This window comes from Lynx rufus, unplaced genomic scaffold, assembly GCF_022079265.1.
Source record: "Lynx rufus isolate CCGP_SWC_20201006 ecotype Redwood Valley unplaced genomic scaffold, mLynRuf1.p SCAF_3, whole genome shotgun sequence".
NCBI lineage: Eukaryota > Metazoa > Chordata > Mammalia > Carnivora > Felidae > Lynx > Lynx rufus.
The window spans coordinates 17,508,403-17,796,760 of record NW_025814845.1 but is presented as its reverse complement, the minus strand read 5'-3'; the positions used below and the strand labels follow the sequence as shown (position 1 = coordinate 17,796,760).

The 288,358-nt window shown below is 46.5% G+C and overlaps 3 protein-coding genes, 1 long non-coding RNA gene and 1 pseudogene across 13 annotated transcripts; 2 read left to right on the top strand and 3 right to left on the bottom strand.

The window, feature by feature from the left end:
- Positions 1-25,846: 25,846 nt before the first annotated feature.
- On the bottom strand, positions 25,847-38,347 carry SMIM20 (small integral membrane protein 20). Its single transcript, XM_047091805.1, has 3 exons — positions 38,153-38,347; positions 27,213-27,269; positions 25,847-26,477 (listed from the first exon to the last, which is right to left on the bottom strand). The coding sequence occupies exons 1-3, from the start codon at positions 38,259-38,261 to the stop codon at positions 26,440-26,442; spliced, it is 204 nt and encodes a 67-aa protein (XP_046947761.1). The 5' UTR covers positions 38,262-38,347; the 3' UTR covers positions 25,847-26,439.
- A 37,397-nt stretch (positions 38,348-75,744) lies between these two features.
- LOC124520727 (uncharacterized) lies at positions 75,745-87,076 on the bottom strand. 6 transcript variants are annotated; one of them, XR_006964390.1, is made up of 5 exons: positions 86,657-87,076; positions 84,342-84,399; positions 79,503-81,399; positions 77,737-78,256; positions 75,745-77,068 (listed from the first exon to the last, which is right to left on the bottom strand). It is a non-coding gene; the product is annotated as an uncharacterized LOC124520727 (long non-coding RNA). The 6 variants fall into 6 exon arrangements; XR_006964387.1 differs by having other exon boundaries at positions 77,737-81,399; XR_006964388.1 differs by having other exon boundaries at positions 77,737-79,722.
- SEL1L3 (SEL1L family member 3) lies at positions 85,943-191,857 on the top strand. 5 transcript variants are annotated; one of them, XM_047091782.1, is made up of 25 exons: positions 85,943-86,143; positions 99,934-100,504; positions 110,866-110,992; positions 112,643-112,764; positions 113,119-113,237; positions 116,019-116,077; positions 124,292-124,424; positions 126,246-126,378; positions 127,910-128,050; positions 141,024-141,235; positions 142,393-142,572; positions 151,514-151,633; positions 153,597-153,737; positions 158,033-158,095; positions 161,176-161,352; positions 164,553-164,680; positions 166,954-167,037; positions 174,393-174,483; positions 174,616-174,700; positions 175,963-176,072; positions 181,210-181,337; positions 182,176-182,278; positions 182,360-182,432; positions 186,612-186,663; positions 190,690-190,753. In XM_047091782.1, the coding sequence occupies exons 1-24, from the start codon at positions 85,979-85,981 to the stop codon at positions 186,620-186,622; spliced, it is 3,276 nt and encodes a 1,091-aa protein (XP_046947738.1). In that variant the 5' UTR covers positions 85,943-85,978; the 3' UTR covers positions 186,623-186,663; positions 190,690-190,753. The 5 variants fall into 5 exon arrangements, with proteins under 5 accessions (XP_046947738.1, XP_046947737.1, XP_046947739.1 ...); XM_047091781.1 differs by lacking the exons at positions 186,612-186,663; positions 190,690-190,753 and adding an exon at positions 184,131-185,807; XM_047091780.1 differs by lacking the exon at positions 186,612-186,663 and having other exon boundaries at positions 85,945-86,143; positions 113,119-113,234; positions 190,690-191,857.
- Positions 191,858-217,471: 25,614 nt separating this feature from the next.
- On the top strand, positions 217,472-218,552 carry LOC124521039 (putative annexin A2-like protein; annotated as a pseudogene).
- Positions 218,553-236,950: 18,398 nt separating this feature from the next.
- On the bottom strand, positions 236,951-250,365 carry SLC34A2 (solute carrier family 34 member 2). Its single transcript, XM_047091858.1, has 12 exons — positions 250,254-250,365; positions 250,030-250,164; positions 248,608-248,736; positions 246,995-247,138; positions 245,765-245,876; positions 243,180-243,375; positions 242,302-242,397; positions 241,753-241,873; positions 240,440-240,607; positions 239,465-239,581; positions 239,255-239,379; positions 236,951-237,583 (listed from the first exon to the last, which is right to left on the bottom strand). The coding sequence occupies exons 1-12, from the start codon at positions 250,363-250,365 to the stop codon at positions 236,951-236,953; spliced, it is 2,088 nt and encodes a 695-aa protein (XP_046947814.1).
- Between the last annotated feature and the right edge of the window lie 37,993 nt (positions 250,366-288,358).

Below are 288,358 nucleotides of genomic sequence, written 5' to 3'. Positions count from 1 at the left end.
TGCCAGCTCTGATTTTTTGATGAGTTGAGTTTACCGTGTCCTGAGCTGGCTTTGCAGAGAGCATGTGGGGAACGAGGAAGCTGCAGAGAGCTGACTGGTGATTTCCCTGGAGGGTCTGGGGCCAGCAGGGAAGTCAGTGGTAGCCCAGGCCCCACATGGCGGCGGAGGGCATAGGATCCGCTGAAATTGCGTAGCGGGAAGATGAGCTCATTACATTTCCCCGTGTACATCGGTGCCTTTCACAGCTGAGTGTCCCGGGGAGGGGAGGGTTGAGAAGGCGGCTCAGCAGGGTCTGGAGCCCCGTGTCTGAAGGCCAGGCGGACACGAAAATGAGGCAGTAGCAGCATATTTAATGACACGGAAAAACGTTCAGTGATCAGGTGAAAAAAGCAGGTTATAAAAAGCAGCATATGTAGGACAATCCTCTTATTATGGGGAAGAAATATTTCCTTCGCCCATGCACGCCGCGCACACACACACGCGCGTACACACACACCAGAAGAAAAAAGGTCCTAAAAGGCAAAGAGTGATTATCTCGGTGTGTTGGGATTCCCTGTGGCTTTTCTTTTCTTTCTCTTCTTTTTGCTTTTTTTTTAGCGTGTGTGTGCGTGTGTACGCATACTTTGTGTATTTTCCAAGCTTTAAAACAATTGAAAAGAATTTTTTTTCCCTTCGCAGAAGGTACCAACACTGTTCAATGCATTGGCTTCATATATACGGGAAGTTCCTGCCCACGATTTGGCTAAAGGTCCAGGCTCTAGGTGGCCACGTCTTCCTTTATACAAGCTCATGGTGACTTTAGAATTGCAGCATTGCAGTGAATTACCGGGACAATCTGGGGAGTTGAAGTTACATTTAAAATAGAGAAAGCATCACCTGTCCATATAAAAAAGACTACGAGAGGCACTAAAACTTCCACAACCATCTCCTTAGTGTCGGCCATTAAATTTCTGGCACTTCCTGGCCCTTCTCCCTACCTCAGCCCAGCTGATTGGACCGGCTGTGATCTGCTGACCCCACCAAAGCCAATCCGTGGGTTGGCCAGGTCCCTATACGATCAAATTCCCTCCTCAGGGATCTGAACCGAGAAACTAAGAAAGAGTGAGGCAGTTAGCCGTGGGAATAGTAGGATGGGAGGAGACGTAGCAGCATGACGGAGTGAGGGCAGAGGAGTTACAGATGGTGTGGGTTGTGAGAAAGTAGAAATAATTATTAAAATGAATAAGCAAAAGACAAGAGAGCAGAGCTCTGAGTTAAAAAAAAAAAAAAAAAGGTACAGAGATTAGAGGCCGAGACAACCCAAATGGTAAGAGGAGAAGAGCAGAAGTCCAAGGGAACAAAGTTGCCATGTTTCTTCTTAGTTTGGGTTCTCTGGGAAACAGATTCTGAGGCAAGGATTTGGGCGCAAATTTGCACTCAAACTATTTGGGCAGTAGTCCCAGGAAACTGCAGAAGAGGAGCGGAAAGGGTTATGGGCAAGGAAAGGCAGACAAAACGTGGTGCATTATCACGCCTGCCACGGAAGTGATCGACTGGGCCTTATTCCAGAGGGAAACCTGAATACGCACACCTGGGTTAACCCCAGCCAAGAGGTGAGAGATTGGGGCATCTATACAGCAACTCCTGGGAATCACTGGTGGAGGGCTGTGCCCACAGAGTTTGACTCCCTGGCACTCCAACCTGCTGCTTGTAGAAAGAGCTGCCTTCCATGGCCCCAGGAAAACGTTCCCTGGGCACAGAGACGCTTACGCTAGCAGCGGAAGGAACGGAAGCACACTGAAAGGTCTGAAGGCCGTAGGCAAGGCACTGGGGGTATCTGCCTCACCTAGAGAGAGGAGTGACCTCTTCATTTTTTACAGTGGCCTAGATCTTGGACTTCATTGCCACGAGCCCCCAAGATCTGAGTGAGCCTAACTAAGACACTGAGAGAAGATGGAAGGAGTCACTCCTCTTTTCCAGGACTCCACACCCTCTCCAGCCTCCCACAGGGCAAAGACTATCCTATGTTTTCTGGGGCTTAAGCCATTAAAGACTGTCATCTTGGATTGATTCTTAAATAATAGAGTGTGGATTACTGACACAACCCCTCGTTCCCTCTTCTAATTCCCAGTGATCATGCTAAGGCATTATGTGGGAGTTCCCCAGGTGTGGCATGAGAAGCCCTAAGAGGCTCTATGCCTGTTCGATGTCAAGGCCACCCTGACAGCCTCCTCGGACAGACATACTCGAGTCTACTCCATGCTGGGCACTGTGCCTACTAGACATGGCAAGACCTCATCGTCGCATAGGGGGTGGGCACAGACACCACAAATTCCCTCATAATGTGGCAGTGTGTTCACAGTGGTGGGGAACATCAAGGCAGAAGAAACGAATTCTGCTAATGGAGTTAAAAAGAAAACAGGCTTCACAGAGGAAGTGGCTTTTGAACTTGATCTTGAGAGTGGACTAGAAGTTCACTGGAGGACGGGGAAGGCTAGGGGATAGAGGAGAGGAGACCAGCACAGGGCAGGGAGTATAGCTAAGCAAAAGCACTGAGCTAGGAAAGAGCTGGTTGGTCTGGAGAACGGGCAAAGACAGCAAAAGCTAACTGGCAGAAAAGACTCAAAAAGCATCCCCACCCCACCCCCACTGCCCCATAACTGTGAAAAGCTTTACACGTTGAGCTGAGTTTTAATTTTAGTTGGTGATCACTGAGGACCCATCAAAGGTTGTCCATGGGAATTATTAGAATGCAGAAGTCTAGGAGGGTAATGATCATCAGTTCTTAGAGATGATGAGGGCATCAGTTCACTGTCCCACCAGAGAAGACATCGACCAGGGCAGTGGGCAAAGATGAGAGCAGAATTTATTTTCTCATATTTACTGAGCAGCCACTATGAGCACAACCATGAGCTAGGCATGGCAGGAATCCTGGGCATAATGTCACTTCAGAACAATTGGAGAAACATAATCAATAGGCCTAAGAAATTAAACAATTACTGTGGTGAGGAGGGAAAAAAACGTTATTTGAAGAGCTAAAAGCGGAGTTCTTTCTAGGGCGAGAACTCGTCTGGGCTCAGCAAAACATGTTATAAACCATTGGTACTGGGTCAAATAGTGGGTCCTCAAGACTCACATCCACTAATCACGTTAAGATGAAGTCATAATGGATTAGGGAAGGTCCTAAATCCAATATGACTGGTATCCTTGTAAGGAGAGTAAGGAGAGGGAGATCTGGAAATACACCGACTCCCACAGAGGGAAGAAGCCCACGACAACGTGACATCAAAGCAGAGAATGTCAGAGGGGCGGCCACAAGCCGAGGAAGGACAGGGATTGCCAGCAATGACCAGCAGCCAGGAAGAGGCAAGGAAGGATTCTTCCCTATCCCCCACTGACACCTTGATTTTGAACTCCTAGTCTCCGGAACCGCGAGAGAATACATTTCTGTGGTTTTCAGCCCCCTGGTTTGTGACACATGCTGCCCCACCTCTAGGAAACGAAGACGCCATTTGAGCGAAGACAGATCAGTGGACAAAATTGGAAAGAAGAGGACTGAGCAAAGATAGGCCTGAAGGGCTCCGCGTGAGAAGTGGAGAAACCGAAGTGGGCAGAGGTGGAGGTCGTACGGAATCCTGGGGGGGCGGGGGAGGGGATTGGGGGGGAAGCTGACACCCCAGCAGGAAACCGTGTGAGGGAAAACATGACAAACATGGGATTTGTCGCTGGCGAAGATTGCAGAGGGGCTTTAAGAAAAGAATCTGTAACTTGTCTGCTGAATTTTAAGACGGCAGAATCAATAACTTTTCCCCTCCCTTCTTGTATCAAAAATCACTCTCAAACGAGAAGGAAAAAAGCAAATACATCTTTGATGCGCCTTCTGTAACCCTGAACTGCAATATGTGAAAATGGAAAACAGGCAAAGGAACTAGAAGGGGGAATGGATGGACAAAGGGACAGATTTTTTTTTTTTAATGTTTATTTATTATTGAGAGACAGAGAGAGAGCATGAGCAGGGGAGGGGCAGAGAGAGGAGGAGACCCAGAATTGGAAGCAGGCTCCAGGCTCTGAGCTCTCAGCACAGTGCCTGACGTGGGGCTCGAACCCATGAACCGTGAGATCATGACCTGAGCCGAAGTCGGATGCTTAACAGACTGAGCCACCCAGGCACCCCAGGGACAGATTTTTAAAGGGCTGATTCCTCATGTACCAAAAGAGGAAGCCAAGCGACAAAGCTCAAAATGATTGACCCAATAGATGGTGGTATATGGGAGTTTATACCTGAAGAAAACCCTAGAAAGGTGGTTGACTTTCAGAGAGGAAGTAGGAAGGGAGGTGAACAGGGTATTACTGTTATTTACTCTTGGTTTTGTATTGTTTAGCCTTCATTGACTGTTAAAACTTTTGATGTGATACTTTGATTTAAAAAAGCAGGTTTTTATTTTAAAAAAAATTGTAAAAAGCAATCATTTAAAAATGTCTGTACCTTGCTGTGCCACAGTAGAAGAGCCCAGGCCATCAGCCACAGTTATATGTGCTGCGGTGGGAAATTCAGGGGAAGGGAAGAGTGTTCTCAAGGCTGGGAGGGCAGAAAGGGGCCGGCTGCAGGAGAGGCCGAAGGTGCAGGATGAACCCCAGTCCCAAACCCGGAAGGACAGTGACGGGAGGGACATTCTCTGGGCACAGCTGGAGAAGCCAGTTTTCAGATGGCGAGGACCACGGGACGGCAGCCAAAGAGAAAGTGATCGTGTAAGTTTAGCTCAGTGTCTCTCAAACTGTAACATGCGTGCAAGGTACCTGGGTTTCTCATTTCAGTACAGATCCGTCCGATAGGATCTTGCATTTCTTTTTTTTTTTAATTTTTTTTTTAATGTTTACTTATTTTTGAGACAGAGAGAGACAGAGCATGAACAGGGGAGGGCAGAGAGAGAGGGAGACACAGAATCTGAAACAGGCTCCAGGCTCTGAGCTGTCAGCCCAAAGCCTGACACGGGGCTCGAACTCACGGACCGTGAGATCATGACCTGAGCCGAAGTCGGACGCTTAACCGATCAAGCCACCCAGGCGCCCCGGATCCTGCATTTCTAACAGGCTTTCAGGTGGTGTCAAGGCTGCTGTCCACACTTTGATTAACAAAGCTGTGGGCTGAAGGGGTCTGAGTGGGGAGGAAGGACATGGCCTAGGGCCTTGATGGGCAGGGAGAGGGAGGAACAGGTCTGAGGCTGCAGCAGCTGAGCTCATGGGACAAAGACCCTAGTCTTATGGGGCTAAGACCAGGCAAGCGGGCCATCGGGGAAGGAGGGGGACACGTCGAAGACAACTTACCTCCCATGGGGTTACCTCTGGCCAGCACCGGCAAAGCTCTCGGTGTTTTGTTCTGGGCGAGGCTGTCCCCACTGTAAGGCAGATGAAGAGTTGCTGGCAGTCCCTTGGCCTCACCCGCCCCTTCCTGTCCGCTCCGCGGAATGACATTCACTGACGGTCTGTGCTGGAGCCCTGACCCCGGGGGACTGGCATGGAGGGCGATGTCAGTCTGGGCTTCCGTACCCCTCCCCGACTCTCCTCCCCTCCCAACGGCCAAACCCTAACCCTTTGTCTCCTACATCCTCCCTATGCCATCAGCCCTTCAACAACGGCTCCTGTGCTGGGAAACAGGCTCATTCCTGCCTTTCCCACAGAAACAGTCTGAATAGTGGTAACAGTGCCACGCTAAGTCCGTTTAAAATAGTAGGTCAGTAGACACAATGGCAATGACTCTTATTTTGGGGGCGCCTGGGTGGCTCAGTCGGTTAAGCGTCAGACTCTTGATGTCGGCTCAGGTCATGATCTTGTGGTTTGTGGATTGAGGCCCGCATCCGGCTCTGTGCTGACAGAGCGGAGCCTGCTTGGGATTCTCTCTGTCCCTCCTCTGCTTGTGCATGCCCCCCCATCTCAAAAACAAATAAACATTTAAAACGGTGCTTCCCAGAACACCTGGGTGTCTCAGTCATTTGAGCGTCCAGCTCTTGATTTCAACTCAGGTCATGATCCCAGGGTTGTGGCATCGAGCCCCACATCTCTCTCTTTCTCAATAAATAAACAAATAAATAAATGATAAAAAAATAAAAGGGTTTCCCATATGCAATCATTTGCTTAAGCACTACTGTATTTATCCTAGCAGAATTATTATCCCTACCTTTCAGATGAGGAGACCGAGGCGAAGAGAAGTAACTCGCCAAGGACACAGAGAATGCAGCTGGGACTCAAGCCAGGCAGCTGGCCCCACCATCTGTTTTCCTAAGAGGCTGTGCTCCCCGCACAGAGAAAATTTGCATCATATGTGAATTTTCGTCTGTAGGTAACAAGAGATGATGGGAGAGAGGGAGAGAAAAACAGCAACACTTTTTGAAACTGTGGATCATTACCTGCCACTGTGCTCACTTAGCCATGCCCTAGAGAGGATGTAGGATCTTCAAGCTATAAATCTGGAGTTCCCTTGGTCCATCCCAATTCCTTCTGGCTTGTCGGGCTCTAATGGAACAACATCCTGGGGCACCGAATTTCATTCTAGTTTAAAGACGTACTTAACCATGCAGCACAAATTCTTAGATGCAAGCCACCTGCTTCATCCTGTGTTCAACTGAAGCCAAAGCTGCCTGTGGCACGGCGGGAGAAAAGCTGATGCATGGGGCTTGCTGGAAAATAAAGTGGATGAGACTCCACTGTAGAATTATTTCTACTGTTGTAAATACATATAGTACTTCAGGTCCGTATTGGATCCCATGGGCCAGCCTGGGCACCTAAGCTTCCCAGTACATTCCCTTGCCTCCCTGCCTTTCGCCGACTGGTCTCTCTTCTTGGCTTGTCCTGACTTCTTTGACTGGTGAATACCTACTTGCCCTTCAAAATTCAACTCAGGCAAGCATTACCCCCGCCGGAAGGCTTCCTTTGCCCGCTCTGGGTGAACCGAACACCCTGTTCTGTGCCCCCCCAGAGTGCGTTGCTCTGCCTGGTCAGGTCCCCTGTCTGCTTCCTTCACTGTTAGGGTCAAATCCTTGAGGGTAGGATTCTTATCTCTATCAAGTCTATGAAGACTAACCCATGCCTGGTTCCTAGTAGGCTTTGAACAAGGGTTTTGAACAAGCGGATATGGAAAATGGCCAAGCATGTGCTGCCCCGCTATCAGGGATGACTTTCTCTTCTCCAGTGTGCACTTGCTCCCCCCGCCCCCCGTAATCTAAATTGTATTTCTACTTCAGCCTTCAGCTACGACATCGTCTTCCAGTCCTTCTGCTACAGGTGCCCACTGCACACCATCCTTCCCTTTCTCAAAGACACATCTCTCAGGTTATTATTTTTTCCCCACATTTGTCTTCCTGCCCAGGCTGTCAGCCCCTTAGGGATGGAAACCTCATCTGCTGCCCCTTCTAGCACTGACCACAGTGTTGGGTACTCAGTAGGCACCCAGCCAATGCTTGCTTAGCAAATGAACAAACAAATGAATTAGTGGACCGTTAGACTTTTCAGTTCCCCAAAGTGAAGACTTCCATTCGTAGCCAGGGCCGGGAGAGGGAGGCAAGAGATGCCAAGGGCACAGGATTAAAGACCTCTCTCCATGCAGGCAACAGAAATCAAACACACGTATTAAGACAAAAGCTGGCTTTGATTGGCTCATCTAATAAAATCACAAGAAAGGCGGGGCTTGGAGGCTCCTGGAACCAGGAATTCCAACATAATTGGAACTCTCTCTGTTGCTTTCTCTTTCCCATTTCCCTCTGCTCCTGGGTATCATTCTCTCAGACCAGCATAACTTATATTATAAAATCTCCAATTGGTTCTGTTTTTGTGTAGAACCCTAATACAATGCTGACAGAAGCTTCTGGGGAGAATGGATTCCTACAATCTCCTCCTCAGCCACCTCTAATCCTGCCATGCATTTGGTGTGTGGAGAGAGTGGCAGGAAGTTTCCCAGGCCTCCCCCCCCCGTGCTCTGAGGCACCGGCTTTCATCTTTACCTCTTGGATCATGGTGTTAACACCGTCCAGAGGGCACAGGGGGCCCTGAATGCTGCAATGTTCCACGGGTCCCAGAACACCTGCTCCACATCGTGCGAGGGAGGGACCGAGGCTGGCAGGAAAGTCGTGGCTGAGATGAAAAGGAACAGCTGGCACTCTTTCAAAGGGAAGGAGCAGACTGGTTTAGTCCTTCTTAGCAACCTCCCAAGAGCCGCGCCCCCCCCCCCCTCAGAGCGTTACTGTTCTTTAGAGACAGCAGGGGCTTGAGGAGAAGGGAGAACCTGAGAACACAAAGCAGCCCAGCTGTGTCACCCCCTCCTCTCTCTCTGCACTAAGCTTTGCTCAGGGTACCTCCAGATTGTGAGTGAAAACTAAAGTCCTTGCCGCAGAGCATAGCTAGGACCATTGGAAAGATCTGGAACTCTGGCTGCCACCTGAGTGGCTGGCTGTGCCCTCAGCCAGGTTATTCAGCCCTTGAAAAAGTAAAATGTGCATCATAATACCTACCTCTTAGATATGCTGTGAGGCTTATCGAGTAAGATAAGGCAGGTAAAGCATTTAGCACAGTGCTTTACCCAATAGGATCTCCACAAATGCCGGCAGTCACGGGGGTGGGGGGTAGGGCTGGAGGGGGTGGGGGGATGTGAAGGGGGGTGGAGGGGGGCTTCTGCGATGTCATTCTCACAGAGGGAGGACGCATCTGCACGGGGGAGGCCGACCACCCGGCAGACCTTCCTTCTCCCACATGCGGTGGTTCTCAAACTTCCGCATGTGTGAGAATCACTGCTGGTCCAGGGAACACACTTTGAGAACCGCTCTTCTCACGGAGCCCAGCAGGCCTAGCTGCATGGGAGGGTCACCAGGGAGGCTTAGGCAGCCCTGAGATTCTGACTGAAGTGATCCTGACATAGGTGCCAGCAGTTTTTAACGCTCCCCACGTTGGCCCCACGTGCAGCCGCTGGAGGACCATGGCCCCAGTGCCGGTGTCGAGACAACGGCAGCCCTCACCGTGTCTGGGTCACGGGACTGGGGTTCTGCCGGAGAAAGTGCAGCTCCCACACTCAGTTGCAAAGTTTTCCTCCCCTGGGTGCTTCCTCTCAGCCTCACCTCCCTTTCTCCACCCAAGCCACCTCCTCTGCCCATGTCAGGGTCCTGGGAGGTCCCCACCAAAGGCCTCAGCCCCAAGGTCCAGGCCAAGGCCGACCGGGGTGACGGGTCCTCTGCTGATTGGCTTCTATTTCTGGGTCCAAAGCTCTGTGTGTTGGGGTTTCCAGTGCTGGAGCCCTACCCCTGACCCCTGGATTTCCCTGGACGCCAGGCTCTGAGCTGGCACGGGTCCAGCTATCCTCATGCCTGCCGCTGGGCCCAGGGCGGGGATTGCCCCGGGGTCTGCTCGTCGTGGGCCCAGCTCATGCAGCTGGACTTCTGCTTCCTTTGTGAATCCTGTGATGTTCTAGGCATTAATTTAAAACACCAGAGGTAAAGCCTTATATTTAGATCTCAGAAAGGGACCCTCCTTACCCTTTGATGTTCACAACACAAATAGATCTTCAAAGGGTAGAATACTAACCTCGGCATCTCGGCCCCTTTAAAAAAAAAAAAAAAAAAAAGCGGTCCATTGCTGAAATGCACCATTTCTAATTAGAGTTTTGCTGGGCTGAGGATGCCGTGGAAATGCACCTCCCATCCCCTCCCTCAATCCTCCCCGCCCCGGGTTACCTCCCCCAAGGCACCTTTGATCTGGTCTCCCCACTCCCAGCCCCCGACCCCTCCTTTCACGAGACCCACTCCCTCGGACGACACAGCTAGGATCGCTAGAAAGCAGAGGCAAACTTCAGCCCCCCTAAGGATGGAGGTTTGTGGGGTGATTTCTTTTCCTTTAAATCATTTCTTGATATATTTCTGGGTCTTAGCTGGCATTTTTGTCCACTGTCTGGGGCAGCCCCAGGCCCGGTTCATCTCCTGTACTAGTCAGGACACGATAGGTTAGGCTGCTGTAACAAGCGCACCCCCAAATCTCGGAGGCTTACCCCCCAAAAAGCGTTTCTTCTCGCTTAGGTTAATCTAGGCAGGGCATTCCTCCTCCATCTAGAGGCTGCAGTGTCTTGACACCATGGTCTTCAAAGTGGCCATGTCACCACGTGAGACAAAGAGAGGGAAGGGAAAGGCACACTGGCTCTTAACTGCTGGGGCCAGAAAGTGACACACGTCATCTCTGCTCCCCGTCTGCCGGCTCAAAGTAAGTGTGTGGCCACTGTTATGCCCAGAATTTGTGATCCCCAAAGACCACCAGGGAGCCGAGTCCGATGCAAAAGCAAAGAGCCTTTATTCGAGCTAGCTCGAGCTCAATCCCCTACTTGCACTGACGCAGCGGTGAAATACTGGAGAGAGAGAGAGAGAGAGAGAGAGAGAGAGAGAGGGAGGGAGGGAGGGAGAGAGAGAGAGGGAGAGGGAGAGGGAGAGGGAGAGGGAGAGGGAGAGGGGGAGGGGGAGGGGGAGGGGGAGGGGGAGGGGGAGGGGGAGGGGGAGGGGGAGGGGGAGGGGGAGGGGGAGGGGGAGAGGGAGAGGGAGAGGGAGAGAGTTTCAAAAGCACAAAGGTTTTATAGGGATCATGGCCTTAGCCGATTGGCTGGGGAAGGGTCGTGGCCTCAGCCGATTGGCTGGGGAAGGATACAACAATGGCTGCCAAGATGTGGTCTGAGATCAGCGATTATCAGCATAGCCTGGAACTTGTTAAAAATGCAAATGTTGGGCCTGGTGGTCACAGACCTACTGAATCAGAAACTCTGGGGGGTGGGGCTCAGCAATCTGTGTTTGGACAAGTCTTCCAGGAGATTCTGATGCACCTGAAGTTTAAGAACCACTGGGTCTGAGGATCTCTAACATGTTTGGACAGAACATTTCTCACTGGGCACCTATTAACCATTGGCTGTCAGCCTTGCTGTGCTATATAAATACCTAGCACCAAACACCATCCCCAGAGACTCTGATGAATTGGTTTGGGGAGGGGTAAAATGCTCCCAGGTCATTCTAAGCCTGGACAGCGTTGAGGGCTCCTGCCTCTGGCCCCTGCTCTTTCAGCCACAAGCTGACCGTAGAGGAAGCGCATGGAATTTGGGGTGAACACTGATGACTGCATCGTAACTTCCCACGTGAAGTGGCTCAGGTAATGTACGCTGCTTTCATGACGTTGTCCTGGATTTCCCAGTAAGACCAGCCCAGGGTAAGGAGCGGGTGCGGTTAACTCTGCACTGAACCTCCAGGTCCATAGTCAGCAGCAGCGATGGGAAGTTTCCAGCAGGAGATCAGGAGGTTGGAGGAGAGGGAGTGCTTTTCCCATGTTGACATTTTTAATCCTCATGACAACCCTTGAGACAGATTCTACTATTTTCCCCAGTTTTCAGATAAAGAAACCAAGAAACAGAAAGGATTAAAACCTGCCTGAGAACACACAGCTCTAAATGATAACATCTGGATTCGAACCCGAAGAGTCTAGCTCAAGAGTCCTGGCTCTCAACGTCTATCCTACTATGCCACATTCCAACCCACTTATTGGAACCATGAGCCTTGCTTGCCTAGTGTTCCTTTGACCTTCATCTTCTGGTTTCAGTGATCGCTCCGGCTGCAGGACCCTCCGCCCTCTAGGTCTAAGGAGGCTATAGCTGTGTGATCTCTGGGCATCTGTCCACTGTGAGGCTTCTGCTTATCTTATGATTAAATAATGCCTCCTTTCTTTTCTTTTCTTCTTTTCTCTTTTTTTCTCTTTCTTTCTTTCTTTCTGTCTTTTCCTTTCTCTTTTTTTAAACTACCTGGTTCATCAAAGTATGACCCTTTTTTGTGGGTTTAATTGTGTCCCCCTCAAAAAGCTATGCTAACGTCCTAACCCCCAGTACCTCAGATTGTGCCTTTATTTGGAAATGAGGTGGCTACAGTTGTAATTAGGTAAGATGAGGTTATTATACTGGAAAAGGGAGGGCTCCTAAGCCAGTATGGCTGGTGTCTTTATCAGAAGAGGGAAGTCTGGACCCAGATATATTTCCTTTATCTTTATCCTTTTAAAAGTTCTCTTTGTTTTTGTTCTCAGCTGATATATTCAAGTGTCCCTTTTTTTTTGTAATGTTTATTTAAAATTTTTTTAATATTTATTTTTGAGAGAGAGAGAGGAGGAGGAGGAAGGCAGAGAGAGGGGGAGACAAGGAATCTGAAGCAGGCTCCAGGATCTGAGCTGTCAGCACACAGCCCGACACAGGGCTCGAACTCACGAACCAGGAGATCATGAACAGAGCTGAAGTCGGACACTTAACTGACTGAGCCACCCAAGCTCCCCAAAAAGTGTCCCTTTTATAGTTGTTCAAAAAGATCCATATATTATGTTTGGTTGTTACGTGTCTCCATTCTCTTTTAATCTTTTTTTTTTTAACTCTCTTTTAATCTGGAATACCCCTACAGTCATCTTTATTTAACACCACTAACTTGTAGAAATTGGGTTAGTTGTGCTGTAAAATGACCCACCTTGTGGATTTGTTTCTTTGCCTCCGTGTGGTCTCATGGAAGTCATTTTCCTTGTTCCCCTATTCCTCCGTAATTCCTGTAAATGACAGCCGACTCGAGGGGCACCACTGGCATTCGTGACAAGAACACCTCCAGGCGGCACCGCAGGCTGCCTATTGCCACACATCGGGACACACACGCTGTCCCACTTCCCGTGGCACTCAGATTGATCGCTGGTTCCAGGAGCGCAGCCTGATCCCTCCATGGTCAGGTCCCCCATCAGTCCGTCATCTGATGAGTTCACAGATTGGTCGTCATTGCCTGAATCAATTATTTCCCCAGGAGTTACAAAACGATGACGCTCTAATCTTGTCATTCCTCCCACATTTATCAGGACACATTCTTCTGCCTGTTGTTAAAAGAGCCGGAGAACCCCTCTTATCCACAAGTCTTGCTCTGAAAGACTTGTGGCTGTGGCTGACCTTCAGATTCACACCTACAAGATCCCATTTCTCTAACGTTGAAAAAGTTCTGAAGATTCTGCCTTCGACTCCAAAGGCAAGTCTGAGGGGGGGGATTCTAAGAAGTATTTCCCCAGGGTAGCATGGCTGGTATGAGTTGATGGCTGTCTAAGGTATGTGATCATTTGGGGATGTAGCTTCTGAAAGTTCTGCTTAAAACAGAAAGCAATCGGGGTGCCTGGGTGGCGCAGTCGGTTAAGCGTCCGACTTCAGCCAGGTCACGATCTCGCGGTCCGGGAGTTCGAGCCCCGCGTCAGGCTCTGGGCTGATGGCTCCGAGCCTGGAGCCTGCTTCCCATTCTGTGTCTCCCTCTCTCTCTGCCCCTCCCCCATTCATGCTCTGTCTCTCTCTGTCCCAAAAATAAATAAACGTTGAAAAAAAAATTAAAAAAAATAAATAAATAAAAATAAAACAGAAAGCAATCACATTATTTACTACCACCCCACACCCCCATACCTCCCCCCCCCCACCACACACAGATAATGCAAACCAGATCAAGAATTAAACCTGAACGCAGGATTTACTGTGTGCAACGTTCTTTCAGAAACCTATGTTCCCGGTTCCTGCCCTGGAGAACCCACTTCGAGAGAGGCCAGGTCGGGATGGTGACATGACCTCCTGCAAAGGGTTCTGGAACAAAACGCCCCCTGAAGTTCAAAAAGGAATCGAAGAACGAGGCTTTGAGGAAATTCTATTTCCTCTTGCTCACAATCTTTCCTGGGTTTGTGGCATTAGGTCCTCTGAACTTCCTTTCCTACCGGCTATCATGCGGATGGGAGTAATTGCCCAAGGATCACCTTTGGCTGTAAGGAAACAGGTTTCAGAACTGCTGCGGCTGCCCTCACTTCTAGTTGTCTGCTTGACGCTTCTTTGCTCATCTCTTGAGCTGCTTGCTTGGGATTAGCCCGACTGAAGGCAAGGTGTCATTTTATTTTTACTTAGGTTTACAAAGAATCGATCTCCAAAACAAATCAATTCCAAAGCCAATAAAGTCAGAGATTGTGAGAGGTGGAAAGGGGATGTGGGAATTTTGAGCTAAAAGGGCATCTTAGAGGGTCTGTAATCCATTCTCTGCTTACAGTAGTGGGAACCGAGGCTCAGAGGGATGGAGTGCCTTACCTAGGACCCCATAGCAAAGTTGACATTTGAAACCAGGTTCTCCCCCGCTGGATCTTGAGGTCTCTCTCCCCACAACAGTGGACACATGAGGAGAAAGAGGTCTGGAGAGGTTCATGTCATTTGTCCAAGATCAAAGAGGTGAGCTCTAGGAGCCTGCTCTGTCCTAGGTACTGTGCCAGGCATGTAATTACACCACACTGCTTCCGGAATGAGTAAATGTGTCCTTCTTACCATTCTTCATGTGCCATGCAGCTGTTTCCCACAGAGAAGCTCATTAGATGTAAATATCCAGCATTTTGTCATTGCAGCCTATTTATCTCCTAATGGGTAAAATTCACTCACTGTGCTTTTTAGGGAAAATTTTGCATCTATCAAAATATCTTCCAGAGGAAACAACAGTCCTAGATTCTCCAAAGCATGCCATTTCCTTCCCGTGTGAAGTAAGAGTGTAAAACTTGGGGGAGTGGTGTTCAGAGGCCCAAGTTCAAGACCTGGCCCTTCACTCCCAGCTGAGTGACCTTGGCCAAGTCCGCTGGCCTTCTCTGGTCTCAGATGCCTCCTGTGTAGAGCAAGGAGGCTGGATTAGTGATACCCAACTGTGCTTACACCAAAAGCCTGTTTAGAAAGATTCCTTCAAACACCAATGTTCTTGATGAATGGGTAATTTGTCTCTCCTCTTTGTAAAAGTTAACCTTAGATCTGTGAGGTAATAGCTTTTGGTCAGAATAATCTACCCCAAGAAGGAGGGATGCCTCCAGCCCCTAATAGTGAATGTTAACATTTAGCCTGCATGGTTTTGTCATTGGTAAATGGATCGGATGATTTCTTTCAGGCTGTCAGAATATTGAGAGCAATTCTTCGATCTCCACTCTTGCCTTGATGGAACATCCCTCACCCCATTCCAAGAACTCTTCTGATCCACTTGGCTAAAAGCTTCAGATAGTCCTCTGGCTCCAAAATTCTTAAGGGGGTAAATCCTGCAGTCTTCCTCGGGGGGGGGGGGGGGGTGGAATATCTGAAGTCCCATCTACGGGTCAATGCAAAAGCTTTTTAAGAATGTGGCTGACAACCTTAGTATTTCAAACCAGGAGACTGGCTTAGTCTGCCTTCCTGTAGGCTGAAGGCAAGCCCTGAAACAAGGATTTAGGGTCATGCCACTTATTTGGGAAGTGCTGTGAGAGTGGGGCGGGGGGGGGGGGGGAGAGGCGGTGGGGGGGGAAGGAAGCCGGTTCAGGGATATTAGTGAGTGGGGCTGCTGCTGTGCACAAGTGAGGCTCAGTCCCATGGCGGGGCAAGAAAGCTGGGGGTCTCCCCACCAACTCCCACCTCCTGGGCTGCTCCTTGGGGTGAAGTCCTGGCACTTCTGACTCCTCCCAGGAGCACATGGCCTGAGACCCAGGACGCATCTGCTTTTCAGGAACTATCTGTTGGTGACCTTTAGGGTAGGTGGAGGGGATGCCGGTGGGACACTCACAGCTTTTCTGCAGACACTAGACCGAAAGCACCTGTTAAAAGTCATCGCAAACATCCATCCATCCATTCATTCAACAAGTATTGGCTGTTAAGTGCTGTTTCTAGGTGCCTGGACACATCCGCGAACAAAAGGGACGGAAAGCCTGCTTTTGTGGGGTTTAAATGCCAACAGGAGAAGGAAACACATAATATGTGATAAATACATGAATTATACATAGTGTTACAGGATAATATTCACAATAAATATGTGAACTATACGGTGCTGGAGGAGGGTGAAGGGGCCTGGGAGGGGGGCGGTGTCGGGTTCTGTGAGGAGAGGTTTTGGTCTTATTTTTTTTTAATTAATTTATTTTTTGAGAGAAAGAGAAAGAGAGTTGGGGGGGGGGGGTTGGGAAGAGAGAGAGGGAGAGAGAGAATCCCAAGCAGGCTCTGCACAGGGCTCGAAGTCGAACCATGAGATCATGACCTGAGCCGAGGTTGGACATTTAACCAACCGAGCCACCCACGTGCCCTGAGAGGTTGTGGCTTTATTTTTTTTTTAATTTTTTTTTTAATGTTTATTTATTTTTGAGACAGAGAGAGATAGAGCATGAACGGGGGAGGGTCAGAGAGAGAGGGAGACACAGAATCTGAAACAGGCTCCAGGCTCTGAGCGGTCAGCACAGAGCCCGATGCGGGGCTCGAACCCACAAACTGTGAGATCGTGACCTGAGCTGAAGTCGGACACTTAGCCGACTGAGCCACCCAGGCGCCCCAAGAGGTTGTGGCTTTAAATGCAGAGATGAGGGGCGCCTGGGTGGCTCAGTCGGTTAAGTGGCCGACTTCGGCTCAGGTCATGATCTTGCAGTCCGTGAGTTCGAGCCCCGCGTCGGGCTCTGTGCTGACAGCTCAGAGCCTGAAGCCTGTTTCAGATTCTGTGTCTCCCTCTCTCTGACCCTTCCCTGTTCATGCTGTATCTCTCTCTGTCTCAAAAATAAATAAACGTTAAAAAAAAAAAAATTAAAAAAAAAATGCAGAGATGAGGGGAGCCTCTTGAGAACAGAGTTGAAGGAGGTGATGGGAGGAGCCATGAGGGAATACAGGGGGAGAGGATTCAAGATGGAGAGACCAAAGGCGGTGGAAACGCGAGCAGGCCCGATGCATTCCTGGAGTAGTGAGGGGGCCACCGTGCCTGGAGCAGAAGAGAACAGGAGAGAAAGTAAGAGGGACGCGGTCAGGGGTGGTTGGAGGTCAGATCATGGAAGACGTCCTGGGCCTTCGGCTTGCATCACCAGGCCAACAGGAGACATTTCTGAGCGAAGGAGGGCCATCTGCTTGCATTCTAACAGGGCCACCCTGGCTGGCGTGTGACAGCAAGTAGCGTGCATCCGTTCTTTGGCCGCAGAACTATTAACCGCAAAACCACTACCCTGCCAGCAGCTTAAAACCACACAAGCGTATCGTGCCAGTTTCCTGGGTCAGTAGCCTAGGCGTGGGCAAGCTGGGTCCTCTGCTCGGGGTCCCACCAGGCCGAAAGCGAGGTGTCGTTTGGCGCTATGATCTCATCTGAAGCTCCAGGTCCTCTCCCAGGCCCGCTGCTTTTGGTGGCAGAGTCCATATCCTTGCGGCTGCAGAACCAAGATCCCATTCTCCCGCCAGCGGTTGGCTGCAAAAGGCTCTTGTCCTGGAGGCCACTCTCAAGTCCTTGCCGTGCGCTCCCCTCCTCAGTTAGCAACATGGCTGTTTGCTTCTTCAAGGCCAGAAGGGGAATCTCTCTTACACTTCAAATCTCATCCTTCAGGAAGGACCCAGTCCCTCGAAAGGGCCCACCATAGTAGGTAAGGACCAACCAAGACACCCTTGAAAGTCATCTGATCAGTAACCTAATCATGGGCATGACGTCCACCACATATACCTACAAGTCCCACGCACACTCAGGGGAGATGGGGTACACAGGGCCATCTTAGGATCTGTCTACTACAGGGGACAAGGATAGAAGCTGACAGTCATGTTAGGAGGCTAAGACCAAGGTGGGGGGGGGTGGGGACAAACTTTAAACAGGTCTGGAAATAACTGCGGTATTTGCATAGGTGACAAGGCCTGAAGGGTCCTCGAAGGACCAGTTTCATTGGAAACTGAAGGACAAGTTTCCACCAGGACTGAAGGTGGGCAGAGGGATGGGGAGGGGCAGGAAGGCATCAGGGGCATGTCGAGGGACAGGAGTAGATCCGTAGGGATGGAGGGCCATGTGGATGAGTAATATGGGAAAGCAGGCAGGGTTGTGGACCTTGGAAGAAGTTCACCCTCCAGCTAAGGCCATGATCCTATACGACAAAGAAATTTAGTTTTAGAGAAATACTCACAAGGAGGACGTAACAGCATCCGGCAGGTGCTTATCAGGCAACTTACCGTATTAGTTTGCCAGGTAACAAAGTACCACAGCCTGGATGGCTTCAACAACCGAAACTGATTTTCTCACAGAAGTCCCAGATCAAGGTTATTGATACGCTCATTTCTCCTGGGGCCTCTCTCCTTGGCTTATAGATGGCCATCTTCTTCCTGTGTCTTCCTGTGACTTGTGTGAGTCTGTCAGTGTCTTTCTCTCCTCTGCTTATAAAGGACACCAGTCATACTGGATTAGGACCGGCCCTGATGTCCTCAAGTTACCTTAATTATCTCTCTCAGACCCCATCTCCAAATACAGTCACCTTCGGAGATGCTGGAAGTTAAGAATTCGACATAATGAATTCTGAGTGGACACGATTCAACCCATTACACCTACCATGCTCGTGTAATTGTATTAGGCATTCTAGACACTAGAGAATCAAATGCCCTTATGTGTCTTCCGATTCCTTTCCTGGAAGCATATCCTGGAGGCCAAGGCCTTGGGGACAGGCTGGGCCAAGTTCACCGACACTCACCACAACCACTGTCTTCATCACTGAAACCCATGGAAAGCTGGTGCAAAGTTGATGGAGAGCTCAAATGAACCGAGGAGTCACGTGTTTAGTGAGCAAAGCAACAAGAGCGACCCTTCTGAGATTCCCAGTCGCCTGCCTAACTTGTCCCCCAAAGCCACAGACCAACTTTCAAAAAGCAGGGACCAGCAGAAACGGAGTCCTGCTCTTTCGATGACAAAAACCAAATAACACTTTCGTGCTCGGTATATTATATCTCTGATGGGAGTCCACATCAAGTGGGAGCACAAATAAACATAAAAAATAGCCATTGTAGAAGGCAGATTTTGCTCATGCTGCAAGATAAATCACCGGAGCTTCCATTTTCCTAGTAATCTCAAAACCAGACCTCAGTTATATTTTTTCCCAGACACAACTGTCTTCATTTGAGTTTCTCAGAGAAGAATGTGCCCCTTTGGGTTTTCACTCAACTCACCCAGGGCAGCAAGCTGAATGCCCCCTGACGCACGTTTACCCAATATTCCAGCAACACATTTATGAGGCTTAAGTGGCTCTGATGTATTCCAGGGCGAATATACTTAGCAGAAAAGTTCAGAAGCTGGCAACTCACATTTGCCCAAATTGATTCCACATCTGCCTTAAGTGGACCGCTCCCTCTGATACAAGCACGCTTGGGTTTTTTTCCTTCCCTTGCAGGTCAGTGTATGTGATTAGAGGTTGAAAATAAAGGGGCTATTTTAGAAAAGAAGCAAAACAACTTAAAGGTCAGCCTGGGGTTCAGAATACTGCTGTCGGCTGCTGTTTCTTCTTTGAAGCAAACTCAGTAACTTGGCTAAGTTATAAGACATTTCAACCCTAGCTCATTTGCTCACGGTGCATACTCCTTTAGTGTGAAAATCTTGTTACAGTGAAAGTCTCAACTAACAGAAAAATCAGGAAACCTCATCCATCCAGAACCAAGCAGAAACAAACAGCAAACACCAAAAAAAAAAAAAAAAAATCCTCGGGGGCAGCCAAAATGTCACGAAGCCCTTGCAACCCGTCCCCACCAGAGCCTCCAAATCCACATTAAAGGCGTTTACTTTCATTTAATGCCAGATCCCAAAAGTTTGGCTAACTGCTTTCCAATCTCACTGCAGACTAGAAGCAATGAAACTGAGATGCAGCCAGAGTCTGCTCCTTAACAGCTGTGAGGCAGGGCAGAGATAAGAAAAACAGAAAAGCCAGAAATCTCACAAGCTCAGCAGATAATGTCTGACCCGCCCCAGCAGCTCCTTAGGCACATCTGTACAATAGCAACACGTCCAAGTCGTAAAGACAGGCTGAATTATGTTGAGCGTCCTTTATTTAAGGCGGAAATGACAGAAAAGTAATTAAAATATAAAATTGAGATGCCCACTCAAGACTCTTTTGGCTGCATGTGACAAAAACCCAGTCTCAAATGGTGCAAAAAAAGGAGCTTATGAACAGTATTTGCTAATCCAGAGCTATCCTTGCTTCAGACACAAGTGGATCCAGGAGGTAGGATCTATAGCATCATGATCTGGCTTCTATCTCCTGTTGTTTCCTCCTCTTGGTGTTCCTCTCAGACCAGCTCTGCCCTCATGGTGGCAAGATGGCTGCCAACACCTCAAACTCTGGTGAAAAGGAGACCATTCTCTGCTCTGACCACACAAACCAGCAGGCAAGATGAACTCCAGCTTGACCTGATTAGCTTGGTTTGGGTCACATGCCCAGCGTGGATCCAATCCCTGTGGCCAGAAGTTTGCACAATGTTCTGATTGGCCAACCTTGGACCACACGCCTACTCCTGCAGCGTGGGATAAAGTCAGGAGACAAAATGGGAGCAGGATGAGCAAACGGGAAGTGGGAGGTGGGAGTAAATGTTCCCATGAGACAGGGAGTAAGGTGCAGGGTGAAGGGAGCAATCAACATCTACTAGGGCAGGTAAAACTAAACTGTCTAGGAGATCCAGCGTGCCTCATCCTCCAGGGCTCTGGGTATCATCCTTTCTACATTCACAGAAGATTGTGACCTAGGATTTTGTATTTGAAAAAATGATTGTGACAAGATATAACGATTGTGACTCTGGAGTTTTCAGTTACATGATTGAATTCCCTTTTACATCATTTGGGGTTTGGTTTTCTCTCACGTGCAACCAGAAGGGGTCTGGACAAAGCATCTTGGGTTTTTTTTGTTGTTGTTGTTGTTTTTTTTTTTTTTTTTTTTTTTTTTTTACTGAATTTTATTTTAATCATGTATGCTCACAGAGGGAACCCCAGGAAGAGGAGACTGCTACAAACTGCTCCCCAACTCTGGTGAGGAGCAATGACCCCTCCTTTGTCTCCAGTGTGTTCAGATGATCAGAGTTTGGGAAACAGCAATTAGCAGAGGAATGAGGGGCTCCCTGCTGCTTCCAATCAGCTGGGGGGGGGGGGGGGCGGAGTCCCCAGGGAGGGTAAGCTAGCTGTCACTACACTGGAACCCCTTCTCGTGGAAAGACAGTCGCTGAGGCAATGCCCCTCTTCAGGCACATATTCAGTGGGACACACAGGCTCCCCAGCGGCTCCCCTGTTTGCACACACAGGGGTTGTCAGTTACCAGCAGGCAGAGTCAGGTCTGGGAGAGTGAAATCAACCATCCATGGAGTCCCGCCCAGGACTATGACCGGGGTGTTCTCATCTGCTGGTGCGTCAGAACAGGGGAGCCTCGGGCAGGCAGGGGGCTCCCAGCTTGCTGAGCACACAGGACTTCCCAGCCAGACTGGTGGGGACCGGAGAACAGCCTCTCACGTTCAGCCTCCGGTTCAGTGCTCTTTCCCAACTACCTGGGGGCGAAGCCCCGTTCTTGTTCCTACATCCCAATCCCACGAGGACCTGTACAGTGACATTAGTTTCATTAGGGATTTTGTACAAAACAAAAAGTACAAAGTGCGAGCCTATTATTTTAAATCAGTTCAAAAAGATAAAGCTTGACCGGTCTGTCAAACTGCTGCTCGCCTTTCAGGCTGCTTCGTCTGTGTCTGCACTTCCCTCACGTGGGCAGGTAACGGGGTGGGACTGTTCCTGCCACCACTGACGAGTGCCGCTCTGGGGCGAGCCCTCTGCCTTTAACAGTTTCAGACCACCTCCCGCTTGTAATGCTTCATGTGTAGAAGTTAAGTAGAACTTATCAGCCCAACATGCCCGAGTGTCCACCACAGGGTCCCAAACTCCCATTCCCTTCCACTGTTCCTCCCTCATTCTTTCAACTGCTCGTTCAATCCAGCCAAATACTAACCAGTGCCTGCTGTAGGCCAAGCCCAGGCCCGGGGGGGGGGGGGGGGGGCACGGGACAGGCAAAGTCCATGGTGGCGGTGCCTCCCCACACACACCTGCCCTGCCCCGAGCCCAACCATCTCTCAAAGCCGTGTTCGGTTTTGTTAATGTCGCGCCGCTGTCACTCCCCGCGTGTCTGAATCCCAGGCGTTTCTCATGGCTCTGCGGGAATGTCAGCTGGTCCACCGATGGGAACAGCCGTCATCAATCCGGCCTCCGCGGGCCCCGGCATGTGCCTGGCACTTTACACAGTGTTCCTCATGTCCCCGGCAACGCCACAGGGTAGGATTTGCCCTCCCTCCCCAAACCCCTGTTCATTCCACTGAACAGTGTCGTTCTCTGGAAAGCTTCCTGATGCCACTTCTCTTTCTTCTAAATCAGATTCAACTTCTTTTCCTGCTAAAGCCACTTTATGTGCCATTTTTTAACACCTTTCAGGACGACGTACATTGAGAAAAGAACGTGAATTTGCACAGGTCAGTGTTCAAAAACTCAGTACACCCATGTAACCTGCACCCGGATAAAAACAAAAAATAGAAGAGATCAGCACCGTGACAAGCACCTGTATTCCTCCCCAGCCACCAACCCTCTTCCTTCCCAAGAGTAGCCACCATCCTGACTTCTACCTGTATGGCTTAGTTTACTCTGTTTCTATTCATCTGAATGGAATCCAAGCGTACTCTTGCAAATGGCTTCCTTCATTTGTTTATCAGCATTGTTTGTGGGACTCGCTGTATTGTTCATTGTCATTGCTGTATCGTATCGCGTCATGTGAATGTATCACAGCTCATTTCTTCATTGTACTGTTGACGGGCATTTGGCCACTTTCCAGTGCTGCGGTGAACATTCTGGTCCATGGCTTCTGGTGAACCTATGAATGCATTTCTGCTGCATAAGGAACTGGGAGCAGGACCCCAGGGACATAGGGTTTGTGTACGTCCAGTGTCGGAAGACACCCTGAATACCTTTCAAGGCACTTTTCAGGTTCCACGTAATTTTAATCTGTCGTGAGTTCATTTCTCTTACTAGATGAAAAGTGGTTTTTAACTGAATAAATATTGTTTGTGCCCACCTCATTTTAAAATAAGGGGTCTATGGGGCGCCTGGGTGGCGCAGTCGGTTAAGCGTCCGACTTCAGCCAGGTCACGATCTTGCGGTCCGTGAGTTCGAGCCCCGCATCAGGCTCTGGGCTGATGGCTCAGAGCCTGGAGCCTGTTTCCGATTCTGTGTCTCCCTCTCTCTCTGCCCCTCCCCCGTTCATGCTCTGTCTCTCTCTGTCCCAAAAATAAATAACGTTGAAAAAAAAATTTTTTTTAAATAAAATAAGGGGTCTAGGGGTGCCCGGGTGGCTCAGTCGGTCAAGCATCCGACTCTTGATTTCAGCTCAGGTCATGACCTCAAGCTCAAGAGTTCGAGCCCCACAGTAGGCTCTGTGTTGACAATGCAGAGCCTACTTGGGGTTCTCTCACCCTCTCTCTCTGCTCCTCCCCTGCTCATTGTCTCTCTCTCTTTCTCAAAATAAATAAATAAACATAAATAAAAGAAAAGAAAAGAAAAAAGAAAAGAAAAGAAAAGAAAAGAAAAGAAAAGAAAAGAATAAAATAAAATAAAATAAAATAAAATAAAATAAAATAAAATAAGGAGTCTAATATACAATAGAAGATGAAAGACTGGAGCGAGATAGCAGAAGAGAAAACAAGGTTGGGGGAAGAAAAGGATAAAGTGAATGCACTGGCCCGAGTAAATTCCACAAGGGCTTAGGTACTTTTTAGAAAGCTGGACCACAAATGTGGCTGAGCTTCCCATCAGCCAGTACAAAGCGGGCAATGAGTTACACACACTGACGTTCACAGGATAAAGGTATCCAATGCTGGGCAATGTAGCTGTTTCTGGTTCTGAGATTTCAAAAACGTCAGCCTGAGCTGTTCTAAAGACGATACGGTTTGACTTTGAAAATGAGGAATCCAACAACTGCATTTTGGTAATGACAGTAAAAAGTTCTGGCAGTTTTGGGGCGCCTGGGTGGCACAGTCGGTTAAGCGTCCGACTTCAGCCAGGTCACGATCTCGCGGTCCGTGAGTTCGAGCCCCGCGTCAGGCTCTGGGCTGATGGCTCAGAGCCTGGAGCCTGTTTCCGATTCTGTGTCTCCCTCTCTCTCTGCCCCTCCCCCGTTCATGCTCTGTCTCTCTCTGTCCCAAAAATAAATAAACGTTGAAAAAAAAAAAAAAATTAAAAAAAAAAAAAGTTCTGGCAGTTTCTCCCGCCCCTGATAGTCTCCCTTAATGTGGACATGCCAAAGCACAGTTCACTGCAAGCAACGTTTGACACATGATTCTGAAAGGTGTGACTAAAGCCAAGAAAAACAACTAAACTCAAAGTGTGGTCCAGGGACCTTCAGGGGTCTCTGAGACCTTTTCGGGAGGTCTGCATGGTCAAAACAATGTTTATAATCTCATTAAAGCTTCTTTGCCTTTTCTTACTCTCATCTTCTTATGAGTGTATACAGTGGAGTTTTCCAGAGGCCACATGACATGTGATACAGCAACAGATCGAATGCAGAAGCAGATATTAGAATCTAGCTGTTAAGAGGCATCTATTATGCTAGACATTAAAGAAATTCGCTAATTATTTTTTGTTTTGGCAAACAGATTTTTCACATAAAAATATGTCATATAATTCTATATGGGTTTGTTATCAATATTCTTAAGGAAATTAATAAATATTTTAAAATTTTGTTTTAATTTCTAACACAGTATCTACAGATATAACCCACATAAAGGGGAACATTTTGGGGGCCTCAAAAAATTTTAAGAATTATTAAAGGGTCCTGAAAGATTTCCCCAAAAGGATGTTGTTGGTCACCAGCCCCAGAAGATAATCCGTGAAAAATATTTTGTGATCAAATACATTTGGGAAACGGTAAGCCTCTCTTGGAAATCACCAAATGAGAAGCAAATAAGCCTAACTCACTTTAACTCTGTGTTTCCTAATTGTATCTAACCAAGATCCCCACTTCCGAAGGCTTTCCTTACTGTCCCGGAGGCACACGCGGGAACCACGTGGCTGAACCCCGAGGCCCGGAGTCCATCCTCAAGAGCAGCCTCTCTTACGACCCGACCCGCCGTTTGCTAAGCGTGGGCAGCAGAGTCTGATGGGACACCTCGGACAACGCGTAGACTGATCCTTTTATAAACATCAAGGCAGCTGAGTGGGACAGAGAGCCCCTTTATCTCTGCGGAGAGGTGTACCCAGGGCAGTGTCAAGGCCAGGACGAAGATCCCACTCAAGAGACAAAACGCAGTCTGTTCCATCTGACAAACAGGCAATCACGGCCCCAGAGTTCACTACATCTTCCAGAGCACATGGCACACGCACTCGCCTCAGTCATAAAGAAATCTCAATTAAGCACCCACGGAATGCCTGGCTTCAGGTTACACAACTTCCTGCTGCCCCCTCCAAGGGAAACAGTGGCCAAAAGTACCCTGAACGAGTCAACTTCTTTCATTGGGTTATTAACCAGAAGTCAATTAAAGGTTAGGGAATGTCTACCCAAAAAAATGATGACTTTGGTTTTGGAACTATCAATCCGATTTCGTTCTGACGATAATTTCCTAACTGCGTCTGCTGTCTGTTATGCAAACTCCCAGCTCACAGTAATAAAATTACGTCATCAGGCAGCTCGTCTAAGGAGAACCTACGGTAATGTGCAAGGCACTCTGAGAAACCTGAAGGTGAAAAAGAGGTATCTCTTCAAAGGTGTATAATCTAATAAGGGGCCAGGCCGAGCACCAGAGGGACAAAGGTATACTCACCCTCCTCTCTGCAGCACCCGGTGGGGTCCCTGGTAGGACACCGTGAGCAACAAGTCACCTGTGTCAACAAATGTGCTATTTACCCTGAAAATGTTTACCTGTAGACACAACGACAAATGCCATGCCGCCGAACATCTAGTCAAACACCGTCCAGCCAAACAGGGCTTCTTACTGTAACTTACGGAGTTGATAAAGGATTTTCAAAACAAACAAACAAACAAACAAACAAAACCTACACCATTGTGAATTAAGAACAGATCCATTTTAATACACACATTCTCACTTCTGTTAATGCAAGACGGATTTCTACCCCAACACACAGCAGCCTCCGACAAGACGGTTAAGCTGAGCTGGTTATTCTTCAGGAGTACAGTGCACCTTGTCCTCAAAGAGTTTTATCAACCTGCCCATTTTCAAAGAGCCCCGTGGGGCTGCTCAGCACGGTGGCGTTCCACTGAAATTTCCTATTTGGGAAATGGCAACACAGACTAGGACCTTCCCGAGTCTACTGGCTGCTTGCATTCACATCACAGCTCGGCTGGGAGAGCAGCAGAGACTGAATAATAAGTAGAACTCCTCCAAACACAGCTGGGTGAGACAGCTTCATTTTTAGAAAGTAAAGCGAATCATGAAAACCTCCCTAATGGTGTGATTTGCTCCAGGGTTCTTTTGATACCTAAGAAGGGAAATATTAATCCTTGTGCACAGCGCTCTTATTTTCAGCCTTACAGACTTTTCTTCTCCAGCCATCGTTCTGTAGCGAGGCCATTTATTGTACTTGCTGCAGAATCGAAAGCAAGAAGATGTCTTTCATAATTGAGGTGCTGATAGCCTTCTCATTTCCTGCCAAATGGATCAGACCACACTCTTAACCCTAGAGAAAGAAACATGAATCAAAACAGGATTCGCTTTTAAACTTCCTACCACTTCCCTCAACGGCAAACAAGCGAAATGACATCAGAATTGAGTCGTGCAACTCCCACATAGTTTGAGACAGTGCGGGTAAGCTGCCAGAGTCCTGGAAAGTGACGGCTGGGAGGCCATGGCCGCCATGACAGATTTCAAAATGGCTCAGACATGGCCGCACAACAGGAAGCGACGTATCTGGCCTAGTTAACAAAACTAAACAAAAAATAAAAAAAAAAGAACGCTGCCACAGATTACAAGAGTTTTAGTTAAGAAACTGGAAACTTCTCATTCTCACTCAACTTGGATCATCTGAACATAACTAACTAGTCAGCCACAAAGGGAGCTTTTGAGCCTCTGTATAAAGCAGAATTCTGTATCAATTAAAACAGTTCACAAGCAAACAGCCTTTTCCCGTGAGGCTAGTGTTTAACTAGGTGCTTGGAAATAAGCCTGCAGAACAGCTATTCACACTTGGTATTCAATCGCACACTTGTGAGGTTTTCATGCCTACTTATCAAATGCAAAAGAGGGAACGTGCAAACTTACAAAAAACATTCTGGGGTGAAATATCAAAATGAAGTCTTGGGGTGCACCCATAGAACAGCCACGGGTGTGCAAGGAACAGCACAATCACCATCTAGCACACCCCCCCCCCCCCACAGCGGTACAAATGAGATTTTGCTTTGATTTTTAAGTTTACCTGGTGGCTGTACATCTTCTTGAACGATACCGGCTCGATTTATGGCTTGCTCTTTCTCTAAAAAACACAGAAGAAAAACTGCTCTTTAGAAAGGCTGGGGCAGGGGGGGGGGGGGGACGGTGAGGGGCCCTGGGTGGCTCAGTCGGTTAAGTGTCTGACTCTTGATTTTGACTCAGGCCATGATCTCACACACAGTTCATGAGTTTGAGCCCCGAGTCAGGCTCTGTGCTGACAGGGCGGAGACTGCTAGGGATACTCTGTCTCCCTCTCTCTGCCCCTCCCCTGCTCACATTTGCTCTCTCTCTCAGAAAGAAAGAAAGAAAGAAAGAAAGAAAGAAAGAAAGAAAGAAAGAAAGAAAGAAAAAGAAAGGGAGGGAGGGAAAGGTAGGTAGGTAGATGTGGGTGGACCATGGTGGTAGAAATCTTTCTATTTATATGGGACAATGACATGCAGGGGACAATTCGGAAACAATATACATGAGTGCTACCAAATTCAGAGACCCCAGAACTCACAGCTTTTACATGATGGTAGTTCAATCCTATAGAGCAGAAAGACTGGCTATTTTCAATAAAGGAAAAGAGAGCCATACTTCAAAAAAAAAAGCTCCCAACTAACAGCTTTTCTCGGTGATCTCAGCATTTTGGAAAGGCAACAAAACAACAGAAAAAGAACAATTCTGAAAGAGCTAGTGGGTGGGATATTATGAGGGGAAGGCTGCTGAATTGAAGGAACAAGTACAATTAACAAGAAAACGATGTAGTTTCTATGTCTCAAATGCGCTCTGCCGAAGGACTAGACCCAGAGCTAAATATGCTATGTTTTTGATAGGAAATAGAGCAGAAAATTAATCTTTGGGTGGGTGGCTTCGGTTTGGATAATTGAAGCTTCCCTAATTGATTGCAGGTGCTGTGCCAATTAGTAAGCGAGGTTCAGCTCCGGCAGCTTTAGCCCACCTCTTTGGAGATGCCCAACAGGCAAGGGCCAAGAGAAATTGGGCATTTTATGTCTGTGGGCTTCAAGAGCTCTGACACATCTTTCTAAGTGGTAGAGAATAAACCCAAGGTCTGTGAAAACAAAGACTTATTATTTTAAGTATCTTGACAAACAAATGGCGGCTTTTCGGGGGAAAGACTTGGAGCCAAAGGATGTTTACTACTAAATTACAGTAATTAAACGCTGTAATCAGACCTTTGTTTTAATCAGGCTGACAGTGTTTCTTGAAATCCACATTCAGCTCTTATTGAATATTAGGCTGTTTTCTTTATTCTGGCCTCTGGATTCTCATAAAGTTACAAGAAGCACGAAGGTACAAGGAACGGGGATTTGCCAAATCGCATATCCATTGAACCTGCTTCTCCAGTGATGTGACAGAAAGTCAATCCTAAGTGACCTACCTGATAGTTTTATCAATGTTAAGTTTTGCTTTGGCAAATAAAATACTGGCCAACAGGGATCATGTGAATCTTGATATCTAATTCTAAGGGAGACGGTGGGGGGAAGACGGAGCATAATGAAGGCCATTACAGACAACGGCCCAATGGTTTCCCCGGGCCTCTCTGAAAAGTAGCAGGTAAGTGGCAACCAAGACCCTCTGGACCAAGATAGGCCAAAGGGCGGACAACGGAGCCTCTCAAGTGTCAGGTTTTCTAAAATAACTACAACACAAAAGGCGATCTCACTTCCTAAGACATTAAACTCCTGTAGGGTTGAGCCCTACCGTATTGTCAACATGTAAGTTCTCGAAGTACGGATGTGTCTCAAAGACGCTCTTAGAAAATGCCAACTAGTAAAAGACGACACTGTCATCTGGGCCAGGAACAAAAACAGATACAACTGTCCACACCTAAAAGGTCCATTTGCCAGTATTATGAAAGAGGTGGCTCTTAAAAAAAAAAAAAAAAAAAAAAAAAATGATCAACTGCCAGAAAGCTTTCTAGCCACAGATTTAAGAAAATCAGACATCCTGCTGTACTGAACACATTCTCCAAGAGGCAGGTACCGCGAGGCCGAAGACACTGGCAGACGGCCAAGCACCAAAGGAAGTTGACTTTTGGTAACAAGGACAGAATGTCTAATTGTGTCCTAATCTCTTACAATGCAATGGAGAACCAAGTGAAGAGAGCGGAATCCCTGTCTTCACACCTTCTTGCTAATTGCTAATGAGGTTGGAGAGAGGCTAAGGATTTATTTAAAATAGACCATAATCTCTTTATAATCCTTGTCCTTATGCAACCACCTCGTTTTTTTTTGGCTTGGACAGGCAATTTAAACCGATTTGCTGAACTAGTTCCTACCAAGTGATAACCGGTATTAGCATCCTATCTACATCCCCTGGTTTTCTTTAATCCATTAATGTTTTATAAATACTCTCAAGCCAAAGCAGTCTTATATAAATTCATGATATGACACAAAGACACTTTAAAATCTGTGAATGCGGAATATGCTAAAAGGAAAACAAACTGGTCCCTCAGGAGTTAGAAGTCCACGTTGCTGAAGTTGCCGCTAAGTTTCTATTTTGCCACCATTAAGAGAAACGGCAAGGGTCTATGAACCTCAGGAAAAGGGCAATGCAGAAGTCAGGACTTTAACCACGTGAACAAATCAGGATAAGCTAATTACTGACTTTTCAGTAGAGAGCGTGTTTCTATCAGGAGTGAAATGATTAAGACGCAAATATGTAATACTGGGCCTGGAGCTTTGCAATGTCAGTCAGAAAAGTCCTCACTCTAGTGTCTCAGCAAGCCCGACTCTGCCCCCTGGTGCTAAGGCAGTGGTTTGATTTGTAGTTTTAATTGAGGATCATTATCTCCAGTCAAAGGGCCAAGCATTATTATGAAAACTGGTAATGCATGTGGACAGGCTGATTATCGTATTGTAGTGACAGAATCCACCTAATGATTTTTAAGTCTTTGAAAGTGAAACATGTATCTTTCTATTGAATGGCCACACTGTGAAACAGCTCCACTCTGTGACTTGTTACTTTAACATTCACAAGGAAGCAACAAAGGAAGAGTGTTCCCAAGCACCCCCTGATAAGGGTCAAGGGTGCCCGAGGGATGGGCCAGCAGCTAGAAGCTGAAAAGCAGGTGCAGAAGAGGACCTGGGAGCCGTGCCCGGTGAGAAAACAGCCTCAGGACGCCGCCTCCCTGTCTCCCCTTGGCAACAGACGGTTAAAACTAAACGCAACTCGAAACGCAACTCGAAACCTGAAGTAATCGGACAAATGGCAACATTTGAATATGGACCGTATATGAGATAGTAGCATTGTGTCAACATTAAATTTCCTGGCCTGGATAACTGCATTGTGGTTATGTAAGAGAATGCCCTTGTTCTTAGGAAATACATGCGGAAGTGTTGGGGGATGAAAACTCACAATGTCCTGAAACTTACTCTCAAAGGGTTCAGCAAAACAATACTAATAATTATATGTAGATGTAATTATGTGTGTGTATGTATGTATGCACGAATGTATAGATCTGTAATATAATATATGGGGCGAGGGGGGAGCAAATGCGGCTAAATGTTAACTGGCAAATCTAGGTGATGAAGATACAGGGATTTATCATACTATTCTTAGGTCTTTTCTGTTGGTTGGAATGTTTTCTTTTAATAACTAAAATATTCAACTGCAAAACAAGTTTTTAGGAAGTCCTTACACCTCCTTATGACTGGGCCATTACGATTACTTCAAAGTATCTTTTTTTTAAAATAGCAAATAAAAAATTTAAAAATTACGTTTTCAGTGTTTGCACTCTGCACTCCAGCTGCCTGTGGGGTACTCCAGGCCTGGATGTGCTCTGGTGCCCCACTGAACTAGTGGCGGAGGGGACCAAGTGGTCACGAGCTCACGGCTTGTAGTTCGAGCCCCACGTCGGGCTCTCCACTGTCAGTGCAGAGCCTGCCTTGGATCCTCTGTCCCCTCTCTCTCCCTGTCCTTCCCCGACTCATGCACGCTCTCTCTCTCTTACTCTCTCGCTCAAAAACTAGATAAACTTAAAAAAAAAAAAAAAATTGGCCATGGTGGCAAGTGTGAACCAGAGGCTGAGGGGGACTAAATGGCCGCTGGAAAGACTGACTCCTCCCAACACTATAAACACTTTTATTTCCTCACCAGACAGTCTGGTTGAACCCAGGGAGCTTTGTAATGCCGGTTGGAAAATAAGACCTTAGTCTGTCTGCACTGCATTTGACTCTATGGTGAGAGAAATAAAAAGCGTATTCCAGGGGCACCTGGGTGGCTCAGTTGGTTAAGCGTCCGACTTTGCTCAGGTCATGATCTCACAGTTCGTGAGTTCGAGCCCCACGTCGGGCTCTGTGCTGACAGCTCAGAGCCTGGACGCTGCTTTGGATTCTGTGTCTCCCTCTCTCTCTCTGACCCTTCCCCACTTGCACTCTGTCTCTCTCTCTCTCTCTCTCTCTCTCTCTCTCTCAAAAATAAATAAACATAAAAAAAAAATTTTTTTAAAGTGTATTCTAGTACCTGGCATATCATGGGGAAAATGCCCTTCTGAGGTAAGAATTATTTCTGGAACAAGTGATTACTTACAACCCTGTTCCGACTCTACACAACATACTTCAGGTGGGGCAGAAGGTACAGCAATACAAGATCCGGCCGGGTGGTAGGGCGGTGAGGTCTCACAGCAATTCCGTAACCTTTCCCTCTGCTGGGAAGCACTCTTTTCTGTCTTAAAGGCACGTGAAAAAGGCATCATTAAGCGGCAGCCACGGTCAGAGAGTCAGAGTCTAGAGTCCATCCAGCAATCAATGTGCCAAGTGACCTTGGACAAGTCACCTAAATGAGGAGACTGAGCACAGGGTTTCTGGCAGAACTCTACGATTTTATGCGTCTGCACATCTAATTAAAGTTAAAAACGAACAGGATCACAGAAAACGATCCTATTCTGTCTCATTTCACAGGCGAGTATAAAGTGCATGTTACTTTTAAAAGGCCACGTTCAGGATCACGGTCTAGCTCTAGGACGCAAAGCCGATGAGGCCCTAGCTACAGCAGCTCTACTCTCCCCGAAACGTGGGCTCCTCGAGTAAACCACACCGTGCCAGCAGGCTGAGAGCTAAAAAGCATCATCTGGGACTCCCTCCGGAAGCACAACAGAACTGGCCCCGTACTTCTGCTTTGAGATCGCTGACTGCCAACGCCAATGCCGACTCCCCAGTGCTCATTTCGTACTGAAGTGTCACGTGTAGCACTGACCCTGTAATCCGTGTGACACTCAGCAAAGTCCGGCTGAGTCAGTGAAAGAGCTGCAGACCACGCTGAATGTCAACATGAAACCCAACAAGGCGGTCTTGTGAGAGTGGGTTGCCGGCTTTGAAAGCCTGGGCGATCGCCTTGACTTTATTTTATCTAAGCAGCCTTCCTCTTCTTTTCTGCTGCCTCGAGGCTCATTCCAGTAGCTTACGGGGTGGGGTCTCTGCCCACCCAGGCTGGCCACCACTGGTCAGGCTGGCCCAGCTGAAGGGCCGGCACTGACTCGATACTCGGGCCCTCCGTGGTGCGGGCTCTTCCCTTGCCAGCCACTGGCCCCGCTTCTCAAGGACTGGATGTGTGGCCTACCTTGCCCTGACCTTCCAAGAACTGCGCTGCCCTTCCCCTCCGTCTGCCCAGAGTCCTGGGGAATATAAATGGAGGAAAGGTGGTCAGAAGAGGAAGACCCACCAAGAGAGGCTAAGAAGGAGTGGCTGAAAGGCAGGAGCTAAAGAGCAAAGGCAAGACGACTGGCAGAGGGGGTGGTCACAGAAGCTCAGGAAAGGCAGTGTTTGAAGAGCGAGCGAGGCTGGCTGCGGGCGGTGCCTCTCACTCACCGATGACCGGACTTGCCGCGTTACAAAGAGGACAGAAGTCATCACCCAGAAGTGCCCACAACTTCCCAACAACAAACCTATATTTCGCTGCATCCATACCTGCCCTCCCTCCTGAGCCGGTGCAAGGGGTGTCCTGCCTTCGGTCCAAGGCTCTCTCCTCCATCTGATCTCAAGACCCCCTACCACCTGTCACTCTACGGATTATCTTCATCTTTCTTTGATCAGAGACCTCACCTCTTGGCTGTCCCATCTCTCCCTGAAACAAAACTCTCCCTAGACCCCCTGACCTGCTGCAAATATAGCATTCTCCTCGCTGTGCGAACATCTTTAGTCAATTTAACACACTATTCGCTCTTCCGTCCGCTGCAGCCTGCTGTCTGACGACTACCAAACCACGGAGAGCATCCTCAACAAGAAGCCCTACGGCCTTCACCTTCTTTTTCAGAAATCTAATGAGGATTTTCACTTCTTCTCTTTCTGCCTCCGGGAAGCCTGACCCTGCTGACCATCCCCCTTCTCATGAAGAGTGAGTTGTCTTCTCGGGACTTGTGACCCCACAGCCTCTGCTGGTTTCAATCCTCTTGCTCTGACTGTTCCTTCTCAGTCTCCTTTGAAGGCTCTCTTTCTTCTGACCACTCGCTCTGCAAATACCGTGTTCACCACGCCGGATGTCAACCGTGTTCACGCAATGCCGTGTGCTGTCCTAGGCCAGCTCATCTCTTTCAGTCCCTCAGTGCCGCCTGGAAGCCCTTACCTACAGTGACTCTGACTCCCAGCCGGTGCTGATCCACTACCCCATCCAGCTCCGGCCCCGGGCCAGTGCCTCAGTTCAGACTAGCACATCCCGCTGCCTGCGGGGAATCTCCAAGAGCACATCCATACCCCCAAAACTCAATACGTCCAAAACTGAGCTCGCTCATCCTCTCCCCAAACCAATTCCTTCTCATGTTTCTTAGTTAACGACCCACCATCTCCTCAGCTGCCGGGGCCTGGAAATTAAGTGTCATTCTCCTTCGTCTCCTCCCTCACCCTGCAGGGTTTACTTCTTAGGCACAGCCCCCAAATTCAGTACTTGTCTCCGGTCCCACACCACTCCTCTGATTCAGGCTACAGTCACCTCCCCCTACTCTCAGAACAGCTTTCCTGTAAAAGGCCTTCTTGTTTCCAGCCTTGACCCGGAGTGACAGTGAAATCTGATCACCTCACCCTCCTGATTAAAATACTTCCATGAGCTTCGCTGGCTAGACGCTGGGGACAGCAGAGGGCTGTGGAACTATTTTAATCCAGCAAGCAAAGATGATCAAATCCAAGGAACAAATGGCATGGAGACAGGCTTTCCAATAGCCACGGGGAAAACCGGAGTTCTAGACATGTTCTGACAAACAAGAATGAATCTTCCTGGTTGCAAATGCTCATGAAAGAAATATTATCAGGTGGACCTCAGGATGAAGAAAACTGACACTGGAAAAGAGTGAGATGTAGGGCTCGGTGAGTGAAGCATGTGGGCAAGGAGAAACAATCCGCGACTGTACAAAACTCTGAAAGTCCTAAGTGCCTGGGGAGTAGTAATAACACATGGCAGGCCGGGCGTGTGGGACAGGGAGAGGCGTTCTAAGGTCTTTGTATATTTCATAGGAGGATAAAGATATTGACTAACTTTAAAGTTTAATCACAAAAGAATGTAAAACTTTCAAAAGAATAGAAGAGGAGAAAATAAAGAAAACTCAAAGGCAGAAAATAAGAGAGTTTTAAGAGAAAATAAAGGAGTTATAGAAAAAGAAGAATAAATAGAAAACACAACATAAAGAAGGCAAACAAATATAAATACATCAGTAAACATAAATGAAGATGAGCTCAGTCTAACAGTTAAAAGGGGTTATCAGACTGAATTTAAAATTCCAGTTTAGGCTGGTTATGAGATTTAAAGACAAACAGAGGCTGAAGACAACAGGATATATATACCAGGAAAACACTAACCAAAACAATGCTGGTAACTATAATATTGGCCAAATACAGCTGGTGAGGAATAGCAGGGATAAAGAGGTCCCTTTATGTAATGATACTTAGAAAAAAAGTCTCCAGAGTATTCTATATTGTGTGCACCTAATAAAATGGCCTCAAGATACCTAAGTCACAGAATTAAAAAGCTTGATCTGTAATCGACACACACAGAACTCCATAAACAACGAGATGACATCCTCACTTAAAGCACACAGGGCACATTGGCAAAAATTGACCTGTATTAAGCCACAAAGCAAATCGTGACTAATATCAAAGAATCAAAATCATACAGTCCTTGTTCTTTAACCACAAATGCAAATCAAGTAGAAATCAGCCACAAAAGAGCAACCAGAAAGACTACTGGGGCTGCTGGGTACAGAAGGAGTAGTAGTTGGGGCCCCGAGGAGGGAGGGAGACCAGCTCAGAGTCCAAGGAGAGGGCGAGGGAAGTGGGTTGGATGAGGGTGGGAACACGGAGGTGGAGAGAAGTCTCTGCCCGTCTTGTGCAGTCATGTACACCCGGCACCTGACACAGTACCCAGTACACGGTAAGTGCTAAAATCCATGTTATAAAAAATGCAAAAGGAGCTAACTGAATGCGAGTTCAAGGTGCTGAAATGAGTTGCAACTCCATCCTCACACCAGATGCGCCAGGTTCCCACGGCCCGGTCACCGACACCTCACCTTCCTGGGCCCCAGTTTACTGCCCGGTCAGCCAGCCCTGCTTAAATCTCCTTGTCTCATATCCCTGCCCTGTGGCTCCTTATTTTTTCAACATTTTTATGGGATACCTACTATAATACTATACTAGGTGTTTCCACACCTGTTATCTCATCTAATACATCCCCAAACCTGTAAACTCAGTCCTGTTAACTCCAGTGCTCCAGAGGAAGACACGGGCTGGGCTCTGGGAGGTTAAGTAACTTACGTTAAGATTCTCATCTAGTAAGGGATTTAGACCCTCACCTGCCTTCCTCCCCCGACAAACCCCCCGCCCCCCCCCCCCCGAGACAGTATGGTGGTGGGTCGACTAAGTGCACTGGTTCCAACCCCAGTTCTGACTCATCCACTCTGGGTCCTTGCGCAAGTCACTTAACTGTCCCATACCACACACTGTCCACATACAAAATGGGAGTGATGTTCACATAGCAGCTGCAACACATGGAAACTAGATGGGTTAATATGTATGAAGTGCTTGGAAGAGAGGCGGACAGATACTAAATTTTCAATAAATACTAGCTGTCTCGTATTATTTACTTGTTTAAAGAATCAACTAGGACTTTTAGAGAAGAGTTGGCCACATTAATTAAAATTGAACCAGAAAAGTGGGCAGGCATAGACTGCTTTCCAGTTAAAATGCAGATATTGTAGCCACGCTCTCTCAACGTTCGCCTACAAGGCCTGATTTTCTGTCTCAAGCACCTCAGACAAACATAGATTCTAGGGTATCCCTATGAGGCGGTGTTGGGTTACATGGCACAAACTCACACCTTTTGAATCTGATGTAGATGAGCATTTCTCAACCTCTGCACCATGCACATTTGGGGCGGGGCAATTCTCTGTCACGGGGCCCTGTCCTGTGCACTGCAGAAAGTTGAGCAGCATCTCTGGCCTCTATCCACTAGATGCCAGTAGCTCCCTCACACCACCCCACTCCACCCCCAGTTGTGACAAGCACAAATGTCTCCGGAAAGAACCAAATGTCCCCTGGGGGACAAAACCATCCCCAGCTGAGAGCCACTGCTTTAGTCTTCCTAACTGAAACTTTCCTAGTGGGCTCCATCGCAGGGCCCCTTGTCCCACGCTCGATGCCCTAATAAAACAGGCCGGGGCAGACATCCAGGCAGGAAGGATGATGGAACGAGACTATGCAGGGCTTCACACAGCCCTGTGTTTACCCCGACGCAGGGTGCCTGGACACAGGCTGGAAGGCAGAATGCACAGAGGCCATTTCAATCCTGCCTGATGAAAAGAAGCTACAAGGAAATGGGAGTGCGTACTTAAAAACGCTCTGCCTCCAGAAACCAAATGTTGTAGCATTTGTAATGGGCAGAGCATTTACACGGAGCTTTTGCCTTCAAATCGCCAAGCTTTCAGCCTCCGCTAATATTCTCCAGGGGCAGGGTTGGCCTTCTTCCATCTTCAAGATGATTCAGGTTTCCTGGAGAACAAAATGAGCCTCTAATGCCTAATATTTTCTCTCTGACAGATGGTTTCAGATGTATCAAAGTGCTAATCCTAGCTGAGGTATAGGTCTCAAGGAAGGAGAGTTTGGCTTTTAGAATGATAGAACTTGAATGATTAAGGAGGAAAATTACTCCCAGGATATTCACCATTGTCATGTGAGCAACCCGCTTAAAATGAAGGAAGACAGCAGAATCTGAAAAAAGATTTGAGGAAAAAAAAGAGAGGAAAAATTCAAAAACCCAGGTTAAGGGTTTAGGTTCGAAACATTTCCGTTCAAAGGCATCTCTGGGAGTGGAAATGAAGTGCAATAAAAACACCTTCAAGCTCACGATGATTAGGGTTCCATCTGCCTCCCTCCAATATCACCATTCCCAGTTTCCGTGTGCGGGAGAAGCCCTGGTGACACAGGCCAGGACTGGAATATCTGCCTTGCAACATATTAGCTATGTGACCTTGGGCCTGTTTATACAACCTCTCGGAGCCTCAGTTTTCCCACCTGTAAAACGGGCTTTAATACCTACCTCAAGGTGAGGCTGTGGACATTAAAAAGATCCAATGTGTGCCTAATGTGACACACAGTAAGCGTTCAGCGAACGTTACCTGTGCGCGTGAACTAGTATTTGGTGTCAACCTACTATGTGCAGACTGCTTTCGTTACCACTTTGGAGTCTCAGTGGAGGCTAAACGGTTTTGTTTTAGATATTACAAACAGTCATTTATAGAGGAGGATGCAGAGTATGAGAGATTAGGTCACTTGTCCACGGTCACAGAGCCGCACACGGCAGGATTCGAACCCGGGCCTGCCTCACTCCCGAGCCAAGCTCTCTCCACCGCCCCAGGTACAGGTGCGGGCTTGGGGGGGGGGGGGGGGGGGGGAGGGGGTTTGTTACTGAGACCAGGCCGCCGCGCGGGGGTCACGGGTCACTCACGGTACTCCTCCAGCCGCATTAGGGGCCGGAAGTAGATAGGGTAGAAGGCGGCGCCGATCAGGGAGATGAAGCCGCCGAAGATGAGCGCGGTGCGCAGGTTCCGGGACATGGCGCCGGGCGGGGGACCACCCCGTCCCGCTGAGAGCCCCGCACGCAGGGTGTCCGCGCTCGCGGCGCCCTGACCGTGACCCCGCTCGGAAGAGGCGGGACGATTTTCGCTTCCGGGCCTTGGAGGCGGGGCTAGGGTGAGGGGCGGGGTGCAGTAGGACAGAGGTGGGGCTAGGGGGCGGGACCCCAGTGCCTGGGTGGGGCCAGCCCGGGGCGGGGCCTCGGAGTCGCGCACCCAGTCAGGGGCGCTCCTTCCAAGGGGTGAGCGGAGTTTTTGCATGGCTGGGTCCTGTGGGCCCTGTTCTGGCCGCCCCTGCCCCTCAGCCGCTCTACGCACCATTCTCCTGACCTCCTTTATCACCCTCCTTTACCAGTCACGCTTTCTCATTGTCACCACCCCTTAATTTGATTTTAGTGACTTTCTGTGTCGAGCTGCGTGCTCTCTGTGGCTCCCTCGTTTAATTCTCATTATCAGGAGGCCCATTTTGCAGGTGAGGGACACCCGTCTTGGGCGTGCGGCTTTGGACAAGTCAGTTGACCTGCTTGAGGGCGGTTTGAAGGATTCAGACACAAAGGGGCAATACACCTGCCCCAGGACGGCCTGCAGGGGGCTTCTAAACCGGACCCACAGGGGCTTCTGCACCAAGACTCGTGGGGGAGGAGTGCTGTTCCAATGACCAAGCTACAAGTAGATGTTTTCTGACCCCGTTTTTCCATCCCCCTTCTCTCTCTCTGTTCTCCTGGCTGAATGTCAGGGTTATGAATGAGGATGGGGAGTAAATAGGATCAGTGCAAGGCAGAGAGCCAGCGACCAGTCCCACTGATGGGACCTTGGGGCTCTGTCTTGCGGCTTGCGGTGGGAGCCACTAAGGATCGACATTCTCCTCCCCTTCCTATGATCGCCATCCTTCATCCTTCTGGGTGGGCTGTGGGGGCATATGAGCTACCCAGGGGTATTGAACAGCTGAGACGAAGGTCCCTTGGGCCTTCACTCAAGCCCTCATAAATAAGGATGCTACCAGCAGCTGGGGGGCTGGGGAGCAAGAGGATATTCATCCTGACCCCAGCAGTATTATTTAGTCCAGAAAAGATCTACGATCTTTCAGAAACGGTGCGGAGAGCACCGGTTTCCTCTCTTGTCTAGTTTTGTACTTGAATCAAGCTACTTCTACCTCTGTGGTTCCAGAGGCATATAAATCAGGTGTTCGATCTGTCAGCAGATTTATGGACTATCTGCCATGCCCCAAACACCAGGCAAAGTGCTACGAGGGACACAAGGATGAGTAAGACATGACCCTTGCTCTCCGGAATCCTGCCACGTGGGTGAAGAGACAGGACATATACATAAAGAGATAACTAATGACCCGACGCAGCTTGTTGCCAATGAGTGATAGCATCCTGAGGGCTGCAGGAGTTCTGTAGAGGAAGACAGATGACCGTGGGTGAGGCCGCGGCTCCTCCCAGGCTTGCAAGAGCTTGTTAGGGTGAGGACAGAGACTTCACAGCAGAGAGAGGAGCTGGGATGCATGCTTGCTATCACGTGATATAAAAGCCCAGGTGTAGTGCACCTTTGTCATTTTAGCAATTCAGCATCCACTTATCTTTCTGTTAATAGCACTGGAATATCTTTTGGCAAAACACTCCTCTCCCATTCCCAATCCATGAGGTACAGGAGGGCGTTACCTCTGTCCCCCACTCCAATTATTTTTTTCCAGCTCTGAGAGTTAAGCATATAACCAAGCCTGACCCGGCTTCCACACCACAGAGATTGACTGGGACAGGACGGAGGCCTGATCATCCAATGTAGTTGCATCCTCCTGGCTACATGACCCAAGCTGAGCCAACCATAGTCTATCCCAGCTTCTAAAAATCTGGATTTGAACTTGGGATTCGATGCTGGAGCCACTGGGCACCACCATTCAGAGACTGAGAATGAGGATAGTACAGCACAAGGAGAGCTGGGAGATAGAGAGAAATCAGGTGCTGACATTACATTTGAGCCCCTGGAGCCAGCTGTGCCTGAAAAGGACGCCCCCTTGGACTTCTTAGTAACGTGAGCCAATGAAGTTCCCTCTTCCCTAAAGCCAGTTTGAGGTTTTTTTGTTTGTTTGTTTTGTTTTTATTTTTTTTAACGTTTACTTATTTTTTGAGAGATAGAGACAGAGTGTAAGTGGGGTAGGGGTAGAGAGAGAGGGAGTCACAGAATCCCAAGCAGGCTCCAGGCTCTGAGCAGTCAACACAGAGCCAGACGCGGGCCTCGAACCCACAAACTGCGAGATCATGACCTGAGATGAGGTCAGACACTTAACTGACTGAGCCACCCAGGAGCCCCTGTTGTTTTGTTTTTTAACAACGGAAGGCATTCCAGATGAATTCACCACGAGTGTGATGTTATTTGCTTAACAATTCCAGGAGCTGCAAGTCAAGGATTACCCTATTTTGTAGACCAGAGACCTGTCTTAGGGTCACACACCATTAGTTGAGCCAGAACCGGGGTTTAGTTTTCATGATTCCTAATCTGACAGGCTCCTCTGTGAGACCTCTCGGTCTCCATGAGGAAGCCGAGCGGGGTGGCCGGGCGAGCCCCACCCACAGAGCCTCTGAAAGCCATATGGAGGGTGCCAGGATGTCCTCATGGGGTACCAGCCGTGCCTCCAAGGCAGAGGTGGGCTAATGTGGGACAGACGAGCCGTCCCCCACTCCAGGGTGATGTGGCAAAGTAACGTGGCCGTTTCTCCATCCCCTCATGCTGATCTAAAGGTTTTGGTCCGACCCAGCAGCCAGCCTACAATCTCCAAATACAGTAATCATCATATTAGCATCATCATACCAAAAATTAGTTACTTATCACTTGCCTGCCGCTGACTGCTACCAAATATAGGTTCGTCTCTTTGGTCCCGGTGTTCTTCCCATTTCTGCGAACCCCACTGACTTACAGATTCAATCAGAGACTTATTGTGTGCCTATTCCAGCAAAGCACTGCACCAGTTGATTGGGAACACAAAAAGAAAGCATCAGCATTTGTGTATTTGACAAAGGTTTACTGAGCCAAGCACTGTGTGCCAGGCACATTTCAAATGCTGGTGGATGCAGCCAGCAGTGAATTAACAAGACAGTCTGTTGTCCTCATGGCATCTATAGTCTGCTAGAGGGATAAGATGCGGCAGTGGATAGTAATTGCTTTTTGGTCACTCAGCCTTCCCTAATAATAGCTCCTGATTCTCCATTTGCATAGGGAAAGGCTGGGATACAGCAAGAATGACTAGCTCAATAGCCGCTAAAGTAGAGCCAGGATTCGAATCCAGTCTGGCTGGCTCCAGAGACCTGCAATTATCACCAATCTACACTGCCTTGCAAAGTCAGTGAGTTCATATTGTCTGAATGCGGGTACAATTCCAACCTGGTCCAGTTGTCCCTTTTCTCCCAGAAATAAGAATCATGAGGATGGTGACACGGGGACAGACGGCACTGTCGCAGTGGATTTCTCCTTCCATTGCTAAATGTTCCGATGAGATTATGTCCCACTCGCCTGTAGTCCTGCAAATTCCCGTATTCCCCCCTTGCAGTCTGATTCTTGGTTCTTCATTACATTCTACAGGCCACCCATGTATTTCCAGTAAACTCCCTTTGGACCTCAGTCCACTCAGAGTCTGTTTCGGTTGCATATCACCGGAAGCCCTAATCGATAAAGAAATTCCCGCAATGACCTCCAACGCATGGCAGAGACAAAGGGCCTGGGGCTTCCTAGCCGTGCTCCTGTTTGCAAAAGCCAAAGGAAATTTGGATCTGGGGGAAGATATTTGTGCAAAGGGGGAGAGAGCTCAAGGATAGAAGGAGGCAGGATGCAAGTCAGATATGTCAGGAGTCCTAGGGTGCATATTTTCATCTCAATCACTGAGAAAAAAAAAATTGGTTTGGGCTCCTATCTGGCACTTTCTCCTTCTTCCCTTGGATGTGAAGATTGAATGCTTGCAGGGAGCAGACCACCAGGGGTGTCTCACACGGGGTTCAGACAGACATCAAAGTTAATCCGCTCTCTGATCTAAGCAAAATGGTGATGAGGGTTTCCTGGGACAGCAGCTTCACTAATTGTGGTGCTGCAGCCCAGCTGATGTATTTTTAGAATATTGTGGATTTTCATAAAGCATCATTGCTTTCTGCGGGAAAACAGTCAGACTAGAAGCTTGGGGTTTGGAATAGGGTGGGATCTAATGCAGGATCCTTTGCACCTGAACTTGTAAGGATAAGAACCTAAGCAGGGGCAACACTTCCCTGGTTTTATCAGGCGCTGCGGCTCTCTGAGTGCCCGCTCATCTGTATAAATATTTTCGATTTAGATCATTTGTCAAGTTTTTCTTCTTTGTCCTTTACATCTAAGAGAGCTCCCCAAATATCTGTCTTGGCTTACCTCTTGCCACAGGATGCATCCCACAGTTTTAACTAATAAATACCTTCATGACTTTGCAGGGGCCAAGGGCAGGCAGCCCCAAGACGGGCCACTTGGGCCTGAACATGGAGTTAAAAGCAATCAGGGGTGGCTGCCTGGGCTGGCTCAGTCTGTAAGCATGCAAGTCTTGATCTCAGGGTTGTGGGTTCGAGCCTCACTTTGGGTATAAAGATTGCTTAAAAATAAAATCTGAAAACAAATTAAAAAAAAAAAAAAGACACATTCCAGGGTGTCTGGGTGGCTCAGTCAGTTAAGTGTCTGACTTCAGCTCAGGTCATGAGCTCACGGTTCATGAGTTCAAGCCCCCCACATCGGGCTCTCTGCTGTCAGCGTGGAACCTGCCTCAGATCCTCTGCCTCCCTCTCTCTCTGCCTCTCCCCCACTTGTGCTCTATCTCTCTCTCTCAAAAATAAATAAACAGTACAAACAAAAAAAGCGTTCAAAACCTAGTAGATTCAGGAAAGTTTTTTACCTCCCCCCTCAACTGCCTGCCGGTCCCAGGAAGAGGGCCATTAACAGAGATTCCTCTTTACCTAAGAAACTGATCTGCATGACAGTTCACCTTTGTTTTCCAAAGATCTCCTCTCTTCCTGCTAATGGTCCGCCTCTGTCTAAGTCAGACCCCTACCCCTCTCCTTAGCTCCTACATGTCACATTGCCTCACTGCCTTTCGGATTTCCGTGCCTGTGTGGACTCGCCGTAACTACGCTACTAAATATGATTTCCTCCTGTTAATCTGTCACATGTCAATTTGATTCTTAGTCCAGCTAGAAGGACCTTGAAAGGCAGAGTTAAATTCTTCCTCCCCAGTAACTTCCGGAGCTAGTGTCTAGGCCAGCCTTTCAGCTGAACTCCAGCCTCATGTGGCTGGGCAACATTCTCAGGTTCAGGACCTACTTGCTTCTGCTCCCAGCTTCTACTCACCACTGCTGGCTTGGTTAGAGGCATTATCAGCTACACACACACACACACACACACACACACACCCCGGCCCTGGCCATGGCTTCCTAACTTGCTCACGGGTGCCATCCCCTTGCGTCACCAAACTGTCTCGCTCATGGAATACCCAAAGCTGTCTTCTGAAAACATAGATCCGGTTCATCACTGCTCTTCTCAGAAGACTTCGGCGTCTACCTAAAGTATGAATCACTCAGCCTGGACCTCAGGTTTTGGCCAACAGGTCATTAACGGCCACTGCTGCATCCATGTGCCCTCGGCTGAGTGAAATAGTAGTTCTCTATGCCTAGGCTGCTACGCTCTGCGCCTGTGGCCATTAGCTGATCGAGCCAGCACGGGATATGGTCTAGAACACAGTTAAAGGTCCAGAATCTCAGCCTAAGTGGGGAATGGGCTGACCCCATGAGATTCTCTGCCTCTGGAATTTCAGCTGGAAAGTCGGAGAGAGTAGGGAGGTTGGCAGAGAGAGGAGAAGTTGGACAGATGCACAAGAGGCAGTAGCAGCATGGGGGAGCTGTGAGTAAGTCATGGTGATGAATCAGCAGAAGCTGAGAGAGCTGGGCTTGGTGAGTAGAAGGGGAGAGAATTGCCTGGGAATTGCAGGAAGCAGAGAACGATGGAAGAAAATTAAAATGAAGACCCACAAATCCCTGCTGCTGAGAAGTAACAAGTTACCTTAAGCCCTAATGTTGCCTGGGATCCATTTACTCATTCACTGTTTTCTACCATTTTTCGTTGAGCATCTAGTATCTGCCAGACTGTATTCCAAGCATTAGACAAAGTCTTTGCCCTCATTGATAAAAAAAAAAAAAAAAAAAAAACGAAGACAATCTCATAGATACAGAGAACAGATTAGTGGTTTCCAGAGGTGGGTGGTTAGGAGTGAGCAAAATGGGTGAAGGGGGACTTCCAGTTATAAAATAAATAAGTCATGGGGAGGTAATGTACATAATGTACAGCATGGCAACTATAGTTAAGAATACTATAGTTGCATATTTGAAAGTTGCTAAGAGAGTAAACCTTAAAATTTCTCATCACAAGAAAAAAAAATTGTCACTATGCATGGTGGTGGATGTTCACTAGACGTACCGTGGTGATCATTTCATACGATATACAACTATTGAGTAATTATGTTGTACACCTGAAACAAATGTAATGTTGCATATCAATTGTACCTCAATAAAAATAGATTTAAAAAAGACATGGGACGATTTGGCAACTTTTTTTTTTTTTTTTTACAAAACTAAACATACGCTTACCGTACAATCCAGCAATCACACTCCTTGGTATTTACTCAAAAAAAGCTGAAGACTTATGTCCATTCAAAAGCCTGCACATGGATATTTATAGCAGCTTTGTTCAGAATTGTCAAAACTTGGAAGCAAGCAAGACGTCCTTCGGTAGGTGAATGGATGAATAAACTGTGGTCCATCCAGATGATGGGATATTATTCAGTACCCAGAAGAATGAGCTATCAAGACATGAAAAGACATATTGAAGAAACTTAAGGGCATATTATGAAGTGAAAGGAGCCCATCTGAGAAGACTACATACTAGGTGGTTCCAACTATATGACATTCCGGAAAAGATCAGTCACTGCCAGGGGTTAGGAAGGAGGGACGGATGAATAGACAGAGCACAGAGGTTTAGGCAGTGAAAATACTCTGTAAAATACCATAATGATAGATACTTGTCGTTATATATTTGTCCTAACTCATGGAAGGTATCACGCCAAGAGTGAACCCTAATGTACGCTATGGACTTTGGAGATAACGACACGTCGATGTAAGTTCCTAGATGATAACAAATGTACTATATTGGTGGAGAATGTTGACCATGAAGGAGGCTGTGCATGTATAGGGGCAGGAGGTTGGCGGAAACTCTCTGTACTTCCTGCTCAATTTTGCTGCAACCTGAAACTACTCTAGAATATAATATCTATTAAAGAAATTCGTGTTATACCAAAAAGCTGGGGGAGAGATTATTCCAGATTAAAAGAAACTACAGAGACATTCCAGAAGTAAGTAAGTAAATAAATAAATAAAGCAAATGAATGAGTGAATGAATGAGTGCTGGGAAGAAAAATAGAGCTGGTAAGGGTACTGTGTGTAGGGGCAACTATTTTTACTTAGATGTCAAAGAAGGCCTCTTTGAGAAGGTGACAGAAACCTGAATGAAGAGAAGGGGGAACCATGTGAGAAGACAGGGAAGGAAAATTAGGTCATCAAGGTGGTTGGGCAAGACCACCATGCCATGGACCTCCCAGGCCACGAAGGACATTAAACTATTACTGTGTGTGTGATGGGGAGAACTTGGGGATCTCTAGGAACCTTCCAACCCCAGTGCCTTCTGGCAAGTCCCGCTGCTCTATGGTTTCCATTCTTCCATAAATTCCTGTCTCCCTTACCCATAGAGCCCCCATTGTTTCCCATAGAGCCCATTTACTCAGAAGAGCAGGATGACTTTTCCTTTCTGTCAAAAAAGTGAGGCTGTCCCCAAAGCTGTCATGCATGATTTTACCCTGAACACCCCTTTTAGCTTTTCTTTCTTCCTCTACTCTGTTTCTTCCCTCTCTCTAGAATGACTTTCTCCTAAGAGCCTCTTGTCACCATCCTTCCCCCCAAGAATATCTCAAATCCCATTTCTTCTAGGAAAGTTTCCACGATCACTTGACCTGAAATGGACTCTTCTCTCCTGAACTCCTGTTTGGATGGTTTTCGGCCGTATAACCACCCCAAACTTAGCGCTTAAAAATTAAAAACAATAATTTACTGTCACTTAGAAAATCCACGGAGGCATTCTGCCTCACAAGATGTGGTTGGGCACTGGGACGGCTGAAGTCATCTGGATGCTTAACTGGACTGAACCACGCAAGATGGTTCACCCCCATGGCTAAAAGTTGGTGCTCAGATGGAGACGTTGCCTGGAGCACCCATTAGTGACATCGCTAGTGTGGAAGCTCTGCTCCAAGAAGAAGTACACCAAGAAAACCTGGAGGAAGCCGTATGTCTTCTGATGGTTTAGATTTGGAAGGCGCCCAGAGTCATTTCCCCTGCATTGTATTGGCCAAAGACCAGGTCATGCACCAGACCAATGTCAAGGGGGGTCTGGCTGTCAGTGGGGACACTGTTGAGGAATTTGCAATTACCTTTAATCTACCATAGCTCCCGTGGCACTTTTTGCAAATACTGATTATAGCCTTTGTCACCTCTTGCCTTACATTACAATGATTTAAGTGTCTTTTCATCTCATATACTAGACTTTCAGCCCTTGATGAGAGATTATGTTATTTAAGCCAAATATTTCCATGTAATAACCACAACCACAACAAACATTTATTTATTAAATGCCTACTATAGGTTTGATCTCATCTAATCAAATACATGAGCTCATCTTATCTCCACCCTGATAGGATAGACATTATCCCCATCATACAGATCAGGAAACTGAGGCACAGAGTGATTCTGCCTTACTCAAAGCCACATAATCGGTGAGTAGCAGAGCCAGGATTTGAGACCCTTTAAAGGCCCGTGTTCTCATTCTCTGTCTTCTATTGCCATCTCACAGTCTCAGCACCAAGAAAATGTGCTTGAGTCAATCTGTGTTGGTGTTACTGAAATGTCACTGAGCCAAAGAACAAAAGGGAAAGAAGAAGAGAGCAAGCCATGCAGAACATGAGCAGTGGCGTGGCGTTGTCGTCCAATGTTCTAGGTGGTTCCACATGCAGTGCCGAGGGTCAGCGCCGAGCGTCCTCTGTGGCCTGCTAGATGGAATGCAGAGGATTTGGGAGATACTCTGCAAAAGTGAGAGTATTTATCGGGTCTGAGTATTTATTGGGTCTGCGTGCCTGATGCGAAACTTTCCTCCCAGATTCCAATTTTCTATCTGCCAAGATAAGTGATGGAGGTTTATGGTCCATGTTCTAGCACAACCACCCAGGCCAGGGAACTACAACTTTGAATTTCTGACCTGCCTCCTCCCAGCTAAAAGCGAATCTAGATTTATTTCCCATCACGAATGAGCACCATGGCCCTGCTCAGGAAGATCCTAGTTTTAGAAGATTCTGCCTTCGGGGGTGCCTGGATGGCTCAGTTGGTTGAGCGTCCGACTTCCACTTGGGTCATGATCTCACAGTTGAAGAGTTCGAGCCCCACGTTGGGCTCTGTGCTGACAACTCAGAGGCTGGAGCCTGCTTCTGATTCTGTGTCTCCCTCTCTCTCTGCCTCTCCTCCGCCTTTCTAAAATGGAGTCTCTTCAGTTTCGCTATCTCAGGTCACAGGGTACATCAGCCTGTAAAAATACTGCCTTAAGACCTTAGAAAGTCTGAAATGATGGAATTCTGCCAAACAATAGAGAGAACCATTTTGAAAATACCAACAACTAGTGGAGTAAGGTCAATAAATGTCACTGGGTCATATTAAAGGCAATATTATCTAACACAGATGTTAGTCCTACTGACTATTTTTTCTCCTCTACTCCCTGCCACCTACCCCCACGACCATGTTCCATATGGCAGCTGGGGCTTTTTTTTTTATATATAAAAAAATTTTTTTTTAACGTTTATTTATTTTTGAGAGACAGAGCATGAGCAGGGAAGGGGCAGAGAGAGAGAGAGGGAGACACAGAATCTGAAGCAGCATCCAGGCTCTGAGCCATCAGTACAGACCCTGACGCGGGGCTCAAACTCACAATCTGTGAGATCATGACCTGAGCCGAAGTTGGATGTTCAACCGACTGAGCCACACAGGCACCCCCCAGGACTAACGTTTAGAAATTAAAATCAGATTGTATGACCCCTTGCTAGAGCACTCCAAATGCTTCCCAGTCACTTAGAATAATATCCAAACATCTTACCATGCCCCAGAAAGTTCTAGATCACTTTTGCCTGCCTACCTCTTATACCTCATCTCTCTCCATTCTCCCACACTAACTGGGGTCTCACCACGTGAGTTTCCAGTTTGTTCTCGAACACATCACATCTGATGTGGCCTCTGGGCCTTTGCACGTGCATTTCCCTCCATCTGAAATGCCCGGGACCCAGCTCTTGGCCTGACTTTGTTAATTCAAGTATCTGTTCAGATGACACTGCCTCAGAGTGCTCTCCACAATCGCATAGTCTCCAGTAGCTTTCATTTCCCTTCTCTCTCTCATTTGTCCCCAACCTCCCTGTCCATGTGTTAATCTTTGCCCTCCAGAATGTAAGCACCAGGAGTGCAAGAGCTTTCTCTCTCTCCCTGCTGTGCCTCCAGCACCTTCTGGAATACTCGGCACATAGTAAATGCTCAGTAAACATTTGTTGACTGACTGGTGATACCAATTTCTTACATTTCCCGGGCATTTTAGAGACACTATTACATGGGGAAGATATTTGGAAACTTCTTCTCTCTTGCGAAGGCAGGGAAAGGCCTTGCTTCCCTTTAAGTATTTAATTATCTTCAAAGCTTGAGGTTTCAGGAAGATTAAAAATCTTCCTTATTCCAGCGCTCCCAGCTCCGTGCTCTCAGGCCTCGGCTGGGCACCTGTGACTCTCACGCCGCCAGCTGGTGTCTGGGCTTGGGGGGTAGGACCGGCACAGCAAGAAAGCCTCCTCAGACTGTTACCACTGGCATCTTTTGGGCCTTTCATTAACAGAGTATTTTTTGTTTCTTTCTCATCCACGGTCAGGATTCGGATCAACTTGTAAGTGGGAGCTTTGTTACTTAGGGAAGGTGGGAGGGGGTGCTGAGGGCTGAGGGAGGCCGGGGAGGCCCTTAGCCTCTGGCGAAAGAAGCAGCTGTGTTTCGGCTGCCTCACCCCAGATCTGGGCTGTCCACACCCCACGTGGGAGGACGGAGAGGCCCCGTTTACTGGCTGCAGCGTCCCAGTGCACTTGCTGGGATGTGTGCTTACCAGACATTGCTGTCCTGCCTATAGCATCCTGATGGACACAGGGGTCCCCGGGTTTTCAGCGGGGGAGGGGGCAGCAGGCAGCAGCTCTCTCTGGTGCCTTTGTCATTTGGACACCTTCCTCTCGGCATTTGGGTTGCATCCAGGCCGGCTCAGCACTTCTGAACGACCGAGGTCTGGAAAAAGTTCACCCGCCAAGCTGGCTCGCCAGGCGAAGGCTTCTCAGCCCAGCGGGGGCGCGGACCTGACTGCCCTCCACTCAGGGGCCTGAGGTCCAGCCCTGGCTTCTCACTGCCAGCTGCTCCGGAATTTTCAGAGCCGAGTGAGGCCCGGGGAGATGTCAGGCGTTTATTTTTATTTTTTTAAGTTTTTGGGTTTTTTTTTTAATGTTTATTCATTTTTGAGAGACAGAGAGAGACAGAGCGCCAGCAGGAGAGGAGCAGAGAGAGAGGGAGACACAGGATCCGAAGCGGGCTCCAGGCTCCGAGCTGTCAGCACAGAGCCCGATGCGGGGCTCGAACTCACTGACCGAGAGATCGTGACCTGAGCTGAAGTCGGACGCTTAACCGACTGAGCCTCCCGAGACACTGGGCGCTTTAGATGCAGCATTGCAGTGAGACAGATGTGGGTTTGAGTCTTTACCAATGTATTTAACCCTCCAAGCCTCAATACCTTTACCGTAAAATGATAACCATCATGTCTCTCACGAGCTTTCTGAGAGGATTAAATGAGGCACTGAGTGCAGCGTTTAGAACAGTAGATGTCAGCTGCAATTGTTCGGGTCCAAGTCTGTGTATAGCACCTTACCAAGCTAATTCAACTCTCGGGGCCTCAGTTGCCTCCTCTTTACAATGGGGGCAATGCCTCATGATCGTATGACCATGAAATGAGAGTGTGAGATACATCGTCAAGGGCTGTGCAGATGCCCGCTGGTTTCATCAATGAGCCGTTTCATTCACATCCACTTCAGCCATGAAGTTAAGCTGACTTTTTCACAAAACCCTAAACATGAATATACCATCTGTTTTATTCATAAATATATATATATATATATATATATATATATATATATATATATGGGGCGCCTGGGTGACTCAGTCGGTTGAGCGTCTGACTTCGGCTCAGGTCATGATCTCACGGTTCATGGGTTCGAACCCTATGTCGGGCTCTGTGCAGACAGCCCAGAGCCTGGAGCCTGCTTCAGATTCTGTGTCTCCCTCTCTCTCTGCCTCTCTCCCACTCTGTCTCTCTCTCTCTCTCATTAAAAAGAACGTAAAAGTATAGGATAGGAAAGGTTGTATGCAAACACTGGAAAGTTAAACAGAAGAAGAAGAAAAAGCAGCAGCAGCAGCAAATAGCATTAAAATAATTATTGCATGAGTGACTGGACTATTGTTCCTCAGGGGAAAATATTTCCCAGTTTGCTGACGATAGCAAAAAAGAGGGGGAAAACAAAGATTTGATGGTTATTTCTCATCTGTCTCCCCCCAGGGAAATTAGGCCTGAGTTATGGGGCATGTTTCATAAAGCCAGAGTCTGGTAGAAAACTAGCAAGTAAGCAAACTACTGTGGGGCACCTGGGTGGCTCAGTCCATCAAGCGTCTGCGTCTGGATTCTGACTTTTGATTCCAGCTCAGGTCACGATCTCACACTTCCTGGGATCGAGTCCCACATTGGGCTGACGGCGTGGAGGCTGCTTCGGATTCTCTGTCTCCCCCTCTCTCTGACCTTCCCCCATTCGCTCTCTTGCTCTCAAAAGAAAACAGTAAACTTAGAAAAGACAAGACAAGACAAGAAAAAAGAAAAAAGAAAAGAAAAAGGAAAACCACTATGAGGCGAGCCTAAGTGGATTCGGACAAGGCTGTCCTCAGTGCAGGGGTGTCTGGGCTCATCATCCCTGGTGCCTTGGAACTTCCTATTCCTCCCGCTCCCCAGCTCATCCCTGCCCCACGACCTTGGCATGCTCGGGAGGAGTTACCCCAGCCTCTGTGTCCTATCTCCCTTGCAAGGATGTCCAGGTCGACAGGTCCCCTCAGCCCCCGCCGTTCGCATCAGCCCTCCTCACCCCTAGCAACACTGCCTGCTGCTACGACGGTCACGTCACGAGGGCAGCTGGGCATTTTTACATCGAAGCAGCAACTCTCCAGCTCCTCTCTCTGAAGGAGACTCCTCTTCTCCGTCGGGAGTCCAGTCCACGGGAGGCTCCCCCCGCCCTTCCCCATTCACCTGACCCACAGCTGGTCCATCCACGAATCCTACGCTACTGGCTTTTGTGACTGGTTCTGACGATCCAGACCAAGCAAACCAGAACCCTCCTTGGATTTTTTTTTCTGGTGTTGTAATCCGCAGAAGCCGTATCTTCTCTCTGGGGTCGTGAGGCGGGGAGGATTTCGGTCTGGGCTTGCTGGTAGCCACGGAGCAAGGGCCTGTGTGAGAGGCAGGAGATCCCTGACAGCGTTGTTTGCCTACTGGATCCAGCCCTGCCTGAAGCCACTCTACTAGGGCATTATGGGAGCTGATAAATACCTGCCATGTTGCTCTTTGTTGAACGGGTTTCTGTCACTGACAACTGAGAACATCTTGATCAATACAGTTAGATAAGCCTCGCGTTTTGAAAATCTTGAAGAATTTATGTAGCGGGATGAATGTGGTACAAAGTAACGTGAAATGGAGGGTAGTGTGTGGGGTTAAGTTTGCAATATCCTTTTAAAATAACACCCCCAGGGGCGCCTGGGTGGCGCAGTCGGTTGGGCGTCCGACTTCAGCCAGGTCACGATCTCGCGGTCCGTGAGTTCGAGCCCCGCGTCGGGCTCTGGGCTGATGGCTCGGAGCCTGGAGCCTGTTTCCGATGCTGTGTCTCCCTCTCTCTCTGCCCCTCCCCCGTTCATGCTCTGTCTCTCTCTGTCCCAAAAATAAATTAAAATGTTGGAAAAAATAAAATAAAATAAAATAAAATAAAATAAAATAAAATAAAATAAAATAAAATAACACCTCCTGGGGGGCCTGAATAGCTCAGTTGGTTAAGAGTTCAACTCTTCATCTCGGCTCAGGTCGTGATCTCATAGTTTGTGAGTTCGAGCCCCTAGCTGGGCTCTGTGCTGATAGCTCGGAGTCTGCTTGGGATTCTCTCCCTACCCCCTCTCTGCCCCTCCCCTGCTTGTGCTCTCTCTCTCTCTCTCTCTAAATAAATAAAGTTAAATTTTTTTTTCAAAATAATTTAAAATAACACCTCCCACTTACTGAACATCTACTATGTGCCAGGCATTTTATATACTTTATCTCCTTGGCTTCTAACCACCATCCTGCATGCTGTATTATACCCATTTTAGAGAGAAGAAAATTGAGGCTCAGAGGAACTAAGAGACTTATCAAAGACCACTCAGGGCAGAAGGAAATAGAGGAGCCAGGACACTGCACTCAGGTTTTTGGTCAAGTAATCCACATCATACAGATCTGAGAGAATTGCTTACTCCTTCATTCAGCACTTATGGGACATTAGCTTTTTGGCAGATATGGGGTAGGCACTGAGGATATGAAATGAATAAGTTAGTGCCCGTTTTTCAGCTGTTTACAGTCCAATGGGGGAGACCCCCACTAGGGTCATTATTATAAGTTGAACTGTATCCCCCAAGGATATCTGGAAGTCATAACCCATGGTACCTATAAACGCAAGCTGCTGTGGGAATAGGGTCGACGCAGATGTAATCAAGCGAAGGTGAACTCATTAGCGCGGGGCCCAATTCAATATGCCTGGTGGCCTTAGAAGAGGGAGATTTAGACCCAGAGGCACACAGGGAGAGCGCCCTGTGAAGACCGAGGCAGAGACTGGAGTAGTGCCTCGATATGCCCTGGAACACTGAGGACCACCCACTTCCACCAGAAGCCCCAAGAGCGGCTGGAAAGATTCTCCCCACGAGCTCTCAGAAGGAAGCCATCTTGCCAGCCCCTTGATTTAGGCCTTCCAGCCTCCAGATACAGTCGTCGAGGGTGCCACTCCCAGGAGCCTCTGTTTATTTGAATCTCACCCGAGACTGCTCTTCCTGCCGTCCACCCAGCAGCTGCCCTGGGACAAGCAGCCAGAGTCCCACCCTCCCCGTCATTGCACCGGGACCCACCCTCTACGACAACTCTCCCCTCACCTGCCCTCTAAACAAACTCTGGTCCCAAAGGCTAGCAGGGGCCCCACTGTTTGCTTTGGCCAGGAAAGTGCATGGTGACAGCGGTCAGCTAATGCCAGGGAGTTACACATCCTTTGTATTCCCAGGCTGTCTGTTTCCAGGATACAGGTCTCGTGGTTTCTCCTTTGTGATTAATGTTGGAGCCATTTCTTGATGTAGTGTCTTAATAACATGGTGAAGGCACATGGGCTTTGGTGGCAAAATGTGACAGCACTTTTATCTGACCACCTCTCCCCCCACCCCCAGCCCATTTCTGGGAGTCAGGTAGGCAAGAGAGATGTGAAAGAAGGCGCAAGACGAGGGGAAATAAAGTCGAATTAATCAGCGATTTGCCTAGGGTAGTGATTAGCTATGATTTGGAGCTGCTGCCCGGCATTTTAAGCATTGGCTCAAATTCCTTACTTTTCAACTTTTTCACGACACTGACAGAACTCTTCTAGCATCAGGCATTCACCCGGTGATGTGTTTGGAAGGCAAAATACCAACTCGTTAAAAATGGTAGAGCCCTTACGAGCTAAAGCTTTCCCTGTGGGTAAACTTAAACTTTCCATACCCCAGAAGAATGGGGCAATGGCTGTCATAATTGTCTGCAGGTGGGTGCCCTCCTGTCAATACCTCAAGGCCAAGGCCCCGATTTTGCTTTCTTTTTGCACCTTTAAGAATGTCTGACAGAGTGGGTGCTTCGGGCCGGCTGGTAGGCTTGACTAAGTACAGAGATTTAATTCAGGCCATGGTGTCATTAGTATGCTTTTATCAGGTATGGTGGTTAAGACTTTGGGCTTTGGGGGTTGGGGATTATTAGACTGCCTGGATTAGAATGCCAGCTGGCTGTGTGACTTTGGGAAGGTCAGGTCACCTCTCTGAGCTTCAGTCTCTCCCCTGTAAAATGAATCGTTAGAAAGCATCAATGAGATAATATACCCGAAGTGCTTGGCACTCAATAAAAAGTCCGCCCATATTACTAACTGGTGACCGACAAAACGCTGACCACCCAGGTTCGTCTGGCTCCAGAGCCCAGGCCGATGCCCATCTAGAAAGATCAGCATGATTTCCATTGGAACTGCTCTCCACCATGGGGTGCTTTGTCACACCCAGATGTAGGACCGGCAGCCACATGCTGTAGGAGCCACACTGGACATTGCTAAATCCTTTCCACAGATGCCTGAGCTGAGGGCCCCACACCCCCCAAACTCACAGCCAAGAATTTCCATACTCCCAGTCTGGCTCCCAGATATCTAGGGAATGTTCTTGCCACTTTGGGGGGAAATAGAAGCTCACTGGCCATCCATATGTATTAGTTTCTTGAGGCTGCTTTAACCTAGGTACCAAACACCGGATGGCTTAAAACAGACATGTATTGTATAGTTCTGGAAGCTAGAAATCCAAAATCAAGGTGCTGGCAGGGCCAGACTCTCTGTGATGGCTCTGGGGGGAGAACCTTCCTGTGCCTCCTTCAGCTTCTGATGTGGCTGAGAGTCTGTGGCCTTCTTTGGCTATGGCAACACCAAGGCCAGGTGCACGGCCACCTTCTCCCCATGACTCCGCAAAATCTTCTCCTTGAGTGTGTCTGTGCATGTGTCCAGTCATGTTGGATCAGGGCCCATACTAATGACTTCATTTTAGGTTGATTACCTCTGAAACGACTCTTTTCCAAAGATGGTCACATTCTGAGGTTGTGGGGGTGAGGCCTTCAATCTAAGTTGGGAGACAAGTCGATTCACAACACCATCTGTGATGGTTAATTTTATATGTCAACCTAATTAGGCCACTGTGACCAGATATTTGGTCCCACACCATTCTAGACGTTTCTCTGAAGGTATTTTTTTTAGAGGAGACTAAATGTTTAAATCAGTAGACTTTGAGTAAAGCCGATTTCTCTCTATCAAGGCCTTGGGAGAAAAAGACTGACCTCCCTAGAAAGAGAGGGTACTCTGCCTACAGACCACCTCTGGACTCAAACAGAAATCCTTCCCTGGATCTTTCAGCCTATCCTGGAAGATTTTGGACTGGTCAAGCCTCCACAATCATGTGAGCCAACTCCTTAAAATAAATTCTCTCTCTCTCTCTCTCTCTATATATATATATCCACACAAATATATAAAAATATATACATATATATGTATATAGAGATAAATCTCTGTATATATGTGACATATATGCATATATTTGTATATCCATCTGTTTATATATACATATATAGATAGATCTATAGCTACCTATCTATATATATACATATATATGCATACATATATACACATACGTATATATATAGAAAGAGGGAGTTGGCTCTGATTCTCTGCTGGTTCTGTTTCTCTGGAGAACTCTGGAATACCCTAATAGCCCATCCAAGGATCTCTGTAACCACAGGTCCTCCCTTCGGCCCCAGGATTTGGCGATGGTGCCCACAGTTGTGGCACGGCTGGGGATGCCCCACCTGGACAGTGGAAAACGACGGAGCTGTCCCTCAACCTACCCCACTGATAGACAAACTATCAGTCAACAATTGAACGAGCATTTCTGAGCCTTCAGTTTTTATTATTCCCTTAGCAAAGGAAGGTTGAACAGTTCAGTCTCAGCATGAATTGCTATAGGACATGATGGGGAAGAAATGAGAAGAAATGTCTTAGCTTTACAAGATAACAGGGTGCTGGAAGTCTCCGTTCTATACAAGGAGTTAGAGCAGAATCCCTCTTTTCAAATAACGCACGAAGTTTTAAAATCTATCACATGGTTCCTTGTTTCCTTGCCTATTTCTGGGTAACAAACTGCTTCTGAATTTGGTGGCTTAAAATTGTAACCATGTTATTTGTCTCTGACTCTGAGGTCAGCAGTTCATGCTGGGCTCAGCGGGATGGCTTTCCTGCCTGATCCCTACGGGGGTCACTTACACAGCTTTTGCCACATCGGCAGGATTACTAGCTCAAGCGGCTAGAACACAAATGCTGTAGACCTTGTGGCTTAAACAACAGAACTTTATTTCTCACTGTTCTGGAGCCTTGGAAGTCCAAGACTAAGGTGCCAACCAATTCAGTTCCTGATGGGTCCCCTCTTCCTGGTTTGCAGAGGGAACCCCTTCCTGCTGTGTCCTCTCATGGCAGACCCAGAGATGATCGTCTCTTTCATGGTCTTCTTATAAGGGCACTATTCTCATTCACAAGGGCCCCACCCTCATGACCTAATTACATCCCAGAGTCCCTACCTTCTAATAGCATCACCCTGGGGGTTAGGCCTTCCACCTACGAATGGGTGGGAGGCACAAATATTCGGCCCACAGCACCAAGTCTAGATGTTTCAAGATGGCTTCACTCACACATCTGGCAGTTGGGACCGACTGTTGGCAAGGCTTCCCTCTCCATTCAAGCTCTTCTTCTTCTTTTTTTTTTTTTAATTTTTTTCTAACGTTTTACTTATTTTTAGAGAGAGACAGAGTATGAGCAGGGGAGGGGCAGAAAGAGAGGGAGACAGAATCCAGGAAGCAGGCTCCAGGCTCTGAGCTGTCAGCACAGACCCTGACGCAGGGCTCGAACCCCATGAACCACAAGATCATGACTTGAGCCAAAGTTGGACTCTTAACCAACTGAGCCACCCAGGCGCCCCTCAAGCTCTTCTTTTTAACATCGTTAGCCAACGCTTCCTTACCTGGTGGTTCTGGGCTCTAAGACGGGGACAGTGGAGGCTTCAAGGTCCCTTAAGGCCTAGGCTCAGAGCTCGCCAGAACATCACTTCGATTGTATTCCTTTGGCCAAAGCAAGTTACAAAGCCTCCTATGTTCAAGGCAAGGAGGAACAGATGCCACCGCTTGGCAGGAGGTGGTGCAAAGTGACATTGCAAAAGGCTGTGTGTGCACTGATGTGAGGTTCCCCGACGGCCAACTTTGCAAACAACCTCCCACGTTCACTAAGCGAATCAAACCGGTGAATGCAAAGGGCGGGTTACATCTGGATACATCGGGGGAGGTGAGAGCATGATAGTGATCAGAGCCAGAGAGCAGAGAGGCATCTCGCACGTGCCAGGACATTGCCATTTATTACGTCGTTTGATTGAGAAGCCGGCGTGGAAGTTTTCTGGACTCTGCCTGATTTAAAGGCTAGTCTATAAATTTTTTCCTATGAAATGAGTTAGTTGCCTCATCTCCGTAGCAGCACAGCCAGAAGCATCTGGCTGAGCCTGCTAACTTCTGTTCTTAGATTTTTCTTGGCAGAAATTAACTTTTTTTTCTTAAGAATATTTTTTTCTAGGGGCGCCTGGGTGGCTCAGTCGGTTGAGCGTCCGACTTCGGCTTAGGTCACGATCTCGCGGTTCGTGAGTTCAAGCCCCGCGTCGGGCTCTGTGCTGACGGCTCGGAGCCTGGAGCCTGCTTCAGATTCTGTGTCTCCCTCTCTCTCTGCCCCTCCCCACTTGTGCTCTCTCTCTCAAAAAATAAATAAATGTAAAAAAAAAAAATTAAAGAATATTTTTTTTCTTTTCTCTAGGCTGAGTCTTTGGGTTAGTACTGGGGATCCACAATTCATAAATTTGTTCCTCTTGGTTCATTGTTTCAAAATGAGACTTTTAATAGATTCCAAAGACTTAATAAGAGTGTTGCCTAGTCACATAATGAAGTTACTGTGCACGTGGCTGACAGGTAGTAATTTATTATTATCCTTGTCCCCGATAAGAGTCATGCCATGCACAGTGGGTGCCTAATAAATATTAGCTATAACAACACAAGCGATGGAAGAAAGTTTGTCCTTTGTGTCTCAACCAACCGTTCATAATACATCTTGCCATTACCACCGTGTCTATTTTCTGTTAATTTTATCAATTATATGTCGAGGGGAGCTATAGCCGGGTGTCTTTATTATTGTTAGTTTAAATGTCCTAATTTATCCCACCACCGTGTTTTGCTTAGCATAGCAAATTACAATATTTTTCTGTCCCTGCAGTGAAAGACTGCAGTAAGTTGATCTCGCTAACAAGAGATAATTATTAGCTTCCTCGAGAATGTTACCGTACGTGCATTGCTAAGCGTTCCAGGAGGATTCATATTTCTAGGAATTTTGGACAAGCTGAGGTGGCGGTCAAGAAAGATAGGCTCCATTTGCATAGCCATCGTGGGTGATTTGTTAATGCCGCGTGCATTTCAGTCTGTGGTCACACGGAGAAGAAATGCACCTCTGCCGATTCCAAAGTGAGAAGTAGACAAGTCAGAGCACCGGACGACTCTGGCAGTCGCAGGGTTTGCATTCGGGAGCAACTTGTGTGCAGGGTGATGCTTTTCTGAAAAGTCGGCTACGATACGGCAGATTTGCCAGCAACGGCTCGTTGATGCACAAGGGTTTCGTCCTCACATTAGCAGAGTTATTCTGGCACTTGGAATTACACAGGTTTTTTTCTTTTCTTTTTTGGGAGGCTTGGGGGGGGGTGCTTATTTGTTTGTTTCTATTGTTGTTGGGTACAGGCAGGGGAAGGTGAAGGGGGTTGAAATTCAGCAGAGCATTGCTGATGGAGGTCAGTAAGGCTGGGAAGTTTTTGCCGAGCTAAGGATCCAAAGAACTGGAAACCTTCTGAAGTGTCCGAGCCTGTGCGAACATCGATTACACCAGACATCCTAACCAGACTGCATGTACGTGTTTATTAAAAACTGTTTATTAAATAATATATATTAATTATATTTGATATAATATAATTATATTTATATAATAATATGTACTGTTTATTAAAAATATTAAAAAATATCTTTGAAGATATTTCTAATTTTTTTAATGTTTTTATTTATTTTTGAGAGAGACAGGGCATGAGTGGTGGCGGGGGGCAGAGAGAGAGAGAGAGAGAGAGAGAGGAAGACACAGAATCTAAAGCAGGCTCCAGACTCTGAGCTGTCAGCCCAGAGCCTGACATAGGACTTGAACCTGTGAACTGTGAGATCACGACCTGACCCAAAGTGCAATGCTCAACTGACTGAGCCACCCAGGCGCCCTGAAGACCTTTCCAGTAAATTCTCCCATCTCAGAAAACTTCAGATAAACTGAAAGGCAAATGTTGATCTCTTAACTTGGAGTTGGAATTTGGCTGTCATTATTAAGCATTTGTGAAATACCTAGTTTAGTCATTTAGTGGTTCATTTAATCAACTAACAGATAATTGCTGAAGGTCTCCTATGAGTCAGACGCATGGCAGGCTTCGGGCATTCTAGAGGATTTGCAGTCCAGAGAAGGAGAAAGACAAGCCGATAGTCAGCTTCAACAGGATGGAATTTTTGGTAGGGGTCAGCACACGGGGCTGTGTGTGCACACAGAGACGCTGGGCCCAATGTCGGGGGTCTGGGTGGACCTCTACGGAGGGCATATCCTCTCAGGGAGGGTAAGCAGCACCAGGTATGTGGGGATCAGACCCGTGCTGTGGGATTTGGGGAGGTTGGAAGGCTTTAAGACAGGAAGGGGCGGGACCAAGCTGAGTGAGGCATTCAAAGCTACCCTGCTTGCAGTGAGGAGGGTGGCCTAAGATGTCGCCCAGAAGTGGGGCCTGAGATGGGCTTCTTGGACACACACTTTCCCAAGGGATGCGCACAGGGGAAAACTGGAGAGGCGTGGTGCGAACCTGCAGAGGGCAGGCAGAGATGTGGTCTCACCTCACTCTCATCCCCTGGGGAGCTCTGGGGTGTGCCAGTCAGCCTCAGGCCTCCTTCTCTGCAGTCCCAGCTGTGGGCCGCGGGCTGTCTACAGACGGGAGGCAGGAGTGCCCCCGGGCACGTCTCAGGACAAGGGAACAGCTGTGAGCAGCTAGCCACCCTGGGCAGGGGACATGGAAGGGGACCAGGAGCATCTATTTCCAGAGGGAGGGTGAGCAGGATAGGGGGCCCTCGACGTCCTCCACGTGGGGGAGACTGTGGCAGGCCATTGCTGGAAAGGAAAAGGTGAATCCGTTCTTCTACTGGAAAATGCATTAGGCTTTCTAGAGAGAGCCGCTGAGCACGGGGAGAGAACCACAGGACATTACCGGCGGTTTGGCTGAGGGTGAGACCCGAGAGTGCGTATCCATCATCAATCACGAAGAAAAGAGGCCCAGAATTCAGAATTAATCGGAGGTAAAGGGAGTGGGATTCGAGTAACATTGAGGTATCTATGTCAGGCAAGGCAGGGATGGGGTTATGCTAACGTTCTGAAAAGAAATGCTTCTCCCCTGTTTCCATCAGAGGCGCTCAAGGTAATTTGCAACCAACATTTGCAGACCAGTTTTCCCGGGGCTGAACTGCAGGCAAAGCCCCCACTGACTTCACAGGGAGCTCTCAGGGGATGCTCAGCAAGGTGAGGCCTTGGTTCTGGGTAATTAAGACTTACAGCACCCTTGTTAGTGCAGAAATCCCTGCTTGCATCATTGAAATGCAGCGGCCCTGCAGCCCGGGAGCTTCTCGGTGGCCAGCGGCCGATAGAAGTCCACTCAAGCCGTCATTAATTTTGCTCTCCTTCACTTTCTGAAATCAGAGGATAATATCACTTTGACTTAGAGGGACAGTCACATTACAATCAGTGGAGTCTGCCTGTGTTTGTGTCAGGGCCATCTACAGATGGTCGGGTCTTCCACGGGGTGGAAAGAAATCGAAGGAGTTGGCAGAGATAGACCCAAAATCCACATTGCTTCTGAGCCGCCGAAACTCTCCCCGGACACCCTACCTGAGCTTCTTTCTTACATTACTGTCCCCTTCTCTAAGACACAAAGGTGCTCATAGGTGGCCAGGACTGGACAGGAAAAAATGTCTCTAGAACACTCTTCTGATCCCTGCTCTAGAACAGGGTGAAGGAGGGATGGGTAAATGAGTTAGCAGGCGTCTATCAGACTTCACTATGTGTAAGGTACTGTGCTGGAAGCTAGGAAAGGGGCTGAGAATTCTAAAACACACTCCTGACCCTCAAAGGGCTTAAAAATCTTATAGAAGAGGCACATCTCTACCCAGAGACAGATAGCTACAAACTAGGCTTAGCAGGACAGCTTTGGAGATAGACAGCCTGGGTCTGAATCCCAGCTCTGCCACCCTAGCTCTGTGGCCCTAGGCAAGTTCTACAAACTCTCTGTGCCTTAGTTTTCTCATCCGTAAAATGGGGATAACAATAATACCGACTTCACAGGGTCATCGTGAGGTATAGATATATTACGGAAAGGGCTCAAAACATGGTCATTACTCAATAAATGTGAGCAAAGCAACCAACGTTTATTGAGTATTCACTGTGCTGAGTTGCTTTCTACCCTTTATCTCATCTGATCTCTACACAACATGTGATGTGGGCACCGTCACTATCCCTACTTTACCAACAAGGAAGTAGAGACTCAGAGAGGTTCAGTAATTTGTACAAAGCCACAAAGCCAGGAAGTGACAGAGCTGGGATTTGTACCCAGAGCCAAAGCACTTAGCCATCATTCTAGAACGTGTCTCCCATAAGAAAACCAATGAGGGCCAAATGCTTTAGTTCCTCAGCGAACCAAGAGCTCCCTGGGAACCGGGACAGTCAATGGAGGTTTCTGCTGAGTCTCCCACTGGCATATAGGAGGTTATTCATTTGTTCGGCCAGTATTTACTGAGCACATAATGCAATCAGGCACGAAGCTGGAGACATCGTGTGTAATGCGTGGTTTCTGCTGGCAGTTTAAAGGGGAAGAAGTGGGGTGCCTGGGTAGCTCAGTCGGTTAAGCGTCTGACTCTTGATCTCGGCTCACGTCATGATCTCGAGGGTTCCTGAGTTCGAGCCCCATGTCAGGCTCTGCACTGATGGCGTGGCCTGCTTGGGGTTCTGTCTCTCCCTCTCTCCGCCCCTCCCCCACTCATGTTTTTTTCTGTCTCTTTTTCTGAAGAAATAAATAAACTTTTAAAAAAGATGAAGGGGAAGAAGGAAACCATCAAATGCTGCAGCAGCAGGGATGGGCTCTGAAAGGGTCACAGCAGGACCTTAAGGGGAGTGGACAAATCCCTCAGGATGGGACAATAAGGAAGAAGGGAGAGGGCAGGAAAGGATTCCCAAGGAGGTGAAGGTTACGGTGCCCTGAGAGCAGAGGCTCAGAGGGATGAAACAACTGAAGGAAACCATTTCCCAAGTGTTTACTTGGCTGAAGCCAAGGGTGAAAGTGTGTATGATGGTAAGAAAGAATTATAATAGCCAATATCCTTTGAATACTCACGGTGGGTTAAGCACATCGTACCATTTCTCTTATTTTTCCCTTGAAGTGGGCAAACTATGGCCTGTGGGCCAAATCCAGCTCCCACGTGTGTTTGCTTTCAGCGCACAAGTTGAGACTGATTTTTACAGGGAAACATTACAGTAGGTTTTGATCATAGGGGACACTAACTTTGAAGCTTAATTAACCTTCCCCCTCAAATAATTCTACTATTCTCATTGGCAGACCCGTATTATTAAAAAATTGTCCTTGATTATTACATTTTGAACTTTGTCAATAACATATATTGTGGAAATTTTTTTCTCTCTAGTTCTAAAAGTAGCTATACAATAGCTTTAATTTTGTATTTTGAGCTATGAAACCTGAAATCTTCACTACCTCGCCCTTTCTGGGGAAAGCCTGCCAGCCCCTGTTCTTTCCACATGCCCAGCGTGCATCATTTTAAGGATAAGGAGACTGAGGCACAGAGGATGAGTCGACAGGACTCCTGTCGCAGGGCTAAAACGGGGTGGAGGTGGGATTTGAACCCAGGTGGTCTGGACCGCCGCACTCCGAATCCCATCCCCTCCTAGTGCTGGCAGAGTTCTGGGAAAGGAAATTAGCACCTGAACTACCCGCAAAGGGAGAGGGAATGGAGGGGGACAAAACTGCCCAGATATGGGGACCAGGAAGAAGGAGGAGGTTCCCCCGGCTGACCTGATGTGTATGGACCTACACTCAGGCTGAGGGCACAGCGGGAGTAAGCCTCGTTTCCCAGAAGAGGATTTCTGATCAGGGGCATCGGATCGCTCTCTTGAATGACTTGGGCTCTTTGAATGATGTTGCAGGAAATGCTGGAGGAAGAGCAGAGCTGGTGGCCGAGGATGGGACAGAGGGGATGTTCGGTTCGGACAAGTGGAGCTGGAGATCGCTGGGGGATAAATATATGCAGAAACCCAGGAGGAGGGTGGGTCTCAGGGGCCAAGAGTAGAGTTGGGGGTCCTTGGCCATGGGGGCCAAAGTCTCAGAGAACCAGAATTCACACACAAAGGGAAGAAATTACTCCCTCTGTTAACAGGAACTGAAAGGTCTGCCTTCTCAGAATGGAGATGGGGACAGACCACTTTTTCATTTTTGAAGCCCTGGGATAGAGGGGAGTGGGGGACATGTTTCTGGGTTCAGTGGATCTGGGAGAAGGGCATAAGGATCTTTTTTAAAACCATCTGCTTGCTTGGGACACACAGGTGGCTCAGTCGGTTGAGCGTCCAACTTCGGCTCACGTCGTGATCTCGTGCTTTGTGGGTTCGAGCCCCACGTCGGGCTCTGTGCTGACAGCTCAGAGCCTGGAACCTGCTTCGGATTCTGTGTCTCCCTCTCTCTCTGCCCCTCCCCTGCTCATGCTCTGTCCCTTTCTGTCTCTCAAAAATGAATAAACGTTAAAAAAAATTTTTAAAAATATATCTGTTTGTTTGTTTGTTTATAACCCCAAGCAGGCTAGGCTCCTTGCTGTCAGCGTGGAGCCCGACCCAGGGCTCAATCTCACCGACTGTGAGGCCATGACCTGAGCCAAAATCAAAAGTCAGGTGCTTAACCAACTGAGCCACCCAGGCACCCCAACAAGGCTCTTTGTGAAATAGGTCACCATATGATAGCTCCAGTCACACACACGCTCCAAAAGATCTTAAAAGACATATTTTAAAAACTCCGGTGTGTGTATTCATTTAGACAGAATTATCTGGTTGACTTCAGAGGCTGCTGACTTGAGCGTGGAGATTTCCAAGTAAGAGCAGAGGGAAAATGCTCAGTATAATTGAGAACGCAAGGAGAATTTCCTTCTAGTGAAGTTTCAAAACACAAAGGAAGGAGCAGCCTCTGATTATATAATTCCTACCTGCGAAAGTAAAAATCTTTGATTATCTATTTATGCCCTGCCATGCTCAGGACCCAGAGGAAATCAGGCAAACCTAAGAGAAACTAATCTCCACCCCTTCTCCCTTCCTCTCTCATGTTTCCTAGCCTCGTAACCTTGCCGTGCCCGCCAGCACGAGGCTGACTTAGGCAGATTCTTAGCCAAGGGGCAGGTGCTCCTGCTGAGGGAGAAAGCAGGATAAAGGGCCCCGGGGCAGGGCTGAGCCGACCTCGGCAGCACAGGGGATTCTTACAGACCTAATGTTTCCCCCAAGAATTTGGGGGGCAAATAGGGAGAAAAACACCAGGCCGTGTGACGTTTTAGAGGAAGAGGTTTATCGAGGTCAGGATTGTGCCCGGTCTTTGCAACGTCTGCCTTGGTTTTCCTTGAGGCCAGTCCTGGTCTGTAGGGCGCCTGTGTGCAAGTTATAAAAAGGTGGCCCTGCTGCCCCTGACCCCTACCCCAGAGCGAGCCCGAGGCCAGGACAAGTGGTGGGGTAAGGCAGAGGGGGCCCCCACTTGCCTGCTTGGGTGAGCGTGGAGACAACAGAGCACAACAGCACATCTGGCCCCCCGTCCTGTGGGCCGCATTTATTACTTTGCAGAAAGAGCAGCATCTGGAAAGGGGTGTCACAGCAACGCCTCAAACGCCGATTTGTCCTTTCCCCTGGAAAGCCGATGCGGAAGCAGGCCTGGGGGCACCTGTCATTTCTGGAGCCCCGTTCCCTCCCGCATTTAACCCTCCCAGGCACTCTGAAAACCTGCAGCCACACTTGGAGCTGCTGTTCCACCGAACAAGTGATCACTCTGGCATTGTAAATGGAACCGGAGATCAAATCCACAAGATCGAGGAAATCCATGAAAAGAGAAAAAAAAAAAAAAAAAAAAGATGCGACATGGTGGTCCCCTATCTGCTACAAGAAGGAGGTTTTTTTTTTAATTTTTTTTTAATGTTTATTTATTTTTGAGACAGAGAGAGACAGAGCATGAATGGGGGAGGGGCAGAGAGAGAGGGAGACACAGAATCGGAAGCAGGCTCCAGGCTCTGAGCCATCAGCCCAGAGCCCGACGCGGGGCTCAAACTCACGGACCGCGAGATCGTGACCGGAGCTGAAGTCGGACGTTCAACCGACTGAGCCACCCAGGCGCCCCAAGAAGGAGGTTTTATGAGATGTCTTTCAAAGAGAAAATGCATGTGCATAAATATACAACAGATGTGTAAACTAAAACAATTACCTCTCCTGATTTGAAGGGAGCATCTAATGTAGGTGGAGGAGAGACTTGTACGTTTACCTCTGAACCTGATTGGATTTGAATATCATTCTGTCACTTATGAACAGTCCTCAAGTGCCTTGCCAGGAAGAGTCGCTTATCGAGCCACTGAAGGTAGCTGAGAAAAGTAGCAGAGAGCGTAAACGGTGAATCATTCCATGGAACCCCGGTGGCCCCACTGGTTTCTGCACCGAGCTAAGAGCTGTGCAAACGTGTTCAGCACGCTTTCCACGGCGGTCAGTGCTAACCTCAGGCGAAGGAAGAGTCACAGCCCAGTGCGGAAGGAGCAATCAGACGTTTAAAATACTATGCGAGGTAAAGGTACACATTAGAGATCAATTAGAAACAAACACCCTGACGCTGCACTGACCAAGTACGGGTCTGTCTAGGGTGCGACGGGAACAGAGAAGAGAGGGTTACCCAACTTAAGGGTGCCAGGGAGACGGCAAGGCAGAGACACCCGAATGAGGTCTTCAAGACGGGTTTGAAGGTGGCAAGGGGAGTCTCAGCACGGGCAAAGGTTTGGAGACATGACTGCATGCAGCGAATAAAGGCACAGCAAGGAGCACGGATGGCTCAACAGCGCCCTGCACGCGAGAGGGACAAAGAATGAAACCGGAAAAGAAAGCGGGGTGACCGGGCCAGCCCCACGGTGACGGCGAGCCCCGGAGGTTTCCAGGCTGAGAAAAGCACATGCAGATGGGTGTTTTGGATGGACTCTTCTGCCGGCCTCCCACCTGCAGAGCAGAGCCTTTCAGTGAGATCCGCCTTAAGCACGATCCCGGGTGGGGTGTCGTTTTTCTCACTGACTCAATGAATTCGTTTCCTAGAGTTTTTGGCTCAGTCTCAAGGGGCGTTTATAGCCTAAAACAGGCTGCAAGCCCTGGCCCCAGGGATCTGGCCGGCCACCTCTTTTTATAAATAAAGATTTATTGGAACACAGCTGCGTCATTCCATTCTGAGTTGTCCGTGGCTGCTTTTGCATGGTGGCTGATTTTGAAGCAGAGTTCAATGGTTGCAACGGAGGGCCTGTATACAGGCCTGAGATAATTATGACTTGGTGCTTACAGAGAAAATTTGCTGACCCTGGCCCTGAATGAAGTCTTTGCCCTCTCTCCCGTCAGACCAGAAACTTCGGAGATAACCCTAAAGGTCTGCCTCGTTAACTTTTGCACCATTTACCTCTGCCTTTGTCAAGCGGCCCAATTCAGTTGCCAGTAGTGGGAAAGAGAGTGGAGAATCACGGACAGAAGAAGCGGCAAGACAGTGAGCACCAGGCCGCAGGCAAGTCGGGCCAAACCCCTCCGTTTCTTCCCTGCATGGTCCCCGAGGATGAGATCAGCCTGCGATTCACACTCGGTGTGTTGATTGCAGCCGAGTTAGAAAACCTTTCGCCACGCCCCTGCGGGCAGGACGGAACCAGTTCAAGTACTTGTGTTGATGGTCAAACAGTGGCCCCCAAATGTCCAGACTCCTCTGCTGCTGCAATCTTGGGGAGATCTCCTACACGTTCTGGCAAGACTCTGGACTTACTCCTGTCCTGTTCAGCATTTTTATTGGTATATAAATAAATCAGAAGCCATGTTACCAATGTGGAGTTTTCTCATAGCTGGGGGCTGGGGGACAGCCAATAAATGGCACCGATACGTCAGCATCAGGATTCCAAAAAATTCTTGAAACACTGAAGCAGTGACCAACATGTGCTGTCGGCCAGAGAGGCAGTTTCTCCTAAGTGAGGACTATGAGGTTCTACCAGGTCCACCCCTAACATTCATGACGCCGGGGCAAGAGTACAGGGGAGGCCGGCATGCCATATATCCACACATTTAGAAGTTATAAATCAAGCTCACAAAGAGCCAGACGAAATGTATGCTGTCCTCCTACCTTGATAAATATACTTTCTTCACCACCCGGAAGTCCAGATTCAAATCCAGAATTCTCTGACTCCTCGGGGTTTTAATGCCAGAACACGGCAGCTTGGGGAGAAGCAGCCCTAGTCCCCGGCCCCCCGTCCTTGACCCGTCTTCTCTCTCACCTGTCCTTGGAGTCCTCAGCAACGTATCTCTGGTGTCTCCTTCTTTGCTGCCTCACCAGCGATATCTGTCATTTGGTGTCATTTATCTGGCTCTGCCCTCCGGCTTCTATACTCCTACTAACTCCTGTCCCCACTGCTGATTAATCTGTTTCCAGTCTCTTCAGGTAACCCTAGTTTAGTGCTTACATTTGGCACAATTCCCAGGCAATAGCGTTCCTGATGGATTTTTCCCAGGGCTAGGAAACAGAACCTGGCCAACTTTCTCCTATCTTCCAGCTCCCAGATCTTACATGATAACCCGCATCCCCCCCCACCACCCATGCCAATGCCCCTCGAGCTTAATGACAAAGGATGAACATACACTTCAGCAGATTTGGGGCTGCTGGGGGTGGGAGGCAGCCCCACCCACAAGTCATATGTTTATTTGAATGCTAGTGTTTTTATTTTCAAAGGGTCACATGCTTTAAGAAAAGGCTTCAATCACTGCAATACGATTTATGTGTAACATACATTCCAAGAAGGACACAAAACAAATATACAGCTTCATGAATTATCACAGGCATCTGACCAGCAGGTAAACAAATGCCCCAGCAGCCCCCCACCTCTTTGTGCCTCATTATCTTCTTCCCAAAGGAAACCAGCCATCGTTTTGACCACCGACGCTATTGTTCAGTTTTGCCTGTTCGGGGATTTTATATAAATAGAATCAAACACTGTTTGTTCCTCTGTGTAGATCTTAGTCCACTCAACATGTTTTTGGGGTTCACCTGTGATGCTCTAGGTAGCTCTTGTCTGCTCATTTTCATTGCCACGTGTCCATTATGCGAGTATACCACACATCGCCAACGGGCGTTTCAGCTGTATCCGGTTGCTGGTTATTATGACCGATACTGCCACGAATATCCTTGTAAATATCTGTTGGTGCACCTGAGCACAAATTTGGGACTGTATGTATCTAGAAGGGGATTGCTGAATCCTGCGTTTTACATATCTTAGTACCTCCAAACAGTCTTCCAGAGTGGTTGAACCAATCTGTACTCCCACCATCAGTCCACAAGAGCTCTTGTGGGTCCACATTTTCATAAGGTTTGCCACCTTCCCGGGTTGGAGGAGGTGAGCTGTATGTTAACCAAGCTGACCTCTTAGAGGTTCTTCACTCAGCCTCATGACCTTCTAGCCTTTCATCAGACTGTTTCATGTTCACGGAACAGCTCCCCGCCCCCCCAGCTCCCCGCCCTGCATAGTACCTGAGTCATATTGGCTGAATGTGAGAAGGATTTGCTGCTGACCTTCAATCCATTTTGCCAAGATAGTATTTATCTGAATAATCTTATTTTGATTACAGGTTCATCTATTTGTCACTGAGATTAGCTTCTAAGTCCTTTCAAGGAAATGGACCATATACTTCCATAATACATACCTTTCTCGTCTACAAGAATTCTCGGGACCCCATGGGGAGCAATCGGTATTTGCTAACCGACTGACTGGCTCAGTGTAGCTTAAAATCCATCTTTATTTTTATATGATAGTTTAAGTGATTTAATGAGTGGCTGTCACTGACAAAGCACTTGGGGACTGTGCATAAAATGACACAATAATATAAAAATAAAGCTTTGCTCAGAGACTAACACATACCACTGCCTTCCACGTACACGCAGCTCTTTGTACTAAAGGAGGCAATTCCTCCTTTGGCCAAGTGCAGCAGTTTTCATTGATAAGAGTAAGTAAATCCACATTCCCTTCTACCGCCTTATTTGAATCCTTCCCGAATCAGGAATCATATATCATATTCATTTCAGCAATGAATATGCAGGAAGCGCCACATCTCTTTATTTAGGGATTTTAAACATTGCAGTCATGTTCATCACGGTGACTGTAGGCTTTTATATCTAAGACGGACTCGTTTCTCAAAGTCATATTTAAATGCCTCAAACGGTAGTGTTGGCCTCTTGGGTACTGCGCAACATACAAGCGAAGAAGGAAGGTTGACTTCACCGGAAAACATGTAAAGAAGTGGCGCAGCTGTGGATATTTCATGTTTAGGAAGCAGTGGGATGAGGGAAAAGAAGGAAAGGGAATTCTAGGGAAGCCAAGTTTGCAACGAGAATCTGAATGTTGGTCCCATCTTAGAGCAGGGTGTGGGAGTTGTTCTCTAACTTGATGACGCTCTCAGTGAAGTATACACTTTTTTTCCTTTTGTTCACATGTTTTGTAGGCAAGGTTTCGCGTCTGCTCTTTTCGACAATCTGAATACCAAATACTGATGGTCCAGATGCCACACATACAGTTTCACACCTATGGTTTTGCTCTTAGTTTTAGATCTTAGGATTATTTCATTCATTCATTCATTCATTCATTCATTCACTTGTTTATTCATTTAATTAGATGATCGGGCAAGAAATATCTAGCACCTACTCTTTGCCAAGTGTCGTGCCTGGTGCCCAGGGTACCATGATGTGTTCTAACCAGACACTATTCAAATAATTGTCAAACTGCATCAGGGTGCATACCCTGAAGGAGGAACATGGTATGATGGATGGAAATGTGTATTAGAAGGATTGGACTTAGAGAGGTCCACAACGTGTCCTTGAGGAACTGATGTCTAGGCTGATATCTCTTAAATGAGCAGGTGAGTTAACTAGGTAGAGTCGGGGGAGGGGAGAGCAGCTTGAGGAAATGAGAACAGCTTGTGCAAAGGCCCTGTGGTGGGAGAGAAAATGACTTACACGAGGATTAGCATGAAGGTCCGTGTGGCAGGAGCGGAGTAAGCAAAGAGTGTGGGCAGGACCTTGTGGATCCTGAAAGAGCTTTGCCCTTAACAGCAAAGTTGATACACGGTGAGGATAGGTGGCGGATGGGAAGAGATTCCATTTTTTTCAATTTTACAGTGTGGCCTGTGGGACTCAGAGATACACGAGTAAGAGGGTTTTAGAAGTTCTTGCTCTTGCCTTTACTTGTCTCAGCGGCTTGACTCAATTACAGGTGTCCCCCCACAGCTGTGAGCTGTCAGGCAGACTGGTCTCCCAGGCCTGAGTGGATAATAGGGACGACACTCAGGGGTGGCAGAGGGACATGCTCCAGTGGTCCGGATCTGCTCTCTCCTCTGCGCACAATGAGCCATTTGGGCAGGAAGCTTATGCTTACCGCTCGCAGATCTGAATGTGTTTAACTGTAACGGCCTGACGGGGAAGCCTGGTTTCAACTTTAATAGAACACAAGACAACAGGCATAATCTCTCCTCGGAAAGGTAACGTGTGGCCTTTGTGTGCTGGGGCTTCAATTTACAACCGAGATGAAGTATCGATAACTTCAAAATAGAAATGCTTTGACCCCATGTATAATGCTAATCATAAAATGCGTTTGCATAATCCAGGTATTCAACATTCGGAGATTTAAAAGATCTGGAAAAAAAAAAAAACATTTTTGGCTCAAGTTATTACCATGCCTAGCATCCTAAGACAATAATAAATCTTGGAGGGGCAGAATTCCGGGCAGGGGGAAGGAAAGGGAAGGGCAACAATTTCCTGAGCTCTGACTGTGATTGTCATAGGGCAGGCTTTCTCAACCTCGACACTGTTGGCATTTTGGGCCGGGTCGTTCTTTACTGTGGTGAGCGGGCCTGTGTATTATATGTTTAACAGCATCCCTGGCCTCTCTACGCATTAGACCCCAAAAGCACACCACCCTGTCTCTCTCCAAGTTGTGACAACCAAAAATGTCTCTGGGCACTGCCGAACATCCTCTGGGGGGGCAGTCCTCCCCCCACTTTGAGTCGCCGTAATGGGGGAGTCATCATGAACACACTTAGCGTAGAGGGTTTCGTGAAACAACGATAAACATCGCCCCAAATTTGAACATCTCCATCCAATTTTTAAGAATTTTATACACAATATGGCTAGCGTTTTTTCAACCTAAATATCAGTTTTACTTCTCAAGCTATTTAGACACGTAGCATATATATGAAAATAACCACACTCAAGCCTTCCTCAAAACTCCCAACGAAGGGACAGAGCCTTTTCTAATTCCTTGAGGGAAGTTGAGCTTATGATTCTACAAGTCAGCTTTGAAGATTTAAGTTTGAAATGCACAAACGACTTTCCCATTTCTTCCTTTGCAGAGGAATAAAATAAATAAAATAAATTAAAAAAAAATAAAGGAACCGGTTGCTTGATTGCTGTGCTCTTGAGACTTTAAATATCTCTCCCCGTCTCAGTTTTGGTGGGAGATGGGAAGGTATTAAAAGCTATAATACAATCATTTGCATGCTTAACCATAGTCTGGAGGAATTGGAAAAGCTTTGTAAAGTTTCCCAAGAGGTTGAAGTGCTCTGATAGGGGTCCGATGCCCCCCCCACACCCCTCCCATCCCCCACCGCAGGGACAGACCGTGTGTCACTTTGTCGGGACACTGTCGCAGCCAACTGTAGGTGCTGGGCTTGCAGCCTCCTTACCACGCTGTACATGAGTGACCTTGAAAATGGGCTAAATCTCCTTGGATCTCCACTGTCCTTTCTTTGAAAATAAAAGTAAAAGCAGTCACTGAATCCCTCATCGAGTAGTTTGAGGCTTAATGAGATCACAGTTGGGGGACCGGGCGTTATCGTTTGAAGGGTGTTACTTCTCACTTCAAGCCTGCCAGGCTCTCTCCGTATTTTGTCTATTTCTTTTTGTTAAATTGGTTAGGTAGGCAGATGTTTCTTTTATATAATTGGAGATGCAGGATTTAGAAATGTCACGGAAGTACCTGTTAACCACCCTAAATTTAAATCTGGTGAGTTGAGATTAGACATACCAAAGTTTAAGCTTATTTTGTGTACGTAAAAAAAAAAAAAATACATAAATTACATAAACCTATTATAGATACAAAATAAGTTTAAGCTCGTCTCTAACACGTGTCATTGCTCTGTATACATAATATGTAAAACAGATTCAAACCCTATATGTATGTATGTTACAGATTCACAGTACACAATAATGAAACACTACCTAAAAATATCGGTAATGCCATGGCTTACACAATTTGAAAAAGCCTTTGGTATTTTAGATTAGAAGGTATAAGCAATAGGTAGTAAACATGTGAATGGAGTTAGAAGAATTTAGTTGGCGTGAATAAAGGAAAGCTCTAGACACAAGTCACTCCAGGCAGCCTGCCTGTTTATCTTGTGGAAGGAGAATTTATCTACAGCCCTCAGAGGAATATGAAGAGAGTGCTGGTTTTGTTGTGTCCCGGTGTGTTTTGTGGTCTGTGCAGCCGGAAGTCGGGGGATTAGGCAGGAAAATGTTAGTTCCTTTACATGAGAGCTAAAGACTGATCTCTGACTAACGCTGAAACGAACCAGATAAACTGGGGTTAGTCCAAGGGGGAAAGCAAATAATAAAGTGAGAAAAACATCTCTGAAACTGGAGCATGATTTTGGAACATTCCAGGGGCAGCAGCATGGGATGTTTGTCTTATGGAAGGGGATGGGACTCCTGCAAGTGTGTGCCCTGCACAGTAAGATTTTCTCCCTGTCCAAAATGATACCAGTGACCCCACATTTGTGTACTTTGCAAAGCACTTCCATTTGATCCTGAGGACAATCCTGAGAGTGGCTGTCATCATTTTCAATGGATAGAGGCCATTTAGGCTCAGGCTGTCAAGGGACTGGCTCAAAGGCCCTTATTTGGAAATTGGTGGATAATCACTTCTATCCCACACACCAAGTTGCTTTGAAGGAAGGAAGAAAGGAAGGAAGGAAGAGAAAGAGAGAATGAGAGAAAGAAAGAAAGAAAGAAAGAAAGAGAAAGAAAGAAAGAAAGAAAGAAAGAAAGAAAGAAAGAAAGAAAAGAAAAAGAGGGAGGGAGGAAAGGAAGGAAGGAAGGAAGGAAGGAAGGAAGGAAGGAAGGAAGGAAGAAGTTAGAAAGGAAGGAAAGAAGGAAGAAAGAGGGGAGCCTGGGTGGCTCAGTGGGTTAAGCATCTGACTCTTGAATTTAGCTCAGGTCATAATCTCACAGTCTGTGAGTTCAAGCCCCGTGTCAGGCTCTGTGCGGTCACAGAGCCTGCTTGGGGTTCTCGCTCTCTCCCTCTCTTTGCCCCTGCCCTGCTCACATTCTCTCTTTCTCTCTCTGCCTCTCTCTCAAAATAAAAATAAATAAACTTAAAAAAAGAAAAAAAGAAAGAAAGAAGGATGGAAGGGAAGGAAGGAAGATAAACTCTCTTTAAAAAGAAGGTAAAACAAAATAAAAATTGAAAGCCATCAGGGCTCCAGGTGGAGTTTGGAATCAATAGACTGGTCTTGTTTGCTTTTAAAAAAGTTTCTTCCCTTATAAGGAAGGGAACATAAGATAAAAACAGAGAGGCAGGCAAACCATAAGAGACTCTTAAATACAGAGAACAAACTGAGGGTTGATGGAGGAGGGCAGGGGGTGGTCACAGGAGGGAAAAGGTAGGAGATGGGCATTGAGGAGGGCCCTGTTGGAATGAGCACTGGGTGTTGTATGTAAGTGATGAGCCGCTGGGTTCTACTCCTGAAACCAATACTACACTGTATGTTAACTAACTTGAAGTTAAATAAATACATTTTAAAAATAAAATTAAAAAAAAAAAAGTTTCTTCCCTTGGACTCACCACCCTTCCTCTTTTTTATTTTAATTTCTTGCTAGTGGTCTTGGGGTAAGGCGGATCTTTCATTTTAAAAAGGTAAGGAGGCCGGTCTTGTTAATCACTGGTCTCTTTCCCACGCTGAAACTTCCCACAGGTCACTTGGCCAAGTCTCAGCCTCAGCTGCCAGGTGCCGAGCCCTCCGGCCATATGCACACGAACAAATGCAGGTTGCAGTTTTAATGACCATGACCTCTCCAAGGACCACGTCTGTCCTCCTGCGTGGGTGCATTCCAATTTACTAGTTTTGAGATGCAGTGAACAGAAGGCTGTTCCTGCAACTGCCCAAGAGTGCTGGACCCAAGAAGGCACGAATCTTCTGGTGCCTGTATGGTTGCCCCGCTCACCCCTCGGCCATGCTCACTGCCTCCGAACAGCTGCCGCTTTCACTTCTTGTTTTTTAGTTTGTGTTTTTTTAATTTCCTAAGTTTTTTGTTTGTTTTTGCCCTCCACAGTTCTGGCAGATACATTTCTACTTTCCAGAGAAATGTTGAAACCACTTGTGCTAAAGGTATTTTTTTTTTTTAAATAGTGTCCTGTCAACGATGCATTGAGGATGTAATTTCAGGAAGTCAACATCTATTTAAACACAACTTACTAAATGCTGCTGCTCATCATTTGGCCTTTGCAATTTCATTTTACTTAATGCCATGTTCAATGTTCTTGGTTCAAAATACGTCCTAACTTTAACTTTTGTCTCAAAGGCAGTATTTTATTAAAAAATGCACTCCATTTGACTTTCTTCTAATAGCACCCTTCCTCAAAATATACTGGATTTCTGTATCATATCAATTTATGCGTCTTCCTGTTTGTCTCTCTCCGTAGCATCATTTATCTGTATAAGCAAATGCTGCTTCTTCTGGAAGGTGGGGGGAGGGATCACCATAGTACCCACAGTTACCCCCCAGAAGAGGTCTTTTGTTATGCGGTCTCTGGTGGGTGTCACACAGGATCGCCTCTTCAAAGCGAGACGCATCCATCACTCATCAACCCGCCGGTCCTTTTCTGGAGTAATTTTGCTCCCTTTCCACTCAGATTTGAGGGAGTTAATTATTTAATATGTTTGCAAAACACATTGGTTTCCCTAGAGAAAGTGTGCCACATAAATATATATAAATGAATAATTAATTAAAGTTTAAGCAGATTACTTGGTGAGTTCTTCCTTAACTGCCCCATTTTCCTAACGAGGTGTTTTGAAGTTACAATCTCCTTTTGGTTTCTCGCCCCTCCTCCTCTCTGACGCCTTCTCCTTCTTCCTCTTCTTAATTTCCTTCCGTTTAATTCTTTTTCCCCTCTGTCAATTCTATCAGTGCCTACCATATTGTGGGCACTAGGTCAATCAGAGCAATTTAGTGCCAGATCCACAGGTAAAAGCCTTCATTAACTTCAACGGGTGTCATAAGCTCCTCAGAACTCTAGGGTGAGATTAATAATTAGATAATGATTCTAATGCACTGTGAAAGCTAGAAGCCAGCCTCGTGAAATGCTGAGTGATCAGTAGTCGAGATCAGTAGTCGAGAAAACCCTTGTTTACTGACCCCGTTCCCTGATCTGTTTCAAGTAAAACAAGAGATCCCTGATACTCTAAAAATTAATATAAATCAAATCAAATCCCTCCTGCAATCCTGACTCCTCTCACCGGTTAGAACAAAACAAGGAGGTTGCAATCGAAGAGCACGGTTTGGAGGTCCTTTGGATTCTATTTGAGGGAACAGCAGACTAATTTGGATCGTGCTTGAAGGAGTGCCATAATTGCTTATTGAATGTTGACGTTCAAATCCTAGTTATTCCTTTACCAGAGATTAAGGGGAATTAGAGAACAGTTCACCTCCATCCTGCTAAACCTGACCCAGTTTATTTACACCGTAATCTTACTACAGAGCATGAGAGGTAAAACGAGCTTCTCTTATCAATTAATAGCTGGCAAAAAATTTAGATTTCAAGTTCAACATAAGAGCTATTTATTCTAAAGCACTACGGAAATGAAGAGGGGCTCCCTGTGATGCTGGAGGGAGGGACTCTGGGTGGGCGGGAGTGCTGAAGAGAATTTTTTTTTTCCTTTCCCTCTTAAGAGTTTGAATTACTGTGCAATCTTGGATTTTCTAGTGACCCGTGTTAAAGCCCTGGGGCTAAAGCAGACCTATAATGGATCTATTTCTGAATTGTTCAGCAGTATTGGAGTTTAAGACAGCAGTCATGGTGTATGCATATAATGAGGCCAGTGCCTCCTTCTGCATCCAGGAGGGCATTGGTCATAGCCCTTTGCTGCTGCTCAAAGTACAGAAGGGAGCAATCTCTTCCTCCGCCCCGTCCAGAATTCTCCGTGGTCGCCATTCTGTCCTGAGCAGACACCGAAGTTGCTTTAAGGATATGAGATACGAGGTCAGTGAAAGACCCTACCCTTGCCCACGGGTCCCCCTGTCCTGCTTTGCCCGCCCCAACCTTCAGTCCCACCCTCCGCGATCCGAAACGCACTCCTCTGGGTTAAGGCATTGTTTCACATTCAAATACCTCTGGGAGGTAGAACATATTCTCGTTATCAGGGATTAATAATTTAGTGTTCGTTCGACAAACATTTGTTGTTTGTTGAATTTATTCATAACATGAATTAATCAGAGTCAGAGAGTGAGAAGATGTGTTGGAGTTCAATCCTGCCTTTTGACTGGTAGGGTGACCCCTCTCAACCTCAGGTGGTACACCTGGAAAGCCACAGGGCTGGATCAGATCTCCCAAGCTGCTTCTAGGCCCAGCACTGCCGACGTCTCAGCCAGTTGTGGGAATGGGCACAGACCAGACAGTGGTGACAGATGGGCATGGGGGTGGGGGTGTCTGGGCGTAAGGATGCTGGGGGAGAGCCTGGGACTCAACAGAATGAGCATAGAAACTCATCAGAGGGCTCAGGTCTTTGATTTGTTTTGTATCAACCTGTAGCTTTGGGTCTGAGTTCTAGAGCTCAGCACAGAGTCTGGTACACAATAGGTATCCAATAACATTGCATTAAAAAATATAAGAAAATGACAACACTTACATATTAGTTTTTGAAGGCTGCTCGAACAAAGTGCCCCAAACTGGGTGGCTCGAAGCAATAGAAGTTTGTTGTTTCACAGTTCTAGAAGGTATAAGTCCAAAATCAAGGCACAGGCAAAGTCACGCTCCCTCTGAAGCCGCTAGACAAGGATGCTTCCTTGTCTCTTCCCACTTCTGGTAGTCCCGGGCGTTCCTTGGCTTGTGGCCTCGTGCGTGGCTCCAATCTCTGCTTCTGTCTTCATATGGCCTTCTTCCTTCTGTGTCTTCACATTGTCACCCCTCGGTGCATGTCTATGAGCAAATTTCCATCTTCTTGTAAGGACACTGGTCATATTGGATCAGGGCCCACCCAACGATCTCAGCTTCACTTGATTACATCTGCGAAGGCCCTATTTGCAAATAAGGTCATATGCGCAGGTACCAGGGGTTAAGGACTCCCAGCATATCCTTTTAGAGAACACAATTCAACCCATAACAGGGTCATCCCCCCAAGATTCCACAGGAATTGTTGAGGCAGTGACCTGAAATATGGATGTGAAATGTCTTGGTGAGTTGAAAGTATTTAGGAAAATGTGGTATAAGGAACTCAGCTGGGATTTGAGAGTGCTCCTCTCTGCTACCCTTCAGGCTGTCCACACAGAGGTTCGCTACGAGGACTCGGAAGTCCTGCTTAGGGGCGTGAAGACAAATGTGGGGGAAGACTACAGAAAACAAGGTCAAGGACACAAGGACAAGGTTCACTACCTTCACAGGGTTGGCTGGGCCTCATTCAGGTTCTATGTAAGTGAGGTGACCTCAAATACCCCCCGTGCTAACCAGCCTTCCCAGAATGGGACCCACAGGCAGGTAACGCCTGTTCACCAAGGTCACACTGGAGAGAACAGAAATCCCCGATTCACACTCAGCTTTATGTGTTTCATTATCGTAGACTTGGAAGGTCACTTAATGAAGACAAGCTTTAATAAGCACCATAAAGCGTTAAACATTGCACTACCCAGAACACAGATGCGGTTCCTGACCTCCCAGAGCCTGGGTCTAAAGGACACAAAGACGGTCACGGAGGTATGTTACATGTTTGTTTCCTTTCCCTTTCGGGGGCTAGCGCCAGGGAAGTGTTGCATTCTTAGGAACCACAAATCCAATTTCCAATTCTGGGCTGAATAGTAATTTTTCCTGAAGGTTTGAATAAATCATCCAATCTGCTTCAGTTTCAACTATTTTCAGCATTTCTATTTTAATCATTAATTTTGGCTGCTTAGGACCCCAGAGACACTGAGCCCATTTGTGACTTAATTTGGGGTGGGGATGAGGCAGGAGGCAGAAGAGGCACTGAGCACCAAACAGGAGAAAGTAGGCTCGAGCTACCGTCTGAAAGATTTGGGCCAGATGCAAGGAACATTTTGTTGTCAGTGACAACTGTAATTCTTTGGTTTGCTCTAGCAGGGCAGATGACAGAATTTGCACAACCGTAATTTTGGTCAAGACCGGAGAGATTCTAATGTAAGAAGATAGTTTAATTTTCATTCTGATTGGACCACAAGGAGACGAGTCAGATGAAATAGCCCTTCAGGTAAATCCTAATACTCAAGATAATAAGAAGTGCATATAATCCATCCTGCTCCCCTTGTTGCTTCGAATGCCAGGGAGCTCAAAATGAACTACACTGTTGAGTTAAAATATAATATTAGCCTAGGACACTGTTTCAGTTACCTACTGTTGTCAACAAACTACCCCTAAACTTAGTGGCTCGGAACAGTTTATTTTTACCTTTCATGGGTCAGTGAGTTGCTAGGACTCAGCCGGGCAGTTGTGGCTTAGGGATTCTGAAGCAGTTTCAGCCGAACGGGGCAGGGCTGGGTTCGAGTCATGTAAAGGTTCGAGGGATAAACCTTCAGGATGATTTGCTCATTCGCAAGTCTGGCCCACACGGGGGGGGGGGGGGGGTCGGAATGTCTGAGCATCTCTCTCCTGTCACATGGCTGGCTTGCTGGTGGTGAGAGTTGACACACGGCAGCTGGCTTCCCCCCCACCCCCCGGGGGGTAAATACTGGGGGAATACCCTCCCCCGCTCCAGGGTTATAATGGAAATGTGCTTCATGGGTGGGGTCATCCTTAACCCCTTGACAGGTTATTTATTTTCTGTTTTTCATAAACTTACAAGGGATGGGCCTTTCTTTGTGAGCCTTTTTTGGAAGTAGGTGAGTCTGAAAAATACACAAGAAGTGCTTTACTCTTGTCTAGGGCTTGACGATTTGCCACGCACCCTCACCCATGCTACCTCACTGGCCCCCACAACACCACATGGATGGCCAGATCGGTGACTTTATCCCCAGTTTTGCAGAGGCTGGAGACTGAGGTTCAAAAAAGGATTCCTGACCCGGCAAAGGCAACATAGCTGGGGAGTGGCGGGATGGCCCCAGACAGATGTGTCCGACATGGCAGTGTCTGTCCCCAGGCACCATGAAGCCCGGACACACACCTGCGTTTCAAACCCAGGTGCGAGCCCTGGACATACCTCACGACACCTGCTTGCCCCTCCACCACCCGCTGTCACTACAGAAGTTTCGTGTAGTCGTGGAAGCTCCGGTCCTTGAGCACGGCTGCTCGGACCAAACCAGCTCTGCCACCTGGTGATGACCCTGGACCTGGGATCTTTCAAATGACTCAGTTCCTTCGTCTGTAAAACGAGGCTGCTGCTGCTGCTGCTGTCATGAGGATTGAGTGAATTAGTGCGTCAAAGTGATACGTGGTAAGAACTTTCAAAAGAAGTCTCTCAGTCAAAGGCTGCAGAGATAAGTAGCTGTTAAGAGAACCCTGGGCTAGCTTCCTCTTCTCTATGCTTCTCTTGATTTTATATGGACCTTACTAAGTGTCCACGCAAGTACAGCTCATCTTGACATTGCATTTCACTTGATATTGTTTATTACCGGATAGACTAAAAGCCCTAAGTCGATGTTAATGCCTGTCTAAGGATCGCGATTTCAGCTGCAGGATGCAGTTATAAAATATTGTCAGGACTTGTAGATACAATCCGCTTTCCCCAAGGTCTCAGGTGTACTCACTCTCTCTCTTCAATTATTTACACTGACACTCCCTAGGTGCACAGTCGCTGTCCTTCCTCGCTCTCCGTCCCACGTGGATCTGCACACTCACACCCAACCTCCCTCCACCCTTTTCACACACATGTTCTTCTCAACACGCTCACCCGAAGATATTTTTCTGACTACATGCCCTTGACCTTCTGCATCCCAGCGTTCTTCCTTCCTCAGACCCTCAGTATACAGCTATCTCTGTGCTCGCTGAGCCGAAAATGTCCCCTGGCCATCCCAGGTGCCCTGAGGATGGTAGGAGAAGTTTTTGCAGCCAGGCCCAGTGGGGCAGGTTGCAGACCTTTGTATGTATGAACGAGGAGGCTTTGGATACCTGGCTGCACCTGCTGTTCGGCTCTCAAGGGTCTCCATCAGTCATCTGAGGGGGCCAGGGAGCGGACTCCCCTGCTGCCCCCCTGGCCATGGCATAAACAGCCGCTGCGCAGTCCAGAACTCTTGAGATAGCTGCTGCTTAAGGGGGCCAATGTTCCTGACTCGAGAGGAGGCTTGGCTGAGGGAAGCTGCCTGCTTCTTCCCAGCTCAGGGTCGGGGGGAGAATTGAGCTGAATATGCACCTATTCAGAAGGGCAAAGAGCCAAAAATAACCGGGAGCAACAGCATTTCATCTGACAGGCCCAGAAATAGAGCTCATTTCGGAGTGCGCCAGGCTTACAGACTGGGTGATTCTGAGACCTTCCGCATCCCCACAGAAATACATGGAAAAACTCCCAGCTGACACAAATGCTTCCATCCTCTCTTCACACAACTTCTCAAAGCGAGGACCCTGTGGCCCAGGGAAAAGGAGTCTGCAGTCAGAGAGACTTGAGGCTCAAAAGATGGGGGTCTGGGGACCCGGGGATGAGGATGGTACCTGGTGGAATGTTCTAAGAGAGGAAGAAACAGGAAATAATTGGTGCATACGGAGGATTCAAAAAAGGAAGAACAGAGACAGGAACAGATTTAGGGAAGGTAAAGCCTAGGCTTTCTCATCCCCCCCCCCCACCCTGTGAGAAAAACGGAAGTACTGAATGTTAAAAACGTCAGGCAGGATTTAACTGGATCCCCAAGGTCATTGTTGGCAGGAAAAAAGGCCATGGTTTTCCAATGGGGATGGGAAATGTGTGGTCTGACAGCAATCTTCTCTTCCATTTTTGTTTTCTTCTCTTGTATTTTGATGTAAAAGGCAAATGTCACAGTTCATTTATCTTTATTCCGCATATCTGAAGTTGCAGAATGGATGGGAAGTGGCAGGGTACAGAATTCCAGAGGACCCTGCCCACGGGGAGAATTGTGTACTAACAGGAAGGAGCTGGAGGAGATAACAATGGATGTAAAAGGAAAAGAAGGCAGGAAGGTAATAAGGGGGCAAGAAGGAAAGGACAGATAGAAAGAAAAAAATGAAAAAGAAGATGATGAAGTCAATCTGATTGACTGACTATGCCTAAGAACCTTCTACGTATAAGGCCAGGGGACAATGCCCAGAGCTGAGGAGAACAGGTGTACAAACCGACCAGAATACGAAGCAGGATTAGCCAGTTGCCACACGGGGTTACAAGCAATGTTCGCTGGGGACAGAGAGAAACTACCGGTTGATTTTTGACCTGAGATCACAAGGGATGTCTCTCTAGAGCTGGTGGCATTTGCCTGGGCCCAAAGGTTTATATAGGAGGGCGCTTTCCTCACTGCTCTGCAGTGCCCTCCCTGCCCCCTCTTATAACTCAGAGATCAGGTGTCTTTGCAGGGACACACCTCAAGACAGATCCCAAGACATCCTCAGTACCTAGAAATGTGGTTTCCAAGTGCCCATGCGTGGACTGTGACAGCCTGAAGGTAGCAAAAAATAAGGCAATGACAAGTCTGGAATTTTTCACAAATTATATTCCGTTTAAAGAGCTGTCTTTTATTGTGATATTGGATCCTTCCTAATTTTTTGACGGTAAAAATACCGTCTTTTGGATGAAATAATGTTGATAAAAATAGTATATTGGGGTTTTTGTTTGTTTTAAATATTTTTCTTGGCAAGTGGATAGGTAGCCAACTGCATTGGTCCCTGGGATTTTACAGATGTTATGCCATTTCAGATTCTAAGAACTCCTGGCCTAGAACGCCGTTCCGTGCTCACAGAGGCAAGCATATTCAGTGAAGGTCATGCCTTTTTCCTGCAGCCCTGACCTGACCCGTCCAGGCTTCCGGATGCTTCTCCTCATAAGCCTTGCAGAGAGAGAGGCTACCAAGCTCCTGCTGGACTCGGTCTTTTTCTGTGTTGAGGTGTGGGATTGCTCTCTCACTGTCTCTCAGAGGGGATGAGATAACCCTAAGGCAGTGATGAGTGAGATCAGACACAGTCCCCAGGGACCTTCCCAGGTTAGTGGAGCATTAAAACTTAATTCGAACCAATAAATTGTAAAGGTGGGAAAGAATGGTATTCTAAAACGAACGGTCTTCTTCTGCACTCAGACCACACCCTTCAAATTACTGATCCGGACAGAGGAGGCAAGGGCAATGACCGATTCCGTCTTCTGGATCAAAATGTCACAGTCCACTGTGAATAGAAATCCTGACCTTCTGTTTTTCTTCCCCCTTCAATACAACATTAATCAGTCAATCCTGCCACACCCCTGCCCTGGGCCACAGAGCAACCTGAACATCCCTTTTTGAGGACCGAATTGTCTTGGGGTCAGTTCTCTGCCTGCCTGACGCTCCTCACGGAACAGGGCACCTTCTTACCTCTGGATTTTGGGGAGTCGAGTGATGCCTGGCGCACAGTAGGGGCACAACAGAGGTCTAGTAAGCAAGAGATTCGGTGCACCACGTTAAAAATAGCTCAGTGCCCCAAGGGGTGCCTCCACAACGACTACAGTTAGGTAAATTCAAACTCACAAGGCTTCTGAAACTTGGATTCCATGAATCCTGATTACAAACAACCTAAGGGAGCCATTTCGTTCCCTGAAGGCCAAACTGAGTCTGTGTGCAATGAAGTGGAAGAGAACTCCAGAGAAAGGCCCAGGAAGACAGGCGGAAATTCCAGAAATATTGTGAAGCCCCATTTTCTGGAACTGGCCAACAGTTTTCCTTCCATACACATTAAAAAGTATAGTCTATACTTTGACCTGCCCCCCAAAATAATATGGACACAATCTGGGACAAAGCTGCCAAATCTTTCAACCCCCCTGGACACTCAATAGAATAAATGATTTTCCACATCACACAGGAGAATTTTCAGTGCTTCGGGTCTTTGGAAGTGGGGCAGGGTGCTGGAGACAGCTGTCAAACAAAGACACTCTCAGATGTTTTAATGTAGTGCCTGCTGGATGAGGTAGGAGCAGAATGACCCTATCTACACGCCAATGGTTCTGGAAATGGGGTCTGTGGACCAGCATACAACTTCTCAAGCCTCACCCAGGGCCAACTGAACCTGAAATTCTAGTGGGGTTGTCCAGCAACGTGTGTTTTAATAAGCCCTCTCCGGGATTCACATGCAGGCTGAAGTTTGAGAACCAGTGACAGAAGGCATTACCTTGGAATGAGTGACTGGGAGCCAAGAACCTGACCCAAGGCCGCAGCCCTCAGGTGACCTAAAAAAAGAAAGGAATGACTCAGCTCAGTTGCTGAGTGTGGCCAGGCCTGTACTGAGACGGCCCAGGGCATACCCTGGGCACTCCCATCTGTTCGGCCAGACTCTCCTGACGCCTGCCACGACTTGCCCTACCGTGGTGGCATCTCCAGAGGGCAAGGGCCGTGTCCTTCCAGGCTCCCAATCATTGTTAGTTCCAATACGCACAAATCCACCAGTGCCAAAGGGAAGCTCCTGAGAACTTTCGAACGTGGGTTAACTATTTCGGAGCGACAGCTACCTGCCCAAGCACTTGTCTGAACCGCTGGACACAGCCCAGCGCTTTCCAGAGCACCAGGGCGGCCGCAAGCTGGAAGTCTCGAGGGCCAGCCGTGCCCCTGCGCTTGGCGGCAGGACCCGTATCCGCGAACAGCCAGTCCCAATCTGGGTCCCACGGCCGAGGGTGTGCCTGGATTTATTCTAAAAAGTGGGCGCTTCACGAGCCTCACCCTTTCGTTTAGGGCTTCAGTACAATCGCATTGACCTAATTAATTCGTTTTCTCCTCGGTCCGAAGTGGAAACCGGGGCACAGGGCTGCAAATCCAGTGCAAACCCGCTTTGGGCGCCGATACTCTGGACAATTAAAACAAAGAGCGCGGCGGCGGCGGCGGCGGCACCGCACAAAACCCTCGGGAAACATCCAGAACGTGCCGCGAACCAGCCGGCAGGGCGGGGCGCAACCCGGGTTAAAAATGTGCCCGCAGGGAGGCGGCCCCACCCCTGCAGGTGGACAGGTGGAGGTTGGCAGGGGTCAAAATCCATCCTTAAAAGACTAGAAGCTGCGCCGCTGCGTGGCGCAACTGCAGGGGGCACAGTCGCCCTGCGCCCAGCGGGAATGGCGCCCTCGCCAAAAAAGCAAGGAAACAAAACCCATTGCACCGGCGGGAACTGGGCTGCGGGACCCGCAGAAGGAGTGGGTGGGAGCGGGAGGACGCGGGAGCGGGGTATAGAACGAGAAGGGGAGGGAGGGAAGGGAGAGAAGGGCAGGGAGAGAAGGCAGAAAGTGGAAGAGGGGGTTAGGAAGAGAAAGGTGCGAGGGGGAGAAGGGAGAGAGGGAAAAAGGGGAACGGAGGGAGGGGAGAGAGGGATCGCGGACAGGAAGAGCGCCGAAGGGGGGCGGGGGAGGAAAGCGAAGAAAGGGGAAGGGGGGGGAGGCGGGCCGGGAACCGAGGGAACCGGGCGGGGGGGCGGCGGCCAGGGGGCGGGACCGGGGTCAGTCCCCACCTGCGGGGTCCCCGGCCGCCGGGCGAGGTGGAAGCTGGGGTCGGAGGCAGCCGCCGGGAGGCGGGCTGGGCACGGAGGCAGAGGGGAGGGAGGGGACGGGCACTGGGAGGCGGGGAGGAGCCGGCGCTCGGCTGGGGCTGCGGGGGCGGCGACGGCGGGAGCGGCAGTGGCGGCGGCGGGTCCGGCGGCGGCGGCGGCAGGTGGCCCCGCGCGCGGCGGCCGGCCCGGCCGGGGGCGGGCGGGAAGGTGGCGCCTCGGGCGGGGGCCGGTCCCTGCACCAGGTGACCTGTTCCGGCCCGGATCCGGGCGGCCTCGCCATGCAGCGGCGCGGCGCGGGGCTCGGGTGGCCGCGGCGGCAGCAGCAACAACCCCCGCCGCCCGCGGTCGGTCCCCGGGCCGCAGCCATGGCCCCCCCGAGCGGCGGCGTCCCCCCGGGCCTCGGCGGCCGCGCTGCCTGCGCGCTGCTCCTGTTCTGCTACCTGGTGAGCGCCGGACCCTGCCCGGGTCCTCCCCTCCGCGCGGGGCCCCGGGGACGCGGGCGGGGGCGGCCGGGGACCTCCTCCTCGCCGGGCGGTACGGCGCTGCTAGTTTTCTCGCTTCCGCGCCGCTGCGCCCCGGGCGCGCCCGGCACCTGGGATGGGTACGCGGGGCGCGGAGAGGGGTGCGTGGACCGGACTTGCGGCGCGGCGCTCTCGCTCGTGTCCGTTCCTCTCCCTCCGAGACGCGTTCCGTACCCGGGTTACGTTCCCCTGGAGACCCCCCCCTCCTGTTCCCCACTCCCCCCGGGAGCCTCGCCAGCCGCGTTTCCTCCCCACCCGCCGCGCGCGGCTCTCCAGCCCCCTCCCTCCCCGTCCTGGGCTCTCCTCACAGTCTCGCAGCTCCTTTCCTTCCCGTGCTTAACTTCGCCTCTCTCTCGCGGCGAACGCCACCCGCCTCGAACCTCCTTTTACTTTCCACCGGGGCCTCATGGCCCGGACTGTTTTCTGCCAACGCACCGGCGAGGAACCTAGCGTTTCCAGCGCTCTTCAACTCCTCCGTGGTCACTCCGGCCAAGTTGCGGATGCCAGAAAGAGATCTAGTTCTTTGTAACACGCTTACCGCCCGAGTGGGGACTTTAGCTGCGTCTTGAACGTTGTCATTTGAGAGAATACGCTTGGCTTATGCACGTCAGTTTACAATTTGCACTCTTCTTGGCTTCTGTTTCCGTCATCAACTAAATGGCAGTAACCTATTTTTCAAAAGCAGCTCATTTAAAATACCAGAGTAATTTAAACCCTCAGAACAAGGTGGGGGGAAATAGTCCTCGTCGGTTCCTTTGATGGCTTGCTTTCTTCAGCTTTGAATTCTCCTAAACAATAGTAAATTTACAGAAGGTGACACCCTTCCTGTCCAGCCTACCTTATGTTCTAGGATCCTGCAGAAACCTTGGGTTATCTCGCCATATATTACTGTAAATAAATGAAATAGAAAATGCTGAATCATGAAACTGATGTAATAGGAAATTCACAGAACGCTTAAAATTGAGCAATGTCATTGTCCAGAATTATTTTCATTTATGTGGTATTGCCGTTATGCAGAGTCTGTCTTCACAGAAGCTAAAAACTGCTTGGGAGACATTGTCAGGCATTAGAATTGGATTCCAAAGAAATTGCCACCTAGCCCAAGTTTCTTTTAACACTCTTTACTTCTTGGCTGTTGCACTTCTTGAAGCAAGAGGGTGTAAAAATGCAAATTGTAATTCTGCTTTAGAAAATACCTGTTGAGCAATCCACGCTTTGCCTCATATTTTAAAGTACCGAATTTCGTGGTTGGATTTACTTGATATTTTCATGAGAAGTTGTCAGTTAACCTGAATGTTTTTTTTTTTTTGCACCCGAGAGATATTATTATTTAATATTTATGCCACAGGGTTACAGCACACAGGCTCATAAATAAAACTGCCAAAACAAATGAGAGGGTTTCAGTTTAAACAGATGATCCCCGTCCACAAGGCACTGGTTACCCACAGAGGCAGAAATGATATAGTAGAGTCGTGTGTGAAACATTAGTGTACAGGTGGTCTGGAAAGTTCCACGTGGAAATCCGAAGACCTGGCCAGGAGAGACCAGTTCTTGTCAGTTCCGAGAACTCAGAGGAACAAGAACAAAGCCTAAAGACCTAGTGGTCTGTGGGAACAGAGGCAGATGACGGAGCGGGTGTAAAAGTTCTGTTTGGACCCAGAGGGGATTTAAGAGAACAGGTCACAGAGAGGGGAAAGAGACGATACCCAAAGCATAAGGTGAGATAGTGAAGTCATGAGGTGCGGCTCCGAAGAGAGATTATAGAAAATACCGTAATGTGGGAACTAACTGGAGCGTGGATGAGTGTCTTGGCAGACAGAGAAGGATGGGATTTGGGAACGATCACGAAGAGGGAAATGTCAGTGCTTCCTGACTGTGTGTGTTTCCTTCAGATGGGCCTCAGATAGGCTACTGTACAGGAAAGACTCGGATAAACAAGCAAGCCATTTTGCAACTCAATGAGAAGGTTTTGTCAAAGCCAGGAAAGCAAAAGTGTGATTTGGAAGATGGGTTTCCCCTTTTGTTCTAAAGGTCTAGCCGTCTGCTTAGGATTCTGTTCTAGAGGTACGAGCTACCTGAGCCACTGCTAAAAGGTAAGGCTTCCTGACCTTGGAGAAATTCAGTGTGCAAGGTGGGGGAAACCGCAAACATTGGCACAAAACACATGAGGGCCAGAAAACAACAGATGAAAAAAATGCGTAATTGTGTCCGTTCTGCTTGTCAAGGAATGCTTTGTAGAGGAAGAGATGGGTCGGGGGAGGCGAGGCCGGCAGGTGGAGGGTACGAGTGGAGCAGAATAACGAGGCAGGATCTCAGGAATGTGCAGACACTGGAGGGAGAAAGCTGTCCCATAATTTGGAAACGTGAATAATAATAAGAGTAGCAATAATAGTTTGCGTTTTATCAAGTCATTTATATCCATTATGCAGTATTAATTTTAACAACAACCTTGTGAGGTAGAAGCTGTTAAGATCCTTATTCAGATGAAGTGACTTGAGACTCAGAGAGGTTAAGTAAGTTGCCCCCGGCCACACAGGTAGTCCAGGATTGCAACCCAAGTCCATCTACTTCCAGAGCCCCAGTTCTTAGCCACGCTAACTTACTGCTTTTCTGGATCTCACTGCTTGGAACCCATTCCTCCCATGCATAGATGCATGCATGGGCCGTTAGCAAAGCTCTTACAATTAGCAGCCACTGTGCAATTGGCCAGGATGTGAGGTCATGTCTAAAGTAGCCTAAAATATACAAAGCAGGAAGCACAGGCCACAGAATAGAAGCAGGATGTTAAAAAGAAAAAAAAAAAATAGGTGAAACCAGAAAATATTTGCCATCTGTGATGGAGAGGTTAAAGATAGGGTCCTTCTGTAGTCCAGAGGCAGCTGGTGGGGGTTAGCGCTCGAGTCTGTATGAATGCGTGTCCAGGTGTAGAGCGAGTGTGCCTTGGAATGCATTCCAAAGCCAAGTCATCCGTGATTTGGGAGCTGATTCCCACTTGGTGTTATCCCCACCAGTTCGCTCGTTCGCAAGGCCTGGAGGTTGAGAGTGCTTTTCTGAACAGATGCCTTTAAGCCCCTGCCCTCATGGGTGCGGGCTTCCAGGAGCCAGGGTCCTGAGGCAGCGGGCGCCTTTCTTCCCCATTGGCGGGGACAGAGTAACCTTCAGTCACAGCCCAAGAACAGTACTGTGACTGTAGCTAGGATACTGCCAAAGCATGAATAATTGTGACGAGGCCTGAAAGATAAGTCACGGAACGATGCCAAGCAGATTTCGGAAAAGATGATCCCTGGTTCCAGCAGCTGCCAGAAAATTCTAAGGTCACCAAAGGTCAAGATGCAGAGAGCCCCCTCAGAGAAGGTGAGGGCCTCGAAAGTAAAAGGTGACAGAATCACTTCTGCTGAGGTCACTGGTGCTGAGCGGTGTGGTCCATGTAGAACTTGCCAACAGACCCCCTTGCCCATCTCTTACATCATTAACTCTTACCCTCCTCCAGACCTGGCTAGACCAGCTGAGGCTGCCCCAGCCCCATCGATATCAGTGGCACTTGTAGAAGGCATTTCTGTCCATTCTGAACTCTGGTCTCGAATGTATAATTTTTTCTTAAATGAGAAAAACAGATCTCACAATGGCGAACATTGATGTCAGCTGTAGAGCCGAAATATTCAGAGTGGACATTTGCACTTGTTAGACAATCAGAGGACAAAGAAATAAGAGGGCATTAGTGGCACGGATGTACGTGGGGATTGTTAGCAGACGGTGGCTGCGACAGAATTCTCCATCAGTGGCCACAGACCGTTGGTTATCCCTCTAGAAGTATTCATTAACTCCTTACTCTGGAACACAGGACTTGAGAAGATCAAAACAAGGTATAGAGAATTCTCAATTATCTCGCTTGCCCAAGAGTGAAAATGAATATATGAAATACAGAGATCACCTTCAAACTTCGCGTCAGCCAGTAGGGTCCACATTCATCCTGACCAGAGCTCCGAAAATCTCCCAAGCCATGGTGTTTGCCTCTTGCTTTCTATACCTTCTATTCCTGTTGACAATGGTGTGGGAGCCATGAATTGGCTGACAGAGGCAGCTGGAGGAAAGGTAGACGAGAAGGCTTAAAGAATCCAGGCAATTCAGAGAGGATGGATAGACTCAAGTAGACCATAAATAAATAGTCTCAAGTGAATTCCTGTTACCCCACTCATCCTATTCCCCCGAGAAAGGAGCCAAGGGGCAGGAGGGCTGTGCAGCGTGTGAGGAATTGTTGGAGAGATTGGCCGACATCCTCATCCTCCCCTTACCCTAGCTGGGGAGCTGGTCCGGTTCAAGGTGTATGTTTGTAGGTAAGACGATACCTACCCTCCCCACAACCAAGCTGTAGTGAGACGGTGGGATTTTCGCCCACACACATCCCCGCCCCGCCTTCAGGATGAGAGTGAGCAAAGTCCCAACTTTTCCCCCACCTGTAGCCAGAAAGTGGGACAGGTGGAGAGGTGAGTTGGTGAGTTGAGGGCCTCTCCTTTAGGGTGTTAACTGGGTGTTAGGAAGGACACTATCGCAGACTTGGGAGTCAGATGGGAATTTGAATTTTGGTTCTGGTTTTTAGTAGTTGGTTGGCCTTGGGCAAGTTGCTTACCGTCTCTGAACCCATGCTATTTTCTCAGCTGTAAAACTGGAATGCTGTGTCACTCCCAAAGCCCTTGTGAAGATTAGCTTTGAAGGGAGACGTTCTGTGAAGGATGAGGTTAGAAGCGAGTGAGAAAAGGGACTTTCCGCACCTGTCCCGATGCCCGCACAGAGTAGGTACTCCATGAAATCAAACCAAACTCAACCTTGGTTACCATCTTATGATTTAAGTTAAAAAGAAATAGCATATCAAATAGTATTAAAGAGGCGGGGGGGAGCAGACACAACTAGAAGCATTGATCATTGTTGTGGTGGTTTCTCTAGCCAGCTCTCAGTTTGGGGAAGGCATATTAGTAAACTGGGAAGTATTTCCCAAGGCACATCTCGATTTTAGGGTCCATATTGACATCACTGCCCGTTCGGTTTAATTGCATGCTTTGTTGACATAAACAGGATTTTTGCTTTTTCTGGTCAGCAGAAATTGGAAAAGTAGGCGTTTTAAGGCAATACAGTTACCTCTTGACTTATGGAAAGTTTGATCTGGCCAGTTTGGAGAGAAAGCACACTCATTAGCCAAGGTTTCCTTAGGTGACTGGTTGGATGGAATGGGCAGGAATGAGAAAAACACACAGTTGTTGTTTGTATATCACATGAACCCACGTACACGTGTTAGTGTAAATAAACTTCCCATAACAAGACATGAATGATTGAAGATTTTGCAGTCTCTCTGTCCCTGCCTTAAATGACAAGTGGACCATATGGAGAAAAGAGACAAGTTTTCTCAGCTTTTTAGAACTGGCAAGATTATTTGAATAGAATTTCTTCTTATTGATTTTGTTTAAAGGCATCAGATGCAGCCATCCTAAAAGAAGTTTAGGCAGAATTGATAGATTTTTTTTTTCCCATCCAGAAGATACATAAATTCATCTGTTTTGCAATTCCCAGGCTGAATCGAATGCATTTTGGTCTCCAATTTGGGGTCTCTCATCATGAACACAACATTAACTGACCCATTTCTTTCTTTAGAAAAAATGTACAATACATACTCAGTTACACAAACACAAGGGAATCTGTTTTGTGAGTGGGTGTGACATTGTCAAATTTGACTTTGATTAAGGCTTACTTCTGGTGTAAACAGATGTTTGAGGGCTCAGGCATCTTTCAGAGCCCAGCTCCATTGTGTGCAGAACAAATCAGTAGCTTCCGAGGTGGAACATCTCTGTGACTGCCTAAATGGCATAATTTAAGGGGCACAGAAATGCCCCGTCACTCCCAAAATCTTGCTTATAGACACAGTGCGTTTAGGCTTTGCTTTTAAGGCATTCTCTTCACCAGGCTGGCATAGAAATGTAGGTATGTGACTTTACTGCAGCACTGTTTTCATTATCACATTAACATGGATGAACTTGCCAGATGAGCAGGAGTCCAACAGAGGGTAGAAGGATAGGAAACGTTAAAAATTTAATTCGTATTTTTGGTGTGGAGACATGGAAAGTTCTAGAATGTAGGGAGGTTGTCTGAAAGGTCTGGAGGGACTTGATAGCTGAGAGAAGTCCACCCTAAATGGGTAAGGTAGGTGCCAGAGTGCCACCTTCCCTGACCTCACAGTCCCTCACGTCAGCCCTGACCCCCAGGGGCCCGGTGGGATGCCAAAGGGTGAGGGTTCTTTCTTTACAAGGAGATTAGCGAGGGCTGGATGGAAACGGAGAAGTGGAGACGGCTCCCCATCACAAAAGACCTTGTGAATGTCAGGAATGGGAGGCAGGGACTCAAGATTGGATGGGGTCCCCTGGTTAATATACAGGTGCCCCCCCCCAGGAGCAGTGACCCAGGACAGACCACAGCGGGTTCTGGCAGAAACGTTCACGCCCAGGACTTTAGTTCAGCAGGAAGCACTTAACCAAAATCCTACTGTGTGCCTGCCTACCTGTATTTCAGAAGCCAGAGACATAACAATGAGTAAGACATGGACTCTGACCTCATAATTTCTAAACAAAGGAACGTTGGGGGTAATTTTTCACTTCCGCTAATGCAAGCTGGCATGTGAAAATACCTATGAAGGTTGGACACGTGTCATGCCTGTAGCTGAAACTCTTCAAGTTAATTGCCTGATTTTCCTGGCAGGAAACAGCTCATAAGCACACACATGACTTGAGCCAGGAAATCAGCTTCAGCTTAATCAATATTTAGAGTGTGATGTGTTGCTAATCGGTGTTGGTTTTGTACATAACAGAGGTAGCCACAACTCACGGCATAGCAGCTGTCCACTGGGTCTCCTCCAGCCCACAAGATGCCAGCTTCCTACATTGCATAGGTGTCCAAAGGACTGAAGACTGTAGTGCCTTCTGGCGGGATTCAGACCTTGCCCCTAAAGCCACACACGGTGATGTCAAGGTCCCCTTTGGGGCCAGCACTCCCCCATCCTATGAAGAAAACAATTGTCCATCCCTGAAATTGCTCTTCTCTCCTACTAACGCTTCTCCCACTTGTCCAATCGTCTTTGTCAGCCCGTGAAATTTTCCAGCCCTGAAATTTTTAGCCTCGCTCGAACTTCTTATCCCACGTAGATGTTACTGAAACAATAGGAAGATGTCAACACCGCCACCAGGGAACCTTAGCAAAATAACAAATCAAGCGCCATCAACCACACGTATATGAAATTATATCTAATTGCCCAGTCTCATTTCTTCGGTATGATCGTTCCTTCAAAGTGCATATTTTCTGTCATCTTGTGTTTTCCTGAATTCTAAATCTAGAATAAAAGCTTGATAATCTTAGAACAGGAGTCGGCAGCCTGTGCCCCACGGGCCCGCCAGCCAGCCGCCTGTTTTGGTAAACACAGTTGTACTGGACCACAGCCGTGCTCGTTCGCTTGTGAGTTAGTTGTCTGTGGCTGCTTTCGGCAGAGCCGAGTAGTTTTCACGGACACCAAGTGGCCTACAAAACCGAAAATACTTACCATCGCGCCCTTTTTTTTAGAGGAAAAGTCTGTGCTCGCTTCAAATCTGGAAGCGCACCATCCAGGAGAAATACGACGTAAGCCACAGATGCTAGTCACATAGGTAATTTCAGATTTTCTAAAAGCACACGTTTAAAAAGCAAACGGAGGGGCGCCTGGGTGGCGCAGTCGGTTAAGCGTACGACTTCAGCCAGGTCACGATCTCGCGGTCCGGGAGTTCGAGCCCCGCGTCAGGCTCTGGGCTGATGGCTCAGAGCCTGGAGCCTGTTTCCGATTCTGTGTCTCCCTCTCTCTCTGCCCCTCCCCCGTTCATGCTCTGTCTCTCTCTGTCCCAAAAATAAATAAACGTTGAAAAAAAATTAAAAAAATAAATAAAAAAAATAAAAAGCAAACGGAGGGGCGCCTGGGTGGCTCAGTCGGTTGAGCGTCCGACTTCGGCTCAGGTCACGATCTCGCGGTCCGGGAGTTCGAGCCCCACGTCGGGCTCTGGGCTGGTGGCTCCGAGCCTGGAGCCTGCTTCCCATTCTGTGTCTCCCTCTCTCTCTGCCCCTCCCCCATTCATGCTCTGTCTCTCTCTGTCTCAAAAATAAATAAAGGTTAAAAAAATTAAAAAAGATGAATAAAGATAAAAAGCAAACGGAAAGAGGCAAAGTAAATTTTAGTCACGTGTTCGATTTAGCTTACTGCGTCTCCGTAGGACCATTTCTACATATAACCGGTATAATAACCGGTATAATGAGGTATTTTGCCTTTTTTAAAAAAATCGTCTTTGAAACCCAGTGTATGTTTTACACTTACAGCACAACTCCCTTTGGACCAGCCACGTGACCAGTGCCTCATGTGACTTGTGGCTACTGTATCAGCTTAGCATGAGTCTAGGACCCATAAACCTTGGACTTAGTTTTGCTGCACTTGACACTTGAAAGTACGTGCAAATAAAATAATCTTCATATGCATAGGTAGAGATTTCCTTTGAAAACAGAATTTTGAGGGAAGGGCCCAGAGAGAGTATGCTGTCAAGTGTCCTACACCTTCTTCATTTTCATCTGTCACCACCGATCTCCAAAGTGATGAGCCTGATGTGCGGAAGGTCACGGGTCATCAAGCAAAACTGAAACCGGTTTCCACGTGCTGTGCTTATTCACTTGGGACAGTGGACTGTGCGTGTTTAGCCCTGAGATGTAAGATAATGGACACTGTTACCAACTGCACTTTGCAATGAAATCTGGTGAAATCGAATAGCCTTCCCTCCAGAATTTGGTTTACCAGAAAGATTCACTGGAGTTCCTAGCGTCAGTACTAAACGCGTGGTTAGGGGTGTCTGGGCGTCTCAGCCAGTTGAGAGTCCAACTCTTGGTTTTGGCTCAGGTCATGATCTCATGGTTTGTGAGTTTGAGCCTCTCCTCGGGCTGTGTGCTGACAGGGAGGAGCCTCCTTGCAATTCTCAATCTCTCCTTCTCTCTCTCTGCCCCTCCCCCACTCACTCTGTCTCTGTCTCAAAATAAATAAACTTTAAAACAAATTAAGGGGTGCCTGGGTGGCTCAGTCAGTTGAGCTTCCGACTTCGGCTTGGGTCATGATCTCACAGTCCGTGAGTTCGAGCCCCGCGTCGGGCTCTGTGCTGACAGCTCAGAGCCTGGAGCCCGTTTCAGATTCTGTGTCTCCTTCTCTCTCTGACCCTCCCCCGTTCATGCTCTGTCTCTCTCTGTCTCAAAAATAAATAAACATTAAAAAAAATTAAAAAAAATAAAACAATTTAAAAAAAAGATTAAAAAATAACTCAAGTGGGAGGGGCGCCTGGGTGGCTCAGTGAGTTGAGCGTCCAACTCGTGATTTCAGCTCGGGTCACGATCTCACGGTTGTGGGATCGAGCCCCGAGTCGGGCTCTGTACTGACAGCAAGGAGCCTGCTTGGGAGTCTCAGTCTCTCCCTCTCTCTCTCTGCCCCTCCCCTGCTTACGTGTTCTCTCTTGCTCTCTCTCAAAATAAATAAATAAACTTAAAAAACAATTGAAGTGGGTGAAGAAGGCTGGGGTGAGTCTTTAAGGAATACATAGGAGGAATGAGGAAGAGGTTTAAAGTCATTCTCTGAGAAAGAACACAAGGTAATATTTAATATACCACAGCATGTGTTGGACTCTAGTCCAGTTGCCTCACTGACTGGGCCAGTGTCTTCTTCCCAGGGAACTGAGCGTTAGGGGCACTTGGTAGGAGGGACACCAGCCACCGTTGGCCGCGGTGCCGTCCAGCTTCCATCTGCACCTGTGGCCTCGGTCTTCAGCCACCCTCTGCTGTGGGCTCGAGGCCGGATTCCCGTCTTGAGCGGCGGGCCAGACCTCCACACGTCCGACAAGTCACTGCTTATGGACAAATGCTGGGGGTATCTCTCATTCACAAGGAAGCCGAATTCAGCCCGGCAACTCTTCAGTCTTGCTGTTGTGCGCTGTGGGGTGAAGAACGGGGGGAGAGAGAGAGTGAAAATGGGGTGGTGGGGGGGGGGAGGCTTCTGGGCTTGCCTCTGCTGAGCCACCGGCCTGGGTGATGTCGGAGAGCATCGCCTCTCAGCGACCCATTTCCTCGTTGGGAAAATGGGGTGGGCTGATTCCTCGCCGAGGGCTCATCCACTCTAACAGTCGCCACTTCTAATTCTAAGATTATTTTTATGTTTGTTCCCCCCTCCCCCGTGTAATTTGGAAGTATAAATGAGGACATAAAACAATTAAACCCTTACTGCGGGGGCAGACAGTTTGGACTGTACCCACCTCTTTACATATTTCTTCCCACGCTTTTCCCATGACTAATCAAAAGGAATGGCCATTCTCCTGTTCTCACTCTGCCACTTGGAGAAACTATGTTTTTTATTTTCATCTTTAGGACAGTTGCTCCCCGCCCCCCGCCCTACTCTGTTTTGTTTTGCGATATTCATGTAATACAGAATTCAAAGATAATAAATAAGAATATACAGCCAATGTCCCTCTCTTACCCTATCTTCTGGTCACTTTATCCTTCTCCATGTGAGCAACCCATGCTATGTGTATTAAAGAAAATATGTATATATTTCCCTTTATTTATTTATTTTTAAAATGTTTTAATGTTTATTTACTTAGAGAGAGAGAGAGAGCAGGGGAGGGGCAGACACACACGCGCACACACACACACACACACACACACACACACACACACACAGAATCCGAAGCAGGCTCCAGGCTCTAAGCTGTCAGCACAGAGCCTGACATGGGGCTTGAACCCACAGACCGTGAGATCATGACCTGAGCCAAAGTCAGAAGTTTAACCGACTGAGCCACCCACGCACCCGAACCAGCAGTCTCTTGATGGACATTTAGTTTTCCATCTTTTGCTATTACAAACAGTGCTGCAGTGAAAACATGTACGTACATCATTTTGCACAAATTTGAGAGTATGTGTAGGATAAAATCCTAGGGGGGAATTGTTGGACTGGAGGGTTTTTTATACTTTCGATGGCTGTTGCCTGACCACCATCCACAGAGATCACTCTTAGCAGCAATACATAAGAGGCCCATCTGGCCGGTACAGTGTGTTATCGGACTTTTTTGATCTGTGTGAACCTAGTAAGTTCAAACTGGTATCTTCCGTGTCATTTCCATGTGCCTTTCCTTTACTATCCGTGGGAATTCACTAATTGATGAACTATGTCATTTCGCTCATTTTTCTTGATTGTTAGCTTTGTTTCTAATTGACTGTCAGTGCTTTTAAAATAGAAACGCAGTTCCCTTTTACAGAAATTTTCGTTGATTCTTCACCGTTAGTAGAATGAGACTCCACGTTCCTTGGACTGGGATTCGGTGTCCTTCCTTGAGAGCCAGAAACCTGCCTTTTGTTTTTCAACCTCACATCCCCATGTCCTTTTGTGTCGTTCCCCTCCTGTTCTCTGGTCAAAGCAATCTGCCCTGTATCTGGTCCCCACGTACGTCGGTGTTTCCCTGCCTTCTTGCCCCTGCTGATGCTGTTCACACCACTTGCAGAGTTTTTCCCTTTGCCTTTCTTCCTAAAGAACTTCTCTTCATCCCTCAAAGCCCAACTGAAATACCATTGTTTCCGTAAAGGCTGTTCTAGAACCCCCAGGAAGAATGACCCTCCCCTGGGATTGTATTCCTTTAGGACTTGCTTATAGTCCGACTAGAGCACTGACACGTTCTGCCTTGTGTCACTATTTATAAACACGAATTCCTGATACCCACATTTATGTCTTAGCCCCCTCTGCGTCTCCTACACCCTTCAGCCAGAATTGAAAAAAGAGTCCTTATTTCTTCCTTCTTTGGAAAAGACCACAGTGACCTTCCTCTTTAAACTTGTAAAAATATTCACAGCACAAAATTTACCATCGTAACCACTTTCAAGTGTATAGTTCAGGAACATTAAGTACATTCACACTATTGTGCAACCATCACCAAATCCATCTCTGGGACTCTTTTCATCTTGTAAAACTGTAACTCTGTGCCCTTTAGACACTCACTCCCCGTGATCTTCTCCCCGCAACCCCTGGCAACCACCACCCTCCTTTCCGTCTCTACGAATCTGACCGCTGCAGGTATCTCCTCTAAGCAGAATCATGCAGTATTTATTCCTTGTGACTGGCTTATTTCACTTCGCATAATGTCCTCAACGTTCATCCATATTGTGGCATGCGTCAGACTTCCTTTTTCAAGCGGGATCATATTCCGTTGGGTGGGTAGATCACATTTTGTTTATCCATTTATTCATCGAGGTCAATTCTACCTCTTGGCTGTTGTGAATAATGCTGCTTTTTCTTTTCCTTTTTTTTTTTAAATTTGTTAATGTTTTTATTTATTTTTGAGACCGAGAGAGACCCAGCATGAGCAGGGGAGGGGCAGAGAGAGGGGGAGACACAGAGTCTGAAGCGGGCTCCAGGCTCTGAGCTGTCAGCACAGAGCCTGGTGCGGGGCTCGAACCCACGGAGTGTGAGATCGTGACCTGGGCTGAAGTCGGACGCTCAACCGGCTGAGCCACCCAGGCGCCCCTCGAGTCCCTGTTTTCAGCTGTTGGAGGTGTGTAGCCAGAAGCGGGATTGCTGGGTCACGTGGTAATTCTAGGTTTTGTTTTTTTGAGGAGCTGCTACACTGTCTTCCTCAGTGGCTGCGGCATTTTACCTTCCCGCCAGCCATGTACAAGGATTCCAGTTTCCGAACGTCCTCTCCAGTGCTTGTTAGTCTTGTTTTGTGTTTGTTTTTGGATAACGGCCATACGAATGGGTGTGAGGCGGTCCAAAGTAACCTTTTTGCTATTGTGTTTTGGATGCCTGAATCACAAAAGTTATATTTGGAAGAGCTCTTAGCACCCATACATCAGCGCCTTATGCTCGAAACATCGCCTTGATCTCATGACCAACTTCCAAGATTTCTTCTGGAAGGAAGGTCCATTTTAAGAGGTCTTCGTCGTTTAAAGAACTAGGTAAATACACACACGGCTAAAATCCTTCTTGGCACTTGGAGCACCATCCGTGGTGAAAGAATCAGACAACACAGTCTGTGGTCCAAGGCTGGCTGTGTGTGATTTGGAGCAGCCGGAATCTCCTGCTGGTCCATCCGTCATGCGTGCTTGTCCTGGCTCAGAACTTCACGGGAGAAAAAGAGGCCAGGTTGGCATCCCCATCATGCTCCCTCTCGGGTGCACTTTGAACTCTTCTCCCGCCCTTTGATTTGGCTGTGTCTGATCACCATTTGAAGTCAGGACAATAGTTTGGAAATGTCTGAAGCCGGCTCGTCCCTTTTTTTCACACCAAGGCAGGTTCGCAGCTCCTGGATTTGTTGCGAACTAGCTCCTCCATTTGGAAACCAACTCTGGAATGATTGCCACGGAGCTTTGAAAGCCCCATTTTGATCAGCAGATGCTACTGAGTCTGGGGAGAGAGTTGAATGTGGCCTAATCTTCATTCGTGTGTGTGTGTGTGTGTGTGTGTGTGCGTTTTTCTCTAATTGTTCAGTAGTGGTTTTGCCATCTTTCGTGTCCCACGTTCTCTGCTTTATGTAGACGGGTATTTTTGTATCCCAGGAAAATGATTCACATATCTGTTAATATGATGATTTTTTAACTCCCTGTATTTCTTTCTTCTTCTTCCTCTTTTTTTTCCTTTTCAGAATGTCGTGCCGTCTTTGGGCAGGCAGACGTCCCTGACGACGTCGGTAACACCCAAAGCGGAACAGAGCATGGCTTACAAAGACTTTATTTATTTCACCGTCGTTGAAGGGAACGTCCGCAATGTTTCTGAAGTCTCGGTTGAGTATTTATGCTCTCAGCCGTGTGTTGTCAATCTGGAAGCCGTTGTCTCGTCCGAGTTCAGAAGTAGCATCCCTGTGTACAAAAAGAGGTGGAAAAATGAAAAGCATCTTCACACCAGCAGGACACAAATAGTGCACGTGAGATTTCCGAGCATCATGGTTTACAGAGATGATTATTTCATCAGACACTCCATTTCGGTATCTGCGGTGATACTACGCGCCTGGATTACTCACAGATACAGTGGTGGAGACTTGAATGTTAAATGGGAGGACAATCTGCTACATGCCGTAGCTAAGAATTATACTCTGCTGAAGACGGTCCCGCCTTTCGAACGCCCTTTCAAAGACCATCAAGTGTGCCTGGAGTGGAACATGGATTATATTTGGAACCTTCGGGCAAACAAGATTCCCCAGTGTCCTCTTGAAAGTGGTAGGTCATTTGCCTTGCAAGGAACCTCATGCGTATTGCTTCAGATAGCCTGTATCACGAGAGGATGGTGGAGAAGGTTCTTATACCAGCAGTGGGGGGAGGTGAGGAAAATGGCGGGCACACCGAGCCTGTAGTTTAGGACTTTAGGGAGAAAGAGGGAGGAAGTAAAAAAGTGAAGAGAGGGGAAGAGTAGGAGAGAAGAGATTGCACTGGAGGGTCACAGAGGTCGTGGAGGGACCTTCAGAGGCTTGGGTCTGAACTGGGAAAGGAGTGTTACTGCCACTGAAACAGCCACTGGGGAAGTCTTCCTCCCTCTCTCCCCTCATGAACCCTTTGACTATCAGTTATTTTTAGGTGGAGTGTTTTTTTCCGGGAGGAGATGAGAACCAGAGCGGCCCTTGTGTCAGGCAGAAAATCACGTGGGAGTTTTCAGCCCAGCGTACCTGGGTTCAACTCCTTGCTCTGCCACTTTCTGCCTGTGAACCTTGGCATTCTGGGAGCCTCAGTTTTCTTATCTGTAAAATGGGGATAATAAGTAGCAATTCCCTCAGAGCAGTGCTGTGGAAATTAAATGAGATGTAATGTGCTTAACACATAACCAGCACTTGATAAAATTAGCCACCACGATGATAGGGTCCAAACTCTACATCTTATCCTAAATGTCCCATGGTTATAGCCACCGAAGGACCAGTGCAGGAGGTTCCCGTGCCCTCCGTTAAGCACTGGGGTTGGAGATCTCTGGCTGTGCACTCTTAGAAGTTCTCTCCATTGGTAAGAGGCACACCTTGCTATGTGGATGCTGAGAGCTTGCTGGCCCTTCTGCCCATCCTGCGATGGGGAGTCAACCTGGGCATGCTCCCAGCACTCACCTGGTACCCGGCCGTATTTCCTGAAATGTGGCCCTAGGACCAGCTGCAGCGGAGTCACCCAGGGCTCTGGTAAATGCAGATTTCCAGGCCCCATCCATATCCTACTCCGTCAGGATCTGTAGGGTGTGGGACCCTGAAATCAGCATTTTAAACACACTCCGGTGACTCCGATGTATCTTAAAGCTTAGGGGGCCTCTAGAGCAGGGGCAGAGCTGGTAGGACTCTGATCTAGAGTAACTGCGGCTCAACCCCCCGGCAGGCTTGGTGGGCGAAGCAAACCCATGGGCCTGTGATAGCAGACCCTTCCTCGGGAGGCGCCTGGATGGCAAATCACATCTAGGCATCATCACTCCTAGATGACTTAAGAACACTGAGAAGATGATGGCCACGAATGTCTCCTGGGGCCACCCCCAAACAGCCCTGCATGTAATGACAGCTTCCAGGGCTGGTACTACCATATATTATAGTTGGTCGAAGGCCACTTGCCATAGAACGAACACATTTGCCATTAAAAATAATCTCTTTCTTTCGAAATGATTTTTGATTTGCAAGAAGTTGCAAAATGGTAGAGTCCCATGTATCCCGCTTCCCCCTAATGGTGACGTCTCCCCCAACTGTAGTGCAGTATCAAAGCCACGAAACTGATGTGGATCTAATCCTGTTGAACTAGACTGCAGACCTTGTTCAGAATCCACCCGTTTTTACGTGCGCTTCTGCGTGTGTCTAGTTCTATGCGATCTTATCCTGCGTTTTGTCTGAATGGCCTCGTTCTGTGTCTGGCTTATTCCCTGTTTGTGTGGTGCTTTTAAACACAGATATGCAGAAGAAGAAGGCAGATTCCTTTTCTGTGTGTGTGTGAGTGGGGGGTAGGGTGGGGCGGGTAATTAACTAGTCGAGCTGCCTGCATTTCGATGATCAGTGTGCATCCTTCTTCCAGGCAGAACCCCATGCTAGCATCTTTCTGGAATGCCCTCCACGGGGAGACCTAATTTATTAAGGAGAAGGAAGCACGAGGCGCGTACAGCCGGTTTTGATTTGCCTCCGATTTTGTCAGGGCGTAATGATTCCATTTCATGTTTGGCAAATCACATATTTCTCATTGAACAATGACTAAATTGCAAGCTGGAAGTTTTTAAATGAAGTCATTTATGGACTGGCTGAGGTCTTAGGGCGCCCGAACATACCCTTAACAGGTGAACTGCCTTTTCTTTTCTTTTGTTGTTCCTTCCTGTGTTCACGGAGCTTTGGAACAGCGCAGTGGGATTTTTCTCCCCACCTTATTCCGAGCATTACTTTTGGGGTGAGAGCAAATCTAATAAGAGCGTAACGCAGAGGAAAACCTTTTCTAATAATTAAAGTCACCACAAATGGGGGGAGGGGGCTCTGTGCACTCTCAGACCAGGTCTGTGTGCGTGGCTGTGATTCCTTCACCAGAAAGGGGAACATTTCCTCTCCCTCTCTTTAAAAGACGAATCAAAAGAGTGTCTGCGGCCGCCCTACGGAAGGTGTCCACGACCTTTGTTCTTGATGTGGCTGTGCGATGGAAGGGGGCCAGGCCTCTGGCTTGTTCTTAGCAGGGGCTTCTCTATTCGGCTCTTGATGAACAAGAGTCAAGTCAGAACAACAAGATGGCATTAGGGAGCCGCGGGGGTGCCTTTCATGTCTGGTCCCCTTGCAGTCTGCAGCCAGCCCTGGTGTGGCGTGTGGGGGGACGTTTTCTGTGTCGAGTGCCTGGTGTCCTACGAGGGCTCCGTGTCTGAACTGAAGCGCCCCCTGACTCGCTTTCATTTGCTTTTTCCTTTACAAAGAGAGAGCAAGCCAAGGTCCCCATGCACGGCTGTTCCGTGAGTGTGGCTGAGTGCCTCTCCACCTAAAGCTTAGGTTTGGCTCCCGAGGTGAGGGTTGTATGCACCCCCCCCCCCGCACCCCCCCTACCGCTCCCCGGAAGCTTATCTCCTTTGCCAGGGCCGTGGCAAGCCCGGCCGGTGGTCCGATTGTTGGTGGACACGTGGGTAGAGTTTTGTCCTGCCTTGCTGAGAAAATCTAGCCCAGATCAAAAGTCAGCAGCCTTTCAGGACACGTGTGTGCCAAGGCTTGGCCACGTGCCCTCCTGGTGCACCTGCTCCGGCTGCATTCTGGGCATGTGGGCCATAGGTGGCCAGGCACGCCACACCTGAGGCTCCACTTACTCTTGTCCGCTTCCTGGGGGGAGGGGACCAGGCGGTAGCAGTCGTCCCTCACCCGTTAAACCTGTGTCTGACTCATGCATGACCGTCGAGAAAAACCCGCGGCACGGGCAGCAACTCTAGGCCCACCTGGACTTCTCTTCATGCCTGTCCTGCCGCGAGAGGTGAGAGGGCCGCTGGTCCCGTGGCCCCCGTCTTCAGACTACGTTGCATATTCAATCACTGCTCGCCGTGCGTATTGCTGTCCTACTGGCCTGTGTCACAGCCTGGCTTTGCCCTCATTCCTCACATGGCAACCGGTGCAAGGGGGTCACACCGCCCCCCACCCCCCCGCAGGCGGTCCCTCCCATTACAGTGAGGAAGAGCTGCCCAAGACCCTTACCATGGCCCGTGCAAGGTGTCCCTGTCCTCTTCCTGTTTCTGTCCCCTTCCCACTGCCTCTCCTGCCATGCTCCCCCCCCCCACCCGTCCACCTGCTCCAGCCCCACGGACCTGCTTGTTCCTCCTTGAGCTTCCTGAGTTCATTGTCCCTTTGGGACACTTATGTCCCTGCTCCCTTGCCCTACATGGCTTGCTCCCTTGCGTCAGGCCTCCGTGCTAATGTCTCAGGAGAGAAGACTCCCCTGACCACTTTATCTATGATGGCAGCCCCACCCCTCCCTCTCCCCACCCCCACCATCGTCATCTATCTTTATTTTCCTTCTCCGCCTTATCGTCACCAGACATTGTAATTAAATATGCGTCATTGCTTTTTTGCCTGTTGAATGTCTCTGTCTGGTAGGCAAGCTCCGTAACGCCAAGGTCCTGGCTTGTTTTATGCGGTGCCCGCCGCAGCCCCTAGCACAGGCCAGGCATGCGGTGACTCTTTGTGAATTGAGTGATGAGTGCTCTTAGCCACGGGGCAAGGACCTTTTTCTCGTAGGGCTGTGTGTGACCGTCACACTGTGACATCCTCACACAGCTGTGTTGTCACATTAGGGAGCATGCAGGGGTCGTGGGCGGCTGTGTGCCGTCCCTAGGCTTGTGCACACACACCACAGCTGATCGGATAGAGCCCATCAGGGCGGTGCTGGTTAAGGATGCAGACTCTTGGTCAGTGATTCTCCTCGACAACCACACATGAGCTCACCTTTGCTCTGCCCTCGTGGTTTGAGTCTGCGATTCCTCACCTCCTGCTTTGACTACCTCGGTGTCTTTTACGGGGGGGGGGGGATGGCCTTCCCCACTGCCCCCCAATACCTCCTCCCCACTGCCACACCATACCCATTATTTCCGGTAGCCAGGTCAAATTTTCCCTCTCCCCCCCCCCCGCCCCTGCCCTGAAGATTATTTTTCTTCTCTTTTCTTTTTGTCACCCCCAACATCAGAAATTAAATTCTCCCCCCTCTGGCCTTCCCTAACCTCGTGTTGGTACTTCTTTCCCTACACAAGGTGTATCATGTTCAGGTCAACTAAGCAAAGAGTGATTGAGCACCTGCTATGTATCCATTTCTTTACTAAGTCAGGTGGCTCAAAGATGCAGACATGGTCCCCTCTGTCTTTAGGTGCTTACGTGGGAGGGGAAAACAGCCACCCCGTAGTAACAGCCGCTTTCTGTTACTGAGTACTCGCTGTGTGTTAGGCATTGTGCTAAGTGCTTTATGTATCTCATTTAATCTGCCCAGCACCCTCCTGTCAGGTTTGCAGAGGAGGAAACTGACTCAGAGAGTTAGTGTGACCTGTCTCAGGTCGCACCGCTCTTGATGATGGAGCAGAGATTGGAACCCAGGTCGTCTGGTTCCCAAACCCCACACATAACTATTAGTCTCCACTACGGAGAGAGGTCATGAGACCATTTCTTGACTTTAAGTCATTCATTCGTTGAAAAAAGCTATTGAGCAGTCTCTGTGTGTGCAGAACTTTGCTCGGCTTCTTCACAGAGGAGGCGACACTTGAACAGAGACTTGAAGGGTGTCTAGAGTTTTCATAGTCAGAAAACGAGTAGGGGGGACAGCATCCAGGCAGAAGGGAAAGCACGAATGACAACACACAGAGGAGAAAACGCAGCCGGGTGGCAGAATGGCGACGAGTCTGCATCTCTTCATGTGTGAGGTTTCGTCCTGCCCGCCACCTCTGAGTGGGTGGGGGTGGCCACCTAGACTCGGTGTTGAGAAGGATTCTGAGGCTGAGTCTGGGCCTGAGTCTGAGAATGAGCGCCATGTGGACGGATGACCAGTGTCTGCCACAGGGTGGCGATGTGGAGTAGCAGCTCCTTGCTCTGTGTTTGTTCACCCAGGTAGAGGAGGCTCAGGTATGAGTTGGGCAGTTCAGGAAATTACACTAGAATAGCAGGTTGGGGCCCCAGGTGGAAGGTTCTTAAATGCCATGCGAACGTGTATTAAGCATTCTGCCCTACTGTCTGTCTATATGAACATTTTTCTGTTCTTCCCTTTTAGGACAGAAACTGGGGGACGTGGCAGTTTCCTTCTTTTCCGTTCTCTTTTCCTTTTGCTAAACATCCGGTCTCATCTTCAGATCCGGTGGATTAGAAGTGTGATTTCTTACAACAAAATTCCATTACAACAAAGTAATGGAAGGACTAAGTCAGATATTGGAGCCAGGCTTTACCTGTCTCTGTGAAAATACCAGTTAGAAGTCAATGACATGATGATAATGTTTATAACTATGAGAACCATGTGTTTGGCACTTTTATTAAAAAAAGAGAGACTTAGTTCTTTCCCCCCACCCCTCCCCCCAGTTAATCACGGTAGTCTGAATTTCTCAGTAATAACACTAATTAGTGCCTGGTATCTGCCTTGCCCTTTATGATTTTCAGAATACTTTTTGTGTGCACATTGTCTCATTTAATCCTCATAATAGTCCCATGGGAAGGAGTCTTATTCTCATCCTTTCTTTTCAGAGGAGAAAACCAAGGCTCAGTTTGTTTAACGGGAGTCCAAGCTTCCTGATTCCTTCGACTTTGCTATGCCGCCTCTCTGAAATATGCTAATACAGCCCTAACCCAGGTTCTAAATTAGAAGGAATACTCTTTTTTTAAGTTGAATTTTTACTGATGTGAATCATCCTGTTTTCCTCACCCACTGGACTTTGTCTCTTTGAAGCAGATTGAATAGCCGCAGAGGCCCAGGGCGGGGAGGCCTCCGAATGTGGCTGTCCCTTTCTCCCTGCCTGCGTGGAAATGCTCAGACTTTGTTCTCTGCTGTTTTAGCCTAAAAAGGAATACATGTACCTGGTAAAAAATTCATAGAGTGTAAAAGGGATTGGAGCAAGAGCGAGTTCCCGCCCACTCTGTGTTCAAGTTCTTTTCCTGGAGGCAAACTCACTAATACTGGTTTCTGTGTCTCTTTCCAGAAATGTTCTCTGCTCATATAAGCATTAAGTTGACGGCCCTTGTCTTCGTGCACACATGGGAAGATACTGTAAACTCTGTCCTACACTCATTAACAATACAGCAGAGATTTTTCTATGTTACTGCATGTTACATGGCCTCATTCTTTTCAATAGCTGCTTAGCAAATCCTGTTGCCTGACGGCTCATAATTTACTCAGCCTGTCCCCTGCTGATGGTCACGCATATTGGTCACGTATTTTACTATTTTACTATCAACAACAACGGTTCACGGAACATCCCTGTCCATGTATCTTTGTACACACCTACAAGCATATTTGGAGGATAAATTCCTGGGAGTGGAATTTATTTTATTCTTAACACTCCTACTATTGAATATTCTACTGACTTCCTTACTCGCCCACTTCACTGCCTTGTATCCTTTGGGGGGAAGTTCTGACCTAAATCATACTTGCTAGAAAATGGAATTTTAGTTCTCAGGCTTTGCTTTTAAAGAAAATGAAACACCCAAACAGTCCTGCCTTTTAACGTCCCGTGTTCGGAAAGCGCGATTGAATTACCAGTACTCTCGCTTTCCTTCTCCAGGTTGGAAAATCTTAACTCCTTTTCCTCCCGTTTCCACTTACAGACTTTTAGCTGCTTATTTTTTGCCTCAAGATTATCTCTAACTTCTCCACAAACGGCCCGAGGTCTCCCCTGTGTCACTGTGGTGGTGCTTGAAGCCTGTCCTCAGGAGGGTTTTGTTACATGGAAATGGGACCCTCTCCAGAGCAGATGTCCATGTCAGGGCTCTGATCACCCTGTTGAACTGGAGAGTGGGCTGTATGGCCAACCCCGGCCACCCCACTCAGGTTAGACGGGGTGGGGGGCGGGGGGGAGGGTGGCGCCCTGGTCAGTCTCCGCAGGCGCTAGCCGTAGTGCTGAAGAAGGATGGTGATGCAGGCTTTTGCCGAGCCAAGCTGTACCCTGAAGGAGAGCCTGGATGTGTGGTAGTGGTGGGGCCCTGGAGGGTCAACGTAGCAGCCATCCTCTAACCAATATGGGCATATTTCAGTCTTTTAACCACCAGCGAGGCCGCCCAGGGGCAAGCCAGCTGAACCTCAGCGTGAGTTCTCTTTGATAAGGCCTTTGAGATACGATGTGGTTTCAAAAGAAGCCCGTTGGGTTTGTAGCGGGAGACCTGCTTTGAGTCACACCTGCATCTCTTATTAGCCGTAAAACCTTCAACGAGACACTAACACTTTCCTTGTCTCCCAGTGAAGGAGTTTGCGCCATACAAAATCCAATGCCTCCTCTTGCTCTAAAGTTGGAGAAAATAAAACAAGCAGAACAGTCAAGGTGGCGGGTTCCAAACCTGAACCGTGTCCCTGGTATTTTATGTTTATGTCATAGTGATGCCTTTTTCCTGCCTAACTTCTTCATTCAAGATTAGCCAAAGAAAGGGATTTGGGGGAAGGGTCTGAAAGAAGAGAGACTGTGATCTGATTTGGGCAGCACGGGGCACATTATAAAATTGTGAAAAGTGTTGAGCAAAGGAGAGGCAGGTTTAAATCCTGACTCGGCCGCACTGTGTTCATTTGCCCATTCATTTCTTCATTTGTTCACTCCCTCAGCATTTGTGGAGCCTCAGGGGTTGGGTGCCGTTCTGGACTCCAGGGAAGGGGTAACGATTGCAGTAATGTCCCTGCTCTCTTAGGATTTATATTCTAGAGGCACCTGGGCAAGCCACTTATCCTCTTTGGACCTAAATTTTGGACTTAAGTTTTTGTACCTGTGAAGTTTTTAATGGGGAATGACACTGGTACTCTTACTCCCCATTCTGGTGCCCATGACAGCCATCACCAATCAAGCATAGCACTCCAAGCAGCCACAACCAGTTAATAGAAAACAAGCCTACATGTTATCCTGGGCTAGCCGAATTCTTAAATCCTTTCCTGCTCCAGAATTTCATTCTTACTCCTTCTAAGTAAATGGGAAGACAGGATTATACTGAAGAAAAAATTGCAGTAGAACCCCAAAATAGAACCATTGAAGCTGCAGGTCTTACAGGGAAACCACCATCGCTTTGGTTTTTATTGGGTACGAAAGGTATGTGTTTTTGTAAAATTATCTTAGATCTTTCGGTCTTAGATTTTTCCATCCACATCTTTTGCTGCAAGTTCTCCTGCTCAACCTGCTTTACTTTGATCCCTGGATAAAGGAGAGGCTCATCAGCATTGACTTTTAACTCCTTTCCCTTTGGAAACCTCTTTATGAAGCCTCCTTTTACTGGAGGCAGGCTGGGCAGAATCAAATCCTGCTCCTTTTGATAAATGTTTCTACTGCACACGAGGTAACTCAACAGCAATCACTAGCAGAAGGCCTCCTAGGGGGCTAACGTGGCCATCTGGCCTTTTATGTTCCACTCCACGCGGTGGAAGCCAAACCAAGGTTGGGCTGACAGCAACGTCTTGGTGATTTTCCCCTCAGATTCCAAAGACACCTTTGCAGTATTTCCATTTGTGTGCCCTGCTTCCCATCCCTGTGATCGACCAGCAAATCCAGTGCTTCCAAGTGAGCTCAAATTGTGAAGAAAAAAAAAAATGGCATTGCTTCTGTTGGGATTGGTAGCCTTTGAGCTTTCAAATGCCTCTCTGCCTCTCGCAAAACAAGGAGATGGGCACTGGGGACAGCTTGGCTCTATTTTATTTAATTCTATTAGATATACTCACAGGGGTTGGAGACTATGAACACTTTGCTCCTGTGATTTCTAAGTTTTAATGACCCAGAGGTACCTCTCTCAATAATAAAACATTCTGTCCAATGAGGAATGAGAGCTGGAGTCTCCAGTATCCTAGGCTGAGGCTCCCGTAATCTGTAATCCGTGCCATATAAGCATTTGGTAATTGGCACAGAACTTAGCTCTTCCCTTTTCAATGGAAGAAACCCAGGTTTCTACCATTGAATCATGGACCTTTAAACCACAGAGTGTTTTAAGAAAGAGGAAAGGGATCTTTATTCCTCGGTTTAAGTCCGTGATTTTTTTTTTTTCCTTTGAAGGGGAATGGGTATGGGCAATTTAGAAAAAAAAAAAAATCATTCTGGCCTTGTTTAGAACAGTAGGTATTAAATATAGATGAGATAACTCAGTTCTCCTTTTAAGACTTGATAAGGGCATGCCTATCTTCTCTACAGCCACAGAATTCTCCCACATTTGCAAAATGAAGTGGAAAGCTCTCTGGTTTTAAGGGGTTTGGTTAGTCATTTTTGCAGAGGGTAATGTGTGGAGTATATTGGAAAGTCTGCACAGAAGCAAAAAGTCTGTGTGCTCTTAAGGGCATGGATTCTGAAAGACTGTTGTGAAATTAAATGAGATTATTCCTGGGATGCTATGATTCCATATGCTGTGTTATATACACGGTAGCTAACCATTTTGGGAGCTGTGCCTCCATTTCCTCATCTGTAGAATGGGGATAATAATGAGGCTTCAATGAATCTCTCTGTAGCTAGCTGGCCAGATGAGCTGTAGATGCATTTACAGCAGCGTGGACCATAGTGAGTGCTACTCATGTGATAATCGTTACTGTTGTTGCGTGAACTCCGAATGCTTTCCTTATTGGAAGGGCAGCGTGTGAAATGGTTAAGAACCTAGAACCCAAGCTCCGGGTCTGCCACTTATTTGTTAGCCGTGACCTTAGGCGAGTCATTTTCCCTCTATGCCTCAGGCTTTTCATCTGTAGATTGGGACTAATAATGCAATCTCCTTTGTAGGGTTGCTCTGAGAATGAATTGAGATCGCTCTCTGTAAAGTGCTCAGAGGGCGCCCGACGTACATTCAGGGTTCCATAAACCATCGCTCATATTTCCAGACGATTTCTTTTAACTCTCTGGAGCGAGGCAGAGGGTTCCAGGAAGAATGTGCTTTGGGAAGCAGTGCTTTCTGGAGATAATTGAAAGGCAGCCGTCTTGCTGTTTGCAGATGTGGTCACCCTGCTGGGCTTTCTCTATGCCTCCAGTGGAGAAAACACAGGCATTGTGAAGAAGTTCCCGAGGTTTCACAACCGAGAGCTGGAGGCCACCCGACGCCAGCGGATAGATTATCCAGTGTAAGAATGGGCAGAGGACGGTGGGGGGCGCTGGGCTGGTGGGGCAGGACCGTTTTAACCTGAGGACCAGGGCAGGCTAGTGGAATCCCTTAGGAGGACATACCTGTCTAATACGTTTTGGAAAAATGTTGAGATCCACACAGCTTAGACGGAATTCGTGGCCCAAAGCGGTCTTGAGTTATTCTTGCGATTAGCAGTCCTCAGTTTGCCTTAGACTCTCTGTGTCGGTCCCAGGAATGACATGAGCAGGGGCGCAAGGTGTGGGGGCCTGAAGCCTTGCAAGCTTTCGGGGGCAGCCAGCCACAGCCGGCACACGTTGCCGCCTTTGCTTTGCCTTTTCTGTCTTGGAAGACTGGATGAGCTGCTTGAAATCTCACAACTTCTGATCTCCTCCATTGATTTCAGCAAAACCCAGATATAGTTTTTTCCTTCTGCTGAATTGAAGATGCTGAAAATGGTTCCTGGTTCACCTCAGACCGGATGGATTTAGCAGAGTGATTTAATTCTTCCCATGCTGCTGGCTGTAGAAAGATCTTGAGTCACTTTACTGAGCGTATGTTCTTGCTAAGCTTCCTTGTAATAACTTATCTTCATGAGCTTGCTCAGCTGGGTGGGTCAGGAGGGAGCTGTGTGGCACCATCTGTTTGCATATCTTACCACTGATTCCGAGGCCAGATTATAAAGCCCAGAAAATTCTAAAGGACTTGTTTGGATATATCCCCCAAAGAACCCGGAGCCACTGCCACTTTAACCCCCAACCGTGACTTGCTCACCGGGGTAATGGCAAGAACTCTGTACGTTGGTTTTGACCTTGATTGCCGTTTCATCTGCAAAATGCAGTTGTTCCCAGCTCCTCGTCTTTGAACTTCCAGTCACTAGCACGATGCGTGGCATTAAGCAAGTGCTCGGCAAATATTTGCTGAGTGATGGACGGATCACACATCTTGGCTAAATGTGTCCTAGTTAAGTTGACTACTCTTATTTTATTCCCACTCGGCAAATCACAGATGTACAATACTTTTTTCAGCTAAAATAGCCCCGGTCCAGAAAAGAAACAATTAGATTAGTCGTTCCATGTGGGTCAGCCAGAACTGTGATCCTGCGCAACCTAATGTGTGCGTTAAAATAGTGTCTGTGTGTCCCCATTAACATAGAGCGATGCCATTTGCAGATTATGACATTTTTCTACCTTAAGGCTTTTATCTTGGAAGGAAACAAAATTGCTCAAAAAAGCCCTAGTTGTGTTTTTTTTTATTTTTAATCACTGAAATTAGAATAGCTTCTTACCAAATCACCTCTTATTAAAATCCAGATTTTTGTTTTACGTCTGGCTTTCTAAACCCTAATCAAGAACTCAGATGGGAGGCGTGTGAGATTCTCAAAGGGGCACAGAAACAGAGTTTTGGGCACAAGGTACGCTATCTGCCAGTTTTGCACAATGACTCTTAACTCCTGTCTTTTGCAGTTACTATAACTACCTCCTTTGTCTCAAAAATCAAGCTTTGCAAGCTGATCTCCCATGATGAACATGAAGGCAAATTCATCCCTTCATTGGAAAGAAAGCAATTTACTTGGTCATTGTTAACTATAATTACCTGTTCTTGGATGATATCAATCTGCAGAATTTTTTATTTCTCCTCACTCTTGTAGGTTTACTGTTTCATTGTGGCTTTATTTACTCCATTATTGCAAGGCCAGTCTCTGTGGGATTCTGTACTTTGTTGATTCTAATGAGATGTACGGCACGCCGTCTGTATTTCTTACCGAAGAGGGTAAGTATGAGACAGAACCTTTAAAACGATGTTGCAGTTTTCTCGTGCTCTGTCTATTGGCAGATACGTCTGCAATTAAGGAAGATGTTGTCAACGTGGCAGTTCAGCGAAAGTGACGATTTTCAAACGTGGGCTTCACGTGAAACTTTATTTCTGGCAGCCTGAAACAAAGGCCTTCTTTACAAAGGAGTTCACTTGCGTGTTCTTTTGTTTGCTTTGTTTTTGTTTAAAGGAAGGAGGAACACGTTCTAGCTGGGTAGCTGCTTAAGGCAGTTGATGAAAAGGTGCACCCACTTGACGCACTTCGAAGTAATATTTTTGTGTGGTTTTCACGAGCTTTGATTTTCCTTGTAGGCCACTTGCATATTCAGATGCACCTTGTCAAAGGAGAAGACCTTGCGGTAAAAACGAAATTCACCATGCCCTTGAAGGAGTGGTTTCGACTGGATCTCTCTTTTAACGGAGGCCAGGTAGCGGCATGCACGCCCCATGAATCACCAGCATCATCACTGATAACATTAAGCGTTGCCGTAAAGTCAGGGAGCCAGGATATCCGCCACAGCGAATTTGTGGAACATGATAAAGTCTTTACAGCTGCACACTTTTTCAATCAAACTTTTATAGATGAAAGTTTAAATCATAAGAATCCCGTCCCATTTAATTAACTTTTAAAGTGCTTCTTTCGACCATATTGTGAATAAGTAAATAATATAGCCAGCGATATGGCCACAATTATCTGAGCAATTCAGTTTTTTACCCCCCCGAGGGAGATAGGCTTAGTGGAGATAAATGTTAAAACAGCATCGGCCATGTTTATACAGTGTTATCAGATCTACGACTTTTTTTTTTTTTTTTTTTTACAGGAAACGTATTGGTTAGTTCAGCCAAGAGATGGTTTCCCTGTTTTTGACAGTTACACAGTTGCTTATGTTTGGCATTAAACAGACAAATAACAAAATAAACGATGATTCTGGTGGGACAGAGGGTCTTTATCTATCTTGTACTATAAAACAGTGCACATAACTGCCTCAAACTCTCATAGCCCAGACTTTATGGATTCTGGCAAATCTGTTGTTATAATTGAAGACTAGTCCGTTTCTCAGTATATGTGATGCCATTATCTTTTTTTTTTTCTCATCAACTTTTCTTATTGATTTGTGATTTTCCAGTAACAAAAGTGGAAGAGACGTTTTGTCTTATGTATTAGATAATACACAGACTTCCCTTGGTGTTTAGGTTTATAACATTTCCTTTTCCTGAAGAGAAAAGAAATCAGGTCAGTCCTTGTTGCCTTTGAAGAAGAATCTGTGAAAGGTTAGCTAGGACTGTGTGTGTGTGTGTGTGTGTGTGTGTGCGTGTGCGCGCACGTGTATTTGTTTCCTTAACAATGTTAGGTGACAGGGCTGTGGTCCGTGGTCCCATTTATATGCTTCCCATTTATATGAGGATTATGATGGCATTATAGTTTGGTTGCTGCTTTCTCTTAAGGAGAAGGTCAGCTCAGTACTTTGTGTCCCTTAAATGGGTACCAAATCATCAGAACAAATCACGGAGCTTATCTGGCGCCTTATGTATGCAAGGCACTTTGCTCAAGGAGCTAATTGACTATTTATGGAAGAAGCACTGAGCAGGTGAGGGGATGTCATAAGGAAAGCGTAAGTGCCAAATGATTCATATTGATTCACGCTGGGATGCTCAGGGAAGGTTTCGTAGAGAAGGTTCCTACGGATTGGGCGAAACTAAGAGCAGAGAGGAGGGAAGATTTTAGCACATCACTGGGGGTTGGTTAGTGGATAAACCAGTTTGGAGTAGAAGTTTGTAGACTATAGAAAACTACTAGAAGGGGGAATGTCTTTGGGCTAGAATGTGGACAATCGTGAGTATCAAGGAATTGGGGTTTCTGTTTGCAAGGCGGCAGGATGTCATGGCAGGTTTTTGAGCAGAAGGAGAGAAAACCAAAGGAGTCCTTTAATTAAAGAGACAAATTTAATTTAGCAAGGCACGTAATGGGGTAAGGATTAGGAAGACCACATGGGATGGAAGGAAAAATAAAGTAGGTTTTTGTTTTTGGTAGATTTTTTTTGCCATCTGTCCTACCTTCTTTCCATCCTATCTGGTCTCCCTGATATCTGTAGGTCCCCAAACGATATTCCTGTTTTACCACACAGAATCCACCTCTGTGGCGGGACTTACCATACTCATTGCTTTGGCCAAATGGACAAGTGACTTAAAGCCAATGGCTGGTTTAGAGAAACCACTGGTTTGAATCCTTTTCTTCTCTGACCTGACATGTTGCATATGGCTGATGTGGGTTGGTCTTTCAGTGTTAGTTTGTCTTTCGTAGACACTGTTGTAGCCACACCTTTGAGACTCTGATCAGGCCAGCACATGTTTCCTCCACACTCGCTCTGTGCCAGCACTGGGGGAGTAGAAGGAGCCCCTTAGCTCCAGGGGCTTATGTCGTCATAGTAGTCCAAGGCTCAAGAAGAATATGGGACAGCCAGCGACAGTCTCCACAAAAACATGGTCCCTGTTGAAATGCCAGTGACAATTCTCAGTGCTTGGGAAGAGAGTGGGGAATAGCAGTGCATGAAAAATGCTCAGCACCAACTTGTTTCTCCCCCTAAGGATCTCATGGAATCAGAGTAAAAATTTTTTTATTCAATTTTGTTAATATTTATTTATTTTTTAGAGAGATCGAGAGAGAGAGAGAGAGAGAGAAACAGAGTGCGAGCGAGGGAGGGGCAGAGAGAGAGGGAGACACAGAACCCGAAGCAGGCTCCAGGCTCCAAGCTGTCAGCACAGAGCCCGATGCAGGACTCGAACCCACAGACCCCAAGATCATGGCCTGAGCTGAAGTCGGACACTTAACCGACGAAGCCACCCAGGCCCCCCCAGAGTAAAATTTCATAAACTCCTTGTATCTTACCCATTTCCTGGTCTTTCTTTGCAACAAACTTATGGGCACAGATACACCCAACGAAGCTTTGGGGTAGCTTGGAAGTATCTGAAACCTACTGGGGGAAACCCCACGATGGATATTGTGACCGTGTGAAGTCACTTGGAGAAATTAAATTTCTTAAATCTTACAATATTCATGGGGCTAGTGCTAGTAAAGTGTTGATTTTACTTCTGCAGAAGTGGATCAGGCGAGAGAAAATGCAGCCCACCTTATGAGTAATTTGTACCCAGGACTGTATCTATGACATGAGGTGTTGGGGCATAACTGATCTTGTGTGTTTCTCCCAACACAGATAGTGGTAGCCACCAGCCTTGGACAGGATTTGAAAAGCTACCATAATCAGACCATTAGGTAAGTGCAATATTTTTCTCTTTATTCAAAATGTCGGTTAAGGACTCAAAAATCTTCATACGTTAGCCTTCAACCCCCATGTTTTTCCCACACCTCCGTATTCAGCTTTTGTGGCTGGTCTGCCCTGTAGCCAGCCTTTGTATTTTTTTTTCTGTCCGCAAGCTCGCCCCATTTCCCCCACAACATTTTTTTTTTCCAAGCAAGAGAAACTGTTCCTCTCTCCAGATCTCCTGGTAAATTCTTCCTTTCGTGGCACCTGATAATTCATTTGCTTTGAAAATTGTCTTCTGTGAAGGCTTCTGAAAAATAAATCAAGGTATTAACGTTGCTTATTGAGAATGGTTGGTAACTTTGGCCTAGTATAAAACATAAAAGCAGACAGCCCTCATATTTATGTTTATGATCTGAATTTGAAATGCACACAACGATTGGTATTGCCGTAACTTTTCATCTTCCTGTAACCATTCCCCGCAAGAGTTACAGAAACTGAGAAGGGGGTCCTTTGCTTCGCATTTCATAATTTTTTAATTTGCTTCAGCATCCTTGTCTAATAGCGGGTTCTTCTGGTGGCAGAACCATGGGGTAGCCTCCTTTAGGGACTCAGGGTGCCTCAGCCTCGCTAGACAACATATATACGATCAAATGCTTAAGAACAAGTGTAGAGAATAACAACAAAAATTACCAGCTTTATGTGTATGATTTATGTATGCGTGTATATTACACATGTACCAGCTTTATCTGTATAATTAAAAAAAAATGTATCAGGCACTTTGGCTGGGGAAGGAGGACTCGTTCCTCCTCGCTATTGTTGTTCTACAGCAGGCAGGCAGCTCTCTCCGAACGGGGTCGTTCGCTCAGACTCGTCACACAGTCCGGATGTTCCTGGAAACCAATTGTTAAAGAAAGGAATATAAGGAGAGCTGGGGACAAGGGAACTGAGGGGGGCATACAATACGCCCTACTTCCCGCCCCCCCCTCCCCATTCCTGTTTACACTGAAGTCAAACCGATTGCTTTCTGGCTCTGGGCACTTAGAACAATTCTTATTTTCACGGCCGGATTAAAGGATTACCGTCATAAGGAGGGGCTAAGGAGGTGTTACTCCTCAGCTTGCAAGGAGAAGGTCAGGGGCGACTTGATAGTTGTATTGAGACAGAGAGGCTGATGCCTAAGAACAGAGGGGCGGTCTGGAAAGGGTACCAAGTGGATTTAGAGCAGTCAGAAGGAGTTCAGCAGACGTGAGTTTTGTTGTACAACAGGTGGCCGTGGGACCTCCTCTGAAGAGTTGGGGAATAGGCGAGGCCTGGGAGTTTGTTCGCTGCAGAGAAACAAATGATGTGTGGCTCTTCCGGGAGCTCCTTCTAGTGCCCTGCTCTGCCAAGTGAGCCCCAGAGAAGGAGGGCTTGCATTTTGGGATGCGAAGTGTGAAATAGTACCTTCTCCTTTCTCTCCCGACACCCGCCCACAACCCCAGGACCTTTTGGACAAAAGATTGATTTTATAGGCTCTTTTTCATTCGCTGTGTAAGGGCTTCTTTTCACTTTGCATCTCAGGGATCTAGATGCTGGCACGACTGAATGGTAGACGGAGGGATCGCAGGGTGATCCGGAGCTGGGCCCGGGATGTGGAGAGAGAGACATAGGCCTTCCACATAAAATTTAAGGAGGTGCCAAAAACCTCAGTAGTTGTATTAGTTTACTAGGGTTCCTGGAATAAAACCACACAAACTGAGTGGATTAAACAACTGAAAATTATTGTTTTGCAGTTCTAGAGGCTAGAGGTCCAAGATCACGTGTCAGCTGGGCCGTGCTCTCTCTGAAGGGTCTGGGCAGAGCTGTTCTAGGCTCTGAGGCTTCCAGGCCTCTCTTCAGCTCTGACAGCTCCTGGGGCTGTGGCAGCAAAACCCCAGTCTTTACAGGGTATTTTCCCTGTGATGGGGTGTGTGTGTGTGTGTGTGTGTGTGTGTGTGTGTATGTGTGTCTTTGTCCATATGTCCCCTTTGGACAAGGCCACCAGTCATATTGGACTACGGGCCCATTCTGCCAGTGTGGGTTCATCTCAACTAATTACATCTGCAATGACCCTATTTCCAGATAAGGTCACCCTCCGAGAGACTGGGGGTTCAGACTTCAACCTGTGAATTCGGGTGGGGACAATGACACAACTTAACTCATAACAGTAATCATGATAAATACCACTTAATGCAATATGGTGAGAAAGAGAAATTGATGGAAAGAATGCACAATGAACGAAAAATGAAAGTTTTGAGTAAATACAGAATCCGTGTGATCACATAAGCATCCAGAGAGGAAGACTGATTTTCAGGTACATACCAATTCAACATGCCCCTTAAAGCATTGCAGTGATTCCTTACCTGGTGGTACAGGCCGCCCCCAGACCCAGGAATGCCCCCTGTCACCTCCTCAGCTGCCCTGCCTGTATTCCCGGGACCTCACCCATCAATAAGAGAACTAAAGATTTAATGTCGCGCCTACCCGGGATTCCTGTGGTTAGATATTTGGAATCTCATCCATCAGAGAGATCTCAGCGCGGGCCAAGCCAGTGAACTAAACGTCAGATATTTTATTCCTTTCTTGTCATGGAAACATAATGATAGCTGCTATCCCATAAAGGTGGTGTAGAACGATTAGTAATTAAGTGCTCGGAAGCACAGTGCCATACATGAACGAATGGCTGTCAGTAACACTGGGTGACAGGTAACAACTTCAGGCCTGTACTGTGTTTATCCTTCCTTCATTCATCCAGCATATCCTCATTCGTCCCAATGCGTCCACCATGTACCTGACACAGTGCCGGCCTCTGGGGATGAAATGATGAACGAAAAGAATACAGTCAGTCCCTGCCTTCAAGGAGGCTAAAAAAAAAAAAAAAAAAAAAAAAAAAAAAAATCTAGTGGGGGAGACAGATCCTAACTAAATTCACAAATAAATTTAAAATTGCAATTCGTGGTGAATTCTGGGGAAGTGATGACTATAGGGTGACCTGAGGGGAGACAGGAGATCAGAATTTATGGCAGGTCCCCGGGGACATGACATTTGAGAGCACAGCTAATTTGAGGCTCTGAGTTCCCCTATGAAAAAAACCCTCGAACTGGAACTGTTTTCTAATTCTGAGTGAGGTTTATTTAACGACATCGGAGATTCATCTGGGCTGCTGGCGCTCTATAGTAATACACCAAGGCACTCTCCTATGTCCAGATAAGAGTAGAGATAGTTTGCCAGTGTGTCTGAGGTTTCCAAAAGGGGTGGTCTGGACTTTGGAACTGTCTAGCTCAACTTTTATGTCAGTGAAATTGATGACCTTCAGACAATGCACGCACAGTACAAGGAAGCTCTTGGCAATCTTTGGGCAGCCACTGAGAATTTTGGAGGAGAAAAATGTGGGGGCACCAATGTGGATGGAGACTAAACTGGAGAGATCTCTTATTTAGTTGTTCTTTGGGGGTTCCCACATCCAAAACCGGGATTGAGGAGGTCTTTGCCCCCTACCACCACCAAGCAATTCTCAGACACCAGCAAAGTGTCTGAGAATTCAACTCCGTTACGACACTATCTGGAGATTGCATCAGATGCCACAGGGTAAGGGTCAGTCCTACAAGACTGTCCCTACCCCCACTTAAGATGCCAGTTCCAAGCTCCAGGCTGCAGATTGGAGGTTCCAATGACCTCCTCTGTAGGTTCTTTTAATTTGCTACAGCAAATCAAACTCAGAACTCAGGGAAGCACTTACGTAAATTTACTATTAAAGGATCTGATATAGGATACTAATCAACGGCCAGGTGAACAGATACATAAGGTGAAGTCTGGGGAAAGAGCACAGAACTCCCATGCCCTCTCCAGGTATGTCACTTTCCCCAGCCTCCATGTGGTCACCAACCTTGAAGCTCTAACTCAGTCTTTTACGGAAGCATCATTACACAGTCAGGATTGACTAAGTCATTAGCCGTTGGCTGGTTCAACCTGCAGCCCTTCTCCCCTCCCTGGAGGTTGGGGGATGAAACCAAAAATTTCAGTCCTTTAACCACATGGTTGGTCAATCTGGCAACCAGTCTCTCTACCTTTGGATGGAGTCCAAAAGGGACCTTTGTTGATGTAACAAAAGAAACCCTTATCACTTTCAACACGTAGGAGATCCCAAGGGTTTGGGGAGCATCGTGAGCCAGGAACTATGGACAAAGACCAAATATATATTTCTTCTAAATCACGATGTCACAGTTGTATTGTGATAATGATGTTAAAAGCCCAAAAAATTACAGTCCAGTACCATAGGGACCAAGTAGTTTATTGATTGGTTGAAAAATTTGAGTTAAAGCGAAGATCCATTTGAAAAGACACTTAAGGGGCACCTGGGTGGCGCAGTCGGTTAAGCGTCCGACTTCAGCCAGGTCACGATCTCGCGGTCCGTGAGTTCGAGCCCCGCGTCGGGCTCTGGGCTGATGGCTCGGAGCCTGGAGCCTGTTTCCGATTCTGTGTCTCCCTCTCTCTCTGCCCCTCCCCCGTTCATGCTCTGTCTCTCTCTGTCCCAAAACTAAATAAACGTTGAAAAAATAATAAAAAAAAAAAAAAAAGAAAAGAAAAGACACTTAACCATAGGGGCACCTGGGTGACTCAGTCGATTGAGCATCTGACTGCTGATTTTGGCTTGGATCATGATCCCAGGGTCGTGGGATCAAGCCCTGCTCAGCGTGAGCTTAAGATTTTCACTCTTTCCCCTTCTACCCCTCCCCTGCTTGTGCTCTCTCCCTCTCTAACAAATAATTTTAAGAAGACACTTACCATAAATGTTTTATTTTAATTAAAAAAATAGAAGTGTATATCCATCCACCAGTCTTTCCAGATAGGGCCTTTCCTTTGTTACAAATCTACCGATTGGAGTTTTTTGTGTGTGTGGTCTTTCTTACATAGGTGGCACTCAATTTCTCTTTCTTAACAAATGAAAAAAAACCAAGCAAGCAAAGACCCCTGTGAAACTATCAGAGCCAAAATACATCTAGACGTCTCCCATTTTTTTCTAATCCTTTACAGTTGTCCTAATTCCACACTTTTTAAGCAACCATTACCATTCTTTTCTGAGTCTACCCAAAAGACTCAGCTTAATTGTTATAAAGGAGCAACTCTTTCTTCCTGCTCATATTTTATTGGGGAACATTATAGTTAATTTTTTTTTAAATTTTTTTTCAACGTTTTTTTTTTTTATTTATTTATTTTTGGGACAGAGAGAGACAGAGCATGAATGGGGGAGGGGCAGAGAGAGAGGGAGACACAGAATCGGAAACAGGCTCCAGTCTCTGAGCCATCAGCCCAGAGCCCAACGCGGGGCTCGAACTCAGGGACCGCGAGATCGTGACCTGGCTGAAGTCGAACGCTTATAGTTAATTAAATTGTATAATTACAATGACCATCCAATCGGCACGGCCAGGTTTGGGAACAAATACTGCTTACTCTTACTCAGCCCGCGGTCCTACCAAGATGGTAGCAAAAGTCCACCAGTGAATGAGGTCAATAATAATAATAATAATGGTCGTTAACAGTGATGGCGCTTACTCTGTGCCAGGCACTGTTCTAAATGCTCTCTTTAAATTTTAGTTTATCTAATCCTCACGACGACCCAGTAGGTGGGTACTATTATCATCCCTATTTAAGCCATGAGAAGACTAAGGCTCCCGAGAGTAGGCTGCGGCCAGTGAGCACCCAACACGTTGCAGGGATGGCGGTCAGGTGAGCTGATGAGTTGGTTGAGCCGAGTGCCAGAAGGAGCTTCTATTATAGAAGCATTTGCACTGTATCCCTCCAGTGCCAGGCATTGCGTCGTGAGCGTGGCTGGAATGTTAAGTCATTCTACGGCCTTGAGAAACGAAATCAATCCACGGCTCTCAGAGATAATAACTTTGCAGTCCCACTGGAAAAGAAAGGGAAGGACCATCATCGTCTCGCAGCCCTTCAAGCCTGAGCTTTTCTGAAGAGAAAAATACCGGAGACGAAGCCCTTCTTTTCCAGTTTAGCTGCCTTCTGTAAAGCTAATTTCTAAGCGCTCACGTTGTGCTGCCGTCACTTGATGGGGTCAGAGAGTCTCATTCCTTCCCGCTTTTGCCTTCCTTTCTGGCCAGGTGCACCTGTTAGGGGTCAGGTTCCTGGCTAACCGTCAGTACATCCCCTCTCTGGGGTAACCCCAGGTTGCTTGGCTCCTGTGATCCCACTGCTGGTATCTTGCTCCATCCCTCTTGGCGTCACCCTGGCCCATTGCTCTCGCGGCCCGCCGGGCTTCTGGAGGCTTGCCTGGCATTTTGTTTTCTTTCCATCTGCTTCCGTCTGCCCTCTGCCTTCCCTGGCTCTTTCCGCTTTGCCTGGCTTCTCACTTGATGCCTGTCTTGACTCCCTTCCCCCAACCTGCTGTCCACATATGCTCTGGTGGCACCTTGTTCACCTGTTCCTATTTTAGTTTTTAGGTTTTTTTTTTAATTTTTTTTTAACGTTTATTTATTTTTGAGACAGAGAGAGACAGAGCATGAACGGGGGAGGGGCAGAGAGAGAGGGAGACACAGAATCCGAAACAGGCTCCAGGCTCTGAGCTGTCAGCACAGAGCCCGACGGCGGGCTCGAACCCACAGACCGTGAGATCATGACCTGAGCCGAAGTCGGCCGCTTAACCGACTGAGCCACCCAGGCACCCCTAGTTTTTAGTTTTTAAATAGGTAGTAAATGCACATGTTTTAAAAAGCAAAACTAGGGGCGCCTGTTGGTTAAGCGTCTGACTTCGGCTCAGGTCATGATCTCACGGCTAGTGGGTTCGAGCCCGGCATTGGGCTGCTCTCTGCTGTCAGCGTGGAGCCTGCTTTGGGTCCTCTGCCCCCCTCTTTCCACTCCTCCCCCACTCACTCACACCCTCCCTGTCAAAATTAAACATTAAAAAAATAAAAATAAGTAAATAAATAAAACTCAAAACTATATGAAAAGATAGACAGTTAGAGGTCTTACTTCTAGCTCTGCCCTCAACCAATCCATCCTTACTCTCCACACCATGGGGAAATACTCTTGTTAGTTTCTTGCAGTATATACTTCCAGAGTTTTTAAATGAAAATACAAAAAAAAAAAAAAAAGAGAGAGAGAGACACGAAAAAAGCCATTCTCCTCTTTCTTAGATAAAAAGTGTACTCTTTGTTTTAAATTTTCGTTTTACTTTTTTTTTTAAAGGTTATTTATTTATTTTGAGAGAGACAGAGACAGCATAAGTGGGGGGGGTAGGGTGCACAGAGAGAGGAGACAGAGAATCCCAAGCAGGCTTCACACTGTCAGTGCAGAGCCTGATGCAGGGCTCGAACCCATGAAACCGTGAGATCATGACCTGAGCAGAAACGAAGAATCAGATGCTTCACCGACTGAGCCACCCAGGCGGCCTTGTTTTTAACTTCCTGGTTTAGGGATCTCTCCAGGTCAGTTCACGGAGCCCTCTGTCCCTTTTTTAAGCTATGTATGAAAGAAAGGCTCACATTTAGGGTCCATTGGTTGGGTGTGGGCTGGTCTTCACTGACAGACACCTGGGATTTCCAGTCTTTGGTGAATATAAACAACACCGCAAGGAACAACTTTGTGCATTTGATTCATGCTGGCCCATTGTTCCCTCTATTTCCCTTCTTGCTCTGTTAAGTCTTTTAGGACAAGGTGGATTGTCAGCACGTCACCTGTGCTGACCTCTGGTGTGCGGCCATGCCCTTTGACCTTGCTGTGGCCTCTTCCTCCTCACTCCAAATTTTACCTCGGTTCTTACCTACCAGGATATGTTGTTAATTTTCATTCACAGCCACCTTCTATCCATGTAACAAGTTGTTTGTTTTGTCTTGTTTTTTCATTGTAGAGCAAAATATTTCCAATTAAGACTAGCGATTCCAAAGAATTCCAATTCCAGACAATTTTACCAATATCAAAAACTGGCCAGGTACGGAGTATTTATGGGGGCCAGGCACTCTGCTAGACGTACGCCTTTACATTTCACTTAATCCTCCTAAAAATCTAGTTTAAATAGCAGAGTTAGGACCCTAGCCCAAGTGTGCCTGACCCCACCATGGTCTTATCTACTAGAACACAGGTAGGAAGTGAGGCAATTTGGGGGTTTAAGTCAGGAGGGTTAATGAAAGAGCCTCTTTTTTAAAATTTCTGGTTCCAACCGAGATTTCTCTTAATTCTTTGTTTTTCCCTAGCTTCAGGGAGGATTTCTATTATAATGACACTGCTGGGTACTTCATTATTGGAGGGAGCAGGTATGTGACTGGCATTGAAGGGTTTTTTGGACCCCTGAAGTACTATCGTCTCCACACTCTGCACCCTGCACAGGTGAGCCCGGGGCATCGAGAAGTTTCTGGGTGTTCGTGCATGATGGGAGTGTGGCTCAGGGACGTGGAGCCCAGTGTAAATAAAAGATTTGCCCAAGCCGGACCTCGCATCGGCTCTGTCATCACACCCAATTAATATGGAGGCTTTTCCCCCAGCAAACTCGATAATAGATTTCTGTTAAGGTTTGGTTCATTTAGTACTCATAAAATGGAAACCATTTACTTCCTCTGTTTTAATAACTACTAGCTTAATTATAGAGTAGATTTTTATCAGGCTGTTGCCTATCCAGTGATTAAGCTAATGAAAGGAGAGAATCTTAGTTATTTGGTAAAGCTTCTTTTATGTGCTATTATTTAAAGTATCAGAGGAGACACTCTAGCAAATTAAAATCTTGGTTCTGTTCGCTGGTCTCTTCAGAAACGCAGGCCCTGGGCCCCCACTGGGGTGGCTGGCTGTGGTTGTAGAGATTGTGGAGGGCTGAATCTACTGCATGCTGACCCTCACATCCAGAACCCACCTGCAGATGGGATGGTCCAGCTCTCCAGGCCCGCTCCCACAGGGGTTGGTGCAGGGAGACGGGGATTTCCCACCTTCGTGGAGGGGGGTGTTTTCTGCCTTGGTAAGGAGATCACCAGACACCTGAACAAGGTCATTCCTGTGACCCTGCGGGGTCGGTTCTGGGAAAAGCAGGAGTCCCTAGGCAAAGTATAGGAAGAAAAATGCGACGCCCTACTATACCCATGGGTGCATCTCACAGCCCCTGTGGACAGACCTCTACGAAGAGGAAAACAAAGAAAGAAATCAATTGATTCATTTTGCAACAAATGCTTCTAGAACACCCGCTATGTGCCGGGGCCCTGTGCTGGTGCTGAGGCATCCGAGATGATTAAAATGGTAGCTCTCAAACTTTTTTTTTTTTGAAGGTGGTTCACACAAGAAATCTACTTAATATCATGAACATACATACGCGCGCACACACACACACACACACACACATATACCCATACACAAATACAAAACCAAATACAAAACCAAAACAAAGATTTTACTAAGAATACATATCTTTCCAATGTTAAATGCACTCTGATATTTTGTGTCCTGCTTCATATAAAAATAAATCACTGCTGATTACAACCTGCTGAAATAATCGCATGCCCCCCCAATGGGTCACAACCTGCATTTTGGAAACCAATAAATTGAGATAAGGCGTCTGTTTTTGAGAAGCTCCCTGTGTGGGCCTCAAACACCTAAGTCAAGAATGCGGTATGTGCTTTAACTCACTTGCAAGCACAGTGTTTTTGGGGCGCTGAGGTGGGAACATCCGCCTCCTCACATGCTTGAGGGTGGACTGTTAGGGAAGCCGCCCTGAAGCATTGACCTTGGATCTGGCTCTTGGGGAGGTGAGTAGGAGCTTGCCGAGCAGAAGAAAGTGGGGGGAGGGTTCCCAGGCAGCGGCACAGCACAGGGAGACTTGGTGTCCTTTGGAGACTAGAAGGAGCCATGAACCTAATTGTCTGAGGACAGCGTGCGGCGAGGGGAAAGCAGAGGGTGGAGGCCTGGCGTCTGGGAAATCCTGACATTTAAGAAGCTCTGCGGAGGACAAGATGCCACAGAAAGCAGCTAGAGGGGACCGGCCAGAGCTGGCGTGTCCTGGAATTATACCCTCCCTTTGCTAATGCAGAGCGGACGATCTGTGTGCAAAAAGCAAGCCGACTGGTCGTACCAGTGCGAGAAGGCAATCCACCCGAACACAGCCTCGTAGGTATCGACGGGTGTTTGATGACAGCTTGTTGTTCATTCAATTCTCTTGCCTTCTTGTAGATTTTAAACCCCCTCCTTGAGAAGCAGCTTGCTGACCGGATCAAGTTATATTACGAAAGGTGTGCTGAGGTCCAAGAAATAGTGTCTGTGTACATGTCCACGGTACAGCAAGGGGGCGGGAGACCAGAAGCATGTAAGTACTGAGCTGCAGGAGAGCAGTTTTGAGCTCTGTGTATTTGTGTCAACACGTGTGGCCTCTTTCTAACACGGTTAACGTAGAACATATGTGAGTTGAGCAGTGGGGGCACATACGACCTCGAGCCCTCCACGGATGGGCGCACGAGACAAGTGTGTGTTCCACGTGGATTCCAAGGAGACCGACAGTGACCAGGAACCCAAATCTGCCTCTCCGCTTCCACCATGTGCGACTTAGTTGAGGAATACAAATGAAAGCCTTTTGAGCCTCACATCGCGTCCTTGCCATCCATAATGGGATCTTAGGCCGGTCTAAGAAAATAAAAGTGAATTGGAAAATAAATTAATCATTAGAAATGTTTCCCCATCGGTGCACTTTTGTCTTGGACCATTAATATCTGAATATTAGCTTTCAGAAATGTTGAATAGCGACTTTGTTGTTTGGGGCTCGGTTTTATTTTTTTCATCCCTGAAATTGATCCACTCTCGAAGACCCCGGTCATAGCCAACAGAAGGAATGCTTTTCACGTAGACTGCTTTCGTGCCTGCTCATATTCTCATGGACATCCTTCACTCATGCAGGGTGTTCGTTGATTACAAAACTTGGTTCCTGGGTTGTCTCCCAAGTGCTCCAGCTTAGGTCTAGCGCTTATCAGTGTCTCTGTGCTTAGACCCTCTTGCCCAATACGGTGGTGCTAGAGTTAGTCACATATGTTCCTTCGGGAAGAGAAATTCCCGCGGGGCCTTTGCCATCAGCAAAAGCGAACTGAGTATCACAGTCCTGCCCACGCATCTCAGCCATCTCCAGGGCCGCACTTGCCATTCTAGGCCGTGGATGGATGGGTGCCTCTGGAACATACCTCAGTCGGATAGGGTTCTCCTACGGCGGCCTCAGGGAGGGAGCAGAGACGGTGATAGGTAAGTGTGGAAAGTCGGCCCTTCTGCAATTTAATTTAAGAAGAGGCGATACTGGGCCCCAGCTGCTGCTTGTACAGCTGACTCATCCAGAAAATATGATGCTGTCAGAAGAGGGGGAAGATATATAGGAATAGTAATATCCCAAACCGGAAAGAAACTGATTTTGATAACTGATGTAATTTCGGGAGAGATGCTCTGAACTGGAAGGCCATCCTTGCCTGCTGATCTGTGCGGTGGCCTTGGAAGACTTTCCTAACATCCACTGCCTTGCCTCCCTGGGGGACCTTGTGCTTTGCTCCTCAACTCACGCTGCCAACAAAATGGCCTAGATATTGGCCTCCTGGGGAACAGTCCGAGGCCAGCTGCTCATTCTGGAGAATTATTCAACAGCCATAGCAACTTTGGCACATTGCCCTCGGACGTGGCTTTGAATGTGTGACCTCGAGGCAAAGGCATCGGAGCCAATTTCAAATCCCTAATGCACCCAAACCAACATCCAGTAACATAAAGTCTGACCTCTTATTCCTAGTTCCTCTTAGGGAGGAGGGGTTGAGAAGGATGAGACCTTTCTTCTCCTAAGGGGAGTGCTATCTTGTGTTTCCCTTGCCCAGGCGACCTCCGGAACTCCTATCTGGACCTGAAGCTCAGGTACGGGAGGCCCTCCACGTGCAGAGCCTTCCCCTGGGAGCAGGAGCTGAAAGACCGCCACCCCAGCTTGTTCCAGACCTTGGTGGAGATGGGTTTGTTGACAGGTGATTGTGTAGGTGCCTTGCCTTTGGACGCTGGCTGGGAAGGCTCCCTCTTGGCCACTGTTTCACTCACCCTCTTTGGCGGTTTATGCCTCAAAGTTATTCTTAACCCTAGTGTTCTAGGTTAACATCAGATTTAAATTCTGCCCTTGTGTGTCCACAACCCTCAGGGGGTCTGTGCACATTTCAAAAGCCAGATACAAAAGCAAATTTGGGAACCACTCCAGCAATTCTTTTAAAGCCAAGGCCACAGATGACAGCCTGCAGCCAGAGCCGGCCACCAAAGGTGATTGGTTTGGCACGCACGTTATTGTCCATTTTTTTTAAAAATTAGTTGCTAGTGTCTAAAAAATGCAATTTTTTTTTAGCTTTTCTTGAAAAATCCAATGATCTGGCAATGCTGGGGCCTCCGTTCCTACATCACAGCAATTCTGGAAGTGAGAGTTGGCACAGGTGTGCTCTGTCCACCCACGGTACCCCCCACCCCCTCCTATTCCAGCACCTTCTGCCTACTTCTTTCATGGATCTTACCTGCCTGGGTCCTTAGGGCACTTGAACTTGAGATCCCTGATTTGAAATGCACACTTTAAGCAGCATCTCGGGAATCTATACTTCCCAAACGTGGCCGGCTTCTCCTGAGGCCCGTGACAATTTGTGTGTGCTTAGTAATTAGTGCACTCTGGGGCCACAAGGGATCTCGAAACCATGTCTGGTAGGAAGGGGAGGGAAGCCAGAGGTGTTCAGCCGGGGGAAACTGGTTAGAGGCAACCCGTGGTTTTCTTGGGCATCCAACCAGGACCTTGAGTCAAAGTAGTGCAGAATCTAACTTCTAGTTCATGTCAGGGCCTCCTAAGAATGTCAGTGTTGAGTGGAGTAGATTCCCTATTATAGATAGTGCAAAAGGAATCTATTCTGGCTGGAAAGAATTCGAACCATACAAGATATTTCCTCTTACGTTCATTCGATACTTGCTGAGCGTCTGACCGGTTACTTGGCTAGGCTTTAAAGATAAGTAAAATAACCCAAGGTCCCTGCCCTTGAGGGACAGACTTGAAGACAAAGAAAAACGGTGATGCATTTTCAGTAAAAGTGGTGGGCGGAAGTGATAGAGTCATAAAAAAAAAAAAGGGAGTTGTCAGGGAAGGCTTCCTGGAAGAGGTGGCATTGGGATTGATGCTTGAAGGGTCAGTAGGTGTTTGCTAGGTAAGCAAGGTAGGGGTTGGGGGGGTGGGAGGCAGAGTAGAGGCAGAGAATGGGAACAGTACAGCATTTTAAATGATGTACAAGGGGTTTGGGAGGCAGGAGAAGGCCTGGAGAGTGATGATTCTGACTGCGGTCCGGACACCGTCCTGAGAGTTTGGACTTCGCCTTGTAAGTGACGGGGGCCTGTTGAAGGGTTTTAAGCCGCGGGTAGAGGTGCGATCAGAATTGGGTTTTGAGGTTACTCTGGCAGCAGTGGGAGGTTGGGGGGGAGGTGAACAGAGAGGTGTGGCGTGGAAAGCAGGGAGTCCGTGGCCGTGGTCCAGGAAGAAAGGAGGCAGGGGTCAGAGCGGTGGGGACAGAGCTAAAGGCTGTAAAGGGGTTGACTGCTTGGGCGGCAAGGGGGACAAGGAGCGGGGAGGCCGTGTGCAGTCGTGTGACAGCCTCTGCAGCCAGGTGGCCTGAATCCAGCTTTAGCTTAGCACTCACTAGCTGTGTGATCTTGGGCGAGTTCCTTCGCTTCTCCGAGCCCTGGTTTCCTCATCTGCAAAATGGGGATGATAACAGCACCCCTCTCCTAGTGTCGGGTTGAATGAACCGAGGCACATGACACAGAACAGAACGGGCACATGGGAAGCTCTGGGTAAACAGTGTTTCTCGACCTGGCCACTACTGACATTGGGGCCTGGATGATTCTTTGCTGGGGGCAGGAGGAGAGGCCTCTCCTGCGAATTATAAGATGTGCAGCTACGTTTCTGGCCTCAACTCAGTGGACACTAGTAGTACTCCCTCCCCTCCCCTGACCCCCGTCTCGAGTGGTGACAACTAGAAAGGTCCCCGTGGTTTGCCGGACGTCCCCAAGGAGGCCAGATTCCTCACAGGGCGAATCACCGTGCTCCACGGTGGTGGAATCACCACCCAAGACAGGCCAATGGGAGAGAGGCTTGCATGTTGAACCGTTGAGGCTCAATGGGCTGAGGCCTCATCCGCGTCAAATTCGGTTTTATGAGATTTCTGATCCCATTTAAATACCGTTTCGCTGACTGGGAACAGGGGTGAATCATTTTCACCAAACATTCTTTTTAAGGTAAATACTCTCAGTAAGGAGGTTTTCGTGTTATTTTTATAGCTCAGAAGTTTTGTTTATGAGAATTTAGGATTGTTATTTTCTCTGTGGAGGCCTGGGGATGGAATCTAAGTAAAAGCCCAAATCATGGGGCTCCCGGGTGGCTCAGTCGGTTAAGGGTCTGACTCGCGGTATCTGCTCGGGTCATGGCCTCGCGGTTCGTGCGTTTGAGCCCCATGTCCGGCTCTGCACTGAGAGCGTGGTGCCTGCTCGGGATTCTCCCTACTTCTCTCTTTGCCCCTCCCTCATGCTCTCTCTGTCTCTCTCTCTCTCTCTCAAAATAAATAAATAGACTTCAAAACTCATCACGAGCCCTTGAACCTCAGGGCGCCCTGGGCTAGGTGTAGGGACCGTGACATTGCCATGTGTTCTGCTTACCCCTAGTAGGCCTCCGGGGGCCCCATCCTGGTGGCATAGGGAACCCCAAGGCCGGATTTGCCACCTTAGAGCCCACTGCTGGTGCCGAACCAGTCAGTGGAGTCCTTCTGATGCTACGTCTGCTTAGAAGAGCTCCAAGGAGCGTCTTCTGAGGGGCCGTGCGTGCCCCACGCATAGCCTCTGTCTCCCTCGGGCACACAGCCACCTGCGTTCCTTCCCTTCCTGCCATTTCCTCGCACCGGCAGGCAAGGAGGGAGGGCGGCAAGGGCAGGCCGATCTCCAGAGTGAACCTCAAGCCCCCTTTCCGCCTTCAACCCCTGGTTTTCTAGGTTACACCGTCCTGTCCATAAGGACTGGGAGCCTTCTGCAGAGGGAGGGCACACACTCCCCATTAAAATGCCTGGCACAGCGCCCTCGCTCGGGGCCATCACAGTGTCCTCCTGCTGGCCCCCGAGAGAGACTGCATTTGTGTGTGGCGCCCGGGTTCTAACAGGGCTGAGCGGAAGGCAGAAAATTTGATCTTGTAAATTGAGGTTAAACAAACAAGTTTACGTTCTTAACATACCTTTGCTCTGCTGTCCTATAAAAGGCATGGTTGTTGACCAGCGTGGCTGGTCCTTTCCTGGTTCCTCCCGTGCCCGTCCTTCCAGATTCGTCTTGGGGTTAAGTGTCCAGCTGACTTGGGAGTGCTTCGGACAACTCTAGTTAATAGGAACCATGTCTCCATTATGTTTTCTGCCCTGTTGCCCTGAGCTGTCCCGTCCCGTGGACTGGTCGACTTCATTAGAACCTCCTCATCATACTACATTTTTCATTATCTGAGATAAAGTCCAAGAATGGCAGTCAAACATCAGATGTTTTTGGTGTTTGGAATTCTGGCTTTGGGAACTAAATGGGTGGTAAGAGAGAGAAGGAATTCAACTGTGTGAGAAATTTCTAGGTTGCCCATGGCACCACCTTCGTTCACTCGTTCGTTCAATCCATAGATGTTGGCTGAGTGCCCCCTGTGAGCCAGGACAGAACAAAAACGGGGCTGTGTTTTGAACGAGAGTCATTTAGGTAAATTTAAAGGAAGACGTCGGCTCCCATTGTTCCTACAAAGGGAATTAATTTGTGGAATTCTGTTTCTCCTGGCATGTTGAAAAAAAAAAAAAATAAGACAACGGAAGACAGTGGCCCGTAATTTCTGGTTCTTTCGACAGGCTCATTTTTTTTTTTTTTAAACGTTTATTTATTTTTTGAGACAGAGAGAGACAGAGCATGAACGGGGGAGGGGCAGAGAGAGAGGGAGACACAGAACCAGAAGCAGGCTCCAGGCTCTGAGCCATCAGCCCAGAACCCGACGCGGGGCTCGAACTCATGGAACGTGAGATCATGACCTGAGCTGAAGTCGGACGCTTAACCGACTGAGCCACCCAGGCGCCCCAGGCTCATTTTTTTTTCTTTGCAGTGTCTCCTCACATCCACGCGGACTCTACTTCCAGGCCGCTACGCATGCACGTTTCAGAGTTAAGAGTGTATTTTCCCCGCACTGTGTGATTTCAGGCGCCTCATCTGCTCTCTCTCTAAGCCAACAACACACTTAAAGAGGAGTGAGAACATTGCAGGGGGTGGGCATTTGGGGGCTTTGGCCTCATCCACAGCCAGGAGGGAGCCTATGACAGCGTTCCCTGCATCTGGCCCTGTGAGGTCAGGAGCGTCACCACCTTTCGGTTGTTCCCCAGAGTCCGAGTGGTATTTTCTTACAAAAGACAATCACCAAATAGTTGTACCCTCGCTCTTTAAGAACTGTAATTAAAACTTTTTTTTTAATTTTAAATATTTATTTTTGAGAGAGAGAGAGAGAGAGAGAGAGAGAGAACGAGCAGGGCAGGGGCAGAAAGAGAGGGAGACACAGAATCTGAAGCAGGCTGCGGGCTCCGAGCTGTCAGCACAGAGCCCAATGCGGGGCTCAAACCCACGAACCGTGAGATCGTGACCTGAGCCGAAGTGGGACGCTTAATCGACTGAGCCATCCAGGTGTCCCAAAACACTTTTTCTGGTAATATACATGTAAAATGAAATTCTCCATTGTAGCCATCTTTACGTACGCTCTTCAGTTGTGTTGAGTACAGCCACATTGTGGCACAGGTCTCTAGAAGTTTCTCAGCTTGTAAAACTGAAACCGCACCCATTCAACAACTCTCCGTTTTCTCTCCCCGCCGCTCCTGATAACCACTATTCTGTTTCTACGAACTTGCCTATCTTAGATACCTCGGCTAAGTGGAATCATACAGTATTGGTCTTTTTGTAACTGGCTTATTTGACTTAGCACACCGTCCTCAAGATCTATCCATGTGGTGGCTTGTGTCAGTCTCCTTCCTGTTTGAGACTGAATAACACCCCATCATAGGTATAGACCGTATTTTGTTTGTCCGTTCATCTGTCGGTGGACCCTTGGGACTGCTTCCACCTGCTGGCCGTTGTGAATGACACTGCTATGAAGAGGTGCCAACGCCTCTTCCGGACTCAGCTTTCGGTTCTTTTGGATGTCGGTTCAGAGGCGGGGTTACTGGATCATATGGTGATTCTACGTTTCATCTTTTGAAGAACCTTCATACTGTTTTCCAGTGCAGCTACACCATTTTCCATTCCCGCCAATGGTGCACAAGGGTTCCGATTTCTCCATATCCCTGCCAACCCATGCTTATTTTCCATTTTTTTTGACACGTGGCCATCCTCGTGGGTGTGTGGTGTGATTTATGTTTGTAATTTATCTACTGGGGAACATTTGGTTGAAGACCAGTTGAGAACAATGCTCTCATAAAGTGACATGATGCTATGAAAGAGCTTTCTGGACAGAGAGGCACCATACGGGTATGAGGGATAGGGTCGCCTGAAGAGAGCGCGTCTCACTCGGCCTCGGGTTACAGTTATTCGATCCTGTTTGTGTCTCTGTCACTCATGCAACTGCAAGCTTGTTGAGGGTAGCTCAAGAAGTAGAAGTACCCCGCTTAGGGGCGCCTGGGGCGCTCAGCCAGTTAAGCGTCCGACTTCGGCTCAGGTCATGATCTCACAGTTCGTGGGTTCGAGCCCCGCGTCGGGCTCCGTGCAGACACCTCAGAGCCTGGGGCCTGCTTTGGATTCTGTGTCTCCCTCTCTCTTCCCCTCCCCTGCTTGCTCTCTGTCTCTGTCTCTCTGTCTCTCTTTCTCTCTCTGTCTCTCAAAAAATAAATAAATAAACGTTTAAAAAAAAAAACGTTTCCACCTCCAGTTCTCCACAGAGCCTGCAGTGGTACTGGCCACATATTATCGATTCTTCTTCTGTATGACCCTACACAGCACCTTTCTGTGCCTTTCCCCTCCAGGAGCATACTTCATCTACCCATGCTCCTCAGCTGGCCTGTAAAGCGTCTTCAAGTCCCAACTCAAACTGTCCCCTCGCATCTGTGCCCCCAGGCAGGTGGCTTTTTTTCCCATGCTCCCCTTGCCACTTTGTGGGTAGCCTCTTCAGCGGACCTGCCCTGTTGCATTATTATTGTTGTTGATTTGCCTGTTGGATTCAGAGGAACTCGTGAGCCTTCAAAGACAGGAATGGGATCTAGGTTTTCTTTGAAGTCCCCCAGTTAAGTATTTGTTGGGTAACTGAGTGCACTCCAGACGAATAAATGATACCGTTGTAAGTACTAGAAATGTCTTTGCTGGCTCAGTGAATCACTGAAAGAACGAGGAATTTGACTACCAGGAGACACAGGTTCAAGGTCCGCGAGCCAAGCTGTGACACCAATCCAGACTGATAGATAGAGCTCTGTGGGCTTCTTCGCCTTCTTCTCTACATTTTTCTCATTCCCTTCGTACTTCTTTAGCCTGTTCCCTCTCAGGAGCTGCTGTCCTGGCCCCAAGATGCCTCTGCAAACATAGCTCTGTTTCCCTGGTCTGCCAGCAGACTGTTTTCCAACTCCTCCCGTCAACAGCAGCAGACCAGGACCCTTCTTATGCATACTCCTTGTAAAAGAATTCCCAAAATGTAGCCCTCACAGTTCTTCCTTTCATATATCCGTTATCTGGTGGCTGACGCATACAGGTGCCTAGATGTAAAACAGCCCCGACGTTCGTGCAGACCCCGTTGGCACCCGTGGACCGCAGCCCTCCAGCACTGTGCTGGGCCCTGGGGCAACCGTAACGAAAAGACACACAGAACTCTCTGCCAAGTGCCAGGGGTCTGGGAGGAGGGAGGCTTCTTACATGTTGACAGCTGATGTGCTAACCTGGTTTGCAATGCAGCTGTCCCCACTGGTGGTGGTTCCCACTCTGCAGTATCACAGGACGTGTTCCTCGTCTCCCAGAGTAGGCATGCCTTTGAATTAAAGATGGCAGCCCTCCTTAGGCGCCCAGCTGCAGTGCATATAGATGTGGCGAACACCCTTCCTGCCTCCCGGCGTTCCAGACCCACTGCTCTGCATCTTGATTTCCTTGCTTGGCACAGGAATTCTACTGTGCTGCTCTGCCCCAAAGTCCACCACGGTCCAGGCTCTGGGTGGCATCCAACACGAGACCCCCTGTTCACGGCTTCAGGGGGACTCTTCTGATTGGTCACTCTCTATGTCGTTTCCCGGGGAACCTCCAGTTCTCCGGGAAAATGGCTCCTGTCAGAGCATAGAAATTGCCCTATTAGCATTTGGGCTTTTTCTAATGCTAGGATGGTAGTATTCTAGTATGCATGCTTTTTCATTATTTAAGAGGTGTGCTGGCTATTTCTTCTACTCTCCTGTTGCAACTTCCTTGTCAAAATGGAACCCTTAGAATTCAAAAACCCTTTGAACGGGGCGGGGGGGGGGGTAGGCATCCATCAGCGGTGGTGGAGATGGGGAGGGGCGAGGGGGAGCTGGTAAGAGGCCTGGGGAATGGCAGTGGAGGGGGGTGGGACTCGAGGCCAGGCCGGAGAGCTGGTTTGGGTAGGAAAGCCCGAGGAGAGCTGCTCAGGTGCATGTGGGCAACAAAGGCAGGGAAGGACAGGTGCATGGGACAGGTGAGCGGGCTGGCACTCCCCTGTGGGCATCTGCCCCGGGGCCGGAACCCCTTACTCCCTTCCTTCCCTTCATTCTGGACGGGGCAATTCTGAGCCCAGGGGAGTAGGCGATTCTGGCTACAGAAGCCCAAGGTCTGCCAGCAGATGGGTCTCGGGAGGAGGCCGGGTCTGAGGTGGGTTCGCCTCCGTCTTGTTCCTCTCCTTTGTTGGGACCAGCCTGACTTGCCCCAGGCTTCAAGTGCAGGGGGAAGGAGCCTCCCCGCAGTCTGCCAAGGGGTTGCTGGCCCCACTTGCATCACCCTCGGTTGCCTTTAACTGTTCTTATTTTTGTCGACAATTGCAATGTTTATTTGGAAACACGAAAATGCAGAGCATAGAAATAGTAGAGATACAGTAATGTTCCTTAATAACGCCAAGATACCGTGTCCTTTAAGAGCTATTTTCAGTGTTGTGCATTGAAAAACCATCATCTTTATTTTTTTATTTAAGAAAGCGTACATTACAGATGCTTTGTTTTTGTTTTTGTTTTTGTTTTGTACAAAAATGCACAGAAGCACCAAGAAGAATACACACAGGGAGATACTTTTGCTGCCCAGAACATCCCTGGTGACAGTCCTGAGGGGCAGTGGGTAGAGAAAGGGAGAGAAATCACACGCACAAACCCAGAAAAGTTGCATACAGAAAAGGACGAGCCGTTTTTGTTTTTTTTTTAATTTTTTTTTTCAACGTTTATTTATTTTTGGGACAGCGAGAGACAGAGCATGAACGGGGGAGGGGCAGAGAGAGAGGGAGACACAGAATCGGAAGCAGGCTCCAGGCTCTGAGCCATCAGCCCAGAGCCCGACGCGGGGCTCGAACTCCCGGACCGCGAGATCGTGACCTGGCTGAAGTCGGACGCTTAACCGACTGCGCCACCCAGGCGCCCCACGAGCCATTTATTTCGGACAAATAAGCCACCTCCTTCCGTCTCTGGGGCTCAGGGGCTCAGAATGCAAAAGAGGAATATGTTGTGGGGGTTTTTTAAGTAGTAAACCTGGTGAGATCTTCCTTTTCTGGTGAAATGACATTTTCTCCTTTCACTTTCTTTCCCTTTCCAGCTTATACTTTGGGTGCATTCCACCTTTTGGAAGCTTGAAACTAAAAATGACTTTCTTATCGATGCCCCCGTCCCTCTCACAAGGAATGGGTCTGCATCCCTCCTGAATTCTCAGGCAGATGCCCACTCTGGCTCTCCAGCCGGGGCCCACCTTCTCATTTTCTGCTTCTTGCCTCTGTTAATGATGAGCCCGCAAATGGCCACCTTCTGGTATTGCTGTAGAAAAGAAAAGAGAGGGGCGCCTGGGTGGCGCAGTCGGTTAAGCCTCCGACTTCAGCCAGGCCACGATCTCGCGGTCCGTGAGTTCGAGCCCCGCATCGGGCTCTGGGCTGATGGCTCAGAGCCTGGAGCCTGTTTCCGATTCTGTGTCTCCCTCTCTCTCTGCCCCTCCCCCGTTCATGCTCTGTCTGTCTCTGTCCCAAAAATAAATAAACGTTGAAAAAAAAAAAAAGAAAAGAAAAGAGAGCAAAACAAACAGTGCCGTGCTCCTTGGAAAATAGGGACCGTTAATTAGTGGGGGCGCTGACCTTTTGTTTTTTCCTTAGCGTTGGGGGCAGAAAGGAAGAAAATGGGAAAAGGGCTCCTATTTTGTTTGTTTGTTTTCTTCATTACCCCGTTAATCTCCATAAACAAGGCATGTGTTTTAGTTACAGATCGACTAGAAAAAAAATGCATATGCTAAACCAGATGGGTGAAATTAACAGTTTCATTAAACTAATTTTAAAATTGCCAGTTTGACAATATCACCAGCGGTATAATGGCTTGGATTTTTCTGCCGCAGTTGGAATTTGAACTTTAAAGAACGTGCAAAAAAGAGCAGTTTTACTTTCAAATTATTTTTTTTATTATATTCACCAGTGCAGAAAATTGTTGAGATTCTTTTGCAGAGAAAATACTGATCAGTAATATTTGGGGGGCAGTTAGGAATTTTAACATGTAAAAGAAATAATGAAACCTTTGCAATCCGCCTCTGTTGCCTTCTGCAGGGTTTGTGTGCGTGTGTGTGTGTGTGTGTGTGTGCCCACGAAGGCTTTGAGCTTTGTGAAGGATTCCCCTTTTGCTCCTTATCCTCCAGCAATCCCGGCTACCTGGGAAGTGCTGCTAATGATTTCTGGGGTTCCATGCCAGGGGTCAGCAGGGCAAGTGTTTCATTTGGAGCATCATTTGGTTTGGAGTTTCCTGTCTCTTCTGAGCCCACAAAGCCCATGTCTGTGGGTACTCAGGCAAAACCCATCATCTTGGTTAGGTGTTTGTCAGAGCAGGTAAGGCGGGAGTGAATCGTTAACAAAATGTTAATGTTGCTTTGCTCAGAATGTGCACAGAGGGGCATCGGAGATGAGTCCATATTTAAAAGTAAATCTATGAATAAGTAGGAGGAGGATTTATTTTGCAACTCCATCCGAGTGCTGCGGTGCATGCTAAATCCAGTGGAGAGGGTTCTTATCCTGTCTCATGGTTGGACTTCTCTCAACTATTCAAAGGGAAAATCCAAAATGAGATCCCCAGACTCCTGATGGAAAAGGGTGTTATTATTCAGATATACCCCAACAGATGAGCAGAGGGAAGTTCAAGGATGTTCATTGCCACGTTGTTGGTTATAGCAAAATGACTGGAAGCAACCCAAGAGTCTAAAAATAGAGAACTGGTTGGGGAAACAGCACTGCTGTGGAATGCAATACTATTGAAGCTTTAGAAAGAATGGGCCTCTGACAGCCGCGGACAAATACGGTACGTGGTTAACTTAAACAAGAGAGTTGAGGGTCAGAATTATAGGAGCTTTTTGGAAAGAAAATGCATATGTATCAATACAGATAGATGTGTATGTGAATTATTGTCTGCGGAAAGGGAAAAGTCTGGAAGCATACACACCAAGCTTTTAACAATGTTTATGTTCACTATTAAAGAAGGATTGGGAGAGAGGGCACTCCTGGTTTTATTTTATACAAATCTGCTTTGTTTGATTTTCTTCTTCTTTTTTTTTTTTTTTAAACAAGCAGTGATTTCTTTAGGGATTAAAAAAATACAGAAAGAGAAGCATATTCCATTTGTTCAGTGAGGTGATTTTTTTTCAGCACCTATTGCTTCGGATTGGGAGAGTAAAAGCAGACCCAGCTGATGCCTGTTGGGATCTGGAAGGCTGGGGTAAGGAGTTCTAGGAGCGCAGAGAGGAGACTGCCTTAGATCCAGGCAGACGTGGGCTCCTTCCCCACAGCCCGGCAAGTGGAGGCACGTGTCTCCCACTCACTCAGGGGCCAGCCAGTTTGCTTGTGTGCCCAGAAGGACTGGCACCAGCTCATAACTCATGCCTGGGCTTTTACAGTTTCATCCTTGGATCCTACCGGCCTCTGTTTTTAGCATGGGCTCTGCTAGGGGACTGCCTTTAAATAAATCCAATCGCAGACCTCCCATTTCAGTTGTCCCACATTGGAAACTCACCTGTGTTCATTCCTTAATGGAGTGCTGATAGAATTAATCTCTCGTGCCTCCTAAAAGCTGTTGGTAACATTTTCATTTTGGATAGAATGAAGATAAGAAAAGAAACACGTTAGACATAACAATTTTTAGGCAGGTAGAATTTTAGTCTTAAATAAGATGACCGTGGAGGTGCGTGGATGGCTCGTTCGGCGTTCTGCTCTTGGTTTTGGCTCAGGTCATGATCTCACAGTTTCGTGAGTTTGAGCCCTGTGTCTGGCTCTGGGCTGCCAGTGCAGAACCTGCTTGGGATTCCCTCTCTCCTCCTCACCCTCTGTCCCTCCCCCAATCATGCTGTCTCTGTCTCCCTCAAAATAAATAAATAAATAAATAAATAAACTTTAAAAAAATGTGAACATCTTTGGCCATATTTAAAAAAAAAATAATAGGATGACCATAGCTCTTTGAATGAAAATATATCTGTGCAATCCTTTATGGTTTTTTGTAACATATCATCTAATAGATGCACAGGATAGAAACTAAACATTTGTTGCCTGAATTAATGAGCGAGAGAGATGAGTAATGTAGACAGACTTTGGAAGACCGTAACACTTACATTATAAGGACATAGAACTTGCTAGTTTGGGCTTGAATGTTGATCAGATTTATGGGAGGATTAGGTAAAAGGAAGTATCATACAGCTTAAAGCAGTTGCACAGAGAAGGGTTTTCCGATAGTGGTGAGGTACTATTAAGACATCTGCTTGCAGGGTGCCTTGGTGACTCAGTCAGTTAAACTTCTGACTCTGGCTCAGGTCATGATCTTATAGTTCGTGGGTTCGAGCCCCACATCGGGCTCTGTGCTGACAGCTCAGAGTCTGTAGCCTGCTTTGGATTCTGTGTCTCCCTCTCTCTCTGCCCCTCCTCCACTCACACGGTGTCTCTCTCTGTCTCTCAAAAATAAATAAACGCCAAAAAAAAAAAAAAAAAAGACATCTGGTTGCCTATCAATCAGCAGGTAGGTGCAGCAGAGTAAGTCGGAATGGCTTTCTTGACCTGCAAAGCTGAATTCAAAACTGGGCTCAGCCCCTTGTCAGGTTTTGTAATTTTGGACAGGCTAGTTGACTTCTCCAGGCTTCAGACAATTCATTGGAAAAATAAGGACATTAATAATAGTCAAATTTTTCAAATTACATGCCATAATTTGCATAAAACACTTAATCCAGTATTTGGCATTTTGTAAGCCCTCTATAAAAGTTGACTCATTGTTTTTATCGTATTTAGAAACCCTCAAGTAAAACTGGAGGAAAAAGATAAGAAAGCATCTCAAAATAAGGTTCTTTTGCTCAACTTTTTAGAGCAGCACCTAGGAACTATTTCTGAGATAAAACACATTCTTCTGAGAGTCTTAGAGGGGAAAAAGTCTCTTTGGAACTTTCGGTGGTCCTGATTTGGTGGTGAGTTACACTCAGTAAATTACTCTCTGGAGGTGCTTTCTCAGCTATATAAGGCACATCCTTTTTCCCAGGATACTAGGCTGTCATTTAGTGCCAAAGAAAAAGCCATTTGCAGAATGACACCGTGGCATCCCCAAAGGGTTTAATTTACCTCCCTGGAAAGTGGTATATTTCAAGGCACTGCAGAACCAACCATATTAATAACTCAGGTGGTTTAATTGGCTTTTCCCTCTTCTCTCTAAAGCCCCGTCGATCCCATGGTAATTAATTGTGTGTCCTGTGAATTGTGGTTATTTACAGTACCGAGGAACCAAAATGAATCTGTATTAGAAGTTGGCGGGAGGATATTTGAGAAGGCTGTAAAGAGACTCTCCAGTGTTGATGGTCTTCACCAAATTAGCTCTGTCGTCCCCTTTCTGATGGATTCCAGCTGTTGTGGATACCATAAAGCATCCTACTACCTCGCAGTCTTCTATGAAACTGGATTAAGTGTACCTCAGGATCAGCTGCAGGTAGAGTATTTATGGGTTCCAGAACCATCAGTCCCCTGTGTTATATGTGCAGAGTAATGCTCTCATGCCCCACGTGGAAACCGGACATGTTCATGCACATCCTTTCTGGACACAAGCTGGGGGATATGATTGGCATACGCTAAGGAAGAGTTGGGGCAGGGCTTTCCAGACTCCTACTCTTTCGAGAACAACAGGTGCCCCTTACCCAGTTCTTATAACTACTCTGGCTGTAGGGCCATTGTCCCACATGACTGTTCAGCTAAGTGAAGTCATCTGGATCTCTAAGCAAAGTATTGTCACCTCCAGCCTTCTACCATCAACATAAAAGCCATACCAGACTGTTTTGCTTGTGGTTTTTGAAACCCAGTTAATTATGCGACCTGCCAAACATTTGGGATCCCATTTTTATAATTGCTGTGAGTGGTTCTTGACCACTTTTAGTTTTCCGATCTGCACATAAGGTTGTTTGTCCTGGATTTGAAGGGACTCAGTTTGTTTAAACCTGCCCAGGTGGTTCCATGTTCCTTTTGAGTGACTTCTCTGTGTATGTCTCTGGCTTATTGAAAGTCATGACTGATGGCATGCTTTCCTGAAGTCCCCAAGGCAATCCTCACAAAGGTGGAATAGTGAAGAAGATTCTAGCCCTGTGTCTGTCACGAAGTCGCTGGTTGGTCATAGACGCCTGACGTCAAGTCTCTGGGCCTCCCTTTCCTCAACTGTGAAATGAGGCTATTGGACCAGCTGAGCTCCAAAGACCCTTCTCCACAGTAGCGCTGTGAGAGCGTAAGGTTAGGACGTGGTCACTATTCATAGTATCTGCCATAAATGACGTAACTGAAACAGACCAGGGATCCTTAGACTAGGTGGCAGATGCACAAAAAGATTCAGGGAACAGCCACTCTTTTCACTGAGTAGAGGGCAGAAGTCAAGGAATTGTGAGCTCTTAGACATTAAGAAGGACAGAGAGCTAGGTCTGAAAACCGTCAGAGAGCTGCTGTGGCTTCTTTTCTGAAGATTTTTTCTAAAAGGCACGTTAACATGTTTCCGGAATGACTAGGTTCATGCTTCGGGACGGGGCCAGATGACCTTCCAGTGTTAGGATTTCATTACCTTTTTTCTACAATCTTGTGAACACTTTGTAAATTTCTCCCTAACAGGGCATGTTGTATAGCTTGGTGGGAGGCCAGGGCAGTGAGAGGCTGTCTTCAATGAATCTTGGCTACAAGCACTACCAGGGTGTCGATAACTACCCCCTCGACTGGGAGCTGTCTTACGCATACTATAGCAACATTGCCACGAAGACACCCCTCGACCAGCACACGCTACAGGGAGATCAGGTAAGATAAAGAAGCGGGCGGAGATCATCATGGCCCTGTTTACACGGACTTCCTGAACCATTTCATACAGTGTCTGCACCTGTGGCTGGCTCATTTTCAGGCCTTCAGAGGATGATCATAATCGAACGGAGAGGAAAGCCATCTTACGTGCTCCAATTCATATTTCCTGTGTTCTCAGGCTGAATGCGGGAACAGTCCTCCATCTATGCATGAAAAGCTTTTCGGGAGTGGGAGGGCTGGTGCGGGAAGGGTAGATTTGGCCCTGGACAGAATTTGATTTTGCAGAGAGCGTGTACCAGAAACAAAGACACCTTGTCTTTGTTCCAAGGCCATGTGAGCGGGTGGGGCTGGGAGGTGTTAGGGATTGGGTCACATTGAGTGGGGGCCACAAGCTACGGGGTCTTCTCAACGCATAGTCAGCAAGCAGGGTCTGCGGTAGAAGGAAGCAGGCCCCGTCCCTAGCTACGTTCCCAATGCTGGGCACCTCGAGAAGTGGCTGTCCCCATGACATGAGCCTCGCTAGCCAGGTCTTCCAAGTGACTGACGTGTGATGTTTGAAGACTCTGCCCAATCCCAGATTAAGGACTGGATGAAGGGCACTATCTCTAGCCTCTCCTTTTGTAGGCTTCCAAATCTTATTGACTCATTGGACAGAGAAATCAGTGGCTCACATCCCCCCCAAAAATACATAACATGTTACCTTGGATCAACTGATGGTTTGCTTTGAGGATGGTGAATAAAAAGGTCTATACATAGAAGTGATGGTGTAAGATTTCAAGGAACGATGATGCAGGTCTGCATTCAGTGGGAGTAGACTATGATGTGGTTGGCTTCTTGGAAGGTATTTGTATATATCCTCTTTATCCAGGAAGGATTTAAGACGTGATGGTCGCAGCCCTTGAGGCAGTCAGGTTGAGAGGAAATGCAAGCCGTCTCTACCAGGAGTCGGCAGGGTTCTTTTTCTGTAAAGAGCCAGATAGTAAATATTTTAGGCTTTGCTCATACAGCCTCTGTTGTAGCTGCTCACCTCTGCCAGAGACGGTATATAAGCAAACGGGGAACCTGGGTTTGTGCAGCCATAAATAGTACATAAACTGCATGGTCGGATTTGGCCCTGGTATAGGCCATAAACTCTCGATTTTCCCTGCTTCTGCTCCGTAAGCCCAGGGGATACGCCTGGCTAAGTCAGGATTGGAGAATCTTAGCCTGAGCGGCTACCCGGGAACCAGAACCACTCACTGGTCCCCAGCTCTCCTCCTGGATGGCACTCAGAAACCCACAGTGCAGAAAACTTGTGCCTTGATGGTTGGCGATGGATAGTATCTGGAAATGAAATCTACAGGGGCCGCCGTACGGTTATGAAATAAATGAGTCAAAAATACATGCTGTCAGTGAACATTAAACATGAGTCAGACTATAAAATACCACATGGCTACCTATATAGACATTCTGATTCCTTCAGAAAATAACAATTTCTCCTGAATAAACTTGAACGATCTTGTCATTATTGTTTGTATTCTCTCAGTGAAAATATAAGCTATGCGCAAAATTTGACCTCAGTTTGACAGGAATTAATTTATGAATTGATCAAAAAAAAATTTTTAAAAGGAATTATTCTGAAAAAGGCATTCATACAAAAAGCAAGCCACAACGTGATCTTGCGGTGGGTTTAGCTAAGCCTGAATGTGTTAAGAATGTCCTCTATGTATGTATTATACTTTTAAGAATTCTAATTCAGCATAAATTAGCAATGGGAAATAGTGTGTTGCTAACAAGCTCCTTTTCTTTTGAAGATTTGGCACATGAAATGTTATGATTATGAAAGAAAATGTTTAATTGGTCAGAACCAGAGAAGATGAATAGAAGAGATCCATCTTGCAGCTGAAAGTCGTATGATTAAGAATCACAGATACGAATTATGCAGTTAGAAGAGTTGTATCATCGCTCATTTTCTTAAGAATGTGTAATTAATGGCTTCTTGAGAATTTAAGCAGGTGTCATACATGGATTTAAATGTCCTTTTGTTGAGAAATCTATTAATTCACCAGCAGCACGAAACAAACGAGGAGATATGGAAAGCCAGACCTCTAATTAACAAACCAAGGATCCGTCAGTAACTCCTTCCTTGATTCTTGCTTCGTTTTTTCTTTTATGTACCTCGTGCTTCAAATCATTTCATCTTCTTTATTAGTACTCTCGCTTCGTGTCACTTCTTTATGAGTTAGCAGGTCTTTGGCTCAGGTGGAAGAGAAAGAAGATGCTGGCTTTTGTTTGTTTTGTGACTTAATCGTAGACGAGCCACTTTCCTTCAGTCGCTCCTCGGAATGTGCTTTTCCACGTTGGTGGTTTGGTCCCCCGCCTCGTCTCAGCCCCTTTCCAGAGGGGCAGGGGTCTCGTCCACACCCTTGGTTTCAACTGCCCTCCACATACTGGTGACACTCGGACCTTCCAGTCCAGCTGAGATTTTCTTACGCACTGCCATCTGGATTCATAACACAGTGAGGAGGAGGTAACACACGGCCCGTCCCCCGTAACTCCTCCGCTGATGGCCCTACCGTCCCTCCTTGCAGCCAAGGAGCCATCCCCCCATCCTCCCATCTGTTACAGCCCCCACCAGCTGCCCATTTCTCTCTCCGCCTGTCTCCATCCCTGGGGCCATAGGTGACATTTGCCCCTTCTCACCTCTGCCCCCAGCTGCTGGACAGCCTCCTGCTCTGGGCTGAATTGTGCTGCTCCCCATCCCCACCCCCACCCCCGCCCAAAGAACAGGAGAATAGGATTTAAACAGATAGCAGGATGACTATGTGGGGGGGGGGGGGCACAGTGAGAAAGTGGCCACCGGCATGCCAAGGAGAGGGGCCTTCGAAGAAACGAAACCTGCCAGCATCTTGATCTTGGACTTCTGGCCTCTAGAACTTTAAGGGAATAAATGTCTGTGGTTCAAGCCACCCAGTCTGTGGCGTTTTGTTATGGCGGCCACAGCAAACCGATGTGCTTCCTAACTGGTCTTTCTGTCACCAGCCTTGTCTCTTCCCTTCTCTTCTCACTACTTCTTCCAAAGTAGGCTATCGGCAGTCAAGGCTCTCAACCTGGCTGCACGTCACAATCACCTGGGGGTTTAAAGAACAATTCCGTGCAGGCTCCACCCCACAGTCTTGAGGTCGCAGCGTGGAGGGGCCTGGGCACACGTGTCTGTGTGTATGTGTATACAGTTGACCTTCGAACAACAAGAGGGTTAGGGGCACCGATCCCCCATACAGTTAAAAGTCCACATATAACTTTGACTCCCCCAAAGTTTACTACTAATAGCCTACTGTTGTCCAGGAGTCTTATTGTTAACATAAACAGTCAATGAACACATGTTTATTTTGTTATATGTATTATCTGCTGTATTCTTACGATAAAGTAGGCCAGAGGGAAAAAAATGTGATTAAGAAAATCATCAAGAAATATATTTATAGCACCGTATTTGTTGGAAAAAAAAACAAAAAACCTGCATGAGGCGGGCCTGTGCAGGTCAAACCTGCGTTGTTCAAGTGTGTTTGAAAAGCTCGGATGTTCATAATGTGCAGCCCGTGTTGAGAAGTACTGACCCACGACGCCTCAGCTCAGCGCATCGCTTGGCGTAGGAGGATTTCTTTGATCTGGTTTCTGTTTCTCCAGCCTCAGCTCTCAGTGATCCCTGCTCAGCCTGTCCGCCCTGGTGACACCATACTATAGGCCACGCCTTGCTGTTCCCGCCTCCTGGTGCTGTTTGGTCTCCTCTGCCTGGTCTGTTTCTCCACACTCACTCCTCTTTTCCTGCCTGCTGACCCCTCCTACTTGAACACTGGGCTCAGACCTCACCTCCTTCTCCACGTCTATTGGTGGTGGGGCCAGGGCACCCAGGTGTATCCCTGCCATTGCCCTTATGAACGCTTATGAAGGGTGCCACGCACAGGGTCACAGAGCTGGCTTCCCCAGGAGACCATAGGCTCCCTGTTACAGGCTCCTTGTTCGTGTCAGCGATCTCAGTGCCCAGCACTGGGCGTGACACACAGTTGGCACCCAGTGTTTACCAATGGGCTGACGGATGGGGTAAGAGTGGAGAGCATCCAGTGATAAACCTGAAGTTATTACATTGTCTTGTTGACTCACTGGTGCCTAAAAAAAATATTTATTTAGTTTGAGAGAGAGAGACAGAGTTAGTACAGCAGGGGAGGGACAGAGAGAGAGGGAAAGAGAGAATCCCAGGCAGGCTAGTCAGTACAGAGCCCTGCGGGGGGCGGGGGTGGGGGGGGGTCAAACTCATAAACCGTGAGATCATGACCTGAGCCAAAATCGAGAGTCGAGGCTTAACTGCCTGAGCCGCCCAGGCGCCCCAGACTCTGGTGCTTTTTGATGTGACCAGTGTTCATTGTTGACTGCAAGCGCCCAAAGCACTTGGCTTTAAATCCCGCCCCTCTCCCAGTCAGCCTTTCTGGGTGGCATCCCGCGTTTGAGAATTGTGGGTACTTATCCTTACAGCTCGTATTTCCCCATTCTTACTTTAATAAAATCCCTAAAATGTGAAATTTCAGCAAAGAAAACGCACACACACACCCACCGTTGGGAGCCAAGCGTTACAGCTGATTTTAAACACCCTGAGAGGCGGGTTCCCAAAGGCGGTTCCCACAGGCCTCGCAAGAAGTTAGCAGAGGTAGGCGGTTTAAGTGTAGGCTTTGAAATTGCCCTGCTCCTGAGTTCCCAGGGGTGCTGGCTGAACCGTCATATCTCACAACTCCAGAGAACGCAGGTGCTCTGGAAAATGTGAAGGCCCCAGTTGCAAAGTCGGAGGGGTTTTCCAAGTCCTGCCCTTTCTGCCTCCCTTCCTCTCTGTCTCTCTGTCTCTCCCCCCACTTCTCTCTCACTCTTTTCTCTTGTTCTCTTTGTCTCTTTTCTGTCTTTTCTCTTCTTGTCTCCACCACTTCTCCTGCCCTCCCTACCCCGTCTCCTCTGCCCCGCCCTGTGATCAATGGCGAATAGCCGATACGGTGTGAACACCGCCCTTGGAAGCTGCAGGCTGAGCAGAGAGAAAGGTGGTGACACCGGTGAAGTGTCAGCATCTCTGGGACAGTGTGGTGCCTCCTCTGACAGTGGGCGTGGGGGCTGTAAGGTCTGTCCAGTCTCCAGACGTTGGACCTCCTCTGACCTGGTCAGCAGATTTTAACCCTGCAGTACAGGATATGAGCTCATTCGAGAGACCTTGACTTTGTAACGCAGCAACAAAAAGAACCCCTCAGAAGCCACAAAAGTCCCAGCGCTGGTCAATGTGGGGCCCTTGGGTCCCTGCCAGCATCTCTTCAGCTCTGCCCCCCAAACACCCCCACTGCTGCTTCTCCACACCACACCTTCTTCCTCCTGGCTTGGTCATATTTGCATCCGACGCATCATTCTCCGGTCACACAGTGTTGTCTGAATGCATGAACAGCCGAACGTTCCTCCCTTTTAGGGGTCGTTCCTTCATCAGATGTCTTTGCAGGTGGTCGGCTTTCACAGAAGGCCCAGACCATATTGCTCCGGTGCTGGCTGCCGCTGTAGTGACCCCAGTACCACGGAGAAGCTACCAGCTGCCTGGGTGTGGCACACAGTGGAGGTGTGGCTCCGGCCAGATTTACTTGGGTTAAGGTCCCAGGTCCGTTGTTCACTGGGTGTGAAATCTTAGGTGATAGTGCTCACCTCTGTCTCCGCACAGCTTTTCACCAGTAAAGCGGGTGCCATGATATGTACCTCACACGGGGGTCACAGCTTGAACAAGCGAACCCACATGATGTGTGGCTAGTGGAGCCTGGCTTCCGTCCCCACAACTCCCCCTTTAAAGTCTGTGACTTTCATCTTCTGACGCATAAAATGCTCTTAGATAGACCCCACCGCATAAGGTTGCGAGCTGCACAAAACTGCAGAACCAATAGGAGGGCTAATGTTCTAAACGGCTCCCAGCCTTTTACGTGTCGGAGTGAAGTAAGGACCTAACAGATGATGGGTTCCATTACGGAGAGCTCACCATGCACCACACGCTCTGCTAAGCTCTTTTATAAACAGTCTCATGGAATCTTCACGCAACCCTATGAGATCAGTTCCCATTTTACAAGTGGGGCAACTGAGCCTCAGAGAAGCTGAAGAACTGCCCAGAGTCACACAGCGGTTGAGTCGTGGAGCCTCGATTGGAACCTAGGCCTTTCTAACTCTTCATACAGTGAAAAATAGCGGCTGTTAGGTTGAGTGCTTTTGATCTAGCAAGTACCATATGCTAAGCTCCACTTTATGGATGCAGAGACTGAATCGCAGATAAATAAAGTTAGTTGGCCAAGGTCCATGGGTAGTTCGTGGTGGGTTAGAATTCCCCTTGGTCTGAGATGAAAGATTGTGCTCTTAATGGCCCTGTCCTGCTGCAAAACTTGATGGCACGACCCAGGGGAGCCAGACCAGGGTACAACGACACAAAGGACAAAAGTGTCACTTCTTCAGAATTATGCACAGCTACCCAGTTCCCTCAGAAATGTGGCCTTTGCCAAAAGCCCACGAGTTCACTATCAGGGAGGACAAGGAAGCAGTCCACCATTTGCTTCCTCTCAAATGCACGAGCCCTTCACGGGGTGGTGAGGTCTATGGGCCCCACAGCCGGCCAGCCTGGATTTGATTCCTAAGTTTGTAGAACTAAATATATGCTCTTGGATAAGCTACTTAACTTCTGAGCCTCAGTTTCTTCATCACTGAAATGGAGATATTGACAGAGACACTCTTACAAGGTGGCAAAGATTCAATGAGGCAGTCTTGGGCAAAGCAATTAGAACAGTGACGTATTATCAGTGATACATCAACTATCATTGATATGTCAGTGATATATCGTCACTGCCAGAGAGCGGCAGAAACATCTAAGAGTGTAAATCCCGCAGGGTAGGACCTGTGTCTTCATATGTCATGTCTTTCTTTTTTTTTTTTTTTTTTAATTTTTTTTTTCAACGTTTATTTATTTTTGGGACAGAGAGAGACAGAGCATGAACGGGGGAGGGGCAGAGAGAGAGGGAGACACAGAATCCGAAGCAGGCTCCAGGCTCCGAGCCATCAGCCCAGAGCCGGACGCGGGGCTCGAACTCACGGACCGTGAGATCGTGACCTGGCTGAAGTCGGACGCTTAACCGACTGTGCCACCCAGGCGCCCCTGTCATGTCTTTCATTCAAGCCCCATGACAAAGTTAGAGAAGGAAACAAAATAAGAAAAATAACCAAAACTCAAAAGACCCCGAACTGTCCAGTTGAAAACAAAATTCTAACTGAGGATTCCATTATCTGAACAGCTCCAGCATCAGCCCAATTCCAAGTTCACCCCAGACCGTAGAGTGTCCCCTGGAGTTCGAGCTGAAGCACCCACTCGTTAGTCCTACGCTTGTCGGAGTCAACAGGATAGAGTGGATTCTAGGGCCTTCTCGCTAGAGGGTGACACTGTGGGGAGCCCGAGAGAGCCCTTTCTTTGGAGTCAGACCGGGCTGGCTTGACAGCTCTACAAGGCAATCATGAGTTCCTGGTTTCACCTTTCAGGCCTCCGCTTCTTTGCCTATAAATCGAGGACAGTGACATTTGGATGGCAGTCCTGTCGTGAGGATGAGGGGACAAAAAGATTTGTTAAACCCCTGGCACAATGATGGTTTCTATAGAAGGTAGTGGGTGGCCTTATTCTAATTGTTGCTCTTTGCTTGGTGGCCTCCACGGGTTAGACACTGAGCAAGACGGGATGCCTGCTGGGTTCCCGACACAGTCCCCACTTCTCAGCCCCCCTAGTGCCCTGGGGAGGGACCCATGGTGCCATGCGGCCATAGCAGAGGAGACAGCTGCCAGACCGTCTCAGGAATGGGCTGCAGGCTAGAGTTTGTGAATCTAAGAATTCTTCCTCGCCAACAAAGAGGGTCAAAAGGGAAATCAGGCCTGGCTCCTTGTTCTCTGAGTCTTCTTTCCCAAACTCATGCAGATCCATTATTTTATTTTATTTTATTTTATTTTATTTTATTTTATTTTATTTTATCTATCTATTATTTTATTTTATTTTATTTTATTTTATTTTATTTTATTTTATCTATCTATCTATCTATCTATCTATTTATTTATTTTACCATCTGCTTGTGCCATGTGCCGGGCATGGGAGGCCTTCCCAGCACCCCTCACGGCATTGTTAAATAGAGTTCATTATGTATAAGGGGAGACCGTGAAACAACAGCGCTGGTCTCTTGATAAACAGCCACAATTTACACTTCAAAATGAGTCTGATTTTCTGCAGAGGAGTCGGATACCTCCGAGGCGGTGCGCAAATTCAAAACATTTTGGGAACTTTTCCCTTTGGATTCCCCCTCAGAGCCTCTAGCACCTTCTTCCTCGCATCCTCAGAATTAACAATGCCCTCTTTTCGGCAGGGTAGATTTAATTTTTGGAAATAGCCAAAAGATATTTGAAGCTGAGCCTTCTAAATAAAAAGGGTTAGTCATGCAGGATAATAACACTTTGGGATTAAAAAAAAAAACAACAACAAGGTTATACTTAGAAAATATTGATTCACCTTTTTTGAGGCCGTGTGTAACCTGCCTCTGAAATCAGTGGCGTGAACGTGGTCTTCTGAACAAGCTTGAGCAACGGAAGTGGGAGTGGAATAAATTTTGTTCTCCCAAGGCAAACGCTTTGGTAGGAACAAATATGCCCATTTAGGTAGAGGAGATGTGATACATTCATTTAAAACGCATTTGATCTTATGACATTGTGAACATACCCCGTGTTTCAGTTGTTCAGATAGTTTTTACTTGAGCAATTGCCAGTTTAAGAATAATGCCATGGCTTTTGCGTGCCTAAATCATTTGGGCATTTCCCGTGTCCCCCTCCTTCTGTTTTCCTTCCTTCATCCCTCCCTCTTTCTCTCCTCTATGTCCTTCCTTTTTAGGCATATGTCGAAACAATTAGACTGAAGGATGAGGAAACGCTCAAGGTACAAACCAAAGAGGATGGAGATGTCTTCATGTGGTTGAAGCACGAGGCCACCCGAGGCAATGCGGCAGCTCAGGTAAAAATGCGGGCCACTGTTTTGGAAATTCTATCGGTTCTGATAGACCAGGTTATGCCATGGTAACAGATTGTCCCAAACCTCAGTGGCTTGAAACAACACGCGTTAGTTTCTCACTTCCACTACCCGTCCCGTGGGGGTCGGCACGTGCCGTGCTCTCATGAGCCCCTACAAACCAAGCCACCAGGGGCTTCATTGCAATACAGTCGCCCACAGCCACTGCGGCGGGGCTCTGCGCAGAGAGGGGCCGCCTCTCATGTTTCACTAGCCAACGCAAGTCACCTGGTCTCCCTTGACGTCGCGTGGGCCGGAAGTGTAGTCCTACCCTGCACCCAGAAGGAGAAAGAGCTTTAACATTTGTGATCTGTCCTAAAGACTACCATCAGACATTTTAGTGCATTGGATAGAAATGAAAAAGAAGCATCTTGGGGTGCAGTAGAGATTAGAGGGATATCAAGAAGAAGGGCCGTGAATTCAGCTAAGAGACTAACAGAAAATCACGTGCAGTATGTTAGACCAGAGGACCAACCTTGTCTCTTGAACATGTCTTGTGTTTTTGGAAGGACTTTTCAGAGGTACCAGGAAGGGCAGAAAGCTGGGAGAATGTTCTCTATCTGACTTCTTCCCTTGATTTCACTATGAAGAGAATCCCTTAATGGGAGACAGCTTAGGCCGATTGCACCGGTTGGGAGAAAGCCTCCTTCCCCAAGAGTGGATTTAGCTTTTGCTCTGTGCTCCTGGTGAGCACACGGTGTGGGAAGAGCCTCTGGGTCTGTTAAGCAGGCAGAAGCTCAGAGATGGGAAAAAGAAAGAGAACAGAAAAGAACAAATGTGGGGCGCCTGGGTGGCGCAGTCGGTTAAGCGTCCGACTTCAGCCAGGTCACGATCTCGCGCTCCGTGAGTTCGAGCCCCACGTCAGGCTCTGGGCTGATGGCTCAGAGCCTGGAGCCTGTTTCCGATTCTGTGTCTCCCTCTCTCTCTGCCCCTCCCCCGTTCATGCTCTGTCTCTCTCTGTCCCAAAAATAAATAAACGTTGAAAAAAAAAAGAAAAGAACAAATGTATTGACAAGCAAATAGTTCAGAGACCCTTTAGTGTTGAATGGGTTTCCCATCCGTCTGTAGAGGTCTTCCTAGAATTTCAGGAGATACTTTGAGGGACGTTGTAGGTATTTGAGGAGTGAGGGGAAGGAAGAGGAGACGAGAGAAGAAGCAGAAAGAAAGACCACAAGAGGCCAGAATGGGCCAGAATGTTAACAGACATTGCTCTGGCTCCTGTTGGACATCTCTCCCTGGCCTGCAGTCTTTCTAGTGCAGGAAAGAATTCTAGTACATAATTCTGGAAATGCCACTGCCAGAGTCATTTCCTGGGTACTCCAGAGCTTGCATGAACTTTCCTTCCTTCGTTTAGCAAATCTTTGTGGAATAGCTTCTATGAGCTTCTACTGAGCTTTGCTGAATGGGGGCTGAGGGGATAAAGGCAGACAAAAAAAACATCTTGAGGTTCCTATCCCCAGAGAGCTCTCAGCCTTGAGTGTCATGGTGGAGTCAGTCGTGTGGAAAAATGCTGGGATGGGGAGAGAGAAGTGCCTTCCTGATATGGATGTGCACAGGCCTCCATGCCATTCACTAGGCCAAGTGACAGGCAGTACCTCCCAAAGGAGAGGGGCTTTGAGGACAGGAGACAGTCGTGATCGTTGACCAAGTTCCATCCAGCTCTGGCCCGGGGTGCAACAGATACGTCCACATACACGTGCACACGTGCCTTGTTTCCAGCTGGTGCTGAGGACTCGTATTTACACGAGTTCACCTTTCAGGGCTCCCAGTTGGAAGATAACACGCGCCTACCTATTTCTTGGTTCTCATGGGAAAACATTTTGAACTTGGTCTGTCCTTCCACCTTTTAAAGTCTTATGTTAAGCATTACACAGGAAAGTCATTCTTCTAAATTGCTACTGTCTTGAAGCAACGATTGGCCCAGATGCTGTTTTGGGGCCAGCAAGGTGTGGCCAAGAATCCTGAAGCGGCAATCGAGTGGTATGCCAAGGGTGCCCTGGAGACTGAGGACCCCGCGTTGATATATGACTATGCCATTGTGTTATTCAAGGTAAGAATCCCTCGGTTTGTGCCAACGTTATACAATTCTTATCAGACTTCTGAGCAGTTTCCTGTAGGCGTGCTGGCAAACAAGGAATCTGTAACTGAAAGAACTTAGTATGTATGTGCTTCCATCACTCTTGATGGAAAGGGATACTTGCTGGAAAGGCAGAATCAGAAACAGTGCCCTGGTCTCATTTTTAATCATTAGCCTTATGTTTGGCACCTGGATTCTCTTTGCTTTTGCAAGCACTGTAGCATTCTGGAGGAGGCACCACGTTTTACGGATTGGAAAACGGCCATCAGCCCCCAAAGGGGCTGCAAGTTCCCCACCAGGCAGAGTTGTCATTGAATTACAGCTTAACCGAAGTGTGTGTTTGGGCTGGATCCCAACGGTCTGGTTGGTCAAAACAAATATCTTGCTTTAAGCCAACAGGAGAATGGGGGGGGGGGAGTTGAAAGCATTAGCACAGGAGACAGAGGATGGAGTTCGAGTCCCTCCTCTGCCATCATCACCTATGTGTCCTTGGAGTTATTTGATCTCATGGGACAACGGTAATGATCACAGATTGAATGAGATAATATAATGAATGGGCTTCAAGAAATGAAAAATACTGTATCTTACATGAAATCTGAATAGATCACACTGCTTGAGCACTTATTACCGGACTTACATGTATTAATGCATTCAATCCTCATAACGACCTTGTGAGGCAGGCCCGGGGGTGCATTATGATTGCTGTTTATATATGTGGTAACAGAGGCAGAGGAAGGCTTTTTAACTTGCCCAAGGTCACATAACTGGTACATTTTAGAGATCTGGGACTGAGCTCCAGGCACTTTGGCTTCAGAGTCTGTGCTCTTCACCCCCAAACACAGAGACATCAACTCCCCAACCTTGGCAAAGCGAAAAGCTGTTGGCTCCAGTAAGGAAACCCTTAGATCCTATGTCATGCCCAAAGCAAGTGGCTGTCCTCAGATAGTGAGTGTCTTCAGACAAGGACGCGGATTTGTGCGGCCAGGTCCATCTTTGGAACCGCAGCTGTGGCCACTCACTGATTCACAACCGTGACTCTGCTACGTTTCAGACCCTCCAAAGCCTTAAAACCTATTGGTTGATGTGGTTTCCAAATGTAGAGTCTGGACTTCCCTTTCTCAGTTGTCAAGTCAACACAGAAACGGCTTGACTCCTAGCCATATGCTGATGCATCCGTGTGTTTATTCAATAAACACCCATTCGGGGCTGACAAAATGCCAGACTCTGCGCTAGATGGAGTGACAGATGGATGCGGGCGCCGCGTCCCCGACCTCAAGGGGCTCATGCACTGGTGGAGAGGGCAGGCACGGAGAGGCACCTGTCCGCCGGAGTTGGGGCCGGCCACTGTCAAAGTGCAGAGAAGATAATGGCTCGAATCGGACATGACTTCTGCCCACCCAGAGCTCGCCATCTAGAGGCAGAGGCAAATAACATAAACAAATGACTCTGGAGGTGACCTACTGTCTGCTTTCCCAAACCTTAGAGACTTTTGTTTTTCCTGCATTCTAACTGAGAATCCCTCAGTGGGATCAAGGAAGCTGCTCATTAGCGTATCGAAGATCTTACCTCTGGCCAGAAGGTCACTTTAAGTGTATTCCACGGGAAAGAACCCCGTGCAGAAAATGAGCTTCCCAAATGTGACGAACAGTACTGTGCTCCGGGCTTTGTGTGGGCCTTGGGCATATTGTGTCATGGTGCCATGACAGCTGCAGCTTGTCCAAGACAAGACAGTCCAGGCCATCCCGTCTGGCATCCACAAGAGGACAGAGCTTTGACCTTTCCTGCAGCAGCTGTTTTTGATTAATTCACTCAGTGGATATTATTGAGCACTTACTACGTACCAGGGCCTTCCATTTCTCTCACTTAACAACTTCCAGGACTACTCAGATTTGTGTAGAGTGCATAGCCCCTGTGCAGGAAGTTATCCCACTTAGGATGAAATGAACAAGTATTCTGGAAAATGCACGGCAGCTAGAAATCAGAGTATCTGAGTTCTAGTCGTAGATCCGACTGTAAGTCTTTGGATGAGTCATCCTCTCTGGGCCCCAGTTTTATTCCTTCAAAGCAGAGAAGTTGGAGAAGAAAAATTTGAGTTCAGCCAGGTTCTAACATTCTGTCATCCTGGTCTTTCTGACACTTTTCCAGAAGTCCAAAAGTGTTGTCTCATTGCCCTATCCAGTTTTTCCGAGTAGCCTTCTTGTTCTTTTTCTTTTTTTCCTCTCTTTTTCTCTAATTAAATGAAGTAATGGTGCATTTCCGAAAAATATTTTCGTCTTCAACTTTGCTTCAGCTCATTGGCTTTATTAAATAGGTAAGTTAAAGTCTAGTAAAATTTGGTGCATATAGTTTCACTTTTAGTTGGAGTCACGATTTTATTTTTGGGTCCTGAAAAAATAGAGACAACCATATCCTGCATGTTTTCTGGGTCCTGCCAGGAGGTTACAAATCGTTATGTGTTCTCAGCACAGAACTGGAATGCACACGAGGCAAGAGAGCGTGGTAGTTGTGTGCTTGGACTCTGGGGCCTGCCTGCCTGGGTTCAAATCCTGCCTCTATATCTCACTCACTGTGCTAGTCTGGGCAAGGGCTCAGAGGGGAATGCTCACAGCACGTCTCCAGGCTTGTGGTGAGGATGAGGTGTGACGGCCCAGGGTTGGGCACACCCTAATTAATGCGGGAATGTTTGCTAGTGTCATCTTTATTCGCTGTGGTGCTAAGTATTTCAACAGAGTTAAAAGCTATATTCATTGCAAAGCCCTGCCACATTATGTCACAATGTGACCCCATCAACCGCCGTGTCTGAGGCCAGGAAGAGTCCAGGGGGCACCTGTGGTGTGTGTCAGTCACAGAGTCCAGTTGAGTTTGGTAGCAGCGACGGTTTTCATCCAGCTCCCGTTGCCCGCCATTTTTGTTGTCAGTCCTGTGTTGAGAGAGACCTCAGGGACCCCTCCAGCTCCCCCCTCAGACCTGCCACTTCCCCACATGGTCCTGCAGACACTTCAGCGTGATCCCACGAAGTTCCTCTCTTGCAGCAGGAACCCCAAGGAGCACCTGGGTGGCTCAGTCAGTTGAGCGTCCGACTTCGGCTCAGGTCACGATCTCACGGTTCGTGAGTTCGAGCCCCGTGTCGGGCTCTGTGCTGACTGACCGCTCAGAGCCTGGATCGGATTCTGTGTCTCCCTCTCTGTCTGCCCTTTCAATCTCTGTCTCTTTCAATCTCTGTCTCTTTCAATCTCTCTCTCTGTCTCTTTCTTTTTTTTTTTTTTTAATTTTTTTTTTCAACGTTTATTTATTTTTGGGACAGAGAGAGACAGAGCATGAACGGGGGAGGGGCAGAGAGAGAGGGAGACACAGAATCGGAAACAGGCTCCAGGCTCTGAGCCATCAGCCCAGAGCCTGACGCGGGGCTCGAAATCACGGACCGAGAGATCGTGACCTGGCTGAAGTCGGACGCTTAACCGACTGCGCCACCCAGGCGCCCCTCTCTCTGTCTCTTTCAATCTCTCTCTCTCTCTCAAAAAAATTATATATACTATATAAATATATCAAATTATAATATTTTTATAAAAATATATAAAATTATAATATATATTTATATAGTATATAAAATTATTTTCTAATATATTTCTCTCTGTGATGGTGCTCAAACCACGTCTGCTGGGAAAACTTGCTTTTGCCGGAGGAGGAACCTTGTCAGTTTCTGTCAGCATCTGAGGCAGAGGGTTCCAAGGGGTCCTGTCTCCTTTGCGACGGGCTCTCAAGCTGGTTCTAAAACCACCGTGTTCCACCCTGGGGACTCCTGAGAGGACCCAGGAAGGCTGCAAATGGCAGGCCTGATAACTTTTGACTGTCCAGTGCAGATAAAGCGCGGTATCTGGCTCACGGATGAGACCATCCCCAGAGGAACACATCCAGGATGACCAAACTCATTTAGCCCTATTCTTCAGGGCTTCTCCCAGTGGTACCTGTGGACAGACAGGAATGCGACCCACTGGATGATAATGGGGGATTTTGTATGGACGCTAAGCTGGGAAGGTCAGGTCCGCTGCCTCAGCTCCGCACACATAAGCAAAATAATGGTGGTGGTGACGATGATGATGGGGTAATGGCTCTGCATCGAGAGATCTTTAAGGGAAGGCTTCTAAGTAGGAAGGCTTGGGTTTTATTGTGTAAGTATTTTACCTGGAACACTGATATACCCACGTGATGTCTCTGAGCGCGCTCTGGGTTGATTTTCTTCATACTCATTGCTGTTTATCATGGTTTAGGGTCAAGGAGTAAAAAAGAACAGACGGCTTGCCTTAGAGCTGATGAAGAAAGCGGCTTCCAAGGTAACACTTTTGCATATTGTCAGAGGGAAACATTTGCACCGCGCATGCCCACACGCCTGCAAATCTGCCAAAGTGAATGGCCAGCCTTTGGCCCCGGTAGAAAACAGGAGTCGGGAGGGAGGTCACTGGCATTGCGGTGATTAGTCATTTTGGAGCTACAACACATACGGAAACCTGTCACAATGGGGACGGCAAAATTCAAAAGCTGAATTCACCTTCCAGTCAATAGAATTCAGGCCGATCTTGTTTGAAGGCTAAAATTATAATCACCTGCTGCCCTGATAACAAGCAAGGGTTGGGGGTTGGGGGGGGGTAGCGGGGCTCCTTGGAATTGAATGGGTATGTATAAATGCCATTGAATTGGGAAAACCAAAGGCCTAATTCCCTTGAAGCTTAACCCCGTCATGTCCAATGCTCCTTTACTTCCTGGGCTTTAATAACGGAGACGTTTATCCAGTTTGTTGCCGGGTTTAGAAATTTCTTTGCTTTTGTCACTATTTACTCTTCACTGCTATTGTCAACTCAGCTGGTTTCACTCTGGCCCTACAGAATGGAGGTTAAGTACCGTTTGTGAGGGGACGCACCCACACACAGTGCATGCGCACCCACCCAAGCACACTCAAGGGTGCACGCGTGCAGATTGGCAAATAAATACATTTGTAGAAACCACTGTAATTCTACAACCTTGACAGGGTCCTCTCTAGCCCTCCTGTCTCTTGAAAATGCCTCCCTCCCCCAGGCTGCCAATATCTGCCTTATCGACAAAGACTCCTGAAGATCCCGTGCTGATTTTTTTCCCTCATTCCCTCCCCTTGAGAAGTTCAGAGTGTCTTTTTTGTGTCGAGCAGAAAGTTGGAGCATGGAACAAGAGAGCCAGAAGACTTTTCCTCCACCTCTGTGGTGTCAAGAGGGCACGTGACCCAGGAGAAGGGAGCCTACTTCAGCACACAACGACTCCTGACCCCACACAAATGTTAGGGCAGAGGTAGAGAGGCAGTTTCATGGTGGTCCTTGAGGGCATTGTTTCCAGAGAATCCTAAAATGGGGCAACGCTGGGGTTTCCCGGAAGCTGGGAAATTTGTGTCTCTTTGGCCATCGTAGTGGTGCGTTGATGTCTAATGTGCTTTGCTTGAAGGGGTTTTGAGCAGAGCTTGGTTAAGTATTGGGAGATGCAGTTTTATAGCCTGGAGTCACTGCCTCCTTAAAAGTGCTTTGTGGTTCTCACTCATTCACTCAACAAGGAATTTCTAAGCCCCTACTCTTTGTCAGGCCCTGTGGCAAAGGCCGCATATCATTTGATTTTTAGGCCGCATATCATTTGATTTTTGGAATGAGTGAAGAGTCACATGGAAGCAACTCTGGTGATTGAGCGGTACCTCTCCAGAACAAAGTATGAATAGTAAGCAAGAAGACGGGATTTCTTGTGGGGCTCCAAGTGCGGTCCCTCCAGGAGTTCCGCAGATGTTCTGAGGGATGGCAGGTGCATCTGAAGAAGCCTGTGGCCTCTGGCTTCGCAGCAAAAGCCATTGTGAGGCTGTTCCACAAGCCTGTTCCAAAGCTGGTTCTTGCCACTTTATAGCATTCCCTGGTCTATTACAGTATTGAAATGCATTCTGTAAGATTTACCAGCAGACCACCTTGCACCTGCTACTGTGTGAGGTTCAGGAAGAACGCTTCTATGCCTAGATCCACAGCACTGATACTCCTTCCAAGTGTCCGTTATTTTGGAGTCCGCTATCTGGAGGGCCTGGAGATCTGAACCCTACTCTCCATCCTCGGGGTATAGGGTTTGGACTCCATTTTGTTTAACACCGAGATTCAAAGGGCGGCTTTCATTCATTTGTCAGCTATTTACTGAGCACCTACTCTGTGGCAAACACTAATAAAGGGACTTGGGAAACAAGATTCCCACCCTCATGGAGCTTCTCTTTTAACAAGCATTGTTAGTTTCTTTCCCCTGGTCTTCCCGACACCCAGAGTCCAACAGAGAACCTAGGAAGTATAGCCTCTTAGGATCCGTGGCAGACCGAAAAGGCTCAGACTGGGATCTTGGCATCTATTCTTAAGGGACACTTGTCCTTCGCTTGTGAAAGGGGGGTGAAAGAGGTTTGGTTCCATACTTAGCCTCTAACTTAACAAGTCTCACGGAGGCAAGGGCGCCGTTAGACCCTCGGATCCTTTCTCCCCTGCTTCTTCGTGGTTTGGTGGGGCTGGCAGGAAGGGAGGAATGAGAACACTGGACGCCCAGGTTACACACAGTGTTCTCCCTGCGGGTGGGAGGCTCGATCCGAAGCGCTCACACCCCCTCAGGGCTTCCGAGCTCTCAACAAGCCAGCCGCCCGCTGCCCTGTGGAAGCAAGTGGGAGCTCCTAAGGAAAGCAGACGAGAGCACCTGACAGCACAAATCAGCAAGCACAAGGAGGCTCCAGGCTAGATTCGCATGAAGCGCTTCCTTGGTACCAGCCCCAGGTTTAGACACAATTTGAAAACCCGCCTCCCATCTCCACCGCCCTCCACCTCTGCCTCAGCCGCACCAGACTCCACCTGTCAGAACCGGGATGCTAAGTGGCCCCGAAGCACCTGTGTTTTGCCCGCCGCTTCCCTCAGAGGATTTGTTGGTGTTTGGGGCAGAGGAAGCAACAGATGGGCAGGCGGGTCACCTAGAAACTGTCCCAGCCGGGGGTTGGGGGAGGGCCTGGCGTCCTCTCGCGGGTGAGCGCTTGTGAGTTTCAAGGTCACTGTTGACACTGCAGGGCAGTAAGCAGCCTTTTGTGGACAAGGGCATTGCGTAAGAGCCCCCAGGAGCTGAGTGAGGCTTTGGGGGGTCAGCATGACCACGGGGCCAGGAGGCAAGAATCCCAGCAGCAGCCGGAAGAAACCCACCTGGGAAGGCTCTGAGGCAGGCTTGTGTTTTCTAACTCTTAGCGTCTCTTTAATGCCATCTGCCCCCAAAAAGAGATAGGAAAGGTTTTGCTCAGACTCAGGCAGAGTGCTTTCACAGCAATTGATTCTCTTTAGGTTTCACTTAAAAAAAAAAAAAAAAAAAAAAGTAATTTCTTTTTTGTTGTTCTAAAACCCAGGGATTGCATCAGGCAGTCAATGGCTTAGGATGGTATTACCACAAATTCAAGAAAAATTATGCCAAAGCGGCCAAGTACTGGCTAAAAGCAGAAGAGATGGGGAACCCGGATGCATCGTACAATCTTGGAGTCCTGCATTTGGATGGCATTTTCCCAGGAATTCCTGAAAGGAATCAAGTAAGTCTTGAGGAGCAGCTGTGCAGGTGGCCACCAGCTCATGGAGCCTTGAAGGTCCTATGTGCCCCGTGGGCGGTGCAGGATGAGGCCCCATGGGTGGTGCAGATGCCAGCCAAGACGCAGACCCTATCCTCAAGAAACTCAAGGGTCCAGTTAGGAAGATAAGATAGCCAAACACCAAGGACGGCATCTAGCCAAGTGTCCAGTGTGTGCCAACTGCTGTGACCCAAACGGTTCTTAATGGGAAACTGTGAAGACCAAAGCAGTCAGGAAGGCTTCCCGGAGGAGGAGGGCCTGAACTAGGGAGGAAGGGGGAGATGATACAAGATGACAATGCATCAGAGGCAGTGCAGAGATTGATATTACGAGAAGGAAAGAGAGCTGGGTCCAGAGAGGGTTACCGGAAATGAGACGAGATTTAATGAGAGTAAAAACAGCGGTGCCTCAGTGGCTCAGTAGGTTAAGCAGCCCTCTTGTTTTTGGCTCAGGTCATGATCTCACAGTCTGTGGATTGAGCCCCATGTCAGGCTCTGTGCCGACAGCTCAGAGCCTGCTTGGGATTCTCTCTCTCCCTCTCTCTCTCTGCCTCTCCCCTGCTCTCACTGTCTTTTTCTCCAAATAAATACATAAACATTTTTTAAAAATGATAGTGAAGGGGCGCCTGGGTGGCTCAGTAGGTTGAGCGTCCACCTTCGGCTCAGGTCATGATCTCACAGTTCGTGGGTTCGAGCCCCGCATTGGGCTCTGTGCTGACAGCTCAGAGCCCGGAGCCTGCTTTCGATTCTGTGTCTCCCTCGCTCTCTGCCCCTCCCCCACTCACACTCTGTCTCTCTCTCTCTCTCTCTCCTTCAAATATAAATAAACATTAAAAAAAATTTTTTTTAAATAAAAATGATAGCGAAAACAACAGTGATAGTCTTCAGCGTTGGTGAAGCACTTTCTCTGTGACAGAGACTCACAGATACTTGACATGCATCCCGCGTCATTCTATCCTCTGCAATAGCTGCTGTTACACCCATTTTGCAGAAGGAACCCTCAATGCTCTGAGAGGTTATGTCACTTGCTCAGAGCCACACACTTAGTGGAGGCAGGGCCTGGATCCTTGCACAAAGTGAAAGCCCCTCATTATTAATATTGATGATGGTAATTATAATTTCTGCACCATTACATTCTGCAAATTCCATCGAATGCCCATCCAGGCACTCTTCCAGGCCCTGGGGATACAGCAGCAGACAAAAACAGTCCCTGATCCTGGGAAGCTTACATTCCAGTGGGGAGGAAAGACCATAAACAAAGAAATATATAACATGAGAGCAGGTGGAGATATGTGTCACGGGGCAATAAAGCAAGAAATCAGAGAAGGCCTCTCTGATAATGTGACATTACAGAGACTCCTAAGATCTTACATGTATCTGGGAGAACATTCCAGAATGAGGGAACAGCCTGGGCAAAAGCCCTAGAGGAGAACAAGCTTGGCATGCTCAAGGAATGACCGGGAAGCTGGAGCCGCAGCAGCAGAAAGCAGGCGAGGGGCATAGGTGGGAGATAAGGTTGGGGAGGCAGGGGCACAGGTCATTGTAAGGACTCAGCTGCTCCAAGGAAGATAGGAAGCCTGTGGGCAGCTTTGGACAGGGCAGTGATGTGCTGTTTTAAAATTTTTTTTTTTAACGTTTATTTATTTTTGAGACAGAGAGAGACACAGCATGAACGGCGGAGGGGCAGAGAGAGAGGGAGACACAGGATCGGAAGCAGGCTCCAGGCTCTGAGCCATCAGCCCAGAGCCGGACGCGGGGCTCGAACTCCCGGACCGCGAGATCGTGACCTGAGCTGAAGTCGGACGCTTAACCGACTGAGCCACCCAGGCGCCCCTGACGTGCTGTTTTAGAAGCCGCCCCTGGATCCTAGCAGAGACTAGAATTAAAGAAGACAAGAGGGGAGCAGGGGGTTAATGTATTGAATCCAAGGGAGAAAGGACGGGTGACCCCAGAAGGGGTCGGAAATGTGGCTCGACTATGTATGTACATTGAAGGTCAAGGTGACTGGGTTGATAGTGTTTTGGACGTGAGGTGTGAAAGGGGAGAGGAGTCAGGGTGACTTCAGAGTGTTTGGCATTTATTGAGGTAGAGTGGAGAGGGCATTTAGTGGGGTGGGCAAGACTGAGGCAGCAGCAGATTTGGGGGATGGGGGACCGGAAGATTATTTTTTGTGAAGCATCGTACTAAGCCTTGAGAATACATCTCATTTAATCCTTGAAACAGCCTTTGGGCGGCAGGGTGGCCCACAGTTAAGCATCTGACTTTGGCTCAGGTCATGATCTCAAAGTTCGTGGGTTCAAGTCCTGTGTCGGGCTCTGTGCTGACAGCTCAGAGCCCAGAGCCTGCTTCCGATTCTGTCACCCTCTCTGCTCCTCCCCCCACTCACGCTCTGTCTGTCTGTCTCTCTCTTTCGAAAATAAACATTAAAAAAATTTTTAATTAAAAAAAAATCCTTGAAATAGCTTTTCCTGCTAGGTACTATCAGAAGCCACATTTTTCAGTTGAAGAAATTGAGTTAAACTCTCAGTTGGAGAGATTAACTAACATGCCCAAGGTCACACAGCTAGTAAGGAACAGAACTGGGATTTACACCCAAGCCTGTCTGATGCCGAAGCCCTGCCTTGAGAACGACAGCTAACTGCCTCCGAAAAATAATAGTACCCAGTGGAACATACACCCTGGTAAATGTTTGTCTTCTGCATTGCTAATGTCTGGTAACCCGCCCACGTATCTGCAAGTGTGGATTTTTTATTGTCACATTCTAATTCTCACCTTCCTACTGGAAATGCAGTTTCTGCACAGGGGTTTGAAGGAAGGTATTAAGCAAGGTCAGGAAAGTAAATGCCTGGATTTTCACCTGGTGTAACTTCTGGTACGTTCTCCTATTTAGCTTGTGGGGGTTAGGTGATTCCTAGCCACGTGCTGTCTTGTTTATTTACTGGGTAAACTTAACAGACTCGCTTACCGTTAATCACATCCAGAGGCCAGCTTCTGTGGTTGGCTGTCTTCCTGAAGCTTGACTTGGTTTTCCTAAAGATATCAGAAGTTATGAGCCTGTGAAAATCTCAGGCGTTAAGTGTCTGTCTCACCACGTTGGCTCTGGTGAAACCAGCCCAACTAGAAGGACTCCTTACCAATGAGATGACTTTGCTTATCTCTCTACAGACGTTAGCCGGTGAATATTTCCATAAGGCTGCACAAGGCGGACACATCGAAGGAACCTTGTGGTGTTCTCTCTATTATATCACAGGCAACCTGGAGACCTTCCCTAGAGATCCCGAGAAGGCTGTGGTGTAAGCATCTGTCAGATGTCGTGTGCGAAGGAAAAGCCACGTACTTTATTCATTCACAATGCCTGACAATGGGGTTCCTTCTCTTTGTTTTGCAATTTTTAATTTAATTTTTTTTGTTATCAGGTATACATGCACATAGTTTAAAGAACCCCATGATTTCACAAGGCAAACATAGATTAGAAATCAAGCTAAAAAAAATAATTTGACAAGGGAAACCAGAAAATCTGCTACCCCACCCCACCTACACTCTTTCCTGCTCTTAAGAATAAGTCCCTTTCAATCTTTGAATTATTTCTTTATGATTTGCCTCTATCTTTAAATGACACGTTTATACCACTGTTTCTTGTTATTTTCATCATAGGCTTTGTCTAATGATGTCTCACTGTGGCAGATAAAGATACAGTTCTCTCTCATTCAGCTGCCACCTGCTATCCCACACATCCACACTTCCCACCCTGTCCCATTTTCCCAATAAATATATCATTATTTTGGTTAGATTAGTATCAGGGTGTCCATTATTATGACCATGTGAATGCTGTGCATGGCTGAGCCATGCAGTGTCCTAGGACTGCCTTTTCTTTCTTACACAGCTTTTTGTTTTCTGTGGGGTAATAATTATATTTAATTGTTCTTTAGTTGCTTAGCTTTCTGCGTACTTACCATTTCTCGTGTGCGTAATCTCCACATTCTCCCAGGGTTGTCTAAATCTCTTCTCCGTATGTCCAGACCCACCAGGTATTCTATAACCTAATCTTCTCGGGGACATCTCTCCCGGAGTCTTCAGGACATAGCTACCCTCCTGAAATTAACTTTGTCCTCATTGTGAGGGTTCCCTTTCCCTTCCTCTCCGTCTCTTTTGGGTTCTGTTTGCTGGGCCCTATTTCTTCCTCTTTCTCGGTCTACTCCTACACTTTCGTGGAGCACATTGTACAGTAATGTCCTAAAGAACGGTGAACAGGAGGCACATTTTCGAGGTCACACATACCTGAAAATGTTTTACAGACGTTGGCAAACTATGGCCCATAAATACCATGTGTCCCACCATCTGTTTTGTATGGCCCCAAGAGCTAAGAATACATTTTACGTTTTAAAGCGCTGTAAAACAAACACACACACAACAATGAATATGAACAGAGACCATAAAAATATTTACTATCTTGCCTTTTACAGAAAAAAAGAAAACAAACTTTGCAGACCTCTGCTTTAGACCACCCTCACACCAATAGTCTGCCTTTCATCAGACATTTGAGAGCAAATCCAACCTGACCTGAACTCAGTGATTAAACTTGACCTAGACAGATTTGAAGCTTTATCATTGTTATTCAGGATGTTTGGTGTGAACATTCAGATGTTTCATACGTTTTCTTGTTATCTTTTCGTTACTGATTTCTAGCTTAATCCCACTACAATCAAAGAATATATTCTGAATGATTTCAATCCCTCGGAATTTGTTGAAACTTGTTTTATGACCAGCATATTTTGCTACACCTGCCTTTTTTTTTGTTAGAGTTTGCATGTTATATCTTCTTCCAGCCTTTGCTTTCAATCTTCTCTGTCTTTTAATTTCAACGTGTGTTTCTTCTAAGCGGCATATAATTGGGTTTTTGTGTGCTCTTAATTCAGTCTGAAAAGTTTCGTTTTTAATTGGTGTATTTAGACCATTTACATTTAATGCAACATATGGATACATTTGGTTTCAAATCTACCATTTTACTATTTATTCCTTATTTGTCTCATCTGTTCTTTGTGCTTCTGCCCCATTTTCTGACCCTCCCTTTATATTAACCAAGTATTTTTTAAACATTATTTTATTTCCCCCTTCCATTAGCTTGTTAGCTATGTACCCTTATAATATTCTTTTAGCGGTTGTAAATCTAAAGATTACAACAAGCCAGTTCATTATTAATAAAATTCTCCAGGAGAAATTAGAGAACAGAAAAAAATGAGGAACCTTATAATGAATCAGTATATATGTTTTAATGGAGAGAGTACTAGAACTCTTGGCAAAGATTGTCTTTTTTTGTACTGGTGGTTATTTTTCATTAGGTACCTTTCGTGTCTTTGTTTCCATGCATGATAACTCCTGAGCATTCATAAGAAAAGGCACTAAATGCAAAGCTCTCAAAATGCATAGTGTTTCGTTCTGATTTGTTGCTGTATAAAAATTCTAGCAAGCAAAATATTTCCCAAGTGGGATTTATTGAGATCAAATGAAGAAAAATCAATTGTTTATTTGCCACAGTTTGGGTATTTTCTCGTTCCTTTCCTTTCAGATGGGCAAAGCACGTAGCTGAGAAAAATGGCTACTTGGGCCACGTCATTCGCAAAGGCCTCAATGCCTACCTGGAGGGTTCATGGTAAGCTGGGGACTTCTGTTAGAATGAACTTTCTCAGCTCTCACCTTTCAATTTGTCCGTGTAGTCTTACGAGATGGAGTCTTAAAATACAACCAAAAATGCAGTTTGCAGGGAAATCACGGCCTCCCACTAATGATATTCAGAGTATCACAGACTGATTGGCTGTTGATTGGAAAACATAGCATTTCCATGTTTAATTATACACAAAAATTAGTTCTCCAGGGGAAGCGTCCACATTCATCAAGTTGAGAGACACATGAATGTATTGACATCTCTTCCGGTCAAGCTTGTTCCTCTTGGTTTCAGAGTGGCGACAGCACAGGGGGTCCTAGCTGAACCTCTGCCTCTCCCTGGCAGGCCACAGAAAGCTCACGGGAAGAAGAGAGAGCAGTGTGTTTAGGGCTCAAGCTACATCCTTCCACTGATATTTTACCACATCTTCCACGGCCGAGAGCCTGGGTTTGCTGGAACTCACTCACCAGACCTCTGATGTCATAGCCAAACAGTCTCCCCATTTTGACTTTCTTCTGATGAAGTTAGCAAGTCTCATCCTGGACCCTATGGGATGAGACACTGCACGTAAAGACTTGTAAATGCTCCCCGTTTGCTGTGCCTTGATTTTACAAATAAGGGCACACCTTTCCAAACTGCAAACCCCCCTGATCCATCGTTCTGTTTTCTTCTGCCAGTCCTCCCATTCTGTCTTGCTTTTCCATTGGGCCATATTTTCTTGGCTGGTTTTTTTGCCTAAATGATCTGGGTATTTCAGTAATAACTAACACGGGCATGCAAATCAGCACATATCCCATCAGTCCACAGCCTCAAAGATATTAGACCAGACCTGTCACAGATCACACTCTGATCTGAACCTTAATTAAAAATTAAAATATGAGTCCAAAAGAACGCGATTTTCTCCTTTGGTCCATGGGTGCCCACATAATCAGCAGATAGCGTTCGGTAAATGAGAATCTTAAAGAAGGCAGGGCAAATGAATCCAATGAAAACAGCACCAAAAGAAATGCTTATCATTATCATCCTGTGAAAGCGTATTATCTGTAACCTCACTCTACACAATCAGAAAAAAAAAATTAATGAAATTGTTATTTTGCAATTGATACACCTTACAATTTTTCTGGTGTTTCGTCTTGTCTCCCAAGTAAGCTTCAGTTCATAAAACTCCCAAATTTGACTTTAATTTATTCTCTACTTCTCACCCTCCAAACTTCCCACCCCCACAAGCTTCTGAGGGGAAAAAGAGCATTCAGATACCGAAGTGTGTATGCGAGGGATTTTCCCACAGAGAGAGCACATCTGTAAACTCCCCCACACCGCCACACACACACACACACACACACACACACACACCCACACACCAAGATGTTTGACACTGTTTTTCCCATAAAGAGAGTGCCTATTAATAGCTGACATTACTTGCCTGCTTTTGAATTTAACATCACAAAGCGTTTCAGGTAGCACATTTTAAAATTTGCTGTGAAGGTCAAGATGAATTAATTTTTGTGACCTGTTGTCCTTCGTGCAATATTCAGCCACAGCATGAGATTGATTTCTTTTTTTTCTTTTGGTAGGGGGAGGGGGAAGTTAAGTGTATTCTCCACTGTTTGTGAGTTTGGGTCCAGTTCAGCGGACTTTATGGAGTAGACTTAAATGCAGGGTGCCTCATCTTGTCATATGCTTCAGGGGATGCCACAAGCAGGGCTTGGGGAAGTCTGCGGCCTCACCTCTTCTCATGCTGAACTCACATGGCCCGTACTCTGTTTGACCTCTGGGTCTTTGAACATGCTGTTTCCTCTGCCCAGAAGTCCTACCTAACTCCGTACTCCCGTTAGGGTCATGATGGCCCTTGTTGATTGCCCTGTGACTTATACCCCAGTGCCCAGCACTGATGGTACCTGGGAAGTGCTCAAAAACAAATGAATGTATGAACGAAGGCAAGTAGAACAACCATAACTCAAGACCCATGAGCAGCATATCGAGAGCATGAAAGATTCTGAGGAGGAAAAATGCTGTCCAGTTTGTGGGACTTAGGTCAGCCTTCATGACAGAGGTAGCAGAGGATATGGCCTTGAGGGGTGGGTGGAATTTCCACTTCGCCATGCAGGGAACAGCGTTTCTGGTGAAGGGAATAGCAGGAACAAAAGCAAAAGGATAGGAAAATTCTGGATGAATCTAGACATTTTTAAGCCTCCAGTTTGCCTTCAGGTGAGATTTGTAAAAGGGAGTGATATAGAATAAGACCAAAGAAGTGCTGCTCTAGGGAACTTTAAGTGGCAGGTCATACACTTTTTACTTTATTTGTGAGGAGTGGGGAGTTATTGATAGTTTTGGGAGAGGGTACTGAGATGACAGAGCTGGGTTCTGAGCTGTTTAACCAAACAACTGTGTTTGATGGTAAAGAGAAGGGAGAGTCAGAAGGGGCATGTTAGTTCAGAATCCAGGTGAAAGGAGCTGAGCATTTGAGCTGGAGATGTGGCACAAGCCAGTTCAGTTCTTCTCTTCTTTTGTCATATAACGGTTGATGTGTATGAAGTAATATGTGATATATACGTAAGTTCTCAAGCGTGATGATAAAATGAACACCTATAACCCTACATAAGAGAATGAACAGTTCTGGGGCGCCTGGGTGGCTCAGTCGGTTAAGCCTCCGACTTCGGCTCAGGTCATGGTCTCGCCATTCCTGAGTTCGAGCCCCACGTCGGGCTGATGGCTCAGAGCCTGGAGCCTGCTTCCGATTCTGTGTCTCCCTCTCCCCTCTGTTCCTCCCCTGCTCGTGCTCTGTCTCTCTGTCTAAAAAATAAATAAGCATTAAAAAAAAAAAAAGAACTGTTGAAGCCTGCATTTCCCTCTCAGATTAAATCTACCCCCACCCCTATGCCCAGAAGTAACAATCCTCCTGAGCCTTATTGTTTTTTTTTCTTTTCTGTGTTTTTTTTTAAACATTTATTTGTTTTTGAGAGACAGAGACAGAGTGCAAGTGGGAGAGGGGCAGCGAGAGAGGGAGACACAGAATCGGAAGCAGGCTCCAGGCTCTGAGCCCAGAACGCTCCAGCACAGAGCCCAATGTGGGGCTCGAACTCACAAATCGTGAGATCGTGACCTGAGCCAAAATGAAGAGTCAGACACTTAACCAACTGAGCCACCCAGGCGCTCCCCATTTCTTATATTAACACACATTGGCATTTCCCTTTTTTGTTGTTTTTAAGAACAATGTGGCCATGAACATTTTTTATGTAGATTGTGGCATGCATCAGAAAAGTTGCTCTGCAATAGAAATTTAGGAGTGGAGTCATAGGGCAGGTACATGTTCAACTTTGTCAGATGATGCCAACGGTTTTCCCAAAGGATTTTACCAGTTTGCTCTCCTGCCAACCATGTATATATTTTTGCTGCTTCCGATCCTTACCAATCTTGATGCTGATGCTAAGTGTTGTTAAAGATAAGTTTCAATCTGGATTTAAAGCCTTTTTTTTTTTTTCTATCAGCAGGAAGGGACATCTAGTATCCATTACAATGGGAAAATCGTTGTCAAAGTATGGTTGAGGCAAAGTGCTTGTATCTCCCCCCACTCTCCAAGCCCCAAAACTTGCCCTGGGGTTAAACAGGAAATCTATGACTGTTGGCCTTCCCACACCACAGGGTGGCTTTTTTGGTACCATCTATCTGGCTGCAATAGAACTAAATCATCCATCAATGTCCCAAGTCCATCCCCCTTCATTTTCTGTGAGTGAATTTATTCTGGACGTTATTTTCAAATTACGTGTGTCAGTTTGATGAGCTTGTGTTTTTCTGTGTTGTTCCAGGATTTATATGGGATAGTTTAAAAGAGGAGCAGGATTGAGAAGAGGGCTTTTTGCTGTATAGGCATAATACGGAAGATAATGTTGTCATGCCTGAGGCTGTCCTCGGACACCAGAAGAAGTCAGCTAAGGAGAGGCTGGCTGTCATGTTTCATTTCTCTCCGCTTTACCCCTATGTGTGTTTTATCTGTGAGCTAGGTGTTTTATTGTCCGTTGTCTTAAATATGTCCTAAATATTCAACCCAGGAGGTTAGCCAGAGGGTGGGGGGCTTGGGGCATGCCAAGTTCTAGCTGAAAGAGATTCACCTTTCTGCAATAGACCAGGGGTCCTGAATTCCACTAAGATCCCAGGATTTTTTTTTTTCCATCCATCCAGTATAAGCTGCTTCAGGCATCGGCAGAGGAAAGCACAAAGAAAATAACATAATTGTTTGAGAAGCTGCTCAGAGGTACTCAGATTCACAGTTCACAGCAAGCAGCTAAAGGATTGATTATTAATATGTATCATTACAAAAGTTCTGTAAATGTGTATGCCGAGTCAGAAGTGGGGGGATAGCAAATGTGCCCCTAAACTCGTTCTTTACCATAAATCCCCTCCTCTCCGCATCCACCCCCCCACCCCCAGTCCTTGTCAGAATGACTGTCTGGGGGACATTTTCACTTTGGTGCATTGGAAATAAAGCTTGAGGCTCTGGTTAGCTTCCTAAACCTTGAAGAAAGTCTTGGAAGGGCAGTACGGTTCTATGGCTTGCCTTTGGGCGTCCTGCCCATAGCAGGTGCCGCCGACATGTTTGTCCCATGATTATAATTATAGAAATATCTGTAATTAATACCTCCGGGCAGTTTGTGTCGGAACACAATTAAGTAAGAACAAAGCACTGGGAGGTAAGGTGGGTAGGATTTCTGCAAAGGTGTCGTTTCTCAGAAGTCTTAATGAGCCGAGCAAGTCTGGCCTTGAGTGTGCTAAGCTTCGCCTATGGATGGCGGTGATATAGGAGAGCACCAGCCTTCGATGATCGCTTCTGCAGGATGGAACACGGGGCTGGATTTCCAGTCAGCATTTCTACAGACATCAATGTTTTTTAGACCTCTCTTTTTGATGGATTTCAGTGCTTCCTCAAAGGAAACGCTTGAGAATTCTGTGAAATTTCCTCTTGGCTTACACATTTAATTGGACAGTGGAAGTCTTCCTGTAAAACTCGTCCCTCCCTCCCCTCCCCACCACCAAGGTAGCTTGAGACAAGATATTGACTTTCTGAAGTTTGTCATAGTGACTCAGTTCTTACAGGAAGCATCAACCTCCTGCCTCCCCCGCAAATTCTAACAGTCTGCCCAAAGTGCTGTCAAAGAAAACGTCCTTTTATTACATTTTAATAATAATGTGAGCCACATTCCATCCATATGGCAGCAGAGGGATCCGGCCCAGTATTTGACCTTGGGCCAGTAAGTCTACACCTCTCTTTCCCTCATCCATCCCCAGGGGGAAACCAGGCACTGGTTCGCCTTCAAGCGTCTCCAAAGAAATGCGAGATTGTAAGACCTTGGGAATGGGTCCCTGTTGCAGAATGATGGGGACTTTCTGCTGGGCCACCTTTGCAGACCCTCCATCTGGGGTCTGTCTGTTCTGAAGATTCTTGTCCCAAAATGTGGTTTTTGCAAGCTGTGTAAGAATATGCCTAGGTGTCTTCTGTGCTGTGGGCTCGTTTTCTGGCTTGTGACGTAGGGGACACTGCTCAGCCAGCCTTGTGTCTCTTTAGCATGGGTCATGGCTAATTGGTCGGCTGCCTTGGATGTCTGAGAAGCCAAGAATCAGCTCACTCAGCAGCTACATGGCCCGTGACCTGCGTTGTGTCTGATTGAAGGTCTCACTGTCCTAATTTGACCCCCAGTCACCTCTCCCTGTCCCCAGGGGTTGGGCCACCAGAAGCTGCTTTAGCAGAGTAGAAAAGACGATTTCAGAATCTGCTTCCTTTGTTTCCCCAACCTTCCCATAAACCAGTTTCTAGGTGGAGTTGCAGTTAAAAAAAAAAGTTCTTAATGTCAACTGCTTAGAATGAAAAATAAGCTTTAGAAACAACTATATACGGCTAAAATAAAATTTTACCCATAAACTGGGAAACACAAGGAAAATGGAGGAAATCATACGAGTAAAAAGATGAAAATAAAATGATTTGGTTCTCACCACCTAGGGATAAGTGCTATTAGCCTTTTTTTAAAAATTTTTTACACATTTTATTTATTTTTGAGAGACAGAGCGTTAGTGGGGGAGGGACAGAGAGAGAGGAGACACAGAATCCGAAACAGGCTCCAGGCTCTGAGCTGTCAGCACAGAGCCAGCCGTGGGGCTCGAACCCACGAACTGTGAGATCATGAGCGGAAGTCGGATGCTTAACCGACTGAGCCACAGGCGCCCCCGTGGTGTTACCATTTTGATAGATAATTTTTAAGTTTTATCTGTTTCCTCTCCATACATGCATCTGCATGTGTGTGTATATGAATGGATACATTTGGTTTTATTTCTGTTTTACAAAAATGGAATTGCTCTGTTTTTCATCCTACCCTCTTTTTTTTTTTTAACCGAAAGGAAAATTTCGCATAAACATCTCTCCACGTTTTTGAATCCTCTTCTACAACATCATTTTTAACGGCCTCATCTGAAAGTGGCTGCACTGTGGGGTAATTTAACTACTCACTGATTTTCAGATACTTAAGTTGCTTCCAGTGTTGTTTTTTGTTCATATAAACAGGTCTCCCATGAACTCTGTGGTCACAGAATCTTTACACGTGTTTCTGTTTTTTTAGAATAAAGCTTTACAAGGGGAAAACTCTTGGCTGAATGGTGTGGGCATTCTTAAGACTTCCCGCATTTAACCATTGGGTTAACCAGCCCTCCCACAACCAGCGGCTGTAGGAATCTGTCCGTTTCCCCAAACCCAAGCTGCTACTCTGTATTGTGAATCTTGTGCCAATCTTTCGACAGGCGAACAGTCATGTCTCATGGTCTTGCGATCATTCAGTTATGAGCAGTATCGAGCATTTATTTTTTTTCCTCTGTGGTTTTGGCCATTGGTATCCAGCCCCTTGTCAACTGCCTCTCCTCGGCCAAACTTCTCATGCATCACAAAAGCTCAGCTTTAAGCTTGCTCAGAATCCTAAGCCCCATGAAGCCTTTCACAAAACCGGGCTTTTTCTACCTACCGCTTACCTCTTCTAAGCGGGGATGGACGGATTCAAGGACCAAAGGCTAAGAGACAACCCAGCCAGCATGCCATATACCATTCGGCCAGTAGAGGTAGCTGTTGCATCAACTAGCTCTCCACCCTTATCTGTGAGTTCAGCCTTTAAGGTAGAAAATAAATCAGTGCCTGCAGTATTTTTAACAACAGTATTTATTTAAAAAACACACACACAACAAACTCATGATTTTGTGGTTTTAAAAAAACTGCTTATTTTGTGCCCTCTTATGCTTGAATATAAAGCTCTCTGTGAATATTAGTAAGAGCCACTATATGAAATTTATTATTAATCATCTATTTTTAGGCACGAAGCTTTGCTGTATTATGTTTTAGCAGCAGAAACTGGAATTGAAGTGTCACAGACAAATTTAGCACACATCTGTGAGGAGAGGCCAGTAAGTAAATGTATTCTTCTCAGAATGGAAGCTCTAAGGTTAAGGATAATGAATTGGGTTGTAGGAAGGCAAAATCAGTCACTTGGCTGAAATATTAATGAATTCACTTTTTCTCCCCTTTCACCCCCTTAGGATCTGGCCAAGAGATATTTGAGCGTGAATTGTGTTTGGAGATACTATAATTTCTCTGTTTTTCAAATCGGTGCTCCTTCGTTTGGTATGTATAGAAAAATGGGTGCTAAATTGAAGCGTTGGGAGCTTTTAGTCTTTAGTAACCGGGAACATCTAACAGCTTTGTGTGAAGTATGATATTTCTAAACAATTAGAAAAGAGTGTGAAAAATCTCTGCTGTTAAGATCATGAGGCTGCCGTCAGCCTCAAGCAATGCGCTTCTCCTTGTCCGTGGTCCCCTGAATACTTGAACCTACCATTTCTTCAGAGTTGGTGAGAGGCCCAAAGAGACAGTTGTTTTGGAGAGATTCTCTGGGCCAGTCGTTTGCTTTTTTTTTGCCCTCAGATGTATCCCTGTCTTCCTCTACTCTGCTCTGTGTAGTAGGGGGCTGATCCCCAGGAACTACAGTTCCCAGACTCCTTTGCCCCGGGGCATCTGATTAGTTTTAGCCAATGAGAGTGCTGGTGAGAAGCCCAAGTATTTCTGCTCTTCTCTCTCTCTCTCCTTTGGGCTGTGTCTCCAGCAATGGCTGCACGTTTATGGTTCCAGCTCCTGCCTGGCAATCCAGCCTCTGTGGTCTCAGCTGGCCTCCAGATCTAGGGATGCTAGTAGTTTCCTGCATTCCTGTTCTCTGGATTGTCGGTTGTTCCTCCATTTGCCTTTTCAGCTCTTCCAACACCCTGGCAACTAACCCTCAGTGTTGAAATCCATCTTTTGAACTACTTGACATAGATTCTATTTTTCTGACTAGACATTGAATGATACATACGCTGTTAAACAAAACTTTTTCCGGAGGGAGAAAATAAAATATATGGCTTGAACAGAGTAAAGAAATACCCATCAGTCATCAAACCCAGGCAGCAAAATTTCAGATGTGAAATAAAGTGCCCAGAGCAATCTTGGCCAATTGGGCTGCAAAGTTGCAGACTGGGATTTTCACAGACCCATTCGGGACAGCTGCCTGGCAAAGCACAAAAATGTGCCTAGAAATGGTGATGCTCAGTACAAAAGCTTTTCTTTTTTTTCTTTTTTCTTTTTTCTTTTCTTTTCTCTTTTCTTTTCTTTTCTTTTCTTTTCTTTTCTTTTCTTTTCTCTTCTCTCTTTTCTTTTCTTTTCTTTTCTTTTCTTTTCTTTTCTTTTCTTTTCTCTTTTCTTGTTTTCCTTCCTGGCACACCAAGGAAACAATGATGTCATGTTTTCACATTCCGGTAGGAAAAACTCTCCGTCACGCAACTGGGCCAACCATTGAAAATGTCAGTCTGAAATAAAACCACTTCACAAATGGGCCTGTGCTTTCTGTCCTGCAGCATATCTGAAAATGGGAGACCTTTACTACTATGGCCACCAAAACCAGTCACAAGACCTTGAGTTGTCTGTGCAGATGTACGCCCAAGCCGCATTAGATGGAGACTCACAGGTAAACAACAGAAACGAGCTCTTGGTGGTGTCTGTTTGTGAGGTTGCAAGGCCTCAAGTCCTCACAAGCCGCCCCCCCCATCTTTATCTTCTTCCCAGTTCACAAAGTCATTCCTCATCCATTTTCATAGCTCTGTGAAGGCATGAACCGTAATGGTGAACGTTTATTGAGCACCTACTGTGGTTCCCATACCATCGTCACAGCAGTCTCATGAAGGGGGGATTATTATAACCATATCATTGAGAGGGTAAGACTGCAACAAGGTGATACATTGCTCAAGGCCAGGCAGGTAGCAGGTGAAGCAGTCCGATCCGAAACCCAGATCTTCTGGCTCCAAATCCAAGAATTCTTTCTTCCAGATCCCATCAAACTGACTCACTGCATAGAAGCTGAAGAAATTGGAAGTGTGGTCAAAATGAGAAGTGGTTTGTTTATTTGGCTGGGCCACCGATTCGGTGAAAGGAATTTGCTCTTGGTGACCTTTTTGGGGGGGAAACTTCTTATTGTGGAATGTTTTTACATTTATAGAGAAGTTTCAACAAGAGTACGGAGAGTTCCTATATACGAATCATCCAGCTTCCCCTAATGTGAATATCTCGTATAACCACAATACCGTTCTCAATCTAAGAAGCCAGTGATGGTTCCGTACCATTCAGTCCACTTCAGGTTTTACCTGGACTTCACTTATTTTTTCACCAATGTCCTTCTTCTGTTCCAGGATCCCATCCAGGGCCCCACATTGCATTTATTTATCGTATTTCTTTAGTCTTCAGTGGGTAATAGTCACCCAGTCTTTCTTTGTCTCTCATGACCTTGATACTTACGAAGAACACTGGTTGGGTATTAGGTAGAGTGCGTCTCGATTGGGCTCTGTCTTCTGTTTCCTCATGAATTGAATGAAGTTCTGCATCTTGAGCAAGGAAAGCACAGAAGTGATGTGTCCTCAGTGTATCGTCTGAGATGTATGTGGTGTCAGTGTATCTCATTACTAGTGAGGCTGATCTCAGTCACTTGGTTAAGGTGGTTTCTTCCGGGGTGCTCCCCGGTAAAGTTGGTATTTTTCTCTTTCTAATTTATATATATATCTTGGGGAGAGAGCTTGCAACTCTGCAAATATTCTGTTCCTCCTCAAATTTCTGTCCACTAATCTCATCATCCTTTAGTAGATCTTGCCCACAACAGTGATTAATGTGGCTAATGTGCTAATGGTGATCTTCTGTTTGCCTCACTCCTTCGACATCTGCTAATCAGAATTCTCCTGTGAGGATCTCAGGGTCATTTTCACGATGGAAGTTGCAATAGTTTTTACCTTCTTATACACCAGTTTTCTGGTGTTGCGCTTTGGGGTCTGATTGTAGAGAAAAAGCTGGAAACTTATGCCTATCTTAATTTTTGCTTTGTGTTTTTAAAAGAGGTGCTGTGTTTCTTTCTCCCTCCTCCTCCTCCTCCTCCCCCTCCTCCTCCTCTTCCTCTCCTTCTTCTCCCCTTCCTCCTCCTCTGTCTTCTTCTTTTTATAGAGAGAGAGTGTGCGCAAACTGGGGAGAGGGAAGGAGAGAGAGAGAGAGAGAGAGAGAGAGAGAGAGAGAGAGAGAGAATCCCAAGTGGGTTCCACATGCAGCATGGAGCCCAACATGGGGTTTGATCCCACAACCCTTGAATCATGACCTGAGCTGAAACCAAGAGTCAGACACTCAACCACCTGAGCCACCCAGGTGCTCCTGAGTGTTTCTTTATTTGGGTTAAAACCCCACATCTCTATCACTTCATAGCTATTCATACACGGCAAGTCACTGAATCATGGAGTCTGTGTTTTGTCATTTGGAAGGTGGAGGTATTTACCTCATAGGTTATGAAGATGAAATGTTTAACGTAGGGGCACCCGGGTGGCTCAGTTGATTAAGCCTCTGACTTCAGCTCAGGTCATGATCTCGCAGTTCGTGGATTAGAGCCCCGCATGGGGCTCTGTGCTGACAGCTCAGAGCCTGGAGCCTGCTTTGGATTCTGCGTCTCCCTCTCTCTCTATCCGTCCCTCGCTCGCACTCTGTCTCTCTCTGTGTCAAAAAGAAATAAACATTAAAAAAAAAATGTTTAATGTAAAGCACCGAGTGCAGCATTGAGTACACTCAATGGACATGATCTTTTCTATTATTATTTCTTCTGGAATGAACTAGGAGTTGGTGGTAAAAGGCCTCATTATAGAGCCAAACTCCCTTAGATGATGTCTGTTGTCACTCAAATTCAGGGGAGTTTTTTCCCCCAATTCTGATTTATGTTTTTGGAAAAACAATGTTATACAAACATTAAAAGATAGTTTTTAAAGCAAAATAAAAATTAAGGGATGCAGCCACAGTTCCATGGCAGGGGCTTTACTCCGTCCTGTCTTCTTGTCCCCTTCCAACCCCGTCTCTCTGTAACGTTAGCAAGATTGCCCATGCCACTTAAAAACCCATCTCTTTTCACACATTGTAGGAATGTGTGCATTTTATTGCAGAGTCTCTGTCATTATTAATTACTCTTAACCACCGCCCCATATTCTGTTGAGCTGAGCTGGTGAAACGTTATTCTCGTGTGCTATTTTATTCATTGATTCGCCACATATTTATTCAGTCCCGCCATGTCTTAGACACTTCTTAGTGATGGGGACGTAAGAGAAAAAGATAGACAATATTCTTGCCTTCGTGGGATTGACAGTCTATTAAGGAAAACGTGGAGGCCATTTCCTGTGTGTTGCAATGCCACAGGGTGCTATGGTGGACATTTTCGTATTTCCATCTTTTGTCTCCACTTGAACACTTTCTTTGTGATTTGGGGGCTAGTATTGCTGAGACAAACAGTCAAAATGGGTTCATGGTTACATAATAAGAGCATATTGTTGACTTGTTTTCTGAAAGGGTTTCTCAAGGAATACCTTAGCAAGCAGTGGTTGAGTGTAGGAAAGGAATTAAAATCTTGTCAGCACTGGATATGTTCACGACTTCATTTTTAATTGTTCTAATTAAGTAATTATAAGTTGCTAACTTCCTTACTGTTTTACATTGCATTTATTTGATTACTAGTGGTGATGGACACTTTTACATATACTTTATGATCATTTACTCTTGATATTTATGTGAATTCTCTTCTCTTATTCTTTGCCTATTTATCTCTTGGATTTTTGATGCTGTTTTTTTTTTTTTAATTTATGTCGTAATTAGTTCTTTATACATTTGCCCGGTAGATAATGAACCTTAAGCTATTACACTGCATACAAATATTCTCTAGTCTATTTTCCCATTTATTTTAATTTTGTTATTCTTCCAAAAGACATTAAAATTATATAAAGTGATTTTTTTTCTTTTTTTCTAATAGTTCAAGTTTTAAGAGTACCTTCCTTTTAGGGGCACCTGGGTGGCTCGCTCAGTTGAGTGTCTGACACTTGATTTCAGCTCAGGTCATGACCCCAGGGTCATGGAATGGAGCCCCACATGGCGATTCTCTCTCTCTCTCTCTCTTTCTCTTTCTCTTTCTCCCTTTGCCCCTCTCCCCTTCTTGCACTCTCTCTCTCTCTTTAAAATAATAATAAAAAGAGTACCTTCCTTTTAAAGAATGGAGAGATATTCTATATTCTGTTCGTGTGTGTGTGTGTGTGTGTGTGTGTGTGTGTGTTGTGTGTGCATCTTAAAGACACAACACTTTCATCTATTTAAGGCTTATTTAGCCGGGTAGTGGAAGTTAAGATTTGAGATTTGGACCTCGTCTGCTTGCATTTGAATCCCAATTCATGCCCCTGTCTGGCTGTGTTACCTTGGGCAAGTTCCTTAACCTCTCTGCACCCCAGTTTTCTCACCTATAAAGTAGAGAAGATAATAGTACCTATCTCAATTTGTTGTTATGAACATCAAGTATGTATAAAACAGAACAATGTCTCACATATAATAGCACTAAGAAAAAGTTAGCTGGGGGCACCTGGGTGGCCTAATCAGTTAAGCGTCCGACTCTTGATTTCAGCTCAGGTCATGATCTCACGGTTCATGGATTTGAGCCCCATGTCGGGCTCTGCACTGGCAGCAGGGAGCCTGCTTGGGATCCTCTCTCTCTCTCTCTCTCTGCCCCCCCCCCCCCACTCTCTCAACCATTTTGTAAAAACTTTAAAAAATGAAAAGGGAAGAAAATGTTAGCTGCTGTTATTTTTATCATGATTATTGCACGGGATAGCAGTGAGAGGCTTAGTGTATACAACCTGTTGGGTGATTTTCATTGAGATCCTTATCAATGGCAACTGAAAGGAAAGGTGGAAGGGAGGATATAAGCCGTTAAAACATGACCATGAATTCTTTGAAGGGCCACAATCCAGTTCCATTCGTAAATCCCTAATGGTACGTTACCCATTGTTTTTCGTTTATTTCTTGGTCCGGCCATGTGCTCAGCTCATGATGGTCAGGGCTTCTCCTCCAGGCAGTGTGGTAGCCTCCATACTTTATGAAGCACCTGTACTGTCAGGCTCTTAACTCTGCTGGGTTTTTTAATTGCATCTGCACAGCCCAGTGAAGCAGGTCCTACCTCTGAGGGTCAAGACCAAGGCATATAAGGAAGAGGTAGGGAAATGTACTTGGGAGGAGCTGGGCTAAGAGGATCACGAGAGAAGGTTCTCCGCATGGGCCTAAGAGAGCAGAGACAAACCCCCGTATCTGACTGTGTGCATGAGAGACTATGTTAGCATGTCAGTCGGGAGTAGCACCCCCAGCCATCAAAGCATTCTGCTAGATTTCTGACATGCTGATGGTGTCCCAGGGCATGATCTGTAAGTGATAGACATTGCCTTCAACTTGGTATTTTGGTTTGTTGATGATACAAGGGCACGTTTTCCAGTGAGTTCTGTCTTGAGAGAATGAGCAGGAAAGGACAGAGTCCCCTGGTTGACTGGTTTCTGGCAGATGGGACACAGCATTCCCTGAAAGCCTCCTGGTTCGCCTGCAAATAAATTTCTCAGATGCATATATTTAGGGAAACAATCCATCAATGAGGATGACAAAAACATCTGGCTTGAGGGACTGAAAAAAAAAATCTAGAGGTTGTAAAAGTTTACATTTGATGAAGGGCATGTGTCTGGGGTTTTATTATAAGGAGTTGATGAGTTTGGTCTGTGGCTTGTTTTCAGGGATTTTTTAACCTGGCTCTGCTAATTGAGGAAGGTGCTATAATCCCACATCATATTTTGGATTTCTTGGAAATTGACCCAACTATCCATTCTACTAACATCTCCATCCTTCAGGAACTGTATGAAAGGTGAGTTCAGGGGCGCCTGGGTGGCGCAGTCGGTTAAGCATCCGACTTCGGCCAGGTCACGATCTCGCGGTCCGTGAGTTCGAGCCCCGTGTCAGGCTCTGGGCTGATGGCTCGGAGCCTGGAGCCTGCTTCCGATTCTGTGTCTCCCTCTCTCTCTGCCCCTCCCCTGTTCATGCTCTGTCTCTCTCTGTCCCAAAAATAAATAAACGTTGAAAAAAAAAATTAAAAAAAAAAAAAAAAAAGGTGAGTTCAGAGCCTCTTTAATACCGTGGAGTCTGGGTGGCGTTTACTTCTTGGTAAAAGTTAGGCTTTCTTTTATTATGTAATGGCAGCTGTTATATAAAGGGCTCAGGACTTGTTTCGATTAGAGAGCACTCAGCTGGACCCAAACAGTTTCCCTGTCTGAAGCTTACCATACAGAATGTGCTCGATCTGAAGTCAAAGTGCGGACCGGGGTTTCCCATGAGGGTGGAAAGACTAACGTGTCCGATTAGACCACGCCTTGCGGCAAACAGAGAAGCAGTCCGACGTCCAGACTTTGGACAGGCGCTCGGACAGAAGTATTGCTCTGGCAGTTCGTTGCTTCGGGGTCCTCTTTGACCCATTCGCTTTTTTATTAAGGACAGGACTCCTTTTTCTGAGGTTTCTGCCAGGATCCTGGAGTTTCAGGGCAGACCCAAGCCCTTTAGAACTGGCTGCGTTTCTTTGTCTTGCATCTCAAGAGTGGCCCATGTGCCCAAAGCGGGAGACGGGTGTGAGGGTCTGATAGTGTGGGTCATAAGTAATGCCACTGAAGTTTGCCAGTACATCCGGATGCCCCGTGCTTTTTGTCCCGCAGGTGCTGGAGCCAAAGTAGCGAGGAGTCCTTCAGCCCCTGTTCCCTGGCCTGGCTTTACCTTCACCTGAGGCTCATCTGGGGTGCCGTGCTGCACTCCGCCCTGGTAGGCGCCATGTCTCCCGGCCCTGCCCACGGGGGTCCCTGCCTTTTGTCAGTCATCTGATTCATGCTTTGGATTTTGCAGATCTACTTTCTGGGAACCTTCTTGCTGTCTGTATTGATCGCCTGGACCGTGCAGTATTTCCAGTCTGTTTCAGGTAAAGATTTATAAGAAGCCAGGGCAATATAAAAACGTAGGGATTCTTTTCACCTACCAAGAAGATGACACTCTTCCTCCTCACGCCCTTGACTATGCTACTTCCTTTCATTAGGTTGGTCATTCGTAGGGTGGAGGTTTCCCCCAAGGTTATACTATAATCTCTGGTGGATGGAAGGTCCCAGTTTTTGTTATATTTGTCAAAGTAAGCGAGGATTTTTTTTTTTAAGTAAGAAGCTTAAGATACTGAACTAAAAGGTCTTCTCCCATTGAAAATACATCCACTATAGATACTCTGCGTCTGTTGCCTTAAATCCAGATCTGAAGCCCCCTCCAGTATGAATTCTTCGTATTTATCCCAGTCAAGGAATCAGATGTGTGGGATGATAAACAAACACTCATGATGAATAAAAATACCCAGCCACATGGAGTCAGAAGGAGGGGCCGAAGAGGAATGTGAAGTGAGCATTTAGGTTAGCGTGATTTCCACTGGTCACTGTTATTTGTCTGAGCTGGCGTAGGACCGTAGTTAAAGAGAAGGACACCGCCTTGGCGTCTCTTTGGGCTTTGGAGTCCAAGCTTGGCTACTCATTAGCTGTGTGACTTATGGTGCGTTGGTTCACCCTCCTGATCTCCCAATTTCTCAACAATAAAATTAGGTTATAATAGTAGCGATTTCCCAGGGATGTCAGAAGGTGAAAAAAAATACGCATGACACTTACCAAAATGACGACTGTGCTTCATCTGAGCTGTTATATTTATCTGGCATATAAAACCCTCTCGGTAAATGTGAGCTATTACGTTCATCTCCCCCGTCAAACCGTAAGAGGAATCAGAGGTAGGATTTCGTGCATCATTTAGGATATCGCACACTTAGTAGGTGCTCAAATTTGCAAACCTCTGACCGTGGAGAATTATAATTTCCCGCCATCTTGGATGACCGCAGAAGGACATAATGTCTCACGAAGACCAGGAGGGACATTTACAAATGGATAAATTAGGACTGGACATGGCATTTGAGCACTTGAGCATTTGCTCAACCATTATTCATGTAGCAGATAATGAAAAGCGAAAGGAGTGCATTCCACCACAGATTCGATGGTGGGAAGGAAGTCACTGTCGCGAGAGGCTAATGCAGAATCACTTCCCTCTGATTTACCTGAGGAGGTTAACAAGGAGCCATCAAAAGCCCATCCATATTTGCTGCCCCGTTGTATGCCGGCTTATAAATTTTCCTCATGCAAATTCTGTCCCGTCCCTAAATTTGTTACCAGGTAGAGCACATTTATTTTGCATCTTGTCAGTGTTTTCCATTTCAAATTATCTTTGTCAGTTTTACTCTGCAGAAATATTGTTATGATTATTACAAATGCAATTCCGTGAGAGGAGCTGAAAATTGTCTTTATGATTTTATGCCAGCTGGTAGCCATGAAAATTCATGGGCTGGTGGAATCGCTTTTATCAGAAGTTGTCTCTTTTTCCTGTCTTCCTGTCTTCATTATCAGTCTCTCCACATTCTCGCCTCCCTGTCCCTCCTGCCCTTTGATATTTTTTTTTTCCCTTTGCTCTTTCACACATGTTCTTCATTTATTTGCAAACTCTTTCACTTCCTGTGCGTACCTCCCTCCCTGTTGCTGGCCTTGGACGAGTCTGGATGGGCTCTTAAAGTTCATTTAATTCTACGCCTTTCATTTCACAGATGGACAGACTGAGGCCACGTAGATGAAGTGGTCTGACCCAAATCACAAAACAAAGTCCAAGAAAGGACAGAGGGCAGCAGGATTTCACACTTTTTCAGACTCGCAATACAGGTGGCCCTTCAGCAACAGGGCGAGTGAGGGACACCGACCTACCCTGAGCTGAAATGCTGCAGATAACTTTGACTCCTCCAAAACTTCGCTACTGCCTGCTGTTGACCAGAAGCCTTACCAGTAACATAGTCAATTAACACATATCTTATATGTTATATATGTCATGTGCTGTATTCTTACATTAAAGTAAGTTAGAGAAAAGAAATTGTTATTCAGGAAATCATAAGGAAGAGAAAGTACTTCCATGGTGCTGTAGTGTATTTACTAAAAACAAACACAAACTTGTGTACGTGGGTCCATACAGTCCAAACCTGTGCTACTCAAGGGTCAGCAGTATTTTAAAACAGTGGCTACCATTGTGTCTCTGACCTATTGTTGCCTTATATAAAAAATATTTTGTAGCACATTTTTTGGGTACCTTGAAATGAACGATAATTAACCTGCCTCCAGGCATATTTTTAAAAATAATACCCCACAGCAATATAAAGGAGAAATAAAAAGAAACCAATTATAATAAAATGATGCATATTTCACTATGTAAATTCTAGCCCCATACCTCTTTATTGTAATGTGCACATGAATCACCCAGGGATCTTGTTTAATGCAGATTCTTGAGTCAGTAGGTCCAGGGGTAGGATTCCACATTTCTAACAAGATTTCAGGTGATGTTCAGGTGATGCTGCTGTTCCATGGGCCACACTTTGAGTAGTGAGGGCCTAGAAGTAAAAAAAAAAAAAAAGTCTCCACGTATTTCCAAAATGTGCCCCGAGTAGTACCTACTAGCCCTGTTAGAACTAGTGTTGTCAGGAGTTAAAATATGTAGTCAATTATTTTCCTATTTTTAAGGTCCTCCCCATAAGTGCAAATTTGTCAATAACTTTGAAATAGGAAGGTACTCTGTCAGTGACTAGACAGTGGGGCAGGGGACGAATTGGCACACAGGAGCAGGGGGAGAAGACGGCTGAGAGGACAAAGCATCTGTCTCCCCAGTGACCCCGGGGCCGGAGGTCTCATGACCTGCCCGGTGGGAAGGGGGCGCCCTCCCGTAGAGGCTGGTGGCCAAGGTGTGGGGAAGCAGGCACAGGAATGAAGCCCGGGCACTGGCCGACAGCGAGGAGGGACCAGATTTGAAAGTCGGGACCTCCTTTAAGTAGCCTCGTGTAAGGATTGTGCTGTAAGTCAGGGATCTTTGTCATTTTGTGATTTGCATTTTTCCTGTTAGTTGTTTTTCAACATTAGTGATTTACCGTCAAACTTTTAAATTGAGCTGTCCATCCGTTTCGCTTTCGGCTCCAACTACCTTCATTTCCCTCCTGAGTTTCTGTGCTCTGTGATATATGGTCCACACTCTGCCACGTTTGCCACACTAAATCGTCCCGCGTCCGGAAGGTTAGCAGTGTGGGACAGTAGCTAACCGCATGGGCTCGGGAGTCATGCGCTCGGATTCTGGCCCTGCCACTGACTTGTGTGACCTTGGGCAAGGGAGGGAGCCCATGTGCGCCTCAGTTTCCCTTTCTGGAAAATAGCAGAAATAGCGGTCCACCTACCTCCTGTTGCAGTTGAGGGAAGCCAACAGCCAGATAACACGACGTAAAGTGCTTAGAAGTGAACAAGCGGTGGCTGTAGCTCCCCGAGGAGTAATATCCTCGGGGGTTTCCACCCTCAATTCAAGCTTGACCTCAGGTAGCGCCTGCACTTACACATCGTGCTTTATCTCAGTAACAGACAAGATTCCCAGAGCCCAGTGGGTTTTTCTACGTTGTTAGACTCTTTTCTCAAACACAAAACGCTTTTTGAAAGTATCTAAAAGATATCGACCAGGCCACGAAGAGAGCCAGAACGAGTACATGAAAAATATCGCACGTCTCTCGTTTCCTTGAACTTGATGTTGCCTCCCAGCTTGTGTTCTACCAAGTGGCTCAGTCTTTCTTGAGGCCAGCGCCCCCCAGGGTAGTGCAAGGGTCCCTGGGTCTTGGTCCACTCACACTGTCGCCAGTCTGATAACTGAACACACGCTGCCAGGCGCCTACTCTGTCTCTCCAAGTCCACTGGCTTTGCAGCTTCTGGTCACCTAGGGGTCCCGCCGGCTTTGCTTCACCTTTTTTCTCCCCGGTCTTCCTTTCTGAAATTGCTGAAGGGGCAAGGTGAGGGCTTAGCGGCCAGTACAACCCACAGCCGGGGCTCAGCCACTTTCCCAGGCTCCAGACCCTCCTTCTCCCGCCTCCCTGAGTCTCCAAAGTGCTCCGCCTCTCCCCTGTCAGGGACACCAAGCATAATTGCCTTAATGGACTCAGGCTTTTGAAAAAACAAAAAAAAAATCCCCAAGCAAAATATGTCTAGAGCCATTTCCTTTTCTGCCCTGCTTGCAGTCCCCCCCTGAGACAGAGAGAGCACGGAGCCTGGCTGGCTGCCCGAAGGAAGGTAAGGAGAGAACGGAGGGGCAAAACGGAAGGGACAATTTCAGAGACTCCTGCCTTACCAGTGTTACCGTGAACTTCAAGTCCCAGTAGAATGCACAGTGTAGAGCAAGACATTTAGAACAAACTACCAGCTCCACCAGGTGTGATGGGCTAACCTCTTGCTCCGATGTCATTCTACTCCAAACGTTCATGATTCAAGCCAACTCTTTCTTTCTGCCTACGTGGTTAGCCCAGTGTCTTTGCAAAAGAGTAAGATGATATGAACGAGATGAATTAAGTCATTTCTACTCTTCTCCTGTCCTCTCCATTTCCAGTTAATGAGGCTGCTGCTAAAACTACAGTGAAATGTCACAAAGCAGTGCTCATGAAAAAAACTAGTAGGCTTAAAGTCAGAGCGACTTAATGGTGAGAATTCACTTTTCTTCGATCTCATTGCCCTTGGCACTGATCTAGTAGCTTTACTCATAAGAAAGGTTTAAATGACATGAATCGTATACTTGCCCCGGGCCTCGCTAGATCTGGAGACCCAGGTGAAGCAGGCTATATCTTCTTCATAGCATAGGATTTCCAGGTCTTGCCTGTTCCCACCCCCTCCTCACGCCCCCCCCCCCCATGCCCCGCCATCTTTGCAAACTTTATTTTACCATTTCAGGACTGGCTCAATATATTTTCTCCAGTTCTTCTTTCTTTCGTGCTCCCATCTGGTCAACCAGCAAGCAGACATTTTTCCTACAATGGTCCACCACAGGGGTTGGCAGATTTTTTCCATAAAGGCCAAATAGTAAGCATTTGGGGCTCTGAGGGCCATCTCAGCTACTCAACTTTCATTATATAGCCAAGGCAGCCAGCCATTGATGACACATGAAAACAAATGGGTATGGCTCGTTTCTGATAAAACTCTACCGAGGACATGAAAATTTGAATCTCATCTGTCTTTCACATGTCATGAAATATTACTCCCCTCTTGATTTTTGCTCGATCACTGACAGTGGTAAAAACAGTTCTTAGATTGCAAGCCATACAAAAACAGGCGGTGAGCCCCATCTGGCCTGTGGGTTGCAGGGTGTCAACCCCTGGGTCTACACCACTCAGGGCCAGCTCTTGATTAGCCTCACTAATGTATAGAACATGGTGCCCCAAGCAGCAAGTAATACAGAAACCATTTCTATTTGGTGCTGGAATAGTCTCTGTAATATTTGAAACGGCACACTCATTTTCCTGGTTACCTTGATTCCAGCCCGGTAATCAAATTAGCACACATTTCAGGTGAGCAGAGACGAAGAGACCACTTTAAAATTATGATGGGCTGTGGGGGGCTTGTCCAGTGATTGCAAACCCCTGATGGTGGGGGGGGGAGAGTTCTCGCATGGATAATAACAAATTTACTGTAGAAACATCAAGCATTTTCATTATGCTCTTACGAGAAGATTTAAAGTGTGGCAATGCTAATTATGCATTCCTTGTACATTTACACACTGGCACTTTTTTGTTTTAATCAGAAAACTGATTGCTGATTTTTCTTGTTACCATGGTGATTTAAACATTCCCCCCCCCCCCCAGAGCTTGAAAAGGAAAAAAATGCATGCTTTAGTACTTTGTTAACTTCCTCAGAGATCAATCTCTGGGCCTAAGGGGGTCTGGGACACCATCTGATCCAAGCCCTTCAGTTCACAGATGAGGAAACTGAGACCTATGAGATTTAAGCATTTTAGGACTAAAATAGCTGCCATTCAGTACCTACCCGAAAGTCCCCTGCTAATGGCAGATAAATGAGACTTGCCCAGGCCGGGTCTCCTGACTCCAGCAAATGGTCTTTGTACCATGTCACTGGGCCACATGCTCCCAGCTATGGTTAGATCATCTACCAGAGTTTTGGCTTTAACCTAGAAACGTCCCATCATCATGCAATACCCTAGGTCCTCCCTGCCCCACCAACCACCACCACTGTCCTGTTCTTTCAAAACCATCTCCAGATTCACAAGATCTTCTGTAGGTGTTGGAAAGGGTCCCTAGGAGAATTCCTTTCCATATCCAGAAAAGCCAGAGGGTTTGGAGCTCGTTCTGAAAGTTCGTGGAATGGTCTCTTGGTGGTGAAACTCTTGACGAGTCTATCTAGAAGTCAGATTGTCAGTGTGGTGGCAGCTTTTTCAAGTTGATACATTTCAGGATGGACACTGGGAACTTCTAAAAATGGTCCCACCTACTGAAGACGGTATAAGACTCCAGGATTGCTGAGCATGATTAAGATCACTACTTAAAGACAAGCTAGCAGTTTGCACAAACGATGGCCCCTGTGTTAACCATATGTCACACACGCCTGCAAACTGCTACCCCCATATCACAGATGAAAAAACCACAGCTCAGAGAGGCTACATAACTAGCTTAAGATCACTCATCTGGTATGTCAGAGTCGTGTAAGTCCTGGTCTTTCTGGCTTCAAAGTTTCTGCTGTTTTCAGAGGCTCCTGGGGAGGGTTCCTAGAAACAAATGCACCAACTCTTTTATCAGTCCTATAAGACATGTCCCTGAAAGTAATAAATCTTAAAACACGTTTCGAGGGTAAAACAGGTATACGATCACTAGTATTAATAGCTAACATTTGTTGAGTACCTCGGCATGCCAGACCCCGTCTGGGCACTTTATATACACTAGCTCATTTAATCCTTATAACCACTTAGCGTGGTATAGATCCTCTTATTTCCCCCACGTTTTAGAGGCAGAAGGAGAGAAGGTAATTTGCCCAAGTCACATAACTGATGAAGGAGAGTTCCCGAGTGGCCAGTGGCCAGAGACTACAGTCTTCGTAACCGGGACACCTCTCAGCCTCAGTTCGTAAAGCAAAGTATGCCAGCCTCAGCACCACTGATATTTGGAGCTGGATCATTCTTTGTTTCAGGCAGGCTACCCCACGCATTGTAGGACTCCTAGCAGCATCTCTGGCCTCTACCCACTGTCTATTAGCAGCAGCCTGCCCTCCAGTTGTGACAACCAAAAACGTCTCCCGATATAACCAACTGTCCTCTGGGAATCACAATTGCCCTATGTGAGGGGCGACTGGGTGGCTCAGTCAGTTAAGCATTCATCTGTTGGTTTAGGCTCAGGTCATGATCTCACGCTTGTGAGATCCAGCCCCGGGTCAGTCTCTGCGCTGACAGCATGAAGCTTGCTTGGGATTCTCTCTCTCTCTCTCTCTCTGAAAAGTAAATAAATAAGCTTTAAAAAATTGCCCTATTTGAAAAGCGCTGACATAAAGTACAAAACTTCATAAGCTTCCCTAATATTTATGGTGGTTTAGCCTCCTTACTAAAGGTAGATAATTAAACCGAGTAGTCACGATTTCCAAAACTTACCCACATTTTATCTAAAGAACATAATTTAAACCAAATTTGGTACATCATCCAACTGGAATAAGAATGTGAATAAAACAAACACTCCTTTCTGATTGACTGGTATAATTAATTCATGGCTCACATTACATCAATGCCATGAAAGAAAAAAAAAAGAGAGAGAGATGACCACAGGAAACATAGACCAGGAAACATAGACATAGAGAGTTGTTATTCTTTCCTTCCTTCCTTCTTTTCTTTCTTTCATTTTCTTTCTTTCTTTCTTTCTTTCTTTCATTTTCTTTCTTTCATTTTTTCTCTCATTCTTTCTTTCATTTTCTTTCTTTCTTTCATTTTCTTTCTTTCATTTTTTCTTTCTTTCATTCTTTCTTTCATTTTCTTTCTTTCTTTCTTTCTTTCTTAACTAAAATATCTGCCTGGAAGTCACAATACAAAGGCAGAACTTCGCATCCCAGGAGGTCAGAACCGGCAGAGATCTTTGCACATCTGTTCCAGTCTGCCATGTTACAGAAGGGACACCAAAGTCCGAGTAACCTACGTAACGGGCGTAAAGTTACTTATCCAGTCAGGTCCACTGGACTAGAAGCTTCTCTCCTGGCTTGCTAGGGTCTAGGTGTGGTTGTGTGTCCTGCACACACTGGTTTAAACATTCAACACCTGTCGTACATGTGTCTCTGCAGCCAGTGGTTCCCGTCCCACACCAGCCCGGGCCTCCTCAGACCCCACGGCCCCAACCACCAGTCCGGCTGTGACTCCAGCTGCAGATGCCTCCGCTCAGGACCAGCCCACGGTCACTAATAACACAGAGCCTTGAGAGTGAACTGTGCGCTCCAGGTCTCTCCCAATGAGAGACAGTCCTTCCAACAGCTGGTATTGGAAAGCTGGGGCTAGGGCATTATACTGATAAACACCTTACATACATGTCTTGTCAACTGGATGCGAATTTTGCACTTGGTGTCTTTTTGTTTGTTTGTTTTAATCAAATTAGGAGGAAGTACCCAGAGCAGGCAGTGGCTAAACCAAAGGTTATCAGCCAGATACAAGGAGACTCCCGATCACAGGGGCCTGTTGAGGAGGTTAATTGGGTCACTGCAGATGTGTGTATGGGGAGTCAGAGTTTGCCCTGTGGCCCATCTGAATCCTTACACACTGAGATGCATTAAAAAAAAATCTTAGCCCCTGTTCATTCCCTGTTATTAAAGAACAGAAAATTGTGACTTGTCTACCAGTTAGAGAATATTTCGGTATGTGTGTTTGCCACAGTCCGGCTCCTCAAAGTCCAAAAGACGGGTTTCAATCTGACTTCCAAGACCCGGCGGTTCTAAGGCACCTTGAAATAAATAGGTTATGGCTGGCAATGCAGGGAGGGTGATGGCTTTGTAAATGGGTTTACATTTTTCTCCTTGGATTTTTCTAGGGTCGGGCTTCCGAATCATTTAATGACATTGTTGGATATCGTTTACTTTTCAATCAAATCCATAAAATAACATTTAGAAAATCCTTAGTATTTAACTGTAGTCTTCTCCATGAATTACCCATTAGAATAGACCGGCAGCAGGGGAATATGCAGGAAATAAGCCTTTAGCTCATAGTTCCGTCCCTACCCCTTATGCCTGCCTGAGTTTGTGTGAGGGTGTGTCTGTGTGTGTGTGTGTGCATGTGTGTGTGTGTGTGTGTGAGAGAGAGAGAGAGAGAGAGAGGGGGTTGGGGGGGAAAGAGGAAGAGCAGACTGTATGCTGTATGCTGCTAAGGTAGTAAATAAATCAGTAATGCAATATTGTGGGTCCAAACTACTCTTTGCACTACTTTATTTACAGTAGTAAATAAAAATTATTTTTATACTGTTGACTTCTGGGAAGTGGCCTTTTTTTTTCCTTTTTCATAGTTACTGCTGTCCTCATACAAAGTCCTAAGGTCCATGCATGCTCCCCAAGGAGGCAAAAAAAAAAAAAAGAGTCCTCCCTATGAGAGGGATTATTTCTGGTAACCATGAATATTTACAGATATAAAGGTGGAAGGAGGCTCTTCTCCAGGGATCCCATGCTCAAGAGTTTGGCCCCCCGTGATGTTCACATGGTGCCAAACATGATTTCGGGGCTTCTGACTACTCTGGGGCTGTATTTATATCAGTTCTGGGTAACACCTGCAGCCCATGCTCTTTCTCGTGTGCCTACTGTGTGTGTAGAACGCTCTTGTTTTATCAAAGGTTGTCTTTCCTGTTTGCGAGCGAGCCAGACTTTGGAGTCTGACAGCCCTGGATTCAAATTCTGGTTCTATATCTTACTAGCTTGATAACCTTGGGTAAGGCATTAACCCTCTCTGAGGCTTGGATTACTGCTTTATAAAGTAAGGGTCATAAAATCCACCCCTCGGACTTCTCATGCAGCTTAAATGACATAATGGAAGTAAACCCCCCCAAGGCAGTGCCCTAGACGTGGTTGATTGTTATTTTTATTAGAAAGAGAAGGCTGAGGGGTGCCTGGCTGGCTCAGTCGGTAGAGTACAAGACTTTTGAGCTCAGGGTTCTAAGTTCAAGCCCCACACTAGGTGTAGAGATGACTTAAAAATAAAATCTTTAAAAAAGAGAGAGAGAGAAGCCCGGGAGTCCAGATACCAGGTAAAGGGCTCTTTGCTCTACCTGGATCCTCTCTCCATGGCAAACACACTCACTCCTCAGTTGCTGGGATCATAAAACTGCTGGTGGCTCACAGCTACATCCCTCACTGGGAACTGCCATCAGCTACAGGGACCTGCCCAAGGTTATGTCCTTGTAAGAGCACCTCACGGCCAATGACTTGTTGATATAGGGCAGGCTTTCTCAACCTTAGAACTAGTGACATTTGGGACCTGATGGCCACCTTGTGTATTGTAGGACATTTAGCAACAGCTTCCCTGGTCTCTACCCACTAGATGCCAGTGGTGCATGTACCCCCACCCCCACCCCCAGTCCCCCCCCACACACACCAATTGTGAGAGCCAAAAAATATCTCCAGACATCGCCAAATGTTTTCACGGGAGTGGGGAGGGAGGGAACTCACCCCTGCCACCCTTCACCTCGGGAATGACCAATGTAGGAAAAAAGGCTTCTTGCTTCAACTTGGAACAGCCCCGAAGGGCCCTCCCAGCTCCAGGATGCCAGCTTGGTGGCAACCTCATTATAGTTCAATATCTCCCTCTGCCCCATTCTGCCTGCCTTGTTTGTGAAGGATTTTCTGACACTGGTCCCATAAAATTTCACATGCCACCCTGCACCTCAGAGTCTTTTTCCAAGGAACACGGCTATATTAGTCTGCTAGCGCTGCGATAACAAGGTATCCCAGACTAGGGAGCTTAAACAACACAAATGTTTTTCCTCACAGTTTTAAAGCCTGATCTGGGTCCAAGATCCAGGTGTCAGCAAGGCTGTTTTCTTCTGTGGCCTCTCTCCTTGGCTTGTAGGTGGCACAGTCTTCCCTCCATGTGTGGCTGTGTCCTCATCTCTTCCTCTTATAAGGACACCAGTCACATTAGATCAGAGCCCACCATAACAGCCTCATTTTATAGCACTGATCTCCGTAAAGGCCCCATCTCCGAACACAATCACATTCTGAGATACTGGGTGTTAAGACTTCAATGTGAGAATGTTGGGAGGACACAATCCATCCCATAACATCAACCGGAGACACCATGGGAGGCTGCTTCAGTTCCAAAGCGTGGATTCGTGGGAGCCATCCTGATTCGAGACAGTTGGCCAAACGTGCTCACCTGCAGGTAATGTGGGAAAGAGCTGGAGTCGTTTCGGTACCAGATGACCTCAGGAGAAGCTGGTAGGTAGGTCACACATCAATTCATGTCCCAGCTTAGACACCTGTTCTCATGGGGGTTCTCGGGCTGTATGATGGGGGTCCAGCCCACACCTTCTCAAACCTTGACCTCCCTCTTCTCTTCTCAAGCTGTAAATTCAATTCCTATGAAGCTAGTGTCCAAGCTGACTGGAACATAACCTTGCATAGTGAAGTCAACATGGGTTGGAGATGGGGGGAAGGAATGGAAGAGTAGGGTCAGAACCGATATTTACTTCCTTTCTTATTGTCCCCTCCCTTTGGGACAGTCTTAGATCAGGGGGTGTAGACCAGTAAGTTGTGAAACAAATCTAGCACACAGATGTGATTTCTTTGGCACATCCAATGTATTTTTTTTTAATTTGAATTATTTTCTAACATCTTAAAATCAAGGATCTGGGGCTCTTCCTAATAAAATCTGAAGATGTAAAAATGTAGCATTCCTTCCCACATGGCAAGAATGAGCTGAAGCTAAGGAGGTCTGCTCTTTTAGATAGAGCTTGTGCCTTCTGGTTTACCCCAGCCCCACCATTTCCTGTTGAGTTACACCTAGCCCACCTAGGCATTACAGTCTACGCTTTGTACTTCCTTCTTTTATTCTTAGTGACCTCATTTTGGCAAATCTGAAAGAGATGCCTAGATTCATCTAGTGCTTAATCATTGTAAAGCTTCTGTTAGCTGGATAAGTAGTGGTCTTTCTTTCCACTCTTTGGTAGAGAGAGATGCCAAGTTGTGACTCATTTGAAGTCCCAACAAAGTGTCTAAAAAAGTTGTAGGATACAATGGCAATTAAAAAATAAGCAAAAATATTTTTAAAAAAATTTTAATGTCTGGTAATTAACCCAACAGTAAATTCACTAGATCTTCACCAAGAAAGCTAAAAATTTTATTTTAGAAGAGTTTTTTTAAGTGTATTTGTTTATTTTGAGAGCGAGAGCATGAGGGAGGGGCAGAGAGAGATTGAGAATCCCAAGCAGGCTCCGCATCATCAGCATAGAGCCTGATGTGGGGCTCAAATTCACAAATTGAGAGACAATGACCTGAATTGAAGTCAAGAGTCACATGCTCCACTGGCTGAGTCACCCAGGCACCCCTAAAAAAGTTTTAAGCATAAAAGAGGATATAAAGTAGTCCGAATGTCCATTGATAGAATAATAACCTACAAATATGTTAATTTCCTCAAAGTTAATGTATAAATTCAACATTTCAACCAGTCCTGATTCTGTGTTTGTGAGGAACTGATAAGCTGGTTTTAAGATGTGTATGGAAGGGGACACGTCCACGTACAGGTGAAGAAAATCTGAAAAAGAAGAAGAAAGAGAAGTGACTTACCAAACATCATTTTACCTCAAAGCACAGGAACAGAAACAGTGGGGTGGCGATGGAGGAATAGACAAATGGTTCAAAGGGGAACAATCGAGAACCCAGAAGCAGACCAGTTATAAATAGACATTTGGTGCATGGTAAAGTGTCATCACAAACCAATTGGACTAAGAGTGGAATGTTTAGTAGACAGAGTCAGGAAGTTGGCTATTCCCAGGTAGAAAAACAAGATAGACACTGTATTTCCTGTCCTTTATATAAAAAAAAATAAATAAATTTCATATTTAATTAGACTTAACTGTGAAAGGCAGAACTGCAAGACTCGTAGGGGAAAATTCAGGAGAGTATTTTACTGAGCTTGAATCAGAAAAGATTTTTTAAACAATATATACATTTTTTTTTTCAAAAATGAAGGATTTCTGCTGTGATGCCACAGACAAAATTGGCAGATTGGTGACAGACGGGGAGAAGGCTTTCGCAACATCCATCACCACGAAGGATCAATGTCTGCACTGGATAAGGAATGCGCACTAATCGACCACAGCAGAAACCCCAGTAAAAAAAAATATATATACATATATATGTGTGTGTATATATATATATATGTATATATGTATATTCAAAGCACATGATCAGGCAATTTATGGAAGGAAAAAAATCTAATGACATACAAGTGGATAAAAGGCCGCTCAATCTAACCCAAAGTCAAAGAAATACCAATTAAAATGAAAAGATATCACTTCATAACCACATATTTGCAAAAATGAGAAAGACACATAAGACTGAGATATGGGGGAAGAGAAGCGCTCAGGCTTAGCTATCACGAGGGCCAACAGCTGTGCAATATGGAGGCAATGCACTTACTGAAAATTAAGTGTTTATTACCCAGCAAGTCTGTTCTTGAGGACGGGTTCCACAAATTGCACATCCGACAGGGGATGCGTATGAGGGGGCTGTTCATCACAGCACCGTTTCAGAGAACAAGGAGATGGAGCAGCCCGGAAGTCCATCATTCGGAGAACGGACGTGGTAGATGAATATGACGGAAAACGATGTGCCAGTCAGAAAGTAAGGAACCAGACTTATGAGCAGCAGCATAGAGAGAGGTACAAAATATATTAACACATGAAAAAAGTAAGCAACTGAATAAGATCTGATCTCAACACTGTGTAAATTAAAAATCCAGCTCCCAAAGAATACTATACGCGCACGCGCGCACACACACACATACAGCTCTCAACCTTGGTGATATTCACATTTTGGGCTATCTAGTACTTTGTTGTAAGAGCTTGTCCTATGTATTGTAGGATGCTTAGCAGCATTTCTGGTCTGTCTCTACTAACTGCCAGTAGCACCCCTTCTGCTGTGACAACCCCAAATTTCCCCAGACGTTTCCAAATGTCCCCGGGTAGGGATGGAGGAAAGTCTGTCCTGGTTGAGAATCATTAGGTCAGATCATATATCACGGGCTCAAACTATTAGAGTAGCTAGTTAAGTATTCAGAGGCAGGGACTAGAAGACAGACTGTATGAGGAAAGGAGAAGTATTACAATAAAAAAGAGCAGTGTTTTGCACACCAGGTGATGGTGTGTGCCATGAACTGAAGAGAATGATTAATACTACGGTGGGTAACTGGGGTCAAAATACAAGAAGCGAAGAAAAACAAAAGAAACTAAAATTGGCCTCAGTCGTCAGAATTGGCAGGTGTTTATTGGAATTCGGTCTTCTACCATTTGAATATCCTTGTAGGGAAAAAATAAGTAGGCCCTATAATCTCTTGATTTTTGGCTTTCCCTGTGACTTTAGGCACAAGGAGGAAGGCTTGGCTTTCCTTTAATGAGCCTGTGCTGAAGCATCTTTTGCAAAAGCTCTGGTGCCATGAAGACAGTGTTGGGTTAACCAACGGACAAAGCATATCCCGTGGAGATCAGCAGAGCAGAGACCTATACACCGGTGAGAAAAAGTCAGCCCTGATGAAATTGCCTGGATTTTAAAACTAGAAAAAGCTAGAAAGGAACTTTAAAAAATATGTAATATTTTCTAAAAGTAGTACATTACTAAAAGATACAAATGGGGAGTAAAACTAGAGTAGCTTTATTAATATCATACAAAATAGACGTTAAGACAAGGGGCATTACAAGAGACAAAAAAGGGACACTTCATTATGTCAAAGGGGATAATGAGGGGCGCCTGGGTGGCTCAGTCGGTTGAGCGCCCGGCTTCAGCTCAGGTCATGATCTTGCAGTCTCTTGAGTTCGAGCCCCGTGTCAGGCTCTGTGCTGACAGCTTAGAGCCTGGAGCCTGCTTCTGACTCTGTGTCTCGCTCTCTTTGCCCCTCCCCTGCTCACACTTTGTCTCTCTCTCTCTGTCAAAAACAAATAAACATTAAAAAAAAAATTTTTTTAAAGGGATAATGGATCAGGAAGATAGAATAATTAGAAATATAGGTATGACTAGTAACAGAATGTCAAAAACGTATGGAGCAAAAACTAACAGAAATAAGGAGAAATAGACAAATCCACAAATTATAAATGTTAATACACTTCGTTCAGTAATAGAACAAGTAAAACTAAATCAGTAAGTATACAGAAGATCTGAATGACAAAACATTTTATAAATGTTTTAACATAAAAGACTACACCCAAAAATCACAAAATACACATTCCTCTCAAGGGCACATAGAACGATTACAAAGATAAACTATATTCTGATACATAAAGTCTCAATGGAATTTAAAATATAGCACTTTTACAGAATATGTTATCTGACTACAATGGAAATAAATTAGAAGTTAACAAACTAAAGCAACTAGATTAGCTGGAAAATAAACAATACATTGCTAAACAATTCATTGGTCAAAGAAGAAATCTCAGGGGCGCCTGGGTGGCTGAGACGGTTGAGAGTCCGACTTCGGCTCAGGTCACGATCTCGCGGTCCGCGAGTTCAAGCCCCGCATCGGGCTCTGGGCTGATGGCTCAGAGCCTGGAGCCTGCTTCCGATTCTGTGTCTCCCTCTCTCTCTACCCCTCCCCCGTTCATGCTGTGTCTCTCTCTGTCTCAAAAATAAATAAACGTTAAAAAAAAAATTTTTTTTAATTAAAAAAAATAAAAAATAAAAAAAAATAAAAAAATAAAAAAAGAAATCTCACAGAAAATTAGAAAATATCTTGAACTGAACAATAATAAAAACACATCAAAATTCGTGGGACTATATATATAACATTAACTGTTTCTAAGAAGTAGATCTCAAATCAATGATCTAAATTTCTACCATAAGGAAAAAGAAGAGCAAAATAAACTCAAAGTAATCCCCCCCCCAAAAAAAGGTAAAAAAGAAAAAAGAAGATATCAATGAAATTGAAACCGGAAAGTAAAGAAAATCAATGAAATTAGGAGCACCTAGTTAAGCATCTGAGACTTTGGCTCAGGTCATGATCTCGTGGTCCATGATGAATTCAAGCTGCACATCGGGCTCTGTGCTGACAGCTCAGAACCTGGAGCCTGCCTCGGATTCTGTGTCTCCCTCTCTTGGCCCCTCTCCCCCTCAAAATAATAAATAAACATTTTAAAAAAAAGAAAAAAAAAGAAAATCAATGAAATCAAAGCTGATTATTTGAAAAAAAATCAATGAAATTCATAATGGTCTAGAGAAAAGACACAAAATTGTCAATATCAGGAAGAAGTGAACAATAGAACTACAGCTATTACAGACATAAAAAGATTAATAAAGGAACATTATGAATACTTTACACCAGTAAATGTGATATCATACATAAAATGGAAAATTCCTTAAAAGATATGAACTGCCAAGGCTAATGTAAAAATAGGTAATGTGAATAGTCTACAGCTTTTAAGGAAATTGAATTCATAGTTTAAAAACCTTTCCAGAAAGAAATTTCCAAGCCCAAATGGCTGTAGTGGTGAATTCTATCAAAAATTTAAGAAAAGGGGCGCCTGGCTGGCTTAGTTGAGAGAGCATGTGACTCTTGATCTCATGATTGTGAATTTGAGCTCCACATTGGGTGTAGAGATTACTTAAAAATAAAAAAATAAAAAAAATCTTTTAAAAAATGAAGAAAAATAGAATCCCAACTCTACACAAACATTTTGGCAAAAAATAAGAACAGGAATTGCCTCAGAATTTATTTTACAAAGCCAAGCATTACTTTGACGTCAAAATCAGACAAAATATTACAAGAAAAGAAAACCAAACTACATATCAGTATCTCTCATAAACACAGATACAAAAACCTCTAATCAAATATTAGCAAATTGAAACTAGCAAAAAGGATATTAAAAAGGATAGTACATCATGACCAAATGTAGTTTATCCCAGGAATTCAAGGTTGATTTAACATTTGAAACAAATCAATGTAACTGACCATATTAAAAGTCTAGAAAATGTAAAAAAGGATCATCTCAATAGATACAGAAAAGACATTTGGCAAAATCCAATATTCCTTTATGATAAAAACAGACAGTAAATTTGGAAGAGAAGGGAAATTTCTCAATTGCATAAAGGGCCTATGCAGCAAAAGCTACAGCTACATTGCAGTTAATGGTGAAAGACTAAATGGTTCCCCCTGACTGGAAACAACACAAAGATGTCAGCTTTCACAGTTCTATTCAGTATTGTCAAGTAAATCTTTTGTAAAATTCTGAGGGATACGCAAAAAAAGATACTGTAATAACTGACCTTAGTAAGCCTGCAGGACTCAAAGTCAACATACAAAACCAAATTATATTTGGATGTATTACCAATGAATAATTGAAATGTGAAAAATTCTTTAAAAAACTATAATTGCACCAGATAATATAAAATATCTAGGGATAAATTTAACAAAGATTTAAAAGATCTGTATTCTGAAAACTAAGAGCATGACATTGCTGGATAAATGGGACAGAACAGAGAATCCAGAAATTCTCACATATATATGGTCAATTGATTTTCAACAAATTTGCCAAGACATTTAACTGCCTTGGAGAAAGAATAGTCTTTTCTTAAAAACAACAGCTTGAAAGTCATAAGCAAAAAATTGAAACTGCACCTTACCTTACACCATAGATAAAAATTAACTCAAAGTTTATCACAGATCTAAATCTACAGGCTAAAACTATTAAGCTTCTGAAAGAAAATATGAGCAATCTTGAATTAGCAAAGATTTGTATAAAGGACACAAAAACATGAACTAAAGAAAAATATCAATAAACTGAATTTGATCAAAATGAAAAATTCTTACTCTTCAAAAGATACTGTTAACACAAATGAAAAAAACAAGCCACAAAGTGGGACAATATATCTGCAAAAAATGTATATGACAAAGGATTTGTATACAGCATACATAAAGAACTCTTACAACCTAATAACAAGACTTCAAAAATCCAATACAAAAAAAGAGTAGGGGGTACAATCTGAACTAAACAGACTTTTCATCAGGTTAGCTATAGGGATGCCAAATAAGCACATTAAAAATATAGTCAATATCAGCAGTCATTATGGAAATGTAAATTAAAATCACATTGAGATACCACTGCTTCTTACTAGCATGGCTAAAATTAAAAGATTGATCATATTGGGGCACCTGAGTGGCTCAGTCAGTTGAGCATCCAACTCTTGATTTCTGCTCAGGTCATGATCTCATGGTTTGTGAGATCAAGCCCTACATAGGGTCCTGCACAGACAGCACAGAGCCCACTTGGGATTCTCTCTCTCTCTCTCTCTCTCTCTGGACCTCTCCCCAACTTGTGCTCTCTTCCTCTCTCTGTCAAAAATAAATAAATATTTTTTTTTGGGAAAAAAAGTTTGATCATACTAAGTGTTGATGAGGAGATGAAGAAACTAGAACTCTCATTTACTGCTCATGGGAATGTAAAATGTGACCACCACTTCAGAAAAAAAGTTTGGCAGTTTCTTAAAAAGTTAATAGAGTTAATTAAGTGTTAATTAATTAATTTAGTGTTGTCAGGTAAAGGAAGTTAAATTTTAACCTCACATAAATAATAAATAATTTTTAAAAAAATTTTTAGCGTTTATTCATTTTTGAGAGATGAAGAGAGACAGAGCATGAGTGGGGGAGGGGCAGAAAGAGAGGGAGACACAGAATCTAAAGTAGGCTCCAGGCTCTGAGTTGTCAGCACAGAGCCCCATGCGGGGCTTGAACCCACAGACCATGAGATCTTGACTTGAGCCGAAGTTGGACGCTTAACCCACTGAGCCACCCAGGCGCTCCAATAAATAATTTTTAGTATAGGTATGTCCTAAATATTTAATGGGATATATATATATTATATATATATATATAATATATATATATTACATATATATATTATATAAGCCATATAAGCCAGCCATTCCACTTCTAGGTATTTACCCAAGAAAAGTAAAAATATATGTCCACTGTACATAGTATTCATAGCATCTTTCTTCGTAATAGCCCTAAACTGGAAACATCTCAAATGTCCATGAACAAAAGAAGGGATAAATAAATGATGATATATCCATACAGTGCATTACTATCCAGTAATAAAAGGGAATGAACTATGGATACACAAAAAGCATGGATGAATATCAAAGTAATTATTCTGAGTGAGAGAAGCCTGACAAAAAAGAGTATATACCAAATTATTCCATTTACATGAAATTCTAGAAAATATCAACTCGTTTATAGTGACAGAAAGCTGACGAGTGATTGCCTAGGGCATGCAAGGGTTGGGGTGAAATGTGGGACAGGGGATGCATTTGAAACTTCTGGGATGGATAGATGTATTGATTACCTAGATTTTGAGGATGGTTTCATGGGTGTTTACATGTGTCAAAACCCATCAAGTTGTGTTCTTTAAATATATGCAGTATGTTGTATGTCAATTACACTTCAGTGAAGCTGTAAAATTTTATTTTTAATTTTCCTGTGTGAATTAGCTGTATATATAACAGTGTGTGAATCTTCGTGGTGGATAAAACAAGCATTTTACTTACTCAGGAAAGAGGACTGACAACCATAAAAAGTTAAATGAAAGCACAAGCATTAAACAAAATGAAATTGGGATCATATTTGCAAATATTAAACCAATGTATTTTAATTTCCCCTACAACTCATGTTCCTTTGAAGCTTTCTCCCTCAGAGACAGTCCCAAAGCTTATAACCAGAGAGTGGAAGAAAAGAGATGCTTGACTTCATTAACAAATGATGGGCTTGCCAATTAAGCCTGGTGGGGAAAGAGTGGGTTTCCTACATTTCTTTAGTTATATCAAAGGATAGATTTGGAGGTCTAGCCCAAAGATTTTTTTTTAATGGTTGTTTATTTATTTATTTATTTTTCAGAGACAGAAACAGAGAGAGAGAGAGAGGAAGGGACAGAGAATTCCAAGCAGGCTCCACACTGTCAGTGCAGAGCCTGACTCAGGGTTTGAACTCAGGAAACATGAGATCATGACCTGAGCCGAAATCAAAAGTTGGGCACTTAGCCAACTGAGCCACCCCGGCCCCCTAGCTCAAAGATTTTTCTATCAATGGTGGAGAGACAATTTTCCTTCTGCTTGTGACAACTAGATACAATGGTTGAAAGAGTATAAGGAGGGAAGAGAAAAATTCACTCTTTCCAGCCAAAGGATGGTGGGGGACAGAAGAGAGGAGCAGAATTTGAAAGAGGAAACCAGATGCCATGGTTGTCCCTTCTCACATCCTCTCAATATCCTCTGTGCTCCCGCCCCTACACATTCCTAGTCCTCAGAAGGACTGACTCTCAAGCTTAGACACAGGGAAGCCCTGGGGCACAGGGACCTCTATCTTCCTTCCACTGGAAGATGCCAGTCTTGCAGACCCTCCGCCCATACCTGAGGTTCAACCAGTGTCTCTGTTTGCCGTAGCCAAGAGGAAGAGCCTGAGGATTCCCTGAATCTTCCCAGCTTTCCGTGTGGTTTGAAGGTGTCCAGAAACACGTGTGTGCCCTGAGGGAGAAATGTGGAAGGAAGCTGAGGGTGCTGGCTGCCTTCTCTAGCAGGGGCTGCAGCTATGGGAATCTTTAAACATCAAGGAAAGCAAGAGTGGAGTTCATTGGTGAGTGGTTGTTGGAGAGGATGTCCCTGAAGCACTGCCCAGGCCAAGGGAAGGGACCACAAGTTTGCTGACAGCAGATATTTGCTTCAGAGGCTGGCTCAATGACTAGACAGTCTGAAGACTTTATACCCGTACCACAAGGATCCTGCATGTCCCACCATTACACCAGTCTTACGAGGGAATTTTGGGGGTGAGGGTGGGGGGTGAATCTGGAAGAGGAGACATTTTACATAATGAATCTGAACATCATCCAAAGACACTGTATTAGTTTATTACTTTGGACTAAATAGTTCCCTCACTCCACTTCCCACCCATCCCCACCAATACCCAAAAGTAAGTCTAGATTATAGACAAACTAAAGAAAATATATTTCCAATGCACATCTGAGTGTAATGTACATACCCTTACAACCCATTACCAAGAAAACGCAAGATGTTCAAGGCATTCTATGATGGAGAGCAACAGTGGTAGTTAGGAAGTGAGGGATAGTCACAGAGGTGGGGACTGAGTCCTGCCAGCTGGGCAGGATTTTGGCCAGGCAGATTAGAGAAGCATATCTGATGGGGAGAACTGCCTGAACAAGGGTCTGTAGGAGAGGACACGCACAGTGGGGGAGAGAGTGGAGCAGAGAGCTCCTGTTGATGGAGGAACTCTGATGCCCCACTTTGTTAGCATGACCAAGGAACTCAGCAGTGAGTGAGCTCAGAAAATGCCAGCTTTGAGCAGGCATGGGCTTGTCTTCTGGAAACTTTGCAAAGAGAAAGCCAGAGAACATGGCCACCCAAATGTCAGTTGGTCTCTCAATAGGTCAAGAAGCTGAACGTGGCTATCTGATGGTTCCTGGTGCTCACAGAGTGACAAACTGCTTCAACATGTCACTTAGAGAGACTGAGGTAATTGTTTTTTTTTTTTAATTTTTTTTTAACGTTTATTCATTTTTGAGAGAGACAGAGCGTGAGGAGGGGAGGGGCAGAGAGAGAGGGAGACACAGAATCCGAAGCAGGCTCCAGGCTCTGAGCTGTCAGCACAGAGCCCGACACGGAGCTTGAACTCATGAACCGTGAGATCATGACCTGAGCTGAAGTCGGATGCTTAACCGACTGAGCCACCCAGGTGCCCCAGAGACTAGGATGATTCTTTACAGGGCAAGTCTAAAGCACTAGAAACACCGAGGGTCGTCCTCCTAGTAAGTCGACCTACGGACACCAGGGAGTCAGAATGAAGGCTGGCTGATACCTAGTAAGAAGAGCTCTTATTTTCTAGTTTTAATTCAGTCCATGAAGAATATGTGCTGGATCGATCACTGAGAACTGGCCTGGTTCATATTTCATGTCACTTCCTGTAGCCAGGCTGCTCAGCCAGGCAGAACTTGCCGAGAGGTCACGGAGTAGGAAGGGTGTTATTGTATGCAGCTCTGATGGCTGGACACAGCTTACCCCCACATACGCCTCCAACTCCCTGCCTAATGTGTTTTTAATTGATTGTCACTCTCAAGCACCCTTGTCCCTTTCCTTCTCTGACCTTGGCTTCCTGCAGCAGGACATGTTGTCATGGGACCCACACCAGGCCTCCTGTCTGCACCTGGAGTGCCCGCATGCCTCAGGTGAGTGCTGGTTTGAGAAGCCCACCTACTGCTTCCCTCCACGTGGCATGAAAAAGAGATTGTATCTGGAGTGGCTCACAGCTCTGGACAGGAAGAACAGAGTTGTTTGGGCAAGACCACAGGTGAGGTTGGTCGGGGCAAACCCAGGGGACTGTCGGGTGGTTCCCAAACTGATTGTATATAAGGGTCCCACATTGACTCCAAAATAAAAGAAAGCAATAGAAAGCTTATACCTATTAGACAGGCCCCAACCGGGAACACCGACCACACTAAACACTGGCAAAGGTGAGGAGCAACAGGAACTCTCGTTCATTGCCGATGGGAACGCAAAACGGGACCGCCATGTTGGAAGACATTTTGGTGGTTTCTCACAAAACTGAACGTCCTCTTAACATACGCTCCAGCAATTGCACTCCTTGGTATTTACCAAATGAGTTGAGAACTTCTGTCTACACAAAAAAAAACGTGCACGTGGATGTTTACGGCAGCTTTATTAGTAATTACCAAAATATGGACGCAAGATGCCCTTCAGTAGGTGAATAGATAAATAATAAGCTGTAGTACTTCCAGACAGTGGAATATTATTCAGAGCGAAAAAGAAATGCACTGTCAAGCCATGAGAAAACATGGAAGAAAATTAAATGCATATTACTGAGTGAAAGAAACTAATCTGAAAAGGTCACATACTATATGATTGCAGCTATATGACAGTCTGGAAAAGACAAAGCTATGGAGACCGTAAAAAGTTCAGTGGTTGCCAGAGTGTGTGATGGGAAAGGACAGAGATGAAGAGTGGATCATGGAAGATTTTTAGGGCAGCGAAAATACTCTTTATGATACCATAATGATGGATACGTGTCTTTATACATTTGTCCCAACCCACAGACCATACGGCACCATGAGTAAGCCATAATGTAAACTATGGTCTTAGAGTGATAATGACATGTCAATACAGGTTCTTCAAATGTAGCAAATATACCACTCTGGTGTTGTTGATTATGGGAAAGTCTACTCAGTGTGGGGGCAAGGGGTAAATGGGAAATCTCTGTATCTTTGCTTGAATTTTACTGTGAACCTCAAACTGCTCTAAAAAACGAAAGTCTTAGTGAAAAAAAAAATTAAAAAATAAAGCTAATAGGGGATTAGTAACCATTTTAAATAAATAATGTTCACATTTGAAGAAGAGTCACAAGTGTAAGAAAAATAGTGCTCATTAGGACTTTAGGAAATATTTATAGTATTTCTGGGAGGCCTTATAATAATCTCACCGCCAAAAGGGTGTCTGGGACCCACAGGTCTGCAATCACCCAGAGCAGGCACACCTGGTGAGTATTACTTGCTAATGACCCTGAGCAATCAGAGACCACCTGGGCTCAGTTCACTGGTCTCATTCTGTCACCTTGGAGCTGACTCCAAGGGCTGATATTTGAGGACTGGACTTTTTTACTCCTCCCGGGCACCGAGACTTCGGTCCCCCTTCTTTTTTTATTCCAACTATTCGACAAACCAGCTCACGTTTCTAGTCCTCCAGGAAGTGGAAGAGAATGAACACTTCTTGGCTACTGACCATTTACTTGGTACTTTCTGTCCATTATATCTGTAAGCAGGGATCCTCGCAGGACCTGATCTATCCATCGAGAGCAGACGAAGGGTACCCCACCTCTCAAGAAACTGTTTGCATGCTCGGATTTGCATGGAGGCCAGAATGTCTCCTGGGAGTGTATCTTGATTGCTGTTCGTGGTTGAGGTTCAGACAAGCCTGACAGACTTGAGGGCCACGGATTGGCAAAGTCTTACAGAGGGCAGGGAGGAAATTGACCCTAGGGACTCAGACTCAGCAACGGGCCCCAAGGGCTGTGCGGGAGAACTGAACTGGGTTTACTGTGGTACCTGTCAGAGGGTGTCTCCTGAACCCTGCCATTCTGGAAGCATTTGCACATTTGAAAGAGCTGTTTCACTAAATTCTGACCAGGCTGTGGAGTTCACCAACTGATTATAAATGAGGGAGAGCATGTTTTCTATCCTCATTTCCCTCTTCCAAGCAATTACCCCAAGTCATGGATCTAGCCCAGGGTACCACTGACATAGATATTTGTTAAGCGAGGGAGTCAGGCTGCCCGGCATCACGATGTTCAAGCCCTCTGCTCTTTGTGAGTGAATCTCTATTGCAGCCCCACCAAATGGCCAGCTGATCAGACGTATGGGGACCGGGGGCTGGTGGGTGGAGGGGAACACCCAACACTGGGAAACATCAGGACTATTTATAACCTGTTTTCCAAGAGGGGAATTTCTTCATGAGCAGAGGAGCTATTGTAAATCAGGTATCAATATTAATGTCAGCTCAGCGGGATTCTCAGGGTGTTGAAATCTGAGACATTTGGTTTCTATGGCACTCAATTCTCACAATACCTCTGAAAGTAAATACATATTTTCCCCACTTTACAGATGAACAAACTACTGTTGCAGTCATACTGAGTCACAAGCCACTATAAAATCTCAGTGGCACATAGCCAGAAGCATTTATTTCTCGCTCAGGCACCTGTAGGTTGGCTGTGGTTCAGCTGATCTAGGCTGGACTCAGCTGGACCTGTTTGCAGGCTCTGGGGCATGTCCGGGCATGCTCAATTTGTCAATCTCATGGCAAAAGGCTCAAAAATCCAACTGTGCCAGCATATTTAAGGCCTTCATTCACATCATTTCTCCTAACTTCCCATTGGCTAAAGCAAGTCACATGGGTAAGCCATGTGGGCAGAGAAGCCAGTGCTTCCTGTGGAGGAGGGTGGGGCATTACTTTGAACTTCTACTTGTCTGCTGCCAAAGCTAGAGAAGCTTTCTTGCAGCCTTTGTTAACCGCTCCCTCCTATGAATTCCTAGGTTTGTTGTCTTTACCACTCAACAAAGCAATTAATTGCATACTTTTGTCCTTTCGTTCGGGTCTTTGTTCTTTGATATTTGCCTTTGTCTCCCCAGGGGGATTGTTGAAGGGACCCAGGGACGCTTCTGGGTCACCCCATCCCTGCACAATGCTGATATATAGAAGAACCACGGTAAGTAATTACAGAAGGACCGGTCAGGTATATCATTGTACCAAGAAGCCTGCAGTGAATACCACTTTGAGTATTCTGGCAGATTACATGAAAACAAGCCCAAAAGAGCCCGGTGTGTAACTGCAAACCCCCAGTGCTGGGAGAATTTGACAACCCTTTGCTATTTCCGGGGATCTGCCATCAACAGGTACCGCGGGATTAATCAGCACTGTGTCCTCCTTGCAGACTTAATTAGCAGCTCTTGTCAAAACCCAGCTTCTTGTTAAAACCAGACTTTAAAAAAGAAACTGTTCCAAGCTTATACCCTTACTTTCAGTTACGTGTCATCCAGATACGAGACTAAAATCTCGCTTTTTTAAAACTGAGTTATAATTGACATGTAACGTTGTGAAGTTTAAAGTATACAACGTGTTGATCTGATACACTTCTACGTTGCTATGTGATAGCCACCACGGCGTTGGCTAACACTTCCATCATATCACATAATTATCATTTCTTTTCTGTGGTGAGAACAAGTAAGATCTAGTCTCTTAATCACTTCCAAGTACATAATACAGTATTACTGAAAATCAACAATACAGTATAGTTTAAAATTAAAAACAGACCTACCATATGATCCAGCAATCTCACTTCTGGGTATATATCCAAAGGAAGTGGAAATAGGATATAGAAAAGATGTCTGAACTCCCATGTTTATTGCAGCATTATTCACAATAGCCAAGATATAGAAACGATATAAGTGTCCCTCAATGGGATGGATGAAGACATTGTGTGTGTGTGTGTGTGTGTGTGTGTGTGTGTGTATGGACTATTATTCAGCCATGAGAAAGAAGGACATACAGCCATTTGCATCAGTATGGATAGACCTTGCAGTCATTATGCTGAGTGAGATACATCAGATAGACAAAAACAAATAGTGCGTGATATCACTTATATATAGAATCTAAAAAGCCTGAACTCCGGGGCACCTGGGTGGCTCAGTTGGTTAAGTGTCCAACTCTTGGTTTCAACTCAGGTCATGATCTTACAGTTCGTGAGTTTGAGCCCCACATTGGGCTCTGCGCTGAGAGTGCAGAGCCTGCTTGGGATTCGCTCTCTCTGCCCCCCCTCCACGCCCCCTCAAAATAAATAAATAAACTTAAAAAAAAAAAGACTGAACTCCTAGAAACAAAGAGTAGAATAGTGATTACCAGGTACTTGCAGGTGAAGGAATTTGGGATGTGGGTCAAAGGGCACAAATCTGCAGTTCAAAAATGTATATGTTCTGGGAATCTAATGCACACAATCTCATTTTCTTTTTTTTAACATTTTTTTTTAATTTTAGAAAGAGAGAGAGAGCACAATTGGGGGAGGGGGCAGAGGGAGAGAGAGGATCTTAAGCAGGCTCCATGATCATCGTGGATCCCATAATTGTGAGATCATGACCTGTGTGGAATCAGGAGTTGGATGTTTAACCAACCGAGCCACCCAGGCACCCCTACAAAATTTCATTTTCAAAAGAGAGTCAGTTATTCAAGAATGCCCTTGCCCTAGTCAAATGGAGATGGCGATAATGTGAGTTAACACTTAACTAAGCACTTACTATGTACAAGGATCACGTATTTATCCCCTTGTTCAATCTTCATCTTACTTAATCTAATAGCTATTGTAATTATCCCTTATAGCTATCGTAATTATCCCTTATAACTATTATAATTATATAATTATTATAATTATCCCCCATTTTGCAGCTGGGTGAAACGAAGTTTAAAGAGATAATGGGACTTGCCCAGGGTCCCAATGCTTACAAACGGTAGTGCTGGGAAATAAAACACTGACCAAAAAAAAAAATCTGTGTTCTTTCATACTCACCACTAAATCCCTACTGCATTCTTGTTTATGTTAATGAATTATTTCAAACATTATAAAAGTATAGGAAATAATACCTGCCAACCAGTTTTGTAAAATGTTACCCTTTTCTTTTTTCTTTCAGTGATTTTTTTAAGTTTATTTATTTTGAAAGAGAGAGAGAGAGCAGGGCTCCTGGGTGGCTCCGTCAGTTAAGCGTCCAACTTCAGCTCAGGTCATGATCTCACAGTTCATGGGTTCGAGCCCCATGTGGAGCTCTGTGCTGACAGCTCAGAGCCTGGAGCCTGCTTCAAATTCTGTGTCTCACTCTCTCTCTGCCCCTCATCTGCTCATTCTCTGTCTCTGTCTCTCAAAAATAAATAAACATTAAAAAATATTTTTTTAAATAAAAAGAGAGAGAGGGAAAGAGCACGTGAATAGGGGAGGAGTAGAGAGAAAGGGAGAGAGACAGAATCCCAAGCAGGCTCTGCACTGTCAGCACAGAGCCCAATGCAGGGCTAGAACCCATGAACTGTGAGATCATGACCTGAGCCTAAATTAAGAGCCAGAATATGACCTACAAGCATCCCTCCTCTATACTCAGGGGTAACCATTACTTGAATTTAGTATTCCAGTGTATTTTTAATGTTTACTATATATATAAATAAACACAAACATTATATAGAATTACTGTGAATTTTTAAAATTTTATTTACATGATATCCTTCCAAAATTTGCTTTTCATCCCACCTGATGTGTTTGAGCTTTATCCGTGTTGATACACATAGGAATATTGCAATATATTTTATTGTGTAATTATACCATTAGTTATTCATTTCCCTGTTAATTTTTGTTAGTACAAACAGTACATCAATGGATATTTTCTGTCCATATTTCTTCATGCACATTTGCCAGAACTTTTCTGTGAGAAGTACCGAAAAGTGCGACTACTGTGTCGGAGGGTGTGCGTATTTTCTGTGTCAATTGCTGTGCGGTTCTCCAGTGTGGTGATACCCACTTAAACTGCCACCAGCGGGAGATGAGAGTTCCCCATATCTTATATTCTCACCCACACTTGGGATTGGTAGAATTTTCCAACCTACTAGCGGTAAAATGGTAGCTCATTTTAATGTATAGTTTTCTGATTGTTAGAAGTGAATGTTAATCTTCAATTGAGCAGGCCTGTTTCTTCTTCTGCAGATGTTTTGGCCTTGTTAGGTGTCCATTTTCATATTGAATTGTTTCTCTTTTTCTTATTGACTTGGAACTCTGGATCCCAATCTTTAGGCGGTTACATGTGTTGAAAATCTATTCATTCCTCCAGTGTATGACTTATCTTTTTGCCTTTTTAATGATGTCTTTAATTGTATAGAAATTTTACATTTTGGAGTGCCTGGGAGACTCAGTCGGTTGAGTGTCCAACTCTTGATTTCAGCTCAGGTCATGATCTCACACTTCCTGGGATTGAGCCCTGTGTCAGGCCCCGTGCTGACAGCAAGGAGCCTGCTTGGGATTCTCTCTCTCCCTCTCTCTCTCTCTGCCCCTCCCCCTGCTCTCTCTCTCTCTCTCTCTCAAAATAAATAAATCAACTTAAAAAAATTTTTTTGAATCTCAATGTACTTAATTTGATAAATTTTAAATATATTAATCTTTTTTTAGATAGTAATCATAATTATTATTTCATTATTTTTTTCTTCAAATTTTTATTTAAATTCTAGTTAGTTAACATATAAGTGTGGGACGCCTGGGTGGTTCAGTCGGTTGCGCATCCGACTTTGGCTCAGGTCAGGATCTCACGGTCCGTGGGTTGGAGCCCGGCATTGGTGTCTGTGCTGACAGCTCAGAGCCTGGAGCCTGAATTCTATGTCTCCCTCTCTCTCTGCCCCTCCCCTGCTCATGCTCTGTCTCTCTCTGTCTCAAAAATAAATAAACATTACAAAATTTTAAAACAAAAAAACTTAGAAGTGGAACAGTGGTTTCAGGAGTAGAATTTAGTGATCCATCACTTACATATGATATCCCGTACTCATCCCAACAAGTGCCCTCCTCAAGGCCCACCACCATTTAGCCTACCCCCCCGCCTCTCTCCTTCAACCCTCAATTTGTTCTCTATCATTAAGAGCCTCTTATAGTTTGCTTCCCTCTCCTTTTTTTCCCCTTTCCCATATGTTCATCTGTTTTGTTTCTCAGATTCCACATAAATATATTAATATTTTACCTGAAAGACAATACATACATACAGCTTAAAATTCAAGAAGTACAAAGGGCCTATAGTGACAAGCCTCCTCTTGCTTTCTCAGTCACCCTGTTTCCCTTGGCATCCTTCCAAAATTATTTATGCACATAAAAACAAAGTATAAACATTTTCACCTTTGAACCCCAATATCAACATACTGTATACACTGTTGTATGTGGTGGTTTTAAGGTTTTTTCACCCTTTATCTATACCTTGAAGATTATTCTGTATCAGCACTAAAGAGTTTACACTTTACAGCTCCAGTATTCCATAGAAAGAATGTACTATAATTAACATTTAACCAGTTCCTGATGAATATTTGGTAGTTTGCCAACTTTTGTGAATACAAACAATGTTGCACTGAGTAACCTTGTTCTTTTATCATTATTCACATGTGTGTATATATGTCTAGGGAACAAATCCTTAGATATGGAAATGCACGGTCGAAGGGTATATGCAACTGTACTTTTGACAGATTATTGCCAAATTCCTTCTATAGGGTTGTAAAAATTTGCTCTCCACAGCCCTGTAAGAGGGTCTGTTTTCTAGACCACAGATGATATCATAAATCAGACTTCTGGATTTTTACCAACCTGATAGGTACAAAATAGGATCTCAGTGTAGTAATGAAAATGTTGCCATTTACGTTTCCATTGCTATTAGTGAGGTTGACATTTAAAAGTGTAGATTTTTTAAAGACCACTTGTACAAATTTTTCTGTGATCTGTTTGTTGATATCAAATTATTGGTACCGTATTGATTTGCAAGAAGGCTTATATTTCTTAGTGAAATTAGCTCTTTGTGATGTAAGCTATAAATTTTTTTTCCAGAGGGTTTCTTAATTTTTTGACTATGGTCATGGTTTTTGTCAGTTTGTTTGCTTTTAAGTAATCTATACACCCAACATGGAGCTTGGGCTTGAATTTAAAACCCAGAGATCAAGAGATCAAGAGTCACACACTCTGCTGACTGAGCCAGCCGGTGTGTGTATATATACACACGTATCACTTATTGAATAATCCTTTCTGTCCCAATAGATTAGTAATGGCCCTCTTGAAGATAATAAAATTTCCATGTATATGAGGATCTATTTGAGCTCTTTCTAGTCTGCTTGTCTATTCCAGTGCTTCATAACCTTTTCACAACATGAATACATAAAAAAAAAGGTCATCTTTGATTTGCACATTGGTGGTCCCTCCCAGGGCTTCAGCGGCTCCAGGCCACCCCAGGCCTCCCCAGACCACCCCAAGAGTTGAGAGGATCAATATCCCAGGACATTTTTAACACCATGGAAGAGAGTCAAGTCTATTTATCTCATAGTCAAGCTGCTTTATGTCTATAATTACAGTTGACTCTTAACACAGGTTTGAACGGTGCAAGTCCACTTATACATGGATTTTTTTTGATACAGTAGAGTATTGTAAATGTATTTTCTCTTCGTTATGATTTTCTTAATAACATTTTCTTTTCTGTAGATTTTTTCTTCAAAATTGTCTTAAGTGACCCATTTCTGTCCCTTGCTTTTCTAAAAGAATTTTTAAAGGAGGTAATTTACAGATTGGAGATCTTGAAATTTTGGAGACTTGAAATACAAATTTATGCCAGTCAGTCTCCCTATCCATGAACATGGTATACATCATTTATTCATTATGATCTTCCTTTCAATGAAGGTTTATAATTTTTATTCAAAAGGTTTAGCAAATCTTTTGTTAGATCTCTTCTTTGGTATATTATTGTTTTGTGGATATTGTGTGTAAATTGTGCCTTTTTTCTCTTGATTAAAGTATGAGGAGAATATGATAATGATAACAATAATATTAATACTACTACTACTTATACAGTAGTATATACCTCCTATATAGACAAGCATTATTCTAAGGACTTTACATATTTTAACTTACTCGGTCTTCAGAAAAGCCCTATTAAGTACTTTTACTATTATTCCCATTTTATAAATGAAGGGGCCGAGGCATTGACAAATTTTTTAACTTGCCCAAAGTCATCCAGTTGGTGGATGGCAGTCTTGCTTTGGGGGATGAATTTTTAAAGATTTGAAGACACCACACATTTACTTAAAGCCTCTGAGAGAGGTCAGGAGGGAAGGAGACATTTAAAAAACAAATGCCCTGAGACAGAGATTGGGGCACATGTTTTCCATCTCCCAGTAATCCTGTAAAATGCAGACACCAAGACCCAGATAGATGAATAATTCACCCCAGATCATCTCATCTTTCAGGTTGGACACAGAGCATAATACAAGTGTGCATCTGCCCGCCTCCAGACCCCCTGTTGTGTGGTTGCTGTTTTCACATACTAGAGAGCCAATAGTGTCATGAGCTTTCAGGAGTAGGAGGCTTCATAACCCCAAGTCAGTGCCGGCTCCCTAATGCCAAGTATGAATATAAACGAAGCATAAAGAAAGAAAATGCCTCATCTTTATGAGTGTTTTCAAAGTATCGTCAGACCTTCACTACTTGAAGCAGTTAATGAAAGTGGGGAGGTTATCAATAGATCTCCTTCCTGGTTATCAGAGGGACTTCTAAAGGGGGTCAAGATGCTCTGTCAATGAACAAACATATAATAAATGGGAATTCTGTGTAAGGCACTAGATCCTTCCTACACTCACTGAGATGGCTGATTCCTGCTCTTTAGCTACTTAGGGGACATACCAACCACAAGAGCCTGATTCCATAGCAGGTAGCGGTCCTCAGAAAAGGAGTGTCACAGCCAGAATACCATCTGCCCTCAGCTATCTAGACTGATCAGTGAGATAGACTAAATATATTTTTTTTAATTTTTTTTAACATTTATTTATTTTTGAGACAGAGAGAGACAGAGCATGAACGGGGAGGGGCAGAGAGAGAGGGAGACACAGAATTTGAAACAGGCTCCAGGCTCCGAGCCATCAGCCCAGAGCCCGACGCAGGGCTCGAACTCACGGACCGTGAGATCGTGACCCGGGCTGAAGTTGGAGGCTTAACCGACTGAGCTACCCAGGCGCCCCTAGACTAAATATATTTTTAAAATCACAAGTCTCATCCTCTGGAAAGCAAATTCTATTAGAGTAATGAGATCTTATGTTTTTCTCCAAACAAAGCTCTGAGATTCTGGCTCTATTTTAATTTTTGTTTAAATATGTATTTTTTGGACCAATTACAAAAGTAACATGTAAACTACAAAAAAAAAAATCTGGAGAATATGAGAAAGTACAAAAATCTCCATAATTTCCTTAGCTGAGGACTCCCATTGTTAATAGGGCTTATACTTCGAGACTTTGGAGGTAGATAGATGACAGCTAGATTAGCAGTCTGTACCGCTTTGTAAACATTTTTGACTTAATTCTTGTTTTCACTTAACAAGACATTATTTCTCTTTACCATATTTTTAACAGCTGAATTGTATTACATTACATGGACATATTGTATTTGGCTTATCCAATGCTGCCATATGGGATATTTAGGTTATCTCTGATAAAAAAACCCTTGTAGTCAAATCTGTAGTTTCCATACTAATTTACTTGGGGTAAAGTCACAGAAGTACAATTGTTAGATCATTGAGTGTATACAGTTTAACACTTGCTGTCTACATCTGTCTCTGTTCGGCATCTCAGGTTGGGGCTGGCATGACCACTCTGCTTAAGGTGTTTGGATTTCCAGCAGGAGTCACAGCAACTCTAGCCTCCGGGGGTAAGGCTGCACTGGAGAGCTCAGCAGCTGGCTTCTCACTGCTGGCCTGCTGTACTGGGACCCTTGGTAACCACTCTTCCCCCTGTGGTTCTTGCCCTGAAGAATTAACATCAGAAGCACTCATGGTATCCTCTGAACTCTAGAGGTTCAGAACCTAAAACTTGGTAGAATCTAGAACTTGGAGTGAGAACTGTCAGCTCAAGGTTAGAAACAGCTCTGAAAATCTCTTGGGGATCTGGTCAGGGTTAGAAGGAAGATAAAACTGCCTTTTGACCTTGATTTTATTTTATTTTATTTTATTTTTTTAAATTTTTTTTAACGTTTATTTATTTTTGAGACAGAGCATGAATGGGGGAGGGTCAGAGAGAGAGGGAGACACAGAATCTGAAACAGGCTCCAGGCTCCGAGTTGTCAGCACAGAGCCCGACGCGGGGCTCGAACTCACGGAGTGCGAGATCATGACCTGAGCCGAAGTCGGACACCCAACCGACTGAGCCACCCAGGCGCCCCTTGACCTTGATTTTAGATAAAGGAGTCAAGTGACTCTCCAACAAGCGCTGAAATTCTATAAAATAGAGTTCTGCTATAGTTTACTAAAGGCCCATGTGATATTTCAGTTCCAGTGGCTAAAACATACGGAGGCAAACGAAGCTCCAGCTTATATTAATTGAGTCATTTTTAACTTGTTTTTATTTTTCATTGCAATTGAATTAAACTTTGTTTCCACTCTTTAAAAGAGAGTGTGTGGACTTTGAAGCCGGATGATCTGGGCTAAAATCCTGGCTTTTACATTTCTTAGAGATCTGCCTTGAGCAAGAGACCTAATTTCTTTTTGCCTCAGTTTTCACATTTGTAAAATGAGCATCAGAATAGCTACTTCATAGGCTATCGCAAGGATTAAATGAGAAAGCAAAGGTTGTGCACCTGAGTGCACTAGCATACAGAAAATACTTAGGAAACATGAATCCTATTTCCTTCTAAATTCCACAGGAGATCTGGTGTGGCATATACATTATAAATATGGAGTCCTTCCTTAGTGGTTTTATTTACAATTTCACATTCATTGACTATCTCAAATCAGAAGGAGGTCTTATTTCAGTCAAGCATTCGCTTACAATAACCAAGAGGTAGAAACAGCCCAAATCTCCATTGGCGGAGGAAAGGGTAAACAATTTGTGGTATGTACATACAGTGGAGGGTTATTCAGTCATAAGAAGGTAGTGGTACATATCACAATGTGGATGAACCTTGAAAACATGATACTAAGTGAAAAAAGCCAGCAACAAAAAGTCACATATTTTATGATTCCATTTACATGAACTATTCAGAATGGAAAAATCCATGGAGAGAAGACATAGATAGGCAGTCGCCAGGGATTGGAAGGTGTAACAAGAAGAAACTGCTTAATGGGTAAGAGGTTTGACTTTAAAGTTGTGGCAATGTTCTGGAACTAGATCGAGGCAGGTACTAAATGCCACTGAATTGTTCACTTTAAAATGGTTGATTTTATGTGATAGGAACTTCACCTGAATGAATTATTTTTAAAAAATCACGAGAAGACCAAAGCCATTCTTTAATGGACAAAGGAACAATCCAGCAGGAATAAAGAGCACACTCTCTAGAGGAGGTGGGCACCTCTTCTCGTTTGTAAGGTAAGGATGACAGTAGTCTCTAACTCACAGGGACTGGTGGGTAAGTAGATGAGGTAGTCCATGCAAAGAACTTAGAACAGGTCCATGCACACAGTGAATGCTCCATGTATGTTTTCCATCACCATTATTATTAATTCTTGCCCAAGAACCCACTAGAAAGCTTCCTCAAAAAGTCCTAACACAAGCCACTTTCTCCTTCATTCCCATTAAGATGACAAAAAATAAACTATGGACTCCACAGCTGAAGACACTCACAGGTCTTGGTGCCCAACCCAGCTTCTTTCAAAATGCTGTTCATGAAATTCGCTGCAAGCTCAGCTTTGACGGTGATCATTCCACGCTCTCAAGTGCATACAGGTTGGTCAAAGTGAACACCAGTTTTGATGCTGTGATGCTCTGAACATTGAAATGGCCGTCAAGACCAAAGGTGTGGATGAGATCACCATTGTCAACATTTTGACCAGCTGCAGCAGTTAACAGAGATAGGATACTACCTTCACCTACCAGAGAAGGACCAAAAAAGGAACTTGCATTTGCACTGAAGTCAGCCTTGTCTGGCCACCTGGAGACCATGATTTGAGGCCTATTGAAAACACCTGCTGAGTATGATGCTTCTGACTTGAAAGCCTCCACGTAGGGGCTGGGGACTGAGGAGGCCTCCTTTATTGAGATCATCTGCTCAAGGACCAACCAAGAGCTTCAAGAAATTAGCAAAGTCTACAAGGAAATGTGCAAGACTGATCTGGAGAAGGACATCATTTCTGACACATCTGGTGACTTCCGCAAGCTGATGGTTGCCCTTGCAAAAGGAAGAAGAGCAGAGGATGGCTCTGTCATTGACTATGAACTGATTGACCAAGATGCCCAGGATCGCTATGATGCTGGAGTGAAGAGGAAAGGAACTGATGTACCCGAGTGGATCAGTGTCATGACGGAGCAGAGTGTGTCCTCTCCAGAAAGTATTTGACAGGTACAGGAGCTACAGCCTTAGGACACGTTGGAGAGCCTCAAGAAGGAGGTCAAAGGAGAAACCTGGAAACTGCTTTTCTGAACCTGGTCCAGCGTATTCAGAACAAGCCCCTCTATTTTGCTGACCGACTGTACGACTCCATGAAGGGCAAGGGAACTCGTGAGAGAGTCCTGACTGGAATCATGGTCTCTCGAAGTGGACGGTGTTGAAAATCAGGTCCTGTTTCAAGAAGTATGGCAAGTCCCTGTACTACTGCAACCAGCAAGACACAAAGGGCAACTACCAGAAAGTGCTGCTGTCCCTGTGTGGTAGGGATGACTGAGCCCCAGGAGGGGTGCGACTTTGTTTCCAGCTAACAGTTCTAGAAAATAGCTTGTGACTAACAGTCCCCTTATGCCCATTCCTGAGAGGATGACGTTAGCATTGTCCCCTCCCATCCTTATTTCAGTTGCCAAACATTGCCTGCCTCTCGTGTCTACTCTCTCCTTTTAGCCAAAGAAATGAACATTCCAAGGAGTTGGAAGTGAAATCTGTGATGTGAAACACTTTGCCTCTTATTCATACCCAGATGAATAAACTGAATATTTGCTTTATAAACAAAAAATAAATAAATAAGCTGTGACTCATTTGAAAAAAAAAAGTGAGACAGAATTAACTTGAGTGTAACAAGTATCAGTGGAATCTACCGTCAGGCGCTTTGCAAACACTAACACATTTATCCTTGCATCTTCTGGATACGTCAACATGGTCCCCACGTTGCAGCTAGGGAAACTGAGATTCAAAGAGGTTAAGTGACTTGACCAATACCTCATAGATGATCAGTGGTAAATCCAGAATTCAAACCCAGTCTAGCATTTCCCCTAAGCTCATAAGCTCCTAGTCTACTGCGTAGCTTTCCTTCTGCAAAGTCACTCTCTGGGCCAAGCTCTTGAGAGGGACAAGGGTGAGAGGTAAAAGTTGTTGGTCAGTTGGTGGGGGGAGGGAGAAGAAGAGCCTCAGGGCAGATAGAAAGTCCTTGGGGTGTGAAATCCCTGCCGACTATTATCCCCACCACCACTGACTTTCTAATTGGTCTCTGGCCACATTCTTGATTTCTTTCATGATACATTAATCCCAAGCACCAGTCTGGGACCAGCCTGATGTGGCCTCGCTGTGCTACATTAACCCGCTGATTTGAAAGGAGTTCTAAAATACTGGCCAGGAAAGATGCATGGGAAATCTGAGACCTCTCTCTGCCCTCTTCCTCCACCCCACTCCCACTCCATACCCACTCCATCATCCAGCACTGTAAGAGAAGCTTCTACTCATGCTGGATGTGAGGGTTTCGTGTCAGAGGTGTCTGCCCCAATCACGCCCTGATAGGATAATGCCTTATCCCTGCCCTCTGCCACCTTCCCAAACCCCAATATCCCACTCAGTGGATCTACGGTTGCCTGTGTAGTCGGCAATCTATAGCTGCTCAGGACATGGAGAATGACCACAGCTCATCAGCACATATTTTAGTAGTTTAGGGCCAGGGCTAACCAAGAAGTGAAAGAGGGGGAGTTCTCCCTTGCTGGAAGCTTGAGCTGGGGGTGGGAAAAGTACAGATCCACATTTTAATCCTGAAAGGCTGTGTGTTAGCCAGCCTGTGTCGACTCAGGGTTGATGACAGATCTTTGCACTCAGAGGCCAGACTCCCACGGACTCTCTCCAAGAGGCCGATGACTAATACCAGGCCCATTTATTCATTTATAGAGTTTGGGTATCTTAGGCAGTCGTAGATTACAGAAGGGAGGTCGAGAGACGGTTGTAATAATACCAAACCCGTATTGAATTTCTACCATGCGCCGTGCAGTAAAGCAAAATGCTTCACTCAGTATCTCACGTAATCTCGGCTACAACCCCTTGAGGCAGATGTCTGAATGCGTTATCTCCGGAGGAGGAAATAAGGACTTAGAGTAAAGGATTTGCTTGGGACCCTGTAGATTACCTACATTTAAGAATCCAGGTGTGACCAGTGGGGAGACCCGTGCAGCTCTCACACCAGAGCCCTGAGGCCAGAGATGCAAACAGTTTGAACTGCAAGGACAGAGGGAGCCGAGAAGGGACGAGATTTGATCAGTATTGGCAAGGGGAAACTGACAGGCCTGTCGCCCCTGGTTGTGGAGGGTGCATGGAGAAAGGGTTAATTGCAGACAGCTCCCGGTTTCCTGGCTTTCACCACCAGGTAAGTGAAGGACCACTGACAGCCATAGCTTTTCAGGACAGTAGAAGCTGATAGCGGAAACAAAGTGCTCATTTCTGCCGAAATAAACTAATAGCTGCCATATGGGCTGCATTGTTTGAAAGCGCCCATGAGTGAATGAAGGCATGGGAGGGTGAGAGGTATTTTTGCAGATTTATCAGGCAACCTTGGAGCACCCAGCCTGTGGAGGCCCCTGCGCTGAGCCACCCTGAACATTCTCGGAGATTTCTTGGGCTGGAAATGGGAACGCGTGACTTCTCAGCAAGTTTCCTTATAGCCATCAGGATCGAGTCCAAACTCCTCAGAGAGCATGCACGTCCTCCTATATCTTTATCTGACCTGCCTTATCTATGTCTCCAGGCTCATCTTTTACAGCAGGCCAGCAGCAATTCCTTGAAGTTCTAAGGTCCCATTCTGATCCTGGCCTTTGTTCCCTTTTCCTGGAAAGCACCTCCCTTTCCCCCTCCCCCTTTCCTCAAGCCCTCTCTTGCTGTCTGTGTCCGGTGGCGGAGGGCTCAGCCTTTAGTGCTATTTCAGATATCACCCTGTTCTCTCCCCCACGCCCCACCTCCAAGACACGGGGTCCTCTCACCTCCTCAGAATCCACAGAATTGTGTGCGTTTAAGCCTTACTGCGCACCAAGCAATGTGCTAGGGGCTTTAATTATGAAGCTCAATATTGTCCTAAGTGTAGTATTTGTATCCCTGGGGGCACAGGAAATGTTTCTGACCCACAGGAACTTTAAAAATGTTAACAGCTGTGCATTTGTTTTTTTTGTTTTTACTTTTGTTTTTACTTTTTTTTTTTAATGTGAAATTTATTGTCCAATTGGTTTCCATACAACACCCAGTGCTCATCCCAACAGGTGCCCTCCTCAATACCCATCACCCACCCTCCCCTCCCCTCCCTCCCACCCCCATCAACCCTCAGTTTGTTCTCAGTTTTTAGGAGTCTCTTATGCTTTGGGTCCCTCCCTCTCTAACTTTTTTTTTCCTTCCCCTCCCCCATGGTCTTCTGTTAAATTTCTCAGGATCCACATAAGAGTGAAAACATATGGTATCTGTCTTTCTCTGTATGGCTTATTTCACTTAACATAACACTCTCCAGTTCCATCCATGTTGCTACAAACGGCCATATTTCATTCTTTCTCATTGCCACGTAGTATTCCCTTGTGTATATAAACCACAATTTCTTTATCCATTCATCAGTTGATGGACATTTAGGCTCTTTCCACAATTTGGCTATTGTTGAAAGTGCTGCTATAAACACTGGGGTACAAGTGCCCCTATGCATCAGCGCTCCTGTATCCCTTGGGTAAATTCCTACCAGTGCTCTTGCTGGGTCCTAGGGTAGGTCTATTTTTAATTTTTTGAGGAACCTCCACGCTGCTTTCCAGAGCGGCTGCACCAGTTTGCATTCCCACCAGCAGTGCAAGAGGGTTCCCCTTTCTCCACATCCTCACCAGCATCTATAGTCTCCTGATTTGTTCATTTTGGCCAATCTGGCGTGAGGTGATATCTGAGTGTGGTTTTGATTTGTATTTCCCTGATGAGGAGCGACGTAGAGCATCTTTTCATGTGCCTGTGGCCATGTGCATTTACTTTAGTGTCCATTAGGAAACCAAAAAATAGGACTCACACACCAAACCCGAGATTTCACAGATATTGCCACTTAGGAGGAAGCGAAAGTGGGTGGCAATGTGAATGAACTGATTGCCCACGTTGCGGGGAGATGAAGCAAACATTTTAAAGGGGAGATGCCAATACCTGAGGTTTGGGGAAATCTCATTGAATCCTTACAACAACCCTGTGAAAATGGCATCTTCCCATTCCTGAGATAGAAGGCCGTGGGTCACCAAGGTTAAATAACTTGCCTCTGGTCACAGAGCCCTGAAGGAGGGGACAGGGTTAGCTCTCCGTCTGGACTGGCTCCTGCCCTAGCAAAGCTTCTGCGCTGACTTCGTCTCCCTCTCTGGATGGTTGAAGCTTCTTGGAAGTAGGAACACACATCTGTCGTCCGCGCATCGGGTGCCCAAGGCGCCTCCCGACGCAGCAGAATTTCCTAAGGTTCTGTGGAAGGAAGAAATGACTGCCTGAACGATTGGCATATGGTTTGCAAGATACAGCATTTTCATTCACTTCTCCCAACGCTCCTGTGAAGAAAGGTTTATTAGCCCCCTTTCCTGCTTCCCAGGTGAGGGCACCATGATCAGAGTCACACCTTCAAGCTGGAGCATCGGAGAGGGACCACACTCACCAGGGTGCCACAGAGGCCCCAGACGCCCAGCAGGGCAAGAAGGTGGGAGGTGGAGAGGGAAAGAGGAAAAAAATGATCTAGGTCCTACCCTGCACATCCGAGGCAGGTGACCTCTCGCCTTGAGCACTTTTTCCCCTTTCCAAGCTCAGAGCTCAGCAGACCAGAGTCATAAGAACTTCCTGTCCTCGGTCAGCATTGACAGTCACTTGGGACTTAGATAAGATATTAAGAGATGAAGACTTGTGCTTGAGCAAGGGGACGCTCCTGGGGCAAATTCAGTTTCCCAGTTGACACACTTCCTGGGGGTCATTTGAGGTTTCCTTTTGTTTATTGCATTTTCTTACTTGTGACAAAACAATGTAAATTTAAGGTCAAAAATTAGATGGAGGGATAAATATACACGTATTTTATCATGTTAACAAATTCTTATATGTGACTATATAATTATAAATACATAATAGAAATAAATATATAGCATGTATAATTGCATATAATTTTCTTTATCTATATTTCTTTTCACCCAGAAATGACTAACATTGGTGTGTGTAGACAACGGAAGGAGGAGGAGGAAGAGGAGAGGAGGGAAGGGAGGGAGTGAAGGAAGGAAGATGAGAAGGTCTGGCAAGTTGTGTTTAAAGAGTCTTTATTTTTGCACTTTGCTGGGGGCAGAGATCTTATAAACTTTTTTTTTAAGTTTACTTATTTATTTTGAGAGAGAGAGAGAGTACAAGCAGGGGAGAGGCAGAGAGAGAGAGAGAGAGGGAGGGAGGGAGAGAATCCCAAGCAGGCTCTGCACTGTCAGCACAGAGCACGACGCGGGGCTTGAACGCACAGACTGTGAGATCGCGACCTGAGCCGAAATCAAGAGTCGGACTCTTAACTGACTGAGCCACCCAGGCCCCCCCGGCAGAGGTCTTATAAATATGATTTGAGGATCATCTGCATCAGAGTTACTTGGGGGATTTTCTAAACATGCAGATTCCAGGACTTCACCCCACTGAATTGTCATTACGGGGATGGGGTCTGGCGCTATTCTTTGGACTGGTCCTGCAGAGTTGAAAACATTCCTGCAGTAAGCAACCCACAGAAGTCATCCAAGAAATAGGGGACTGCAGGGGACCGCTTTCTGTGGAGAAGAACATTATGTTTATGCCAAGGCCTAGCCTGGACACTGCAATGTTGAAAAAAGAGCTGCACCATTCTGCCCAGCGAAGGTCGAGCGTGCCCGCCTTGGCTTGCTAAGGTGTTCATTGATTGGGGGCTTCCTCTATGGACACCGGGGGCAGAGGGAGTTGGAGGTCCCTGGGTTTAGGGGGAAGGAGAGATGAATGGAGACTGAGATCTGCGAGGAAGGAGCTGGCTGAGCCCCAGGGGGGTAAGCCAAGGAGAAAGCTGGACCAGAAGGCCCTCCAGGTGATCCCATGTGGTTCAGGGACGGAATTGAGATTAAAGTTTTTCTTCTTTCACTGTCCACCCAATGGCATTTTCACATTTTCAGGAAAGCCTGGGACCTTAAACAGCTGGTCTTGGCGCTTTGGAGACATAAATGAAAGGGTAAGGTGGCACCAAATAAGTAAGCAGCGATGCGCTGACCAGGAGCTTTGGATAGGAGACAGAAGGTGCAGTTCAGGGAAAGACAAGGACGACCCATCACGACCAGAAGGTGCAAGCGCTCCAAGAGACCCTCGGAAGTTAACAGGAGCGGGTTAACTAGGTGGCTCAGTCAGTGAAGCGTCCTACTCTTGATTTCAGCTCAGGGTACGATCTCATAGTTCGTGAGTTCAAGCCCTGCATCGGGCTGTGCACTGACAGTGCAGAGCCTGCTTGGGATTCTCTTTCTTCCTCTCTCTCTTTGCCCCTCCCCCACTTGCACTCTTTCTTTCTCTCTCTGAAAATAAACAAACATTAAAAAAAAAGAAAGAAGAAGTTAACGGGAGTGAGCGAGAGTTCCTGTTACCCTAGACAGAGGGTGAATTTTATTTCATGGAAGTGAGACCCAAAATAACCTTCCATGCTGTTCCGCCATCTTGGCTCCCCCCCCCAAAAGAGGGTGAATTTTAAAGGAAATGTCTGGAAAATGTAGTGACTTTTTGTATACACTCACACGCAAACACGCGCACACACACACACACACACACACACAATCTCTTTTTCCCTCTCTCCAAATTGACACTAGGAAACCAGAAGTAAAAAATAAAGTTGGCCAGAAGAGACTCATTCTTGCCCTGGGCTGGGACCAGGTCTCACTAAGCCATGAGAAGGCTTAGGGCCCAGAAGCCCATCGTCATGCTTTCTGGGACTGAGGACTTCACCCAGTTGGGAAAATGTTATCACGCCGCATGCTGTCCTCTGCTTTTATAGCCGTCTAATTGCCGGCAGGTTTCAGCCTGACTCACTGAGGAATTTGATCTGCAATATACCGAGAGACAGTCACATTCATCTCTGGATGAACAGAGACATATTCCAGGAAGTAGGATTTCCTAAGAAGTCCTTGAAAGAGGAGGGTGTGCACCTTGGTTTCAAGTCATTCCTTTCCCAACATTCCCCTCCCGACACCACCAACTTCCCACAGTTCCTTCTCGGGCCCGCGCTCTCTCTCTCTCTCTAGGAACTTTTATCTTTGTTGTTATTTACCTTTTCCTGATTGTAAAATTTAGCTGATGCTAAATCGAAAGTTTAAGAGACTATTTAAAAAGTTGCTCACTGTCTCTATTAAAATTTAGTAAAGATTATATGGTGTATATAATTTTGATTCCTGGGGCACCTGGGTGGCTCAGCCGATTAGGTGACAAACTCCAGGTCAGGTCATGATCTCGCAGTGCGTGGGTTCCAGCCCGCCTTGGGCTCTGTGCTGACAGCTCAGAGCCTGGAGTCTGCTTTGGATTCTGTGTCTCCCAATCTCTCTGTCCCTCCCATGCTCAGGTGCGCTCTCTCTCTACCTCTCTCTCTCTCTCTCTCTCTCTCAAAAATAAATAAACATTAATTTTGATTCCTTCTCTTTTCACATTTCTTCCTAGGTTTATTCCTGGATAGCTAAGAACGTTGGTACTATTGTAAATGGGAATTTTTTCCTCTTGCATTATTTAGGAATGGCTAAAACTTCTGGAATAATGGTAAATAATTGTGGCAGTAACTTGAATCTGTCTTTCTCCTGATTTTAATGGGAGTGACTTTACTGTATCACTTTTAAGCATGATGTCGACTCTCGTTTATACCAGTCAGATGTTAGGTGTTGAGACAGAGTTTTTACCATGAAAAAGAAAGCATATTGTTTTAATTTATTTTTTTTTTAATTTTCTGACCATTTTAGGTTTTCTTTTTCTTTTCTTTTTAACTTACATCCAAATTAGTTAGTATATAGTGCAATAATGATTTCAGGAGTAGATTCCTTAGTGCCCCTTACCCATTTAGCCCATCCCCCCTCCCACAACCCCTCCAGTAACCCTCAGCTTGTTCTCCATATTTATGAGTCTCCTCTGTTTTGCCCCCCGCCCTGTTTTTGTATTATTTTTGTTTCCCTTCCCTTACGTTTATCTGTTTTGTTTCTTAAAGTCCTCATATGAGTGAAGTCATATGATTTTTGTTTTTCTCTGACTGACTAATTTCACTTAGCATAATACCCTCCAGTTCCATCCACATAGTTGCAAATGGCCAGATTTCATTCTTTTTGATTGCCAAGTAATACTCCATTGTATATATATATACCACATCATCTTTATCCATTCATCCATCAATGGACATTTGGGCTCTTTCCATACTTTGGCTATTGTTGATAGTGCTGCTATAAACATGAGGGTGCATGTGTCCCTTCGAAACAGCACACCTGTATCGCTTGGATAAATGCCTAGTAGTGCAATTGCTGGGTCGTAGGGTAGTTCTATTTTTAGTTTTTTGAGGAACCTCCATACTGCTTTCCAGAGTGGCTGCACCAGCTTGCATTCCCAAGAAAGCATATTTTTTAAAATCAAAGTTTACTATTCGAAAATAAATCAGAAATGGACATTGAAATTTATCAAAGTTTTCAACAGTATCTTTCAAGAAGACAGTGATGTGAATTTTATGAGTAGATTTTTCATATAAAACCTTCCTTATATTTCTGATGTAACATCACTCGATACTTCATTTACTACTGGGCTTATTTACTGGAATTTTTGTTTAACATTTTTGTTTTAATAGACATAAGTAAAAGGCATCTATACTTTTTTTTTTTTAAACTTTGTTTCTGTAAGCTTTATAAACTGAATTGTGACACATATCCATAGTGGCCGGTTCCTTGTCCTAGAATAAGCTCTTTATCATGAGAATTGTCTATTCTTTGAAAGTCTTTTTTTAAAAGAGTTTTCTCTTGTAATCACAGCCCAGCATTTTTGTGAAGGCAATCAACTTTTCCTTCATGTTATTGGATTGTTTAGATTATTATCCATTTCTTAAAAAAAATAAAAAAATTATTACCCATTTCTTTTTTTTTTTAATTTTTTTTTCAACGTTTTTATTTATTTTTGGGACAGAGAGAGACAGAGCATGAACGGGGAGGGGCAGAGAGAGAGGGAGACACAGAATCGGAAACAGGCTCCAGGCTCTGAGCCATCAGCCCAGAGCCTGACGCGGGGCTCGAACTCACAGACCGCGAGATCGTGACCTGGCTGAAGTCGGACGCTTAACCGACTGCGCCACCCAGGTGCCCCTATTATCCATTTCTTGATTCAAGTTTGGTAATTTACATTTTACTGGAGAATCATACTTTTTGTAAGGATTTTCAAATGTGTTGCTGAGTTGCACACAGAATTTAAAAATTTTTGTATCTGTAATTTTCTCCACTACTCAGTACAAATGGAGAAATTTAAAATGGCAGGACCTAAGGTCCAGTGGACCTGGGTTCAAATCTCCATTTTCCCTATGAGGAGCTTCCTTAGATAAGTTGTTGGCTCCTGACACGGAGAAAATGAAAAATAGAGATAATAGAACTTTGTACCTCACAAGGAAACAGGGAGGTGAAGGAGGGCAGGTAAGGTGCTTAGCATAATAGCTAGAACATGGAAATATTCAGTGAATGTGGGCTGTTTTTTTATGTATCTAATACTGGATGTTTGTGTTTTTTTCACATTTTTTCTTTATTATATTAGCAAAACATTATTTTATTGTTTTTAAAAAATCTAAGACTGTTGGGGCACCTGGGTGGCTCAGTCGGTTGAGCGCCAACTTTGGCTCAGGTCATGATCTCACACTCCGTGAGTTCGAGCCCTGCGTCAGGCTCTGTGCTGATAGCTCAGAGCCTGGAGCCTGCTTCAGATCCTGTGTCTCCCTCTCTGCCCCTTTCCCACTCGTGCTCTGTCTTTCTCTCTCTCTCAAAAATAAAAAATAATAATAATAATAATAAATAAAAATCTAAGACTGTTTACTTCTACTTTGCAATGAAAACATTTTTTTTCTGTTATTTTCATAGGGCTGAGTCTTTTTGTTGATTATAGTTGTGTTATTAAATTAGAGAGTGCTCTGAATAATTTGTGCTTTGGGGAATTTATTGAAATTTTCTTTGTTGAACAATATAGAATCATTTTCAAAGTGACCTATAAGTCCTAGAAAAGTGTTATGTTTGTAGAAAAAGGGAATACAATATTAATCTATTAAATTGACTTTATTGATTATATCATTCAGACTTTCTATCCCAATGCTATTCAATAGAAATATACTGTAGAAAACATATGGGATTTAAAATTTTCTAGCAGCCGTGTTCAAAAGTAAAAAGAAATAGGTGAAATTAATTTTAATTAGCATATTTGTGTAGCTCCCTATATCCAAAATATTATCATTTCAACATGTAGTCAATATAAAGTATCTTAATGAAATATTTTATATTTTTCTCGACTCAGTCTTCAAGTCAATGTACCTTTTATATTTACAGCACATCTCAATTCGGATGCTAAGCTGTCATCAGGAACACTTGATCTATATTTAGATTCCATAAAATTTACAGTTGAAAAAATAGATTCACATACTTGTGTTGTTCTCAACATCCTTAAAAATTTGCCAATAGTGAATCAAGTATCATTTTTAAAAGTTACATTAAAATTAAGTAAAATTAAATCCAATTAAAAATTCAGTTTCCCAGTTCCACTAGCCACATTTCAAATACTCAGCAGCCACACAGAGTTACATCTCTGCGATACTGGGCAATGCAGTTTTATATCTTCATTCATTTCTGCCTGCTAGACCTGTCCAATAAAAATGTATTAAAATGTCCAACTACTTTTAAGGAATTCTTGTTAATTTTTTTTTTACATGTGATAATGGTATTTGGGTATGTTTTTTTTAATTTTATTGAGATATAACTAACATAACATTATATTAGCTTCAGGTATACAACTTAATGATTTGCTAATGTATGTATTGTGCAACTATGATCACTATAAATCTGTTAACATTTGTCACCATGTAAGTATTTTTAAAATGGCTTTTTAATGTTTATTTTCGAGACAGAGAGAGACAGAGCACGAGCGGGGGAGGGGTAGAGAGACAGAGAGAGACACAGAATCCGAAGCAGGCTCCAGGCTCTGAGCTGTCAGCACAGAACCCGATGCGGGGCTCAAACCCACGAACCGTGAGATCATGACCTGAGCCGAAGTTAGAAGCTTAACCGACTGAGCCGCCCAGGCACCCCTTCTCTCTGGTCTATTAAAGTTTTTCAATGGGAAGTTCTTTGCTTCCTCATAAAAACTCAGAATTTTTCTAGTCACTCTCAGGTGAAAAAAAAAAAAGCCTTAGGGTCACTTTAAGTCACAAATTTAGTGTGGTGGTTAAAGATGGCTACAAATTCTCTGCCATTCTTCCTGTGGACTGGCGGAGTCTATTCGTCCCCCCTTAATTGGGACTACCCTTGCTTTGACCAATGGAATGCGGCAAACGTGATGCTGTGTAACTTCTGAAGCTAAGCTTCAAGAGCCTCGCAGCCTCTTTCTCACTCTTGGTACACTCCCTTTTTTAATCCAGTCGCCATGCCCTGTGAAGCCTAAACTGCATGGAGCGGCCACATGAAAGAGAACCAAGGCGCCTGGTCGACAGCTCCAGCTGAGCTCCCAGCCGGCAGCTATGTGAAGGAGCCATCTTGGACATCATTCAACTGGCTGTCAGAGTGGAGTGGAGTTGTTTCTCAAATGCAGCCTTTTTCTCTGCTGCCACTGCCACTTTTTCTGAGACACAAGTCAGGTAGCACCTGATCAAGTCCCCAGTTGCCGAGTGCTCCCGTCTCACTCTCTGAGGGGCTCGTTGACGCTTCCTCACTAGACCTGAGCAAGAGAGGCAGCATGCCCATGTTGGATTGATGTTGAGACAGAAACAGGTTGAAGTGGCGGGGAGCAGGAGCCGACGGTCACAGCCAACATTCCATAGCATCAGCCTGGCTGTCACCAACTAAGCCTGCTTTTGCCCAAACTTCCTGCTGTTTTGTTTGTTTGTTTTTAACGAAAAGATGTCTTCCTTCCACCACACCTAGATTCTTAGTATCTTCCTTTTATCTTGGGGAGCAAAAGTGAGGGTGTTAGGAAGATCAAGGGAGGAACAAGCTTCCCTCTTTCCAGACAGAACGGCGGAGGCCACGGGTAAGATCGTGGCAAGGGGTGCAAACGGTTCTCTGAGTAAAGCTTCCCTATTGGCTACTCGGGACTAAAACTTCAGAGGGAAGAAAAGTGAGACTTTCTGCCCCCACCAGTAAATCTCAAGGTTCTCACCTGGTTCTGAAGTGGCGTGTGGTGAGAACATGTTGCTCTTTTTCCCTCGGCCCTGGATGTTTGGGCAGTGACTTGTTGGCTTTGATTTGGGTTGTGTCCCACACACTTCACTGGGTGGTGGGGAGCCAAACCCAGGGCACCTGTGAGGATGAGGGAGTTTGGCCTCGGGAGGTTGATACAGAAAGTGGCACATATTCAGCACATGTTTATCGCATTGGATAAGACTTGAGTCCCAGACCCTTTATTCCTTGTTCCTAGACTGTCCCACCTCCTCTCTCTAAGCTTCTTCATTCCACAATGGCTTGATACTTCAACTCCAATATAACTATAACCTGTCCTATAATCTGTAGATCAGTGAGTCACAAGGCAGCATGGTTCATCAGATGGGACACTGGGGTCTGTATTCAAACCTATCATCCTGAACCACCAGCTAAGTTCTCTGAATCTGCTTCATTAAATGTCCATAAATAACTCCTGTCTCTTAAGACTCCAGTGACAATGAGGTGATGCATAGGAAAACACCTATCTAGGGGTCTCAAGCGCTGTTAGTTGTGGAAGGTGGCCTTCCAACTGCATCTATGGTGTTAGTGGGGACCCTCAACTGCCCTGGAACCTCCATGGCAGTCACAATCTGGGCCTCCCAGTTATCTGATGGGTAAGTCTGGGAGAAGAAATGGACAATGCTCAGCTTTGGAACACACAGGGTCCCATTCAGTTTGGTCAGCTGTGGTAGTAATCTCAGGGCTCTCTTTGCCGCATTGGGGAGGCCTGCAGTATTCTGCCTGTTATTGGCTAAGCAATTGGTTTAATTCAATAGTGGAATGTTAAGAAGCTTTCTCCCACCCCTGAAGAGATAAAAGCCTCCCTAGTAATAAAATGGATATTTTCACCTCCATTAGTTAGTCTTCTATGTCTTCTTTTTCAATTGATTCCAAATTTTTCAATTGATTCCAAATTCTGTAAGGAAATAAAAACATGTTATTTTATTATTTACTGACTCCCTAAGACTTCAGTCAAGCCTTCTTTAGAATGTAAAACTACAACCTCAATATCACCAGCAGATCCCAGATCCCCTCTGGAGCTTATGTAATTAAATTGAGCCAAATGCAAAGGCATAATTTTACTAGCTGACAGGTGTAATTTATACTCTATTCACAGGCCGTACATTAGCCAGTACCTGAGGATGATTTTTTCTGCTAATATGACACACCAGTGACATTAAGCTGAAACTAAAAATTAAATAATGCACCCTGGCGGACCTGTAGATCTGCTCCGACCACTCTAGGCAAGAGGAGATTTATTCTCTCAAGGAATTAAGCCAAAGAAGTGATGATCAGAAGGACAGGTGGTAGGAAATGTGATGCAGGAGAAAACATTAGACTTAAGTAAAATGCTGTGCTTTGAACAGTTGGTTCTGTATCAGTTATCTAGTGCTGTGTAACAAACAACATCAAAACTTAGCACCTTATAAATGACCACCATTTTATTTGCTCACACTATAGCCCAGTAATTTGGGATGGGCTTTCTTGGGCTGTGAGGATAAAGTAAACTTCCATACATGCATGGACACAAAAATTTCATTTCCTGGGGCGCCTGGGTGGCACAGTCGGTTAAGCGTCCGACTTCAGCCAGGTCACGATCTCACGGTCCGTGAGTTCGAGCCCCACGTTGGGCTCTGGGCTGATGGCTCAGAGCCTGGAGCCTGTTTCCAATTCTGTGTCTCCCTCTCTCTCTGCCCCTCCCCCGTTCATGCTCTGTCTCTCTCTGTCCCAAAAATAAATAAAGGTTGAAAAAAAAAATTTTTTTTTTAAATTTCATTTCCTTTGTACCCTTTCTCGGGTAATTCACGCAAACTAGAGAGTAAAATAATAAAATATGAACTTGAGAAAACAGGGTTTCCATCCAAGGAGCATGGCAAACTACAGATGACAGACAACTATTCAAAAAGCAGACAAAACACTCTTCTATACTGGATCAAGAGGATAAGGGTTAAAAAAAAAAATGAAAAAAAAAAAGATAAAGAAAGAAACCAAAAGGTTGTCACACGCTTTGAAGCAATTGGGAAAAAAATATTTATGACATCACTGATGAAAGAAATTAAAGAAAGAAAATAATGTTCTGCATCATCATAATACTGTAAATCATATTAATCGTAATAATGTGAATATTGACTACTGATTTTGACAATAGGTGGTGGTGGGGGAGTGTTAGATAAACCTCATTTACTAAAGAACAGGTGAATAGATACATAAAGAAAACCCATCACAATCATCTGATGGTTATGGACCAAAATACCAGAAGAGAGCGTCCAAGGAGTGGGAAAGGTTGTTTCTGGAAAACCAGGCGGGAGGAGTATGGGGAGGGCTGGAGCCAATGACAAGGGCAACTTGTGAACTCTCTACACCTATTGGATATTTAACCTTAGACAAAAATAACGTCAAAACCTTTTTAAAACGATGCTTGTCTCTGCATCCTAGGTTGGGACTAGGAAGGGAGCCTCTCCTTAGGAAACAGCAAACGGTTTCCGAAATGCTAAGTGCTCTTTGCATCCTGTCTCCTGGCTGCAGACTCTTAGTGTAGTCTTCCAAGTGGCTCAGGTCCATTTGGAAGTGAGTCACATGACACCTGTCCACCTCATCCTGATAATGAATCCAAGGCCCGTTCTGGCCTCTGTGTCTTGGGTCGATAGCAGCTTTTGTGGCTTGGCATTTCACTGTGGAAATACTCAGAGGAGGAAAATGCACACAAGCACCAGAAGTGGATCTGGTACAGCTATCATGTTACGTCCCTTATAGTTGGAGGCATGACTGTATATACCAAACACAGTAACCAACCGTGGGCTAAATATTTACATATGTTACCTAGTTTTAATCATCTTAAGAAGCCATGCGTTACCGTCCCCATAGTCCAAGTGAGGACATTGACATTGAGGAATGTTAACAGTTTAGCTAGTAAATGACGTAGACAGGAGTGGGACCCAGCTCCCCAAGCAATCCCAACCCTGAATTTATTGTCACTCTCTAGCACCAACTCAGCTCTCTGCCCGTGCTCCAGCTGTCCTAGAGAGATGCTACCAATTTATAGTCCTTCTGCACACATTTCTTAATTTAAATCAACTTTTTCTGAACACCGTGACTGGCATGGGGTGGTGAGCATGGCCAGCTTTGCGAGCATGCAGTCACATGGCACCCCACACTGAGAAGGGAAATACTCTGCCATCAGGGTCCTGAAAATCTTAATCTTCATTTTGTAAGCGAAGTCCTATGGGGCAATGGAGTCCGGGAGTGAGCGGGATGGGCAGGACGTGTCCACGGTCCCCCGCACCCCACTCACACAGAGTATTGGCCGTGCCCCAGGAAGACAGAATTCTGGTAGATCCACAACAAGCCTAAGGGCAGCAAGGCTCAATGTCAACTACAGGTGCGTGATATCTGCAACCGAGTACCCGGGGGGGTACTGACAGCCTCAGGAGGACCTGCTTCCCATTCAAACCAGAACTTTCTTTGAACACAGCAAAAGAAAGGACTGAGGAACCCCATCTCCACCTTTTTCACTCGTGTTACTTGCCTGTGTTAGCCACCCACTTAGGCTGGAGTGATGAGATAGAAGGAAAGGTCAGCCCCTTGTACCTCTCTTCTTTTCACTGCCTCCTTACTCATCAGTAAGGTACGGTATTGGCAGAATGTGCATCTGTCAAGAAGAGACAGGAAAAATGAGTTTTATGCATCATTCTTGCTGTTGTGGCAAGACAAACGATACATGTATGCGCTACAAAATAGGAGTTGTGTAATTTCAGCAGTCCCCCATGTGAGTTAGAAGCTAACTGACATTGCATAACGTAAGGATGAACCGTAAAATTGACGCTAATAATTTAAATTTATTTAAACTGTAACTTAGCATAGCACTACACGGAACAGAACAAACTGAGGGTTGATGGGGTGGGGGGCAGGGGAGAGGCGAAAACGGGTGATGGGCATTGAGGAGGGCACTTGTTGGGATGAGCACTGGGTGTTGCATGTAAGTGATGAATCATGGGAATCTACCCCCAAGACCAAGAGCACGCTGTATACAATGTACGTTAGCCAACTTGACAATAAATTACATCAAAAAAAAAAAAAAAGGGCGCCTGGGTGGCGCAGTCGGTTAAGCGTCCGACTTCAGCCAGGTCACGATCTCGCGGTCTGGGAGTTCGAGCCCCGCGTCGGGCTCTGGGCTGATGGCTCGGAGCCCGGAGCCTGTTTCCGATTCTGTGTCTCCCTCTCTCTCTGTCCCTCCCCCGTTCATGCTCTGTCTCTCTCTGTCCCAAAAATAAATAAAGGTTGAAAAAAAAATTTAAAAAAAAAAAAGGGAAGGAAATTCTGACATCCGCTACAACATGGATGAACTTGAAGGCATTATGCTAAGTGAAATAAAGCAATTGCAAAAAGAAAAAAAAGATAGCACTACACTGCAACATTTTAAAAAGCCCTAAGTCAAGAGAGAGACCACTGAAGGAAAGCTTTATATTTAGTACCTTATAATGGCACTTTCCCTCTGCTTCCTGAACAAGGGACCCTACAAATTACCTGGTGATGGGGAGGTGGGTAGTGATGTTAACTGAGGAAAGAGACCCCACATTTTCAGGAACTAGATCCAGGAAGCCTCTGTTTCTCTGTAATTGAAAACAGCGCACTCCTTTGGGGTTTGATTGTCTCCTTTATTGCTCTCTTCCCACAACCAGTAAAAAAAAAAATACAAATCAAGGCTGGTACAAGGATCCAATTAAAAAAAAAAAATCGGTGTGCAAAGAGGGCCACAGCCCTGCCCAGGTTTAACTTACATATTTACAGGGGGTGTGGCATGTGCGCAGCTACAGAAACACGTTGAAAAGACGGCGGTACAAAATATACAAAGGTGCTCTTTCTTTATATTTCATAGTAGAACCCGGCCTCATTTCCCAATGAGAGCACTGTAAAACACAAATCACACTACTACCTATATAACTTATGAAAAATGCTGTGCACCCGTGCGACTATAAATATAGAGTATAAATGGTTCTGTCTCGGAACCAGTATCTACATGGGTAAGGGTCAGGGGAGGGCTCAGTCTGGTATCCCAACCTGCTAAGAGAAGGATAAGCCAAGACGGGGGTGAACCGGGTCTTGGAGTGTGGCTGCACTGAATCCCCTTCCCCAGACTCCATTGAAGCTCTCTCCCTCTCCGGGGTGGCCTGGGATTGTCCAGGGTGAGAAGCAGCGGAGGGAGGCGGTATAAACACAAGAGGCCGCTCTGGAAGGCACAGAGAAGGTATCTGCGGCAAGAGAGAGGACACCCCTTGGACCCACAGCCACGCACGGACCTCTACTTCTACTTGATGACCACTGTTCCGTGGGAAGTCCAGCCACACCCTGGTTTCTGCCCTCTGAGAAAAGTGGGGATCTCCGCAGGCAGGGAGAGAGGGCAGAAAAGTCAAAGCTCACCTATCTATGGGAACGTGAGAGAAGTTTTGGAAAGCGTTTCTGGCTTGGACGGATGAATGGACTCAGCGACGCAGAGGGGCCGCCTTATCTTCCTCCAGAAGACGCATCAGGGATGATTTTATCGGACCAAGAGAGCGGCGCTAGGCTTTGGCCACAACTGTCAATTTGGCTTCCAAAGTAGCCAAATCAAGAAGAGCCCTAGGTCCTTTTAGCAGCCAAACCGTCTCCCCACCCCAGCCCCTCCAGGTCTCGCCATTCCCTGGCTCATCCTCCAACTGCTCGGCTCAGGAACAGAACACTCTCTTCTCAGAAAGCTGGAGCCAACAGGTGGGCCAAAGTGCACCCCGAACCTCTCTCTCGGTAGCTCAGATGCGGCTCCCGCCCTGAAAACTCGGACAAGGACACAGCAGGGAAGCTCAGATCGGCCAGAACTGCCCAGGTGAGGTCCCCCTAACAAGGAGTTTGGGGAGCTCCGCGAAGGGGAAAGACCCACCCCTGTGGTCTTCAAGTCTCCAAACAATGACACTATTTCCCCCTCCACATGGGTCCGGTCTGGGCCGAGGACCCCCGGGGGCGGCTGATCTTGGTTGAAGCAAGTCTTTGGTAAAAGAGAGAGCTGTCTGAGCTTTACCGCAATAACATACACTTAACATAGGCATCTTTGAGAACCTTCCGTCAATCCCTTCCCTCGAGGCTCTTCCTTTGGAAGAAGATGGTTTGAGTCTGAAAGTAGGTCGTGTGGACCCACCCTGCTGTTGCAGGGGGTGGGCGAGTGTGACCGTCTCCAGCCATTGTCTTTCATCGTCTTTTGGGGTTGCTCTGCCAGTTCCCGCGAGCGGGAGCCCAGTTTGGGGGGAGGCGGGTGCGGTGGGGAGGGGGGAGGGGGGCGGGCTGAGATGAAGCCACTGTGCGGGCTGATACACCGGGACAAAGGGGGTCAGGGTGGGGGCTGATGTCAACTCCACTTCTCAGCAGGGAAGGCGTCCCGGCCGGGCAGAGAAGGGCCCGCGGAGCCAGGGGGGAGGTGGCCCCCCTTCCCACCTCCGGGAAGCCCCTACAAGGCTGTGCTGCTGGAGGTGACCTCTGTGTCTGTGTCCGGGCCATCCACCTGAGACCTGGGGACCCCGTCCTGGGCCTCTGTGCTCATGGCCATGTTATCAAAGGCCTTGGGGGCCTTGATGGGCGTATCCTGCTCCTCCTCCAGGATCCGGCAGCACCCGCTGCAGCGGCAGCAGGCCGGGCAGCCGCACAGCAGGCAGCAGGCGCGGCAGCAGACCCGGCAGCAGAAGCAGCAGCGCGTCTGGCAACAGCCAGTGAGCAGGAAGATCAGTTCGTCCCAGGGCTTCAGCGAGTGCATCCACAGCGGCAGGAAGTCCCAGCTCTGGAGCTTTCTGGGCAGGATGCGCGGGTAGCGGGACTGCAGGAACCTGAGGACCACCACCAGGAGGATCACGAGGATGATGGGCGCCCCCACGCCCACCAGCACCGGCCAGCCCGCCAGCGAGAGGCCGAATACGGCCAGCGGGGTCAGGAAGAAGAAGAAGATCAGGTAGAAGATGGCAAACCAGCGGTACTTGGCGGAGATGTTGCCCAGCCCCTTGGCCAGGCGGATGGGCAGGCGGGTGAATGGGATTGGGTACCACAGCAGGATGCCCGAGATGTTGAAGAAAAAGTGGCACAGGGCGATCTGAAACACAAGAGGTTGGACAGGTGCATGGGTGTTGTGCGCGGTGGAGGGGGGCGGGGGGGGGGAGGGAAGGGTCATCTAGCAGCCATCCTGAGTCAGGGGTCTTCCCTGTCCTCACAGGGCTATTCAGAAAGGGGCCAGCATTACCTGAGGACCGTGTGTGTGTGTGTGTGTGTGTGTGTGTGTGTGTGTGTGTGTGTCGGGGGAGCGCAAGGGAGGTGACCAAATGAATCAGTTTTCAGGACCTAAACTCCTGAAGGCCAAATCTAATAATGAACTTCATTAATATGCCTGCCGCTACCCAAGGTCTTGACCCTGCTGTTTCCAGCTGAGCAGTTAAGAGCTGGTGCGGCCAAAGGAGAGGCTTGCTGGAGAGCTGGCTTCCTTGGCTCAATGGCCCCATTCTATGGAGGGGAGAGAGATGATTACAGCTAATAAAAATAATAGCACCAGCAGCTGATTTTAGTGCCTCCTAAATGTAGGAGGCAACCGTTCTAAGCACTTGATGTGGATTACCACAATCCTCAAAAAAATAGCCTATGACATGGTAAATCATCATTATCTCTATTTGATGGAGGAGGCGATTGAGGAAGAGCTTTGACTCTTCCCAAAGTCACACGGGTAGGAGATGGTAGAGGTGGGATTCAAACCCAAGTAGCCTGGCTCCAGAGGCCACACACACTTGGCCACTTTCCTGTGTGCCCAGGCATCACGCTAGGGGCTTTGGACCTGCCTGTCCGATACATTAGCCACCAGCCACGTGTGGCAAATGAGCACTTGAGATGTGGCTCGGCCATGTTGAGATGTGCTGTAAGTGTAAAATACAGAGTTGATTTCAAAATCTTAATCAAAAAATATAAAACATCACCAATTTTTAAATCAAATTACATGTGAAATGATAAGGAGTTAAATATATTATTAAAATTGATGTCCCCGTTTTACTTTTTAAAAATGCGGCTCTATTGAGGAGGGCACCTTTTGGGATCAGCACTGGGTGTTGTATGGAAACCAATTTGACAATAAATTTCATATATTGAAAAAAAAATGCGGCTCCTAAAAATTTCAAATTACGTGGGCGGCTCACATTGATATTCTACACTCAGATTTCTGTTGGACAGCCTGACTTTAGACAGAGCCTCATCAGATCCTTAGAATAATCCTAGTGAGATCTGGTTCACAGTTTTCAGATGAGGGAATAGATGTTCAAAGTTCAGGTCACCTGTCTAAGGTCATTTAGCGTGTAAAGGCGGGACAAGAATTCAAATGCCAAAGGTCTTCTTGCCCAAGATCACTTAGTCGATCTGGGCAAGGCAGGTCCTCCTGATTCTTCTCGATTCCAGGTCCAGAACAGAGGTCACCTCCTAATATCCAGGCAGAGTCCCCCAAGAGGGGGGCGAGGAGATGGGAAGTGGTGTCTCTATGCTCCTTGAATACTCTTTCCATCTCCATCAAAGTGGTTACCGCGCCTCTGTTTAACAAGCACCAGTGATGGGGGTCTCTCACTGCCTCTCTCAGGAACACGTCTCAGATCTGTCTTCCTGTGGCTTCTCCTCACATCACAGTTTTGAACACAGAGAAAAACTTGGCTCTTGTTCACAAACCGTCTGCTTGCAAGACCACGAATGGGGCTGCATCTCACCAGAGCCCCTGCCCCACAGAACATTTCCTAACCTGCAGTGAGCTCCTGAGAGTATTGCCTGGGCTGGCTAAGGCGGCCAGAATGGCGGTGGTGGTGGTGCCGATGTTGGAGCCGAGCGTGAGTGGATATGCCCTCTCAATGGTGATCACACCAATACCTGGCAGGAAAATACAAAAACTATAGTATCAGCCTCCGGGGATGATGGGAGACGGTAATGGGGGAAAAGCCAGGGAGAAACTCACCAATCAGTGGGGTCATAGCAGATGTGAACACAGAGCTGCTCTGCACGATGAAGGTCATACCTGCCCCCACAAGGATGGCCAGGTAGCCAGTCAGCCAGGCAAAAGGAAAGGGAAAATCTAGAAGACAGAAGGAAAAGAGATCTGTCACAGGCCTGCTAAAGAAGGCAGGGGCTGGAGGCCCAGCTGGCACCTCCACAGGACCTGGGGTGGGTGGGTGGGGGGGGATGGTCTGAGCTAGAGGGTCAGGCTGTACGGAAGCCTCCTCACCCCACACCACACCATTGCCTGGAGGCAGTGCCGCGGCTCAGAAGTCCTACACACCGGTCCCTCGGCACAGGATCAAGACCTGCACATCCAGCAGGCACCCAGAGTCACCCAGCTCAGCCGCATGACAACCTTGTGACAACCCTGGGAGGCAGACCATTCTCGGCCCCATTTCCCTGAGGTTTCATGGGGAGGCAACGTCCTCAGCTTTGCACCCTCCCGGGGGCCAGGATGCCATCAGCAAGAGAACGGGTTGCCTCAAGATGCTGATGTATTATCCAGACCCACATTTTCCTCCCAAGAGTGGAGAGAAGTAGGGAGCAGGGAGGGCATCTGTTACCCTTTTCCTATGGGATCCTGACAAGACCCGAGAGTCCTGGGCATAGGAAACCTGCCAGGAAGGAAGGCCTATCTCGCAGATCGCTGCATTCGAGCCGGCTCTTCCTCAGGACCTTGCAACTATGTGATAGAAGCTTGTGCCCACTCCCCAGCCTCCACCCAAGACACCAAGGGAGATTTCAAGGGCAAAAGGCATCTTAACTTCTTCAGCTTGTCAGACCCAAGACAGAAACTCCATGCAGGAGTTTATTTAACAAGAGGCCGTTGCTAAATAAAAATCTAAAGGAGCGCCCCCCCCGCCCCCGCCCCCGCCAGGATGGCCACAGTGATGCCACACCCTAGAAAGCCCAGAATGAGGGGCAGTGTGCCTACCAGTGTTGAGGGTCTTCTTGATGACAACGGCTACCTGTCCCCGGAGCACGGAGCCCAGGAGCTTGACGATCATGATCAGGCAGCCACAGAGGACCAGCAGGGAGGCCAACAGCAGGATTATGCCAACAGCAACATCTGGGAGGCTGGAATTCACAAAGATGTGTTGGCCTGAAGAGACAATGGAAAGCCCTTGTTAGGAGGGAAATGGGTGCCACCCCCCCCCAAGGCCACAGACTGTTATTCATTCCCCAACATCTTTCTGTATCACAGTAACAGAATCTTGGTTGTTAGCTCGACGTATAGCAACCCGGAATAAAGACCACACTTCCCAGCTTCCCTTGCAGCTAAGTGTAAGCCTGAGGCTATGTTTTGGCCAGTGGGACCTCACGAAGCTAGAACATGATGAAGTGAAATCATTACAGTCACAGAGCTAGTCAGGGGCTGCCTTCTACCTCTAAATCCCAGGCTGTGTTTTACTCACGATATTGAGGATACTTACAACGAAGAGTTTGAGGAGCTAAGTGGCATAGGATGGGTAAGTCAGAGTAGGAACTATTGCTAATTATAAACCTCCTTGTTTTTTTTAGAAGTCCCTGTGTGGTCCCATGATTATATGGTTTTGTTGATGGATGAAAAGCACCTAGAACATGGGAAGTGGCAAACTCATTGATTCTGTGAGGTAAACCACACTTGACTATTTACTGCTCAGAATCAATGTGGGTGGTATGGAGAGGATGAAGAGAAGCAGAAATACACACATGGCTATATAAAGAATAGTTAGCAGAGTTAAGGATTCTGGGCTGGAAGAGATTCCTGGGGCAACAGTCTAGCTTCTTAAAGACAGGGAGCATCATGTAGGCTCACTGCATTGTTTAGTGCTATAGCTCCAGGCCCTTGAATGGGGCCTGCCGTATAGCAGGGACTCGTGGCTTCAGGGTGAATGCATTTGTTCTGTTCTGTGTGGGACCCGCATCTCCTGCAAATATGGCTGGCATCTCCCTGGAGCCCAAGGGATACCAAAGCATATGGAGGGAGCACTCTGGAATCTGTTGACGAGTTCTGATGCAGTATGGAACTGCCAGAGAAGCTGGGCTTCGAGTCCTCCTTCCTCCCCTTACCGGGGGACCTTGGGCATAGCACCTGTTCCTCTGCTGCGAAAGTTCATACTCATTACTGGGTATGATACCAGTGCTCTGTGAATCCTAGTGCCCTTCTTTCCCTCACTTACTGAGCCTCACGCAGATAATGAATGCCAATTGCAACCCCCAGACAGCCCAACCTGGTGGGCTGATGTTCTTTCGAGTTCCACTCACACTTGGCAATGTTCTCCTTGTAGGTCACGTTCTTGATGGTCCAGGTGTAGGAACCGTCCGACCAACAAAGGGAAGGGGAGGTGCAGTTCTCAGGCGAGGGGACAGTGACATTCATCTGAGTCTGGATGACAAACATTGGGAAATGGGATGCATAGTCCATAATACTCACTTTTGGTGGCACTGGCAGGCAATGTGGCAAGTAGGAGGGAGACACGCATGAATGTGTGTGTCTGTAAGGGTAACGCACTGTTTCCACGGGTCTCTCCATAAATGGGAACACAGGCAGCCAGAGGTGAGCCAAGAGGCATGAAAATAACGAGCCAGGAATAATGTATCCATGGTGCGGAATGAAGCAAAATGGGGTCAGTCTGTCCTACTGCATTGTCTGTCCATCTGGCGTTCAGAGACTTGCTTTCTTAATTTCTTAATTGGCTCACGGGCCAATTTTTTCCTTCTCCGTACCTTTCATTTGCCCACATTGAATTAAAGGTTTTGCTTAAGGCACGGATGCTGGAGTCTGCCAACCCAGCAACATTCTTAGAAACTTACCACGTTGGTAAAAGTTTCACACCAAATCTTGATCAGACTCTTGTTTTTGGCTGCTTCATCATTCATCGCAATTTGGTTGATAACTTTCTTATCCAGCTGAGGAAAGCAACAGACAGGAGAGAGTCAGCACGTCCTCAGCACTGATGAGGGATGGACCGTAGGGGGTGCTGTTAAGGGGGCTTCGAGAACTTGAACCCAACTGGGAGCTCCTGCAGGAGTGAGTCAGGACTCACTCCATCTGTACTCCCAGGATGGAGCCCAGCACCTGGATGTTACTTAGCAGGTGCTTGACAAATTACCAAATGATTGTATAAACAATGGGCTGGTAACTTGGAAGCATGCAGTAGATAGTCATTGAGTGACAGTAAAAACCAGAAGATAAAGGTAATAAAGGACAAGGTCCAAGTTGACCCATTCTACCTAAGGTAAGAACCCCAAAACCTTTTTTCATTTATTTCAATAATATGGACAGACCCTAGTGAGCAGAGGGCTGAGATGGAAGGAAAGACAGTAACCTTCCTCTTTGGCTAGAGGCAGGATAATATTTTATTAGTGAGCCCAAGGATGCTGAGGTCAGTGGGGGGAATACAATGGCTCCAAGCATCCAATGAAGTCCTTGAGTCTTGAGAAGCACCTGCCATTCCCTTGCTCCCACCCCAATAAAGAGGACACATGTTGAAGTCAAGGAAACAAAAAAAAAGCCAATTGCTCTATCAGGTGTTCCTGAAGTCTTGCCTCCCTTGGCCTTTTTCAAAGGCAACCAAAGAACAGTGTTTGTCGACCATCATCCTTCACCATCTCTGCCCAGTTGGGTGGGTGTGGGGGAAAGGGGAAGGAGTTAGTTCCTTCCTTTCCTTCTCTGAAGGAAGATGGGTTACCTGGATAATGAGTTTCGTGAAGGGATCTGTGATAACTTTCAGAAGTGCCGGGGCATCTTCTCCATTCTTGAAGTTAAAGGTCTCTACCACCAAGTTGGTCAGGATCTCCAGGTAATGGGTAGCTGCCTCCAGGGGCAAGAGCACCAACACAGAGAGCCAGTTGAAGAAGTCATGGACAGTAGCCCCCGCAAAAGCCCTATAAGAAGGTAATCCCACCCCAAGCCAACAGTAAGATTGGTCAACAAGCAAGTGGGCACCAGTCTAGGCTGGTCATTGATTGCATTGGCTGCAAAGGAGTCACCTATCTATGCCCACACGTGTACAATCTCATTTACATGCTCACAGCAATGCCCAAGTGGGTGGGATTAATATCCCCATTTGATAGATGAGGAAATTGGGGGCCACCAAGCAGAGGGGAATTGACTGAAGACCACTGCATGGGTGTTGGGTCCAGGACCCTTGTCTCCCACTGCCCAGCAGAGCCTTTCCCACCAAGCCAGACAGCACTCAGTTCTTTCTGCTGAGCAAAAGGGAGGTAGACAGGTTATGGCTACAATAATTAGCTCAAGGACCACTGTTTGGAAGAATTGAATCAAGGCTACTTTTGAATCATGCACATTGAAGACAACCTTCCTTTGGAAAGGTGGAGGCCAGTAGTCTGATGGTAATCAAACCCCAGAACTGAATTCTTAACTTTTTGTGTTAAGATCTCGGGACTCTGATAAAACATCTGAACAACCTGCACAGAAAACAAGGCCAATATATACCACAGTTTATATCTGATAAGGTTTGCAGGTTCTCCTGAATTCCATCCTATCTCGACAGTATGACACTTGAGATCTCATTTTTGCTCAATGAAAAAAATTTTTCTTCAAAACACACCTGCATGGAGTTCTTGGGTGGCTCAGTCGGTTAAGCGTCAGACTCTTAGTTTCGGCTCATGGCTTGTGAGTTCAAGCCCTGAGTCGGGCTCTGAGCTGACAGTGTGGAACCTGCTTGGGATTCTCTCTCTCCCTCTCTCTCTCTCTGACCCTCCCTTGCTGGAGCGCTTGCACTCTCTCTCTCTCTCAAAATAAATAAACTTTAAAAAAGTTCCCAGGTGATCCTAAAAAAATTAAAAATAATTTAAAAAAAACATCTGCATGTCAAAAAACACCTAAAACCCAAAGGGACATGGATAGAAGCTAATATACTTGTGGAGAAAATGCTTAACTTCACTTCACTACAGTTAAGGAAACTTATTTATAATTTATTTACTTGCAAGTACAAATTTTCACCTATCATATTAGCCAATGTTTTCCAAAGTAACTTATTCTTCCTAAAGAGAGTAATTTAAGACATCTTCATATACTTCCGATGTAAAGTGATGTAAATATTTCTTAGTAGTTTGGCAAAATGTTTTAGGAGCCTTATAGGGGTTGGATATAGTCATTATTTTCCTAGAAATCTAAGGAGGGATTCCAAATCACCAGGAAAGAATGATACACATCTCCAAAGATGTGACTGAAAGCAATCTATTTAAATCATCTGAACAAGGGGTGAGCTATACACTGCTATGTGCAGGCACTTTCATAGATCATGTTTATATTTCATAGGTAGCAGTGAAAAGAACCCAGAATCTGGAAGAAACCTAGATTGAGTCCGAGCTATGCCCCTCGGGGAAGTTACTTAACCTCTTTGTGCTTCTATATTAATAAAACGAGGCAAAGAAAGTCTACTCAGCTTCTTGAGAAGATCAAATTAACAACCTTCCCCCTGGATCATGTGTATTATTATTGCAAACCTCAGGACATTTCATCAGGGACCAAGGAAGGTTAGCCGTGTCTGAGTGGAAATGAGCAGCTCTGAGGCCCTCTGCCACCTGCCAGTTCACCCACAGAAGAGGGATGACATTTGCTGACTCCCCAGCCAGCCTGTTTAATGCTGTCTGCCTGACCCACATGGTGATTACATCATGCAGACAAACTGCCTTCTCTATTTTATGAACTTCTGGGAAAAGCCCATCAGTTAGAAGACAGGCCAGAGAACGTGGTTAATTTTCACATTAACCTTTGCCTGTTTTAACCTGTCCCGTTTTCAGATCTTATGCATCCACAAAAGCTACAGTTTGCCTTTTACCGGCAAGTGAAGAACAAAGGAAAGGTAACTGGGGTTGAGCTCACCCAAAGAGGAAGCTTTAGGAGGTTATAATTATTTCTGACTAAGCGGGATGGTAAATCCTATCCTAACTGGCCTTGTTTTAACTACGCCACACAGCAAGTAAGCTTCTAGCTAGGGCTTGCATTTGGGGAGCTCTGGTTATGTGCCAGGTACCTTGCTAAGCATTTACCTGTTTGGCTGGGTTTACTCCTTTGGACAACAGTGGTGATAGACGACACAATTATCCTGGCTTTGCATACCAGGGGGCTGAGTTAAATCAACCGGTAAGTATGTGATTCCAACCCCCAGCTGTACTCCACAATGGCTACTTCAAACTGCTCTAGGAATGACCAGAAGGTTCTCATTGGCTAGTTTAAGGCAGTTATGACAACCTGGCCGAAACCGATGAGCCTCATGGCAGCAAAGGCTGATTCTGGGCCTCCTACCTTCTGAACTCACTCCGGTCTCCTGCCTGCATGAGCGCCACAATGGTGTTGGTGACTGAGGTCCCAATGTTGGCCCCCATGATGATGGGGATGGCGGCACGCACAGTCAGCACTGGGGGGGGGGGGTGGAAAAGAGAAAGTTGGTGAGAGTTAGCAAGTTTAGGAAGGCAGCCTGGCCATGTTCCCGATGTGGCCCAAGGCAGGCAGACCTCATTCAAGCTGGTAAGTAACAAAGCAGCATTTCCTAACCCATTTTGGGGTCTGCACCAGGCTATGAATCTGATTCAAGCTAGGATAGCCCACCACAGAAATATGCACATGTACCAAGCAAAAAGTCCCGGCACATAATTTCAGGGAATCCACACGCTCCATGAAGAAGCCCTTCTGTGGATTCCAGTTTCAAAGTGCCTTTCTAAATTTCTCTGTCCTCCATATTACAGATGCAAGGCCAGCTTACGGGAGAACAGGAAACAATGTGTAAGGACTTGTGTATTTATTATGGCAAATTCCCAGCAGTATAATTTCTCTAACAAAATTAGTACGCTGCCACAGTGTTCTAACATGTGAAAGTAATTTTAAAGAATATCTTTTTCTAATTTAGCCCAAGAAAGTTCTAGTTAACTTTGCTAACATGCTGGTTTGTACTGAAAATTAATCTGTTCAATTTGGTCGCCCTCAGAGTATCTGTCCTGATTCAGCCAGAGCAAATATCAGCAGGTTCATGTCTGGAATGCCAGCTTCCCAAGCTTGGTTGTCCCCAAGCCAATGTGTGGATTTATTTATAATTTATTCTTAGCACTGAGCAGTGATGGAAATGTTCTTGAAAGGACCATGTAGATACATGGTCCAATATGGCAGCCACAGGCCACGTGTGACTATTGATCCCCTGAAATACAGTCAGTGCCACCAAGCAACTAATTTTTATATGTTAAGTGAAAATAAATTAAGGTTAAATGAAATTAAATAGCCACATGTGGCTAGTGCCTGATGGACTGGGCAACACAGTTCTAGAGAATTCAGAGCTGGGTCTTCAAGCATCGGGGACGATTTTCAGACTCAGCCATGGCAATGGAAACAGGAGACTGCCTGGGATAAAGCAGAGCACATCACAGCTGCACAAGATAGGAAGACAATGGTGACAAGCCTGGACACATTCAGAGTAAATCCTGGGTTCCTCAGCCGGGCGGGGAAATGCCTGGAATGTCTGGGCCCACGGGTGCCTGGACTCACACGAGGAGGCCACCATGCTGACGATGATGGACGAGGAGGTGCTGGAACTCTGCACAAGGACAGTCACCAGCACTCCGATCACCAGCCCAGCCACGGGGTTGGACATAATAGAGTTGTTGCTGAAAAACTGCCCGGCCACCTTTCCTGAAAAACAAGCCCACAGCCACCAGATGGAAAGTTAGGTGGGCAACTGAATACACAGACATCACATCTCCAGCCACGACCAGCTGGCTGTGGGTCAGGGAGGCCAGCCTCCAGCCCAGCTGGTGCCCCTGGGATCTTCCCAGTGCATCTGCCACGTGCTTCTTCCCAGTGCTGCCCTGGGGCCATGTCTCCACTTCTGTGACCTCGCTCCCCACTCATGCCGCACCCCTTGTTCCTCTTGTCCCTTCACCCTACAGCCTCCATACTTCCACTACTCCTTCATCAGCAAGCCCTCCCCCAGCCTTCTCTGACCGCCAACCTGGCCTCAATTCCGCACTTGGCCCAATAGGTGTTGGTGAGTCTCCAGATGCGCTAATTCCTGTCTCTGGGGATATATTCCCGACTCAGAAAATATCCCCCCCACGAATGGATATTCTCATTCTTCTCTATCAATCCTACCCAACCCCCATTCTCTAGCTCCAGCCTAGCCTCAGACGCCTGAGATGATCAATCCATTCCCCAATCCATTCACTGAAGATGACCAAGGCCCAAGAGGGTGGAAGCAATTCATCTGAGACACTTGGAGAGCAAAATCCCTTGCTTACGCTGGGATTCCTGGGGGTGGCTTCCAGGAAGTCAGTCTGCCCTTCATACACCCTCACAAGTGCCCCCTCTCCCAATTCTCCCAGGTCACAATGATGAGTTCCCAAGAAGGCACCCAGGGGAATAGAAATCCATGGTCTTCTGTGCCTCTGGGATCCGAGTTTGGATCCCACCATGCCAACTCAAGGCTGTGAAACTAAGTGCTGACCTCTTTCAACTTTGAGTGCTCTCCATAAATGGAAAGGGTTTGGGGAAGAAACGTTTAGGACTTCAGGAGGCATTCAAAGTGCTGGCTATCACTGTTGTCACCCATCCGGGGAACACAGGTGGCCAAGTACGTGGTGATTTAACTTCTGGGACCACCTCACACTGCTTAGCTACTCTCAGTCCTGTAAGACGTGTAGGCAACTGCTAAGGATAAGGATCCACCAGCTCTGGGAACCTTGTCCTTCTCCAACAAAGGCCCAGCCCTGATTTTCTATAGTTGCTTTAGCTTGAGAGCATTCCTATCTAATAATCTCTGCAGGTCGGGAGGCCCAAAGACAGCAGGGATCCCTTAGATAAGTCCTTATATCAAACAGCTTCCTGCCTAGGGTCGGTGGACAAACACAGGAAGCTGACCGCTTAGAAATGGCCCCAGCCTGGGCTGCCGGCCTAAGCCATCTCAGCCAGTCATAGCTCCTTTAAAGACCTCAGTTTTCTCTTCTGTAAAACGGGGGCATGACTTCACGAGAAGGTGTGCGGTGGCCTTCTGTCCTAAAACACGCCGGGAGGCTGCAGCTGGAGAGGGCTTGCTGACTTGTGACCATCTGAACCAAACTGCATGAAAATACCCCACCCCAGATCTCTGTCCCTTTCATCCATACCTCCAACCAGCTGGAAGGCACTGCTGAGGACATCCAGCGAGCACACGAAGAAGTAGAGAAATGCCAGAAGCAAAATAAATTTCCCAATTCCTTGGAAGACACAGAGAATCTTCCCTTTGGTGTCTCTCTCTGGGGTAAGGGAGAAAGGACACAGGCTTTTAGTGCCCGAAACTCTGAGAAGTTTGGCAATGACCTCAGAGCGCTCATCTCCCCTCCCCCACCAACCCTCCCCCCCCCCCCATCACCAGGTGGCTGTAAGCTCTTATGTATGGCAAGGCTTAGAGATGGGATGCATCCGTGACTAGAGTTTTCAAAGCAATTACCACTCTAGTCCATTTAGTTGAAATCTGTGGTGAAGCGTCTCTAAAGGACTGGCTTCAGGGAGGAGGGGTTTGGTGTGGTCTGGGGCACTGACAGGCAAACCAGACTCCATGCTCAGCTGAAGCAGTGTCGCTGAGGGAGGCAGTTAAGGGCACTTGACACCTGCTAAGTGCGGGGTCAGAGATAATGGCTCTCCTAAGCACCTTCAAAACAGCACAGACTATTTTCTAAAATGTGGCCACAAGGTAGCAATCACAGCCTCCATTTGGGGAGGGCTTGGGCGCTCATACATCCTGGAATGTTATGTCCTTGGATGCTATTTTCTCTGCTCGATTTTATAGTGGTTCTCACCTCCTCCCTCCCAGCTGTCTGATCTGCAGACAGACCTTACACCCTGCACCCGGAAAAGAAATGCAGCATTTGTTTGCACGCCAGCCATCCTGGCTGTATAGTCTGTCTTCTGGAAGCTTTCCTCGATGCCCACATTTAGGTGAGGAGAGCCCTCCATCCAGGGGCTCTCAGAGCAGGGGTCTCGTCTGTTCAATGCTGTACCCACAGCACAGTTCCTGGGACCAGTCAGCACACAGTGGGTTATAAGGAGCAGCATGGCGCCCAGCCTGGTTACTACCCCCATGCTGGCACATTTGTTGAGTGCATGAGAGAACAAAAGATCCCCCAATTATCTCATTACGCTTTGACTCCAAGCCTCCAAGACTGCAGGCGGTATCCCTAGCCAGGACCTTTTTATGAGAGGCATCAGAGGGGTGCTGGGTGGCTCAGGCGGTTGAGCCTCCGACTTCGGCTCAGACCATGATCTTGGGGTTTGTGAGTTCGAGCCCCGCTTCAGGCTCTGTGCTGACAGCTCAGAGCCTGGAGCCTGCTTGGGATTCTGTGTCTCCCTCTCTCTCTACCCCTCTCCCACTCGTGCTCGCTCGCTCTCTCTCTCTCTCCCCCTCTCAAAAATAAACATTTAAAAATTAACAAAAAGAAAGAAAGACCTCAGAGCGATGGAACGGAAGAGGGTAACACAAAGGAGACGATCCTGTGGAGGCAGTGAACCCAATCCCTCACGCATGGGAAGTCCCTCCTGCTTGCTTTCACCTGACCACTTGATCCCCGTGTCCCGGAGCTCGGGCAGGTCCCAGGGGTCTTCTACTGCTGTGGGTTCCTCTATCAGTGCCACGGTGGAATAGGACGGCAGAAGCTCGATCTTGGTGACTGGGGTCCCGCTGTCATCTACTCAAACAAGCAACAGAGGCCATGAGGAATGAGCGTCAGACCCGAGCCACAGGAGGCCAGTCTGGGGCGGGATGATCGGCACTTACTTTGGCTAGTGTCCTTGCCTTTCCCGGGTGTGGTGGACTGCTGGCTGGTGTCCCCTTCCATGTATTTATTGGGGTCGGGCTGGGCATTTTCCAGCTCGGGCCAGGGAGCCATGATCTGCAGACGGAAAACAGAGCTTAACGAAGCAGCCACTGAAGGGAGGCCCACTCAGGTGCCATGACGGGAAGAACTAGGTTGCAGAGATTCGGGAGAGAATCTACCTTCCAAGGGGGGGGGCTCTTCCGTGCCATATTTCTCCTCTGGGTCTCCCTCAACCGCTCACCTAGGCTGTCACTAAATCAAAACACTTCTTACAGTGTTTCTTTCCATTCTAGCCTCAAGTCTGTCCACTGAACTTCCTTTGATGTCTCCAACTTCCTTCTGGCTCAGCCTCTGTCTTGACTCTCTCCTTTAGTCAGAAAGGGGGTGCAAAGCCACCCCTCTTGATCAACTCATGGCACGCCACGTCCTCTCGGTCCTCCAATGGTTCCCTCCTGCTTTTATTCTAGACTGCACATCCGCACCAAACCTCACACAGCGGACTTAACGTATACGTAAATGCTAACACACGTTCTGCCTGCTTTACCTACCACCCAGTCTTCTGTGGGCAGCAGGACACAATGAAGCTAGTTCGAATCCCAGTAGTGCCACTTATCAGCGGCTGTGTGCTTAGGCAAGTCCTTTTATACCTCTGAGCATAAAGGCATCAATGTTTCCCCATCTATAAAATGTGGACAAGTCCAGGTTATGTGTGCAGGGTTATGAGATTGACAGTGACCCCTAGAAAGTTCCTGGAACCAAGCAGCCATCCGCCAAATGGTAGCTATTATTCCTATGCCATGCCGCCTGGCTTAATGACCCTTTGTCAGAACCACATGCTTTCTAACCTTTGGTAGACACTTCCTCATAAGCCATTGTTTCAACAAAGCCTTTCTTGGTTACACAGAGAGAAAGTGTGGCTCTTGACACACTTGGAAGTCCCCTCCTTGTGGTGCTTGTCCTCTGACACACGTTAGTGCCGTACAAACAATTCACAGAAGGGGAAAATACAAGTGGCTAAAATACTGCAAAGAATTGGGCCTCATTAACAACCCAAGATAGGCAAATTAGAACAGTGAGATAAATTTCAACTATCAAATCATCAGAAAAAAATACTTGTAAGTATAATATGCTGTGCTGGAGAGACTGCAGTGAGATGAGTACTGGTAAAAAACCATCGGCAACAGGTCTAAAGTCCTTTATGTTTTCAATACATCTCTGACCCAGTCATTTCACTTCTAGGAATCCAGTATCTAGGAATGTTTTCTCTCAGAAAATCCAAAGTACCTCCCTGTTCTGATCACTTCTTTGAAGAGGTTTTCCCAGAATCTGTGTCAATCTAACTCCTTTCCTATTTTTCTTCTTTCCCCCTTTCCTAATTTTCTTAAATGGATCTACTTCCTGCCTACCGAAATGCAAGCTCTACCCAAAAAAGAGGCTTTGCCTGGTTCAACATGGCATCCTTAGGGTCTACAGCTATGCCTGGCACACTGACAATGCCCAATAAGTGGTGGTTGATGGAATGAATGGGATGCAAACCAAAGAAGATGTTGCCACGCTGCCGCTTAAAGAGTTGAATAGTAAAAATAGGAAAATTGTTGTACTAGCCATGGTACATCCATGCAATGCAATAGCACGCCATTAAAAAAGCTTATAAAGAATTAGAAAAGGGGCACCGGGGTGGCTCGGTCGGTTAAGTGGCTGACTCTTGATCTCCACGCAGGTCATGATCTCACGGTTCGTGAGTTCAAGCCCTGCGTCAGCTCCACACTGACAGCACAGAGCCTGCTTGGGATTCCTTCTCTGTCCCTCCCCAACTCACTCTCTCTCTGTCTCTCTCAAAATAAATAAACCTTAAAAAAAGAATCAGAAGCAATGCCTTAGATAAATTGTGAATAAAAGGCACTATTTTTTGCTCTACTCACAGCACGTTCTCACAGGACCTGGAAATGTCCCATGGGATTCACCGTGGGTGATGGGATTGTGGGTGACTTATTTTTCTACTCTATGAAATTTCCAAAATTCTTTTAAGAGCTGCAGCCCCACCCCAGACCCACAACGTAAGATGGTTCAGGGATACCCAGTGTTGTGACTGTTAGGCGTACCTGTAAAGCTAGGACTTAAGCTGATTCTGTGTCTGCATCACGAAGGGCTTTTTGTCGGTTTGTTTAGCCTAAGGAATTTCTTGACTTTGCCCAGGCAACTGCAGAACCCATGATCACAGGGGACATCTTGCAGTCATTGGCTTCCATGAAAGTACAAGCCATACCTTTCATTTCAACTTAACAAGTATCCAGCACAGGGCCTGGCACACAACAGGCCTCACGTGCTTTCTGAGCAGGATGCCGGGGCCTGCCTGGCCAGCGAGAGCCAGTATTTAGTAAGCCAGGCTGTGCTCAAACCTTGCGGGGGGGGGGGGGGGGGGGGGTTGTTGTTATTCTCCCATTATACAGATGAAAACACTGAGGCATAAGGAGGCTAAGTAACTTGCCCAAGGCCCCAAGTGGTAGAGCCTTGAGCCCAGGTCAGCCTTTTCTAGCAGCTGCTCTAGGGCTCTGTGTTCTCTGTAAGCCACTCCGTTGGCTTCTGGGAGCGGGGCTGCTTCTAGGGTCCGGCCTCCTGGAGTTGCTATGCCTGTCACAGGCTGGACTCCTCCCTTGGGCTCAATGAAAAGCCTTCTTATAGCTGACAGTCAAAGGTGGGGCAAAGCCTGCTGCTCAAGGTGTGTTGGATTTGGGGGGCCCCTTCCCAGGGTGTGCTGGGAGGCAGCTACAAGGTTGGGGCCCGGGCAGGGGAGGTGGGGCAGAGCTGAGCGGTTGGGGAGGAGCCCGAGGCTGGCCTGGGACAGCCCCAAGTTCAACTCAAGGCCACCATGCAGGTGAACGGGCTCGGCTTGGAAACAGCACGGAGGTTAAAAAGAAAAGACAAGGCCAGTCCTATGGGTTTGGGGGAGTAAGCTCAAGTGTCTACCTGGTGACTCTTCCAATGCAGGGATCTGTAGCCACAGTGTGTTGGGGGAAAGAAACGAACAATCTTGGAACTCTTAATTTCAGTCAGGCACGAGGCTGGGTACCTTACATAGCACAGAGGCTCAGAACCAAACTCCAGCTCTGCCCAGATACACTGAGACCTGAGCAAATCACGCGACTGCTTTGTGCCTCAGTTTCCCGTATGTAGAATCGAGTTTATAACAGTCTATATAGCCCATTGGGTTGTTAGACAGCTTCGATGAGTTAATTTCTGCAAAGTGCTTGGAACGGTAACCTGTCCATTGGTTCGTGTTCCTCCTCTGAGCAACCCTGAGGGGTTAGTGTTCTTCCCACTTTACAGATGAGAAAACCAAAGCATTTCAGAGGGGTAAAGCCACTTGGCCCAAGGCCACAGTGCGACTTGAGAGTCTCTGACTCCAGAATCTGTGTTTGCCTCAACTACAACATGACTGGAACACTCCTAGAAGGGATGAGTCATGTAATAATAGCATCAGAAGTGCAACGTATCTGATTAAAGGCCCATTGCCAGGCAAATGGAGAAGATGCCTTAAGACCCGAGTGGCAGAAGCCAGCGCCTCACCTCCGTATGCAGCGTCCTGGGAGGAAGCGAGGGCTCCATGAACTGGGTCTTGGAAGCACCTGCCGCCCAGGTGTTGGCACAAAAGCACTCCCCCTGCCTTGGAACATCAACCTTCCGTCGTCACTGCCACAGGCCGCTTAACGGCGGTCCACGCTTCGACCTCACCCCGACTGAAGTCCAACTTACTTCCCCATCACCCCGGAGGCTCCCCTCCATGGAAGTTTGCTGTTTGTCATTCCTGCTACCATCCGCCAAGAACCGCAAGGTCATCTCCCACAGCCCCCCAACCCAGCACCTCTGCTCTTGCCTAGGTAGCACACCCCCCCACAGAAGACCCACTTCTCATCTGTGGGCCCCCCCTGGGTCCTCTCTCCTCCCCTGCCACAGTTCCGCAGGCCTCTCTGATCTGCCCTTGCCCACGCGCCCGACATACAGCACATATGCACCCGGCACTCCACCACATACGGTGTAATTGACTCTAATAACAACAAGTACCATTTAATGAGCACCAGCGAGGTGCCAGGTGCTGTGCTGGGCCCTGACACATGTTATCTGATTCAATCTTTATGCAGGAAAGGGGTCATGCTCATCTCCACTGGCAGATAGAAAAACCTGGAGTGCCAAGAGACGAAGCAACTTGTGCAAACTCACCCAGCAGGGGAGGGACAGAGACGGTTTTTAAACACAGCTCAACCCATCAGTGAGGTTGGGACCCTTATTTACAACATTCTTGGTCAGGACATAAACTTATTTTCCTGGAGCACTGATTTCACTCACCTAACTGGGGAGAGGGGACGTTAAATAGAGCGACTGGTAGATGATTTACGCTGGAGAGGTGATATTTACACGGAGCACATTGTTTCTCAGCCTTGGCACTGTTGACATTTGGGGCCAGATAATGCTTTGTTGGGTGAGTTGTCCCGCGCATTGTAGGATATTTAGCAAGATCCCTGGTCTCTACTCACTATGTGCCAGGAGCACCCCCTCCCCCTTAGTTTTGACAACCAAAAACGTCTCCAGACGTTGACAGATATCCCTTGGGGGCTGAGGATCACCGGTCTACAGGTTAAGAGACCAGACCTTCGATCCCCCCTGCTTGGGTTCAAGTCTCAGCCAAGCCATCTGCTGTGTGACTTTGGGCTAATTCCTTTGCTCCTCTGTTTCCCCTACATGTCAAACTGAGATAATATCCCGGACGAAGAATTCTTATGATGAAGCACGTTATGTTTTAAAAGTTCTCAGAATAGCATTTGACACATCGTAAACCCTGTGCGGTTTTCAGCTATCACACTAAAACAAGCAGGGACGTGTAGCACAGAGTGCAAGACTTACATGAATTTTGAGCTCGCAGTGGGCTGCTCTGGGCTAGTCACGGACAACTGGAATTTAAGTTTTAGAGGGCAAGACCCGTATATTATGCGTTTCCTCCCAACGCTCAGTAGACTATACCTAGTAGGCCCTTCGTATTTGTGAAGGGAAGAGTCAACATACGGGGTTTGCTGAAGGAATGAACTGGACCCACGCCTAGGAAACAAATCAAGCCCGAATCTTACTAATGAGCGGCTGCCCCTCCTCGTGATAAGCAGGTTGGGTTGGACAAGATCTGTTAGATGGGGACAGTGTACCAAGAAACTGCGCCCTCAATGTCACAACAGCCCCACTTGGGCTCTCATCAGCAGTAAGGTGTAAGAAGGGTGATTGTTTGCCTATTCAAATTATGTTTTCGGTGACTGGATTTCTCTGGCTGATCGGGATAATTGCCTGGAGTGAACACAAAGTATGTAGCAAGTACAGAAACAGACGCTTCCGTGGGCCGATGTGCAGGTGGCTTAGGACACTGCCGGCAATAGAACAGGAGGACGCTCGTTTGCACTGACCCGAGCGGAAAGGAATAGCATATCGTGGCGGGGGGCCCAATGCGCTAAACTGTCTTGAATACTTACTCTCTGTGAGGCCAGTGCTGGCTTCACTCACCTGCAGGCCCTCATTGCACTGTCAGTACCACCGAAAGCAAAAGAAAATTTCTATGGAATGTCTCCACTCCTCCTTCTTGGAAGTCCTTTCTTCCCTATTCCAAGTCCAGCCATGTGGGCAAGCCCATGCCCTCTTTACAAACACTTCCCTGATGAAGCAATTACTTCCCCTCATGCAATACTTCATTTTCTGGTACATGCATGTGCTCCACCATCGTTGGGGGAAGGTCACTGCACTAGACCCCTGGCAGGTAAGAAAAGCAGGCTCAGGTACTGAGCGAGCCCCGGGGCAGGCAGCCAGGAGAGCCATCTGGTCAAGCCCGGAGCACTCTGCAACTGCCGGCCACTCCCCTCCTGGCCCTCTCCACCCCCACAGCTCCGGCTGCTCCTCTCAGGACCTGGGAAGTGGGGAAATGCAGGGCACCTGGGACACAGTCACTGTCCTCAGCAGCGTGGGTACACAGGCCCCGCTCGCCTGGCCTTCCCAGGCAGCAGAGCCCCAGCTCTTGTGCAGGTGGACCCCACGGATCTGGAGTAAAGGGATGACTCGGAGCAAACTCCCCCATGATTGGCCCCGGGCAGATGCTCAGGGGCTCCTCGAGGCCCCTGGATCTTCCAAGGCTGCTGACATCATAGCCCCTGGCACACAGCGCCGAGAGAGAACCACGCAGCGCGTGCCCCCGAACCTCAGTTTCAGCATCTCAAAAGTGGGGATAATACCATCTCCCTCACTCATCTGTGGTAGGACTGACTGATTGATGAGCAAAGGTGAGGCCCCGCGCAGAGTGCCCGGCAGAGTAAGCACACAGAATTTTGTGGAATGAATTGCATCGCAAACAATGCACAGCCCAAACTCCACTGTGCCCTAGACCACCAGCTCCTTATCTCAGTGCTCAGCACAGCCGGGGATTCTCTGTAAATATTTGTGCGCTAAAGGAACCCAAAGCACAGGAGAGAAAGGCACTAACGTGTGTGCATGTGTGTGTGTGTGTGTGTGTGTGTGTCTCGAGGGGAGTGCCGTACAGGATCCATGACCTCATTAAATTTTACAGCAACAAAGTTCTTTCCAGTTTACAGAAGTTCTTTCCGGTTTCCAAAGAAACTGAGACCCAGAGAAATTAACAAAGTCCCACAGCTACCTGTAGACGGAGTCAGGATTTGAACCCAGAAATGCTAGTTCCAAAGCTGGGGGCCCTTCCATAGACAGAGGGAGGAGGAATCCTCTGGGCCCCATCAAAGCAGCATGGAAACCAAGGGGCCAAGGGGCCCCACCCGGTCCAGGCTCAGTGGGAACTCCAGCGGCTTCTGGGAGAGCTGGCGGGGCTTGTCCCTCTGCAGGGGTCTGCAGACTCACTCAAGCAGCTAGAAGAGCCAGCCAAGAACACCGTGATGACAGGCTACCCGGTTCCCACAAAGGCTCTGGCATACCAGAGATTTGGATTTGGCATATGTCAGGCCTTTTTAGGAGTCTCAGCTAAGCAGGAGAGGCAGACACTGAATGAGCCGGACGGAGGCCCCAACCCGAATCTGACGCCACTTTCCCAGTGGCAGGCACACACTGGCCTGTCTGGAACTCGCTTCTCTGGAAAGGGGCTTTGGGGATCAGCAGAGGCCTTCGGGGCCTTTGAGCCCCTCCATAGGCATTCTCCCCAGAGCATCCTCTGACCTACTGTTCCCTCTCCCCACCTTCCCAAGGGCGCACTCCGGCACACTCTTGCCACCTGCCAGAAAAAAAGCAGAGAAGAAAGGATAAAGTCATCCATTTTGACCGTTTGGTACTAATACCCACAAAGATTTTTTTTTTTTTAATGCCTAGGTATGAGGTTCGTGGCTATGATCACACATTCGCTTCCTTGCTCCCCTCCACTCATCCCTACAACTGACCTGGCTATGTCAATAACCCTTTTGGCTCGACTTCCTGCATCCATATGTGTATCCCATGCCAGCAGGAACTCTTATAGGCCAACGAGAGGAGACTTCTCAGCTCTTCTCAGACCCGGGAACAAGAAAATGTAGGGCACCTGGCGGTCGCCCAACCCTTACGCTCTGCATTGTTTGAGCTTCTCCAACCAGGACCTGTGCCGGGGCCACCTGTACTCAGAACAGCAGCAGCCATCTGACGACGGGGGCAGAGGAGGCGGGGGACAGGCACACATTCTGGCCTCCTGGGCCCAGGGAGGATGACCTGTGCGGCCCCAGCACGCACGACAGTGTTTGGCACACAGGCGCCACCCAAATGGCTCTTGAGCATTTCGAATCAGGTACTGAGCGAGCCCCGGACACAAATTAACCCGTTTAACCTCACAAGCACTTTATTTCTGTGAATTTACTTTTCAGTATTCATGCCTCAGTACTAATCCTACCGTGGAGGAAACCAAGGCACAAAGAAATTCATGGCCTCAAGTTATAAAGACACTGCACCTTCAGAAACGATTTGAACTCAGGTAGTCTGATGTCGAAGTTCAAGACACGTAAGAAATCTTTTCCTACTTTGAAGCCCAAGACTTCAAAAATTCCCAAGAGGGGAATTAACCCCAAGAGGGCTACTTAATTTTCCATCTTCCTTCAACCACCACAAGGCAAACTAATCCCCCCAAGGACATGGCAATGGCAGGAAGGGGGCGCACGGGGCAGGACACAAAAGCAGACGGCCTGGGTTTTGCATTGATGAGTGGCTTCAGTTTAGACTTTTGACTATATGTACTGACAGTCTTTTAAAAAGACATTTTACTCTCTCTTTAAACTAGGGCCATATTACCAGACCACGCCCTCATAATTTACACTTATGATATTTTAAAATTAAATCCTGCAGTTAACTTCTATCTGTATCAATTATTTTGCATTGTGTTGGGCGGTTAAAAGAGCCAATTCACAAAAACACTTTGGACATATTGCAGTCTGTTTGCAGCCCTCTTTTTACACTCTTGTGTATTTTTAAGTTCAGTGGGATATCCTGACTACTTCCTGCTGATGTTGCCATTCTGTCCCTAGGGTGGTGGTTGGGTGGGCGGGGGAGGGTGGGGAGAAGGAGGGAAGGCCGGGAGGAAGGTGGCTAAAAATGGTATTAAAAGTTTATTCCAAATCACTGATCCCAAGAAGCTGTTTTCTTCATTAAACTGAATTCAGGCTATTTATATGTCAGCCTTGTGCCTAATAGCTCTAATCCAGACGTCCGTCCTCCCACCAAGGGGGACTTGTTTCAATGAGACGGTTGAGTGATTTGGGGGTGGACTTTGGAGGGGGCAATTTGTTAAACATCCAAACCTTGTACAAGCACGATCTTCTTACCACCAGTCCCCAAAGTTACAAAAACAGCGATCCTTATCAGCTGGTTGGCTGGCAGAAGCAGAGAGATTCAAACACTCCTACCAACCAGAAACAATCGTTGTTCCTATGAGGCACAACTTTTTCAAGAACACCGGGCCCAGAACAACTTTAAAAACTCCGGCTGGGAAGAGGGGGAAGCAAGACAAACAGGACTGTTGCAAGCAGGGCGAACACAGATATCACTTGTGAATAGAAACAGGGAGGGAGAGGGGATTCTAAGTGCAGAAATCCACAAGCTGCCTCCAGGAAATCGACACGGTTCAGACAGCTGCCATCTCCTTATGGAAAATGAGTGCTTCTAACTCTCTCCAGCTCCGTGCCAGCTACCCACCGCAGGCAACTGCCTCTGGGGATCTGAGGGCTGAATGTAAGCCCATTCCATGTGCCACCCCCTCTCTGGCCTGGAGATGCGGGGTGCTCCCACCCCGCCCCCACCTGAGCACGTTTCTTTGCAAGCCATTTCCCCCCCTCCCTGACTGCTCACCTGGTACCCTCTGACTCTGTTCCCCCCGGGGCAAGCTGAAAGACCAGCCCTGTGCGGACCCCCACCAGCAAACTAGACTGTACCCTGCAGTCACTTTAGATAAATAACTCGGCAAACAAGAATGGCAGCACGTGGAAGTCACACTCGTGGGCACTGCATTACTGGACAGCCACGCACACCTAGAATTTTCAGCGCAGGGAAGCCTGTGGGAGGGTTCCCTTCCCCCTCTTACACAGAGGGGTAAACTGAGGCCCAGGGGCTCACAGCAACCTGCTTTAGGTCACACAGCTAGTTCGTGACCAAAAAAGAGAGCCCAGTCGTCCCAGTCCCTACGTGGCACCTCTTATTCCCCCATTTTTCCTCCCTGACCTACGAATGCCAGAACATCCACAGTCTCAGAACCCCCAACAGTGGCTCATTAATAACATGGCCAGGGGTAAACAGTGTAGTCATGGGAATTGTAATAACAGCCACGGCAGCAGCATCGAAAAAAATAGAATCTGAAAGTTTAGAGAAGGTTTATTTTTTTGTCTTCCGCAGTCCAAAGCCAGCCAAGCTCCTTGAGGTCAACATCGAGGGATGTCTAAAAGAATTAAGTGAATTAAAAGTAAATGAAGCTTCTTTGGAGAGCGAGAGGGGAGAAGGAAGAGCCCTCGCCCCGGCGGCGGCGGTACTCACCAGCGCTCCCAGCGCAGGTAATGGACCCAAGAAGGAACCAGGTAGAGTTCAGCCGCTGGGGTATATATAGCGAAGGTGTTGCGCAAAGACCCGGCGGCAGCTGCTGTCATCACGCCCCTCGCACATTCCAGGACCGCCTGCCGCCGCCGCCGGGGCACTGCCTACCTGCCGACTTAATGAGCCCATCGTGACCTCGCCGGCTGCAGAGGGAAGACAGGCGGCCCCGGCTGCTGCGGGAGATCCCCACACGGTCCCCGAGCCCCAAAGCCACCGCCCGTCCCGCGCCCTGCGCGCCCTGCGCGCCCTCCCACGCGACACCGGGCCAAGTGGGGGACTAGCCCGGCTCCCCACCCCCCTTCCCGCCCCCCCCCCGTCCCCATTCTCTCCTCCCCAAGACAGTTTAGCGCCTGTGAGGCTGAAGAGGTCAGAGACGCTGAGACACAGATAAAAGCCAACTGGAAACTCAGGGACAAATCCTTCCAAAACAAAGCCGGGATTGTTTGGCCTTATCAGGCGTTGGGGTGCTTTCTGCCCCAGAAGCCTGGACTCTGCAGTTAAAACAGCTGCGGCTGGAGCCCTGGGTCGGCCAAGGGATGGGGCTGGATTAGCCGGGCTGAGCATGGGGAGAGGGGCTGCTCTTCTCTCCAGGAGGGCACCCCTGCCAGCTCGTCCAGCTCTAGCAGACCGTGTCCCTTATTTCACCGGCTGCCCTGCCCCGTGTGTTCCTTGTGAAACCACCACACATCTTTCTCCATCCACACCTGTCCCAGGGAGAGCCCATGGTCACGCTTATCCTTAAGAGCTGCGGGGTTATGGGCGGGCAGTCATTCTCCAAAGCCCACACACACACACCTTCCCACGGGTACAGCGGCTTCCATTTTAGCTGAGACTTCTAGAAGGGTTAGGGGGCATGGCATAGGATTACTCGGGATTTGCTGAGCAGGGATCAAACTTCGATCTTATTCCAAATCCCAGGCCCTTCCCTCCACCGCATGGTCCTGTTTTACAGTGGAGGGAAAGTTTTACTGCGCACGACGGGAGAGTAGAAGGGCCCATAGGAACGAGGCTGGTTTCATCCCCAAGCCAAGAGCTCTCTCCTCCATCAGGGGGAAGATGTCAGGTGTGCTGCTTCCTAGAAGCTACTGAGCAGGGCTCTCCCCAGGGCTGAGAAGTCAGTGGCTACACACGCTAACTCTGGGCCAAACCACCTAAACTCAGTTCCCTGTTTTAACCCTTGCTTTGCTTGCCCTCATTTGCTCCTGTATAAAATGGGAATAATGGTCCCTATCAGAGTAAGTGAGCTCAACTATTTACAGCACACAGTATGGTACCTGATGTGCACATGAGTACTCAGTCCATATCAACCATTGTAGTTTTCACTGGGAACACCCGGTGTTGGGACAAGATTGAGTGGGAACATTTGAGTAGTCTCATCTGGAACCTTGGGGCCCTGAGGTCACTACTCCACAGCTCAGATGCTGGGCACATCAGTCCAAGGGTCAGGACATATTGCTTGGAGAGTGGACACGGAAATCAAATCAGCCCAGGCTGTTTTTATTAGAGGGACAATGGTTTTGCTAAGTGCGTCCCAGACTTCAAAGCCAGCCCTTGGAGATAGTGATCAGTCAGCACCTTTCCTCGGAGTGACCTCCAAAGCAGAACACCTGGTGTTGGGAACCGTTGGCACCTATTCATTGAGCTCAGCCACACCTCTGTCCCTGGGCATGTGGGCTGCAGACAGGAACAGCCTCATTTGGACATGCATCCCGACAAGCCTCCCCCCAGTAACTGTGGGCTTTGATGTGGGGCACAGAGCAAACCCCTCGCACTTCCTATCACTCCCAACAAGGAGCTAATAGATCAAAATTTCAAAAACATTGGAAAGGGAAAGTTCACTGCTGAGAACTTAACACATAATTTAAACAGCCTATGTTTACACACAAACATCGAGAAAGTACTTTCAGCTCACTTGTTGGGTGCCTACAGTTGGCCTGTAAGTTAAAACCGATTGGATTCATGGCGTCATTAATGCAAATTCATGGCCCACGCAGAGTCCGGCCCAAGGCTACAAAACTTTGAGCTAATATCAGCCCACAACGGTTACCAAGCCTCTGGGGCCAGATATGTTTCAGAATGTAGAACTTTCCAGTTTTAGAAAAGAAGAGGTGAGACACTCTAGTGGGACCTAGACAGCACCCTATAATCAGACCTACGGATATTGTTTGCTGTAAAAATGTACGAATATTATACCAAATGGCATAACTTTCGATTTTATATATCAATTCAGTTCAGGGTTTGGCGCTAAGGGAGTTTTTAAATTGCAGGTTAAGGATCATGACTGCTATTTATTGAGTGCTTCACGTGTACTAACCATTTTACATATATCAAGTCATTAATCCTTGTAGTACTAAGAGCTAGGTATAAAATCCAGGAAACGAGGCCCCAGAGAAGTTAAACAGCTTATCCCAATGTCGCAGGACTAGTTGGTGGCCGAGTTAAAATCTTAGCCCAGTTACCGAGTTCACCCACATAATCACCAAGAAATTTTCGCTGATTTCTTCCCTCCTTTTCCTTATAGGGATATTTGGTTACCCAAAGAATGTGTCTGAGTAGAGAGAAGAATAGAGAGCTCAGAAACATATATAGACACTTGATTTGTGGCCAAATTATGGCCGAGCAGCAGGGTAAACACAAACAGCAATAAATGGATATCCAAATGACAAGTGAAACTTGACCATCTACCTAACACGCTGCATAAAAGAATGTACCTAAATGTAGAAGTCAAAATAATAGGATTGCTAGAAAACAATATAGACAAATATTCATGAACTCCAGGTGGGGACAGACTTCTTCAATAGCATACAAGATGCATTAACCATAAAGGAAACAGAATTTGCATGAGAGGTGGAGGCCAGGGGGGAGGAAGAGGGTTGGAACACTCAGAACTGACCAAGAACGGACTTCCGAATACATAAAGAATGTTCATATATCAAGAAAAAAATCCAATTAAAAAATGGTCAAGGGACTAGAACAGGCACTTCACAAAGAGGATAATTAATAAACACATTAAAAGATGCTCTATATCACAACTGAAGGAAATGCAAATTAGAGCACAGTTAGATTTAAACCCGGTGTATACATCTCCCGGCGTAAGCCCAAGAGAAATGTACCCTCTGTTCAACAAAAGACATACACAAAGTTGCCCATGGCAACACAGCCCACACAATCGCTCAAATGTCCATTTCCATAGAATGAAACATTAACCACAAAGCCCGCAGACCAGGAAACACTATTATGAAATCCCCATTTGGGGAGTCAAAAGTGGCCAGATAACATGTGACGACAAGGAACAATTTATTGTTACATGGAACAAAATGGATAGGTGTTATCTCACAAACAATGCTAAGTTAAAGAAGCGTTCATACTCTTTGATTTCCCTTGTATAAAATTCCCGATCCAGCCCAAACTAAATCTTGGTGTTCAGGAATGCACGCTTAAGTGGTAAAACTATGAAGAAAAGAAGCAAGGACTTCCCAGAGAAGTCATGGGGAGGTCCCTGTGTTGGGAAGCAAGTGGGTAAGACTGAGGGAACATGCAGGGATTCCTGAGGGGTTGACAGTGTCCTCCTTTTGGGTTGTGGTCATTTGCTGTGTGATGAATCCTTGAGCTGTACTAATCCCACGTATTTTGTTTTTCCCATGAATATCTCACAATTAAAAAGTTAAACTAAACAAACCTAGTGGTCCTGGAGAAGGGTACAGGGAAGAGAGGAGGCGCTGGGTTATATCACTGGTTTTGAAATCCTTTGAAGCCAGTAGGTTTGAGCCATTTACTGGCTGAGTCACGTAATGTTTACCATAATCTTCGGCATAGCTAGCACTTGTATACATGGCTTGCTGTGTCCCAGATGTTTAACCAATTATGTGACACACTTTTAAAATAGAACACACAGAGCGGCGCCTGGGTGGCTCAGTCGGTTGAATGTGTGATTTCAGCTCAGGTCATGATCTCGTGGTTCATGAGTTCGAGCCCCGTGTTGGGCTCTGTGCTGACAGCTCAGAGCCTGGAGCCTGCTTCGGATTCTGTGTCTCCCTCTCTCTCTCTCTCTCTCTCTCTCTCTCTCTCTGCCCCTCCCTGGCTCGTGCTTTGTCTCTCTCTCTCTTTCAAAAATAAACGTTAAAAAACACACACACACACACAAAAACCGCAGACTTTTCCTGCCAGGAGCAAACTGAATCTTAACAACTTCCGATGACTTATGATCATTTTACAGAATCCAGTGACAATCTCATAATTTCTTAAGCATCTCAGAGCTGTTTTTCTACCGTAAATAGGCCCAGACAGCTAAGTATTAAGTTTTTTTCTGTGTGTGCCCACGTGTGTATTATGTGTGCATGTGCATGTATGAATGTGTGTGTCTATGTTTGGGGAGGTTTTTGGTGATTTTTCTGCTTCTTTCCTTGCTGCATAGTATTAGCAGTCAGGCCATTACAGGCTCTTTCTGACGTGTCACTCTAAGTATATGTAGCAATAACCTCCCTGCTTTATCATCAGCAGCCATCATTAGAGTGCCTTTTCTAACCTGTTGTGGATTAAGCAAATAGCTCACCTCATTCATTTTAATTAACAGTCTCATTAAACTTGTGTGTAAAACAGGACTAAGGAACCCTGAAAGGCCTAATGGTTCTATTCACGTGCATCTTTACTGCACAGACTTAACATTTACTTTAGATCATCAGCAATCATTTTCTTACTACGCAGTACTGAGCTAGATCCTAAACAGTTGAGGCCACCAACACTAAAATCCCGTTTTAAAAGGACGTACCATAAAGGAATAAGAGTAACAAGTCAGTGCCATACAGAGGGCCTGGGGCAACCAGTGCAGATCGGGTCATCGGGCCCCACAGCCTGGATGGTGGCCAGGAGTTCAGTGCAGAGAAAGAGACAGTTTCCCTGCCCTTCTGGTGTTCTTTTTGCTTCTATCACTCATTCCCATCCCAGGGCTGATGCTCTGGCCATCCCCGCTGCCCAGAACATTTTTCTAGATTTTCGCAGGGACATTCCTCCTTACCATTCATGTCTCAGAGATTTTCACTGAGCATTTCCTTTGTCCATAGCCATGGTCACCCTCATTTTTTCCTTCGTTCACAGATTGTGATATGGCCTCTTTTCCCCAACAATAGATCGCCAAAGAAATGGTCTGGGTTGAGGGACTGGAATTTGAGGTTCAAACTGCACCCCAAACATTTTACTTGGCTTAAATTTTTAAAGGGGACCTAAAGTTATGAGGATGTATAACTTTTGATTGAATTATTTAAAATTAATTTTTGCTTACTTACAATAAAAAAAGATAAAATAACAAAGTTAAGGAGGAACTCACAGCTCTGAACTTAAGGCTGAATGCCATCCTGGAGGCTCGAATCTCCCTTTTGTTCTCTGTTGAGTCTGGATCCCACAGGCCTGGTTGGAGATTCCAGAGGAAGAGAAGTAAATGATTCCTGAGCACCTGCTCACACAGAAAGATCCCCCACGGTCTGTTAGGGCATCTCATATTCCCACTATGTGCATCTACCAAAAAAAAGTGAAAGTTATAGAACCCAGTGTGGGTGGAGCTATAGGAAAAAAAAGGACGTGTGTATTATCTTAGGAGATGATGCTAACAATGACAGTGGTGTTTTAAAATGGTCTTGGGGCACCTGGGTGGCTCAGTCTGTTAGGTGTCTGACTCTTGATTTCGGTTCAAGTCATGGTCTTACCATTCACGAGTTCGAGCCCCACGCTGGGGACTGACAGTGTGGAGCCTGCTTGGTATTTTCTCTCTCTCTCTCTCTCTGTCCACCCCCTGCCCCCACAGTGCTCTCTCTCTCTTAGAATAAGTAAATAAACTTAAAAAAATAAAAAGAAATGGTCTTTATGCTGCAATACTCCTAGATTGTCTAATGACCCTCCCCCGGAAGTATTTTGTTTTTAGGTGTCCCTAAAGGTAATGCTTATGGTGGCAAAACAATTGTAAACCACATAAATGAATGTATCACATTTTTTTCACATTGACACATTATAATGATGCGATGTAGGCAAAAAATATATTTATTGCTACCGCTTAATGCAGAAGTAACAGAACTCCCTGTTAAGCCAGCCATGAACCAATGGGGTACTGCTGAAAAATAGCTATGGAAAGAAAAAGATTGAAAGCTATATGCCAACCTTAACAGGGATAATCTGAGGGTACGATCAAGTAATTTCCTGTCATGGATAGAACTATCCATACATACTAATTTAAAAACTAGGAAAAAAATTAAATTTTGTATCCATCCATCCATCCATCAGGAGAAGTCACCTAATCTGGGCCACCGTTTTCTTACCCTTTAAATGTGGGATGCATTTAAACCTACCCTCCCTAACTCAGAATGAACTTTTAGTAAGATTACGTAAGGAAAGGGCTTTACAGTGGTGAAGAGTTACACAGACATATGATAGCTGGGCTATTATTGACATACTGTGCATACACACACATCGTCATGTTACACATGTGGAAAACAAGATGGTCCATCCATGTCCCCACTACCTTCTACCAAACTGTATGTGTGCATTGGCGAAGATTAGAATTGCATGTAAACATCTTTATCAGTTACATATATGTCCATTCACTTTGCCTGAAAAGCTGCCAAAATGCAGAGTAAATTTAAAATAACGCAAACTCTAGCTCTTTGGCTACCTATTGTCGCACAAATAACAATCTAGAAGGAATATGCTTGAGGTGAGGTTCAGGGGAGGCCGGGCCTCTACCAGGATGACTGTCCTCTCTCTTTCTCCCCAAGTGCTTCCTGCATGAACCCACCCAATTACCCACCCCACCCACACTCTGAGACTTCTTGCCCATAAAAATGTCCTCTCACTTTTTCCTTCGTGAAAGATCTATTTCCTGGATATCCAGCAGCCTGAGAGAGCCTCCCCTAGGGTCCCCGCCTTCTTACCACCTCCGGCCCCACGTTGCTGCCTTTGGAGTGATAAGACACCCTATGGCGGGGGGAGGAAAACATCTTCTCTTTACACAGGGCTGTTGCTTCTAGAGCCCATCAGTCCTGCTTAGCAGATGAGGAAACAGATAAGTGCCTGAAGAGCGGGGCAGGAGTCACTCGTCAAGGGCAGGTTGCAAGCAGGAAGTGCACGCGGGGAAGCCAGGCAAGTAGAAGACAGGTGGGTTCTGAGCTGGTCCGGAGGACGCGCCCTGTCCAGGGCTCTGCTTCGGGTATTGCAAGAGAAGACCTGAGCGATGCTGCCAGATCTTTGGACTTTTCTGGAGAAGCCTGATAACCGGTTTTGTGAAAGTTACCACTAAAAACAAAACAAACAAGCAAAAAAAAACCCCAAAATTGGACAGGCCAAACAAAGCAGGACGGTGCACTGCTGATTTTCATCCTGACACCAGAATACATTCTCAGGTGTGCAGGCCGTGGCCCAGTGCCCTTTTGACCAGCACACATAGCTTGTCCTCTGGACCCCCTGGTGCTTCCTTCCACCAGTCTCCTAATGCACTCGGTGGGGCTAGCACTCTTTGCAAAGCAGAAGAGACAGAGAGACGCCAGAGGGAAGGATGGCACTTGTCCCCGGGAGATGGCTGTGTGGGGAGAGAAGGGCATTCAGGAGCCTGGCTCTCATTACTCCTCCTCGGCTCAGTGCTCTGCCCAGAGCCACCAGGCCTGGGAAAACCAAGGTACCCAGACTGATGGGAAAAGCCCCAGCCTTGCCCCGGCCATTCCAAACTCTTCAGCAGAGTGAACTCTTGCTTCAGTGACTGGAGCAAGAAAAGGGGAGAGCCTGCTGGACTCTGAGCTGTCCAGGCAGGGCCTGGAGAGGCGGCAGGTGTTCAGGTCCCCCTCCCCGCCCCCGGGGCCAGCGGGCAGCAGCTTGGCGCTCTCCTGAAGGCAGCCGCCACTGAGGTGGATTGTACCGTAAAAGCCTGAAAAAGTGGCTCCAAAAATAACACCTGCACAAAACCACTTTGAACTTTCGCATTCATTAGGAGCTTCTTTGAGGGCCCTCTGACAGTGCTGATAATTTTAGAATTGTTCAGTCAGGCCCGCTGACAGGGAGTCTATCCCTGTGGAGGCTGCCAGAATTCGGGAAATGTCAAATAATGTGTTACACGGCTGTGAGAAAGCACTAGACTTCAAAGGATCAGATTTAAGTGGAGAACTGCTAACGGAACACGGGCTGGCATAATTACAGGCTGTTTTCAGCCTTGCTTAAATATGCACATAAATGTGCAGAGAAAAACCTCCGGAAACTAATACACAAAAATCTTCCTAGCAGTTATCTCTGATGGTGGGGATAGGTGACTTTATTTTCTATTTAAGATTTTTTTTAATTTTTTTAATGTTTTATTTATTTTTGACAGAGAGAGAGAGAGAGACAGAGCATGAGCAGGGGAGGGGCAGAGAGAGAGGGAGACACAGAATCCGAAGCAGGCTCCAGGCTCTGAGCGGTCAGCACAGAGCCCGACGCCGGGCTCGAACTCACAGACCGCGAGATCATGACCTGAGCCGAAGTCGGATGCTCAACCGACTAAGCCACCCAGGAGCCCCTCTATTTAAGATTTAAGGCAGCTTATGAACAGACCAAGGAAGCTTGTTTCAAAATAAGTGAAAAAAGAGGCAGCAGCTACATAGGAAGTTGAACTGTATGAAATTGCTGTTTTGTAGGCCAGTGTCATGTGGCTGAACTTCATACGCAATGCAGATCGACACTTGCTGGAGCTAAGACTACTTCTCTGTTGTCTGGGCACCAACTGGAAGAAGGAAAAAGCTCCAGGTAAAAACCTTCAGTGTCCGTGAGGTGAAAACTGGCTGCTCACGCCTTTCCTTCTGTGTTTCCTAAGACCATAGTCTTCCTTTGTAACCAGAGATTGTTTAAATAAATACTTTTTAAAGAAGTTGTGAGGCCCCTACACCCGAGTCCTCAGATTTGGGGTAATTTCACCCCATTTCGCAAACAAGAAGAAAATCTCTGCTCAACCCACCTCCAAATGTGGCTTTGAATACTCAAATTAGACGATGGTTTGTGAAATTAACTAGACTTACAACGGCACCATTTACAAAGTGTGTACAATAGTCAAACAGTGTGCTGGTGTCCAGTAACAAATAAGCCACAGAAGGTCACAGTCACAGATATAACAAACTCACGTATGAAACCGGTAAGTCTGAACGTTGTAGGTCAAGTGCCTTTCGTGATGTCTGACACCTAGGAGATCAATCACAGTAATGCTCGTTAATACTAGAGTAAGAGACATGAATGCTTTGCCCAAGTCAAAATTAATAGATTCTAGGGGCGCCTGGGTGACTCAGTCGGTTAAGCGTCTGACTTTGGCTCAGGTGGCGATCTCACCGTTTGTGGTTTCGAGCCCCGCATCGGGCTTGCTGCTGACAGCCTATCAGCACGGAACCTGCTTCGGATCCTCTGTCCTCCTCTCTCTCTGACCCTCCCCTGCTCACACTCTCTCTCAAAATAAATAGATAAAAACATTAAAAAAATTTTAAAAACTAATAGATCCTAATTAAGTTTGCAAAACTTTGTAAATATCGTAAGTAATTTACTAAGTCGACGAATATAAAGTATTATAGTGCCTGGTATACAGTAGGGACTCAGTAAATAGCTATAATGCCATCTATTCCTTTTGTTTTGGGCCTGTTATAATTAGAGGCACAGCCAGGATCTCAAACCCTGGCTTCTCTGGCTCTCAAACCTTTCCCACCACACTACATACATATTTTGAACACATAGTAGGGGTAATATATAATTATCAATTTAATGAATCAGGCCTCAGAACCCTGAACTTTTTTTTTTTACCTCAAATTTGTTTGTTTGTTTTTAAGTTAAAAGTTTCTCTTAAAATTCCCTGCTATCCTCTTTCGTTGCACCGCCACTGGCTTCATTTATCCTCACAAACTCCTCCTCCCGCTTTTGCTGGAGCAAAACGTCATTCCTGTTTATTGTCCCCTGGACGCTGTGGTCTCCCCTGTTCCTTCTCCCTGAAGGCCAGCAGCGGCATCCTCGTTCTGGAGATAGGGACCTTCCACAGCCGTCGGTCAAGAAGCCTCACGGAGCATCTGCTGAGGGCCCGGCTATATGTGAAGGCCTGGTCCCTGCCCTCATAGAGCTGCAGTAGACGGCTGTCAGAGCAATTTAACTGATGTTCGCACGGTGCGAAATATAAGGCTCGACACATAGTAGGTACCCAGGTGTGGATCTGACCACTAGTTCCGGGTCAGGATCCTCTCTGCTCCCAGCACTAACTCTTAGCTCCTCAGGCATTACCTCACTTCATCCTCCATGACTCGTGAAAATGACTCGATTATTGTTTACGTTCCAGACACAAGAAATCCAGACCACAGAGTTCACGACTTCCCCAGCCCGTTGGGACTCACTCAAGCCTGCCTAACTCCAAAGCTTATGCTTCTGTTCAGATCCAGGCACAGGCTCGGGCAAGAGGCACCCAAAGTGCAAAACTCAAAATGTTCATGCTCCATTTCCTACAGGACCCCCAAAATTGGCTGATACTGCATCATTTCCCACCTGGAAAAGATTCTAGCTCGGAGGTTTTCTGTTAAATATATCGTTTCCCCCACCTGTATACTCTTTCATATTTTTTCCTGCCCCAACCCAGCTCGGAGCTCCAAAACCATAGCAGGGTGGTCCCTCCATTCCTGGCTTCCTGGGGGCACAAATCTCCGGGCCAGTGACCCCCAAGGAGAAACTATGCTCTGTGTGCTGGCATAATTTGCCAGGTAACCTGAACTGAAATCATGGCCGAGCGGTCTAGCAGGACTGGACCAGCTCAAATGGCCAAGGATGTTTTGTACTTGCCCAGGCACTTGTCCAGCCGGCCAAGCCAAGCCAGGAGCTGAGAGGGAAAGCCAGAGAACTCACAACAGCTCTTCGTCCTCTAAACAGCAGCTCCTAGTGTGGTTCCCAGACCAGTAGCACCAGTAACACTCGCCCAGGACATTGTTGGCAACACAGCTTCCTCGCCCACCCCACCCACCCCCGATCTTCTGAATGGAAAGTCTAGAGATGTGGCCCAGCAACCATGCAGGGAATGCTGGTGTGCACTTTGAGACCTGCTGACCTGTGTAACATAGAATCCCAGCTCTGCTCTAACAGAGCCTCCGTGGCCTCTGTCCACGCCTCCAGCCTCGTCTCTCCCCTCTCCCTGCATCACCTCCTCCAGGAAGCCCTCCCCAGGGCCTTATTAATCTTGTCCCGGGTCCTCAGGAGCTGCTCAGTCAATGTTTGTTGAATCGCAATGAAACCAAGCAGGACGTTTGAAAGTGGGGCTCAGGGCGTGGTTACCATGGAGAAGGGCAACCCCCACCGGAACCAGAACTCTGGCTGATAGCCTCCGGCCGGGCCACAGTCACAAGCCTTTGAGTAACAAAGGGTCAGGTGCCACAGAAGGTCTCGGAATAGTGAACCGACCCACTTACCTCCCCCTAAAAGGGGCAGTCACTACTCGGTTTCAGCCGGCTCTTACTGTGGGGTGGGCAGCAAGGTTGCTTTTTTCACTCACATTTCAGAAGCCAAGATCAGGACCTTCAGGCAAAATGTCAGGACCTTTAGATGTTGGCTCAAAGCAAACAAATAAAAAACAAACAAAACAGAATTCCCGAAACCCAGCTCTAGGAGCCAAACAAAGCACATTTCGAACGACACGCAGCACACTCTGTTTGCAACCTTGCTACCTCTGCCTGGCACCAACTTCACTCTTCCTAGAACTCGAGTTCTCGGCCACAATAGAGCACGTGCCGCTCGAAGGCCCGGGGTCTGTCTCGTACTCGATACCGTGCTCCCCAGACCTAGGAGGGTGCCGGGCTCAGAGCAGAGCCCATTGGCATTTGAGGCATGACTTAATGACAGAGGATAGCCTTCCACCATCAACATCACGGCCCCTCTTTGTACCAGATCCCCCCTTATCCGAACTTGGCTCATCTAAGGAAGGAAGGCCCCCCAGGAGCCCACCTGCTGTCACTCTCCAGAACACCCCGTGCTGTCCCACTGCTAACGACAATGCGGTGGCCTCTTTGGCTCTCTCCCACGACAGAATGCAGAAACAGAGGGAGGGAGGGACTCCTTGCCCCTACGATGTATCCATGTTTACACTGAGCAGGTATCCAGAGGGCTGTACAGTGGGAACCACAGATGGTTAGCAGGAACGCTACAAGCTCTTTGTCCTCACAGGAACCCATTAGAATTAAGACATTTTCCCCCTCCATGGCTAGAGGCTTTATAATCCCTGAGAAAGGGCAAGGAGGTTTGTCATTCTTCACTGCTACCCATAACTTCTTTCATTCTTTCTGATCTGCAGGGGGTAGAAGCCCTGAACGTGACACAGAAAGCAGTGAACAGCCCCAGTGGGGCAATCCCAACCTGGGTTCATCTTATTTCAGGAAGTGGGCCTTTCCCAACCCAGTGTCACCGCACAAGTCACATCGTGTCTCTCCTTTATGGTACGTCTGGCCAAATTTCGCTGCTTTCCCAGAAGCTTCCAGAGTAACCTTCGGATCCAGGCACTGTGGTATCCACTGACCCCCTCCCACCTATCAGAACACGCTCCCCTTTCCCTGAAATTGAAGGGACCGTCCTGTGTATAATTCCATGGAAAACTCTGCTCAGATAAAATCACATTGCTGCTATCACCTGAACTTACAAGGAAGAGAAGCACAGAATGTTTAAGTTGGAATAAACCTTAGAAAGCATCTCAGCCCAGTGATGTTTCAGGGCAAACAGATAAGACAGATAACAGGATTGATTGTTTGATCTGATCCTCCCCCCACCCTGCCCCCCCGCCCCAGTCCCCCGTGCTGTGTCCTCTTTCCCATCTCCTTCCAGTCTCAGGATAACCCCGGGGGCAGGGTGTGCACTAAGGGGGAGCTCACGTAGTCCCGAGTTGCAGTTTGAAAACCTGACCCCCCCAGGGGGGAAAGAAGAAAAATTTACCAAAGATCTCTGTTGTAAAAAGAATCTATAGTTACTGTGGAAATCGTGAAATTTCCAAAAAGAGGGGTGAGGGGCAAGTTACTATTGATGAATAGCCACCATGGCAATTTGGGTCCGTTCGTTTCCTTCCACTTCTTTATTTTTCTACACATAGGAGTTTGTCTTGCTTTTGGTTTTCACCTAGGGCTTGCGTCCAGCCAGAGGGGGCACCTTTCCCCGATTCATACAAACGTGTGAACCGGGCAGGGGACTTCGGCTCATACCAGGCTGACTCCACGGACCTGACTTCGTTCTGTTCAGAACCACAGTTGCCCTTTCTGGTGACCTCACTCTTCAGCGTAGATGAGCACAGTGGCAGATGCAGGGCCTTTGGGAGATATTTTGACAGGCAAGTGGGTAGACTTAGCCCCAAGTGAGGACGGAGTTCAGCCACCACGTGGTCACCCAAGCATTCTGCAGCAGGTCAGAGGGAGGAAGGAGGGCAGGCAGGAGTGCTCCAGGGTCAGGCTGCACACCGCTGGAGGTCTTACGGATTAACGTTGAGCAGTAAGCAGGGGTCACTACCTCCCCGTTCCCCGCCCTCAGCGGATGAACTGTTTCTAATCTTGCCCAGAGAACAGAAGTCCTTAGAAGACACTGTCCCCCCTCCCTCCCCCAAATTAACTGAACTTCCTGACTTTGTACTCATAGCCTCTGCGTTCCTTCTTAGTACCTGGGTCCTCTCAAAAACATTCCTTTCTGGGGCGCCTGAGTGGCTCAGTCGGTTAAGCTAAGCATCCGACTTCGGCTCAGGTCACGATCTCATGGTTCGTGAGTTCCAGCCCCGCGTTGGGCTCTGGGCTGACAGCTTGGAGCCTGGAGCCCGTTTCGGGTTCTGTGTCTCCCTCTCTCTGCCCCTCCGCCGCTTGCGCTCTGTCTCTTGCGTTGTCTCAAAAATAAAGAAACGTTTAAAAAAGTTAAAAAAAGAAGAACACTCCTTCCTGGATCCCCTTCCCTCTCACCTGCTCCAGGACAACTTCCCTTACCTTCTCTCTCTTGCATCATTTAGTTCTCCCTTCAGTGGGAATTTTTCCCACTGGCTTACAAATGCCAGGTTTCCACCGTCTTTAGAAACCACTCCTCGTCCTTGACCTCACAGCCCCCTCTTAGCTACTTTGTCTTTATAGCAATACTCCTTGAAAGAATCACCCACACTCCCCCTCCCCCTCTTTCCTCCATTTCATTCTCTTTTGAACCTGTTCTTACCAGGGTTTTGCCCTGAATATGCCGCCACTAAGGGTTCTTATCAAGGTCACTGATGCCCTCCATGTTGCTAACCCACAGTCAGTACTCAGTTATCTTTCTCAACCTCGTGCATGCTCGCTCTCCTGACCTGAAATGGTTTCATCACTCAGCTTCTCTCTTGATATTCCTCCTACATCATGAGCCAGCCACTCCTCGCCTTGCTTGTTGGAGTCCCTTCCTGACTTCTAGACACCCCAGTGTCTCATACCAGCACTCAGTCCATAGCTGTCTTCCACTCACTCCTTAGGTCAATGACATTCAAACTCTGATTATGACCCACAGTAAGAAACACATTTTACATCCTATCTCAGGATGCCTATGCCCATACACAAACACAGCTGAAATAAAATGTTTTCTCAGAACAATGACCAACCTTACTATGCACAACACACTAAAGTTTTTTATTTTCTTTTTTTTTTTTTTTTTTTTTTACATGCTGCTCAGGACCACCATTGGGTCATGACCTAGTCTTTTTTTTAATTTTTTTTTTTTAACGTTTATTCATTTCTGAGACAGAGAGAGACAGAGCATGAACAGGGGAGGGGCAGAGAGAGAGGGAGACACAGAATCCGAAACAGGCTCCGGGCTCTGTGCTGACAGCACAGAGGGGCTCGAACTCACAGACCGCGAGATCATGACCTGAGCCGAAGTTGGCCGCCCAACCGACTGAGCCACCCAGGCGCCCCTATGCTTTTTTTTTAATGTTTATTTATTTTTGACAGAGAGAGAGAGAGAGAGAGAGACAGAGCATGAGCAGGGGAGGGGCGGAGAGAGAGGGCGACACAGAATCTGAAACAGGCTCCAGGCTCTGAGCTGTCAGCACAGAGCCCGACTCGGGGCTCGAACTCACGGACCGCGAGATCATGACCTGAGCCGAAGTCGGACACTTAACCGACCAGGCCACCCAGGCGCCCCCATGACCTAGTCTTTAAATGCCATCTATATGCTGAAAATTCCCAAGTGTATCATCTTCAGCTGAACCTGACCTTCAGACATGAATTTCCAACTGCCTACACAACAGTCCCTTCATAGGTATGTCCCACCAGCCTTTCAAACTTGACATGCCCCAAACTCCTGACTCCTCAGCCTTCCCCAGCTGAGGAATGACTTACCCAGTTGCTTAGATCGAAAACTTTATAGAGCCTGCATTTGTGCCCTTTTGACTTCTTCCCTTCTCACCCTACATCCAATATATCAGAAAATCCTTCTAAGTGGATGTGCCTTCAAAATACATCCCAGTGCAATCGCTTCTCACAAACTGTTGCCATGCTAGTCTAGCTACTACCTCTTGCCTGGATTATTTTTAGTGTCTTAACTGTTCTGTCCACTTCCACTCCGACCCCTCTACAGTCTATTCTTCAAAATATCAGCCAAGGGGATCGTCAGTATAAACTAACTCATGTTCTTTACTCAAGTCTTCCCACAGGTTCCCATCCCACTTACACCATGATCTCTAAAGTCTTTCCAGACCCTCAACAGATGGCTGGTCTAACCTTATTTCCTTCCACTCCAGTCACATCAGCCTTCCTGCTATTGTTCAAACTTGACAAGTATATTCCTAACCCAGGGTCATTGGCTTCATTGGTCCCTCCTGGATGGCACAGGTATTAAACAACTTGCTTCCTTCCTTCACTCAAAAAAGAATTCTGAAAGGTCTATTTAGCCCCTTACAGTGTCTTGTTTTCCTGTTCCTGACACTCATCATCACATAACATTGTTACATATTTTTTACTTTTTCCATTGTCTGTAGACCTTAAGTTCCATGAGGGAGGGTTTATTTTGTTCGCTGGGCCTAGTAGGTGTCTGATACACAATGGGTATTCGGTAAATATTTGTTGAATTAATAAATGCTATTCAAATGTCTTCATTTCAAGCAGGTCAATGCAAGAATAACCAGACAGAGATAAGGGGCAGTGGGGCTTGAGGCAAAAACGGATAGAGCATGACCTACCCTAAAGCATTCAGATTCACATGCAAAACAAAACTAATCTAAACGTGACGAGGAGACTTTGACTTTAAAAATTCAGAACACTAGAATTGGAATCTTCAAGTTATTTGAGACCTTCCTTATTAAACAAGTTGCCAACGTGAGCTTCAAAGCTTTAGTGACTTCTCAGGGGTAACTCTACAACTTGGAGCAAAGCCAAGGTAGGTCAAGGGTCTTCTGAATGCAGTATAGGGGTCATCTTTCTACCTGAAATGGGAATTCTCTATGAGGCATTACAGAGGCCACAGGGACTAGCTGAATTGTTGAAACACAAAAAAGTAGTTGGCAGTCCATCCTGTCAAGGAGTACTTGCCAGTCGGGGGACTATGGAGAAGATCAGATCTAGAGGAAACTTCAGTTGTGAATGACAAGGTTATGGAACTTGGCTTACCTACCCCACCCCAACCAGATGGCACACTATTATAAATTCTCTACTTTGAACCAAACTGGCTTTTGCTAATATTTATGTACTCAAAGGTAAGTCGATTTTATAACTCCAGATTCAAGGAGGCTTCCTGTTCTCAGGCTGCCCTCTCTAAACTGGGAGAATCTGAGCTGATAAATAACTTAAGGCACTGGACTAGGAGACCTCACAAAGGTTACTTGGGCACCACTGGCACAGAAATGAGATAGCTTAAGGAGGCGTTGATAGAATTGTGTGTAAGTGTAAGGTTTGATTTCCTTATTTTCCCCCTATTGTCTTGTGACCATTTTTATTTGTCATTAAATTTTCTTGAAGTTACTGAGTCCACAAATTGCAAACATCTCTTCCCAATTCTAGTGAGAGCTGTTCCAAGAGAAATGGGCGGGCAACTTCGCTCTCGTCCTTCTCCGCCTGTCCTACATATTGCAAAGATAGCTGTTTATAGGAACTCCTGAACTAGGTGGTTCCCTCCTGCATTCATAAGGTCCTGTGGGTACTTGCCTAAGGAGGAGGTGGCCCCATCCACCCTCAGGGGTACTACCCTCCCCTCTCACCCTAAATTCCCCAGAAGCAAGAGAGGAAAGTAAGTCCACATAATTTAGCCTGAAAGCAATACCAGGGGTATTCTCAAGGCCCCAACTCCTCCTCCCCAGTTTTCCCAGGTAGGCGGTGGAGCAGGAACCTCTGGTGAGTAAGTAATGGATTACTGCCGGGGCTCTAGAAGTCGTCATATGTCATATTTGTCATATGTCATATTTGCAGTTCGTTGCCCGGAGTGGAGTGACATGACAGTCCATGGCTAAACCTTTATGGGTTTGGGTTTATCTCATTTAATCCTCATCATCGCTTCATAAGCTTGATCCCACCATTATCCACATTCCGCAGATTACCCAATATCTCACAGCTAGTAAGTGGCAAACTATGGCGAACCTACTGTACCAAAAGCTATTGCTTTTCACTTCTAAACTTGTGTTGCGAACCACAAGACTCATTGCTTAATTCTCACAAGAAACCTAAGCCAACTGGTCATTTAATCTCCGTGTTACAGATGAAGAGCTTAGGCTCAGAGAAGTTCCCATATTTTGCCTAAAGGCGCCAAGTTAGTTTCTGATCCAATCAGGACTCAAACCCAGATTAACTACCACTCCACACAACCCCTTACACGCCTATGCATGAATCTGTGAACCCAAACTCTCCAACAGGGGTCCCCCAGTGGGGAGCTCAGTGACACACAAAAACACCACTGTTACTCAGGCACAGCCATTCACCCCCACCCCCACTCCCAACACCAAACCTGTTGCAACTGGAAAATGGAGACCTCTTGATAGATCACTCAGACTTCTGTTGTCACTCCCTGCCAATCAGGAGCATGTGACACCCCACATTCCACCACCTTCCCAGAGACCAGCTCTGTTCACCCAGAGGAAAACGAATATAATGTGGCAAAGACTCCAGGTCCTTCACACCCCAATCTTCATACCTGGGAAGGATTCAGTCAGGAAGAGCTGGAAACCACTGCTGCTGAAAGAGGAAGACACCAGACTTTATCCAGGGTAAGCCAAGATACAGCCTTTCACTCTCGAGATATAGCCTACTGCCTCCCTTAATCTCATCTACCCAGTTTAGGGTGGAACAGCCCCATCCCTGCCAGCTCCCTCCCTAAACCCATTCATTGCTGCTTCCTCTCTAGGATTGGTTTCATCCTCTCTTGTTCAGCTTAGAGACCCAGTTTTGGGGCTGGCTCCTTGGTTCTGCTCATACTCACCACAGGCCTCTTGTTCTGATGACCTGTCTGGGCAGCCTAGTCTGGTTGTGCTATGGGAGCATTAGAAACACAGGACACTTGGGCCAACCCATGCTGACATCCCCGCTGGGAAAGAAGGTATAAACATTGGCAAGAGAATCCTAAAGCTCATCTGGAAGAACAGAAAAGGAAAGAATATGGAAGAACATTCAGAAGAAAGTAAAGAAATGACATGAAAACACCTTATAAGATATCAAAACATGCTAAAAGACTACAGTTATCAAACAGACTGGTGATAGCCTAGACAATGGATTAAATTGAATAGGGCCTAGAAACAAATCCCTGCCAAGATCTGATAAAGGAGGCATTTCAAATTAACTTAAAAGTCAAGGCATATTAGTAAATTTTCTACAGTAACTATTAGTAAATTGAAAAAAAAAAAAGTTAACTCAGGCACACCCATATCAAAATTTATTCCAGAGAGACCATAAAACTCAGACCACAGAAAAATGATGAATGAGACAGACAAAAAGAGTTATAGATTTAACTGAATAGATGAAAAGTACAGTGAGAAAAAATATCCCTGCTCAATAATAAGCATTGAATTCATACTTTTTTATTGTTCAAGCTCATTCATATTAGTAAACCAAACACTGAGACTTCCATAAATAAATAAAAGTAAGCAGAACATCTACCACAAAAGATATAGATCTACTAATCCAAAAAAAGTGCTAGTAATCTTTTGAAGTATATATTAAGACTAAAAAGCAAAAAAAAAAAAAAAAAAAAAAAAGGAAAAGAAAAAGAAAGAAAAAAGGAAAAAAAAGACTAAAGAGCCCTTTTCCCTACTTGTATGATTTGTTTGAAACATTAATTCTGTCATGGTGAACAATGGCATAGATATTCTCTTGTTTGACTCGTAATTCAAGTTGATATAGCCTCTAGGGGAAAGTTGGAAACGTGTTAAGAAACATAACATGATTACCCTTTGACCTAGTAATTATACTCAGAGAAACCCACATTAGGAAAAGATCCAAAACATGTAAACTTATGTATCATAGTGTAAGGAGAAAGAAGGAACCACACCACATGTCCAAAATGGGAATATGATAAATAAATTATAATGCTTCCACTGGGTAAATGAGACTATTTGCACTTTTAAAAATAGCATCAGTGAGTCAAAGCAATCTTAAGAAAGAACAAATCCCAGATTCCAAAACATCCCACAAAGCAACAGTAATCAAAACAGTATGGTACATGCACAAAAATAGACACATTGATCAATGGGACAGGATAAAGAGCCCAGAAATAAACTCACACTTCTATAGTTAATTAATTTATAATAAAAGAGGCAAAAATATACAATGGCAGGAAAGACAGTCTCTTTAATAAATCGTGCTGGGGGGCGCCTGGGTGGCACAGTCGGTTAAGCGTCCGACTTCAGCCAGGTCACGATCTCGCGGTCTGTGAGTTCGAGCCCCGTGTCAGGCTCTGGGCTGATGGCTCAGAGCCTGGAGCCTGTTTCCGATTTTGTGTCTCTCTCTCTGCCTCTCCCCTGTTCATGCTCTGTCTCTCTCTGTCCCAAAAATAAATAAACGTTGGAAAAAAAAAATTAAAAAAAATAATAAATCGTGCTGGGAAAACTGGTAGCTACATGCAAAAGAATGAAATTGGATCACTTTCTTACACCATAGGCAAAACAAATTCAAAATGGATTAAAGACCTAAATTTGAGACCTGAAACCATAAAACTCCCCAAAGTAAACAGGAAGTATTCTCTTAGACATTAACCTTAGCAATATTTTTCTGGATTTATCTCCTCAGGCAAGGGAAAGAAAAGCAAAAATAAACAATGGGGTCTACATCAACCTAAAAAGCACAGTGAAGGAAATGATCAACAAAATAAAAAGTTAACCTGTTGAATGGGAGAAGATATTTATAAATGATACACCCAATAAACAGGTTAATATCTAAAATATGTAAAGAACTCATAAAACTCAACATCAAACAACAAATAATCCAATTAAAGAAATGGGCAGAGGACCCAAACACATGTTTCTCCAAAGAAGACATACAGATGATCAACAGACACATGGAAAGATGCTCAACATCGCTAGTCATCAGGAAAATGCAAATCAAAACCACAATGAGATATCACCTCACATGTGCCATAATGGCTAGTAATAAAAGACAAAAAATAGCATGTATTGGTGAGGATGTGGAGAAAAGGAAGCCGTTGTTCACTCTTGGTGGGAATGTAAATTGGGGCAGCCACTATGAAAAACAGTATGAAGTTTCCTCAAAAATTAGAAATATTATATAACCCAAAAATTCCACTGTGGGTACTTTCTTCAGATATATGCACACCTATGTTCATTTACAATGAATACCCCTACGTTCATTATAAATAATAGCCAAGATATGGAAGCAACTGCTGGGTCCATCGACAGATGAATGGATAAAGAAGTGGTATGTGTGTGTGTGTGTGTGTGTGTGTGTGTGTGTGTGTGTGATGGAATATTACCCAACCATGAAAAAAGAAGTCTTGTGATTCACAACATGAATGGTCTTAGAGGGTATTATGCTCAGTGATATATGTCAGATAGGGAAAAACAAATACCATATGATTTCACGTATATGTGGAATCTAAAAAACAAAAGAAAGAGACAAACAACAGAAACAGACTCATAAATACAAAGAACAAACTCTTGATTGCCAGAGGGTACAGGGATGGGGAGGTGAGTAAAATAGGTGAATGGGATTAAGAGGCACGAATTTGCAATTATAAAATCAGTCACAGGGATGAAAAATATGGCATAGGGAATATAGTCAATAATATTGTAATAGTTTTGTATGATGACAGAGGGTAGCCACACTTACCATGATGAGCATTTAATAATGTATATAATTGTCAAATCACTATATGGTACACCTGAAACCAATATAATACTATATGTCAACTATACTTCAATTTAAAATAAAAAAAAATTTTAAGGGAGCCTGGGTGACTCAGTTGATTGAGTGTCCAACTCTTGATTTCGGCTCAGGTCATGATCCCAGGGTCATGGGATTGAGCCTTGCATCCGGCTCTGTGCTGAGTGTGGAGCCTGCTTGGGACTCTCTCTCTATCTTCCTCTGCCCCTCTCTCTTTTTCACGCCCTTTCTCTATCTCTCTCAAAATAAATAAATATTTTTAAAACTTTTAAATACAAAAATTAAATAAAAATAGCATTTATGAAAACAATGTCACAAGATAAAAAATGTTTGTGATACGACATAACAAAGAAACTCAAAACGGAAATAGGCTGGGAAGTCTCCAGTCGTGAGTTTGAGCCCCACATTGGGCATAAAGATTATTTTAAAAATCAATAAATAGGGGCGCCTGGGTGGCGCAGTCGGTTAAGCGTCCGACTTCAGCCAGGTCACGATCTCGCGGTCCGTGAGTTCGAGCCCCGCGTCAGGCTCTGGGCTGATGGCTCAGAGCCCGGAGCCTGTTTCCGATTCTGTGTCTCCCTCTCTCTCTGCCCCTCCCCCGTTCATGCTCTGTCTCTCTCTGTCCCAAAAATAAATAAAAGTTGAAAAAAAAAATTAAAAAAAAAAATAAATAAAAATAAAAATCAATAAATAAAAATAAAATAAATTTAAGAAATAGGTTAGGAAGGAAAAAAAACAGCAAAGCAAAAAAGACAAGATGCGTCCAGGTTTATAGGCATTATGGTATGAGGGTAATAAGATTAAAGGGAACTTTTTAAATGCTCCTCAACTTTCCAGACTTTCTTTGATGGAGTTGCTGTTTTACAATCTGATGTCTTTTAAGGAACACATCATAATGATGAAGCACTAAATTCTACTCCTGAAAACAATATTATACTATATGTTAACGAACCAGAATGTAAATTGAAATTTGAAGGAAAAAGAACACATCATCACATCTTTTATTTGGTAAGTGTACTTCAGCAGTTCAAGGAAAGACACAGGAGGAGAAAAGATGGCAAGGAATACAGAAGACCGAGAAGAAAGAAACAGGGACTGAGATGCTAAGGGACAGAAACAGGTGGAGAGGGCATGCAAGCAGAGAAGGTTGCCCAGACTGCCGGAAGGAGCGTGGCCACGATGCAGAGCAAGGGAGTGCATCAGACAGTGAGGGTGGGGGAGACAAGTGGGATCCAGGAGGGAGATTAGAAGAGACAGAAACAAGGGGAAAAAGAGCCAGTTCACCTAGTCCATTTGTTAACACGGCGTTTTCCAAAAACACAATCTTCCATATTAAAAAAAAAAAAATGGGGGAGGTGTAGTTGCTGTCAAATTTTAGACATACTAATATATTCGTTCCTATATAAAGGTTAAAAGCACTTGGGTTCTTTATAACTCCTTGTTTCTTCAGCTTCCCTGGAGACCATGCTAAGTTTCTGGTCTGAAAAGTAAGAGGCATTACATTTCTTCTTGCAGAAGGAGAAAAGAGAAAAGCTACTTTTAAGAATCAGCACCAGCAAAACTCTGTATCTTGGTGTCTCAACTATAAGCATACTTGTTGCACGCCTGCCTTGCCATCTGGCTGAAATTAAGAGGAGGACCAGATGTGTCCCATGGCTGGACACCGCGTCTTTAAAATTCTTTCCCTAAGAAGCCAGTCCTTGCTGTTGGCCATTGGATATACTTCTACTAACAATACCTTTCTTTCTCATTCACCTGCGTTGTGCCTCACTGTACTCATTCTCTGCCAATGCTATCATGAAATCTTGACAGTAATAAAAATAACCCAGCGAGGCCCTGTAGCATGGGACCCAGCTGCAAGGTCTTTAAGTGTATTTGCTGTTTCATCCTCACAGTGGCCCCTACAATTAGTATCCCTATTTTAGGGAGTGGAGTTAAGTAACTGGTCCAAATAGGTATTCACCATTTCCAAGAGCGGAAAAATCAAAGCTCAGAGAAATGAAATAACTAGTTCAAGGGCGCCCACTGGCAAGGGGAGGAACCAAGGATTTGCAGATAGTTCTACCTGACATTGACGCATAATCGAAGCCCTCCAATGTGGTTCTAAAAGCACCCCATTCCTTGAATTAAACCCCTCTCTGATTGAAATAGCTAGAGCAACTGTTCTCTGCTAGGGACAGTTTTCCCTCCAAGAGACATTTGGCAAAGTCTGAGACACTTTTAGTTGCCGCAACTGGAAGTGGGGGTCCCACTAGCATCTAGTGGGCCCAGGAATGCTGCTAAACATCCTATACTGCACAGGACAACCTGGCCCCCAATAAAGAATGATCCAGCAAAAAATTCCATTAGTGCCGAGACTGAGAAATCCTGAGCTGGCAAGTTTCTCTGTTTTCTTCAATACTGATAGAGGTTGCATTTTAGCCATTTATGCCCTAAATCTGTGTTCTGTCTATCGTACAGCACTCTTCTCCTCTCGTGCTTAGGAGGTCCACAGTGTCAAGAATAATTCCTCTCTCCGAGAGACACAGGAAAGTGACCTGAAGGAAAGTCAGATGATCGATTTCTTCTTCCAGTTCCTAGAATAAGAGATTAAGGGAGTTTGACACAAGTTTCAAATACCGGGCCTGGCAATAGGGAGCCTGAGGAAAAAGCCATCGCTGCCTCTCGGAATCTAGTGTAGTGGCAGAAGGACCTAGAAGTCCTAACACAGTTTAGGAAAAGGGAACATTCCTTGAAACAATGCCAGCCTTTTTGCCTGGTATCAGAGAAGCTTTGGCTAACAGTCAGATTCAGAAACCAAGTCTTTGGAATCCAAGTGATTTCTGGTCTCTCTTAAGCCCTCATCCACCTCCATTTTTTCCTGTAGTTTTGATATTCTTGATAATATGTTGCTTTCTTTAGACTCCTTATACCCTTGGCTTCTGTGATATTGCATTGCCTTGCGTGCCTTGTGCGGGTTCCCCTCCCTGCCCTGGGCTTAGTATCTACTGCCTCTGACAGGTTGTCACTCCTTCCCATGACTCCCCTCAACCCCTACACAAGTTCTCTACTTTCTCTAAATTCAACTAACACATCGCAGGGGTCATAACTTGGGATCTGAAGGTCTCCTACAGCTTCGATGCTGTCATGGGCGTGGCCGGAGATTGATGAGGACTCAGGCAAAGCCTTGAGAGATCCCATCACACATCGTGCCCTGTGAGCTGGGGGGGCACCAGGTGTGAAGTACATACAATTATAAAGAATTCCATCAAGTCTAAGGTAAAAGACACTTAAATATCCTAAGAACAAAAACAAAAGCTCACAAAATGAAATCTAATTAAAAATTATAATTGGGACTCCTGGGTGGCTCAGTAGGTTGAGCATTTGATTCCAGCTCAGGTTACGATCTCACGGTTCATGAGTTCGAGCCCTGCACAGGGCTCTCTGCATTCAGCTCAGGGCCCCCTTTGGAACGTCCATCCCCTTTCTCTCTGCCCCTCCCCTGCTTGTGTTCTCTCTCTCTCTCTCTCTCTCTCTCTCTCTCTCTCTCTCTCTCAAAAATAAGTAAAACATTTAGAAAAAAAGAATAAATGGCTGCTGAGTTTCTTTAAAAAAAATTATAATCTTATAGCAGCCTGGGTGGAGGTGTAGACTTCTGTGATTAGATTGGAAATGTCCCTTTGTGAGTTCAACTATGACAACAGACTGTACTGAAGTGACAGGAGTTTTTCCCTTGATGGATCTGCAAAATGAACCCCAGGGGAGATTCAGGACTAAGATCTACTAAGCAAATCCAACCTAGACTATCAACATTTTTGTGATAAATTTAGAAATAATCTCTATATATCTGTTATTTTAATTACTTGAAATGTTAGGGACAATTTAGCATATTAGTATTTTTTAAAAGATCAACCCAGTGATCTTAATTTAAAATAGAGCATGGCACAATTGATTTGGACTTATGACTTAAATGGAAATTTTAATAAGTTTGTAAGTGAGATTGGAACACTTAAGAAAACATAAAATCCAACACTTTAATATTTTAGATTTATAAAAATTAGTCGGGTACCTTGCAATGTTTGTTACATTTGGTGATGGCAAGAACAAAGAAACCAAAACGAATGTGTTTAAAGTATAAATGAAGTGGAAAGTGTAAACAAAGTACCCTTAAAATTAGTTGTTTAGGGGTGTCTGGGTGGCTCAGTCAGTTAAGCGTCTCTGACTTCAGCTCAGGTCCTGATCTCCCAATTGGTGAGTTCAAGCCCCACACCAGGCTCACTGCTGTCAGCCTGTCAGCTCAGAGCCCGCTTCAGATCTTCTGTCCCCCTCTCTCTGCTCTCAAAAATAAACATTTTTCTTAATTGGTTGCTTAAACTTGGGTAGGTTTCTTTTTTAAACTGAATTAAGATATTTTAAAACTAAACTTAAGAAGATGAAGAGAGAAGAGTTTTTAAAAACTGAAAGCTCGAACAAATTTAAAATATTGGAAATGCTGACATTTTTCCGGAATCAACCCTTCCATGCACAAAAGCCAATCTCAAGGGCACACAAAAGGTAAGAACAGACAAACGAATAAAAATACACCCATTTGACCACCGGGCTGAACTTGAAATGCAAGTTTTCCAGAGGCATGTGTATTTGGGGGTGGGGGGAAGGCAGGGGCAGGGATACAGAGCTTCTCCATATCCAGGAGGGTCCTTGACCCAAAGAAGCTTAAGAACCACACTTTGTGGCAAGAGTAACCTGTACACCCCTCCCACCCTAAAAGTCCTCATGGAGCATCACTTGGATGTCCTGCCCGCACCCCATGCCCAACGGTCTGCAAAACCATCTTATTGGAGTGACTCACCCAAACCACTCCCTCCCGCAGAGACCTTTTTCTGCCTGGCACTCTGGAAGCTTTCCTGCACCCTCTCCTTTGCTCCAAATATCCAACGAATGACCTGTTTCTATTGATCTCTCTATTGAATTTCCCAATTCTATTGATGTCTGCAATGACATAATTCTTTTTTTTTTTTTTAAGCTTATTTCTTTATTTTGGGAGACAGAGATAGAAAGACAAAGAGAGCGTGGTGGGGAGGGGCAGAGAGAGAGCAGAATTCTAAGCAGGCTCCACACTGTCAGTGCAGAGCCGACATGGGGCTCGATCCTATGAACCGTGAGATCATGACCTGAGCCGAGATCAAGAGTTGGATGCTCAGCCGACTGAGCCACCCAGACGCCCCCACAATGGCATAATTCTATTGATCGATTCTAATTGGTTCCCCTGAAAATTAATAGAATTAGGAAATCGGTTGGATATTTCCTTTCCTTTTGCCACGAAGATGTAAATTGCCACAAAACCCTAGTAAATCTTCCCTTGGAACATGCCCTGCCTATTTCCTTTCTCCCAGTCCCGCCTTCTTCCCTTTACCCCTCACACTAACAACAGTTCTGTAGGGGACCCAAGATTCTTTCTGCCACCCTGAAGGACTAGATGTGTGGCTCCAAAGCTCTCCGTGACTCTTTGCTACTCCTGTGGCAGATTTCACCCCCCAGGGATTGATGACAGTCATGCCCAATGCAAACCCCTGAGTGCACTGCTCACTCCTGCCTCCATCCTCTATATATGGGAAATGTCCTTAAAATACCCATAGCTCTGCCTCTGGAAATCCCATTTTCCTTGAGGACTCACAACCTCCAGGAAGACTCTCTTTTACTCCGAATGACTCAAATAGCGCCTAATCACATGTCCCCTTCTGCTGCAGGACCCTCCAGCCCTTCAGTACGCAAAGCTCCTGAAGGGTGGAAACCATTTCTTCTGCAGCTTTGAATCCAGTGAAGGGAGGCTTTGCTTCCACTCATTTGTTAAGCACCAGGCACCAGTGCATTCCAGGCACTATTCTAGGTGCTGGGGGTTTAGTGGAGAGTGAGAGAAAGAAAGTTCCTGCTCTCAAGTTTATACTCTGGACGAGCAGAGAAGAAATATGGCAATAAATAAACAAAATGCACAGTTGCCTTAGCAGTGACTCAGACGTAAGAATAAACTGGAATTATAGCGTAAAGAGCGACAGTTCTGGGGAGGCTAATTTAGATCTGGATTATAGGAAAGCCTTTCTGAGATGGTGAAATCTGTGCTGAGACCTGAATGATGAGAAGCAGGCCCACGTGGGGATCTGGGGACAGCGTTCCGGGAGGAGGGAGACAGCAAGAGCAGATGTGGGGGAGGGGATGGGGCATGTTAAGGGGCTGCTCCAGTGTGGAGACTGAGGAAGTTTGTGTGAGGCCAGAGACTATCAGAAAGGCCTTGAGAGGTTGTGCTGAGGGCTGGTGTAGGTTCAAGTGTGCTGGAGGGTCTCAAGCAGAGAAAGGCGTAAGCCCCTGACTCCAGGGTCTACGAGCTCACTCTGCTGCTGTGTGGGGAATGGCTACAGGTCTAGAGCGAAGCAAGGAGGCCAACGCAGAGTCCACAGATTGGACTAGTGTGGTCACAGCACATTAGGGTGACCAGCCACCCCCAGTTTTCCTGGGACTAAGAGGCTCCCCGAGACGTGGGCCTTTGGTGCTGAAGTGGGAAAGCCCTGGCAAGCCTGGACAGTTGGTCATCCTAGACCATCATGGGTGAAGGCCAAGTCCACCTGATTTGCTGCTGATGAATGAGATGGAAGCAGAAGAAAGTTCTATGGTGACGTCCAGGAATTTAGTTGGAATAG

Bases quoted from the DNA above. Each gene is read 5' to 3' on its own strand.
- SMIM20 (XM_047091805.1), bottom strand. From the start codon at position 38,261: ATGTCCCGGAACCTGCGCACCGCGCTCATCTTCGGCGGCTTCATCTCC. The intron at 27,270-38,152 runs GTGAGTGACCCG...TGTGTTTTTTAG, and splicing joins AATGCGGCTGGAGGAGTACC to AGAAAGAGCAAGCCATAAAT. The intron at 26,478-27,212 runs GTAAACTTAAAA...TTCTTTCTCTAG, and splicing joins AGAAGATGTACAGCCACCAG to GGTTAAGAGTGTGGTCTGAT.
- SLC34A2 (XM_047091858.1), bottom strand. From the start codon at position 250,365: ATGGCTCCCTGGCCCGAGCTGGAAAATGCCCAGCCCGACCCCAATAAA. The intron at 250,165-250,253 runs GTAAGTGCCGAT...TTGTTTGAGTAG, and splicing joins AGGCAAGGACACTAGCCAAA to ATGACAGCGGGACCCCAGTC. The intron at 239,380-239,464 runs GTGAGTTTCTCC...TTTTCCTGCCAG, and splicing joins TGCTATGACCCCACTGATTG to GTATTGGTGTGATCACCATT.
- SEL1L3 (XM_047091779.1), top strand. From the start codon at position 85,979: ATGCAGCGGCGCGGCGCGGGGCTCGGGTGGCCGCGGCGGCAGCAGCAA. The intron at 153,738-158,032 runs GTAAGAATCCCT...ATCATGGTTTAG, and splicing joins ATGCCATTGTGTTATTCAAG to GGTCAAGGAGTAAAAAAGAA. The intron at 158,096-161,175 runs GTAACACTTTTG...TCTAAAACCCAG, and splicing joins TGAAGAAAGCGGCTTCCAAG to GGATTGCATCAGGCAGTCAA.